The following is a 253,918-nucleotide window of genomic DNA, read 5'->3' on the forward strand; positions in this document are numbered from 1 at the left end:
GTAAAACTAAATGATATACCTCGAACAAATAAACTGGAAAATTCAAAACGAAAAAACGAAATGATGGTTATAGAGAACGCTATAAATATTTATAATAATGGATTTATATTAGACTTAATAGTTAGAATATCTACAATATTTGTATCACATAATTTTAGTTCACTGTTCAAAATATTATAACATAACATAACATATCTACATAATATTTTATGATTATTACAATAATTTATCTATCATAGCTGACATATCAATGCTGGCCATTAAAATTTGTGTGACTTGTTCGGAAATCATTATTTTTATTTTTAAGTCATATATTTTTTGGTATTTACGCATACCTAAGTATTATTTAATAAGGATGATTATTATTATAAAAATTATGATTTTTTGTTTTTAATGATGATTGGTGTATTGTATTAGTTATTTACTGTTACTTGATTTTCTTCACTGGCGGAGTTCACATGAACTAAATTTTACCTGTTTTTCCGGCGGAGTTTACACTAAAAAAAAGGTAGGCACTTGCGGCGGAGTTTACAGTTTACGAGAGGGCACACAAATGTTTGACTCGTTGGGGACATTATGTAGGGTAGGTGTACATAGGTGGCACCTTTATAGGTAACGGTAACCGAGCGGGTACCTACTTTTATTTTGTTTTTATCGCATCCCGCGACCGTCGGACATGAACAGTACATTTTTTTTGCCGTACCTACTACAACACACCGGTGTCGTGCAACGATTGCGTGTCGGAACTCGCAGGTACATAATATTTCACGGATAACTGTTTAAAACACGACACTGCAGAGAAGAACTATAATAAATTACAAATTGCAAAAAACACAACGCGGGATTGATGACGTAACGCCACTCACCACTCCTGCAGTACCTACCATAGTACCTACCCTGCAAGGACCCCCAGGGATGGTGTGTGTGCGTGCGCGTCCTGCACCGGTGCAGGTGGTACCACACATCTGCCGCAGATTGATTGATACGACGACGTCGCGACAATGAGAGCAAAATCGTCGACGAATTTCACGAGACTTGCATCGTAAAAATACGGTCATTTACACCAATGGCGGAGGCGTGAAATATTTTGAAAATTTGAGTTATAAAAAAAAAAAAAGACTGAAATTTTACTTTTCGAGTGGTCACTAAAAGCAGGTTATCGCGGTAAGCTACACGAATTTACGCGGTACCAAAGTTTGGAATATTTTAATGTCGAAATACGTACATCAAATTCACGTCGACGGGTACCTATATATTACACAAAATAGAAAAAAAACATTGTTTCACAAAATGGTTTCTTATATTATGATCCTGATACTAGTTTGATCGTTATACATTAATTATTATTTCACATTTATACCGTTTTTTACTGATATTTGTCTATATTTACTATCATTACTATGTATTCTTTTTAGTATACTATTAATATCTGTAACCGTTATTGTTCTTTATTCATAATTATGTATTTGTATGGTATAGGTACCTACTATGATACCATAGAAAATTCAACATTTATAAGATGGTGTTCTAAATGTTGAGTTTCTAATTTTGTTGAAATTCGAACTATCAAGAAGCCTGCAGTGTGAGAAGAAGACTTTCCTGATTACTCAACACTTAAAATGCACTTAGCGTGTTTTTTTTCCCTTGTAAAGTCTCGTACAGCGTTAATGCGGATAAGAAGTTAAACTATAATCCATACGAAATCGGCGACTATGTCGAAATAATAAATGAAAAGAAAAAATACTGCCCATCGAAATTCCATTAATAAAGTTTACTCCGTACCGATTAAAATTTAATAATTCAAGGAAAGAGGACGGAAAACATTTTCGCTTTAACGATCAAATGTTTCGGGTTTACTCGGTCCATTATACGCACCGAAACACACGTACGATATGACGTGCTAAACACGCGAGTCGTAGACATTTCACGAGCAACTGTAGTGGGCCGGTAGTTTATTAATTTTTGTGACTTGTAACAATATATTATTATATTAATATATGAAGGCCACTCGACAATAACTTATATACCACCAGACCCCGATCAAAGCACGTGTCTGAGGTCACACGATCTCGGGATTCCCTTCCCACCCTATACGTGGGTGCCAAAAATAAAACTTTTTGTCAAGAATATGAACTCGCTGCAAACGAGTATTTAACGGCGAGCAATTATAATACATTTTCGTGGAAAAGGATGTAAAAGCATTATATCATATTATTTTAATCGGTGGCGCCGAAGTGTTACGAAAATATTCCACAACATCGTACATCGAGGGAGGACTCCCCACCATCCTAACCGTTTTTTAGAAAAAAAAAATTTAACGATTGGACGCAATGTCTAATAATTTATATTGTTTATAATAAAATTGATATCATTATAATATTATGCACAGCACAATTTTGTATAACAAGCGTCGTGTGATAAATTATTATGATAATCACTAAATAGCGGAGTATCCCATCTTTTATAGTCCGCCATGACCTATAATTCTATAGTTGTCGCACTGTGGTTATTACAATGTTATATTGTGTGCCTACCAACTGTTGATGACAATTAGTACAAACACATTTATTACGTTTAAGTGCTTTAATCTCGTCGTTGCTCCGACTGTTGTACACCGGCATTTACCTATACTTAAAAAAAAAAGAATCACTAATGCGATTTGCGATGAAACGCCTGGATTTGGTGGTACCTAAGTACCTACTATATAATATGTATACCTAAAATAGTAAAATATAGACAATTTCAATTGTTTTAATTTTTATCGAAGTTTTTTTTTTTTAGTTAAAACGACCCCTCTGCAAAGTAACAAGGTTAGGCTAGCAAACAGGACCTCTTCTATTTCTATAAATCAGGCCGTGTCGTATACCATAACGAATCCTGGCAGTATACCTACGCCGTTTTCCATAGTCACGTGTTGCCTTTCGTGATCGCGGCGACGGTGGCGGTCTTGTTCGCCTGTAACGTCGTATAATAACTACCTATTAGCCAAACATACACTTTTGATCGTATTTTTTTTTTTTTTTTGCCTACCGCGGGTGGAAATACAATAATTTTCGATGAATCTCTAAATTGCTTCGAATCGGAAATCAAAAAGAATATATATTATTGTTATTGTTATTTTTTCATTGTATCTCAAACACCACAATCGACGACGACGTTCATCAGGTAGACGTGAGATTACGCGAATCGCGCGTGAGCCGTTATGATTCGTTACCGCGGTATCATGTTTAAAATGCCTCACGTCTCTCAGTATTTTTCGATTCGCCGCTACCTCGTCGGTATTATATGATATGCGTCGTAAGTCTCACCAGACGTATCGGAATTCATCACGACCCTCCAGACCCTCCACGTGTCGTCGTCGTCGTCGTATAGTGTTTTCCAAGGGAGGAAAACGCGTGTTTGATTACCAGCTCTATTCGCATAGGAACGTCTGTGGAGATTTTGGGAAGACACCGCACTATACAGTAGTTGTTTATGTATAATATTTTATATTTCTATATAGACGGGCGTTTGTTTGACAGCGTCCGACCCCCCGAGCACCGCGTCTCGTCCTTGATTTGGGTCTTTGCACATTTCTTGTTTTTGTACGTGTAAACAAACACACGTTTTATGACGAACGTTCTCACACGCGTTCCGGCCAAAAGGTAAATAAATAATAAAATAATAACGATAATAAAAAAACAATCCGCCGTGGCGGTCGGAAACAAATCTTTCTTGCCTTTTTTTTTTTTTTTTTAATCGACTCTTCAAAGTGCTTGACTTATACAGGTGTATAAAATACATAATATTACTTTTCGAAACAATTAAGTTATCGGTACGCGTCCGGTTTCATAAAACGGGGGAAAAAAAAAATAAAACTTAAACATATTACACAAATAATACAATATTAAACTCGTCACTAAACTAAGTGGTACAATACGTTACGTAGTCGATTAACTTTTGTTGTATACAACATAATAATATATTTAAATGCAAAACGTCAACAGCGTCATTGAATACAAAAAATATATATAAATATTGAATAATGTAAAACTGTTAACCCTTTAACCGACCGTTGACTATGGTAGTGAAGAAAACGCAGTAGTAATAATATTATGGAGTAGTAGCGTATAGTATATACTAATATAATAATTAGACATTATATTACGAACAGGATATAATATTATAATCTTTTAGTTTTAAGTCAGTTGAGCCGATCAACTAGGAAGTTAAACATTATAGGGAAGAAAACGAAAAACAAACAGAACTACAAATGACTTACTATATCGTTTCTGACTGACAACGTTTCGTAAATGTTAGTTTTAAAATGACTCGTAACAATCATTTATATTATTGATATTGTAAGTATCAATTTTTTTTTTTTTTACAATTTTTATCCACATAATAATAATAATAATAATAGCGCGTTAACAAAAAAAAAAAAAATTAAATTATAATTACGAAATTTGATTTAATTATAATTGCCTAATAGTATACAACACTGCAACGAAAATTCATAATAACAAAATGATAACCGATAATAGTTTTTAAAATGAAAACAAATAATATATTTATTGTTCGTTGTATATGTGTATAAATCCTATACGGACAAGGATACGAAGCTGTTGTATTGTGTTATGTTCCTCTTTAATATGTCAGCACATGGGCCCAACACTCTTTCAAACCTGAAATGAAAAAAAAAAAAAACATGAATTTCAAGGAAGTAAAATAATACGGACGAATACGTGTAAACGGTTGAAAAAAAAACACAGAAACATGTTAAAACATTTAACATAATATTACTGTACGTATTTTGTGACAATTCCGCGTCCACCATAATATAGATTATAATAATAACGAAGGTGATAAAATACAATAAATAATAACACGTCTTTTTATGATAATATAATATTACATTTTTCACCTTGAATACGCACTTCTTTGGGGGCCGAGTTTCTCTTCCTTTTTATCGTCTGATTTTCGTCGTTTCTCACGACAATAAACCATAAATTTAACATAATATAACATAACATTTGTCATTTTAACGGAATTGTTCGTCTGCATGAGATTATATTCTTGCATAGGTACAGCATATTATGACGTCAAGCCCTATTCTGTTTCTCTTGCATTTTCCACTCTTACTGTTTATATCACTCAATTAGTGTTTCGTTTTTCGTTGCTCACAATACCGAGAAATAAAGGGGAACAATGTTTTTTTATTTTATCATTTAAATAATAGCGAAATTGAATGTAATAGGTGTTAAAGGTAGGTATTGTTTTTCATTATACAACTGTCGAAATTTGAATAAAATAGCGAGTATTTTTTAATAAAAAAAACAAGTCAGTAAAATCGATGCGTTCTAATGGAAATACGAAAAAAACGTAGTGTGGTTATTTTTTTCAGGAAAAGCCCTTTATCGTGATTGATCGATTAGAGGGCAAATTTTTTTTTGTTGACCATTATTATCACGAGCGAAATTCGATACACCGATGTTTGTCATATAATATCTCAAAGATTCGTCTGGCTTGTCTTTTCCAGCTCGATGTCTATTTGTTTAGGGTCACCGTTATATTTTCATGACACAGTATCGAGCACTTAGGTGGTTATAATGGGTAGGATTTATATCAAATAACAATAATATGGTGTGAAGATTGAAAATTGTATATACATTCGAGTTGCGATAACTCGAACTGTCTCGACAACTCGAAAACCTTCGCAACTCGAAACATTTTCGAGTAGTATTTATTTGTATTCCCCTCGAAATTCGAATATTGTTAAAACTCGACTGTATAACACTCAACGCGAGTTCACCAACGGGTTGGAAAAAAAAAACAAAGTGCAATACAAATAATTATTGGAAAAACTGAAAAGTACCTACAACGAATAATTCCCACTACGCAAGAGTAAAATATAGATTAAATAAATACTTTATATTTATACAGACGTGATATTATCGTAATATTTTTATGCTTATTTGGTTATTTTTTTTTAACTATTTCTCACATAATAATAATATGATAAAGTTTCCGCATGCCTGTCATAAAATAAAAAAAAATCAGTTCATACACAGAATTTTTAAACTCTCGTTTAGTGTGTGGATACATGTTTGAACATGGTATTCTCTTTACACGCAAAACTTGAATATTATAAATCGTTTTGCATAGTTTCAGTAAAATAGATTCCGAAACATTTTTTGAAGAACGTCAACATTTTGCCGCGTTGCTTTCCGCGTTCTCGGTACACATCGTATAATTTTATACTCGGAAGAATACTTTTGATTAATGAACTCACTTCCGTGTTTTTGCGGATGTCAGGTCGTTTGAAGATTTTACTTGCCAGTACTCGGTAGGTAAAGTAACGAGAAAATAAAATAAACATTCCGTGTGCATCATAGATAAGGTAAATTCCTTAATATTTAATAAATTACTATTTAATACACAAAAATCACTGGTAGTGAAGTGCACTAGAGAATGTAGGTCATGTTGTGCAGTACCTATGAAACACATAGGTACGCACAATTAAGGGCGCAGATGTTTAAATACTTTATTTAGATGGAAAACCAGTAGCGGATTAAATCGTCTAAGTAAAGTATACTCCTATGCAAAATGTATTATCAACCTTTATACGAGGATTTGCCATTTGTAATTTTCGAAATATGGGTAGGTACTTTATTATTATTTGAAAGAGTTAGCATATACATAACGTAAATGAGTTCAAAGCAAAAATAGTTAACTAAAATCAAAGACATTAAAGTAAAAAATATTATAATGGTACTTAAAGAAAATAAATATTTTTAGTAGGTAGGTGCTACAAAGTTCATTCTATATAATCCAGATTTAAACCGAAAGGAAAAATATTTTCAAAAACTAACAACAAATTGTTCATAACACTTTTTAATCTTTAAAGATGTTTGGATTTGCCAAAATGAATATATAAAATAATATTATTATAATATTCACGTATATTTACAACACCGTTCGTCATACTTTCAATCAGAAATTGGTTTTAAATTTAAAATTGAAAAAGGCAAAAATCATAAGAGAAAATGGTAGATGTTTGAAGCGTACAAATTATTGAAATGTCCCCATTTAAATTTTAATAAAAGCAATTTAAACAACTGTGAAGACAAAATGTTTGAAGTATAACAGAAATCAATTTTATGACCTTAAGAGCGCATTGCAAATATTTTTTACACTGCATATAAATACAAATCATTTCCATATAATTTATAGTAGTGAGTGGTTGACTGTATGAAGGTACTATCCGATGACAAAATTTGTATGAATGAACATTTTTCAATGAACATTTTATGAATATCTACATATTCCGATTGGTTACACTAGTATACGCGCTGTGTATAATATACAATATAACTACCTACAAGTTATGTAGACATTGTTTCGCATATAAATGTCATTATTATCACGAATTTGCATTAAAACATTAAAGATAAATTTCATTATTATCACGAATTTATATTAAAACATTAAAGACAAATGCAAAAATAATAAATCTGTAGATGGTATATTAATTGACAGCATATGCGGCCGCTAAAAGTAATTTACTAAAAAAGTTTTCCATACTTTAAGTGCAATACACCTACACACTACAAGGCAGCACATAGCGAAACTTTTACTTTGAAGTTAAAAAGTCGTCCGAGTATGACGAATAAATATGAAATTAAACTCAAGGTTTCAAACTCGTTTAAAAGTAAAATTTAATATTAGAAATGTGGTAATGCAATCAGCATAAAATATATAGTTTTAAATCCATGGTATATCACATAAAATACCAGGTATACCAGCCCGCTGTTGGCGTTAAATATTAATATTATATTATGCTATGCGATGTCCCGGGAAAAGGGTATCGCGAGATCCTACCACAGATCACATTTAAATTTTTATCCCCACGAGGTTTTTTTCTACAATTTTTCAACGAGTATTATCGAACCGCGCGCCGGGTCGTCCCGGGAAAACATCCCTGTACATTAATTCGACCCCTGGCACACACTTTTTGTGCGACAAGGACTAAGGTACGCACGATTTTGATTACGGTATTACCATTTAATTGCACGACGTACGATTTAATATTAACGGGGATATTATAATATAGTTTTCTACGAGTAATTTGGTTAATGGTACCAGTGATTCGAATAAAACTATATGGGAGATAACAGTACCTAACTAAAAAGTAATCCAAAAGTCATCATTTCATCGTTTCGGACAGTATACGCAAGACACCGGCTTAAAAACAATTTCAACTGCATACATTCGAAGAAACTAAAAGGCACACAGTTTTATTTTGTCAAATTTTCTCCAAGCGTGTACATAGAATATTATACGTATATTGGGAAGTACCTATACTGTTTAATATAAAGTTTATAATTACAATAGAAAAACCAAATCTATACTACGCTTTTACTTAATATATAAATACGCAATGGGTTATAGTAACTTTCGAACAAAATAATATATATTTCAAGGGGATGGAATACAAATCGTTTTGTATACGGTTAATATCCTTGAACTGAACTTTAAAGAAATGTTCACAATTGAAGAAAACGTAAATAATTCTCGGAGACAAGATTATGTTCTACTTTGGAGTAAAAAGCTTTTAGCAAAATATAATTCGAAGAAAAGTGTACATATTATGGTTTTTGTAAATTGTATTAATTTATCTTCGCAGTAGAAGTTTATAGGTAAGCGAACTCAACGAATACTATAACTGTGCACGATGCACGAAAAATGTAATTATTTATGTGAAAACATGTTGGAAATCTACAAAAGCATATAATAATACAAGGAAATTAAAACGACACAAATATGTATACGCAAAACAAAAATAATAATATTAACATGTTTGTAAAAGGCCAACTGACCCAAAAATTTGATTCTTTAGCGTTGGGTGAAGAAACAATAGAAAAAGTGATAAGACCGAAATCTATTTGTCTTACTATATTATGACGTACCCATAGTTAATTCTAAAACGATACAGAGTTGAGTACTTTTTTTTTGAAATTGTCTTATTTGAATTTACATTAGGCTTAAAAAAGTTTTCATCTTCAAATATTTAAGACTCAAAATCTTTGTCTTAAAATCGGTCATTAAAACGTTAAATGTATATTATAACAGTTGTGTGCAAAATAATTTCCTTCGGAATATAATATAGAGTTAAAGTCCCACGTATATTGAGTATAATATTTAGGTACCTATATTGTGTACGATATAATATAATATACTATATAAGAAACCGAAACATTTCGAGTCCTATTGTAATTATATGGTCCATAAAATATTATACCTCAGACGCACAATGGAACCCGAATGCTACTTAATATCGTATCTCCCGGGGGTCGATGTTCAGGCAGACTTTTAAGCTTTTAGAGAGGTCTGCGGCGCATTACGTACAATACACGCACGGGGGCGTTTATAACGGCCGGCGCCAGATGTCCGGTGCACGGAAATAATGGATTTCACCGGAGCCGCCGATAAAATGATAAATAATATAATATAGTATTATAGTAATTGTTTCTATACATTACCTGGCCCGATCGAGTTTCACGCACTTCAGCGGTCCATTGGCGACGACGGTCGCTGCTCGCGGACGGTCCAGTAACAGCGCGATTTCACCTGTAACACAATGTTCGGAATAATATTGCGATTACTATACCTGTAACACAATGTTCGGAATAATATTGCGATTACTATATAGTGAGACGCGATCAATTAGCCCGGCCGCGTTGACGGCGGCGACAGTACACGAGGTCACTGCGATCGCAACGACACGAATAATGTTTTGTGTTTTGCCGTCACTCTATATTATACCGTCTATATGATGCAGTGCGTGCGCCGCGCCAGATCGATGGCACTATACTCTTACGGTGCGCGACATGTACGTTTGAACTGCAAAATCGATGCGAGTCTCCGCGGTGGACAATAATACATATTATAATATACACATTACACACACGACGGTCGGTCGGGAAGTAAACAAATTGATCGCATTAGACGCGTCGTGCATACCGGCGGCGGCGGATGTTGCAGGAGTCCCGCCGGCATCTATATACGTATAGGTGTGTAATAACGCATAATATATAGGAGACGCGGCGAGCGATAATATTCGTAACGAGCGTAATTTTTCATCGCAGCCGCTGTTCAATTGCAGGCACGGCACTCGGTTTTCCGGACGATTTCGTCGCGTTTCCCCCCCCAGAAACCGTGGACAATTTCGGGCGGGCGGCGATCATCAGCTGCACGCGGACGAAATACTATTCCGTTGTGACGAGAATTCCGAAATGGACCCGCCGCGACAGATCGACGACGTTACTCTTACAGGACATGTACACTCGGAAAAAATCGATGTGCGAGTCTCCGGAGCAGGAGAAAATATTGTTATATACGACGATCGGTCGGCAAGTAAATACAAATTGATAGCATTAGACGCGTCGCGCATACCGAAGCGGATGTTGCTGGAGCCCCCCCACCGGCATCTCCGTGTAGGTGTAACCTATGTGTATAGGATAAGCGGCGAGCGATAATATATTCGTAACGAGCGTAATTTTTCATCGCAGCCTCGGTTCGGAGTTCAACTCCAGGCACGGCAAACGGTTTTCCGGACGATTTCGTCGCGTTTCCCCGAAAAACCGCTGAAAATTTCGGGCCGGCGGCGATCATCACGGACTCCATCGTTACGCGCGACACACGGCCGTACACGCTGCACCGAATAATGGGCCCGCGCAGACGGACGGAAAGCCCCGATATACTTCCGGTGCGACGAGAATTTCAAATTTGATCCGCCGACGCTATTTTTACGGGGCGCGACGTGTACATTCGGACAAAATCGATGTGCGAGTCTCCGAAGCGGGACAAAATATTGTTATATACGACGATCGGTCGGCAAGTAAATACAAATTGATAGCATTAGACGCGTCGTATTATTGGAGCCCCGTCGACAAACAGTTATAATAGGAACCGCGGCGAGCGATCATATTATATACGTAACGAGCGTAATTTTTCACCGCAGCCGAGTTTCAATTGCAGGCGCGAACGACGATCGGCAATCGGCACACGGTTTTCCGGACGATTTCATCGCTTCTCCCCCAAACCGTGGACAATTTCGGGAAGGCGGATACCAGCAGTGTATGGACTCCATCGTCGCTATACAGGCAATACCTATGATATGCGGTGCACACTGCAGCACGGGCTAGGAGAAGCCGAGACGATAAGACTCGGTGGTATATTCCTCCGGTGTGGCAGCTACGATATAGTTTAAAATCGGATCCGCCGACGACGAACATAGTTACGTGTTACTATCATATCGAACTTATCGCCGTACGTACGTTTATATAATTTAAGTTATAAATAAATAATATTATAACTCATCTACCACTGTGACGAGATAATCAACACGCGTATCGATGCGCACGCCAGTGATAGATCGTGCGACCCAAAGGTGACATCGCTCGGCATTATACCGGGTCCTGTGTACCGAAGCGTGTCCGGTATACCGGTCTGTAGCTGACAGTGACAACGAGCGCGGCCGACGACATTTCGTCGTATAGTTACAGGCGGGCGCGCACTGATATACTAATACAAACAGTTACTCGCCCTCTCATATTATAGTCTCATGCACACTTTTATCCGTTAATATTACTGCTTTTCCTTCTATAATGTATTGCTGACTGTAGGCAAATACAGGGGTGCCATTTGGGGTATCGCAGGGTATACATTGGCGGCACTATTTTTCGACACATCATATTGGCCTGCCTTAATTTCATGAGGCGCCGTTGCCCGATGTATCAGTTAAATTTAATTAATTGAAATAATTAATATAAGATAAATAAAGGGATGTACATAGAGACACTTGGATATTAAAGATATAGAAAGAAAATGTATATTAATATGAATAATGATATTATGTAGTTATCGGTGTTACCACTTAAAATATTAATTATTTTTTATGCCTAATAGTACCTAAGGTTATAGAAATAACTCATACATCGCTACATTTCAATTTTCATCGTTATAACTGTGGCCTGGTGGTAGAAAAATGTGGCCTGGTAAAAAATTTGGCAGCTCTATTTTAAAACTGAAATGGCACCCCTGGGAAAATATATATTATCTTTTATACTATTCAAGGAGCGGCATGTATATAGCGATAAAAACTTAATTTTTCAAACGTGGACCACCATTTTGTTTTTCTGTAAATTGTTTAGCAAATGATTTTTTTGAAAAATTTGATACATCTAAATCGAAATTTGGTCAAATATAAAATATATGTAATATTTTGTATAATACCTACTTACTAAACCTGAATAATAAAAAAATATAAAATGATAAATTATTAATTTGACTTTCTATAATTTTCGAATTATCGTTATCTAACCCACATCATAAGACAAACCATCGTGTGGACTGTTATATATCCTCGGTACGAAATTTACTAATTTAGAAACTACACATTTGATTTTCGATTTAATCATCTGCTTAACAACTTACAAAAAAAATAAGGTAGATCTCATTTGCAATAAATATGTCAATGTCATCGCAGGAAATACTTTAAATGGCATACATATTATAAATTATAATGTAAGTATGTGAAAATATATACTTATATAATATGATATTTAAATAATAAATACAATTAAAAATGTCAATATTTGGAATGATTAAATTCAGCATAAAACGGGAATGATCGAGTCTGTTGAATAACTATGTGACAGAGGGTGTATTGGCCGCGGATTAATATTTTTATTGTATCATTCAGCATTTGTGTAAAAAAAAAAAAAATAATGTCAAAGGTTCTTGATTTCTGTTGGACTAATAATACTACGACGAAACTATTTTAGGATTGGCGCATTATAATGCCACCGAGACGTGCAAAAGGAAGATATTACAATCGATGGAGTAATATAATGTCAAACAATAGAAGACTTGGGTCAGTGTCATCACCCATAAATTATATATATATATAAAGTGAACAGGCTTAACAGGTTTATTGCGGACTTAGGAAAAATGGTTTTTCGTCGATGACAGCCTGCAGGTGACACTTTTTTCTCGCCCCCGTCGGAAAAATTCTAAATATTCTACCAGTAATTAAGACAGATAGACATAAATTATACATATACAAAAACGTATGCATTATAATATAATATGACATGACGGACGGACGACAGTACATATTATTATAATATCGTAACTGTTATCGTACTCTACGGTCCGCCGTGGGAATATGCGTACCGGTACATCTCGTGCACGACTGTATCGACGACACCGGTGTGATGATATAAATTATAATAATAATTGATGGACGGCACGCGACATGGAGCCACGGGGGTAACGATTGACTTATTATTATCACACGACTTTTGCACGCCACTTTCGCATGTACGAACACGTACGTACACTGCACGGAGCGGCCCGCGTATATGCACATATCCGTCCCGGCACGTTATATCCGGGTGGGTGGTCGGGTGGACGGGCGGGCAAGAGGCGTGGGCGGGAGGGTAAGAGGCGTTGTGCGAAGACGAGGGTGGGTCTAGAGGAAGGACTAGAGCGGAGTCGATAATTTTATTCCTACACCCTCCATCGTAGTTCGAGCTTTACTTCCCGCGAAACGCAACCGTCGGCGGTCTCGTTAACTCGAGTGCGTTATCGTCGCATATACATCTTTATATTTAAATTGTGTACGTATATATAAATATATATATATTTATTTATATATAATATATATTATGTATGTGTGTGTGTATGTGTGTGTGTGCGCGTATACATAAAATATACATACCAAAATAGTCGGACGGCGCGAGTCTGCCGACTTCGATCAGAGTCTCTCCTTCGACCCGCTGCTGTAGGACGAGCGCCGTTCCTTCGACGATTATGTAAAAATCGTCTCCTTGTTCGCCTTGTCTGACAATCGTTTCGCCGTCGTCGAACGACACGGGTTCCAGCGCATCGGCCACGGTCAGTCTCTCCCATTTGTCTAGACTCTCTGCGAACACACACACACGCAAAATGCTGTTGTAAGATAGATGGCAAAGATAAAACCTAATAATACAAAGTAGACAACCCGCATACTGTGATAAATTGACAGATACATTACTTATTTGAAGACAAATAAACAAAAACCAAATAATTTTTTTAGTAACCCATAAGATCAATGAAAAATAACAGTGATTCCTATTATTACCTCAACCATTAAAATATGACATGCATTAGAACAAATTAGAAGATTAAACAACATTTTAAATACACAAAAATAATTTTATTACGATGCAATTAAAAAAAAAACTTGGTAAGTTGTTTAGCTATATAGTAAATGGTTTCGGGTGTAGGTATACGTCGCCACTGAATAGGTCACTGTAATGGATGTGTTAAATTTGAATCCAACGAGCAAAATGGGAAACACCAGAATTTTTTATTACCTAGTAATTCAGTAGGGTTGAACTTTTTTTTGGCAAACACATTGCCAATATCATATATCACTGTCATTTACTGATAGGTAGGCCTATCACGACGCGCGACGTACAGTAGAACGCGCGGGTGTAAATAGATCCGTAGTACAGTAATAGATTAAAATTAATTAAAATATTTTGAAAAATCCATTATGTATATATACAGAAAACGGTAAAATTAATATTTTATGAAAATTTAAAATTTCTACGAATAATATATTTTAAATTACAACAACAGAACAAAAATTGATTGAGGAGAAATCGTAATTTTACGTTTGAATACCTAGGTAGTTATCCAATTTCGTCAAAATTAGAACTTCTAATGTTTATTTACAAAACCGTGGCCAAGTGTATTTTCAATACTTTTTAATTTCTGTAAGAACAGCTTATGAAGAACTATTATGTATTGAATTGTTTAAGCTTTTTGACTTGAAAACAAAATGTCATTATTATTATTCTACACAAATGGAAATTGGAAATGTCTATAAAATATAAAAAATTGAAATGAAAGAAAATAATTTTAAAATTATATCGTGTCTAGAAAATACTAGTATAAATATCTGGTGAAAATATCAAGTCTTTACAGTTACGTATTTTTGGATAGGTAACAATAAAAAAACAAAACAAAATCGACAGTCAATATTAATTCTGTTTTTCCGTAATTTTTTTTTAGTTTTTCCCATATATCTTGAAAAGTATTTGGAATTTTTATTAGAAATTACAAACTAGAACAATTTTTTTTCTCAAAACCACTCACTATTGAAGTTTGAAGAGTTTTTTCTGGTCTAAATGTGTCAATCATCGATCGCACCCGTAACAGAAATATATATATATAATAAATAGGTCGGACGTATTATTAATCGAATGGTAATTAATGGTTTTAATAAAGTAGGTACAGAAACAGCCGAACGACATTTAATATGTTTTCAAAGCGCCCCGTCCCATCGGGTTGATATTTATCAACGATCTACACCCAGCCCATATCGTGCAGGCATTTCGCATTAAGTGAGCTTTCGGATGAACAGAGTTCAATCAAACGATAGTAGTAATAATCATACCGTTGGTAAATATCAGCGTTTGCTGACACTTGTATAATATGGTACAACGAAATATGACTACACAAAGGAGTGATTTTTGGGGGAGATGAGCAAGAAAGTACAAACCAATAACGTTTGTGTGCAGTAAATTATGATATACCGGGTATAATATAATATACCGGGTATAATATAATATACTGTGTATAATATAATATTTTATGTAGGTACTTGACGGTTTCCAACCGTATTTGATTCCACGGAAATTATTTACAAATTGCAGCATGCAGACTCATCGCCGGCAACGGCTTTGAAGTCATAATTTTCATTTACGGGTTTGGCGACAATTTAGTATCTAAGTATTGTATTAGAAAACATACAATTCGATTATTCGTCTACGCGTTAACGCAAATATGTTATTATTATTATTATTATTATTATATTAACGCTATTCAACAAATTTTCTCACGCGCGAAACTCAGACAACACTAAAAATATATCTTATTAACAATTCCCGAGAATTCGTTACCTATCCTACAGTAGCAGTTCTGTTCGTGGTTTAATTTCGTTCAGACAAATCCACCTACGTTACAACAAATGTATTTAGAAATAAAGATCACGTTCGGGACCCGTATAAGACTAGCTAGACTTAACATCCCTTATTTTGTTTTCCCCGCAGAAAACACCAGGCTAAAGTTAATATAACTCTCGGGTTTATAGTTTTTACATACAACCGAAAGTTTAATATATTTTTCTCGCTTTTCCGTTGTGTATGTATATTATCGTACATTTTTATAAATGCCAATGAACGAAACGGCGAATACAAATTGTTGTTCTCTTGACACATTTTTTTTCATGCTCGTTCGAAAAATTAATATTCAGGAAATTCATTTGGAATAAAATCAAAATCGAGAAGTAATTATCGCCGAACAATAGACAATTTTTCAATTAAAATTAGTTTCATAAAAATAAATGAGAAATATAATTATAATTATATATTATATATATGTAGCGGTAAAAGTTTAAGCTTGTAGGCATTTCGTTATTACTTGTATTTAAAAATATTTTGCATTTAAACACATTTTAAAAGCGTAAAGACCCGGAATACCCAATTCGTATGAATATTTAATTAAAATTAAAAATTAATGAAGAAATATCTGTTATTTGCAATAATAATAATAAAAAACAAAACGTAATAAGTAGACTCGTCCACTGCAGTAAACAGTTCATCAATTGGTCGCAATTCGATACGATAGATACCAACATCGAGATATGTATCAAATGATAAATAAGTGTTTGTTTGAGGGTGCGTTATATGCAGTGGATTTGTTGATTTTGATTTCGAAATTTGGAACATTTTCAACAAGTACGGTCACTTAGGTGGAGTTTACAAAATATAACAAAAACTAAATACGTATATGAACGCAAATTGACCTAAAATTGAACTATATTATTATTATTGGTGTATGTGATTGCAATATTATACCATGGTATAACATAGAAAACCGTAATAATTGACGTTATTATTGTGCTATATAAATCAATACCGTGGGTCTTGTCTCACACAACGGAGCATTAACAACCATTAATTATTATAAACTAGATTTATTTATGATAATTGTATATTATTTTGAATTTTCCCTCAAAGATCTTTCACGGATTTCCGAACCCGATTTGTGTATAATTTTTAATATCGAAGCGATTCGGTGCACATACTTAAAAAAAACTCGAAAAAAGTATGAAAGCGATATAATGTATTTTTTTATTTTAAAAAAACGCAAGTAATTACTACCCATATTAATAGCATAGAAGAAAAGAATACTAAATTATTATTTTTTGTTATTTATTATTTATTATTATTTCGTATAACTTTCACCGTCAAATAATACTGTATCACGGTACCGATTAGATATATAAGTAGTACGAATAAAAAACAAAATTTTAATTTTTAAAACCACTCATATAGTATTTCACACGTAATGCGTGTATTGTGTGAGAGCATATTATTATACAACACACTTATAACATAATACAATTATTCAAATAATATCAACGAATTAATTATGCAGTATATATAGTGTTGGTGATGAAATGACATTGATTACCAAAGTTTTAATGATGCTTGCTTTAAAATATAATATTATATAGTGTTATACATTATAAATATCTTAATATCTGATACATAAAAGAAAACTATCCATTATAGGTGTTGTGTTATTAATAAGGTAATTTAATATTAAATTTAAGCATCAAATAATATGCAAAAACGATTAATCAACCTTATCTTTGTGTAAGCAAGGCGTATTGCCTTTAATATACAAAGTCGTGCAAGTGTGAAAGACAAGTAAGTAGTATGGGTAGGTTAGCGTAAAAAACCTACGTTATTTTTTAAAAATAATTTATAAAACCTAATTGTTGATAACAAGTTCTAACCAACGTGTTCGTAATAATAATAATAATAATTTTACGTTATAGTGTGTTGTACGGTACACGACGCATGCGTGTTCAGGATTTTCTTTCATGTACATCTAAAGGTTTTTACAATTTTTCATCATCATATAACATTATAATAATTAATCATATAAGGTGTTTTCTAAAAAAACGATAATGTGCAAACGAAACCATGTTGTTCTACGGCGTTAAAATAATTATTTCCATTGTATACACCAGGTTTTGTTGTTTTTGCCTCCCACGAACAAAAACAATATCCAAAAGACCGCGCGATGGATCCGTTCTTAATTTTTATTTTCCAAGGGTAAACCCTTATAATTATGGTTTTTCTTTCTTTTTATTCGTCGCCGTGACCATTAGCCCTTAACAAAGATGAATGAATCTATTTCTTAAACGTAGAGCGGTCGGGGGGGGGGGGGATGATACGCTTTAATTATACACTATCCACCCTCACTTTGCTGCTGTGCAAACGAAAGCTAAATTTCCCCCGTCATTAATGAGGGTTAAATGTACAATTTACATTAATCAATACAACGCGAAAAAATCTGGATCAAGGTTTTAACTAGCCATGTAATAATAATCTTGACATTTAGAATGAAAAAAATACTACAACGGCCTTTGGCAGTATCATTTTCATTTTTATCGTTGGCCGTTGGCATTTCAAAAAATCATCAACTTTTATGGCATATTGTCGCCAGGCATTTATTTGTTCGGTCAAGCTGCATAAGTAAGTTATATTAAATTTAATCATTTTGGCAGATATTATTTAGTTTTTATTTTCTTACAGTTATTGAATTTTCAAAAAATTTAAAATGGTACAATAATAACATATTGGAAAGCATTTTGTTTTTTTTTTACAACCTGTATAAATTATATTAAATTGATAATATTTTTTAAATATAAATCGTTCAAAAAAAATAAATAAAACATACATTTTTACTTACTTTTTATACTTAAATCAAAATAAAATATGTGTTCAATTTTATTATGTATTTATACTTGGCAAGAATTTTTTCAAAGGTTTTTTTTTTTCATTTAAAATTGAATTTCTATTTTGTAATATTTATTTTTGGTCTTTATAAAAAATGTGTAATTCCTAATAAATTATAACTTAAGAAACTGAAAACTAGAAAAATTATTATATTTAATTTAATTCATCAATTTAATAATATCATTAACGGAAACCTTTTAAATGATCCTTAGGTGAGATTTTATATAAATAAATACGTCAAATATTTGTGTTTATATTATTAGTATTTTCATTTTGATTATTTTATTTTTACAGGGAGGTTCATTAATGTGTTTATTGAGTATGATTGTGAAACAAGTAAAATATGTATTTATTCTGTTTATGCAAATTCAATTTTTTTTAAAACCCTTTAAATTATATAAGACGTGTTAAAAATATCTACAATGTTTACAGTACGTGAACAAACAAAATTAGTATTTGCAATGTAGAAAGCAAAAATCTGAGTTGAAAAAAACTGTAAAGTACACAGTGTATACAATGGTTAACTTTTACATGCATATATATAGCTATATTCGTTCAAAAAAATCTTTCAACTTCTTGTTTTGATAAAAATAATACTATATTTCGTAAAGTATAGTACATATAAGACAATGCAGATATTTTGTTCAAATAAAAAAAATTTATCGCGTTATAATATTATTGAATTGGTGCCTAAAATAAGTACCTATTTTATATTTTTTTATTTTTAATTATATAGAATAACAAATTGATAAACATATGTGTCACAATACCATATAAAAATTCTATCATTATTATTATATAAATATTTTATTAGCTATTATTTTTTTTACCAAATTTCCTGTTCTATATACATATAACGATAAATCTAAACGATTAATAACAATGTTAGAAATTTCAACTCATTTTTAACACGTTAAGTCAATAGAGAAAAATGTAAGTTAATTCTAAAACTAAATGTTACATTTATTTATTTAACTTGTAAAATGGTTTATAAATGGATTATAATATTAGAAAAAAAATTAACTTAACGTGACTATAAAATGTATTTAGGAATAAGTACCTAACTGCTATCATGGACAAAAATTTAACTAGGTACCTAAGTTAGAAAAGTACTTGAAAAAGTAGCTCGTTATGTAACTTAACTTTTTAACTCAATTTTTCCAAGGCATAGTAAGGCACTAAAATATACGAAAATGTTGACTAAAATAAGTAACACATAAGTATTGTAAAGTAAATTACTCATTTCATTCCAAAATGTATCCTAAAATGAAAGTTTGTATAAATATATTTATTTATTTATTTATATATATTTTGAGAGTACATTTTAAGAGTATTAACTCTTGTAATTATCACTTCATTACGTAAAAAAATAAGTATGATAGGTACATATTTATAAAACTTATTTTACTATCCTATTGGCGACTACCTACGCGTTTTAAATAATTTCGTCAAAAAAAAAAAAAAAACTAAAATATATTTAATATTACATTTTAAACTGTTGTAAAACGTATTATGAAGTTTTATAAATTAAGAGTAGATACATGATAAGTTCTTATATATATAGTTAACTAATCGAAAACTTAATATAACATGAAACAGGATATATTTAAAAGGCATCAAATTAAACTAAAGAAAACTCATTCAAACTTTTAGTTTCACAACTAAATAAAACAATTAAAAAAAAAAAAACTGTGTAGCTTAAGAACATTATAATTAATACAGAATAATATTTACTCATTGACTCTAAGTATGTTGAAAAATAACAAGAGGTCATCCTTTAAACTACCCAAATGATTGTCAATGTTTCATACCTACTATCTAATAAACTATTCAATATACTATTATAAAATATAGTAAATATATCAAATATAATAAAAAAAATGTATTTGTGTTACCATGCCGTTACAAAAACTGTTGCTTATCTAATTATTAAAAATTAAAGCTACATATGGTATGCAAAATTTACTAAATGTTTCGGTCTATTTATATTAGTTATGTATAAATATCATCATATATATCTATATTATATAAGTGTTTGTAGAATCGAATTTAACACAAATATAAAATTAATATTTTTACACAAGTACTAATTTATTTACGTAAAATCAGAGTAACTAGGTCACACAATAATACATGATACGTACTATTCAAGAAAAATACTAAATAATAACTCATAATAAAAGTATACTTTTCAATATATATAACGTTTACTTTGTAAAGCTAAATTTTAATTATTTTCTACTTAATTTTATTCATACAATGTACATACAAAGTATTTGCCTTTATATTTTCATTAAAATATACATAAAGACAAACTCTTTTTTAATCGTATTAAATTCGTGAATATTAAAATTAAACTTTTTTTGTTGTTCGACCCTTGGCAACATGCTCCATTGGGTGCGTGAGGGTTATGGTTGGTACGGTTGAAACATGTATATTATGTGGGACAAGGATTCGACACCAAGAATCGGGTAGGTCACCCATCCGAGAGCCAGCGACTCCGGACGATGCTTGACCGCAGCACATACTAGTGATTGCGGCCAACTACCGTGCCACGCCATCGCCAGCCCTCTTTAATTAAATTATATAAAATGTAGATAGTAAAGAGTTATGGAGCTATTAATTTTAAAATTATTAATCACGAAAATACTTTATTTTGCAGAACAAAAAAATTATGTTTTTAAAGTGGTTTCTTATAACTCGAACAGTTCTATACAGAAACTCTAAATTGTAAATTTAACAAAGATTAAACCTTTGAAAAGTCATTATTTGAATAACTAACAATTTTCTGGAAACCCAAACCTCAAAGTAACAGCGAAGGAACGTCGTTAGAGCAACTCCGATTTGATACCTACCAATATTAAGTATATTATTACCTAATATAAGTTTGTAATTGAACGGTTTTTAAGAAAAAGGGCTAAAGTCAATTTTGGAGATTTTTAGTTTATACATTAATTCTGTGTGAAATTTCAGGCCTCGCTGAATAGTACTACTGTAGATGCCATGTGGGATTTGGTTTATGAGATAAAATAGAGTATTGTATGGTAATAAGTCGTTAAACAGAATTTTTTTTATGAGAAAAGGCCTAAGTCGCTTATTATAACTTATTTTAACGACAGTCTTATACAATTACATGCAATAGGTCTTAAGTCATGATGCGAAAGGGGTTAAACAGGTATAATATGCAATAGTTCATAAGTCGTTATAAATTGAAGAAAATAAATAAATACTAAAATATATTTAATAGTAAAATAACAAAACACTTACTAAACATGATTATGAATACAAAATTAAAAAACATTAAACATTTACAAAGATATAATGTTTTTTGTGTCTCCTGAAAAGTATCAATGTTTGACTTAAGCCCTTTCTCTTAAAAACCGTCCAATTTATTAAAAAAATATAGGTATTATATTTATTTCAACTATAAGTACTCAAATAATCCTCAAAGTTGAAAGTTGAAGAATAATTTTTAATGCTCTAAAAGGTTTGAACAGACAAATAAAAAAATTAAAAAAACACTTATCGCTGTAAAACCAATACAATCAGAATCTAAAAAATAAATATTTATTATGTACGAAAAATATATTTTTATTAATTAGAATTTTGTCAAATACTTGTTTGATATTTTGTTCGTATTTAAAAATAATAAATATATCATCTGCCAATTGATTTGCGCGTGTTCTTACGCATTCGTTTTACTTAATATAAATAGTTAAGAATAAACAATTATATAGTAAGGTAAGTATGATAAATGTACGGTTGTCTGAACGATTTATTGACTAATACGCGAAACAAACGGAATTTCAATATTATATATTGAAAACAGATAAGGTCTATACGCAGTTCAACGAAAAAGTTTGAATTGTTGCAGAACTGTTACGGAACTTGGACGATTCTGTAATGGCAGGGCGCGGGTGCGATCAACGAGTGGGATTGAAATCTTATTTGAACGAGTCTCCTGCAATGTAAACTGGTCAGATTATTTCCAGAGCTCAATTGGCGGTGTAGACAAGGGGCGAACGCAGGAAAAAAAATTATTTTTTATAGTAATACGTTTGCATGCAGGTCAGGCAAATTATTTTTTGTTCTTGACATTTTGATGGGGGGGGGGGGGATGTGAACCCCCAAAACCCCGCTGTATGACGCATTGTATGGTGTTCCGCGATCGATTGGATCGTATCGTTTTCTACGCGAAAATACAACATAACGTCACAAATGCGTACAGATTAGGTCTAACTGCAGTTCGCTTTTGACTGTTAATTTCGAAGAAACTTCCATGGTACCTATTGCAAAATAATATAGTCTCGTACGCCCGACAAAAAACAATTCGTATATTATGTACAGTTGCAGTTCGTTAAATAGAATCAAATCGATTTGGTTGTAAAAAATACTTCGTTAAACTGCAAAACACGTCTTTTCGTCAAACGTAAGTTCGTTAAATTACTGTGGAAATTTCGCCGCGCGTATTTCGGCCTATCCGCGATCGCTCAATTACACGTATATACTCAATACTATATACTATTATAAGACCGTAGTTCGCTGATTCGGGTTTGTTTGTCGTTCGGGTGGGTTTCAATTGGGTCACACCCTTTCTTTTGTGTGTGCGTACTGCGTATAGCGTCGCAGCAGTAACCAAAGGTTATTAAATTGATGGTCGGCGTATGAATTAATGTCAGCGTGACATCGGAGCAACCGCAAACAACAATGGGAATTCAGTGACAAAACGAGTCAATGCTCGGCTGGCTATATAGTGTGAGCTCAGGTATTAGTGACGTATCAAAGTTTCACAGTATAATCAGTTTTCGATTGATTTGTATTTTCTATACGAGACGTATATAGACTGTTCGGGTTATAGAGTAGATTAAAGCATAAAATATAATATAATATATATATATATATGTGTGTCCGACGGACACGCTTGGTTAGCCGACATGTAATATTAATATCACAGTTTAATCAACGCGATTTAATATTATTGTCACACGTCATATTTATGGGTTTTTTTTTAAACTTAGAACAAAATGGTTTACGATAGGCTCTACTGTATAGTAAACATGTATATAGTACATAATATTATGTTATATATTCGCAGCTTAAGCCGATCGAGTGCAGTATATAACATGGCGGTCGGAACATTTGGAAATTTATGTTAACGACTTCGGGGGACCGTGTTGAAAATTGTAGTGTCATTGATTGAACGATAAAGGTATACACAAACTATGTATAGAGAGAGTCGTCTCTCCTCGGCGGAATAACAATAAGGTGTCTAAGAATATTGGAATTTGTTTTTCCGCCGTATACACTTCAGTTGCCATTCGGTTACGCCATTTTATGGTAACAGTCCCGCGACGTTGAAGTGATCGTTTTATGTCCGTGCAGTTATCATTGGATATTATGGGACGTGTTTTGGGGATTCCTTGTCGAATAAAGAAGTCGTGGTACTGTGAAAGTCTGTCTTTACGATGCAATCAGTTTTGATTACCGCCCGTTTTCCCTTCGTGCGTTCTAAACGTCGTTATGGAGAAACTGGGACTTGTACAATGGTTTTCTTGTCTCCAAAAGTCGCGACTCATTAAGAAACTCGAATTAATCGTATTGCAAATCTCAAAGCCATTTGGCCGTGTAATAATAAATGCCAGGGTGAAATAATAATACGGTCTGGCGTTGAAATTGTTGAACTTCTTTTTTACGATTGCTGGACGAATAACAATTATTAGTCATTTTTACAAGGCTGGGCAAGTTAATGATTTTTTTTAACTCAGTTAAGTTAAGTTAATATGCACCAATAACAAAAAATTAAAAGTTAAAAGTTAATTTAACTCTAGATTAACTCGGTTAAGTTAAAAGTTAATACACACTTTTTGTTACCTTTTATTAAGTTAAAAAAAAGTTAATTTGTTGTTAATTTGTTTATACAACGCTAGCGTACTTAATTTTTTTCCAACCCAAAACTAAATTATAGGATATAGTGTTAATACTTCATACAGTATTTCTATATAAGTTAGATTCGAATGATATACATTTTTAACTTTAAACAATTTACGATACATATTTTTTGACATGGAAACGAAATAGACTGAAATAGTGAAATATTATAAAATTAAAAACAAAATAAATTAACTTAACTTACTTCTTAAAATGAAAAATTAACTCGTTAATTTCACGTTAAATAAGAAAGAAATTTAGTAAGTTAACAGTTGAGTTAATGAAAAACCAAAAGTAACTAGTTAAGTTATAAAGTTAAAATTAAATTAACTTTTTAACTTGACTTTAACTTTTTAACTCGTTAATGCCCAGCCTTGCATTTTTATCATTGTCGATGATTGTTTGCAAAACCAAACTTTGGACGGATTCGGATTATTAGTTTAATAGAGAATTATCGGCTACAATGATAATAGTATAAAGCTCATAAAAACATTTTATTTGTCACTAAACGACTTAATTAACTTGGAATAATCTATGTAGGTTGGCTGTTTAATATTAAATTATTATTTTCATGGTGTAAATATAAAAGTAAGCTTATATAAAATGAAAATAAATGAGTTTAATGTATTAATTGCCTTTTCGGTTATTATAAATAATGTAGGTTTTGTGATAGACGGCGAGCTGGTAAGCTTTTCTCCATTTTTATTAACTCAAATTTGAAATATAGTTTGGACACCCACACACAATACATTAATACTAATACCACTAGTCACTATATACGAACATCACTACAGGGAGTTCTCTATTTAAGATATTTTCCCAATTATTTTAGTATTAAAACTCCTTTTATGTTTTATTTTTCATATTGTTAATGCATATATATATATATATATATATATATGTATGTGTGTATGTATGTATGTATGTAATATGTATGTATGTATGTATGTATGTATGTATGTATGTATGTATGTATGTATGTATTTATGTATACGTGTTAGGTACTACTACAGTACTACAGCCTAAGTATGCGTTGAATACGCTAGTTCATATACCTATTTTATACAACCAAGTGATTTCATTTAATGCTGTAATTATATACATAGCGGCCAGAATATACTGAGTGCGCTTACCTAGAATAGAGACGCGTGACAAGAATTCTTCGTACATTTTCCTCTTACGGATCGTCGACCCCATAAGTATTCTCCTGTAACTGTCTCGATCCAAGCCCCAGAGCTTCATGTCAGTCTTAGCACGTACCGTGGCGGCCCTCGGTGTACCGTGGATCAAAGCCAGCTCTCCAAAACTCCCGCCTTCGCCGATCACCGTCACCAGTTCCGAATTTACGTATACCTAATAATAAGGTAAGGCGTAAAAATTGTGTGTAATAATATTTACATAGGCACAATGTACATGGACACGAAACACCGAATAATCGGCGACAAACGGTTAAGTAAGTGTATGGGATATCGTACCTCGACTTCGCCGACATCGATTACGTAAAAATTGTCTCCCTCGTCACCCTGTTGAATAATAGACTCGCCCTGTAGAAACGTGACCTGGAACATTGCGTCGAATATGTCCGACCGTTCGTTCTCGTCCAGGTGAGAGAACAATATGTTCTTGGCGATCGCTTTCGATAAGGCTGCCATTGTTTTGTAATCTTTTGGTACTACCTGAAATGAATCGAAGGAGAAATTATTATTTTAAAAAAAGAACTAAAAGTATTCTTACTTATATAGTATAAACATTAATTATTAATAGGTAACTAATAAGTAACAATCGTAATTATTGATAAATTACCTAAACGAACAAACAGAAAATAATATAATAATTATAGTATTTACAGGGACCGCTAAATATCATAATACATTTTAACAAGGAAATAATTATTTTAATATATATGGGTAAATATTCTTGAACCAGATAATTCAAATGGGTATTCAATATGTATTAGACATTTTTAAATTTACTAAACTAAATTGAACATAATATTATGGACATCCAGTATTAATAATTAATATAATAAATAAACGTAGAAGGTGTACTACAAATAATAAAATAGAATATACATTTAGAGTTAGATGTTCTAATAAAATAATGACTTTCACTTCATCTTTATCCAGCACGCGATATGTTTAATAAATGTATAAAAGGTTAATAAGAACGCTAGGTAGGTAGCTATATTACAAACATTACAACATGAAACATTACGTTACCTAACTTATATATTTTATAAGCTAATAAATTTTAAAAAATATTTTCAGATCTTGTGTATGGTTTTTTAGATAGAATTCACTAATCGAAGTACAACACTAACCAGATAAAAAAAATTAATACTTTATAACATACATAATTAAATTTATTTGTCAATGATCTATCGCGCTGTTTAAAGTGCTTAAAAAATAATTATTGAACTATGAGTAATTAGTATGAATAAATTATTGAATGTATACAAATATTAAAATTTCAGTTGATAAAATAGTAACAGATAATTAACTTTTGAAGGCAGCAGTCAACGTGAAACGCCACAATTTGTTTTCTCTTAACTAAATACGTTTAATATTTTAAAACTATTATCATTAAAAATGTCAACTGAAAACTTTTATTTTTATTTAAAAGCGTTTGTAATTGAAAAGCCAAGGTTATTTAGTCTATTGTATAGCTTTCGAGAGTCCTTAAAATATTATTACAGGTACCTATTGTAGTAACTGACCTCAAGTCTAACTGTAAATAAATCTATAAATAACTACTTAAAAAATATCGGTAAAAACAAAGTATAGAACATATAAAAATAAACATATTTTTGCTTAGATATGATGACGCGCTGTGTTATAAACAGTAAAGTTCGTACACATTTTTGCGATACAATGTTCATTAGGGTGAAGTATAGAAAGCTGTTTAGTTGATTGTTTTTTGTTCATACTTTTTTCTCAAATGGCCGTGTTATCAAAGTAAACTCGCCTATTGTACGTACAGTACCTACAGATAGTTTCTAAAATATTAGTACCATTAAAGAGGAAAACATGTTTTTGTGTTGTTGTCTACGTAACGTCATAATAAATTGTGAAAGCTTAGAGCCCACCACGGTAAAGGTTTACGAAAAAGGGAAAAAAAACGGTATGAAATAATCCAAAATATAAAAAGTTTTTTTTTTGTTTTTTTTATTCAGAACACCATAATTTAAGAGCTGGCATTTTTGGAGAACTGGTGTGACATACTGACACTTCATACATGTTTTTCATGAGTACATAACTATTTTTACGACACTTTTAAGCAGTGTGCGTAGATCAGTATATTTAATTTTATCTCTCTCAAAGGTAAAACATACCGAACGGTCATAAATATATTACCAGAATTCCCGTATCGACCTCATCGAAAAGCAACGTTCTTGACCGATTTACCAATGATGAAGAAAAAATATGTCATAAATAACAACTATGCATTCATCAAACTGATTTCAAACCAATCTAAAATGCGAATCCTCTTGTTAAGCTTATGTTTAAATTAAAAAATAAATTATCAACAACTAACATGACGCACCCGTGTAAAACATATTGTATACCTATTACTTATTCATTATTTAAGATTAAACATAATTGGGAAATTCTCGTCAAAAATATAAAGGAATTGTTTGGCTTATATTTTTAGATGATTTAATTGGTTAACTAAAAATTATACTATTTAATTATCGCATTATATTTTAAAGAGAATAATATGTACTTATTATAATTATACAGCAATAAAAATTATCGAGGAATTTATCTCATTTCATTGAGTCCAAGTGAAGGCTTAATTATTTAGTTACAGTTGATATTACTTGATACAATAGCGTACAAGAGCAATGGGAGATTTAGTGGGTACACTCAAGTTTTTAACTTCAAGAGTGTGTGAGGATGATTGTATGAATTTGAAAAAGTTTTAAATTTAGATATTTAAATTTATTTTTTGTTATTAAATCTAAAACAAAAACAAATTAATTTGTAACTCGATTAATTATAATTTAAATACAATTTAATTATTATATAACGGCTAACGGCATAACGCAGAAAATACTTACAACAAATTTCAGTAACGTGACAGATCGTCTTTAATTTTACAAATTTATAATTTCATTTTATTTTTATAAAAATATTCAGCATTTTAAAAATGTGTCCCTTCATTTTTAATTTGTTAAAACAAATTTACAGCGGGCGGGTATAAGTTAATAATAAGAAAAATTATTTTATGTAAATAAAAGGATGTGAACATATACTACACTAATTATGTCAGTTGTTTTAGAATGATGTGTAATCGCTTTGATAAAATAATTAACTTAAAAATGTCACAGGATTAAAATTAAGAAACAAACAATATTATAACATAGTGTTAATATTAATTTAGGAGATCAAGCAGACACCGATAAAAACAATTGTAGGTGAATTTGAATATTGATCGAATCTTCAAATTTCAAATAAATAGGTCTATAATAATTATTCTAATGTGAACTCTTGGTTTGACGAAGCGGAATGTAAAGTTGCTTATGTGTTGCACGCATGGGTAGACAAAGACAACACAATTTTAAATTATGAATGACCGTAATATTTAATATTATATTTTACTTTAATTTTAATTATTATCGGTTTCAAATTATTTTTAAATTAATTACAAGCAATTAATGTTTATTGACGTTAATCATAGATAATTCAATGCAGTTTATGATTTCAATTGAGGATAAAGGTCAACAATTTAAATAATACGTTGAATATATACATCTCATACGAATATCGTTTATTTTTGCAGCAATTGAACGAGTGCAATACTTTCACTCTCAAAGTAAAAAAAAATACATAATAGTCAAAAATACCAGTCATCTTATAATATAGTTGACCTTTGATATTACTTTAACAATAATTATTATTATTTTTATTATTATTACTTACCACGCGAATGGGTAATATTAGAATGTGAAATGAGGTTATAATAGCCAAGTACCAACGAGTTATTATTACTAAGTCACTATGTAATATAGGTATAATGAGTATGATATTATATTACTAATCAAATTTTATGATTTTAATAATTGATAAAAGATTTCAAATACACCGGTAAAATAGATCTTCCAATTAATCTATATATTCATGATATTTCTAGGCGATTAGCTTCCCTTCCCTTCGACGTAATAATATTTCAGATGCAACACTGACTCCCGTAATAACCTTGAGCGTAAAATCCTTCGTAGCCGGCAAATGGTCAGGCATTATACGAACCTCATAGGTTATTAATTGTAGTACATTAAAATTTTAAACTGGAAAAATTACATTCACAAATTATGTTTACTGTTATGAGACGTATACAAATAAGATGTTAAACGATGGGTTAACAAGATCGATAAAATTTTACGAGTGTTTATGTTGCAAAATTGTATATTATGTACCTACATTATCTGGCGTATAACGTTCAATTATATAAAAAATACAGTTTTGAATATTAAATGAGTGAGATATCGCAATACGCATATTATGGTCGACGTACCTGTATTATATGGGTATAATAAAACCGAAATAATTAATCTCACAGTGCACTATTTTTTTTATATATTTTTTTTTACAGCGACGTTTTATGCGCTGCACAGGCCGACGATTTCTAAACACTTATACAGCCGCGATTCGCCCCAACATGCACTACAATATATTATTATAAATGCGTTCACCGGGTACATTATATAATAAAATATAATAATATATCACGCGGTTATTCCCGAGGCGCGTACCTACCGGAGACATTCATTTGACTGTCATCGTTTCATCTGCAGCTCAAATCCCTCGTGCAGACAAAACCGATTCCGTTACATTATACGAACGACATTGTAATAAAATGACGTTGGTATACAGACAACGGTTTCCTTTTCATTATATTATACTGTTTTGTTAAACGCGTTTAAACAAATAATAATATTAATTTGGAGCCGCGCGCAACTCACTTTCTTCACATAGCTAGTAGCTTCTTCTTCGGAAACGTGCTCGGCCGATATGCCACCTCTTCGACGGATCGATTGTTGGACGTGACTCGCCGGACCCGACGTCGGAGCCGACTGGTAGAACTCGTCTGTTTCCCCGTGCTGGCTGTCGCTTCCCTGCTCTTGTTCCTGCGTGCAAAAAAAAAAAAAATATTTGAGAGAAGGTCCAACTTAAAAAATTCAAGACATAGAGTGCGTTTTGTTGTGTTAATTTAAGGGCAGGGCGACATGTGTATGGCCTAAGTAAATGTCCATTAAAAACCCTCCGAAAATTCCCGTCAGACAATTAAATAATGACTAAGAAACGTATGCACTAAAAATATCTTAAACATTTTTTTAACTAGACGTATAGGTAGGTAGGTACTTAAATTGTTTTTAAAATTAATATAACGTATATTCACCGATAACTTGATCGGTTTAATCGTAAATGATAAATACAATAATGAACATATATACTTAGATAACTCATGACTTTTCTATCAAACAGTGATACATAGTTAAAAACGGCTTAAAATTATGAACAATTATCAAAGAAATGCCTCGCAAAACAAATAGTGCTTTGTTTAGTTTCGGATGTCGTTGAAAAACATTTTAGGCAAGGAATGTATCGTCTAAATCTAAAACGATGCTTTTATAAAAAAGGTCATAATTTCATCAACACCCCGGAGGCTCTAATTATATTACCTAATTGTATAGCAAGTAGATTATAGGCACGAAGGGCACGGTAGTCGACGACGGTTTAGGTATGATATAATTAAACAGGTAGCGTTAAAATATGAATAGTGAGCGGTTCAAAGAAAACGCCACACGTATAGTATATCTGGTAATATTAATAAAAATTATATAAAATGAACCTCATGCGTATTACATGGACATAACAAATAAACTAAAACAATAATCATAAATAATAATATATATCTTCTATATAACCACGTGACTCCCACGCTCGGTATAGGTATACTATATAGTAAGTTATGATGCGTTTATTGTGCTTTTCGGTCGATTGACTGACATCAAACAAAAAGCGTTTACCCTATACTATTTGAGTCAATAAACAGTGTACTAAACATGTGTGAAAAGAGTCAAAGGGTTTAATGTATAATCGATGTTACGCATATAATCATACGTTCGTTAACAGGGGGAAAATATTTATGTCGGAACCAGTATTTAATTTTGTTTTGTTGTAATAATATTATGTTGAAATATAATGGCAACATGGTACAAAGTAAATTTTGTTTTTTTTTTTATATATATTTATATACCATTATACGAGTATCCTACCTACACTGTTATAACGTTTAATCCGACGTTTAGTTAAGCTCACAGTTGCAAAACATTAGCTTATGATGATGAAACATCATCATCCAATTTTAATATTTTTTCAAGTAAAATAATTACATAGGTACTTTGGGTACATTGAATTTTAAATGAGAAATACTATGGGTAATCGTGGATACGAAATTAATCACTATACTTATTTCGTTCAACAGCTATTGGAAGTCGTTATGTTTTTTTATTAAAATATGTAAATCAACTAAATGTTTTGATATAAAGGTCATTTTTTTTTTAGGCAGCGATGGCAATACTTAGAATAACTTGCAAAACCTCGTTCGCATATTATGTCAGACAAATAATGAATTACATTTTAAATTAACAAACACAACAAAATAGCAAAGTTACAAATAAGAGCAAATTAAACTATGATTTCGTTCAAGAAAATATAAATTCACAAGTTTGGATATAACATTTATATATAAAAATATTCATTATTTTTGAACTGTACACAAAACATGTCATAATAATATATCGGTTGTTTTACAATATTATATCGTTATAAGATCTTTGAAATGGTTTACTAGCATTAAAAAAAAAATCGGCAAAGTGAAAACTACTTATTTCATTAAAAACAAGTGTTTTTCATAAATCTACCGACTATATAGTTCTACGATGTAAGACGGTTTAAATTTTACTGATCGTATAACGATATAAAAACACTGCGGCCAACACCACCAACGACAACGCGAGATTAGGTGAGATTAACTGCACAAACGTAAAAAAAATAATCTCGAAATTCGAAGAACGTTTTCATGTTTTTTTAGTTCACGTATTCATCGGTATTAATAATACTGCGAAAAAAAAAAACAAACAAAGCGAGCAAAGAAAAAACATTCACAAATATCCGGCCGCGGAAAATATTCAGCATGCCGCGTGTTAAGAGCGCATTCGACGTGAAAATAAGAAAATTGGTCGCCGCTGGTCGATGGCGGCGGGGCGATAACTAACGCGAGATAAGGACCCATATAAAAACGGGCTAGCGGAATGTGGAGAGGCGAATCGAGTATACAATATAATAATATATAAAGGATTGGAAGGAGACGAGAACGAAAAGGAAACGGTCGGCCGGAGATGGATATAAAAAATAAAAAAAAAAAAGGAAAAGAGGAAAAAATAAAAGGGCACGGTTTTGGCCGCACCGAGATCCGTCGCGAGAAATGCAATAAGCAAATCGTCGCCGTTGCCGAGGTGATCCGCCGCCGCCGCTGAACGATATATTTTATATATTATTATTATTATATAAGTCCGTCCGTCCGTCGAGTGGAATGCCTGATCTCGAATTCGCACACGTTTTCGGGACGTGGGTTTATAATATAATATTTCGGCGTCGGGGTGGCACAGCGGTACCCATCTATATATACATAATATTATATATATATATAAATGCGTGTTTATTATATTATACAGAGCGGATAGTGGTGTGTTTTCCCGTTTTAACGTGGCCGAGGGCGCGCGCGCGATATATTCTGATGACCGAAATTGTCAAATCTAATTGACGCACGCTGTAGACACGAATAGTGACGGCAAGATTGATGTCCAGTAGCGGAAGTACCACCGACGTGGAGGGGGGGGGGGATAAAAGGGGTTAAGGCTGCGGCGATAAATAACATCACTCATTATTTTTCATAGCCAGCGATATTATATTGTATACCTACAATTGTATAGTAGGCGACGGACGACTTTATTTCACGCAGTTATCCCGCGAACACCATATTTTGGGAAACGATAATGTTTTTAGAAAATGTCGGAAAATATTATGTTTAAGAGGACGTTATATACTGATAATAATAATATTGTAGCTCTGAGACACCCGCAAAAGAGCTGCGCGATATAATTATTGAAGGGGAGTGAACCGCAGGGCGTTGGAGCACTTGAGTCGAGAACAGATAAATCTTGCAAGAGTCAAATAGTCAAAACGTCCGAGAGGCCGAAAAAAAAAACGTCGAGCAATCATCGGCTAGATTCAAAATATTGTGGACCTACGGTTTGAAACATTTTTTTCTTATATTATTATCCGTATACATTGTAACCGATGTATCGGGCTTGGCTCGGAGTGCAGACCGACGTAGATGCGAACCGACGATGGTATTGCTCGTTATAATTTATTTCCCATATTATTATAATGATGTGTTTACCGTCGTAGTACGACGAAGAACACCAAACGATCGTTATTCGAATTTGTATGCAATATTATTGGACTCGCGCCAACCTCCCAGCGGTCGCCGTAAGTATTTCGGCGATTAATGTCGTATGCATTTTGACCAGAAACACACGCTGGCGATCCCCCGCACGAAACGCCGTCGTTAAAAATGGTTTTCAGGAGCGTTCTGGGGGACATATTGTTATTATTATTATTATTATTATTATTATTATTACTACTATCATCATCATCGTTTCGAAACGCTATCTGTGCTGCGCCGGGGCAGGGTGCGTGCGCGTCCATTACTCGGTCGAATAACACATATTGTTGTAATTTCGGCCTCTGGGACACTTCCGGGCGTTTTGAGAGGAAGAACAGTAGTTATATACAATATTATGATAATAATAATATATCATGACCCAGTTTCCGCGGGTCACCATACATCCTCGCCTATCGGAGTTTGTACCTCCACGTGCTGTTTTTGCGGAAAATCTGCAATCGGTCGATTATACAACCATATATATATATATTGTTTATATACATACATAATATCATATATGCATGCATAAACTGTTTGACAAGGTGATGCACTCCACGCAAACCCCCCCCCATTCTCATTGCGTGCACATATTACACCCTTGTCGGGCACGTATTGCATATAGTTTATACCAAGGTACTTATAACATGTGTACGGGATTTTATGTTATATATTGTAACGCTGCAGTTACGATCGCGAGCGCAGTCGGCCGCCAAGTGTCCTCTCCCCGGCCTTGTTATTGTGCAAGTATTTTTCCACGACGCACATTATTTCACAAGTGAAAAAAAACCACGACGTCATATTGAAATCGAAACGATGACGGTATAAAAAATTGGACTTTGGTATCTGGACGGGAAAAAACACGCACCAACATTTTTTTGTTTAAAATTAAAACTCCGTCGCGAAGATAATATCGAATTATATATTATATTCTTAGAGTCTCAAAACATGTTGAGATATTCTATAAAACTGCAGGTACCAGAGTTGCCAGATAGTACATATTATATGTAACATACATTTTAATGTATAAAAAAAAATTACCATAGGCATAGCTTGTACAATGTACATGCATATAAAAAATTGTAAGGGTATAAAATTACGGCATTGTGAATGGGTTTAACGAACGGTCGCCTACATAAATTGTTAAAAAAAAAAAACGTCTGCATGAATAATTAATAACGTTTATTATCTCAATCGGTTCGTAAGGACCAAATTGAAAATATGTCGGACTGAAATTTATATCAAAACAATATGTCATAGTTGACACGTATTTCTTTTCAAAGACATAACTTCGATTTGAAATAATTGTTTAAAAATAAACCAAATTGTTTAATATAATATGTCTACAACTTGATGAATAATAGTTATTATCGTTGTAACAAAATGTGATATTTCAATGATTAGATTTAGTTTACAATTATTATAATAGTAAGTAACAACGAATTCCCTTCAAACTTACAATAATACAAAATGCAAGACAATCACCATTTGTCAGTTCTAAAGTTGGAACAACATAATAATATATTTTTTTAATTTTAAAAATGTAGGTCGTTACAATGGATATATCACGTTTATTTCTTTATTATATTATTCATACAAAATGAAAAATATTCGTTCATTGATCACGTCATTTTTGAACAGCGACCTTCAAATTCTGGTAAAATATGATTTTAAAGGGTAATTATTGTGAGATAATTTCCAAATATACATGGGTACTAACTTATTATTATACAATAGATAAATATTTATACTTCTTTTCAATTTACACTAAAGTACAAACACAATAAATAAATGTAATTTAATTTGAGTATATTTTGTAAAAACAGAATAGTTTATACATTTTTGATTTGGATTTGGTTTAGTTCATATTTATTTACAAATATATATATATATACAGGTAAAATTGCAATTTGTTGTCAACAACAGATGAAAAAAGAGGAGAGTAAAATTGGAAATTGAAAAATAAATGGAATTTAATTGTATCATATACAATTATATATACATAAACAAACTAATAAAAAATATATTTGTGTTTTATTGCATTAATGCTTAATTTTTTTCACATGTTCAACATTTTTAAATTGTTCGTGCTACAGAAAAAATATGCATATTGAAATTCAGTCAAAGATTAACTAAATAATAATTTCAAAAAAAAGAGTTGAAACGAGATTAAAGGGTTCCGCAAGTTTTGTTTTGTCCAAAAATGATCCTCGTACTGTTGATTTATGTGAATAATAATTTATAAGCAAGGTTATACGAGTTGCATGATATTACATAAATATAATATTATATTGTGTTCTGTTGTTTAAAATTCGAAAATAAATTGTAAATGCTTTGATAGCTTTTAAAATATCATGGATGTCCACGTCATAACAAATATAAGCTTAACCTCGCGCGTCATATGAGCTAAAAAAACAAATTTACCACAGTGGGAGGCATAATATTCAAATATTAATGCGTACATGCCAAACGTAGGTGCCGTTTGAAAAGAAACCAAATAAAATACCGAAAATAATGATTAGAAGCAAATACATATTATATACATTATACATAATATTATATTGTGTTGTAAGAAATAAACAAGAGTTACGACAAAGGTTTTTTTAAATAGTTTACAATAATATAATGAGAGGCACCGCGGTCGATACTGTGTTTATTTTTAAGTAGAATGCGTTAAAACGTAAGGGAATTAAATTATACAATTTTAAGAAGGCTTTAAAAATATTAACACGTGTAAAAATAAAAACCAACAACACAATAATATAACATTGACAACAGCTACGTTTTTATTTATTAAAATATCTAAGTTACTATACAATATACATATTACTAATAGTTGCGTGATTCGAAATAGAACATAAAAAAGTGTGTATCTTAGATCCACCTTCAAGGTATACGCAGTATACAATATAGATAGGTGAGAACTAAAAACCTGCAAATGCAATAAAACCATACGACATTAAAATACTAACGATACTAATTATGTAATGAATAAAAACTTTATATTTACAGTTTTAATGCACAGATAAGAAATTAGGCAAACTGTATATTTAAATAAATACTTTCACAATAACATTTTACAAGTTTTTTTTTTACCATCATAATTTAATTTAACGCCATGGAAATACAATATTTATTTACAGGTGATCAACGTGCAGAAGTATGATTTTTAAAAAAAAATAATTAAAAATAAAAATAATACGATGTGATCACATCATTTTCCGTACCTATATCCTATAATATTATTCGTGGAAATGGTTTAGAAACTATATTTCTAAAACGAATGTTGGCGACGTTGGTCTCAAATGGTATCTATGAAAATAGAATAGTTTCAAAATCTGTTTTTTTTTTACTTAAATATTTTTGCTTTAGACCCTTTAAAGTTTTCCGACCTTTTTTTCATTGCAGTTGTATCGAAACTTTGAAATGTTAAAATTTAAGATTATTACTAAAACAATAATGATATATTATAACGTTGCGGTTGTGTCTTGTGTTTCCAAACAAAGTGAAAATGGTTTAATCAGGGAATAGGAAATAGAACGAGAAACTTTTGTGCAATTTTTTTAATTAAAAAAGCGTAGATGTATTATACATATTATTATAACACCAAGAATAAAAAAAAAACAAAATCAACTGCAGATCGATCGTAATATAATATATAGAGAAACTTTGCGGGCAAATATGTTGATGACGCAATGGCTTTTGTGTTTTATTGTGAAAAAATGCTCATATATTTATATGCATAAGTATTTTCTCGTGTAGCGTATTGGTAGTAGAAAAGGACGGGAAAAAGTACAAGAAAATCGATTTGTGTAGTGTCCGGCTGACGTGGGTCAAAAAGAAGATTGATAAATAACGTGAACCACCACACTTATGCGCAGTATACAAATCTTAGGAGTACTCACTCACACGTACACATAAAGGTCATTAAACGTCTGATCGAATTGTCAGTGATATTGCTGTGAAATTAATCGAACGTCCATTTAGGTTAATCGGCTGCGAAAAAATGTCTTAAAACGTCGGAAATCACTTAGGGGAAAAATTTAAATAATTGCCGGTAAAACGTCAATATTATATTGATTCGGTTTAAGTCTTTGTTAAAAAGAGTTGGTTAGTTAATGTACTAAAATAAAATATATGTAAGTTAAAATTAAAATCATTTCGACAGAATATTGCAGATTATATTGCCAACATAAAAGTAATAATAATTTTAAAAAAACCAAGAAATAATTAAATCACAAATAGTGTCATCCCCATTTTTATGCATATATAGATACAGTAGTGTACTTGCATTTAAATTAGTCAACATTAAACATAGAGATAAAACATAACTTAAGATGTATAGAGGTACTATATAAATGTCTAGAGAAATATAAGCGGATCCCATCTGAAAAGTGCTATTATTGTGAAAATGCAGTTTTAAACTTTGGATTTTGATACGTACGTCCTCAAGTTTAATCACTACTCCTGAAATATTAATTTTATAAAATGACTGAAATTAAATTTTTAATGAGTAACGAGTTTATGACTAAAGACACAAAATAACAAAAGCTAACCACTAACATAATGTTAATGTATTAATACAATTATACTCAATGACGAAGGGCCGTGATTAAACTATATCATGGAAATATTTAATTAATTTAATTTAAAGTACCCACATCATAAACAAATACTACCTATACCTATTCTGTTTGAGTATGCCACTTTGGTGGGTGTTATATCAATATTTCAAATTAACCTCGACAGCCTTTACCAACGCCTTTAGAATATTTTGGAAAATTTCATTAATTTAGAAAGTCGCTTATTTTTTAATACGGTTAATAATAATTAATGAACATTTGGAGGATTTTAATTACAAAATAATTGTTTATAACTTAAAAGTTTTAAATCAAATTTCCGATCGAAAGACCTAACCTTACATAAAACTTTTAAGTGTCTTTAAGTACCTACCTGAAAAAGGGTAAAAAAAAATATTGCAAATCAATCTTATATACGTTTCTGTAATATTTTAACTACCTAACTCAAATCATGGAAAATTTAGTTATCATATTATTAGTGTAAAAATAATTAAAAAATTAAAAAATATATAACACTGTTAATAATATAAATTTTCATCGGTACAAAACTTATTACCTACCAATCTATATCACTTTACTTTGACACATTCCTTAAGGGTAAATCGTAATTATTGTCAACAGCTCGTTTTAATACAACGTAATATTATACCAACAGGTTTATAACTCGGTTTTCATTTAGTAATTTCTACGGAAAGAACATGATATTATAATTTCCCGGGGGTGTACACAATACATCAAATACATTATATTATTATTATATTATATTATTTTATTATTATAGGCCTGTATGTTTGAAGATATATCTATTAGTTTATAGTTTAGTTTACTCGATTGTATCTGGCATATGGTTTTTAGGGCGTCTAGGAGACGTTTTGCATATGCAATTTTACGGAACATATTATATAGAGTCACGGATAACATACGCACTTACACGTGTTGGTTCCGATTGTTCAAAGTTGGTTGGTAAATCGATAATTCATCAATTGAAACTTTTTAATTAGATTTAACTCCGGGAGAAAAATATTAAAGTATTGAAACTAAACGTATAACTTATATAAATTGGAACTTTCTTCGTTTTAATATACCATATATTAATTATTAATAACAATAATAATTGTAATGTAATTGGTCGCCTGCAGTGTGACAATACACAAGAGAAGGCGTATTTGGTATAATATATTATATACTATTAACCTTATACAGTATTTTACTTCATATACTAGTTTCATAAAAGTCTTTTAAGGATAATTGAATGTAATAAAATTGAAATTACAAAATATAAACTATATTATAAAGTAGGTATACAACAGTGGTATGATTGCGAATCAACAATTATTTTATTTTATTTATGAAATTAAATTATACAGTACTCGTGATAATATAGTAGGTCACACTATCACTTATAACTATTAATTTATAGTTTAACGACGCGGTAGTATTTGTGAACACATACCAATAAGCGTGTTATACTATATGATACACAATACTATTGTTTTAACTGTACTGTCTAGTAGAAGAACTTACAGAAGTTTGTATTACGGAGAGGCGTATAGGTATAGCAGGAAATGACAAAATTCCCAAGCGCACGCCACATTTTGCTTCCTAGAAACTTTGGCATAGGTATCTTAACTTTACCGTTTGCCACACAGTGATTAGACATTTCATTATTACACGTCGCGCGAGTTGGCTTCATATTATTATATTGTTTGAAACTTACTTAGGTACATCTGTATATCTTACATCTAACGTACACGGAAATACAAATGTTTCAATGTACGTATAATAATTTAAAGAGTATATCCTGCAGTACCTATACACCTACTTCACCGCATTTACGTGTCAACATAATAATACTATTTGAGCGTTACGAAATACACGTGTGCCTATTATATTTACACTCGAGACAGACGTCTCTTTTGCTGTAAAAGAGTGTAGTACGATAATGTGATAAAAAAACCAACATATTTGCACCTACATCTATGAATAATTTACGATTTTTTTTTTTTTGAATTTATAATCAGCCATGACTAAATATCAGCTGCAGGTACCTATATCTGCCTTGACAATTAAAAAAACAAACATATCAGGAGTACAGTAGGTGGATATAAGATATACATACACTCAATAAAAACGTAAACAAAAAAACGGTTTTATCATACTAAACCACGCATAAAACAAACGAACCGTTGTCAAGAAGTCTGCCTACATTATATATTATTATCATAGTAAACTTCTCATCTATCTCTGCGGTGTAGATTAATTGTAAAAGAAGACAATTTTGCGAAACAATTTTTTTTTGTATTTATACAAACGATCATGTAAAAATATTTGGATATGACGATAAATTAAAATCATTTTTTTATTTGCGTCATGAATGTTCTCGACGAAATGTTTTACAGAAACAGCTAAAATGGCGACATTTGACTCAACCTCGTATGTAGCAACGTATATTATATTATATCATTAATTAGGTCAAATTATAAACCACAAATAAATAACTGTATTGTCACTTAAGCATACCATAGGTTCTACATCGATATCACAACTATATCATTTTAATAAATACACAAGTATTTCACTGGCATCGTTTTGACCACATATACCTATAACTGAAATTTGATATATATTTTCCAACCATATGCTTATTATTTCAACTAACCAACCTGGGAGATTTAAACGAACAGTAAAACTTTGCTTTCACAATAATTGTATAGTGGTGCGGCTAGCTGGTCTCTATTATTGTATGTTTGGGATATTGCTCCGCGATAATTACGGTTTTTAATTAAATAAAAAGCTCTAATAACAATAATCCATCAAGTATTATCTCTGGATCATCAATCTTTGGCGAACGACCCTTAATAAAACGAATCCAACACTATACAGTCGGTGAATGTAAGTGGCCGACTTAGTGAGTGCACAACGCCGAGTTTCCGACAGGGGGGGGGGAGGGTGGTGAAAAATACGAGCTTTTTCACGCGTTGTTTTACGAATACTCGACGGATGGCCAACAATCCGTCATCCACATATACATCCCCGCAAGTACATCGTTAGGCTCGAATTTCGTTTATGTGTTTTTGCTTTCGTTTTTAATACATGATGATCTGGCCGCGGTATTCAATATTTATTTTTTTTCGAATCCAATCAAAGCAAATAATGCATCATAAAAGCCGAGTGCGTTCATTAATATCAATCTGTTATATTTTTCGATACAATACTATACATGACGGGTTTAATTAAAATACACGATTGTTCCAGGAAAGATATATATTATATTGATGATTGATGAATATTATTCTTTTTTTTTTTTTTTTTTTACTGAAAATCCCTATATTCGCGTATTGATGTTGCCGTGTTGAACGAAGACAAAATAATAATATATAAAGTTGATAACGATGACGTCATAATGAGTTCTTACCCCCGTGCTACGTTATTATTTAATTAAAGTTATATTCATATATGAAAATGTAGTGACTTAATAATTATTAATTGAAAAGTAGATTATACAAAAAGGACCAATGAAAATCACTCGACGTATTTAGATTACTGAAATAATAAGAGCAATAATATAATATCTTTTACGTTACATAAGTCAAATAGTAGGTATATATATATATAGGATTTCTGGATTTGTACATTTTATTCGTCTGACGAGGAATTACGTTTATACGATATACAGACACTAACCCTGGAAACGAGATTGAATGCGATCAAATTATACGCATTCGATATTTTATATTAAATAGCTACCTATACCTATTATACTAAGTTTTCGATTTGACAACTTAAATCTTTCGCCGTTGTATTCCGTTGTAAGCGGCGTTTAATCAAGATAATCGTCATTATTAATAATAGTTTTGATCTCTAAGTATTTGCAGTTAAATATTTATACCTTGTTTATCCACTTGTGTCGACGACATTGCGCGTAAAATATCAGTTGAATATGAATTTAACACTGTTAATGTTGGTAACAAATTTAATATTATGCTATATTTTAAAACATAGCGTAGAACGTGATGTTGCATTGTAAAATTATAATTAACGTATCTATATATTTCAAGGACTCGGTGTTTTTCTTGGATCCGATTGTGACTGTATATAAACTGTACTTAGATTTTCAACAAGGTGATATTAAACATTTTTTCAGCGGTATGTCGGACGGTATACTTATATATATTTTTAAGTTACTATACAATTTCAACGAAATCCATAAATAATGAATAATGATAAATAATTGAGTCCGAATTGAACAGCAGTCGTTTAGTTAACTATTATTTAGCTTACAAGTCTTCAGAATTTAATTAAAAATTCAAATTATAAAGCATAGGACTATACTATACTGTACTATACTTGGCACTTATAACGAATTTAATTATATACTTTGGAATTTACTTTGAATATGTATATACTGACTAGGCATTTAAATTTTTTTGTAGACTTCACAAAACTTATAATTAACTTAGGTTAATTAATTTAGGTATAGCTTCAAAGTTATTCACAATTATTTTTGATTCATAGTTGATAATTTTGTCATGAATATTTTTTAAAACATTGTCGGAGTAGAATACAAGAATTATTATTTTACCAGTAAAATGCCAAAATGCTTTTACAAAAAATAAATATTGTTGTTTGCGTAATATTAAGTTGAATCATTATACACGTTAAATTATTGAGTTTGAGTAGGCAGGTAAATATGATATAATATTTAATATTATGATGGAAAACTGGTCTACCTACACATTTCATTTTTGAAATGTCTCATCAAATTTATACAAGTAAACATCAAATCAAATTAAAAAGTACAAATATTTACAGTCGAAACATTATATTTTTTATATAAATATATTTGATTAATAAGCATAGCAAGAGCGAGACTAGTTGACAACATTTGGCAGACCGAAATGCACGAAGCGCAAACATTTGTGACTGCATATTAATTATTATGCTAACTTAAATTTAAATTTCTGTTTCGTCTTCAGATTGGTTTCATAAATAAACCAACTATTCAAAGATCATTTAATTCTTTTAATTTACAATTAAATCAAAAAGACCATGCGATAAATGCGTTTAGAATAAAATTAAAGTGAAAAATGTCATTAACATTTCAAAGGACTTGAATTGAATTCATTCATTTTCATAATAAAGAATACAAAGCCATCATGGACAATAGCAATGTGAAAATGAAAATTCGGTAGTTTAATTACCATATGCAATTTGGCATTCGACTATAAACATATGCAATTGTTAACGAAAAATTGATTTCAGTGCGGTGTAATAATACGAGCCAGAGATAATATCAGTCAGAGCGCCACAAAGGTACTGCGATGTAATAATATTATTTAATATTTTCGTATATTAGAATAATTTAGAATTCAGTTGCCAAGTTTTATTTCTGATTCGTGAATTTCCCAAACGTGTGCTTTGGAATTAGACAGCCAGTTACGTTAGAAGAGTTTGCGCTACCAATTTAATGGACAAAAATGAAACCTTGATGATCAATTATTATTCGGTCAACGCTGATTGATGACAAAACTCGTATCAGAACACAGAAAGTATCGTTTCTCGGTATACCGACGGCGCTCTTGAAAAATCATTTATCAATAGTACAAACGCTGCCACTGCCACTGCCATGCCAAGTTTGAGTTTTTGAAATGTAATATCACTTGGCCAGTATTCAATACATTCCCAAGTCGTAACATTTTTTTTATTTTTTCCAAACTTATTTCAAAACAATTCTTTAGTTTAAATAATCCAAAAATTATAAATTAGTCAAACACCGAATTTTTTTAAATAGTAATTATATCTATCTCATATGGATGGCATTCAATGTAATAAAATTATATAACTAAACATACTTAAATGTACCTATAGTGCGCGATTCAAGATAAATATTTATTTTCAAATATTATGAGAAAGCAATAAAAACAATATCATATTGATAAGCCCAATAACAAATTAATATTTAAATTGATTACCATTATCATATATAATTACATCAAACTATATTCCTATTAAGCTATACTTCTCAAAAAATTATATTAACTACCTACTCTGTTGAAGTATATATCACGTGTAAGATTTAATTCTTAAATAGTATAATATAGTTGTTTTATTTAAATATATGTAAAATACAAATTTAACTCATGGACATTTTTGTGTTTTGATCCTTATAAGATATAACAAATAATCAATTAACCTATGATAAACATATTTTGTATGCGTATAAAATATTATGTTCTTAGTGTGGAATCGTATAATGATAAAATATTATACAATATTATGTTAAGGTTTCGCGGAAATCTTGCAGCTTATAATGGTGTGAATAAAATTTAAAAACATGAAAAATGTGAACCCAATTTAGAGCACTTCAAAAGCAAGTATTGCTATCGAATATTTAAAATAAATATATTATTGTCAACGTTTCGAGATGAAACGATCAAAATGTAACACTTTTGCCTTGGATTGATAAAATGGAACTTTAAAATAGAACTCAATTCGGAATGAAACTCACAATAAAAATTACGCAGCGCCTTTAAAGTCTAAATATTATATTGATCGATATATTTGGTTTTTATTCACATCAACCATCGAAACGAACACACCAAGAAACGCGGCAAGGGTGGTACATTTGTATACGCATTATGCACTATACTTTATTATTATTATATTATGTCGACAGTCATAATATTATGTCTGAAATAACAAATAATATAAAGGTAACTTTATTATATCAGTTGACTTTATTCGAAAGAATAACGAGCGCTAGTGTGATTATTATATAAATGGTATAGGTACATAGTACATACCGAATATCTTACCATATTTGGATTTTGGGCACCATCGTTTATTTTTTCCCACATCATGTTTTCATAAATTATAACCAAATTAAAACGCTACGACGTTTGCTACAACTATTGTCAGTTGAATGTATAATTATTGTATTTTTTTATTTTGGTTTCCCTAGAGAAATTGGGTCACTTTTTAATCAGATATAGTCCCCACCAATGCATATAGTCAATTTATATAAATACATATTTTAAAAGTTAAATTATTAATTTCCATTAAGTATCCATGACGTTTTAATGTATTTATAAGGAGTATATAATATTATAATATAGGTACAGCAGGGTGATCCACTCCATTTTATCTTTAAATAATGCGCATTTATTCAAATTGTTGAGTATTCAGTGGTGAAAAAAACTTTATTTTTTTCAAATGAGAAGCATATTTTTGCAATAAATTCTTTATAAGAAGATATTTTAAAAATGTTGACGCACCTAAATCGAAATTCTAACGAGTATTTCTGAGTTTTTAAACTTTATATTACAAAGGATAAAAGTGCTCAATGAATAAAGTACATAATATAGGTATGTTATGTAGTTGTGTTAAAATGTAGCATATTACAAGATCACAAATTACAAGATTTTTAATAAATTAATATATGTTAGGTTAATATAATTTTATAAATCATCGTAGCCTTTTAAAGACTATTATAGTATTATAGGTAATTAGTCATTAGTCCTTAAACATTATTAACTCAGAAGCTACTGGTTCACATTTTGATTTATATAACAATTTACAACAAAATTGTGTGATGGTTGGGGATGGGGGTCACGTTTGAACAAAATAAGTGAGTATACCTAGTCACTTAGACCTCTTTAATAATAGCTTAAACATCTAAGTATATGAAAAAATTCCTATAGGTAGTGTATACTTATAAATTACAAAAATTGAAAATTGAAAAAATGCAATGCTATCAAAGGAAAAACAAGGGTGAGGCATAGTTGTTGAGTCACTCTGTATTTATACCTGTAGCAGGCGGGTGGCCATATCATGCTCAAGGACTAATGCGACGAAACCCTCTGCGTGTATGTATATCATATTATAGTGCACCAATATAAGTTTAAAGATTTTAACGCGTGTATTAGAATATATTTGATAGGTATCATAACAATATAATATGATGGTATAAGTAACGGCAATAATAATATTATATAGGTAATGGGAATAATATATAGCTACCTAGTTAATATCAAATTATATAATATACCTATATGTATAGTATTTTAAGAGCTGGTGTACAGTTCATTATCTGCGCACATACTGTGTGTCATGCCCAGGGGGAACATAATAAGTATGCGTAATTACAACAATTACACATTACATGCATTGGATTTCGATTTAAAAGTTCACTAGTCGTATAGGTATACAGGCGATATACAATAATATACGTAATACTGAACGTGTACACGGCAACACCCACGGCCGTTGCTTCCTCGCCGCCAAAAATCATCATCTTTAGCGTCGCAATATCATATACCAATTGGTATATTATTGTTATCTTATTTTTTACCATGTATATGTATACTCGCCGTCGGCGTGTGCGTACCTATAATAATTATATATTGTTTATCGTGTACGTATACTGTACACAACGCGATTTAGGTACCTACACGTATTATATACATTAATTGGCTGTCGGTTGTAATCTGATTCAGCCACCGTATACCTACGCACGAGCAAATAAAGACCGTGTACCGCATATCATATCGTTAAAATTATATATATATATACAACAAGCTGGTATACGCTTCGTATCAGGAACATAACGCACCTATATATGTATATAGTTGTTTGACGAAAATTCGTTTAATTAATTTATGTGCAATCCTATATACGCGAACACGCGTAATTAAATCAACACTTTAGCCGATTACATATCGCGAGTACAACACTAAAAAACGTTTTACGTATATATGTATAATTTTATTTTACAAAAATCAAACCCAGTGTATTGTGTACGTACTACGTAGGTACCTCCTACCTATACCTATATAGTTAATTGGATATGGAATCATTTTGTTTGCGTGCACGGTGATGTTTTTCGACAGAGCTTAACGAGATGGCAGTATACATAGATGCTACTACATTATATTAAATGTTTTAATTAATTGAACATTATCAAACAACGATAACTTGAAAAAAAATCAATAAACTAATATTATTATATATCGTATAATATTACTTCCACATATTTTTATTCACCAATACATAATAGGGTTACTGATCAGTGATCAACCAAAGTAGGTACCTACCTACACGTTATTCGCGGTTTATTTTGAAATGTTTTTTAAAAAAATAACTTTTTCCCGTTTACCCCAAATGAAATGTTGAAATATACCTACATTGGTAATATTATTGGTTTTACACGAAACGAACACACATTATCTGAGGAAAATTTGTCAGATTAAGTGCATAATATATAATATCTGCAATACTATCTATATATAATATATATATACAATATATACATAGCTATAATCAAACATTTTTTTTTTCGTAAAACATTACAACGATGTTTTATAGTATACTATTGTAATGCGCACGATATGCGTGTTGACTAGTTACGCGCGTGGACTTGTTGTCAATAGCTTTATTATTATTATTTCTTAATATGCACGCGAGACTAATCACCGTTAATGTCATATATTACAATACGCATAATGTATACCGTTTTGTATAAACGTTTCGTCCCTCGAACTGCAGTTTTTTACTTTTTTAACGTGCAGTATAAAATATAGTCTCTCATGCGATATTTCGAATACAGCGCGCATGAACATTATATTATAAATATTATACTAACAATAGGTAGGACTCCTAGGTGGTACGTTCTTCGTTTTTAATATTATATTCTCTATTTTCTTCCTCTTAGAAAATATGTAGGCAAGTTCAAAAAGTTTTTATATATTCTCGTGTTCGAGGACCTCAGGGCTTTTCTTTTGAAAACGCCAAACACAACAACAGTCGCAACACTGCACCGCATCCTTGCCCACGCACGAGTGCACGACTACACTGCGTTGTCATTTAATATGAGTGCAAACACGTAGGAAGCACTGCACCCTACGCCCATTTATATACTACGTAGGTACATATACCCGATACACGTCGGCGGCGCCACAACCACCGCCTGTGATATTGGAACAGCGAGAAAACGGAGAAAACAAACCCGCCACAACAACAACACTAATTATAATTGTGTGGCCGATGGGCACGGTACGTCACGACAATGATATAATAATGATAACAGTGATAGTAATAATTATTAATAACAAGTGTGTACGAGTCCGGATGAATGTAGAATCTCAGACACGCCGTCGACGGCGGGGAGCTTATTTTTTTCAGAAAAATACAATTATAATAATTTTTCAGAACATAAAGAATACATTGATCATAGATAATAATGTCATTATAGACAGGATTTGATGACGATATTAACAATTTTATGTACATTTTAAATTTATGGATTTCGAGCCGTATGAACTATTTATTATATAAATAGATACATAATATTACATGGCATTTCCAAAAGGGGCTTTAGCCCCTCCCCAACCCTCTATGGATCCGCGTCGGACGATGTCAAGAACTATATTGCAGCAACGGGCGGCGCCGTAGTAATATAATAATGATAATAATAGGTAATAATATGGTGATGATAAAAATGTAATCGCCGAAAGTTGTCCCAGACGAACATTGTCGTCGCACGCGTTGATAATTTCCGATTTAAACGGTCATAATATTATTATTGTGGCGTTGTCACACAACGCGAATTCGGTCGGAATTAATTCTTGGACGATAATAGCGACCCACACCGCCGCATCACCGTCAAACTACAGTTGTAATTGTTGCGTTATAACTTATAAGTTATAACAATATAACATAATAATATTATGTTGCACGGCATAGCCAATTATTATTATTGTTTTTTATCTATGTGTTGTCTGTGGCTCGTTAAACTTTATACAATATGTGAATACGTCTGTGGTCTGTATAATATTATGTCTATGCGTTTGCTGGTCGCTATAATATTATATGATGTGATAATATTCACTCGGCACCAGAGCGGCGGCGTAGTGTCTATATCGAAACCATTAATCGTAGATATTATTATAGGTATTAATATTATTATATGAACGAAAGGGAGAAAAACCAATTTCCACCTTACGGCTGACGAGTGACGAAAAACGAAAACAAAATAACTATATCCAATACGTATTATATGTCATATGAAGTGGAAAAATCCGTGTTGTGGCCGCCGATACATATTATGCGTTATTACGATAAAGGTCTCGTACAACAACAATATTATTATTATATTACATACGGTTTTACTCGATCAACGTTAATCGAAAATTAATGGTCTGAAAATGAAGAATTAAAGATTTTACTGTGCTCGTTGTGCGTGCCACGAACGGAGTGATTCTGATAACGTATTTTAAATTACAGTTATGGCTTTTTGAAATGTTTAATCCGAAGTGGATTAGTAATTTGTAATTTTCAGATTAAAATACAACTTTTTTTTCAACAAACAAGTAACATAACACGGTCATCATATTTTTAATTATGTTAATGCAATGTCATTTATAGAAAATGCAGTCGTCGCAGTTTGTTGTAAAACTAATGAAAACATCAACCAATTTGGAAAATAAAATATGTACATATATTACATTCACAAATAGTAAATAGATAATAGTGGTTTGTCTTAAGATAATATGAAATGTTTGTATTGAAACATGTGTATCGAGTTAAGAATAATATTATTTTTTACGGGAAAAACATTTTATAGACATAATAAATATCAAAACTAAGAAAATACATCATACATCCACCCGCGTGTTTCTATAATTGTATGGGACATTTTCACGCCTTGTAACACTAATTATGAAAATATTTATTCAACAAATAATTATACAAAATCACATAATATACGTACAGCGAAATGTATATTTGTGAAACCAACTGAGATTATACTCAAATGTCGAGGCGAAATTTTTTTAGAAAGCATCAACTATTGAACGTATGGGATCGTTTCAATGTACGTATATACCTATTATTATATTATTATATACACGTATAATATGATGTAAAGTGAGGCATGTGTAAGTATAACGCAACAAGTACGTAAAAGGTAAAACAGAACTAGAGAGAATTCCTATTTGCGGCAGTTTTAACGACATATACTGGTTCTTTCGATTTATTTATTTATTTTTAAGAAACGGTGGGGATAACATCAGGTGTCATGGTCCCCACTACATTTGCAGGGCATATTTTCGAAAATAATGTTTGACGTGAAACATTTTTATACTGGAACACTATATCACACGCTTTATCAATCGTTCCAAGTAGATACTGTTTTTCTAAATGATAACAGCTGTTAGTAATATCAATAAACAGACTTCGTTATAGAAGTATTATACTGGATAAATTATATTTTTAATACAAACTATTTGTCCATTATGTGAAAATATAAATGAATTGTTTTCATATTTGCATTAATTTGATACGTAATATTTAAATTGAGTTTTATACAATAATCCTACAGATTAATTTAAATATTTTATAATTTATTGTATTAATCAATATTGCCGACATATTTTTACAGTAGATATATTCATTTGAAATTCACATTTGCACAGATAATAATTATTTTTAGGTTTGCGATGAGAAATAAATTGTAAATACATTTTAACATCAATACTGGAAAAATGTTAATCCAAATGATAAATAAAAAAATTATTGTTTTATTCAGAATAATAACTGAAGTGTATTTAACGATCAAATAAAAGAATTCAAAATACATTTGGCAAACTTTGTATTTTGAACAACTGTATATATAATCTTAAAATTGTATTAAAAAAATCAAATAAGCTAAATCAATCCGCTTTTATTAACGAGCACTTATACATGGTTCGCACACTTTACACAAAGACACAGTTGATTTTTTTTTGTTCAAGTTTGAAAACTTTTTAACTATTTTACATCGCTTTTATGAATTTGCAGCAATATATAAGGACAGGATTTGAAAAAAAAATCGCTTACCCACCTTAATGACATACCTAATAATATCAAAAATAAGTATAAATTATATACATATAAATAATGCACGTACAAAGAAATACATACTATATGTATATAAATACTAATATGTTCTCTCGAAAATACAAAACGAGTGAAAGTACACAAAAGGGGGGTGTGCCAATGTATGTTGTATATTATACATATTCCGCTGCCGTATTCTTTTTGTATGTTTGAAACTAGGTCAACGTTGGCTCTCTGGAATTGCGCCCTTTCAGGACTTTATGGCTCATGGCCGCCTACAAGCCGCCATTACTGTTGTTGATATTGTTTTACCTCTTTCTCTCTTTATTTCTTTATCTCTCTGGGACCGATATGAAAAGCGGAATACATATTTGTGAGATAACGTACTTGGAAATGGAAATGTATTGGACACTGTTGCCCAAGGCAAAAAGACAACGAAATAATATATATAAAAAGTCACAAACACGATAAAAAAAAATTAAGATCAAACGAATCATTGTCACATACCTACTTTGTGCGCACACCTACTAAAGTTATAGTAACATATTTTAATTGAAATGTATCTGGTTCAACGATTGAAGCATATATATTATTGACATCACCAACATTATAACCACCTCAGGGTTTCCAATATTTAAATATTATATCATGTTGAATAATATCTAAATGAAAATATAAGTGATTAAATCTGGATAAAACGAATGAAACGATTTCAATTTAAAATTACCGAACTGTCCCGTATGATGATTGTACAAATAATACGCATAAAATAAAAAAAGTGGTGAAAATCATTTAACAGACATTCACAAAGAAAATAAATAATATTTTTCATTGCACGTTATACATTATAATATTTACCTTTGATAAAATTCGTTGACAAATGCTGTATATCAGAACTTCACTTAAAATCAAATTAACAGTCTTAACGAGGTTAAACTTATAATATTTAGATCACAGTAAAAAAATTAAAAGATGAATTAATTTTGTTGTGATACTATTTATACTTAATGACGTAACTAATTATTAAACAAACTTAGACACATCCTATAATTGATTATTATCTCAGCAAAATAAACTTAATACTGTACCTACCTATATAATTGTATTATTATTTTTTATTTTAAGAAATAATTATATGGAGTTTACTGATAATAGTAATTAAAAAAACATTCATACACACATTAAAGAATTAGGTGGCACTAAGTACTCAATAATAATAAAACTAATGTAGCAAAAAACAATATTATAGTATACATATTAATAATTATTATGTAATAAGGTTTAATAGTTTATAGTTTTTTGGTTGTACAAATTATTAAAACACTAAAATGTGTTTATAAACAACTACTTAAAATATATAAATCGCACTATAATATGTACGCTTAGAAAGGAGTTTTATCCATACAATTTCAACTTAACCTTCAGATAGTTTAAAATAAGTATTCAGAACGGAAGAAAAAGCATACAGACATTTTTCGAGTAAAGGTATAGGATTTTTGGTGAATAACTCGATCGTATGTTATCAAAGTATTGTATAATTATGATTTATTGTGGATATCTAAGCGATTCCGAATGATAAATATTTCTCGTTTTTTTTTATAAAATATTCAAGGAAATTTAATATTATATAGTTTTTGATATAATTGTTTATTAAATTAAAATTAATGTACGCAAATGAAAGAAGCAACAAAACTGTAGCATTATAAAGCGAAATATAGCAACTAAAAATTAATAATTTTTGTTATATAATAATAAAAATAATAAATAAGCATGATTAAAAAAAAGTTACCTAATGTACAAATAAATTTTATTTACACACGACTATAGTATATTTTTAAATGAAAAACGTTCCATTTTTCTTCAATAAATACTAGAAATATTTATAATATACCTAATTATAATTGTTTTGTGTCCATGCGTTTTAGTTAAATTAATAGTAACAATAATAAATATTAAAATATTATATTCTAACCTATCGTAGCTATTTTATGGATATATGGCGTTTTATGGTGGTTTATAATGCATTTTTAACTTTTGACTAATTTCCATGAATATGATAAAAAATATTAATTTTATATTATATTTTTTTTAGAGTATTAAAATCCAAGCCCTAAATTAATCAGTAATGGTTTATTCAAACAAAGTTTTCTCGAACTAAATAGCATTAAATATTGTACTTAAATTTGATTAACTGATCCTTGCTGATTAAGCCTTATTGAAAGTTCAATCCGGCTATACGGCTACTTAGTTTATATAAGGTCAAACTTCGGGCTTGCAGTAGATACACTTAGTTGCGCCTACGATCATAATAGCACAGTACTAATTGGAATTCAGCTTTGTGATTAATAGTTGGAATTAGCTTTTTATTTGACGTTTTTCTAGTCTCCGCGCAAAAAAACGTTAACAATCTTCATATATAATACTCTCCACATCGGTATATTATGCACTGATCCTCCTATCACTATAACAATACTGTATTTCCCGTTAAAATGACCTTGTTTTCATGATTTATCGTTCCAAACGACTTATGTTTAAAACATAACTTGACCGAGTAGGTATAATACGACCATAACCATATAACGTTTCTACTAATCGAATCGCAATTGCAGCATTGCAAAGATAATATTATGTGTTCCAATCTACCCGACCACCGTAACGACAGCACGCATTACTATATACGACGGGTCAAACTCATGACAATAATATATTATAAATTATAAATTAATAATAATCGGTATAAGCCTACATCGATATGTACAGACACACGGAGGATATACGTGTTTAATATAATAATATACTGCGTTGTAAAAGATGAAAATCGAAAACGTTTATTATTTCATAATTTTATGTGTTATATCATATTGTTTACTTTCATACCGACCAAACGCTCGTCGTATTCAAATACTTATGCGACACTACTGAGCATATAGTTCTGGTCAACTATTTTACCTACCAAGTGTTTATATTATACGCTCGCATACGTTATAAAATATGCAAAATAATTTTACACAATATATGTAGGTATACAACTTTATTCAATTGATTCAGTATACCTACATAAATGTGTAAATTATCGGATTCTCACGTCACGGCCTTCTATAATACTATAATATAATTTCGGTAGGTTTTCTAACCGTTTTTATTTTTTATAGTCATCAATACACGCTGCAATCAATGTTTTTTTCAGCGCCACGTTATACAAATTAATACATTTCAAAGATCGCTGTTTTCTGTGTATAATGTATAATATGTATGCAGTTTAATATATTTAATTTTGTTTATTAAAATTGAAGCACGCACGTATTTTGTTACCGAGTTATTGAGAGCCGAAAAGACGGTGTCAATTTAAATATGAATTATACATTGTTCACTCTTTCTTCGAAGGAATTCACTCTGGGAAGACACATTTCATAACTAGAATTAGTATTTCAGTCTTTTGTAGAACATAACTCAAGGGTTCATTTCAAATATTATTATTACAACGTTTCGTGTAAAACTTTTGCAGAAACGAAGAAAACAATTAATATTTGAGATAAAAAATATGACGTTTGCAACTACTAGAAATGAAAAAAATAAAACTATAAAAACCAAAGTTATAGTTTCTAACGTCTAAAAAGTCCGTTATTTAAATTTAGTAAGCTTGTTTATACCGTTTTGGCAGATCCATATAGAATATATCAGTTTGGAGATTACCTAGATAAACTTTTCATCCATTTTCCCGTTGATGGGTTAAAACGTCAAGGCAACTCCGTGCTAGTTTATTGTGTTTGTTTTTTTGACATTGAGGGGCTGTTGTTAACTTAGTGTACTGCAGGCTTATCGTCATCATTACTTCGAGGACGTCATACTCAACAAAATGTACAGTTCAACACACATCTTGGATATTCCAAGTAATGATATACAGTAGCCTCAACATTCATATGGCGCTAAAATAATATATACTTTCACTGACATGGGATTTTCTCGCCACTTGAAACACACCCACAAAATAATATGTCTAAAGCCCGAGTCAATGATAAGTAGGTAAGTAAAATTTACTTAGTAAATACATAAGTAAAATAACAAAGCAGTTCATTAAATTAAGCTAGACAGGTACACTTTTTTTTGGTAATTATAACTTGACATTTCAACATTTTACCAGCTAATTTTATGTTTAGCATAATTTCAAAGAATGAAAACGTAAAATGCAATAATAATTAGTAATCATTTGATGAAGATAAAAATATAACTTTTGGAGTTAAAATCATGCATCATTTATAGTTTAAGACTTTTTTATGATAAACAAGAAATATCGATTCCAAATCAGACATCAGTGTGTTGATATTTTTTTAACATTGAAAAACCCAACGAAAATATATAACAATTAGCTTTATTAACATAATAATAATTGCATTATTATTTATATGTATTAATTTATTGCAAAAACTAGATGAAACTAATGTACATTGCCGATAACTGATAAGACAGTGAGTGTAAATTAAAGAAAAATAATTAAATTTTCTAACATATACATAAGCAATAGAAATAACTTAATAGGTATTTGCAATAATCATTTATTAGAAATAATATATAAGCAGTTACCATTAATTCGAGTAACATTTTAAATTATTAATTATAAAATTTATTGACATTATATTATATATTTTAAAAAGGGTTAATATTTGAGTACCTAGTTTTATTAAGTTTTGAAAGAACCGAAAACGAGTAATATAAAGCTATTCTGATTATGGTTTGATAATATAAATTTCATCTGTTTATAAAAAGTAAATTTAATTTAAGAATATAATAGTTTTTTTTTTTATAATTTTATGCTAAAATAATATTATCAAAGAGACATTACTATCAGGTGCAATTAAAGGATAACATTTCCGAATTGCGTATAATAGAGGTCAGATTTCTAGATAGATTGAACACTCAAAATACAAGCAAAAACTACAGATATTTTCTAAGATTACAACGATATATAACTCAATCTCAAATTAAATTATTTTTTATGCCAATGTATTTGTCCTTCATCTCCTATCTTCATCTTTGTAAAAGTAACGAATACTCGTGTATTATACACTTATTAGAAATTTTAAAACATTATACCTGAGGAAAAATTTAGATAGATAGGTACTTACATAATAATAATAATAATAATAATAATAATAAAAATAATAAAAAAAACTTACAATTTACGTTTGATCTAGTACAATGCACCCTCGTCAAAAACTTTTTTCACACCGAATAACGTGAAACAATAAATGGTAACGTACTAATGGTACCTCCTCCCATCCAACAATTATTTATATTTAAAAAATAATACATTACAACAACAATAATGATAATAATACAGCTATATAATAGTACGTTTATTGTACTTTTGATTACAATAATAATGTACGTCAAAACGCTCAATAAAAAATGCCAAATGATAATGATTATCGTGTATTAAAGCTACGCGGGTTAACGATCCAATAACTTTACTGTTTAGATATACGTAGGTGCCTGGTGCACATAAGGAGACTATAATAATAATAGTATGATATTATTATATCGTGATGCCTCGTGTTCGTGACTAGCATTATTTGATGTTACGAATATAATATCCAATATAATTATCAAACGCCAACCAATTTTCGTTTAATCAATTAAACCGAACGATAAAAAACATTGTGAGGCGCACGCATGAGGGAAACGTAATAACAATACTTGGGAAACTGTTCTAGTGATCTGCAGTTATGCTGAATACACCTTGTTTAGACGCCAGTGTGAAGACGATCTGACGTCAGTTGACCTATCTATTTATAGTTTTAAATCCGGTAGCCAACATTCCTGGTGTATATATTATACAAACACGAAAAAACATAATTCGTTTCATATTTTTCAAACCCCTACCACAACCACAAATGAGACACACAAGGTTGAAGTAATATAAGTTACAAAATCACAACTTTATATATAGGTGGAAATCTGTATCAAATAAATCGACTATTGCTAGTCGAGAGAACTACGTTGGATATCATAAAGAGTCCGACAAAAGAATATAAAAATAAGGGCCTTGAAGTGCATACACTATACATAGCCGAGAGCGTGTTTGTACGGATTTACAAAGAAAATCACGATTAAGTCTGCGTGCAAATTATTTAGTTCAATGAAAAGGTTGCGTATTTGACAAGAGCAGTGTTGACCTTTCATAGAACGGTAAATAAAATATCTGCAGGGCATTTAAACTAATAAATTAGAAAAATTGTATTTTATTTTTCAAACGCGTTTACGGTTTTCCATCGATGCATTTAAATTAAAACACAGGGTGAGCCAATTGTATTTTCCAGTCTTCCCATTGAGCCAACACCAAAAAACGGGAAAACACGGTGCAGGAATCAGGCCGTATACCTATATTAGGTATCTATAAATTTAAAAAAAACCTAACCTAAACAGCCGGTGGTCAAATTATAACAGCATTCCACAATAGAAATATAGGAACCGAAACAATATACAAATAAGTACACACATTTTAATAACTATTATATTCAATACATATTAATCATCACATAAAATTAATGAAACAAATTTTAATTTATGAATTGATATTTAAAAGAGAACATGTATAATTAAATGTAAAGTTAACTTAATATCCTTTGTATTAATAATTTAGTATAATTTTTATCAAATCCAAGAAAATTGAATAAACTTAATAATATATTTAATATTTTAATGCAGTAAAACATATAGTCCCTGAGTTTTCCATTTCATGACAGACGTCATAGTATAAAACACAAATGCTGAAATTTATGCCGAACACTTTATACAATACTATAATTTATTAGTATTATTAGTTCGTCTCATAAATTGGCTTATTATACATCTCAAATTATTCGGTTGATTAAAAAATAATTGTGGTTATATTGAGACTCAGATGTTCTGTATTCTTTTATTTAATTTAAAATGTGCAAAATATTATACGTATACTAGTTAACACCTATACTCAAAATAATATATTGTGTTGTAGGGATATTTCTGTGGACCCACCTACCTATACAAATGATTACTAAACCTATTTAGTTGAAAATATAAAAACTTGATAAAAAGTCATTCCCATGTTATCCACTAGGTACCACAAAATACATCAATGCATCACCAATATTCAAACAAATGGTTACTTATATTTCCAATTTTTTTTTATTAATTTTAGGTGATGTCAAATTATTATTCGTCTACTATTTAAATAAAAATTTGTTTATTACTATATAGTAGACAAAATGTTTTGTTTTAGAACAATAATGTTTAAGAATATATATCTAATTTATATTCAAACATAAATACGATTTACGAGTACATATACATACATCTAATAAATATTATTATAAAATTTAAACTAATATTAAAATAAACAATTATTAGGTAATTATAAATTTTACCCTCACAGAAAACTTGTATCGTGCAATCAGTAAATTAAGTTTGTGTGCAAGTACTTCATGTTGTCGTACAAATTATCAGTGTCATCCGAAAATAGTATGTCTTGTGGCACCCAGGGTTGAAGCAGCGGTTTTTTTTGTTTTGAATTTTTGATTTCTAGTTTTTAGTATCACCGGAATTGTTTGGATATTTAATGTATGGTACATTAGTATGTAAATCGGGGTGGAAATCGAATATGGATGTAATGTGAATTAAATTTCTGCAAAGGATCATCAAATACTGTGTTTGAGTGAATTAAATTAATACATCAAGCCACTAATTAAGTATATTCTGGTATTATGACACAGAAGGTATTATATAAACACTTGATGCATAGGCTATATAAGGGCACACACAACATAAAAAAGCCATTGTAGTAACATGTCAACTATTAGTTTGGCGTAGCCCCGGAAAACTATATTATAAATGTCCATTGCTAATATTAATGATATCCGATTATGATAACAACACTTATATTTTATAAATATACACACATAAAAATTCTTTACATCAAACATTTGTTTTAAAAAAAAATTTTAATAACCTATAAAATATTTTTTAATTTATGGCCAAATTAAGTTAATGGTAAACAGTATTTAGTACATATTTAATATTCAGATAGGCTAGAGGTTCTCAAACTGTGGTATCTACGCAAAATGCCATATAGTGTTACACAGAAGGGCCACATGATATAAGACAAATTAATTAGTTTTTATTTATTATTTTTTGTGATGGAAATGATTTTATTATATATTTTGTGTAAATTATTTTTGTTGATACTATTTTCGTACGCAATTACAACACTGTTATCCCGAATCGCCGAAAATACGAAACTAAGCAATTTTTGAGTTTTTGATACACTCCTCGAAGTGACTCCTCTACGACTACAAATTACAACTACTACAACTTGCTACAAACATAAAGTACAACTGAACCTTAAATTTCTTCGATAATCTAAACTCGCAACTGCATCTTTCTTATTATAATTTTGTAATTATTTTGATAAATAAAAACACAGATACCTACTTCAAAAACTATTAGGTATCGTAATTTATTACAGTTTTATAGTTTTGATATCAATATATTGAAATATATATTTTTTTAATCACTTGTGGTACCTACGTGACTGAACCATAATAAACATAATAACGCAAAAAAGAAAGTTTGAGAACCCTTGGTATAGGTAATACCACGTACGTTCATAGTAAATCAAAATGTATGTAAATTATATATTTAATATACCATGAAACAAAATGAATTCGTATTGGTACTAGACGGAAGTAAATAATATTTTATTCAAACATTCTTAGATAATATTAAACACACGTTGGTGATTTTTTTTTATTAATTTGGGTTAAAAAAGTGACAGTAAACGCAGCATTAAATGCACATAATGGAATGTCTAAATGTTTTTCTCCAGTTTTCACTGGATTATTAAAACGATAATTTCGAGGGTTATTTTGAAATTTAAGAGGTCATGTCAAAAAAATAAGCGTATGGTCGCGTTTATGGTTTAAAATGTTAGATATGGCATACATCCATTGCCGTTAAAAAATGGATCCGTCCAAAGGGTCAATTTCATTTTTAACCCTAACCACGGCTATAGTATAGTAGGTAAGTACCCAGTTAGTAGAATTTCACGCTCACAAAAGGATTTTTTTATATCTCGTTTTGTTTACTTATAAGCAATTTCTCGGGTAAGTACATTTAGAACATTTTTTATTTTAACTATGTTTCAATGGAAGACAAATATAACGAATTACATTTTAGTAAATATTTTGTATGAACAAAATTATGTTAAATCCAACAATGTGTAATGATATGGGTAATAGGCTAACGTTTTAATTGTTGTTAATTAAATTATCAAAATAATAATAAGAAATACATTTAAGAGACACCACATGACAAACAAATAGTTATGTAGGTATAAGTCATTAAGTCCCCCCTATATTATGTAATCAAATCGTTACCAAAAACTAGTAAAATATAATGTATAAAGCTAATGCCCCCTCCCCCACCCCGTCAACGAAACTAAAGTTCAATTCAAAATAAAATAATAATAATAAGTATGTCATAATATATATTATGTCTGTTAGATGTGTATCATATTATATCTATAATAAGGAAAAATTTGTTTTTTTTTTATGTTATTTTTTAATATTATTAAAAGGAAGTATTGTACAAATCAATTACTAAAATGGCCATTGCTAAATATATCATTGGTGCGTAAAAACTATATTGAGTTCCAATAGTGTCGATGTTATCTTAAGTAATATTGCTGTTAGAAATAATTTACCCATATAAAATATCATCATGATTAATAAAACATTTTAATCTATCATAATGTCTATTTGATTGACACGGAAATTCGATACAGAAATAAAAACCATGAGCAGCAATAGTAGACGTTACATTTTGCCTATGACCTAAATGGAGGGCGCTAATGGAAAAGTGACGTATTTGGTTCATGCGCCTCTTGTCATCGTGTAATGATAATTTTTTTTTTTAATAATTATCATGTTATCGCATTGAAATATTGCGGCTTATTTAACCAATCGGAGGTACCTATCTATTTTAGTAGGTTAAATATGTGTAGGTAAACTATGAATGTTGTGTGCGTTGTAACTGGTGTGTACGTTCGACAAAATATATATATAATTACGCAACTCGCACAACCTGGCCGGTGCGCGGGTGCGAAGAGGGAATTTCACGTGCAAACACGAGCAGCTAAATCTTTGATTTACGATACCCCTCCACCCACGGCATTTACAACAGCACGTTGTTCGAACTGGCATTCAAATATAATATACGAATGTGTGCGTCATTTTTCTCACCTACGCAAGAATAGGATTTATGCGTTTTATTGTACTCGGGAAAAAAATTACCCTACTTATGTAGATTTTCCGAACCTCTGAACACGTGAAAAATCTCGACTGTGCGGCGGCGGTGACGATACTGGCGACGGAATACCACTCCACCCTATAGCTTGTTAACTGTGTACGCTACACTTAGACACTATTGGTGTAAAAATATATATTATATTATTGTATACACTATACAGAGTTTAACGGAAATACCTGAAAAATGTAACTAACAACCTAACTACATTACGTAATAACGTATATTCTTAAACGTTAGAAAACATTTTTTTAATAGATATAATATTATAAGCAATATGAGTATTCCTAAAAAAGTTCTAATATATTGATAAAAACAAAATTATTATATAATTAGTTAATTACAATAGTCAACTAATTCTATTACACTCTGTATAATATTTGTATTCATTATAGGCACGTTTGGGGCAATTGTACTGATCTGGCCAAGATTAATATTTTTAGAAAGTATTTCGTGTATAAAATCATTTTTTTCTCTTAAAAAATTCTGAAAATTAGTTTTGAATCAATTTAAATTTGTCGGTTGGTGCCCACAGACGCCCGACACGTAAATACGGCTATCACATATATATACATATACTATAATACAATATAATATTATAAAATATTCGATTAATTTACACGATAATTTCGCATTATTATAATTATGACGAGTGTTGTACTGAAAAAGAGCTCACTGCATAGGCATGGATGCTGCACAAACGAGGCCGAGGACTTGGCCGCTTTTATACCACGTTACAGAATTTATAAAATAGTAAGCTTGCGTGGGCGACATTCCGGCAACCGTTAGGATATTCGGTAAAACATGAAGAGTGTACAAAATAACGTCGCCAAAAAAATTATAACATAAAAAAAAAGTCGTTGCACAATACCATACCTATTGCGGCACAGTGTCATTCCGATGACAACGAGTGGAAAATATTCTATAGCTGCGGGATCACTGTGATATTGGTGCGAACTCTTCAGGATTGATGAAAGACTTACAACACAGATTTCGATTCAAAGGCGTAGAAATAATTCGTCAGCGGTGGCTTTCTTTCTTAACACAATATAATATGTAACTATATCCAACCGAGCGGAATGAAACAAATTCCACACAGATCACACCCCAATATATTTTTTATGAATTTAAAACACATTTCAGTAGCGCTTTTAAAATAAGGATTAACCAAAACATGGCTAAATTTATTTTGAAACGTTTTGAACGTCAAGGAAGTAATTATTATGATAATTACAATAATTACCTATAATAATAATTAAATCATAATTTTGATATATGATGTACATTGTACAATGTACATAGGCATACTACTGTTTGTAACCACTTGCCATATTTGATATTGATTGCTATTGTTGTATCAACTAGCTACGCACACTTTAGGTGTCAAGTATAATAGTACATTTGACCAAGAGACGACACGATTAGATTTTAAAAAGTCTTAACAATAAGACGCGCATTGTTTAAATTGAAAAATTCTATATCGACAATAATTAATTGCAGATAAATGTTTTTGATTGTGATCCGAGGAAACATTTGAACATGTACATACATACTATAAACCACCATTGAAAGACCTGACAGTTATTTGACATATTATACGTTTGATATATTATATTGTGTTAATACTTGTTGAGTTTTACGTGAAATATTTAATATTTCAATTAAAAAAAACCTTTAATTGTAATTGATAATAAATACATAATATTATATACCTTGGTAATAGGTATAGATATTTATTATGTCCAATATGTCTATATACATATTAGCACAATAAGAATATTGAAATGTATATATTAAGTATATGCTAGAAAACCTAAACACAATAATTAATAAAAAAAAACCAGGATTATATTTTAATTTCTCACCGTATAACAACATAACGCAGAGAATTATTTTGCTTTCAATATTGTTTATTCGTCGTAGTTATTTAATGACACTAGTGTTCTTCAAATCGACGATACTTGAATAAATATTACATTTAGGACACAATAATAAAAGACAGAAAATATACAAGAAAAATAATATACCTAATAGTAATATTACACAGTATACAACACATCTTATATTACAAACAATTGTACCTATTTTAATTAATTTTTAGTCCGAATAAATATAATGATAAATTGTATTAAAATGCTTGCAGAAGAAAAAATATAATTTAGATAAATAATAACATCTAACATTAAAAATTTTAATTTATTTCGAACAGAATTAAAAAAAAATCTTGATCAAAAAAATTTTGAACAAATAATATAGAATCTAATAGAATGTTATTGTTCTATTCCAGCTATACATAAAGCAACACAATACTTAATTTGATACCAATCAAATTGTCTAGTTTTATTTGTTTCAATCGATTAACGCGTTTAATGTAATAAGGCTAACACACGCCTTCCAGAAGTCGGGAATACAACCACAACATAAACGTGCGTTGTTCGGGCTAAAATGTCAAAAATCAATAATATTGAGAAAAAAAACACAACAAACATTGTTAATATATTAAATATATTACAACGTATATCCACAAATTGTGGTAATCATGGCATAACACGTTTTGAAGGTGTGATGTTGAAATTTAATAGTTGATTTTGAATAAGTATAAAATACGAAACCAATATAGAGAACGTGTAATACTGTTTTTGAGTGACAGCTTTTAAATTGCAATAGCTTCTTCGACTGGGGTCGTATTAGAAAATGACGTTGGATTTACGAACACCATTACCCGTATATTGTTTATGTTTCACTATTATGAAAGTTTAGATTAGGTAGGATGTTTCGTACTAATTGAACTAAATGTTTCTTATAATAACGGTCTATAACTATCTAATTATAATACAATGTTAAATGAGTTCATAATTTTTTTTTTAATGCACAGCGACGCCGTGACATTATTTTGTTTATCGATATCATATTGTAACAAACAAATTAACCATATATTTTTAGAATTCGGCTGTTTTTAGATGAAACAGTTTAATCAAAACAGTCAATACAAAACTCTTTGTTTTGTGAAATAATAAAAAAAATATTTTCAACGCACTCAAATATACATATGACATTAAAGAAATATACAATAAGTATTAATACTATTTAATAGTAGGTATTGGTAAGAGCCGAAAAGGTATTTAAAATTATTTTTACCATTTCCAATTTAAATTAAATGCATGATAAAAAAGAGTTACACGTGTTTTAGGGTTGTTAACATAAGTAATTACTAAACTGGGATTGTTAAAATGACACATAATTATTAATATTATCAGTATTGTTTATAACTTTTTATTTTCCTATTTAATTTGAACTATTATTTGTATATTACTCGTGTATTAGATATTTCGACATACTTACACTATTCAAATTAATAATTATTTATATGTTAGCTTCCCTATTACACATCTTTCTTCCCTATCCCACCCAATTTTCTAAAGGATCGTCGCCGACGGCGCATGTAATATATGTACGAATATAATGATAGGACGTGGTTTTTTACCGCTAAAAAGTTAAAACTTATTACCAATATGGGAAACCAATATGGGAACGTCTCAAAATATTTTGAAATATTATATTTTTTTTTAACTATTTCAATGAGATAAAAAATATAATATATAAACATTTTTCGATTTAATAAAAACGAAAAATAAAAAGTTGAATATTATGGTGTTTTAAACAAAGTCGGTTTCATTCATAAACTTGAATAGGCGCCTACTAGTTTTAAAATCATTATAGGTTTTTCTTTGTGGGATTAAAACCCATTTTTTTCACATAATGTTATAATATGTTCTTACAAATAAATGATTAATATTTATACAATTAAATTATAGGTATATGCTTTATAGGTAGGTACACCCAGGAACCTAACTTACTGTGTATTATAATTTATAACCTTTAAACGTATGCATTTTTATATCTTATAGAAACGTGAATAATACATACAATGGCAAGTTAAAACTTAATCGTCTATGTATAAAAACGCGAATTTACGCTATGTTGTACAGCAAGTGTTTTATTCTGGGGTGGAAAACGGGAAACACGGAAAACGATAGGGATCTACGTTCGGCAAACCATACGCCGGTGCGTGGACGGCACAAGCGACCACCAGTTCTTTTCCGAATCTCGGAATCCCGGACAGTCTTTGGGTAAATTGAATTTTGTAGAGAATCAACCTTTTCCAAACTACGAGCCGTGCTGTGGTCCCTTGAAAACGATTCCTCGTAAACTTACGGTTTCCATATCCATTTTGGGGTTTTACGATCGCAGGCTTCGTAAAAATACCTGACTATCCGATCGCACAAATGTACGAACACGCAGTTTTTCATCGCGTCTCATTTTGTACGGCTATAGATTGACTGAGATACGACCGATAAGAACCGTCGCGTTCATATGCCGTCTCGGACAATCCATATGTTTTTCGCGTTAATCGAAATATTCTTCGTCTCGTGTAACCCGTTCCTTTCGCAGCCGTTTTCCTTTAATTGGTAGTAAAAATCTAAAAAATGGTTGAACGTGAAATCTCTGGGAAACATTGTCTGTGCGCCGCGGTGTAACAATGTTGTGTAGTGAAAATGTACCTATATCGAAACCTTTACGGCCCGAGCGGAGACCACAGCGCGGAAACGTCTCGTTTAACACGCATTCGCGTAATTCCACGTCTGGACCAAACTTTAGGAAATAGAAATATTATGTTCCCTTTTTACGGTTGATAAAATTAATAACTTCACACGTGTGAATTATTTGTACTATTTTTTAAAATATTAAAATAGTTTTTATAAAAAGTGATCTATTTGCATAAGAAAACATATTAATGGGTACCTATTATCGTAACTATAAATCGAAGATTAGTAATGAAAGTATAAGATCAGACGTTAAAAGTATCACAATAATATTAAGAAATTCCAATAGCCAACTAAATTTATAAAAAATAAAATAAATAGTAATAATACAAAACTATATAGGTATTATGAGTACCAATAGTGAGTATAACAATTAAAAGTATCAGGTACTACTCTAGGTTAAAAATAATGTATTCATAACATTGACATCCGATGAGATATTGTTCAACCTATATGTATATAAATATATATTTACATATCAGTTTTTAAATCATAGAAAAGTTCATGTTCAAACCATTTTGGTATGAATTGAGAAAGAAAAATGTCGATTTATTAAAGCAAACGTACCAAAATTCGACCACATAACAGTATACGACGTAAAACATGTAGACAGACAAATTGGACATCAGAATTCCTTTCGTTCCCTTCAAATCCTCCGGATTGGAAATGAAAACCATTCGACCATACTTGTAGCGACGTAGCGTATACATATATGAAGAAGATAAATATAAACATATATTTTTAAATAATTTATGAAGTTCAGTGGTACAGACTTTTCAAAACATTAAACATTTATTTACGAAACAAACTTGCCGATTATAGGTTGAAAAAAAAAGTTCAAATAAGATTCATGAGTACAATTTATCTCAACGGAAATACTTTAAAGCTTAATAATACACCAAAGGCTTAATATTATTATTAAATAAAAAGTTACATGTCAAAATAAATACCTTTGACAAAAAAAAACACTTAAATATATACCTAATAATATCTTTCATGTACTTAATATCCTTTTTTTAAATTAAATTGGATTAATATATATAATATATTGTGTATAAATATAAACTTTAATTAAACTAACGACACAAAATTAAAATGTCACTAGATTGATTTTAATAAATATAGTAAACTTAGGAATACCTACCTAAGTACTATTATTAAAAAATCAAAATAAGTTTATAGAAAATAATACATTATAAACTATATTTATTTATTTTTATAGGTAACGTGAAAATTCGATTATTTTTTTTTATTTAATATACAATTTCAAATGATAACACACGTTTATTAGTATTACGTTGATATGATATAACACAATGTATTTGTATACAGTGGAAATGTTTACTGATGTGTCACTAATGTATTATTGCAACTAAATATACTGAAAATAAAAATAGATCAAACTTCATATCGCTATTTTATCTACTATACAATAAATAAATAAATAATAATATAATAAAATTAGAAAAAATGTAATTGGTAGTGTATAATATTTGGAAGTTAAGAAGATATTTTAATGTTTAAAATTTAAATATACCATTTTTGTTTACATTTTTAACTATTGTATTTATTATTAAGATAGTACCTATATGTTTTGAATATAACTGAAATTTGATGATTAAAATATAATTGACTTTACTAATAATAAAATGTGTGTATTAGATATCAAATAAAAAAAAGAAAACGCCTTGTTTCATTTATTACGAAAAATATAAGTGTCTCATCTTACAAAACGATATGAGATTTCATAAAGATACGTATTTATATATTATAATGTTGAAATATAAATTTCTTAATTTAATAAATAATGTAAAAAAATCATTTATTCCGTAGTACAATGTTCATCATAGTATTATATAAAGATATTTTTCAATATTATGTATGTGATGTAGAAGAACACGAATGTTTTAAAATCAAATTAATGCATTTCAGTATAATGTTGTACAATGTACAATGTACATATCCAAGTATCCAATAATTACACATCCAAATAACCTATTTCAAAAATATACTTTTTTTTTATTAAATTAAATAATCATTATTCATAACCGTCAACGAACAGTTAAATTCAAAGGACATTAACTTGACAAAACTAATCTGTTCAAACAAAACCACATTATATTTATTAGGTTTTACGAATTGATCGTTTGAAATAATTGTTATTTATTTTGTAATGTCATCGGATTGCTTTCTATACCTAGATCTAAATAGTACCTAGATAGTAGCATAAGTATACTTAGACCTACCATATATACCTATAAACTTAACGACCATAAATCGCATATAGGTTTAAACCAGTTTTTTTTCCCACCACGCGATTGTACAATATCTTTGGCACACACGCATCTACTGCTCGTATTTATACACACACATGCGCTCGTATCTATATACAAATCGAATTATTTATCACGCATACAAATGTAGTGTATTATAATATACAAAAACAAACCTTTCCCGAAGTTCATGTTTTATTCAAAACTAGGATAAACTTAATGAAAACCCGAATTTCACTTGTTTTGTGAATGTGCCAATAGGTTTTCATCTTTTCTCCCTTTCTAGTGTCGTAATATATTATGTTCTACCCTCGTTTCTCGTAAAGTCCACAAGATTAACAATTAAAACAATTGTTTTTTTTTCTCATCTTTTACCCGGTTCAATCATGAAATTACTATATATACCAACAATGCATAATATGTGTTTTACGAACTATAACCACGATGCTGTGCACAAATTGCGCACGCCCGATAACTCGATGCGATCATGTTTTAAACTATACAGATTTTAAACTGTATATTATTATTATACACATAATATTATGTACACGACTATTCGTGTACCTAACCTTAATAATAACTATAAAGTAGAAAAAAATCGTTCAAATAGTATACCTTGGTGGCCGACATGGTTTTACGTGGGAATTCGCAACGATGTCATAAAACGACGAATCAGACGGTATATTTTTGATTTTTTTTCCTCGCAGTATATACCTAATATGATATAGGTATGAATTATGGTTTGAAAAATCCAAAAATATATTACGACGTGACGATTTTCTTTTTTTTTTTTATCGTTTTGTTTTATCAATCAAACGACGCGATATCGCGTAACGTGTTGTCGCAGTTGTCCGTATTTAAATTTTTTTTAAACGTTTTTTTTTTTTTTGTTTCTATTTAACTAGAATGGCGAGAAAAACGTTTGAAATTGATTATTGAACAAGACGAATGAAAAAAAAAAAACCCGTAACGTACTACAACCGTCGTGCTTTTTACAATGTTATTACCATATACTATGTCGTTACTATATCGCGGCGTATACAACATACGACGATGGGACGGCGTGTAAACGCGGCACACGACACGAGACACCGGCGTCGGCGGCGGCGGCGGCAGCGTATCTATACTCTAGGCGACCGTGCGGGCGGCCAAACGGTACGAACGACGACGACGGTAACGCCGCCGCGAGGAGAGCGTAAAAGCGGTGGCGGTGGTGCGGGAAGTCCTCGGATGCCCGGCAGGGTATATATATATATGTATATATATATACACATTTAATATATAATATGTATATAATATATACGCACACATTTATCATATATGTATATAATAAATATATAAGTACGCGTATACGTATGTATATAGGTATAGTACGCAGTATTGGTAGGGGCAAGCGGCTGCGGCGGTGGGGGAACTTTATATATTACGACGACGCCCCCTTTGGCGCTGCGAACGCGAAAGTTGTGCCGCCGCCACGCCGCCAGGCGGACAACTGCCGTATCACGCGCGTCATAAACGCCCGCGGGGAAACCCGCGATCTCTGTATTATAGCCGTCCGTGTACCAAATAAATTTATAGTAAAATTCATCGCGAACCCGCGGTGGCGGCAGGTAAAGGTAGGTATATATACGCGTATTATTGTTATTATTATATTATCTCGTCCAAACGAGACGTTACCGGAATCATTATTACCGAAATTGGTGCTTATACAGGGTGATTCACCAAGCATGCTCACCCCCCTTTTTTTCTCATCAATAATGTAGTTATGTCCTGTGGAGATACAAACTTCTGTTTTTCAAATGAGAACATTCCTATTTAACTATAAAATATTACATACAGTAGATAGATTTTCTGAAATTTTTTACGTATCAAAATCAAAATTTGTACGAGTAGTTTTTGAATTATTTAACTTTATGTTCTAAGGACAAAAGGTCCGTGGTAATGGGTTTAAAAGATATGGAGGGCTAGGGTGATTTTAAATTATAGTCTATCTATCAATATTTATAGTTTGTAAAAATGTCCTAAGTATAATAAAAACTAGATCTAATTTCATATCTAATAAAAGGAAAAAATAGGAGTGAGCATGCTTGGTGAATCACACTATATTATATAGCAATAACAATTATATACATAATATTATTATAATTCGTATAAACATGTACAAAACGTTTACGCACGTATATATGCGTAAGTATAGCGCGGGGGCGGGCGAGCTTTGCATTTAGACACGCACGCTGCAGCATATTATGATACCACGGTCCAATTATATTATACCTAGGTATACATACCGCGGTCTCAAACCTAGTCTGAAAGGGAAACTTGAATAGTATAATATAAGAAACAGCATAATATAATTTGCAATACCTACTAAATAAGCGGTATGGATACCTACGTGCCGATGCGTTTCGCAGAGCATCGCGTGCAACTGTCCCGTCCCGTCCCTGTTTATAGTGCGCGCACTTGAACAATTTGACGGGGTGTCTGCGATGGAAGATTCAAAGTTCGTCGCTTAAAACTTTAGGTGTCACCAAGCGGTGCACGTTGTTATTGCGGCAATTAATGGAATAAAGTATTATAAATTGTTTGTCTGTAATTGTTCTGTGCGCACAAGCGTTATAAAATTGTTATATAAAATCCAGTATGCTGTATACACCGACTAAAATAATAAATATGCGATGCAACGGCGACCGGGCGATGACGGGCAGTGGCACAATTGGATGAGAGAATTACTAATGCATACTACCCTGAACTGCAACGACCCGAATCGTCTGTACATTTTGAAACACGAATATGAATGTTTTATAATTTTAGAACCACCAAGTTTCTAAATAGTCTTAGATCCGGAGCAATTTTACCATGACGGCATTTCAAGAAACTGCTTGGAAATTCTAAATTAGTAGTAAGGACTACAGATCGTTATTACGCCATAGCATACGTCAGAGATAGAAAAGTATAGATAATTGATAAGATTTGACGGCGTACAGTGTATACATATTATAATTAATTGTACAATGCTATAGCATGACGCATCACGATACCTAATAACATCATGTAATGTGATGCCGCGGTTAATTGAGGGTTGCTGATCTTTCTAGACACACCATATGAATGTATGTATATTTAATATTATATATTATATACACATCACAGCCGTAGGGTAGATGTATGGAGAGGAAACTATTTGAGGCATATAGTCGCTGCTTGAGAAAAGAATTGAAGTAAAAACCCGACGAGTACCTACCTTTATAATATTATGTATAATATATATATATATATATATGGAGACGAGCAGATCATAAGATAGAGTGGAAACAACAAACTTCAAACAAAATATTATTATTACAGTGTTCTATTTTTTTTCATATATATAACCGAAGAATTTTCAAAATTAAATCGTCTAGTAGGTAGATTATAATGAAGGAGCCCAATGAAGTTTTAAAAACGGAGAAAATGAGTGCTTAGTAGATTTTTTTATAACATCGACAAAGTATTGTTGGAACCGTAAAATAAAACAATAATTATCCACCTTGTTCTAGCTGTACATAGGTATATAGCCAATAAATGATGTCCTGATTTTACCCAGTAGCCAATAAACTAAATTAATCAATTTATAAATTGAACACACTTACACACCTATGGGTTGGTGAAAACCGTTTCTAGTAAAGCAATAATTGAGGATACTATACAATGCGTTGCTTAAAATAGCCAATGCTTATTAGGCGTTTGTATACAGTGTATATATGTCACAGTAAATGATGTTATATGGGAAAATAACGTTATTCGCCGGTTACTAACGTAATTTAGCAACAAATGTGGAAATTATTGTTATTTTTTGGTGAATAACGTTAATAACCGTATGATATGGGAAATGTTGATTATAAAATAATGTCCAACGAGTAATGATAAGATGATCGCGATCGCTAAACTAATTGTGCCATTGTGGTACTAATTGGGTAAACCAATAAAACTTTATCGGGCACAGATAAGGCGTACCTATACATATTATAACATTAGCAGATGGTAAACGGTTGACACTAAGGGAAGCAGCTAGTAATAGTTCTATTGCGGGCCAGCGTTGCCATTGCAAGACTGGTTGCAACAATAAACGTCGTTCCTGTCGTAGGGCTTAAAAGTTCTGTAACAGTAAATGTCATGGCAGTACAACTTGTAAAAATAAATAAATAATAATAATAATGCATTTTTCTATTTTTAAAAATACCTAGGTACATCATTTTTCAAATTCTAGTGTTTGAGACTCACATACATATCTGGTCTAGAACATTAATTACCTGTGTATTTGATAATTAACGTGGTTCTCCAGTTTATATCGATAATTACCTATATATTTGGTCAATAACGTTAATAACCGGCGAATAACGTTAATTTCCATTTAATATCATTTACCGTAACATATATATTATACTATACACGAATATACAGGTTGGGTCATAGTTTTTCCCCGTTTTCATGTATTTACTACATATAATACATACGAACTTAAATTTCTTAATTTTAGAATTAAATTAAGATACATTTTTCTGAACGTTTGTAGTCATTATATAATTTTACAAATTTATTTTTTAAATAAACATTGGTTTAAAATTGACACTTTTATAACAATTAACAATTTACTATTATTCAAACGAAATTGACAATATTTCTAGTATTTTCATTATAGCACTGATTGATCATTGACCACGTATAACATCAAGTCCAAAAACATTTAACTAATATTTAATAAAACGATAAAGATAATATACTATAAGAGGTACTTATAAGATGTACAACTCTTATAAATATAATATTATAATACTGATACAATAGTAAATTATGGGAAATGAAATGAAATTTTTTGTGACTAATACTTTATAGTATTTGTAAATAAATATTTAAAGATAAAGTTAGATACTAAATTCAGTAAGTAATTAGCTGAATTATCAATAAAATTATTTCATAATTTAATCTGCATTCAACAATAGTTATTAAGTTATGCACTGTATCCGTCTTACAAACGCGTAGCATGGTAAATTTTACGTTCTGAATGATCCTTTTAACTCTGTTATGATTAATATTAGAGCAAATTGACCTATTATCAAATTTAGAAGTTAGAATATTATCTAGTGAACCTCTAAGGTTTTTAATTTTAATTTTAAAGCAAGTTATGAGTATTTTAAAATAAGTACTATTAACTTGCTTTGAAAATAAAATATTAAAAAAAAAACCTACGAGGTTCAATAGATAATATTATTACTTCTCAATTCGCTGTTATATTAATCATACCTGAGTTAAATAGATTATTCAGAACTTAATTTACTATGTTACGCGTTTGTAAAACAGAGACAACGCATGCGTCCTCTTAAAGATACTTGATCCTCATTACTGGTATAACACTGTACACACATAATGTTAATTGTTTAAATTAAAAGAATAAGAAGAAAATTATTAATTGATTGATAACAGATAACTAACGAGTGATGAGTGATGACTATTATAGCTGTATTATCATTATTATTTCTAGCTAAAATATATATTTGTTGGTTGAAAAGTAAAATTTTTTTTTCGAAATAAGTGATCAATCAGTTACAAACTACTGTTCCGTGGATCCACCAAAACCTCCTATAGATGTCCAAGAATATAAGATACTGATAAATTATCAGTAATATACACTTCCCTCATTTTGAACTAACGACAAGACAGGTTCTGTTTAACACATTACTACGTCAGTTTAATACATAGGAATTTAAATTAAATGAATATAATTATATAAAAATTCAACATCGTATATAAGCGTCTCTAAGTTTTAAATTCATAAGAAAAAAAATTCTGAATATCTTTATATTAATCCAATCTATTTGAAAATAATACTATTTAAAATATACCTATATAATTAATCATTAAATCGTTATATATATGGTTCAATGGTTCAATTGGTTCAAAGAGTTCATACTTATACATAAAATTACAAATACATTGATTTACCTGGAACTGAATATAATCGAAATCACATGAAGTTACTCGTATATAGAACATATAAGTATTATAAACTATACATCGATTTTGAAAAATATGCTTAGACTATTTTTAATTTTAAATTAAATAAAGTGAATATAAGTGATAGGTACTATGAAATAAATTAATAATAAAATAATGCTATATAATAATATTTGTGATAGGTACTATAAATATGATTTATAATATTTATAGTACTTATCACAAAAATATAATATTATAGTATAATAATACTAAAAACTAAATAATATACTATAAGTATACGTCATATTTATAATTTATAAATTAATATTTATTAAATATTTAACCTGAGTATTAATATTGAAAATTACGCAATAAACAAAAAACTTTGTACATCTATTAATTTTAAAAATTGTTAATGAGTCAATATCAAAAAAATTAACTGCTCCCATGTTATTGATTTTTCCATCGTAAAAAATATATCAAAAACTCCATGCTATATTTTATGCAATAAGTCTATACGAACAGTACAGTTTAGTTTAGGTATAGATAATGGCACGAAAAATATAATAAATAGAGAAGAGACGCATTCAGTAATATACACTACCTCCACTGATTTAAGTTTTTTGTATATGACATATTTTATTATATTATTTTAAAGGTCAGCTCTGCAAAATTGATGTAATTAAGAAAGTGGACGCAAAATATTTTTTTGTTATTGGTCATTGGATATTTAAATTATAATAGAGCAGGAATTTACAGAATTTCGATAATTTTACCTATATTATAGAGATTGGTCGTTTCGTTTCAGTAAACGAACAGTTTATCAATTTAAGAAAAATGGAGGTTGCATAGCTGTTGTAGAGTGAAAATAAAGATTAAGAGCAAAAAAGTCGAATAACTTTCTTTATGGCCATTATAATAATATAGGGATGATAGGATTTAGTACGAGGTTTGTCATATATGATTAAATTTATCTATAGAAAAGTTTTCACCTTGAAAATTATAAACATAATTTACACCTTCGTCAAACACCACAAAACATTACTTCTTCGTATAATTAAAACAGAGAGAAAACTTTTAGATAGAAGTTTGAAATGATATAAGCTTTGGAAACGATATACTTTCAATAGGTGCAAAATTCTACAGGCCAATAAAGTTTTCCCGCAATAGACTGAACTAAAAAAGCAATTTTGTAAACTCCGGAGATTTAATCTTCCTGTTGGATGATCATTTAAACTTTTAATCAAATTAAATTGGACTACTGTATATTTAAATGTCAGAGTGATAATATATAATATATTTTTCACACATTTATAATTCATAATTATTTCGAAAAATTTTAGCAAAAATTGATTTTTTAAATTTAAATAATAAATACCATGTTTAAGATTGGTATATTTATTGGGCTATGAACTAATTAAATTGATATTAATTTATCGGTAATACAATACAATAATTATTCATTAATCACATTTTGGTAATTATTTCGTATTACCTACATTCGCTTTTAAATATTTATTTGATATGTGATAAAGATTATCATGATACGTTTCTAAGTGCTAACTTCATTAATATATTGTTACTAAACAAAATATTTAACGTAATATAATATTGATAAAATAATACTAATGTTGAACCTGGAATAATCAGAAATAATTATAGTATATATGTTATAGTGAATAGTCCAAACTAGATAATTAATAACGACAGCAATTTTATTAAATAAAACTAGGTTTATGAAAAACATTACTAGTATTAAGTATTAATATAAATCATTATACAGGCACTTGAAAAAATGCTGATTGGTACGACATAATAGTGAATAGTGTGTAAAATGAAGTATTCACGTCAATATTTTTAATTGAATGAACAATGTAAATGGAAAGAGGGCAAGAATATTTTATACTATCACTATTTTTTATATATTATATATTATAATTTCTTATAGTGGAGTTTATTATACAAAGCAAGATTTAGGTTTAAATTGATCGTGGATTAAAATTTAAAAAATATGCAATTTTTATGAATTTATGCACTTTTTTCAAATAATTCAATATTTAAAGCCATTACCTATACATATTCTATAGGATATATTGAGCGATTTTATAAAGTATATTATATTATATTGTCTGACTGTTAGGACATGAAAGTATTACAATAATAAAATAACTATCATTTTCCTAAATCTAATTCGTGTTAATTGTTAAATTAATTAAAGTAAGCAAAATATACGATTTGTATTTAGGTGCGTTATTCCTGAAGCGTCTTTAGACTCTAGATAAGGATGGCCTGCATACATTCATAACTCCTTGTCCCAAAAAAATTCAAACAGGACGCTTTTTGTCCCGTTATCTCCATATTATATATGCGTAAAATAAAAAACCTGTACATGAAACAAATTATAAGTACAAACAATATTATTTCAGATTTAAATGAATATAATATTATGTAATATAATATTATTTATGTTAATATTGAAACCGAAGTTTAGCAATAAGAATGAGAAATTGTCGTAATGGCTTATTCCACAATTATAAGCCCTACACCCTACCATCACTAATTCCAACAACACACATTATCTAACAGGCTAACATTATCTCCAAGACATATTTAAAAATACCTATCTATAAAAATTATCAAACAATTTTTTCAGAGCCAAGCCAAATTGTTAGTCGGTTTTTTATATAAATGTGGACGCAACTATTAGACGTTTATAGACGCAGCGGTCTGGCTATTCACTGTCCGCTGCGTCTTAACGCTGCAGGGAAAACACACCTTTAGCCATTTTTTAGTAAATATTAATTGTAATTTATTTTAACTTATATTCTGATTAGCATTATTATCGATGGTTAAAATAACATACAATTCATTCTCCTTTTCAGCCAGGTATATGGCATAGTGTGTTTTCCATCGAATTCGAAAGCATTTCAAGACAATACATTTTAATACGTAGGTATAGTTAAATAGAAAAATAATAAGGCTATATAGTAGCGTATTTACTATTTTTAAACTAGGTTCTGAAATCTGAATACACTATAGTATATACTGCAGCAATCAGTTATAATTGTCTAATGCTACAACCTGCACACTTAAGCGCCAAATAGCTTATTTTAATACGTACAGTTTTTGTTTAACATACATATTAATTATTATAAAGCTATACTTGTATAATAAATAACTAATTTGACTTTGATCTTTGTAGCTATAATATTATATTATAATACGATCCCTTATTAGTTATTACATTGTCGTAAGTGGGTACATACAATACAGTAAAAGGATGTATAATACATAGATTATAGATAATCATAATCTAATTACGTACATAGGCAAGTATTATTCACTAAAATATGTACGATGTACCTATTTTGTAAGAATTCAGAATCACGACAGTTCCAAACAGTATGTACACTGAATTTATTGTATAATGTACAACCTACAGTTATACATATTATCTATTTCTGGTTGCTCTAAACTGAAGTTTTCTGTACTGTATATTATTGTACATTTGTACCCAGATAAGTTAACAATTTTGGTACTTTTTTGATAGACACAATATTAGGAGTACCTAACATAAAATATTTAAATATTTGAATCGTATACAGTACAAATTATAAGATAATATTATAACTAGGGCCTAGGAGTATAGATTCGATTACAATATTTATCGATTTCTTATGCATAGAATCGAAAGAATCGGTATCCATAATCTGGATTGGTATTTTATATAGGTACCTACTGTAATTTATATCAATTGGTATTTTTAATTGAACAGTTTCCAATTATCGATAGGTATTTGATTTTTTGCAATTATTTCCTTATTATATGAATTAGATTCCTAATAATATTGTATCCGTCGATTCTCTTTTCTAAAACAATTATTGATTACCAATAACAAAATAGTTGTCGGTTCCAATTATTTTCACGGAGGCGATAATCGAAAGTAATTTTATCGATTCTGATTCTTTTCAGAATCGATATTTACTCCTTATTCCGATTAGTATTGAAAAAGATAATCGAAGATTTATCGATTTCTGTTTGATTTAACCAGATTCCGAATTCTTTGACGATGTCGATTCCTTTTACCCTCAAAAATCTAGATCAAGAATCGATCCGACCGATCCCTAATTATTAAGCATTATAATAGAACTAAATAATTATTAAGTAATCCTCCATTTTTGGTTTTCTAATAAATCGTCTAACTAAAATATAGGTAATTCAGAGACTATCGAATGGTTAAGGCATACTACAGAATCGAAATCGAATTAGAATTTTGAACTATTCATTGGACGTTACTGATCTAATGCCTTTAATAACTCAATTAAAACAATACCTAGTAAATAAATTACATATAACGTCTAGCCAAGTTTATATATATATATATATAGAGCGTTAAAACAATTGATTATTATAACGAACATTAAATAGTCATAATAATTTGACTATTTCATTACCTACATCAAAGTTCAAATATATAGTAAATATATATATATATACGTTTATATCATAAAAACAAATTAATACCCTCGCGCATGCGTGTTGGTAAACAAGTAAGCACACGGCGATTCAGCTTCGATATTGAATATACCCAAATGCGTATACGATATACATAATAGGTATGTTATGAACTATGAAATAACCTAAAAATATGATTATTCTAATTCCAATACCATATAATGCCGACAGGGGGAAAAAATCGAAACAACGAGACCCATATATAGTATAGTTAAAGTACTATAACATTAAGGGTAGGTAGTTTTTTTTGTGGTCGGATACACAGTCGTTTATTTATTTGGACGAACGCGTATCGTAGTAAATGCTAAAATGGTCGCAGTGCACGGTCGCATCGCACCCGTGAACGACGATTTATTTAGGTACATATTTTATTATTGGTGCAGGTCTTCGTTCGATGTATCTTATGACGACTACGACGAAAAAATACCGATTTAACATTGAAACGGTGTTACTGAACCGTGAAAAACTCGTCGGTCTGGGTCGTCATGTGCGTAATGGGGGAAGAAACAACAACAAAATGAATCGAGTGAATATCAGTATTGTTTTTGGTTTAGTTGATCTCTTGACAAAAAGCGCGGGGGGTTAGTCATCGCGTACGTTGTACAATGATAATAATATTATTTGTCGTCCTCACGTTGCAGCATTGTTGCTAGGGTGGCGGCGGCCGGGCGCGTCTCACTGGGTCACCGCGAAACGCTCAATGGCGGGGAGGTTGGGGCGAATTACGCGCGTGGTTGGCAGCAATGTATCTCGGTGAGGCATGTGTTTCTTCCCACCTTTCCACCGTCGAAAACAATAACACTGATTTGGCGAATGTTCACGTTTGGAGTCGATCCGTTTTTTTTCTCCTCGCACCGTCCGCAAAGATTTCGTATGGTTTATTAGTTTTTACAGCTATCATAGCCACTACCGCCGGTTTTCAGACTTATCGGATTACCGCCGACCGAACACTTAAGACACTGCGCGACTAACCCTCTAAGGACCGGGCGTCGATCTTATGAAATTAAAACGACATTCCTACTGACTACGTGCAAAAGGACATTTAAGTAGAAGTAGTAACAATTATATTAATATAATTAATAATTACTAAGTGTTTAATATACCTAAATACAACAAAATACAAAAGCACTATGGCGGATCCGATAGAGCCGAAAAACATTGCAGACGACGTGATCGTCCCAGGGGCACCTGGTGATAAGAGGAAGATGTCATCAGACATGAGTCCAGAACAGACCAACGTCATAAAAAAACTAAAAGAGAGCAAAGCGCAACCGGGTAAGTGATTGATGAATACATACTATTAATCCACGGAACGTTCATTTTCTAACGTAAATTAATTGTACATTTATATTTTTAGACACGTTGTGCCAGTGTCCCCAAAAGTGTTCAGAACGTGTACCGCAGCGATCCAAGGATGAGTTGTTTAAAATGTTTGTAGAAATGGACAGCGAAGATGTACAAAATAAATTTTTACAGAAGTTTATTGAAGCTCGACCTGTTGCCAATCGATTGTTTAGTAAAGAGACCACAGCTAATGGTAAACTATTAAGAAGAATTCATTGCAAGTACAGAATACCTTCTTTCGTATCTGAGGATTTTATGTCAAGTGAGTCTTACAACTGTTCTTCTAAAAAATATATTTTATGAATAATTTTGTGTCTTTAAATAAATAGGAAACTTATAGGTATTGAATAAATTGGTTGTTTAACTTGGATACTTAGATCTAACACATTAAATTTATATCAACTGAACCGATTTCTTTATGGAATAAATAAATACATTTAAAAATAGTACCTATTATTTATTTTTTAAGTATAAGCTTATTTGGTTATTCAATAGTCAATACATAATGAGACAATTCTATAAAATCTATAGATTGAACACCAAGTTTAAGACCACCTATTTAATACTTCATAGATTGATTATAAAACTATTTTTTTGTGTGCTTATTGATCCCCTTGCTCTTGTATTAATAAATTATTTATAACAAATAATTGACATTTTCTATTATTTTTTTTTTGTATTTATCAAATGTTAAAATAAAACCCAATAACTCATTGCTATTGTCTAGTAAAATGTGAAGAACCAATGTAATGTACCTATCTAAATATATTTTACAGATATAAATTGCGACTCTGACAAAGATGAAGAATCAGACTTTGATGAAACATCTTCGGTGGCGTCTTTGGATTCCAAAGAAGAGAATGACAAGTCTTTAGAAAGTGATTCAACAGAAACATCAAGAAAGTCATTAAGTCGTTACAATTGTGTAGATGTTTGTCAAAAAGCATTTCTCAATCTGTTTGGTTTATCAGATAAACGTTTAAAAACTGTTAGAGAATTATTGATAATTAAAGCTCGTCAAAAGCACATGAAACGTATGATGGAAAAAGAAGAAAATCAAATAGAAGTATCTTTAGCTAAGGATCTTGCACAGGGTTGTTTGCCATTGATGGCACTATTTAATAAAGAAGATAGTAAGAAAGTATCTGATCAGTTGATGACTGCTATCAGCAATGATATAAATTTAGTAAATAACTTCTTTTGCAATCAGCTATGGAAACCAGAGTACATTAACCAAAAGCCATCTGAATGAGTATAAATTATTTTTAAATGTAATTGATTGGATTATAGTATTGTTTAAATCAATTGCCACGTACTACTTTAATACAAGTCCAATTCAATGTTGTTCTGAATTCAGGGGATTATACTTAATGTAAATTTTTATATTATTATACTAGTTTATGTCAGTTGACTGGGGTTGTTAAAATATGTATATTGTCTAACTATTCTATGTTTTTAATTACTTATTTTGGTATAATACCTAATAAAATAAGTAATGTTTTAAGACCTGATAATATATTTTTTTAAAGTTAAATGATTATATATTATTATAATCTATTATCGATGTACAAGAACAAAATATAAACATAAATACAAAATTTTAAGTTTTAAGTTTATTTTAATGTTTTATTATAATTATTATTATGATATATATATATTTTTATCTTATAAGAAACATAGAATTATGATTGGCTCTTGGTTTATTTTATTTTTATTGTAGTCTTAAAATGTTAACAAAAAATAAACCTTATTAAATAGTACAAAGCAAAGTAAATAGGAGACAAAACACTAGCGTTACATTAAGTTTTTGTTTAACTTAATATTTTATTATGGTGTCTAAATTATGTTATACATTACTTGCAGATGTATTATAAATTTGAATTAATAAAGGATGATACATTTGTTCTGTACATTTAGAAATTAAGTAAGAATTTAATATTCCTTTTTTAGATTTTAAGATTAGTAGCCTCCATTAATTTTGTATGATTTAATTTCGTCCGATTATGCTTATATTATTGTCAGTATTTATTTTAGTTTTTTTTTTTTTTATAAACCCCTAATTATGCATTTGTATGACTCCATTTTTGTTTTATTTTTTATATTGGTACTATAATTATTCTAAGGGAGATGATACCAAATCCACATTAATTATGGTGGTCTTAATTATACCAAACACCCAACAACTATTAATTGTCAAATGGGTTACATCATTTTATATATTATATTATATACATTTTTACTTTTTAACTATATTTTTACTAAAACGACTATTATTTTTACATGTAAACTATAATTCAAGATCCAAATTAGATTATAAGATGTGTTAATAACTTGTGACGAATTTATAATAGTAATACATAGAAACTATATTTGATAAAATATTTGACAAAATAATTTTATATTTTCTAGACCAATGCTATTGTAAATTTAATGTTTTTGTGAATTTAAATTTGTTTAAAACATATTTTTCAAAGATATATTTTTTCACAAGTATTAATATAATTAAATGGAATATATTTTATAAGACCCCAAACCAAATAAATGAACCATATTAAACTGATATTTGTTTTTTTTTATATTAATATGACATATAGTCAACATTTCCTGGTAGTATAAATTTATAGATGAGGAGAATAGATTCTACTTCAGAGCACTTTATAAAAATGTAAAATCAAAACCATGTTATCAGTTTTCATAAAAAAAAAATAACTAAGCAATAGTAAAATATAAATCTTACATCTGTTTAATATGATTAATGCACATTTCTAATTAGATATTAAAGATGACAAAAAGTATATAAATAAATAATTTGAATTCATTAATTTAGTTTGTGTTACATTGAATAAATCCATAAGTTGATAAACTAGAGCAGTTGTTGATAGATTGTAGGTACATACATTTAATTTGATTTTATTGCAAATTGCAATTGTCTATAACCGTTTTCAAATGTTATTTTAGTTTTAAGGAAAACGTACTCAAAAAATGTATTTTATTGATCTTTAAAACTAATTAGGTATTTAGGTACATATTATTTATGCATAGGTAAATTAATATTACAAACACAATAAAGTTATTAACTAATAATAATTTATTAGGAAAGTTTCAAAATACTACTGTATTCATCGAAGGTTTATCAATATACAATTATAAATTAAGTTTTCTACATGAAATATTCCACAAAGTAGTACTATATAATCAAATATAAATAACTTCATAATTAACTACTGTAAGTGTGTAAATAAAATCTTAAAAATGTGTATTACAAAACCAAATGCCCCCTCAAGTAGCCAAAATTCGGGCATGTTAAAGATGTGATTTCAACAAAAATAGTCTGTTAGGTAACTATTGACTAAAGACTAAACACATTTTATCTGTAATATGTATTATGTATACATGTTGTTAAAACATTTTTGTTTACTTTTAAATATTCTTTTACCTAATTAATTCTATTTTATATAAATTATAATATCATACCTAACATCAATACTTTATATTTATTCATTATATATGCACAAGTAAGAAAAATAATATGTCAACAATTCATATTTATATCTTGACATGTTAGAGTTTAAAATGTTTTGCACGTAATCACATGCATATTCATATACACATAATTGATAAAGTAATAATGAAGTATCTAAATAAATGTACTCACCATTTCCAATTTTTGAAAGTATTGTCTAAAAAATGTTAAAGGCCTTTCTGGTTTTACAATACATAGCTGGACAATGCAGTCTTTTAAAATTTGTTGTATGTTATGTCGTTGAACGTACAATTCACAGTCATCAACATTTAAATCGTCATATACATTTGATGCCATCTTGAGATTGTTTATTTTGTATGAACACAGAATTCAAATGAACATTCATTAACGGTTTGATTGATGGGGTCCGTACACAGTTTTTAAGTCGATGGTAGCATTTGAATAATAAATTACTTGAGAAATTATGTCCAATAGAAACTTTTAAATGATAAAAATAAATGTATATAACATAAGTACCTCTACACTTAATAATATTAATTTTAGTATGAGCTATTTTTTTTATATTTTATAATTACTTAGAAAAATAAAATAAGGAAATCAATATGAAAATTAGTTAACAGAACAGAATATTATTAATTATTTGTAACCGATTGACATTTATTTATTTAGTTTAGGAAAGGGTTATCAAATAATTCATATAACCCCGTGATAACGAGTGCGTTGAGCTGATAATGATGAGTGACTACAGATAACATTATCTGCAACCACGGTTACGCGATTAATTATTAATCTACCCCATGATGGTTGCGCCATTTAATCTATTCTGTGGTTGGGCCATGGTTCCATTAACTCGCCATAGCGCATTTACGCGGTGAGGTTATGCGATAGGTTTTTTTGTACTCCTTGACGAATCAGTATCGTGTGATATAAGTATAAACATCAAACATGTGATGGTTTTTGTCAGTTGTTGAGCTTTGCTGTATTGGTGTCCGCCGTCCGGTACTCGGTAGGCATTTGTTATTTTGTTGTTTAATGTTTTTGTTGGAACGTGCTTAATGCTTAAATGCTAATTGCCAATAATTGTCGCTAACCAGTCGCCGGTCGTGTGCCCATTAAATAATAATAATAAATCGGTGTGCACCATTATTGATTCGGTAATAATTTTCGCACGTTACTGTTTTTATTTTTATTATTCGATGGTTGTCCATTGCCTGTGCACTCGGTGAACGTAGGTTACTTACATACGTTGCAGAAGTTTCGGTGCCAACCAGCTTACTTTGGTATGTTTTTATTGTTTCATTTTATCAGCATTATTAATGTAATACAATTCATTCACTCAATGTAGCCAATGTTGACTGAACAGGACCATAGTTTTATTAAAACATGTCGGTAACGTGATACGATGTGGTTTGTCAGCAGTGATAACTGTTGGACATTGGTAATATAATTGTGCTGTCGTTGTTCATGTCGGATGTAAAAAACGAGAAGATTATACCATGACCGGCTTCACTGAAGGAAGTCTGAACAGTAGACTGAAAGACCTGAACTCTTCCCAGCAGAGCATACAGACACTATCCCTTTGGTTGATTCACCATAGGAAATATGCTCACACTGTCGTCAAGATTTGGTCTAGAGAAATATTGGCAGGTAAAAAGCATCGGTAGAATTAACTATTGTTAGATGTTGCTGTCAACACATTGTTTGTACGGTGTCTTTAATTTGTTTAGTAACATAGGTAATACATACTTAATTTATTATTGTAGGTAAAGAGATTCTCCTGCTTAGTTTTTTTTATTTTGTGTTTAAGATGCTAAATGCTGTTTAATATTTCCTGTACAAAAATTATGTTATAATAATTTAAAATGTCTATTATATTTGTATTTGATATATATATATTGACGCATTACCTTAATTACAACATTTTCTTTGAAAGAACTGTATCTAAAACATTAAAAAAATTATAAATAAAAAAATACTTGGGACTACTTTTTATGTCAATCAATATTATCTAATTGTATGTAAAAACAATTGATAGGTACTACTTATTTTCTAAAAAAAACATGTATAAAATAGTTTTTAGGAAATATCTACTTGTAATGGGTACCTGTTAATTGAAAAATATTGTATTTTAAGTACTTTAATAGAAAAAACTTAAAAGATATAAAAACAAATATTTTTATTTACTTTATATACCTACTCTGTTGTAAAAAATATTATTACCTAACATCATTATTTCTTAATTAATAAAGAGCTTTTATTCATTACTTAGATTGGATCGTTCATTATAAAGAATGATAACTATTATAATCTTACCTAATACACACCCAGTTATTATTAATTTGTATTGATACATTTTATTAAATATAAGTACATGACTTATTGAAACCAACAAAACCAATATTAACAAATATGTTGATAATATTGTTTTTTCTTTAAATTTAAAAATTAAAGTATAAGATTAGGTACAAGAATCTACTTCTAAACTTCTTCTTGAATTTATTATTTCATAAAGATGTTCAGAAACTCAGTGTATCATAAATGGTTATTTAAATTTTTGATATACCTAATTGAAAAATACAAAAATAAATTTTTTTGTTTGATTTGTTTACTTACGTAAAACCTGGTAGGTTAGGTTAGGGTAGGTAGATGTTATTAATATAAAAAAATTGTGAGGTGTAAGAATAATCTTGAGTATATTAATATTTGATTAACATATACTATATTCATAATTTAATATTAATAGTAGATAATATTTATTTTATATATTATATTAAATAGTAAAATTATTATTTTCATTATTAGATTTCTCAATCTAGGTAGTACACTATTACTTCTGATAATATATATAATATATTATTTAAAAAATAGATACCGAAGTAGGTAGTTTTTTGTTCCATTAATATATTCCCAGAATATTATTCTATTTTATATTACCTACATAAATATGTTTGGTGAAATTCTGATGTTTACAATTATTATGATTGATGACTTGCAATGTCTATTCAAGGTTATAAGCTATAATATTTATTTTTCTGAAAATAAACGTAGTCTATACCTAACATATAGTATGTTTGATATTAAAATTTTTATGCATTATTATTTAAGTTAAAAATACAATAATTTAAAATTATAGGTACAACATATATACCTATATAGTTAATCAATTTAAATTTTGGGTAGAGCATTTATTTATTTATTCATTTTTTTTATTTCATTTTGTAAGTCTAAGTGTAGAAAATTCCTAAATATTTTAGTATTTATATATTCTAAATTCTATACTCAAATGTACAAAATATCATTCATAAATCATACAATAAAGGGAAATAAAACCTTGTATATGTTTGGTCATTAAAGAACAATGGTTGCTATACAAATTAAGTACCCACAACATACCATATATGATATATGTGTTTTTTTATATTTAATATTTTCATAGAAAATGTGCCTAAAATGAAAAATATGTAATTGTTTTTTGTTCATATTAGTTGAAATATTTGTAAATTTTAACTAAAACTTATTTGTTCCAGGCTCAGAATCTAAACAATTGACATTAATGTACCTGGCCAATGATATTATTCAGAATGGCAAAAAGAAAGGTCCTGAATATGGGAAAGAGTTTGGCAAAGAACTGGCCAAAGCATTTAAGCAAATATCTTTTAATAACTGTTCTTCAAAGACCAGACAGAGTTTGACACGATTGTTGAATATATGGGAAGAAAGAGGTGTTTACAGTAAAATCCAAATAGATGAATTCAAGGATGCTTTTGGTATAATATTTTAATAATATTTAGTATGCAACTAATAATAACTTAATTGTTTTAAAATGTGTAGGTAAAGAATCAGCGAAGAAGCCTACAGGTGAACCACCAAGGAAAAAAGTTAAACATTCACATAATCACAAATCAAAGAAGACAAAATCTCAAAACAACGGCATAAAAAAAGATAAAGAAGTTATTGTTGAAGTGGATGGTACCAAAGAATTGCATGTGACTTTATCTCCTAAGACTCCTGTTAATGATCCTCCTGAACCAGAAGAATTAATTAAAGCTCTAAATGTACATGGATAAGTTATTTACTAAAATAGTTTATAAAAAAAAGATTGAAATCAAATGTTTGACACATTGATTAATACATTAATTTATGACTTGTGACTGTATTTTTCTAAGCTATAAAACAATATCTCCAACTTTTTGAAAATTAAATGTATATTTTTAATTGAATTAACCAAATTCAATAAGACCTAAAAAGTCTATTTTCTTTGTTCAAAAACACTAAGATTAAAACAATAAAAATCAAAGTAAACTGATTTGGTTTATAGTAAGGACTAATTGGATTAGGTTATACCATTTTATTTTTTATAATCTAAACCAAAAATTTACATCTACTTATCTTCTTATTTGTAACATAAAATATATTTTTAATATTTTCAAAAACTCATAATATTAAATAGTCTATCAAAAAAATTATAACTTGTGAATTTATAATATTTGTTAACAAATCATATTTTTCTTCATATTTATTATGATGGAAAATTAAAATTAGAAAGTATCCTAACATACTACATAATGTATACATGTTAAGCTTTAAGCCATGCATATAAGGTATTTTTTAATGTAACAAATATTTTATTCATAATATTTTCTGGGTTTTCAAAATTTTCTGTATTTAAGTGGTAGTTGATACCTGACACTTATCTCAATTTTAAATTACTGTCATTAAACACTAAACTCTTAGTGTGTTACTCAAAATTTGAGTTATGAAAATAAATTATGTATTCATAACTGTATGCACCTTACGCATATTTTATCTATAACAAAATAAAAAAACTAATTCAAAACTTTTTAGTCAAACATGCAATTATAATCATATTAATTTGTTACATAGAAACTTGTTTTTATATGCTTAAAAAATTTTAAATTTTTTAAATAATAATATACTTTGTTTTCTAGGATTTAGAAAATGCACCTTCATGTGATGCGGTTGTAAGAGAACGTATCTCTAAACTTCCTCCAGAAATTGCTGATGTCAGTTTACTTTCTCAGTTAAAAGGTTACTATTATTTTGTATTAACCTGTTCAATTCTTAAAATGTGTATTAAAGTAAAAAAAAAAATATGTAAATTGTTCATTTTCTGTAATATATTATTGGAATTTATTATGTTTGTTAAAATTTGAATGGACAAGGAAAATTTTATTTTTATTTCTATATGCTACATACTGTGTTAGCATTTCCTTCAGTAATCCAACCATTTTAATAATAATTTTACCATAGTGTAAGTATTGAAATTAAAATTAAAATTAAATTATTAATTGCAATGTTATATACATTGTAGGTGTCCCATAAACATGTATCTATTGAAAAAAGTGGTATAGTGGAATGTGGATTACACCACTGCCTTAATTTATTTTTAATTCCTTGTGGAATATTGCTTATTCATTTAGTCATGCCCAATATGGATGGTAGTCAGTATTTGATCTCCATTATTACAATTGTAGATGTTTACTATAAAATACTGTTTTAATTCACAACATTTCTATTCATTCATTCATTGGCATATATTTTTTTACTGTTTGTTAATATTTTTAGTAGTTAGCATACATTGTTATTAATGTTTGAATTCTGTTTTATGGTATTTAGGTAAAGACGAGGGTGAAGAACTTTTGCGTAAAGTAAATGATGCTGTTGCATTGTTGACTGATTACAACACTAGACTAGTGTGTGAAATGGAAGACCGCAAGAAGGTCTTTTCTATGTTGCACGATTTCATTCAATCTCAAAGAGACCTCATTGATCAAGCTGAACAAAGATTACAGGTGAGTTATAGTCATATTATTTTTTTTTTTTTTTCAAAGAAGTTGGTAAAATAAAATTTTTTTTATATAGTTCATTATTGACATTTTTTTATACTCACATGATTGGTAACCCTATTAAATATTATATTATAGACAAAAATGTAATTGACTATTACTATAATTTCATCAGTAGGTATTGTTAAAATAATCACAAGTCTAACATACCCCAGCATCTACATGTATACAATATGTAAATTATATAGTATTTGTTATTACAATTTGGAACTCGTGAATTGAAGCTATTCTTAATAAATCGCCATCCGCAGAGCTAACAACATGACTGTGTGCATTTAAATACACAGCGTGAACACACATTTACATTTTACACACACAACGCAAAAATAACTGGGATTGTACCTAAGGAGTTACGGTTACCGGAGTCCTAAGGAGACTGTCTTGGGTGATATTTTTTATGGTCTTCCAGGGAGTGGCATATTCGGGAGGGTCTTGATCTTATATTATATTTATAACATTTATTTTATCAGTTAGTAAGTTTATATCAGTCTTTTATAAGTCTCTATCAGTAATAAAATACACAGACCGTATTTACCGTTAGAATTTCCTAAGATCTATAGATGGGATTCGATCTCTTTGAATCATTCTCGTCACGTTGGTTTTGGTGGTCCCATACGCGCTGCGCCCTATTGTGTGAACGTGATAACAGACATTATATTGAGGATACAAACGTTTCTGACCAGTGACCGCTATAATATACGGTCAAACATGTATTGTTCAGCTGTTTCGAATAAGTCCGAACTGTTGCCCATAATCTCACGCACCTACAATAGTTGTTCTTTGTGAATGTGTGTCGCTACCCCCTAAATTCGAAATCCTGCGCATAGTGGTTCAACGATTGGCTGTATATTTTTTTAGTAAAAAGGAAACATTCAATATTTGTTTAAGTTGTAAATATAATGATGTGTCAATATACTGAGCTTATCATTATTGTACACTTGTAGTGATGGAATGAAACAAAATAAGTTATTTTGTATAATGTTTGTATACTTTTAAGAAATGTTATAATGATATAAATATTAAATACATATAAGGAGGTACCTTATCTACAAATGAGAATAAATTACTAATTAGTAATTAGTATAAATATAAATGTTTATAGAGTAAACGAAAAATTATTATGTTTAGATACAAATGAATATGAAGAGTATTCGAATTATTAACGTCTTCTATATCACACTATGGGGAACGGAGTGGCCGAGCAGATTAAGTCGTCGGTTGCGATCTTAGATCATATACAATGGATGGAGCCATGTGTGTATTTCTCGTATACCGAGCTGTGTCCAACATAACCCCCACTGGCCACTACCCATTTAATTTCAAAGTACAACGAGTTATTGCGCATGCGTTGCGCCTATGCCGCTTTACATTCCATCCCCACCACCCATTTGATTTCAAGGTACAACGAGTTATTACGCATGCGTTTCGCCAACAATCACTATAAAATAACTAATAAGTGGGGGGTTACGTTGGACACAGCAAATGATTAAAGTAGCTCCATCCATTGTATAATGTATATGATCTAAGGTTGCGATGCACACCGATGCCGGCCGCGGGTGGCATTTTTCTTCGGTGTCCGGAGAGAAGTGCCGCCATCCACCCACCCGTGCATGGAAGATACTTACGGGTGCCCACTAAAAATCTGCTAAACCAAAAACGCACGTGTTTAAAACTTACAGTACTCTCCCCCACAATAAAAAACACCCAATAGCCTAAGTTGTCGTGGATTAATTAATAAAAAATATATAGGTATATATCACACTATACACAATTTTTCTAATTACATAATATTATATATTTTACTTTAGAATTATTATACATTTGTTACCTGTATTAATTACACAGTTTAAAAAACATTTATATTCTTTACAATCATGGAAATTATTTATTTTTAAATGTATTTTAAACTTATAAAACGTTAGTAAAACGATTAAAACCCAATCCATTTAAATTTTAAACCCCTACAGCCGTGACTTAATTGTATACCTAGTCAAATTAATATTGATTTCATTATATATTATAAAAGAATATGATTACAAACCAATAATCGTACAAATAATTCTTTTTTTTTTTGTGATAAATTAGCAAGATAACCTTGTGATTATAATTTGGATAATTTATAGTTTAATTTAAATAGGTTAAATACCTAGTAAGCTATAAGCTATAATATTTAAAATTATTATTATTATTATTATTATTATTATTGATTAACAATAATATATTTTACGGTACCTATAAGTTATAACTATCAATATTATACACATCGTATATTTACGCTTAAGATAAATGTAGGAAATTGCATAAAATGGTGATTATTTTCGTTAGAACTATTAAAGTTTTTTGAAAACTATCAAATCACCAATATCTACGATAAGATAAATCATCGATAAGACCAAACTTTTGTGGGGTAATATTATATCAAAAACGTGTATTTTAGGGTGGCCTATATAAGCTTTATATACGGCTATACTCGATAAAACCTTTCTTTATGATGTTGGCTCACTCTTCTTTCCAGAGTAATGGTATCGTTTGTTCGATTTGTTTTTCGACAGAAACATGCCGTTTACGAGCTTTCGTCCTGTGATAGCATATTTTTTTAAAGTACCGCAAAAACATAATAATATAATGGTGGCGGAATTCATTCGGACGCATAATCAATAATGATTGGTATTGTTTACGTTTCAGGAATATCAAGGTAAACTTCAGAAAGTTTGCCAAGTACGGCAAGAGGTCAACACGCACCTACAAAATCTACCGGATTTAGCACAATTGCCCAGCGTTAAAGGTGGCCTAGCACCTCTTCCGTCGGCGGGCGATTTGTTCACAGTGGGCTGATGACTATTGGCTCTAGCTATACCGGCTGGTCGAGCATGTCGAAGATTACGCTCGCTCGTCCTAAGTGTATTGACTATTGAGTAACAATAAAATGTGTTTGAATTTAAAAACGTAACCCCCTGGTTATAATGTGTATTAGTTAAATTGTATTATGTAAAATAATATGGCATTTGATAATAATTTTCTTATTATTATAATCATTACATGGTTTCAATATTTTTATTAAGTATATATATATTAGTTATAATAATATTTTTTAACGTAATGTATTTTACAGTTCTCAAAGTGTATAATAATATGTTACAATTAATATTACATTTGTCATTAAAAAAAAAGAAAATTTTTACGTTGTACCAACAACTCACGTGTATTTTTGTCGAATGAACGTATAAATAAATGTCCTTCAGACATTACGCTCGTGGGGGGGGGGGGGCCAGCTATATTATTATGACGTTTAAATAAAATGGGGCGAGAAATACACGTAGGCATGGCAAATTTATTCGGAGCAGGTGTGTGTACAAGTGTTATATTTGTTTACTATCAATGCCCTCGTCAGTCTTTCGAGGGGGGGGGAGGTTGAATCCTAATTTTCTCAACCCCCGTCAAATGCGTAGTTGTTCCGACTGAAAAAACCGTGATGTGGCGGCGGGTGCTCAATGGAACGAGTACTGTTGCACCGGCGGTCCGCACCATTTGGCGATGAACTCCAACGTCTGTTTTACGGCCGACGACTGAACGGTTTTCGATACGGTCATCACTTTTGTCCAGTCGTCCTTGATGGCCATCCTGCCGTTCTCAAACGTCACCGCGTGACTCTTTTTCGTGTCCACCACCGGCCAGCCGGACACGACGCACACGGGATACGTGCCCCCGTCCGGTGCTGACAGGTTCGACGGGTACAGCCTCCTCTGGTCGAACGGCAAACTCTGCGAACCGACAATTTATAATTGCGTTACGTCATATATATATATATATATATATAGGTATAGGTGTGTGTCATAATAGTTTTAGGGGTTGACGTTGACTAGGTCTCGGTCCAAGAACAGTTGTGCGTCATCGGCCCTGCAGTACGGTAGCGCGTGCAACACGCCCGAAGGATAAAATCTACCAGCCGGTCAAAATGGTAATGGCCAAATTAGTAACCTACCTTAAGAGTTTATCTATCCTACAACATAGCGAAATAAAACATTTTCATTCATGGAATATCTTATAAACTATAATATCATATAACCATAACCATACGTGGTAGTTGGAAAAAAATGCCCAGCAGTATGATGTAGATACTGGGGATTGACGGTCGCGTTAGATTTAATTAAAACATAAATTATTTTTAAGAATTATTTTATAAAGTGTATATTAGAAATACAATTAATATTGCATGTGTTAAAAAATGTTATTTTATAAATAATTATATTGTCTTATACCCTAAACATTTAATCGTGTACTTACCTCTATATAACGTATTTATCTATCTACGATGATTGTAGGATGTGGTATCTACTATCTTATACCGGAACTCGAACAGATAACATACCTATAATTGGTCAATTGGAATCACATCTCGACCACGTTTATTTCGGGTATACCGTTCAAATGCCGAAAGTTTAACAATCGAGGATTTTTTTTCAGAAATTCGCTATACGCATATATGGTATTAAATTATGTAGTTATAGTAATTGTCAGGGTTGTATTTGCCCCATTTCTCTCCCCTGCGAGTGGTGGCTTGTCCATATATGTGACAAGCATATCCACTTGCAGCGATTCCACTTGGCGTCAAACACCATCGTTGATTAAAAATATGACCTATACCAATAATTTATATAATAAAGATTACTGCAGTACCTAGTCGCGGCTACACCTATATTTGTTTTGGGTTTTGGATTTTTGTCTTTGAACGCAGAACAATACACTTTAAACAATAATTGGTTCAACCGTAAAAATAAGAATACACACTAACGGAATTATAACTGAGGTTTATTTTATATTTCGTAACATTATTAGTATTTTCTAATAATATTAGAAATATCAATTTTCTAATAATATTAGAAATATCATATCACTATCGCATATTATACAGTTTATACCTATATTATGATTAACTCAAAAGTACGATGTTTTTGCATATTAGATACGTACTTATAAAATGTTGTGAGATTTTAGAGCATATTTCACCAACTTGAACGTTGATGTATGTGGAGGATTTAATTCACAGTCCCGCAGGTTATTATATTATAAGTTGCTACGCCGCGCGCCGATGCACCGTCTGTTCTAGCAAACTAATCTTTATACAGTTTATATATTATTATTATATAGCGACGACTACGCCGAAAGTGGGACACTCGTTGCAGACTGGAGAGTTAAAACTGTCAACTGCAATGACCGACGATATAATATACCGTCTAATTCGTGTCCGTAGGCTTATAATGAATATTTTAAATCAAATTGATGTTATTACAGACGTGATTGCGATGAACAAAAAAACAGAACCCTACTGGAATGTATAATGTAAGAGGCATTTTTTTTTTATTATTTATTTATCGGTTTTCGGATAACGCGTTATGAACCCCGGCTTCAACCAGCCATGTACACCCACTGCCCAATCGAGACAACCGTCTACCCGATCGTTATTCTTGTTAATAATAACATGTTTTGAATTACTGATAAGTTGCAAAGTGTACCTATTTAAAAGTTAAGACATGCGATTATGAATAAATCGACAGTGGTCGATTATACTATTGGTTATGTACGTACAGCGAATTCAGCTTAGAAATATGATAGTATATAATATCTATGATAATACCATAAATCGTATTATTATATGCATGGGCATTATATACTAACGTAATTATTATAAACCCCGTTTTTTAATTATAAATTAATATCCAGCAATTAACCTCCCTTAATTATAATAACGCACATACCGTCCCTTTATCGACTAGGTACCCAACTATTTATGGTATAATACTTAAGTGGGTACATAATATAATATTCGCACAGCTACATTCCACACAACTGAATAGGACAATCTATTGCATTTTTTCAAAGTTAAACATTGCTATTTTATTGTCGAGTGTTGTTGGCGTTTCTCAAATATTTTTTTTTTTACACAGCTTGAATTTATAAGATTACAAAACGTTTGAAACAAAAACCATGCAGCGTTTTAAATTGTACCTATTATTGTTTTGCATCGCGGTATTATAGAACACGGGTTAGCTACATTTTTAATGGTCCAATATTTTTCTGATATTGTATGTATTACAATAATCGCGTTTCGAACGAGGCGTTAATATTATCTAGTGTATAGGTATTTAAGTTTGGTGAGTGGAGAAATGGATCAAAATATTTCGGGGCACCTAATGGTGTGCATTATTTAATATATTTATTACACCACACCTCTCATCGAAACTTTAAATATTTATACAACTATAGTTATCTAAGTGCCTGTGTACGAGGGCGCCCGCAGATATTTTTACCCGGGTGAGGGGGGGGGGCTAGGTTTATATTATACATATATGCATAATATAAAAAAAGCTGGTGGAGCCATGACCCCTCCCGCCCCGCCCCCTTTGGGCGACCTTGTCTTTATACTCGGTTGGAATTCGATGTTTTTATATTAGGTATATTGATGATGTTGATTATAATTAGAAAACTATTCTATTAAGGAATTAAAACATTAATAGCTATATGCCGTGTGCCTGTAAAGGTATAAAGCTCTCATTCAAAAAAATAAATAACTTACAAATTATAATTCAATTTACAAAAACACGACTTTGTACAAAATATTATAAAAAAATCACAGTAGGTGAATTGATTCCCGAGACTTTATGTTTTAGTTGATTCCCGGGTCATTATACAACACGGTATACGTGATGTCATTACCAGATACCAATTTTTAAAAACAACGTTTTATACATTTTTACCAAATTACTAAAATTTTTTAATAAGATTTTTTTAATAATATTTTTTTACCTACTGAATTTTTTTTCTCAATTTTTTTTTCTAACAAAAAATTGAATGATTTTCAAAATATGAAAAAACTAAAAATAACAACATTTTTGAGAAACTTGTCAGCCAACCTCCTCGTGACTAAATATTGAAAATAATATATATAATGACCCGGGAATCAACTCGTACGTATCTCTTAATGATCCGGGAATCAACTCAACGGTATCAGTGTAGGTAGGTAAACAGGTACCCGGAAATCAACTCGTACGCAGCCAAAAACATATCTCCTAAAATATTGCGTAATAGTTTTTGATAAGATAACTTAAATGAGTGTTGTTTACCATGAAATGAATTCTCTCGCATATAGTTGTACACCACTTGAACCTATTAAAGTGTACAACTATATACACCAGATACTTACCTATACGGTGATTCATTTAACTTAGAACACTCATATTATTCAAAAAGTATTAATGTTATTTTTAAAATATTTATACTTTTTGAAATAGTGAGTGCTCATCTGTAAAATAATCACCTGGTTTATTTAATAAGTAGGCACCATATACATATATGTATTATTATTATATTAAAATTAATGTGAAAATGTTTTTTCGGCAACTATTAATCATTGACCGACATCAATAACGTTATATCAATACATTTGTTGGGACTCGGGAAGTGGCAAGAGATACATTCTACCTTGAATTCAACCACTATCAACCATGGCTCACACGTGAATAATGTATTAAGACCCCTGCAAACCCTATTAATTTTTCATCAAAACGACCTTAGCGACCAACAAAAATTAAAGTACTTCTAGTGGTTCGATTTAAAAAATGTAAAGATGTTTTGATTGGTCGACAAGTGTACTTTGTATCGGTCGGAGCATATTTTTCATATTTTGGATATTTTTTAATATTATATCCAATATCAAAAAAGGTGGGTAAGTGGATGTCGCTCTGCTGTACAGTAGGTCACAAGTGGGTTACTGTAATGGATGCTGTTAAATTTGAATTCAATGATATAACATCATTGTATAAGAAAAACGATTCTGAGCGAAAACGGTCAGTCAGCCTATGATATTACCAAATATATTTGATGATATTATTGTGAATAAAGTTATTTATATATAACCTATTTACGTGGAGCCTTGTTTTAAATTTTCAATCCTTAGCCATAAAAGTTAAACATTTTATACATTTTTAACGACAAAATAATTAATAAATTATAAATTTAATAAACGTTGTCAAAATTTGAACTTTAAATGCTTAAAAAAAAAAATTGTGCCTATGTATTTTTAATATTTTTCAACTGCTTTTATAACAATATATCAGGAGCCTTCCTTGCATTACATTTTCACACTATTTTACCCATTAAATAACATTTTATTGATATTTATACAAAAAAAAAAACTAAAAAAATTGAAAACTGACAATGTCCGTAAACAGCTCAAAAAGAGTCAAATTATTTTCAAAATTTTATCGTGTATAGAAAATGGTAATATAAACATTCAGTGAAATTTTCAAGTATCTACAGTCATACGTTTTTTAAATACAACAAAATAAGAAAATCGTTACACAAGAAATTGAGTGAATATCAAATGTTGTAAAAATATGAATTTCAAACGCTCATAAAAATTTAATTTGACTTTCTTGTAGACATTTTTTTTTGATAAAGGTAGACAAACTTATGAACAATCTTGTATTATATTTTTATGAATACTAAGGATTTTTAATTTTTTTCATCTGCCTTTGAAACAATAACCTAGGAGCCTTCTCTTAAATTTTCAAGCTTTTTTACTCAACAGATAAAATTATATTGATATTTATAGAAAAAAAAACTAAAAAAATAGAAATTAACAATGTTTGTAAACAGCTCAAAATAAGTCAAAATATTTGGAAAATGTTATGGTGTATAGGAAAAATGCAATTATAAACATCCAGTCAAAATTTCATGTTTTTCAAATATTTTGACTTATTTTGAACTGTTTACGGACATAGTCAGTTTTCAATTTTTTATTTTTTATTTCTATAAATATCAATAAAATTTTATTTGCTGTGTAAAAAAGCGTGAAAATTTAATGCAAGCCTCCTGATATAATGTTATAATTGCAGTTGAAAAATATTAAAAATACATAGGCACAATTTTTTTTTATAAGCATTTAAAGTTCAAGTTTTGACAACATTTAACAAATTTATAATTTATTAATTATTTTGTAGTTAAAAATGTATAAAATGTTTAACTTTTATGGCTAAGGATTAAAAATTTAAAACAAGGCTCCACGTAAATAGGTTATATATAAATTACTTTATTCACAATAATATCATCAAATATATTTGGTAATATCATAGGCTGACTGACCGTTTTCGCTCAGAATCGTTTTTCTTATACAATGATGTTATATATATTGAATTCAAATTTAACACCATCCATTACAGTGACCCACTTGTAACCTACTGTACAGCAGAGGGACATCCACTTATCCAAATTTTTTAAATCGAACCACTAGAAGCACCTTAATTTTTGTCAGTGCGACGGCTATTTCACGTCCATAAATTGGTTTTCTAATGACTTTAAATGACTTGTGCTTGTGCGTGCGTGCGACCATAAACCAGATGAGAATTGACAATGAAGTGTAAATTGATGCGGGTCGCGGCTGATGTTAGGGGAGTATACACACACTAATGATCATTTACTACACACACAAAGACGATCAGTAATCGCAGGAACGAAATAATTGCCTAAACGCACAACTCCTTAAAAATGACACATTTGCAGGAGCCTTAAAGTCTTTAAAATACAAAAGTTTAGTTTTTGTTTCGTTTGTTTCTGGTGGCATTGGTTACATGCAGGAAGAAGAAACCAGTTGCTTACTATTATTTAATATATCGTTGTCGGGCAAGCCAGAGAATTCTCTAACCATTTATATTTTTATTATTTTATAGCTGAGCACAACTGTACGTAGCCGGTTTTAAACGCATAGTTTTACAGACCCAACTCTTGCCCCCCAAACATCAAGAGGTGATATTAAAATATAGATACAACGGAACATTGCAGTGCATCCTCTGTCATGTTTTTAGGGTGACTTTTCAAAAATAAATGTCTACGGAACCACCCCACTCACTCGATCACGTTTAAAATCTGCGTTTGTTGTTTATTTAGCCGGGTAGACACCGGGGGGCGGCGATACAAACACTTAAATGGATTTTATAATGAAGTTATCACACTGAAACCGAAATATACACCACAAGCGCTGTATCCAATCTGCCACGGGATTGCCCATCTCGGTCGGATTTGTCCACAAAACTAGGTACACCGACCCTAATGACTTGCCCGTGAACGGATTGATCCGAGCTAGGTCATACGGACACGGAGCACCGTACCTATTTTATATATCAGCTGGTTTCTTTGGTACGAACTCGAGTGGTACCTATAATGCATCCAGTTTAGAATATATTTGAAAATGGCATACAATTATTGTAAAGTCCATACGGTGAAAAAAACAAAACAAAACGTTGCATAAATATTGACACAACCCTTTAAGTAGGAAACAAAATAGGTATACCTATAAAGTATATTATGCCTATATATACCGTGTAATGATCACAATAACATTAAATACCATTAAAAACGTTTTAATTAATTTTTATGACTATATCGCGACTAACGATGACATTTTGTAAGAGTTTCGGGTAATTATTCCTGGCTTCTTACACATAGGTACCTACTCAGTTTTCGGAAAGTTCAATTGAAAATGGCATTTTTTTTCACGCTTGCGTAAGATACGAAATCGTTCACTTTCTCACCTTATTTTTCTTGAAAGGAACACTAGCATATTATTGTATGATTATTATGGGCTTAAGAATTAGGACCGACGTCCATCTAGTCGTTCGTTTTAATTATTATTTTATAAATATTTAAATAAAACTGCGAGTAATAAGGTACATCATATATTAATGATTTTAATAAAAGTTATTTGTTTTTATTACACTTTCATGAATGATAATATATATATGATAATGTAAACGTGGTTTGGCGTGGTGCGATGTTTGCATTCAGTCACGAAACGTGTACGCACCGGCCGGTGTAACTATAGTTCCCGGATGGGTGACCACCCGGGTTCACAGTGACAAATCCTTGCCACACATACGCGTGTTCAAACCAACCGCACCATCTCACACAGTAACCGACTATAAACTGCTATAAAGACCTCAGTTGTCGAAACCTTAGTTTAAAAATAAATAAAAAATAATGTAATTCGTTGTAGTACCTATAAAATTAGATCATATTTTATTGTGATAAAATTAACTTTAAAATAATATACCTTTACTTAAATAGGTATCATAAGGTAGGTTAGGTAAGTACCTAATATAATATTATTATATTATATTTTGGTTTTTTTTTTTTTTATTAGAAAATATTCAAGCTATTATAACTTACAGCTTACACCGACAGTGTATTGTGACTTGTATGAAAGAGTTCGAAAACCACACCGGTTAGGTTAGGTCATGGTGTGCGTACATTTCAATGGTCGTTTTTTAGATCGTATGTTTGTAATTTATGAATTACGTCTGTTTAATTATGTTTGTCTTTATATAAAATATGTTTATATTTATTATCATATTATATTATATCGGTATAGGTATTATCGTTGTATGAAATTATTGTACATAATATATTATAATAATTATTTAGGAATTTCAGCCGAGCATAAAATTATTATTCGAACCTCTGTATACCTGCAGGTATAGTGGTATTCCCTCGGCTGCGTGATAAAATATTATTATGGACATAAATATACATACAAAATCAAGTAGGGGTGGATAATTAAACATTTTACGTTAGCGCAAAGTACGTTTCATGTCATTATTTCAAAGCATGCCTAATTATTATCACCGTCAGAAGATCAATGGATATTATTATTATTATATATATATATATATATATATATATATATATATATATATATTATATAAGTGTAAAATCAATTATCTCTACAAAAAATTATTACAATTTGTAACGTTTTTAATCGTATTAAACGTATGATTGATTAATATTTCTTGACGTAAGAAAAAAATATAAATGGAGGACATTCTTATGAATATAAACTTTTGGCGATGGCATGGTTATAAGTTTATACTGAAAAATTAAAAATATTTTTTCTGATCATCAAACATTAACGATTAAAAGAGTAGATAGGTACCTACCATTATTACCATTTACCATACTATGTGTATAACGCACCTACAAGCATTAAAGTAGTTACGCACATAATATTACATAATAATTTAATTTTTATTTAGTATGGTAAAACGAGAGAGAGATTTTACACGGATTAACAAAGAAAAAATATGAAGGCAACCACCCTTCTCTCCCCAAAAAAAGATCATAGTTGCGTCTATGCTACCCACACCTCCTGCAACCACTGCACACTATAACATGAATCCAAATTGACGACAAAAATAATCATGAATGATGGACAAAAATTATAAAAGTGTCGAAAAACGTTTGCAACACTCATCGACAGACAAGGAATAATTATTAATTAATAATGATAATATTGCATTTAAGAGGACGCTCGCCATGTATTTGTCGTCTCCGTCTTACACACATACGACGTAGCAATTAATATTCGTTCACTTGTTTCAATAGTGTGCTCTTAGTTTTAATATTTGGGTGAATTGACCTTTTATCGAACTTTTATGTAAGAACATTATCTGTGCTTAAGCGCGTTGGCTCATATTGGATATTTTAATTTTCGTGCGAGACTTGAGCATATTTTGTAATTTGTTAGGTATATTTCACATTCCCGTATCTTGGTTGAAAAGAAAAATATCGAAAAAATCGCCGACAGGCTACAGCTAATATGTTCTTACTTTAAAGTTTGATAATAGGTCAATTCATTCTAATAATATCAAAACTATAACAGCACCTTATTGATACTAGTGAACGAAAATTTACTTTGTCGTACGTTGGTACGGTCGTACGTTGGTAAAACATGGTTAGAGTCTTCTTAACGGGACATCTACAATTTTTTCTGAATGACGATGTAATTTGAAATTTATAAAAAAAAACGGCGTATTAAAGTGAATAACAACGCATTATATCTTATAATATGGCGTTTTTTTCTGAATACCCACCCCTATCCGTACCCCTATATATACATTTCTTGCACGCTTCTTTCTATACATAATGCACAACGCGTTATATTATTATTTATTATTATTATTATTATATACATTTTATTATAATATACTATCTGATATGATTATATGAACTATACACGTCTATACGCGCGCCGCCGTCTACGTATTGTTACTAAAATGGAATTTATGAAAATTGTACAGTCATGCGTGTGTATAGTATACATATACATATTATTATATTATATAATATGCGCCTGTGTACGACAACGACAATTTAAAACTTACGAACTGAACGGGTTGGCGTTTGAATTGCAGTAGGCGAAACGTTGCATCTGTAATGCGAACGGAAAATTCCCAAGAGCGAAAATAGGAAATTTATGTACCTATCTATTTTTGTTTTTTGTTTTTCAGAAAAGTTCAAAAGTACCTACTACTGTTTTCCATTTCAGTTTTGATGAGGCTTTAATCGTACCTTCAATATTTTGTTCCGGTTATTGCATTCTTTCACCGGCGGTATATTATAGTTATTAGTATTATAATAAATAATAACAGGTACCTACCTAGGTATCAGTACTTAACGATGACTTTTCGATCAGTTTATTATCAGGTAAGTCAGTACCTATAATACCTTGCATACCAATGTGTAAAACCATGGTATATTCGATGTTAATACACCGAGTAATAGGTACAGTGAACGTTTCGTTTTTTGATTCTAATTTATATTTTACTATTATTTTGGTTATTAAATTACATTATAACAATAATTTTGTTGTTTTATAACGTTTTACGTCAGTTTATAAGTATGAAAAAAACTCTGTTTAAAGCCTACTTTCATTAAAAAAAAAAAATATGGAGGCTTTGTGGAAGTACTCATATATAGTATACATATAGATATATTTTGGATATTTTACGAGCGAAAATTTTATAGCTCTCAACTAAACACACAGGACGATAAAAACCTTTTACAACTATTTATACAAGGTGAATTATGGTGTTTTTCTTTTAGCTTCGAGCCTTAAAGCGAAACAGAATAGTCTACTGGCCCATCCTATATAGGTAGTATGTTTGCAGTAATTTTTTTAAACTCCATTTAAAATTTAATGTTGTTAAGGAAAAATTACCTTTAAAAGAAACATTTACAACCACCTAGGGGTGCTACAATAATTTTATTAAACTTTTTATGTTTAATATTTAATCCGTTTTGGTTTTATAATATGAAGGGAACTTTGGTGAGAAGTTTTTAATATTTTCCTACATTATAATAATATTATTGGTCGAATAAAAATGAAAGTTTGAACAAAAAAACATATATTCATTTGTAAACGCTATAGTTACGATATTTGCATCGTTTATAACAACGTTTGTATGTTTTTATGTTATAATAACGATTTGCATATACTATTGATAAAAAAAAAAAATGTTGTTCCGAGACCAAATTTATATAATTATATAACGATTTTTGTTCAACTGTGAATTTATAGGTATAATATTATAATATGTAGACACGTTCAAAACGATATAAATTAACTGTTTGTGCTACTAATTATACAATTAAAGCCAGTTTAAAGCATTTTTCTGACTCACTTTAATGATAATGATATTACACAATAATTACTTAAATTATTGATTGGACTAATCTATTTTCCATGTTTACTGAGAGAAGTATTTTCAGTTTAAAGGTGCTTCTGCACGTACAAAATAATGGAGACTATGAAACTAAATAGCAATAAAGAGACTGGGGAGGAATAAGTGAAAAAAATCAAGTAAATTACAATTTTTCATAACAAATATTAGAAAATGTTCGACACTAGCCGCTTGATATTAATTAGGTAATATTAGGTAATATTAGGTAATATTAGGTAAAAATAATAGCATACTTGTTATATTGACTTTTAGTGTAAGTGTATTCATTAAAAAAAATTGAAACTATTATAAACTAATTAGTCACAATCAATTAGTTATTGATCAACAACTAATCATTAATTAATAAAAACGACCCCACCATATTATGCAGAAGTAAATTTAACTTATAATTAAAGTATGCAAATAAATCTTTTAAGTGAAAATTGTAATATTTGTACAACAATTTTTAATAGCTTTTGAAAAAATACGTTTCGATTTATCACAATAAAGTAACAATATAATTAATTTTTTGAATTAATAAATTTCTTTATAAAAAAATCCCTTTAATTAATATTCAGAAAATTAATTGAATTGTTATAACCTCTCACCTTAATTATAAGTTTAAAATGTCAATATTTTGAAAGTTTTAATATTATACACCTCCTATAATACGTTTATTCAAGTGGCGAAACACTGTAATTCGCATCACCCCCGTGACTTTTAATTATTAATTTTTCGTGAGACATTCTTTTGCGCATATATTTATAATTTTTTTTTCTCGATTGCAATCGAACCTTAGGGCTTACGGCTCGCGAGATCGATACCCGTCCGAACGCGTGACATGAGACCTTATTAAAAAATAAAAAAGAAGAAGTAAAACGATTTTTGAATGGCGGAGACAATACGACGATTGTCGTACTTTGGACACTGACAGCCAGCCGACTTACATACCGAGTTTTTATATGGGCCACTTTAATATTATTGCCTTTATTTCGCTTTTCCTATTTATTTTTTCCCCAGCAGATTATTATTAAACAGAGCATGATGTTATTTCGTATGGGAAAAACTTCGCGTGACATGACAAATTGTTTTATAAATTAGTATAGTATTAGAAACGCATACCACTCAAAACGGATAGAATGTTCTTATAATAATATTATGTCCGATGACCTTAGATTGTATTACGGTTTGCTGGCTGTGGTAGCTATATATTATTATAGGGTTATCAAAGTCCACGTTTTGGGAAAATCAATCGGAATCCACAAGGCCGTATTTGAGGAGGGGTTGGGGATCAACCCTCCCCCCTACCCCGAAACTTTTCTTATAAAGTTAATGAATTTAAAGTATGAAGCAAAATTAATTTTAATAATTTACCATGTTTCCCTAGTAATATTATTATACCTAACTATGTATATTATTATGCTTGTATTGTTATACCTGGTACTATTTGATAATCGTAGGAATACGAATTTTATTGGCATTTATTTTGGTATGGCAATAATACATATGTCATAAGCGATATTTTATCGACGGATGACGAGAACTCATATTGAAGACTATTATACCCGTATTGCCGTTCTTACATTTTACCCGAATTCGACTATTGAAGCATAATATTATACTAAATGTAATTTATTCTGAATTTTTCCCAAATAAAACTTTTCTTTTGAAATTATTAGCTACGTTACCAGTTTTGACTTTAGCGCCAGAAGTGCAAAACGCGCATTTTCTATCATGAAAAGATTAAAAAAATATTTACGAAACCCATTTGACCAAGTGTATTATTGAAGTATGCCTTACAGATCTTACTAGCTCTTTTGAGTGTACATAGGCAAATTTAAATCAAACCAGATGAAATGATCGATCGTTTCGCAAAAGAAAAAAAAACTGCTGTACCTTATAGGTAGGTATTGTAAAAACATTTAATTAACAATTGTATACATTTATCACACATGTAATAAATAAAAAACTTTATTTAGATGTATTATTATAATATTATATAAGTACCTACATTTTTTAAAGTTAACTTTTATATATTATGAAAATATATGATTTGGTTTTATTTGGCCTTGGGAATCTACAAGTAAACTGACTCGTATTCGGTGGTGTTGAAATCGCATTATTTTAAAATTTCAAATAGCTGTATGTAACTTATACAGTTTTAGGTTTATGAGTTTATGACCAGGGACATCGAATTAAAATGACTTAAACAAATTTAACTATCTAGTTATAGCTTGTGAAATAACGCTTGCTATTTTGCCAAGGTGCATCATTGAGCAAGCGCACACCAAAATATGGAAATGTGAAATTTTCCAAAACGTTCATACTTCGGTGCCCCCTATACGTATCACAGCAAACCGTATTCCAATGTAAGGTAAATCAGAGGTTAAGGCTAATATTATGCCACAATGCTGTAGGTACAAAAAATTATTAAAACTGACTAATTATTAATATAAACTATTATTAAAGTGAGCGGGGAGATGAAACTGCTAAGATTTCAATAGTGAATAAGAAAATAGAAAATGTCTAAAAAACTTATTAGATATGATTCGTTTTGAAAAGGGCAATTTTAATTATAAGACTATATTATTGTGATAGCTTGTGCACAAACTCTAGAAAATTCAAATATGTCTATACGCGTCATAAATAAATAATTTATAATATAGTGATATATATATATATATTAGGATGGCCCTTATTTATGAACTTTCAAATTTTTAATTTCTCACCCGCTCAATTTTTTCATTACCATACGAAAGGTATGTGGGTTAAATTTGGTGATGATTAATAACCCCCTTCAGGTGCCGCAAGAGGGTTGAATATTGATAAATAGGATTTAATTGATTATATATTGCATTTAGCATAACATTGTATAGAACCTAAATTGTAGATTCAGGTATTCTCTATAAAAAAACGTTCAGACAACATTTCTCGTAAATCTATTATTTTCTGTGGAAATTAGAATAAAATAAAAATACTAGTACCTTTTTCTGAAAAAAAATCGAAAATTTCAATATATTTTCTATATGATTGCTTTTACGATAACATACTTACAAATCTTCAAAGATGAAATCTCTTATATATATACCTACGCGAAACGTATCGAACCGAATATATAATATCATAAACTTATATACAGACACCTCATGATAATACCCACACAATATGGTTTGCGGATTGTACACGAGCACTAAAATAATATGTTATATTATATGAGTTTTTTGTCTTTCACCTGACTGACGTCTCGGTCCATGGCGTTCGTCAGGATCCATTCCCTGACTTGTTCGTGTTGTTCGTTTTCCACGTGCATGGCCTGTGGTAGCGGTACGTTGGTCGGGAAGTCTGTGCCTTGCAAGTCTGTGTCGTCGATCATGTCGTTCTGTCCGTCCGCTATGGCGTCCGTCAAATCCAAATAATGGTTCAGAAAAACGAATGCCTCCGCATTGCGGTTGCCCTCCTGAAACGGAACAAATATTTAAAGCGGTTGTCGAGACGTGGGGCACTTTGCGTACGATAAAACATATTTTAACGAAAATAATATTATAAAGTCGTGAGCGAACAATAGCTGACTGGTGCAGCAGATGGCACGTTGACTATTGTTATATAGGTAATTAAATTTGATTTCGACCGTAACCGCGAAATCATAGGCCGTGTTTAACGATTTGAAAAGTGTTACTGTATAGTTGTGTTCGTAGTAATACCTATATGGATTGATTAGGTAAAAATAGTAAATGAATAAAAAAAAACAAAACAAAAAAAAATTAAAACTACATGTTATAGATTTATGGGTATTCGAGGAGTATCATAAATACTATTTAGATAATAGTTTCGAGGTGATGATGAAATTGATTAGGGTTGTAATCGAAGCGCGAGGTGAGAGTTGGGTTCCACCAATCGATTACGCCAGTACATACAGGTATAGTTTTTAAAAAATATCTTATTATTATCGTTGCTGCCAGCTACCAATTTTTACCTGCGGTTATCCTGGTTACTCCTTAACTTAATTAAAAAATTAATTTACATTTACCCCAAATTTATTTAACACCAAATAATATACATTTTTTTAATATAATTATGTACACTATTCATACATAATAGGTTCCTCGTTGGGTATGTCGTACAATTTTATTACTATGATATAATAATAATTACTCAATACTTCAATAGGTATATATTTTATAATATGAATACTAAATACTTTCAATTTATAATTTCTGTCAAATCTCCAAATTTTCTATTTTGTGCCGACTTGAAAAAAATGTCAGCGGTATGATTATAATAAATTCGCAAATTACGCCATCATTAGTGTCTATAATTGTTAATGATTTAAAAACGATTAGTGAAAATACGATTTGTAATATTGTTGTTTTCGAGAAGTTTATACATTTCATCATACTTTTCTAATCCGTTAAGTTAGCATTTTTTTTTTTTGGCATGAAAAACTATAGCCCAACCCTAAGTTACCGAAATTTACAACTTAAAGTCGACGGAATTGTTACTGGCGGAATCAATGCGCTTTTGCCCCTAATAAAAAAGGTCTGACGGAATCGATGAAATCCCTAGAGTTGAGAACTGAAGATATTTGGTCCGTGAACCTTTTGTGGAAGGTTGCATTTTATTTTAAGGTTTTCATAAGTACGGTACGGAATTCAGTTATAATGTGTTTTACTGTAAGGTGAACTCCTTTACATGAAAGGTACATTGTAGGTTTTTTTATCCATAATATAGGAACCTGAGTGCGAGACGCCGATATGGGTATGGCCGATACGCCGCCGTACGTAACCCGGTCAGTGGTTATCACTTATCATTACTTTGATATTATAATACACACTATTAAGATCAGTCGACAATCATTTGACATCCTCTAAATCGACAAAATCGAGAAAATGAGCAATACTTAAAAAATGTAAATTCAAAGATATTTACGTCCTATTGCAGCGGTTTTACAATCAGTATTGGAATTTGCTTTTTTTTCCATTTCAGGCAGGTACCTAACGCTATCGGCTGGACCACTGGCCAGTGCGGTGTACCTACGTCGTACTCGCTACGCCCCTTTATGTATGCTTAAAACTAAACGCAGGAATAGTAAAGGTCGAGAGGTAATTTGAGAAAAGAAATTAAATTAATCCGATATCCTTTTTTTTTGTGAAAATCTAGATCATTTCAGGCTTAACCGGATTGTGTTCAGAATAATTATTATTAAAACGCAACAATTGCTGCTCGCGGTTGAAACCCAAAATACTAATTTTCCACCATCGTTTTTCGAGTCCACTTTAATCGGCGCACGACTCGTGAATTCGAGATTAAGTAATGCATTAATATACGAGTTTGGGAGTTCTGCAGACCACATATCTCGTATACCTATAATACCTATAATCCAATAAAATACACCTACATATGACATTATTATCCACTCGATTATCAGTTACGTAGACGTTATGATTATATGAGGTATACATTCGCCGTACTATGTAATATTTATACGCGCGAGGGATATAACGCGGGTGGGCGCTCGAATTGTATTATAATATTATTATTATTATAAAACAACGGCGTGCCGGTTAATTAACGGACCTTTAAAGCGAAATTAGACGAACGTCATCATCGGTTAAAATCGGTCGTTGTTATTTTAGACACGAAACGGATAACGTTCGCCTACAGAATACTGCACCGTTCACTATATTATACACAAATACCTACCTACATATAATACATATTTATATATTACACAAGCATATTATATACATACATATGCGATATACATGATATACAGTATATACATATTATATTCTCGGCGTATTATTATTATTATTATTATTATTATTACTATTATTATTATACCGACGACCAGCTATACCCGTCTACATTGTTTTCAAACGTACACGTAAATATATATATATATATATATTATATTATATACAATACGGGTAGGTATGCCCAGCTACCTATTATTATTATTATTATTATTACTATTATACGCCACGTAGCCAATTTGTTGGTGCTAAATGCGCGGGGATTAATATTGTTATTTATTCAAGAAAATTACGTTTCCAGAGAGGGGACAACGTCTTTTGACTCGTAAATTCGGGAGTTTTACGCGCAAAGAGATGATATATCATAGAAAATAACATTTCGTTGTATTACACACAAAGTAGGTTGGTAAATAAGTTAGCGTTACCGACCGTATCCCCCGCGCCGCCTTCGTTTTTTATTTTTATTTTTTTACTTCTACCCCCCCCCCCCCCCACACAGCCACCGCGAACCATTCAACCTGTGTAAAGCGACACACCCTTCACCGTGTCGTCCACGAGATAATTTATTTCATCCACCTAAACGCGAGTTTGTTTTTTTAATTTTATCGCACCAAATTATTACAGCTGGTCGTGAAAAAGCGGTATTATTGTGTACTTACCTAATTTCGAACCATATACGCAGGCTGCGTTTGGGGGTAAAACGTTTGTATAACCGTTCAATACTTATAAACGTTGTCAAGTTTTTTTTTTCACATCCTTTTAGAATATTGAAATATAATACTCCGTTTTTGTTTTAGGATATTTTTTTAGGTTGCGTTCGGTATGCAAACATTATTATTTTATAATCGATGTTAATATTATCTATATAGCAAACCGCAGTTTTTTTCAATCGTAATATGTAAATACTTAATCATTAATGCATTTTTAGTCGTTGAAACTATATAGTTTTATGATACAAACATACCTACCTACTAGCGATTTGAAGATTTTTACAACCGAAAACTGAAAGATAATATTATCATGCCTATTTGTTGACGCGATATTTTTACAATTTCGAAACTCTGTATTAATTATTTTGTTTTTAAAATATTTGAAATACTTTTGATTATTTATTAGCGTTTTTTTTTTGTGGCAATTAACAACTGTTAGTCAGATACTATAATATTTCACTATTACTAATAGCATACATGTCTGTAAATAATATTATGTTAACAAGACGAAATATATAAAGCATTCTATTTTTACATGTCAACATGTTTGAATCGATTACGGGTTTCGTTAAAAATTATCACCAGATGGCTACTTATTTCTTATTACAGAAAGAATTCGAGAAATCTGGATTGTCTCCCTTATTTGTTATTAAAAATCATTATATTTTAGATTCTGAGCAGAGCGATGAATGTATATTGATATTATTTAATTTAATTTTTTTTTGTGTGTCTATCATCACCTTTTAGGACAGTAAAAATGCTTAGATTTTCTCCAACAGTATCTTTTCTGGTAAGAAAGTGAATCTAGTTGGTATTTTTCGAAGGTCAAAAGTAAAAAGTAGTTTTCAAAAGCGCTGTGAAAAACAAAAGAAAAATTAAGGAAAAACAGAATTTTTTACGCAAAATTGGTTTTTGACAAAATCGATTTTGGTTTTTGGTGTAACCAACCATTACAGTGACCCACTTTTAAGCTACTGTACAGCAGAACGACAACCACTTTCCCACCTTTTTATAGTTTGTTTCTGTTTTCACAGTTTTCATATTCATGTTTAACTGTCTAATTTAACGATATAATTTAAGGTTATGTTTCAATGGCATACCTGAAGCTTAACTAAAAGCTCCTCCCCCGGGCGAGGTTGATATAAAAATTGTAATCAACTCAAAATATCACTAGTCGTCCACACGCTTCCTCTACCTCCACAAACAAAAAATAAATAGCCATTTTTCCAATGAGCGGATTCAATTTTAATAATTTTATCTTATTTTCTTATAATATTCAAAAGCGTAAAAAAAATACAAGAAATGAAATGTAATATAAAGTAGTAACATAGATAATTTTCTTTATTTGCAAATCGATTTATAATTGGTTTGAAATCCGCTTCAATATAATATTATCTATCGTAAGTTAAAATATTCAATAAATCCAAATCTGCAGTTAGTTTGCATAAAAATGGCCTGATATCTTTTAAATAAGTCTAATTTTTGGAAACGCCGATAACATCAAATTATCAACAAACTCAAGGATTTATAAAAAGACCACCAGTAAATAAAATCCAATCAAGAGTCGGAGTGATCCAAAAATTTCCCACCCACCCATCGAATATAACTAACATTAATAATTAATTATATTACGTATATTTTTAAATCAAGACGCGAGCGTCCATTAAAAAAGCCGGTTTTTAAAAACGTCTGTCTATAACCTTGCGTAACATTTTAATATATACTTTTTGTTTTATCATTTAATCAATTTTCCACAAAAAGTTAGCAAATTAAAAAATCACAAAAAAATCGATCTCATATTATCGTTAAATCACGCAGTAAGGTATTGAAAATACAAATTCAGCATAATATTGTAGATTTTTATGGTTTTTAATATATTTGTATGAAAACTTTACAACTTTAAAGAAGTAAAATAATTCTACAAACTTATATACCTACATAGAGTATATACTAATACGAGCTTGTTATTCTTATGTGGAATAAATCTGAACGTTGCTACAAGTAAAAAGTTATATAATTTATTACATAATATGTTTATGTTGAAATCATTATTATGACTATGTAACTTAGCATATATTTTAAGAAAAATGTACTTATTATGTCTCTATGAAATTTAATGGCACAATAAAAAGTAAAACTTTCCATACAGATAAATATTACTATGATGCGAATTTTCATCTATCCGGCATAATAATAATTGGGCTATCTTGAGTTTTGACTTTTATGAAATTTATTTCACTGATAGTGAGAGACGTAGACATCCACCATTTTCTCAGCCACGCGTTATATTATTATTCTTATTTGATGCGTTACGCTTAAGAATTAGTGGTATTACCTATAGTGTTATAAAAAAACATTTTACACTATATTTGTAAATGTTCTTAAATTAATATCTATTTTTTTACTGTGTCCACTAGGCAATTTATTTTTTTACGTTTTCAAAAAACTACTTTATAAAACAAAATATTTGTCTTTTTGATCCGAACGGATTTATATATAATAAACATGATCACATAAAATATAAAGCGCGGGTCACGATGTAGAAAAAAATCCTAGATGTTTTGTTTTAAAATACTTGTGATACAATATCATCATACATAATATAAAGAGCAAAGAGACAAAGTCCCGTTGACTGTTGTAATCAATTTCAAGTTTAGTACTTTCTACTTTTTCCCCTTATATGAATTTTATGTATATATTTTTTTAAATTTGTTTTTACCACTAAAGTATTAACTGCTAATACTTTTAGGTTTTTGTTTATGAATAAGTTTATAACGGAGTGATTTTAAGTTAAATTAACTCTTAGTCATTAAGTAGATAAAAGTAATTTTTTTTTCATACTTGGTATAATATACGTGTTTGTGCTGAAGCCTTTTAATCACCTTAGTGTTTAGTTTAGAAAAGTTTTTTTAGTGCATTTATGAATCAATGATATTTTATTCTTCACTATGAGTACTTGGCTATTAATTTGACTTGAAAGTGCGATAATATTGTGGAAGTGACTTCTTTTCAATAATATTAAACTAGTATCAAAAATATTACATCTGATCAAGAAGTCTTTTATAATAATAATGATATTAGAGTTACAAAAATGTATATTTGAACAATTAGACGACATATTCTATCTTAAGCATTATTTTGTTCAAAACTTTTCTCTCTGTATTAAAATTTAAAAGTAATAAAAGAGAAACATTCACATTAAGTTTACCTAGAGATGATGTAATATTTATACTCATTTTTATTATTACTTTATTTATTTTTCTTTCAAAATAAGCTGTTGTTAGCTGGTATATGAAAATTGCATTGTTGTTATTATTATTTCATAATGAAATTAATATTTTGTTTAGCGTATTTTCTTAATTTTAAATTAGTTGAGAATACGGAGTAATATTATGATATAGCATTATTGTAACTTAAACATGTATTTATATATTTTATATTAATATAATAAAAAAAAATTAAAAGTAGTGTTTAAAAATTAAAACTTAATGATAATTGATTGAAAACGACTTAACGACTATAACGAGTAATATAGCTGTATTACCTATAATATGCGGTAAAAAGTATTTATGATTGATTAGTTTTTGAACAAACAAATATGATTAACTATAACATCTTAATTTATGAAAATTGTTTTTATTAATTTGGAAATGAAAAATTATTAAATTTGTATCATATTATGTCAAAATTGATGGTATGAAATTAATTATAATAGTTAATTATACTGCGCACAGGTACGGAAACGTAGAAGGGCTAACTGTTTATCACGAGGAAAAAAATATTACATCTCGTTCACTCAACATGACTTCTCGATTGATTTATAACATTTTCTGGTTAACACTAGATGTTTTGTTGTGCTGTATTGTTTAAACGATATAATTTTTTTGTTGACACTAGATAATTTCTCATCTGAACGATAAAGCATATTGTTATAACTACATAATTTTCTTGTTGTCACTAGTTAATTTCTCGTTTTCACAACATAACTCCTATCGTTTGATTGATGTCATTTTCTTGTTGACACTAAATAATTTCTCGTTTGAACGACAGAATATACTGTTATAACGACAAAATGGTCTTGCTGTCACAAGATAGTTTCTCGTTTTCACAACATTTTCACTGTTAGCACTAGATGATATCTCAGTCGTAAATTGAAATTATGTACGTCGGTCGTCAATTCCACGTGTTATTATTGATAAGCTTTGTGGACTTTTGGACATTATGTTTATCTTCACTCTAAATTTGACTCTGATAAAATGTGACCGCTAAAAAAACGCAATTTTAATTTTTTGTTACACCTTTAAAAGTACACGGGGTTTCATTTCGGGGGCCCTTCAAGTATTCATGTTTTGTCGTTAGAACGAGAAATTATCTTTTAGTGACAAGAAGAAAATTATATCGTTATAACAATATGCTTTGTCACAAACAAGAAATTGTTATCATTCAATCGTGGAGCTCTTTGTTGTGTGAACGAGAAGTAATTTTTTCTCGTGATAATCAGTTGTCCCTTCTAGTCCGTACATAAGTCGCACAGTTATTCGTGTCTACAAGAATAAATAAATAGAATTTAAGCATACAATTTTTTTGGTATTTTTCTGATTTTACATTTGATTGTATGAACATAATATTATGAACTAATCATTGTAAATAGGTAATTACAAAATGTAAGCTATAAACTCGTTAGTTTATTTTCCACGTAAAACACAACTCTTCCATAGCTAAATACGATTATTTATGATGTTTATGACATTCAAACATAATATTATACGATAAGCAAAATATTGTCCATTAAATATTAAAATGATTTAACATGGTAAATTTTTGTGTTGTTTACTCATGGTGTACGATGTATAGGACCTCTCAAAAAGGAATTTTTAATGTTCTCATTGAGATCTGTCTAAGTATACCGTATATTATAATATATTATATACACTTAGACAAATGATTTCCGTTCGTTATCTTATATTCTCTTTATGATTATACACTTGAACTTTGATTTTGAATACTATATTAATTGCCTTAAACATTATGAATGCACGTAACTCCTCCCCTTATTTTTGATAACATAGGTACCATCTAATATTATGCTATGAACATATAGTGAAAGCCTTAATTGGATAGTGAGCAGCGTGGTTTATAGAATGTACCAAAGTTATTTTGAATGATAATTATTTAAGCGCAAACATGTTTGTATTTCAAAGCACGGCGCCTGTTCAAAATATAAAATATATAATACGGAGATGCCTAAAATTTATTTGATTTAGGTTTTCAAAATTTCGATTTCACGTAAAACCACAATAATAATTACAAGACGACAACACTATATATATATGTGATTTTGAGTATACAATTGTCTCAGCAATATAATGTTCCTATTGTAGTTCAAACAAAGACTGCTAGCATAGATATCATATGATTATGCAATAATTGTTACCAGCTTAAATTACAATTTGGTCGGATTAACCGCGAGTGTTAAGATTTTCACAGCAGCCCTCGGGGGATATGAGCAAATACATACTCAATATTATATCGTATAATTATTATTACTATAAACGTAGTCTAGCTAATCGTCTAATTTTGTTGGTCTTTACGTACTCGAGTTGCGATTCCTGCTTCGTAGTATGCCTTATCCGCTGGAACGATGTCCGTGTACCTCAAAAGAGCCACCAACAATTTCACGACCAATGCGCTGAGGGACGATATGTCGCCAAAAGCACATCGCATCGCGTATAAATGGCATACGAACATATACTTTTCGAACTCTTTCCCGAGTTCCGATTCTGGTTGGTTGGTATTCTCAATCTGAAAAACGGTTATCATATTATTATATGTTACTGGCGTAATATTGTTTCAACGCCAATTTTTTTTTTTCCAAGCATTTATATAAACATTGTGTTACGAATTGGACCGTATCCAAGCCGCATGTCCGAAGATAAGAACTATTTCGTGTGACGTATACCTACTAGATCGATTGACATATTATAATAAGAAGGCGAATATAATATGGAAACTGAGCATCGTTCAAAACCCACGGCAAACGCGTACGGTATAGTCCATAACCACATATACCTACATTTTACACCCACGCCAAATACCGCACACAGCATTTTGTCCGTAAATTGCTTGAAATGGAAATGTTGGAGGGTCGATAATATTCAAAACCGCGCACAAATGACTAACGGTTAAAAACTAAAAAGGTACTTATCATATTATTATTGTTTAATAAATCGTCGTAATTAATAATAATTGTGTCGATATAAATTAAAGAAAAATATATAGCTGATATAAGATAAAATCAAGTAGTTACGTTTTAGATTATATTTGAAATACATTTACATCCGAAAGTTGTATAAAGTCTAATATTAAAACGATAGTTTTATAGAGTCTAATATTAAATTAAATAGTTATTTCACAGTTTGTAAATTGATTATTTTATACAAATTTCTTTATCTTTATACCATCTACTTTACGTATTACGTGTAGGTACTTACTCTACGGCGCCTTGTCGTATTTTAGATAAAATATGTATAATATGCTTTATTGGTACATAATATCAATGTGTGCGGTAGTGAACGGTGTGATTTTTGGGAAAACTGTGCGTTATTGATGCGTGGAAAAGTGTGCGGATTTGAACGACGACCTTTTTTATTTTTTTGAAAGTGTACCGTATAACGATGACCGCGGTAAAAACTAATAGAGTAAAGCATATACGGACTATACTGTGTAGAATATAGAATAATATCGATTGTTCGTTCCGGTACAGGTTAGTCTTGTATCGCGAATCGTTTTGAATTTGTTCGATGACTGCGTTTGAAAAGTTATGAACTCGGCTTTAGTTTATTAATGAAAAAATAAAATGTAAAAAGTTCATTAAAAAACGCGTAAAAACAGTTAGATTTTTTTAATGACTAGTATGAGCAGAATAATTTATTACTCAATACTACCATATACTACTGAAATTTCAGTTTTATCAATTTATAAAAATAATACAGCTGTCAAAGTATTATTATTATTATATTATTTTGTAGTTATCAGAAAATAATAATATCTTACTACTCTATATAGTATTATATGCAGCGTGTTATTAACAAATATATAAAATTGCCATTAGGTTATTATACTGTAGAGTAAATACTAAAATATTTTAAACATCCGTGTACATATTATGACTTTAATATTTGTTGAATAATTATGTAAACGGTATCACAAAAATAGTTTGAAATTTATTACTGAAACTGTAAATTATTGCGTGTTTCGTTGCATACGAATAACAACAAATAAATTGTATAATATGTTCGAATTCAAATTATAACCTTATGCTCGGATATTTTTTAGGAATATTACTGTCTGAAAAAAAATATACACAGAGATCTAATAAAAAGAAAATATTATGTATTACCGACATTACCATCAAATAATATAGATATGTAGTGTGAATTCGCGGAATACAAGACGTCCATATACACATTTGAAGTTGATATTATATTATTATGGTCTTCGCATTTTTTGGTTTTTTTTTTTTTTTTATATTTACTATTCAAATTTGGTTGGATCTATCCCGCGATTGGGATCAATTTGAAAGCACATATTGTGAAACAAAGGCCTTGAATTATTTATGAACTTTGGGAGATCGAAATTCCCACGAGAACGTGGTCCGTTTTGTAAAGATGGTACCTTTTTTTTTTTACAACGTGCGGTATAATATGCATAGGTAGGTAAGGTTGGGTGTATTGTGAATTTCAGCTATCGTCGCAAGGCTGTATATGCAAAACCATTTACATTAGAACATTGCAATAATATATATATAATATCATGTGTTGTAATGATATAAGAGAAGTATATTTGAACAAATATCGTGCGTGTGTGCACAATATTTCAATTCGACGATCTTGTTAAAATCGAGACAACAAAGAACTACTTAAAGTAAGGTTCTGGTATCAGCTGTATGGATTAAAAAAAAAAATAGGCTCGCAATCATACGATTTTGCGTTGAGCCGTTTATGATTTTCTATATAATATTATTATGACCCATGTAGCGTGTATTTTAATGGAATGCACTTATAGTTATAAAATGTACAATTATTCAAGTTTTTTTACGAATTGGCGTTTTAAGGTATTATATCTATTCTGTTGCGCTGATAAATAAGCAATGCATTTGCTAATGAAAATTCCTGTTTATTGAACATTGCATATTATCATTATTTTGTGTTGCCGAGTAGAATCATAATAGAAAAATCTCACTTTTAGCGCTAACACTATAGGTACAATATTGTAATGATATAATATTTCGTAATTTTTAACTTGCCGTGTGATAATGACTTGGTGCCTCCATGGTTACATAATATAAAATCTAGTAAATATCAGCAGATTATAATAATTTATTGTAGTTGTTACTATGAGATCACTTTTTGTTTTATTTTTTTGCTCAGGAGTATTTTTTAATTCTATATTAAAAAAAAAAAAAAAATAATAATATTCACGACCATCAAAGTGCTGAAAATTGTTGAATGTTTTGACAAGGTGCAATTGATATAAGGATACGTATGCCATAAAAAATAAAAGAGTTCTGAAACAGTGGCTTGATGTGTGTCGGATTAATATAAAAGCTTAAAAAACAGATCTTATGTGAATCAAACAATGACGTCTTGTACATACATTTAATTAAGATTTTACATTATAATTCCTACAACTGGAATTGTTTTGAGATGAAATTTATAACAATATGTCATACGCGTATATGATACCTAAGCACAAAAATGTAAAGAAATATAATATAGTTTTGTTGATTAATTTTTTGATCAGTCTTCTGTTGTTATAATAATAATAATAATAATAATAATAATAATAATAATAATAATATAATGTATGATTATAAAATATGTGTTTTAATAAAATGTCGCGTTTAATGATTTATTTGCGCTCGGCCGTTTGCACGGGTTAACTCACTAAAATGAAAAAAAAAAAATAATGCCCTGAAATAAATCAATAGTAATAATATATTGTGTATATGTTGATTTTGTACCAATTTGAAAAACATATCTCTCAGCTTGGCCCAGATATCGTAGCTTTCTACTTTGTCCATCCCTCGTTTACTGAACACGTCTAACGCTATGCGTCTGTATATATTGAAATTCTGAGGAAAGGCCGGCACGTCATACTGCGTATATAAGTTTAATGCTTCAAAAGCATTACCTTCCTGAAAATGAAATGCATAATATTCCGTTCATTAATATGCATATAATATTATTATCAAGTTGACATAATATTATTATGTGTTTTAATGAACACAATATAATCGCAAGTTCTTAAATTAATGCAGGGATTGTGTTATTCGTATTATTTTGAAAACTTATACTGCTGAACAGTGTTTTGAATTTGGACTTAATTTTGGTATTGTGTCATTTAAGTGAGCCTAATGTTAGTCGTCAACTATGCTGTGATTTAATTATATTATATTTTTCCTAAAAAAATGTTTTTCTTTATTTTTCTTTATATTCTTCAAAACGATATTATAGCATTTTTATTGTCTTACGGCGAACAGTAAGACACCAATCATCTGGATTGGGTATTAATTCGGCCGACATGTTACCCATAGAGTAAGTTTAATTTCAACCTATTTTACCCTTAGCAAGTCCGCGGCGTATAGCGCAATATATTTGTGCAGAACAACTTGTCCGTGTGGTCGGGCGACGTCCAAGCATTTGGACCACTGGCCCTGGGCTGATAACATGTCCAGTGCCTCTTCCACGTCCATGTCAGCCAACAATTGTTCTGGCTTTCCTTCCCTTTTAAGACTGTCTTTATAACATTCCGAGACATATCTTTCAAATCTGAAAATCAAATCATGCGTTTCACTTAATTTCGTTTGACGATCTAATTAATTTAGTACGATGCTGCATTATGGTTTTGATCGTAATTCAATTTATTTCAAACGAAAGAAACAAAACACAATCAGAAATTAATTATATTTGTTTTTGGGGATAGACAATATTGTGGTCTCGGATCATACTATTCACCGAAATGTTCGAAACGCACACATTATACTTTTTTTCCAAACAGTAATGCGATTTACGTTATCGCAACACAATTTTGTCGAATATTCAGATTTGGCGTGCTCGGATGTAGAAATAACTATAGCGTGTTTATTATTTTAGAAATGATTGAAACAATACGAAATATTAAAATGTAATTTCATATTTATAATTTATGGCAAAATATGTAATTGTTTTATTCACATTTTTTTTTTTAAGTATATATTAACATAAACGGGCTTAATAAAAATAATCAAGCTTATTAAAACTACTTAGGTGCACATCAGATCATATAAATGTATAATTGTATTAGATTTTTTTCTTTATTTAATTGCAACGCGTAGTTGATGATTTACATAGATAATTATTGTGGTTCATTGAATACAGATTTTCACTTTGACAGATTAAAGATAATTAATGCATCAATAAAAATAATTCTACTTACGAAGAATCTAATTCAGAAGACAGTTTTCTGGCTTTAGACCAATAATCACCCGCAATGAATGCATCTATTGCTTCTTTCATCATATCGGCACACACAAACACTTTAGCTGCTAATAAGTATTCTTCGTATTCTATTAAACGCGGTCCTGTAAAAAAATCGATATTTTAGTGATATTTCTCCACCACAAATTACCAACAAATTACCCGATTCTTTATCAATATAAATACAATATTATAGTTTTATTGAGTATATTTTAATAACACAATAAGACGAAAATATAAGCTGAAAGTTTAATATATAGAGTGACCCACTTTACGCGCTGCGCTAATTGTTTGTTTATTTATTTTTTTTTAATATTTATTGAAATAGTGGTTATTGTGTATCTTAAGAGTATTAGGTAAATTATGTACAATTTTGAGAACGATAAAAAAATAATGACACTTTTTGTGCATTTTTATTAGGTTAACCCAACACAATTTCGGTTTTTTTATGCCAACCAATAATCCAACCCAAATAATATTACTTCACTAAATCGTCGTTTTACTATTTCCCACTTCAACACACGATAATACCGCCGTGTACAGTATACATCGATAAACAACGATATAAATACCGGCTATGCCATCATCACATTAATTATTAACTAATATAGCCTATAGGAACAACTACTAATTATATGGTCGCAATTGTTTTGCGAACGAAAGGAAATAGGTATTTTGTTTAATTGAATATTTTCTTCAGAAAATGTTATCGTCGAACTGGTTATTAGGTAATTTTCCCAGACGACCGTTTTTGATCTCAGTCGTTTTAATATTATAATAATAATTATGACCATCGCGATAATTGTTTTATAAATTCGTTTCTTGTACTATTAGTCCATCGATTTTGAATTGTCAATACAATTTACCGAAAACATCCGAACGTAAAATATTATAATATTATTATTTGATTTAATTACGGTATGGTAAAGCATGACGAATAAACAAGCATTGTTCCAGAAAACTGTTTTACATCGTGTATACATTTTATGCGTTAACAACGCTGTATTGTTAATAAGAGTGGAATATTATCGTTATATAATATTATTATTGTTGTTGTTTGAAATATTAACCATGAAGCAATTTTACAGTTGTTTTGTACAGATTTCAGGCAAAAGTGCACGTATTATGTTTTGTATATCTATAATAATAATATTATTATTATTATTACTTTGAATGTTTAATGCTGGCTGACACTTCCAAACGAATTGCCATCCTTCCGCCACTTTGTACACGGTCGGTATCAGCTGGGCGGCCCGTCGAAAATTAAATTATTAGCTGACCCGTATATATAAAGCTTTCACACATTATAACTAGTACGTTTAACTGAATTATAAAAAGTGGTAATCTGTCATTTTGCTGATGTAATCCAATAAGATTAACGTTATTAAATCTTCGATTTATTTCCATTAATATGTATCGAAAAAGCTTTATTTCGAGCTGGAAAACCTGCAGAAGAGGTGTTGGCGGCGGTGGAGGTACCACGTAATAAATTGCATGTCAAAATCGATATAGAAAATATTCATCATTCTCCTTTGTAATTTCTAGCATTGGAAAAGGATAATGGGATTAATGATAACACTCAATTTATTTTACGAAGAGAAGACGGCGCTGCAACGAAGTTTGTATTAAATTATTAAATTACTCGTTAGCTGAATATAAATCGTATGATATTGTGTTCGTTTGAACTAATGAAAATAATAATAACAATACAATAAATTTATCTAATTGTTGTCGTATTTGTATACACGCCCGAATACGTTTAAACCAGAGGCGTTTAAATATTTAAGTACCTACCAAATATTTCATTATATTGTGTTAAATTGAACGATTTAAATCAGACGTTTCATCCACAGTCAATAACTTAACACGGCGTACGATATAGAGTAAATACAATTTAAAAAATAAGCTCACAACACAACCTTTCGGAACTTACCTAACTTTTTAGCAGCGTCCACACACTCCTCGCCGTCTAAGTATTTTAATGTCATTCGCGTCGCTTCGTTGAGCGTTTTTGATATAATACGGTCGTCCTTACAGTTGGTTGAAGTGACCTTTTCACACATATAAATATCTATTAATATCGTTTATAGGCAAAATTCAAAGAGACAACTCAATTGGAAAAATTCTCAAATTTTCGCTCTTGTTGAATATTGTCATGCGAGAATATATTTTTTACACTCAAATATTTTCAGAAGCTATAAAAACGTTCTTTACGTCTATGAAACTGTTTTTATATTATATACAAAAAAAATATATATATAATATATAATGAATATTATTATGTGAATAGGTATTAATGACCCTACGAGTGTAAAAAGTTGATAGTTGATAATATTTGATAAGTAATACATTTTTTTTTCGTTTACGTTATATTCCTGCAGTGGGTCTCTGAAATAATGATATATATTGCAAACTAAATGCATATCGTATCGAAATAGATTGAGTAGTCTACGGTCCACGAACTCGTCGTTTAACAAAACAGTGACTCTGAGGGTACCTATACGGAAGTATGAAGCGTTCGAGAAGATGTTTTTTTATCAAAATATTTGCGATTGGAAAACTAATGAAAATAAAAACGGCGCACTCTCGCATTTTGCCATGAACAACGAAGTTTGCAACACCAACTACCCATATACCGCAATATAGAGTAACACAATAATAACAATAATAATTAATGTACAACGATTTCGTTGAGTATGATAATATATTGTATACCTTGAGCAAACAGTCTACGGCCGTTTTGAATTCTCCGTTCTGCTCCCACTGACTGGCCTGCGCGAACAGACTGTTAATGTCTCTGGTCACTCTGGCGCCGCACTCTCTGTCGTACTCGGCTTGCACCTCTTCTAGTTTGGCCGGCAAGTATTCACGACACGACTTCAACGCTTCCACCCACATCCCCTTTTCCTGTAACACCATAACCATACACACTTCGTTTTAATTTTTAATTTTTAATTTCTTATTAGTAAATGTATTTTTTTATATATCTTCTGAAACGGCGACTTCACGCAAATACCTTGTGTTATATATAGTTATAGGTATTGCCTATACGATATGTAATTACAACTGTTTGAAATTATGTTAGGCATGTTGAAATAATCTAGCATGGCCTGAGACATTATGATTATGAAAAATAATATACTAAAAGAAAGAAATGAGCCAACTACGTTTAAGACACTATACCTAATACCGCGTATAAGAAGAAACAGGAACGTTAACGATCAACGAGCCCCAAGAGATATTAACTGAAATATTCTAATGAACGAGTTAATACGAAGACTAAAATAATTGTAATTTTTATTACGTTCATAAATTCATCTAATCAAGTTAAAAGATGACTTACTTCTCATGTCACGTAAAATATATTAACCTACAGTTGAGATTTCGTGTTTTATCATGTCACGATAATCATATTTAAAGTTATGTCTGCTTAACCAGAGTTAACTTTTAAAAGATACCCATTTTAAGCAACTAACAATTCAAGTAGTTTTAAAGTATAACAGATTATTTAATGCATTTTTACTCTCAATTGCTCTTTATATATTTTTCCAGAACTATTAATACTTATTATATATATATATTTGTACTTAAGTAAATTGCTGAGATCCATAATCATGATTATGATAACAATATTGTTAAATATTATATGCCATTATTATACACACGCATTTTAAAAATAATGATAATTTAATATTTTTATTGTAAGTGCTCAACTAAAATGTATTTTTTCTGCGCTGTTCACATTCGTTAATCAATAATATGTTGTGGATCTGCAAAGTGCATATTATAAGAACGACAAGTTTTGAACGGATTACTATAAGGACTTAAAGTAGTGTATATTATTAAGTTAAATCGAAATTAGTAATCTTTACAATTATTTTCAAACAACTGTGTATGGTAAATATACATTAAAATATAACTGAATGAAACTTCCAACGCCATGTCAGTTTAGTATAACTTGTATTTTATTGTATACACAATATAGGTAGGTATATATTATAATATAATCATACATAAACCGTTTTAAAAATGTACTTGTCTTGTATTCTCAGTAAAAACAATTTTTTTATTTATTAACGAGTTTGTCAGGTCATTAAGCATTAATCTTTGCTTATGTTTCGGCGAAAATTCATTAATAATAATTATTTTTAACCCTTCACCGATTGCATATGATGTTTTTTTAGTCGACGATTTAACAGATCAGTATTTAACGTACATATTTTGTTATATTCTGAATTGTTTTAAATATTCATATTATATTATAATACGTATTAAACTAACAAAGAAAGTATACAATTTTCGATGTTGCATATGCATTATGAGAGCTAAATCCAATTAGTCATATTGAAAGTTGAAGAAATAAACCAATGTCAACATGTAATTTAAATTTTAAATTTCCTAAACAAATCTTACTACCTAATGGTTTATTAATATTTATTATAATTCATTATAATTAATTATAGTGCATGTGTATAATACATGCACTATAGAAAAGCCAATTTTTCAAATAGATGCACTGCAACTGTCACCTATCCAAACCTAAAATTATTATTAACATGTGTTTGTTTAGCTATATACCTAATAAAAAACAAAATTACCTGTTATATATTATACTATATTATATTCATACATTTTGGTAACGTAATTTATTAGGTAAAATAATAATTTTATTACATTTGGCGTTCTCCATCGTTATATATAGTTTTCGATTTGCTTTGAATAAAAAAGTACTCATAACCATGTTGTTTAGCTTACTACTTTTGTGAAAATGAATTTAAAATGTATATGATATTATATTTTTGATTCTGAGCGGAGCGAGGAAGCTAGTGGTTTTACAATGGCGTATATTTATTTTTTTATATCCTGTATACAAAATTTCTACCAGATAGAGTGCTTCGATTTCAACATATAGTACCTTATCTTTTAGCAAATTGAATCAAGATAGTACTTTGAACAGGTCATTTTTTGATTTTCTCAATAGTTATGTAACGCCACGGGAAAAACTACTGACAAATTACGAAAAGCCGCTTAAAATGAGATTTTAATTTCTAACGATTTGTATATCACCGTAGCAACGAATAAAAAATTATAATATTATAATATTAATTCTACTTAAAGGCTATAATAAATAATAAAAATTTAAAAAATCTAGACTGATAAACCATCTCCGCTCAGAATCGTTTTTCTTATACAATGATATTATATCACTGAATTCAAGTTTAATGCAATCCATTATACATTGTCCCACTTTTAACCTACTGTACAGCAGAGCTACATCCACTTATTTAAAATTATTTAATATTTTAACCAAAATAAATTCAATAGTACAAATTTATGTATTCAGCAGATTTATATATTAATATTGTGAATGAGTTTATATTTCACGTACAGTGCGTAATGTACTAATGTTTGATTCATATTACGATCTAAATAATGCAAAAACTATCTAATGCACGCACTGTATTTTCGAACGAACTAGGTTTCTGAACAAATGTATTCATCTTTAACGATCATCTTTATTCAACGAGGGCTGTCGATACTAATTTATATCATCCGAGAAGACGACCTTTAAAACGTATAAGGTTATAAAAGTTTAAATAGATAAGAAATAACCTTAACCCAATGGTATTTCATGATTTGTTTTTTATTTGATTTATTGATCTTTATTAGCAGGGTGTTTCAATGCATTCGTCCATCGAAATGTTTTCTTCTTGTACGTCCGCTCAGAGCAACGATGACGATCATAACAATGTTAAAATCATCATTTTAATGCTTCATCTATTATCACGTGCAATGAATTTATTCCTCGACCAAGCAAATGCTTCAAGGCGCCATTCAGGTGAAAAATTCGGTAAAAACGTGTCGATGAAAAATACGTATCTCATTTACCAACTACATTCAGAATTTTTTTCTCTGTGTACCCGATCATGTGTACATAGCTTATTCGTTTCTGTCGATTTATTGATGCCTGTTTACACATTATACTCGTGTGTGGTATTGAGTGAATAAAAAAAAAAAAACAATGCATTATGTTTTTAGGACCAAGTATGCATTGTGAAATACTAGCAAGAGACTTATTGCCATAGACACAACATTAAAACTATTTTGTGCAAGTTTTTTTTTTATAAAATATATATGCTGGAATAGTTTGCTGCTATGTTCATAAACACCTAAATAATTTTAGTACGGTGATTTGAATTTATAACCGATATCACTTCAAATATATTATGTAAAATAACTGAAACAAATGTGTTTAGTTAGTTGTTTTTGAATAAAAAAACAAAGCGTTGAAATAACTTAAAAAAATTATTTAGTTAATAAAGAATTATTAAACTAACCAGAAATGATTTTTTATTTACAATGTAAATCTCTATAAATATATTAAGAGGAAATTTGTTTTAAAAGAAAAAAAATACTTATGTCTTCAACAGTGCTTAATGGCATTGTTTCATAAAAAATGCATAAGAAAATATATATAATTTACTAAAAATAACTACCATCGTGTCATTCATCACTACAAATAAAGTTCTGTTCATGACGGTTTAATTTTTAAAGTACTTAATTTTTTCATGCATTTATTTATGTAAGTTATTCTGTTTGGTAAACATTATTTTTTATATATTATATACCTATTATAATAATATTATGTTTGTGGGCAAAATAGTTTTGATAATAATAATATAGTACCTATTATAGTTTAATATTATTCTATTATATTATGCAATATATCAGTTTGGTTTGAATGTAGTTACGTAGTACGCATTCCTTATTTATTTTGATTTTATTTACTGTACGATTTTTAATTGATAATAATATGTATTATATTTACTATTTATATTTTAATACGGTTATCCTACTTACAAATTTAAAATGACAATTGTGGAATTTCGTCATGGACTTACCATATTGTACACATTTGAACAGAGTTTGTTCATAGTATTTTAATAGCGATCGCCTTAACTAGATTGATGTGCGTAAAATAACTCACCGAGAAGTAAGAGTTCATCATATCTGGACTATTATATTGGTTTTTATTTTCGGTTGCACGCGTTATTACTGACCTCCGGTGACCGCACGTAGAGTCCTTATTTATTGTTTACTTAATAGTGTAACTGTTGGACAAGGATATTATAATGTCGGACCCAATACCTATACCATTGAACACGTCGTCGTCCATATCAATTACGAATCGCAACCCAAAATCCGTACAATATTCCTTATAATATTATACTAAAATTGTCGTGCTACGGTATTATATACTGGTCACGCTTTATACCTGCAGCAGTGAACCGTTCTATAATAATAATAATAATAATATTATACCTGATATTGTTTGACGATGAGTTCGGGCTTGTGACAACGTAACATCAACGCCTCGAACCGCGGATAATTGGCCGCTTCGAACTCCACCTTGGCCCGGGACAGAAGCACGTCGGACATGGAACTCTTGTCGTGCTGTTCGGCCACTCGCTCGGCGTTGTCCCAATCCTGGTTGTGTATGTACCTGCGTGCATCCCGAAATGACGACGTGTGTGGTATTTTAATAAGGAGGGTAGGTGCGTTTTCAAGCGCACCGTCATAACTCATAACACGGGTCTTAAAATAATGCTACACGGGGTTGTGATTCAAAATCCCCTCCCCCCCCCCCCCACAAAGAATGCTTACGCCCGATGTTTCATATTTTCAGCCCGCGAGCTGAGCGATTTAGATACATCGAAAAAAGCCATCTCGCGGGTAATAATATAAAATATGTGCAGGAAATAAGGCCGATTCCCGTTTGAAAAAAAAAAGAAGTTGGTATCGTAGCAGAAAATATAAATATTTGAAAATACTACATGGTCTTCTTGTATAGAGTGAAATTCCGAGAATTTGAATAAATGTATTGTTAAAGGGCAAAAAATGGGAGGGGGTGGTCGTGCTCGGCGAATCGACCTGTACAATATAATATTACGATATTAAACGCACTCAGATCGGCATTTCCGAATGTCGTTACGACGAGTTATGACAGAGTACGTATACGTCTTCCCGCAACGTGTTACAAATATTATACAATATTATTATGTTATACGCACTAATCGGCGTTTCTACCGCCGCCACAACTTCGAGTCGTCTCGGTTAAGTTGTCCCCCAGTTGTGTATATGTGCCTGTGCACATCCCGAAATGACGACGTGTCGTTTTAAGGGTGGTTACGTTTTCAATCGCACCGTCGTAACACACAACGCGGGGTTCACAATATTGCTACACGGGATTGTGGTTCACCCCCCTGCCCCAGAATGCTCAATCTCCCATATTATTAATGATGATAAATTTATTATTTAAACTGTGATTTTTTTGATTACTTTAAAATCCACGAGCTGAGCGATTTAGATATAGATACATCGAAATAATTCATCTCGTTAACAATATATAAAATATGTACAGGAAATACGACCCATACCCGTTCGAAGTCTCTGGTTAAACTAAAAGTCCATAAGACAAAATGAGATTAGTGCCTACACAGTCAAATATCGTAGGTTATCTATAGGTCCCCTCCCTCAAATTACGCCTATGTATGAAATTATTTACCAATTTAATAGTTTTTGTGAATAAACCTATACCTAAACAACAGTTCTACTTACATTAATACCGCTTCTTTGGGTTTCATTCCAGCAACAAAATTTTTTTCCGCATCCTGGAATTTACCATCGTCTTCAAGCACGAGAGCGTATTTATAGTGCACTTCGGTCAAACGTTCTGCACCTCCGGAACGAGCCAATTCGAATGCAAATTCAAACTATTTGGGAGTGAATTCAGCATTATTTTTTGGAACTTACCTTCATGGTTATACATTTCTTAATACTTAAGTCCTTAATAAAAATATATTAATTATACCGTTATAACAAATAAATATTTTACGTTAATCGATATTTTTCGATAATTAAGAAAACTTTAATTTGAATTTAAGTTGGTATTACTGAAATATATATAAAAATAATTGTTTTAATTTAATTTTAATTATTTAAAACGATTCCGAGATTCATAAATAATTCAGATTGTAAATTGTTTGTTATTCAAATAAATAAGAGTATCGTGTCGTTTTATAATAGTATTCATTTAAAATTATTTTTATTAAAAAAATTTAATTTGTCAAATTATCAGTCAAGTTATAAGTATAATAATACAATAATTTTATAATATAATAACTATTACAGTATTTTATCAACTTTAAAAAATATATATATTAATCATTACATTTTAAAGTTTTAAACTGTCCAGAAATAATACATTCCTAGATACGTACAACTATTTAGTTTTAAATATTATATATATATCTTAGCCTTCTCACAAAGTTATATAACCATTAAACACATATTATTATAGGTACATGAATTCATTCTTTTCGATTACGATAAATTAGGTATAATTCAATTATAATATAGAATGTACATACGGTGGATTGGCAACTGTATTTGAATGATTTATTAATTATTATTATTTAATTACTTGATAACTGTCACTGGCATGATCGATACACTCGTTTAGTAGACCAAGGCGATTCAGTAACTTAATAGCCGAATCTCCACCTAACGATTTGGCCCACAAAAATGCCACTTGCTCGGCCGCGTGTTCTCCGCCGTTGTTTTTTGCAATCTAAAAATATATTCAATTTATATTTCATTAGTAATTCACGAGGAGTCAGTTGTACACTTGTACCTACACAACTTTAGAAATAACTTTATCGGAAACAAAAATACTATGACGATATTGAAGACACCCCACTATACCCCGTTTTTATATTACAGTGATGTTAAACGAAATCACCATATTTACTCTTAATATCGGAGACCATAATATTGATTTCAATATTTTACGAGATCATTTTTGAAAATAATAACAATTATCGGTGTAGTAGTTTTTCTCGCATGAAATGATTAATAAACCATTCAATTTCCAATATTATTATGTTGATGACATATTTCACTGTCACTATCACGTAAAATCGGATTGATATCAAGATTTTTTTACGATCTAAATCATTTTTACAACAAAAATATTGGGTATGTAATATCACGGGAATTCATATTTTATTTAAATATGTTCATATTATTAAACGGCATTGTGAGATCATTACAGCGATATGATATAATGTACGAACCTCTAATTCTCTGCACTCATAGTCTATATAGTTCCATTAATTGTGGTATTGATGCTTGATGTAAAGGTATCAAAAGGAATGATTGAAATGTGAGAATATACTGTCCCTGGATTTATTATTAAAAGAGAGGTGTTCTTGGAGATAGCAATTTCGTAGCTATGTAAAAGGATACGTCAGTGCTGTGATGTATGTCATTTACTCCGTTACCATGTATATACCACAGTTTTAGATGGAATAGTTGTCGATAGTGCGCAGTGATATTATTATTATACTTTCATAACCTATATCAATTTATTCATAATAGGTCAGGTTACCCAACCTAGATTATAATAAATTATTAAAGATTTTATATTATAATATTATTATTTATAATTACCTTTTAGTACATATTTTGATAAGATTAGATTAAATTTTTATTTATTTATTTTTCCATTTTTATCCATTTTTATCAAGTCCCGTGCTAATAATATTGAAAACGACCGAAATAAGTATCATCCACCCTCATCATTATTTAATTCATTAAAGATAATATTGTAAAAACGAAAATCGTCGATTAATTATTACTATTATTATCATCATCGAACGTGGTTGTTGAAACCTACACCGCACACACTCGCTACGGTCGAGATTAAATTAATCACAATACGATTATTATAATACTATGCGATTCAGACGCAGCTCCGAGTGTTAAAACACTCGGCCGTTCATAATAATAACTGCCCGACGATCGTAAACTCTGTTGACTTGCATTCCACCATTTAATGTTATTATGCAAACAAAATGTTAAGTACAACACGCGCGTGTACCTACATATTATGATATTGTATTAAATTTTACGCGAGATGCACGTTTATAAACGGCACTATAAAATGGCGTATAGGTGTGGAGACCAGATAGGTACGTACCTTGTACGCTTCCTCCCACATGTCCAACGATCGATACATTTTTACCGCGAGTTTCCATTCTCCGGCCTGGACGAAATGGTGTTCGGCCGCCCTGTAGTTGCCCCGAGTCTCGCACTCGTGAGCCAAATGGACGTGGGTGGTGCTCACTAAATCACTGTGGTACTTGCTCACGAGAGACATCATCTAATGAACGAAACGTAAGGTTTGCCTTAGGGTACGCCCACTCTGCAGTGGATGAATGTAAACGTTGAAACGCATACGCACCTCGTCGTACCGTTGACAGTTCTTGTACATGTTGATGGCCAGATCCACTTTGTCCAAAGCCAAATAAAGCTTTTCCGCTTCCTTGATTCGACCGGTGTTTTCCAACTTTTTGCCATAAGTTTCCAGTTCTTCGCTCAAGTCTGTCAGCGTCGGATTGTTCTTTAGGAGCTTGTGCGCCTTCTCCCAATTTCCTGCAGCGGGCACGTATAATGACGCCGTTTGAATATCAAGCGAAATACGCATAGGTAGTATCGTCATCGTTTACAAAATATTTAATAAATAAATTCAATTTACCCGTTTCGAGATACAGGTGGATGGCCTCCCTGTGCATTCCACATTCCATGTAGAGTTTCTCAGCGGTCTTGTAGTCGTTAACCGTCTTAAAATGTTCAGCCAAATGGGATCCGTATTTGGTTACTAATGTTTTGTCTTCAATTACCTGCGATATAAATATTGATATAAAATTTAATATTATAATATTTATATTACGTTTATATTATAAATTATATTGATATTATTATATCATAAAACATTTATAAAACATTCAAAACTGTCGATTTTTCGTCAAACAGCAAATCAGATTAAAACAATTATTACCTACCTATCTAACAACGTTAATGTTTAAACACCTCGTTAAAAATGTGGTGTGTCGTAAATAATAAATACGCTATAACAATTATAGTTAATTCGATTTCCTTGAAATAAATTATCAATCAACTTATGATAATATTGATGTTTAAACAATATAAAAAATGCATCATATTTACCTGCAATTTCCGCTGCCCTTGAATTAGAGGTAAGTTTTATATTTTTATACAAACAAGTTGTGCTAGAAAATTATTTTGATATATGAAACGGTAATAGTTTTGATAACAATAATGAACTATAATTAAATTACATATATTTTTAATGCATATTATATTCAGTCAAGCATGAGTTTGTTTTAAATTATACAAAATATTCTTATTTATTTTCATTAATAATAATTCAGTTTCCCTTTTACTTTTTATTAACTTTCCATTTAAATAAATTAAATATTTACATCATTGTATTTTCAACTCAAATATTTATATGGTTATTTTTTAATTATTATAAATCATTTTTGTTGTTTAGAAGGTTTTTGCAATTTTTGATCATAAATATACATTCTCAATCACTATATTATATCTAATACCTGTCTACCATACAAGTATTAAACGATATCGAATGTTCTAATTCATATTAAATAATAAATGTATTTCTTGTAGGTACAATTATTAGTAAATACATAACAATAATGTGGTAATATCTGAAATTCTGAAATACTTGTTTTCAATTACCTACTTTGTAATACACTGAATTCGATTGAGTTCATATTGTTATACATTATTAATTTTATATTTAATCAACTTACTTACAGTTACCTTATTTACCTTTGATCATAATAATATAACAAAACAGATGAATTCGTTTGATAATTTAACATCAGATGTTTTTGTCATTATAATTAAACAATAGGTGTGCTAAAGTCAAACATAGAAAGGTATGATATTCACCTGCATAATTTGCATTGATTTCTTCCATTGTCTGGCACCAATGGCAGCTTCTAAGGCTTTTACTGTATTTCCGGCTTCGATATAATGAGAGATAGCAGCGTCTTGTTGTTTCTGGCATACTAAGAAATCACCCCATTTTTCTTCTAAAGAAACTACCTCTGAAAATGTATTTAACAATAATAAAGCCTCTGAGGATTTAATATATTTCGATGTTTTAATATTTCATATATTTTAGTAAATTGATTGTGTAAAAGGGTCTCCCTTAACGTGATAGTATACACATATTGCATATTAAATATTGCGTCGTAAATCGTAATAACACATTATTTAATTCTAACATTATTAGGTGTAATAATATTATTACAACACATAAATGTATATAGTATTAATGAATATAGTACGTTTAAAATAATATTTAAATCAGGTGTATGACGGCGTAGAGTATAGGCAAAACAGGTACACGAAACTGATACTTAATTTTACGTTAGGTTGGTACCAAATTTGTGAAGCTCAAACGAAAAAATGTACAACAAAATAAAAGAAAGCTTTGAATAAAAATAATACATTCATACTTATATAGTTTTTATAACTATCATAGGTTATGGCATCAAATTATCAGTTGATAGTTAGTAATACAAATAAAAGTATCAGTAGAATATGATAGTGGGCACTCGAGTCGTAACTTCATACACTTTGAAGCAAGACTGTAGTATGTGAAATCGAAGAAAATGGCATTCGCAAAATAATTATCCAATAAAGAATCTATAACTAAATTGTATTGATAATATATATATTATATATAGAACATTTATCAAAAACGTCATTTGCAAATGTATTTTAAAAAAATTATCTGTAAAACTATTGAGAAATTTAAGAAATTTTTTGTAAGTAGTAAGATTAAAATAATATTATAAGTCCAAATCTTAAAACCCAAAAGTGCATATTTCATCAAATGACATATAAGTATTTTAATATGAAGTAAATTATTTATTATAACATAAAAAGGTTAAGATTTTTATCATGTAAAAAAAATGTTTGACAAGTGGTAACGATCTTTTCCATTCCACTTTTGGTCTGCATGTCTGCATCCGAGTTGGGTCCAGAATAATTACAGCTCTAGATTGTGTACGAATTTGGCCCGAGCGAATACAATATTTTGTTCAAATTGGGTCCGTATAAAATTAAATATCTTATCATAAAATTATGTACGCATATTCACAGGTTCCGTTGTTTTCTGAATTTAGGACGATCATAAAAAAAAATTCAAGTTTATCTAACCATTTTTTTTTTTTTTGTTATTCCATTCTCATCATCAGATGCAGTTGAAAATTGTCTGACAAACGTTAGCATTTATCAAAAAATTGTATTCATCTAGGAACAATAAGTTCCCTCTGAAATATTACGGTCTGAATTTAAACCTTCAACATTATGAGGTAAGACGCATGTGAGATTCCTTTCATTCAGACATCAATTTCGTATTTTCACAATGTCTGCTTAAAATGGGAAAGTAAATGTTTTTTTTTTTTTAGGGACCCGACTAATGTAGAATGGTTTTTAACCAGACCAAACTACTGGTACATTAGCTATGATTTTTAACACTGGATTAGACTAGTGCAGTATAATATAATGATTTTTAACATGGAACCAAATTAGTAAACATTCGAATCCAAACTATATGCACTGCATTTTTTAGTCAATGTTAGAAAACATATCTATCATGCGTGTACATTATTCGTGTCTACATAATATTTAAACGGTGAATGGTTCCTTAAAACAATTTTTTTTTTTTATTTAATTGTCATTAATTGATATATTTTATCAAATTGTATGTGTTTAATGCTGCTTGTAATTTTTTTTTACTGCAACAATATGAGGCAAAAGCTAATCCTACCCAATGGCACTTGAAATCGGTCTACTGGAAATATTGATATATTATTATGATCTAGGTATTATGTAATAGCTTTGTAAGCCGTGCTCTTCTGATTAGTACCTAATTACGCTATGGCAAGAGGTTTTCCAAAGTTATCCATCAAGACTTTCGCGGATGGAACGAAACAACAACAACAAAAAAAAAAATGCAATCGTGCACGACGTCGTTCGCCGAAAACGTATATTATAACGCACACACCCACCTGACGGAGAAACGAATCGGGCCAACTCCACGGCTTTTGCGTATATGTTTCCTCTGCAGTAAAACTCCATAGCCTTGCCCGGATTCCCCTGCGATTGACAGAGTTCTCCAGCAACGTGATAGTTTTCCAGCCTCAGCAGTCCCGACAGTACTTTTTCCACGACCGAATCGTCTGCCAAAAGTTCCGGGTCGTCTTGAACGAGCCTGTGCGCGATTTCGATTCGAATTATATTTTTATGACGTCACGGTCGCGTAGTGCAGAGCCCTGCCGGCGGTATTACACTGCGCACGCAAAAACCGATTTCGGCGCTCGTAACAGTCATAATAGTGTTATAATACGACCGCGGCCGTATCACATAAATAATATTGTTGCCTATATTTTAATAATGTTGTCGTGTTATACAGTGCTGCGAGAGAGAAATAAACGAGCGATGTCGGTCGGCGAACTGCCCGACTATAGCACAGGTACTTTTTCAAACGACGTGATTTAAATAATATCATTGAGCACACCATTTTTTTACCTACGTGAGATGAAATAATGCGAAGAATAATATTCGAAAACATGCGATATTCTTTACAGGCAATATCTAAACAAGGCGTATAATAATGCACGAGTGTACTTATTGGAATTCGATTATACCTGCAGAAGTTTACAAAAAGTTAATGGATTGTACGAAAAATCGATTAACTTATTTTTCCTACGGGTAGAAACTTTTTGCCGTATTGTTATTAAAAAATAATATATTTTTGGATTATATGGATATCGAATAAATTGAAGTGGTTCAAACGTTATATATACGCGTGGACTAATACAACGATAGGTACCAACGTATAGATCATAAGTTTTTTTTTTTATTCTTATTATATTACATTTTCTGAAGAATGTCAGTTTTTAAAAATACCATTCGAACTGTACATACACGGCAAGCCTTAAACCCCGCAGTTTATTATTTTGGATTCTTGGTAGGTACACAATAATTATTACACCGCAATACCGAGTGTACTAAACTTGACATGAAAAAAAAAAGTCACCGACAAACGTGAATTCTGCATTTCAATAGTGGTATAAAATTTAAATTACAAAACTTATACTACACATTGTTCCATATATTTTTTTTTTTTAAACTAAATTCAAACATCTATTATTTAAAAACATTAATATACAATGGAAATGCTATGCATTCGTATACACGTTAGATTTAGTTCAGGTTCCGCCGCGTACAATTAAAATGTGAGTCGATCCGAACCCGTGTATTAAATGGCCTTATTATTTTTTTTTCATAATAATTATACTGTACAATAAATATTATACTTGTAACGCCGTTGGAACTGATGACAACAAAATATTATATTATCATTGTTAACGGTATACAGTTATATCAATCGCATAGCACAATTTTTATTGACGACGGAGATAATATTATTATGTATAATTGAAAATGTACAGGAAGTAACAGTTAAGCAGGTATAACTCAAAGGAAACTAATTCAGTTACAAGTTGTATATTTCTCAATTAGCTTCTGATCATTGGAGTATGTATTATGTACCTAATTAATGTTTTATAGATTGAGTTCTTCTATATTATGTTCTTAGTAATTGTTTTGTTGTCGATCAAGAGTATAAAACAATTCGATGTTGTGTCATTTTTACAATTTGTTTTTTAGTATCTTCGTGGGCTCAATTTATATAAATATCCGATGTATTTTGTGTGTATCTATGAATCTATTATGTACTTATGTTAGTTTATTGTTGTTTCTATTTTTAATTATTTATTGATTTCATTATTTTTTCGTGGCATCATAATAATACGTGTCAATTATCCATCATGAGGAATATTTACTTAACATTGAATAATTGAGAGAATTCATATAATTTTTAGATAATAAAAAATAATTACAGTTATAAATTGTGTACGAATTGGGTCTGGACGGATAAAATATTTTGTCCAAATTGTGTCCGTTTATAATTATTTATGTTATCGTAAAACGATGTACGAATTTATACATGGGTTCCGTAGTTTTCTGAATTTAGGATGATCATGAAAAAAATCCAAGTTAACCTAACCTATCTTTTTTTTTGTACTTCCATTTTCATCATCGGATGGAGTGGAAAATTGTCTGACAAACGTAAGCATTTATCGAAAAATGATATTCATCAGGAAACAAAGTTCCCTTCAAAATATTACGGTCTGCACTAAAACCTTCAAAATTATGAGCTTAAACGCGTGTGAATCCTTTCATTCCTACTTCAATTTCACATTTTTTCACAGAAAAATATCTTCATAATATAACGATTTTTCTCTGTCGAAATTAAGAAGCATTTATGTTTGTAATTTGAAAAATAACCATTTTACAAAGAGAGATTTTTAATATTGAATAAAATAAAAATAATAAGAAATAATAAGCAATAAAAATAATAAGATATAAACATTGGCAAAGGGCTAAACCTGTTTAGATATTGAGTTACAGAACTTGGTAATATGGACTTAAGACGTAAGTAATCCATAAGCATGAATGCAATGTGATTAAAATTATGTTGTTGATGATAATATTGATGTACACACGATTGATACTTACATTTCTTGTTAGAACGAAAATCTTAATGACATTTCCACAATTAATTTTTATTTCTAGAAATATTTTTATTTACATCTGAATTCAACATTATTTGTTAATTCCGAGTAAACAAAAGAATGGTTGTTTTATAATTAAAATTCTTAAAGGATTTCGTTTAAACAATATAAATATATCTATTTCCAAAACATTTAAACAGACAACTTCCTTATCTGTCCGACAACGTTGTCGTTAGTCCTTGTTCATTATTTTATTGATTATAGCTACAAGTTACAACCCTTATCATTATTATAATCTTAATGTGACAATTTAATCTGTGGACTACATAATATTTTAAATAGGCTTATATTGTAAGAATTTAATCATTTATCAATTTTTTTTTAATTTACAAAATACTAATACTAGGATAAAAATATTTATAATTATTTTTACATTAATATTAGGATTACTATGATTAAACCGAAGAACAAAATCTTAAAGAATAATGAATAAATAATTATTAAATTTGATACAGGTAGTTGTGTCCGTATTCAAATTATTTTTATACATATTTTGTTCAAAGAATAAAATAAAACAAAATGATATGTGTGATCAGCATCATATTTGCATCTACGATAAGTGGAAAACAATATTCGTGTCGTGGTAATTTCAGGCCATTAGAATAAAAATTGGTAAATTTTGTTGTTTTTTTAGATTCTGAGCGAAGCGATTTTTTATTTGAAGACGTACGATACAATATTTAAAGCTATTAGTTATCCACGGAAAAGCAGCAATAATAATGCGAACGAATAATAATTTCATTCTTTGGAAAAATAGTTTATAAATTTTTATTTATTGCATTGTTTATCTTCGTTCGGTTTGGAATCATATGTAATATTATATTTCATAAATTTCGTATTACAGACCAGAGATCGCATGAAATATGCTTTAATAAAATTAGTATCTATATGAGTTTAGTGCTCATAGTATTGTGATATATATAAATACGACATACATAACGTGTATATGATTATAACAGATGAGCAATAATAATATTGTTTATGTGCTATTTTGAAATGAATATTTATATACTCTTACTTTGCAGCTTTACTAACAAGACCGGCTTTCATGTACAGCTGAAGCGCCGCCCTTTTATCTCCTTCAATTTCTTTAATTTCAGCTGCTTTTTCTTCCTGACACGTTTCCAACAGCCAAAAATGATATTGCGATTTCAATTCGTCGACGTCTGGACGGTTTTTGGATTCGGCCAAATTAATGGCTAACATATCATTTGATTTTACGACACAATAATTATTATAATATTATACCTTGGTACATAATATAAAAACGAAATATATCTCATGGCAGACTGTATATTAATTATTTGTCTAGCATTACCGTTTTCCCATTTGTGTAATGACAGATACATTTGAATTGCCTTTTCCACCTGATTCTGTTCCAGGTACAATGCTTCGGCTGCTTGTGATTGACCATTGAGTACCGCTATACGAGCCCACACTTCTGGACAGTCCATTCCATCGCCATCTAGAAAAAAGTAATAGTTCTGATAAATATTGCACAGATAACGATTGTACACTATTATTGTTAGGCAATACCTACTAAATAATATTTATCATTAACCTTCAGGATGGATTAACAGTTAATATCCCATCTGTAACCAGTTTTTACGTAATACTTAGTCTGCTTGATATGTCTTTGGATAAATTATTGATAAATCAGAGAACAAAAATGTTTCAAGATCATAATATTCTATTGAAATAATGGATTTCCTATTTGAATCAAATTTTACCATCTTGAGAATTAAAATCAATAATATTATGCCGATAAGAGGAAACGAAACACGCATATATTTTCTTTGTCTTGCAAATGTAAAAAATAACAAATTTGCATTCAGTGGGACCAATTTTGTGTTATAAGCTTTAATATTGGAGTGTTGATTATGACCTTTAATTATCAATGTCAAAGGTAAGAATATTATCGAAGCCGATTCGTAGTTTATTATCGATGTTTTAATTTTAAAGTGAGTGATATAAATACAGTTTTAAAATAATCACAACGTGCTTTACATTTTTTTTAAAAAACACAACCGAGTGTCTTATTAAAAAAAAATGGAATTTGTTCTAATCAGATAACTTGAATTGAAACTGGTTGCAAAGAGTCTGTGTGATTTACATACTACAGTAAGAGCCTAAACATAGTATATTCGATTCGGAGCCAAGCAAGCTGAATATTAATACTGCTATTAATTATTAACTATACATTTTACTGAACACTATATAAACTAGTTATTAAACGTCAAAAAAATCAATTATTATCGCCACTATTCAAGACAAGACACTAGTTACTAGTTTTATACTTTTATATAGGTAAAATGTAAAGAATATATTTTTTTTGAAATTTAATTGTTACTTTTGACAAATGTTATATGATATATAAATATTATGTATATTTGAATCACAAGGAGAATATATGATTAATCTTGACCTTTTTAGATGAATTAACTTCTGCCCAGAAAATTTATTTTAATTTCAAAAAAACCTGTGTAATTGCCTTCAAACGTAAAGGTGCCGGTTCTTAAGTGAACAAACCAATCTCGTATTCGAATTTTCGTTAGGTTAATGAGGTACCTACATTTAAATTTCAAATAGTTTATAAAATAATAATGTTCGTTTGAAAGAATAATTAAAAATAACTACCGTAAACTACCCACTAAATTATAAGTTACATATTTTTGGTGCCGTAGCTTTCGCAGAGTTAATGTCTAACGGTTTTCACTAGCCTATCACGAAACGAATTAGAGAATTAAAAATACATTTGATTTAGTTGTTAATAAAAATTGCATTGTAGTTTTTCACATCTCGTTTATTGCAATCTTAAACACGTAATTGATGATATTTTGGTAGTTGAAATAAAATAGTATTTTGTTAACATTAGCAACAAAATAATGACTGACTCTGATCATATGAAATTTCAGAATATGTTAGGCGTGTCCTTGTGTAGAAAAGCTTTACTCAATGCTAAAGATTATAATCAATTGTTAGGCCGAATATATTATAATTCTTTTTTGAACGATAAGCCTATAAGCTCTTATTGTTATAAAATATTATGTTTTAATTAAAAGTTTTGAAATTGGTTTTGTAAATATTAATGTTAAGTTTAAGTTATGAATATTATAGAAAATTTTAAGTAAACATTAACATATCTTCAGTAGTTGAGTAGATTATAATAATACATTGCATAAGCACCGAAGTGCTTTGGAAATTTCAGAAAACAATTTTTATAAAAAAATCAATGCATTCTCCTATACTGTATATTTCACACTTGAGTTGATTAATGCTATTTTGGGAGAATGTGAGTTATTGTATGTTATTTTCTTCCTGAAATATAGATTTAGGAATACATTGACGTTTTTAAATTCTTAAAAAAATCTCTGTTTGTTTTCAAATTCAATGTTATTATTTTTATATCTCTTGTCACTAATATTTTAATCTAATAATTTATTGAATATTTCACAATGAAACAAACCGTTAGACTTAGGTATTTTTGTTGAGAATCTTTAAAATTACCTACCTACGGAATTAATTTCTTTTCTTAGAAAATATTAGAAACATTGATACAAAAATGATTAAAAAAGAGAAAACGGATTGCGTAAGTTATAGCTTACTTACAATAATAGTTGTATACGAATTAATTGTGTTTAAAATGCAATAGAGTTTCTAGTGTTTCTATCTTATAAAATGTTTGAATGTTTCTATTTTCAGGAATTTTATTTTTCTTAAAAATATGAATTTCTAACGAATATTTGTATACAAATGAGAGAAGACATTCCTTAAAATGTTTAATTAAATCATTGTCGATCAAACATCGAACAATAGAACGTTATGTAAATAACCAATTTAAAATTTAAAGTTCCATTATTTTATTATTTTTTTAATATTCTAAAAATAATTCTTGTTTTCCTAAATCCTGTTATAATTGTTGGAACTTAAAAAAAAAATAAATGATTCCGTTGATTTATTTTTACTTACGAAAACAGAGAGGCGGAATGTCGGCACGAATTTAAATCAAAATCAACATAATATTTTGTTGTACCAAGCAATTATATTAATTATTAATTTAGTTTAAAATATCAAATTTGTAATTGAATTGTCTTTTATTAGGTAGGTAAGTATATTATGAAATTAAAAATTCTTTTATAACTCAGCTCTTTAATGTCAATCGTCATAAATAATTTGATTGGTAGTACGATAAAATTCCATGACATTGATTTTCATTAAATAGTTCTATTAGTGTCGTCACCTAGTAAAACCTATTTGGTAGTCTATATTGACATACTGATTTTTAAAAAACCTAGTAAATAGCTAATTACAATTTATTTACATACTATATTAATACTAATAAATGAAAATAATTTTACCATTATTTGTTTTATTTGTATTATATTAATTATTGTGTAATTCCATCGGGTACGATCATTTATTGTTATTTGTATGAATCATTAAAACGAATTTTCATATTTTAATGGTATACATACGTGTATAATATCTTAGCGATATTTAAATTTTAAATATAAAAATGAGCTGACGAATTATGATGGATACAGAAAAAAGAATTATGAATGTAAACGCAGTAGTCATAAATGATGAATGCTGTTTAATATTTTATACAAAAACACCTATAAACAGTTCTTAAATATACATTTCATATCGCTCAGGTCAAGAGACATTAAACCCTTCAAGTAATAATTTGAATTTCACAATGGCTAAAAAATGTTATGTGTATGCCGTGTAAACTCGTTATTTTATAAACTTTTATATATATAAAAAAAAACACATCGTAGGTCGTAGGTGGATACAGTAATCTGTTTACTGGCATAATAATTATCAACAGAATACAAATAAAGGACAGTATTATCACGTAGTGACAGTTAAATGTATAGAAGTTACGACACTGTGATAATTATTTCTCACACCACATTAGGTTTTGATAAACAAACACAATAATAATAAACATTTTGAATATTTAACACAATAAATAATGTGCATAACAATTGGTATTTCCATTAAGGTCATTCTGGATAACTTATATAATTTCCACATAGCGCAGAATTTTGCATAATTCAGCCGTTTGGACTATTAATAATCCTAGAATTCACTCTAATCATAATAAACTTTTGAAATTCTAAGTTTACTTATTTAGTTTCATTGGTTGACCATTAGTTTTAATTTGAATGCTCAATTAATGTAATTACAAATTAAGAATTTCCGTTATGTTAATATTAATATTGTTCAGATATAGATAAGACAAACAAATATTATTTTAAATTATGTTAATTTTGTGTCCAAAATCATAAATTTACACACAGACTTTAATTTAAATTTAATTTTATAATTATTATTGATATTTATAATGTTATGGTCTTTAGTATTTTAGAGATATAAAATAAGAACAAAACAATTAATTATTTTTTTTATTTTAAACGTCAGTATGAATAATATTGACAACAAATGTTGCACCTGAAAATTTGTAACACAAAAACGATTATAGACATTGTACATTACATGTACAATTGCAAAGTAGGAAAAAAAATGTTGATATATTATGTACTCATCTTTATTGCCTATAATATGATAACGAATTTATTTTAATTACATTTTTCGTTAAGGTTAAACTCTATTTTTATGAAATCGAATCAAATGAAATCAATTTCTAAACTTTGTTTTAACTCATTTTATGGAAAATCTAAAACTTTTTGAAATATTGAGGTTGCGTAGAAATCAATAAATGAACTACTTTCATTGTGACGTAGGACCACTTGTAAATATTTATAAAAATGTATTTAAAGTTAAAAGCTTTAATATATTTTATTTCTTTGATCGGTGTGATATAAAAAGTTAAACATATGAATGAAAAATAAAAAAAATATTTGAATTTTGATACTTAGTTATTATTAGTTTTAGTTATTGATCATAAATTATCATATTTGAGCATTTACAGATATAATAAATAATTCAGTTCTTTGACTATTAGTTTTCATTTTCTGTATAGGTACCAAAATTATTTAATCATGAATTTGAGAAATATATGTGGTACAACTACTTATATAATAATATTATAATAATGACTATTTATAATAAGATTGTGTTATAAATAAGCTGTTTTTTTATAGCGAAGATGGCACAGGTATAAATCCATTATTATGTGACGTTTTTAATTTTAAAAGAAGAAATATATATTTTTTTGATCCCATATCAAACAAATATTGTCCTTAGTCATAGAGTAAGTTTAGTTTACGTTTTATTATAAAACAATTTGAATTAATATAAATTATAAAAAATATGTATTTGTGTTTTTAGTACATTTTTAATTAAATGTTAGTCCAGGATAATGGGTCCAATGACCAATATATTTATTATAAAAGTAATAGTTGAGTAAAAAAAAATATATATATATATATATACTTCAACACGGAAACGTACCTATTTGCATAATATACGTTATACATTGTACAGCACATTTAACTTAAACGATATAATATTATGTAGTCGGAATTAAATTCAAACGGTGTTGTGCACAATAGGTTTTAGTGTTAAACTTAAACATGACATATTTTTAGATATAAATAACTAAAAATGTATGTTAATTTTCTTTTGCAGGTATAGGAAATTCGGACGTTCTTATATCTTTATTTTTCACTTAAAATTTTTGATAACATTTATAATTTATTCAAAGAAATTTAATTTATGGCCAAACATAAAAAAAAAATATGAGAAATAAAATAATTTAATTTAAAAATAATAAAAAAAAACTTGAATGCGATAATTCTGGTTGAAAATGTCAAGTCGTGTAGATTGTATTAATTGTGTGTTTGAATTAGAAAACAATCTAAGCTAAGTCTACTTTGTTGAAAATGGGCAATGTGTGTGCAGTAAATTTCACTATTTTTTTTTTTGCAATTTATTGGTTGTTTTTTCTCACTCTGGGAAACTACTGCGAAAATCGAAAAACGACTTTTCCAAAGCACCAACTAGATCATATTTCCAATATAAAAAGTTACAACATGGTACTTTTGAAGTTCTTCTCCACCATAAATACTGGACAGTGAACACATACATAACAACAACAGGAAAAAAAAACATAATTTAAAAAATAATAAATTCCTTACGCCACTCGGAATCCAAAATGATAACAAAAAAAAAAAAAAACTGAATAATGCCTGATCGAATAACTACTGAGTTTGCGTGTTGGGCACTATTGTCTTAGCTTCGCTTAACTTGGTGTAAAGATAGGTATAGCTCGTAGATATTAACATGACTAAAATTTTTACAAAAGGTGTGTTTATACAGTATCGTAATTTGTTTTAAAATACAGTTTTTAACTATTGAAATATTACGAGGACATAATACATATTACTATGGTATATGCGATGTTGTTGTTAGAAACAAATATAGCTAATTTGTAAAAAAAATAAAATAAAAGTCCAGATGAAGTAAAAATAGTAGAGGAAAAGTGAAATGGTGAAACTAAATAGACAGTATCAAGGGAGTTGACAATATTATTAATGATTCTAACTGTTAATAAAATATCGACTGTTAGGGTAGATTAGAATAGTATCTTCGGCGTCAATGAACATTTTAAAAGAAACTTTTGTTGTGTTATCAAATATAATAAATTATGTGCGCCCGCATATAGCTAGTGCAATGTCTGTGTATGTTACATTATTTTTGAAAAAGTTTTTTTTTTTATCTGGTTGTATTTATATTCATTGTGATTGTACTATTATAGAACGACAAAAACGTATAGACAGCTACGGACTCAGCGTTCTGAATATCCTTCTTCAATGTGTACGAGAGAACCGAATATTATTAAAATACATTTATAAGTCATAACACTTTGAAATACATCATAATTTAATAATATAATGTACATAGGTACAAGTGTCACATTGTGATGTAAAATATTTCCAATAATTATATTTAAATAAAACCACAGGTTTACCACTGATTACAGCGTGACAATATGGGGTGGGTATGACGCAATACACGTTATATACATACGAATTCCATATTTATGCAAATGTGTGCACAAACGCACCGTTTCTCATTAATAGTAAGATAGATGACACCAAAATTTTCCTATATAAGGATCAAACGAAATCTACACGGAAACCAGTCTCTTGGTAAACAATCTCAAGACAGTTAGATTATGCAGTTAGACATATTTTTGCCATTCGACCGCGAGTACTATAGAGTTATTCAAACATCCTCGCATGATTACAGGATTATCTATCCTGTATTACTGACCAAGTTCACTTGCTATTTCTCCTCCTATATCTAACAGTAGGTACTACCCATCCATATTGCTCTTAAGCCTTAAAGTACAATAGCCATTATATTATAGTAGGTTTATAATTTAAGTATCGTATTTATTAATTATTATAATTATATTGTTATTGCACCCTATTATTATTCAGATTATATGAGTAGTTGTTTGGAGTCATTAGCATTACAATTATATAATTTAGAACTCATATTAATTTACGACTTAATCGTAGTATTAGTATTTAATTACATAAACTACATTCAGAGAATGATTTGCGGTAGCCACAAAAGTATAGGGACATTTAGAATCTAAAATAATTTATAGTTAAATTATTCTTAAGCACTACAAGTAACCTAGCTCTTGCACTAAAACATACAGAACCTATACATCGCGTACTGTTAATAATAACGACCTACGATAAAAACTAAATCACATAAACGGTATTCAAATCACTTAAATTCTTTAAAAATAGTAGCAGGAGAAAAGTGTAACTCAATCGCATCGATTATCAGTCCAATAAGTGAATACATGAATTAATATAAATCGAACTACGTCATGCGTATCAGCTATAATACACTTCGCAGCGACTTCGAGCATCGAACACAACCCACGGATATCCACGAATATAATATCAGCACTAGAAATATTTGAAAACGTCCCTACGAGGCGACCGAATTAAAATGATAGTCACATGACGTTCATAATAATAATTATACTCATCAAACACAACACGTCGTATAACAAAATAGTGGAATAATATTTTTTACTTACGCACCCTTTAGACTTATAAAAATAAACCACTAAACAACCTCAGATGACACCGCAGGACGCTTAACATACCTAGTATGCACACCCACCTTAGTCCATCGTGTCGTATTATTCTTATACAAAATTAACTAATATTTACAACACCGTTTAATTCGTGTGGCAGAGTATCAATCGTGACATCTTCCATTCGGGAGGACCACATTCGGACGGGGATCCACATCGACCTTCCGGCGCACACCGTGATTCACGTATTCCTCTGCTATATTATAATATATTCGTTAAAATTCACTCTCACACGTCAGACTGCCTCGTGTGTGTGTTGTTTAGGCTATTAGGATATTTCCGGCGAAGTGCCTAAAATATATTATATTATAGCGAAGGCGCGAGAATAAAACATTAAACCGAAGTGACAAGAAAAAAACGTTAATCGTCAAGAACAGCTACAACAGCGGCGAACAAAAAGCTTATAACCCTAAATTCTTTTCACCAGTATTCCTCGAACGCTGCTCCCATCGATCGTGTTTTCCAGTGTCTATCGCCGTGTGAAAATTACAACTCGCTGCAGTGCATAGATCCCCGAGCCGCGGCACCGGATCCATTGATGGTAGACATATTCTCCCACCCCCCTCACTTACCATTCTATTCAGTCATTTATCCCTCGCGATACATTTGTCTCTTTATCAACCCGATAACTTATGATAATTGCAAATGTCGCGACCGGGCGATTCTCCGCAACGACTTGGGTGATTATAAATGGGGAAATATTCCCCCGGGAATTCTCTTTTGCCTCAAAAGATAAATGGCCTCGGTGCGCTGAAATGATACGACGCGCGAACTACACAACCGACGCTGCCGTTTCTTTGCAGAGTTTGCTTTCGTTCATTATTCCTCTAGAATAATAATGAACATTGACCGTCGACGGTCGACTACTGTGAATCTGTTGGTCAAAAGACTGAGAAAACACCATCGTTTTTAATTAGACTCATTTCTCGTGTCTGTGCGTTGCGCATTGTATATCGAAGTATATAGAATCACGGAGATGATGGCGAATATCGTGGCTTAATACAACATTCATCCAACCGTGTAAAATGTTGCTTTCGGTAATAATTTCGTATCGTGAATACGACGACGATGGCGAAATAAAACGAAATACCCACACACGTATAACAACTATTGATTAGCGTTAAATACTTTAAGTTTAATATTATTATTAACATTGTTGATTAGATTTACTTATCCACACAAATGGATATATTTTATTATGTTGCACTAAATCATTTGAGGAATGTTAACCTTTTCCAATGCCGATGATTGAATGGATATTTAATTGGAGGTCTCATAAATGAAACATTTCATTAACACGAATACGCAGTGAATAGTTTGCTCATCACACCGTACTAGACTATTATTACGAAGTTAATTTAGATTTATTAATACGATTATGATAAAATGGCATCCTGGATAGTCAATTTAGCCATATCGCAAATTCACAAGTACGTCCAATATTTTGTGTTACGGTTGCCTGATGGTATTCATTATTCATTTAATGATCATAACATTATAATAATGAATACAAAACATAATAATATGAAATAAAACCAGAATATGATGACCATTACAATTGGTTCAAAAACAAATAATGATAAGATTGCATTTTTTAAGTCATTTTTTTAATATGAACAATTATTAATCATTGACATTAGTTTAAAACTCTGCTCCTTGACCTAATAATAATACTGCATAATATACTATTTAAAGTTATGCCCAGTGACTTGCCTCAAATAAAAAAAACAAAATCGGTATAACATACAAACTATAATTGTTACGATTATATAATAGGATTTATCCAAACAAAATTATTAAGAGGATGTACCTTGGCGCACTGTTTGTTTTTTCTCCCTGGCCCTGCACGTGCGACATATTATAGACAAAACGCATATTTACGTACAATATTTTTTTTTATGTTTTTGAGTTATCTTAGAGAAAAATTACAGAAATTACAGAAACAATAGAGAATAATATTTTCTGGGGTATTACATTTTATTGATTTGTCTAAATATTATCTCAAAACAGTATAAACATCATTTAAATGTACAAAATGTTTTTATTTTATTTCGAAAGTCAAATACAAAGTCTAATATTAATAAAATATAAGATAATATGTCATATACTATCGATAAAAACGATTTTAGGTGATTTTATCTGTGTTACGCGTAGGTCTGAGGGAGAAAACAAATATTGAGCTGACATCTTCTTAAAATGTTCAATCTTCATATTAATTAATTGATCAACTATCATATTCAATGTTATAAATATTATAAAGTAACGTAAGTTATGTAAGTATTTTAAAACAGGGTTGAACAATATTATCTTTTCAAATATAAATAAAAGAAAATGTGAAATTTCATCCTCAATCGAAATAACTGTTAAACGAAATTTTGGACCAAATATTAAAGCTATTATACCTATGAAGCGATACAATAATATAAACTGTGATTTATAAATCGTTGTTTTTAAAATTGTGAATATATTGCTGAATCATACACTACCCCAAATATAGAATAGAAATTAAGTGATTAAATGCCACAACGGTCGTCGGTAGTTTCAAGTGTGAATGGGTTTTTATTAAAATCTAATTATTTAATATATGATTATCTATGATGTAAATACAACTACAAGTGGCTAGTATCTGAATAAATTTTGTTTAGAAATAATATTTTGTTTGGGTCACATGTAGTTTATTTTAAAAATATGAGTGAATCGATCGTCCAACGTAAGTACCTAATTAATTTAATAATGTACTTTAAATATTAATTAATTTTTTATTTTATAAAGTTTTTTATTTTTTTAAAGGGTATGCTCCGATCTACTTAAACAGTATGTTTACAACCTAAACCTACATTACACACTATTCTCGAAACACACCAGTGGACTGTCCAGTGTCCATGTTTCATTATTTAAATATTAAGTGTACAATGTACTCATATTGTTACTCCAATCATAAAATACGGTAAGTTTAAAACAAACAAAGGTTAAGTAGTAATAAAATGATGAGCGTTCAGAATGAGATTTATCATTAATTAAAAAATAGTTTTTTTGTCATGTATACAATTAGAACATTTAAACATTTAATCATACTAATTACTCGGTGAATGTCACATGCGTGAAAACTATGAAAAATTTTCGTCTTAAATACATTATTTATAATATGATTCAATTTGTAAGACTGGTAGTGAAATTGTATTAAAACTTATATTAATATCAATAAGTCTAGCGGTACGTATACAACGAATTACACCAACATTTATGGAAGTTAAACGACCGTTTGTTTTGTCATTAAATGGTTTTTTCATTCCTATTCTATCTTAAAAATTGTCTTTTCTTCTTTTGTTATTATTATTTAATTGTATCTGTCGGGTAACATCGAGATAGAAATGGCAAATTTATCGAGTGGGTAGACTCTTAATAAATTGACGTTAAATGAGTGCGATGCAGTTGGTACATTTAACTTGGAAAAACAGTTTCTTTTTCCTTCAGCTTAATACGTTGAAACTGCAATTTTAAAACCGTTTATTAATGCATTCAACTATCCCAAATAAGTAATTAATTTCACTTAAAAATAACAGAAGGAGTTTTTCAAAGAATTTCTCAATTGTTAATTGATCACACCAAACTTCTGAATTTTTCAAACAGGTTTAAATTATAAATTAATTAGATGAAACTAACAACCAATGCTATATAAACCACATCAACATGTACATAGTTATTGAGTTTTAAACTTTTAACCAGTTAGATTTTTGTTTTATTCTTAATATTGTTACCTAATACGTATTTTTATAATATTTATATATTTTATAATCAAATAATGCGTGAACGCCGTGAACATTAATTATTTTAAAAAGTATAAAGTGTGCTGATTCCAACCAAATTATGGTCATTTTGGAACAAACTAATATACTTTTCGAAATATTGAGTCGTTAAAAATTATAAATATTAATTATTGTTTATATTTATATACCTATATGTGTATAATATTTATTTATATTATATAAATGCAAAATTGGTGTCAAAATATATTCATGGAATTTAAATTTTTTTTAATGCTTTTCAAAAATTGAGTTTGTTAGCTGTCTCATTTAAATGTGTATAATATTATGATGATCCTTACATACAAATATGATAATTAATACTATTACTTTATGGAAACTGCATAATATGCACGTACTCTCTGGTCACCTAATATAAGTCGTGATCAGTAAGAGGCACATAAAAATTCAAATACCAAACGGAAGTTTCAATAAACTGAGGTAATATATTATTTGATTATACTTTACTATTTTCCTGTGCGAACTTTTCAGCCATCTTATAAGTTTCTTGCAGATACCATGCTTTGCAGTAGTCACCGACACCTGCCAAACATCTTGCAGCTACTGGCAAGTTCATAAGCTGTAGGCCAATATCTGACAGGTTTTGCCACATTCCATCAACCTCATACTGATGATCATCACTGTCCTCCAAACTTTCCAGGTACAATATAGCCCGTCCAAAATCGCTGTCGTGCACAGCCGTGCCAAATTCTACGAGACGTTCGTCCAAGTCGTATGTGTGATGCCGTTCGCCTTCTTGGCAACGGATCTGCGCTCAAATATGAAATAAAACAAAGTAGAGACGACATTTAACATATTATTATTCTATGTCAAACTTACTCATCACGGAATAAAAAAATATTTAAGACTAGATAATTAATATTAATTCAAAACGTACACCTACACTGTTGGTATGTAAACAAAAGTAGAAAACATTTATTATTTTTTTTAATCTTATAAACAAAATTATTTATGATATTTTGGACTTAGTTAGATAACTCATAGATGAGAGCATATAGATAACGAGTAAAACAAGTTGTTTACAACGTGTAGTACTATTTTTGTGCATAATTATGTTTTAATGAGCACAATAAAAAATAAAATATGCAAATTAGCTACCGAATCGTCTTATATTATTGTTTGTTACATTGTTTTTATCTTTAAATGTATCATTATTATTACTTTAGAGTTTTGATTTATCACCCTAAATAAATCTTTCTTAAAATAAAAAAAAATTTGAACGATGTAATTAACATGATAAAATTATTTTTGGAACGATTTGTTTTATACAATTCTTTATAATAATTGTATATCTATTAACTTTATGTAAATAATTAAATGTAAATTTGTGATAATAAATAATAATGACTATTTGAATATTATTCGCTTGATTTATGATAATATATTAATATTATATAAAAACTAAAAAAATTATTGCATATTTAAAAACAATATAATATTTAAAAAGTTATTTGGTATTTTTTTGAAAATGTTACACATAGAATTTTTCATTTGAATGTTTTAAAAAAAAAATAATTATGTTTATAAATTTATTGACGTATTAATAATATAATAGTGGATAAAAAAAAATGAACTATTAGTTTTAAGTAGGTAGTAGATACATATAAATATTTCCTCATAGACTCATAAACTCATAGATAACTAGTTGATAAATAAATAAGTATATAAATAGGTGCCTACTTTATGTAAAATTGTGTTATTATTTATTGATTTGCACAAAATAATCCATACAAACATTTAAACTAGTAGTAATTACGAGTCTTAATACATTTTTTTTAATCCCTAACTTTCAATTACCTACTTAAATAATAGAACAATTTTAAGACGTTAAAAACAAATATTAATCAGCGGCACTAAGTTGACAATATTTTGTGTTTTAAGGAAATAAAATTATCTTTTTTTAAAAAACAAAAATTGTACTTGCAACCTTAAATTTGATATTTTAGAGTTAATATTTCATACAATTTAAAAACACTCAATATTTGTTTCATTTAAAAGGGTAAATAAGAGGTTCAACCTTGGGAGGTTCTCAAACAGGGATTTTGCGATTATTATTATTTGTGTTGGTTTTAATAATTATTATTATTAGAGTATTTTAAGTACATAATGTATCGAGTTCGAACCACGGTGTCTGTGGACCAATTTTTTGCATACTTTAGAGTTAAATTATACACTTATGCACGCGTCACGCGGGTTCCGCGATCCACCGCAAGTAGATTGCCTATACCTGATAATATACTACTCGCATTATCACAAGCAAATCTTACGGACAACGCCGGTCGGGATGGGCTATAAATTAAAATATTATTAATATCATATACACTTAAAAATACATTGCTTCCACAGCGTGTTCAATCCAAATGGAGTTGAACAATCACAAAAACCTAGCAATAGCAAAGCATTGTCGTGTCAGCTAGTTGCCTCTAGAGCTGGCCAGCTACCAATGTTCAGTTTTAAATATTAATAAAAAAATTTAGGCCAATTTAGTTTCTAATATTTATAAAATATCGCAATGCTTAAATGCCTACCGAATAGTACGATATTTTACCATGGCTTCATTACAGAATACATTAATCTAGTAATTGGAAATAATTACGCGTAAAATAATATGTAATCACTAAACTAAATATTCATCATATGTTTTGTTACATGGTACTGTACACTATATATTACTATTAAATATATTGTAAATGGATTTATTCCGTAAATAAATAAATAGTTTTATTTTTCGAAGCTAATTTAATTATTTAACAAACATAAAACATAGCATAATTAGATACGTGGAAATTAATCAAATTCCAAGTATTAATTTGAATGACTTTAAACAAATTTGCTAAAAGGCTTGTTATGAGCATTATTGAAACCTATTACACAGTCAATAAAGTAAATTACATAGTTAAAATTAAAAATGACACGTAAATAGTTACAAAATATATGAGACTGGGGAATAATAATTTAATTGGCTTAAAACATCACTGTAGTGTAGTAATCCAATATTTTATAACTATAGGTAGTTTATTAAAATAATAATTGTATTGAAAATATATATTTACCTTTGTAATAGGACTATAATCGCAAATAATCGATATAAATACAGTAAATCAACTATACATAGTATAATATATTATAATACAAGAGAAAATATAAAATGAAAATTTTTCCATAGTTAGTTAGTCAAAAATGGGTGATCTGCGTGGTTAAATGTTTTGTGGTAATATACTGTTATGTTCTCAAAGCTACTTATCGAATTCAGAAGACACTTCTGAGCTGCACTCGGTTTACTAAAGGGTGTAACAGTGGGGTTTCGCTAATTTAACATGATGAGGTAATGGAATTTACATTACCTTCCCACTTTAAATTACTAAATCCCCATAGGACACCGTATAATATTCTTTATGTAATTTTTGAAACTTAAGTGATTAAAACATAATTAACGACCAAGATTTGAAAAATCTACGAAATCCATTTAGATAATATCGTACATTTATTTTGGATTAATGTTATATGTTTTTAGTTAAAACTTTTGCATTATATAAAACACAATTTAAAAAAAAAACCAATGAGAAAGGTGTCTACCTACAGGCCATTTAATTGTGAGTGTACCTATTGTGTGGAAATGTGTTATGATTCATTTTCTAGTAATATTAAATCATCGAAAAACAGACAAATTATATCTTAAATCATCACATCTAAAATTAAATTTTTACGTAACACTCTTCAGTCTTTTTCGTACAGTTTTTCATTGTGTTTAGCCTCTCAGAGAATCGAAAAATCGTCTATTTTCAGTATCTAACACAGATTATTACAATTTCAGTTTTTCGTGTGGTTATTGTTATTTTTGTTATCATTGTCAATGAATCTCGATCTTTGGTAGGAAGTATATTGTATTTTATAAACATATTTGTTTGAAGTATGAACTCAAGGACTGTTGTTTTCTAGACTTGTATCATTGTTTAGAATTGAGTTGATTCAATTTTATTGCTTTGTGGGAACGTCAAACAATCAATCTTTTTTTTGGAACAATGTGATAGGCACTAATCGAAGCACTTTTACGATTTATACAGTTATTTTCTTGTCTCAAATTTTCATTTACGTACTAACGATAAAACTTACATTTTTTTTTTTTTTATCGAGAATTAGCATTGTTTCGACTGTTTGATTTGCCGTGTAATGATATTAGTACACACTTGAAAAAAATTGTAATAACTAGTTCAACTGTCACTGGACGGCCAAACTCGATCTTATGCCGCGGCAGAGATTTAGTGGTTAAATATAATAACAGTTTTTGTGTATTAAGAACTCCTGAACGCTTATAATAGGTATACGACCTATAATAGGCACCATAAATAATGATCAAGGGGACGTTGTGAATCAAAAGATTTGACGTTCGTTCGTGTTTGCAGACATGTATGTACCTATCTATAATACTCGTAGAAAAAGAAAAATCGCGGATATTTATTGCAAGATTTTTGCCATGCGATAAAATAATTTCTCTCTGAAACTCACCGAATGTTGTTTTTTTTTTCTTACGTGAACGGAATCTCGATGAGAATAACAAACAATACTTATATAGATAGTTTCTCTAGTACGTAATATGTATCGAGTTAGCTAAGTGCTCGGTTGTGTGTGCGTGCGTGCGTGCACGTGTTCGAGTATGTGTATGGGTTCGTCTCGCCCACGTGTACCTCCCATTAGCTGTTAAATTGTGTCCTTATCATGAAATTACTAACGGTATATAGAACACTGTTGTCGGGTAACAATAATCAATATTATCTCTCTGTCTCTCTCTCTCTCTGGGTCGGTCGGTTGGTCGGTTGGTAGGTCGATGCCGGTGTAACAAAATAAACCATTGCAGAGCGTCGTATATACAGCGAAGAAAAAATTCAGCTGCTGCTGCAGTTCGTGCGAATAATGACGTGTTTTAAATGTATCGCGGACCCGTACACATTTGCAAAAATCTGGAGGATGAGTGCCAAGTAAAATGGGTAGGTAGTGGATGACCCAAACTCATTTTGGCCGGATGAGGGCGAGACAACGCGCTCCGGGTTCTCTAGTTGTTAATGTTAATTTAACTCTTAGTCCGTCAACGTTAAAAATAATAATAATGCCGACTCTTGTACAGTTACGTCATGGCGCAAACGGGACGACTCGTCCTCGAGCTGATTGGCAGCGGCCTACCTGCCTAACCGACGAGGAGGTGAATTTTGAAAAACCAGACGCTAATTATTATCCATCGGTTAACTATAGTGTGAACTGAAATGCTTTTAATATTCGTATCTGTAGGTATTCATGAGTTTAATCGTTAATTCACACATTGTCTGTAAATTTTTTTTTAGTATAACCAATAACAATATTATGTATGCACAGAATTATCAGAATAATTTAATAATATTTAATTGTTAAAAACTCATATACATTATTATTTCTCATCTTGAAAATTATTTTTATTTCCTATACCTACCTAAACATATTTTACGAATCAATTTAATAACGGAGTGGATTCGTGTATTAATTAAAAGGTAATATGATACACTATTTTTATTGTATATACTAGCTGATCCTGTGCACTTCGTTGCCCGTTAAACGTACCAACTCTATATGACTCAAACTTTCTTCAATTCGTTTTTTAATATTCGGTGTATGGTGTTCAAAATTTATCTTAACTTTTCTGTTGCCTGGAATAAAAATTCTGATTCACAGCAGTATATTATCAGGTAGGCAATCTACCTGCGGTAGATCGCGGACCCCGTGCTGTTTGTACGTAACTGTATGGATTTAACTCTAAAGTATCAAAGTTATACCAAGTTTATTTTGATATGATACGGTAGATTAATATAATCAATTAATACATAATCCTAACCTAACCTAACCGTACTAAAATCCGATGAATAAAATAAACCAAATTTAATCCTTTTTAAATTAGCCTATCTTCTTCCCAGAGATCTGCACACAAACATTAATTTATATATAATATAGCTGATCCTGCGCACTTCGTGGCCCATAAAAAATGACGAAAAATTGTGATTGTTCAACTCCTTTTTGGTGTAACTCACTGCAGTAAGTGCAAATCAGCCACTCTGGTAGGCAATGTGCGAAAATTCGATTTGATGCATGCTTGTACCTGATCTGCCCGATTAACCAATAGCAACCAATAATAAATAAATACTATTTCTATTAATTATTTCTCCTATAACCAATAGCAACCATTTATAAACAAATATTTCCATCGTAAATCTCAAAATCCCTGTTTGAGCACTTCTATTAATTGGTCGTAGCGTGATGTTATATAGCCTATAGCCTTCCTTGATGAATGGACTATCCAACAAAAAAATAATTTTTCAATTCGAACCAGTAGTTTCTGAGATTAACGCGTTCAAACACACAAACTCTACAGCTTTATATATTTTATATATATATATATATATATATTATGTATAGATAATATACATGTATATTGAAAATATGTAAAAGTAGTTATTATTATAAGAATTATTACGAATTATGATTAATGTGTAATATAATTTCATAAGTTTACAAAAAACAGTTTAAATGCATATTATGTTCATTATGAATTGACAAAAATATAATAATTAATCGTTTTAATTTTTATCGCTCAAAACTTGTTCATTTATATCAATTATTTATCTGGATACCATGAATGTTTATTGTCACAAAAGTTTACACAACGTACGCTTACTTATTTTACCATTTTAAGGCAGACATTACAGTGCAATGAATAATACAAATTTGTAATTATGAAGAATGTGTATTTATTATAATGATTGTATAGATTTTGTTTTAAGCATTTGTTCTATCTAAAAAAAAATTCAACTCTAATCAGATTTGTATTAACAACACCACAACAGTGATTTTAAAATTCTATGTTATATTAGAATATATTGATCATAATTTTTATAATATGTGTATAAACATTTGTATTTCAATACATTTTATTTTCAATGTCAAGGTTAAAAGTTCAAAAAATGTTTTAATTAAATGGTTATTAGTTTATTTAATTTCTAGAGCGGAGTTCAAACATTAGAAAGCCAAAGCATCATCATACTCGCAGTTTGGGGAACCTTATAATGATCTCAAATAGGATTCCGATTGAAACGACTCAATTTTTTTATCGAGTATGAATACAAAAATAACATATATTTAATATTATAATATTATATTTACTTATATATACGAGATGTGAGTTTGCGTATATCGTATAATAGTTTAACTTAACTATAAACTTGTAAAAATATTAATAATCGCGTTTGATGATAATTAAAATATCTAATATGATAATAATATTATGTAAGGACATCAAAAACGTTAACCATCGTCGAACAACAACCACAACACCATGACAAGGACATGAATTACATTTTTTTTATCCCCCATGGGATCACCCGACTCGAGTGTGTAAATTTTAAAATTTTTTTTTCGTAAATAATAATATCAATTACTGCCAAACTCGTTGTCGTCCGTCTCGCGTTGTTTGCGGATTTGCAATAATGACGTGATGGATTATGAATATTAGGGTAATATTAGGCACCTACCGCAACTATATAATACAGAAGCGCCAATAATACAATATTGATGTGTTTTTGTGTTACGACTTACCGTTGTCTTGCTCGAAATTCTGTCGACGGACATTACGTCGCCGGCAACCGTTAACACGGTTACCCGGTCGGGCGTGTCAATATTGTACCAAACACAAGCGCCTTGTCGTCCCTGAGCCACGACGACATCGCTGCCAATCACCCACTGTGCACCGAAAACACAATACAATATGGTTATATATATATACATAGGTTCAGCTGTGTCTACAATAATCTGATATTATTATTTAGTAAAACGATTATTGTGTTCGATGCGAATCCGTCGTTCATTATTATATATATTATTATTATGTATACGACTAAAACTGTTCGCCGTTTCGCGGGACCCGGAGCAACGTGTTCAACAATGTTTAACACTATATAAACACACTAAAAGCCATTTAATAATACCGCGCGGTTCGGGTAATATTGTTATCATTTTGTTGGATATCGCTCAATATCCTGCAGTAACGGTTATTATTATTATTATTATTATTATTATTATTATTATTATTATTACATGTGTTTCGCGTTAAAACATTATAATGTAGCGTCTAAAGAAATGACGGACACATCAAAATGTTCTTATGTGATATTATATTATAATAAAAGAGTATGCAGACGAAAAATAATAATATTGTTGCTATGCCGTCGATAAAAAATCTGCAACGATGATGGATTCCGCGAAAAGATGGCATTTGTCATAAATAATTTAAATCATTTAGAAATTATGTTATTGAATTTTAACGAAATTGGACTTTTTAAAAATGTAATTATAATCGGCCTAGCTGCAGTGGTGTATTGGTAAATATATTTATGGGTATACCGTATACGCACTAATAAAATGTATATATTAAACGTAAATAACGGTCCATTTCCATACAACTTATTGGATTGGAGTGTAGTACAACTTTACTGTACATAGGTACTACGTATAATTGATATTTGAAATATACCTATATAATTATATTCAGATATAAATAATTTAAATAAGATCACAACCCTTTTTGCATTAGTTATATGCTATTTGTAGTTACGCGAAAAATCAACATTGTTTTAGTATAATATAGAAAACAAATTGTGAAAATCGTACCAGTGGGTTAGGCGAACGCTGTACCCATCATGTTCAACAACATGTTGAGTTTTTAGATTTTTTTAAGTTCTAATTCTCAATCAAATATCTTAAAATGTGGCTTGATCGATCTCCAGTGGACGTGTTAACGAATTCGAATCGGTTTTCAGAAGTCTTGTCGCGTTATCAGGTCCATCGGTACAATTGACAAAAAGTACATACAAATGAGCGTAAATTGTTTACCGTTCACTCGTTCGACGCCACGGCGGTGAGTTGTACGTACGCGTGCGCGGAAGCTCTCCGAAATTTTATTTATACACACTAATGAGTAATGATCACTTTACTACGCACACATTTACAAGACCCACATGCATACAATTTGAGGATTACCTATTTTGAACTCCTTAAAAACTGTGCGTTTGCAACCCCTTTAAACACAGCTGCGTATATACTGTAGTTATCTTCAACAGACAAATAATTCATTAAAACATCATGGTAACTTTTTCCTATGAACTATTAAATAGGTTTGTTTGGTTTTCGAGTTGTTTTAGCCTTTAAGAGCGTATAACCCGTAAAATTATATTTTACATTAGGTAGATGTACGCCGAAAGGAGAAAATCTGCTGACGGAGTGTACGTACGGTAAATGGACATTTCCCCCCGACTGTTTTTTTTAAAAGTTTATTATTGACTAATAATATTGAATTTAATAATACAACATTATTTAATTATTTTTTTTTTAAATAAAATATAAAATATACAAACATTTTTTTTATTTTCATAAATATAATAGATTATAAATGTGTATTAGGAGGTATGTTTAATCCACACAACTACCTACTAGAAACAATAAATTTAAAAAAAAAAATAAGTATAAAATAAAATAAAATTCATAATTAATAAAAACGGCCAAAAATTCCGTCATAAAAATGATGCATTTTGTGAAAAAACATTTTATTACTGATTCTTTTGTTATTTTTGTACACATATTTTTTAGGCTTTGTTCATATTAATTTTTTTTTTTGTTAAAATGTACCAGTTTGGATATTTAACAATTTAATAATTGCTTTTGAGTTTGATTCAAGTAGTTAAGTTGATCAAAAATATACATCTATAATATTTTATTATATTTATGAAAATATTAGACAGTAGGCATAAAAATAATTTCATATTAAATAATTAAATAATATTATTAAAAAGTAAAATTTAAAAAATGGGGGGAGTGTCCTACTAGACCAAAAACCGTCGGAGGGGGGAATGCCCGTGATTCGTAGTTCGTACGTGTACCCAATACTCCGCCTAGGTATCACCATAAAAGAGTGTTGGTATTGGAAAGACATTCGGGTTACATAATACAATATTATATAATATAAGTATAGTAAATATACTTGACGATTTAAATGTGATTTGCTTTTAATTTGTATGTATAAGATAATATTATGTTCATGGGTGTAGGTATTTAACAAGACAAAATTGAAAGTATTTAATATTGTTGAATGGTAACAATAGTATGATATACCTATCTAGTATTTATGTGTGGTTCAACGTTTCAGATTACGAGAATCGAGTGGCCTTTTAATAAAAACCAATTGAAATAATCTTTTGGTATAGAATGAAATAATTATCAATCATATTGGTATCAAGTAAATAGTTAAAATATCTTCAATCAAAATTAATTGTATTGATACTGTTATTGCAGTAATAACCTTTCCGACATCATAAATGAAATATAATATAATTCTCATTTATAATTTATCCAAAAGAAAATTTTCTTTCGCAGAATTTATAGAATAACAGAATTGATTCTTATTAATTTCTTAGTAAAATATCATCAATTGTATATTTATTTTAAATTCTCAGTTTTAAATATATTTCTACTACTGTTATGTACAGTTTCAGAAAAAATGGTCATAAATCATAATTATAATCCTACTATTTTAATTTGTATAATTATCTTAATATGAATATAAGTATACATAGGTATTAATAATAATAATAACAATAGTATTCGCAGTAAATGCATTTAGCGAGAAAAAAAATGTTTGCTATATTTTCTTTTTGAAATATATACTAACATAAAAGTAAATGTTTTAAATTATAGTTATTAAGTTATTATTTTTATTATTATGACCGTTTATCATATAAACTATAAATCGTCATTAAATTACATTTATTTAAAAACCATTTAAATTAGGTATATACCTAATTGCTATTTTAGAAAAATAATGGATTATTTAACGTACTTGTACAAAAGAACAACCGTTCAATAATATTTCCTTATGACCAGTTCGTGCGTCTAAAAGTGTTAGTGTTGTGCTTTTATCTCGATATAATAACTTATGACCAGTTTCATTCAACTCGAGCCAATCAATTTTTGTTGCATGGCCAATCTGTAGATCAACAACTCCTACGACTAAATCCACTGAAAGATAAAGAATGATTAAAAAAGTTTAAGCGGCAGAAATCTACATCAGTTGGAAAATATCATATACTTTGTGCGATATTAATATTATAAACCAATAATAACCATCGTAGAAAGGCTGTTTTAAAATTGTGTTAGGTTTAGTTATTGAGAAGATATGTATCATATTAGACAGAAATAATGAGAAACCTAACTCAGACAACAATTTTTTGATTAATAATATTATTATAACATTTTAATAACGAATAATATTAGTATAACGTTATTATAATACTATTATAATATTATCATTACAAATTGCTGTCTGGGAACCTAACTTCACTATTACGATATATTGTACCTATATGGCTATATTGTTCATTTGTTTTTGTGATCGAGATAAATATTTTTTAATTATAATTTCAGTTATCTCTGGACAAATGAATAAAATGGATACATGAGTCAACTTAAAATTAAATAATTATAATTTGAATATTATATCAGATATTTTATGACGGGTAAATATCTAAAAAATGTGTAAAAAGAAGAATAAAGGGTAGGTACTTACATATTATTTTAAAGTAAAACCAATAATTAATTTTACTCTTTATTTTTAGAGAAAAAAAATCATAATTCCTCATATCGGTAAAGTAAACTAGATAATGTTAGATAGGTAATAATAATGTCAACATTTTGGTATATCTAGACCAAATCATAGGTAATTTCATTTAATATTATTATTATTTTACAAGATTTTTTTATGAATTAGACACCTAAGAAAACTTGGGCATACAATTTAGATATTCACTAGACATTTTTGGCCCTTTACTAACACAATAAACATATTTAATTTTATTGTTTTATAACACATAGTATATAATATTTGAGATATTATTTTATTCACATAATATTATACTTTAAGTCTTAGTCGCACTGTTTAGTGAAACAAGAAAATATAAAGAATCTACAATGATCCAAAAGAATACGTTTTACAAGAACATTGTTCTGTGAAGCATTAAGGTGAAGGATTTAAGCACAAGTTGGTTACACCTTAAAGAGGTATTTCACAATGTTGTGTACAAAGTGTGAAATCTATTTGAAACTGTTGAGATTGCAGAGAACGAGGAAAAAATGTCAATATATTATATACGTATATTGTATATATAATAATAAAACTACTCTTCAAGTGTAATCAACTTCCATGTACTTATTCAATAATGATAACAAATTGTATTCACTTTAAGCTAACAAGATAATTCAATTTTAGCCGAATGTCTAATAGATTTTACAAATATTTATTTATATAGTTTGTGTTTTGAAACTACCATTATTCGGTTTACTTTTCCTATCTATATTATTATATTGTATGGTATAACTGAGCTTATATTCTTTTTATCATAGTCAACAAATTTAATTTGTATGATAAACTGTAAGAAAAACAAAATTACCAGCGATTTCGTATTTATACCTGATGAATTGAAGAGTCTCCGTTTATGATTCATTACTCGAGTCATATATTTTTATTTGATTGTAAAAATTTTAAAATATTCGGTAAGCTCGTATAACTTTCGACCATAATATTATAGTGTCTAAGACTATAATTTTTTGGTTTTCCATTTTAGTAATAAAAACGGGTGTAAAATGTGGAATAAATAGTTCAGTGAGGTATAATAATTCGGCGATGAGCACGGGGCAGCGAGAAGTAAAAATATATATAAAAAAAAAAAATAGGACGAGGATAATAAAATGCTGTTTTCTATTACCGATACAAATTGTCTTTAAGTCCAGTAAATAGGCGAGTTTTTTGTTTTCTTCGTTGGAGTTGAATTGTTTTCGTTCATTCAGCCGTACACTGATCAAATGAGGATTTACAAACTCGGTTCTAAAATACAAAATAAAATAAAATAATATATATTTATATATATATTGATGCATTTTATAAGCACAGGTATAAAATCGAATACGGTACATATATGTGATTTTTACAGCTTAAATGACAAATCATGAAGAGCTTTTTGGAGAATATACCTCGGAAATACGAGGTCGATTCCGTGCCAATAATCTACCCCGCGATAAGATAGCTTTAATAAAACTTCAGGAACAGTAGGTATGAAATATTCGCTTACTGTATTTTGATAGACGTTTTGAGAAATTTTTAGCGCATTGCATTCTTCGTATTGTATTTTATTAATCAAAAGTGAAACACTTAATATTATATTATTATTGTGTTTTTTTAACCATCGCATTTCGTACGAACTTTTACATAATGTGATAATATGATATTTTATGTATACATTTTATGTAAAATTATATTAGGTATATATTTGTTTGTAAAAATTATTGACTACCAAGATAGATTTGAAGAATCGTCGAAAATTGTAAACGTTTCGGTTTTACTGTTTTTCAAAATATACCTACGCACAGTATAAATGTGGTTCGTAAAAATGTCAATTATAATATTATCGTTTAGAATAATATTACGAATAATTTTCTACTGAAATTCGCTATTCAATACCTATAGCAGTTATTTCGTTTTTTTTCTTTTGATTTAGGTTATTGCGAACACAGTTGGATGACTTATTCAACTAATCCTCCGTGTAGGAACCATTCACCGCGAAATATTGCCATGTCATTATTTAATAAATCTTAGACATTTATTTACCACATAAATTGCTCATGATAATATCGGTTAAGTGATAGCAAAAAAGATATAAAAGTATAAATAATGTTGTGAGTACACCAACCTATATTATGTGTGTGTATTTTTAAACCGAATTCGAATCGTCTTTAAATAGAACCGAACTTACGAAATTCCCCAGTCAAAACTTTACGCTGCAATAAATTATAGTATTAAAAATTTAACAAAGTATGGTTTCGACACGATTCCGTTTTGAAACCACAATATAATTATTTTCGTATACACCTACCCTACCTACTTGGCCATATATTATTTTTAACTATTATATTATATTATGTATTTATAGGTTACAGGTACGACTATATTAAACCATCGTTTAACAATCGACGTTCGCGGTGAGATAAAAATATGAATTGGAGTAAAACCACATTGCGCACACATATTATTTGCAAGTAATTTATGTACATTTAATTATGTAAAACGAGAGACCGCGCGTTCGAATTAAGGTTATCTTACGCAAAACCGATTCGCGTAACAATTGTTCATTGTTCTTTAACGGCATTTACGGGCCCGAATTTCTGTTAGCACATCGCGCATTTCGCGCACTATGACCATTCCGTATAATTAATGATCCACCGCCGTGTTGTTCGCCGTCCCGTCCACCGTGCCCCAAAAATACATTGTGATCGTCAAAAACGCCCGCAAACTATAATTAAACGATATTATAATTATATACACTACCTACATAACGACGAGTGCTACCCCGCGAGGTGCGAATAAGATCTGCTCAGACATTAAAGCATGTTCACCTGCAGCGGTATAAACCGGGCGATACGGGCCGCGAAAAGTTTTCTAACGGACTGAAAGAAAAACCGTGTACGTAATTTTTTCACCTCTGCAAAGTTTTATTTATGATATCGTAATAGATAAACGCACTAATTATAATGATTGTTTATCGTACCTCCCCTCCCGCCCCCCTCCGGTGAATCGCAAAAGGGCTACAATATAGCTGTAATCCGACGGAAAATTAGTTTTTCTATTAACTACGTCGTAGTGGGTAAAGTACTATAGGTACGCTGCTTATTAATATTATTATGATAAGTGTAACAACGCAACCAAGAAAGATTATATTTTTTACCGTGCTTTTTTTTTTTTTTTTTGATTTACGTTATGTTTATAGGTATTTTGTATAATATTTTAATTGTAATTAATGGTCCCCAATTTTCAGTTGCAGTCTTGTGTCGTTCTTTTGTGAGGTTTTTGCAGAATGATGTGACGGCTTTCTCGTTACACTTAATTATAATTAATGCTTCCCCGCGCTTCCAATCACGTCCATATCAGATAATGGTTTTGTAATTAAAAATCGGCAGGAAAAAGAGTATAAACTACATCGCCCCCCCTTCCAAAAACACCCCTATCCAAACAGTTGGTGTTTTTTTCTTTTTTTTTTTTTGATACCGTATTTTTTAAGCACATATTCGATTACCTGACGGTCGCTAGTATCTGGTCGTTGCCATACTCCACCAGAGTCAGTTCGCCACAATTGAAAATCAAACACACGCTTGGATTTTCGAAGTAGAATTTCTCATTTCTTTCGGAATAAGGCCACACGACTTCGCTCAGCAAATTCCTTTCCATATCACCTATTACGACGGCTTACATTAAGATTGTTATTAAATGCCTGCGCAGCTGCATAGTATACATTAATATTGTATTACACCGGCAATGTTTTAATTAATGTACCTACGTTATGTTTATTTAATTTTCGTTTGTGCTTTAGGAATGTGAGTCTCGCTCTTAGAGGAACATTCGAGACTGTACAAGTTATTTACTTTAGTATAGGCATAGGTAACCTAGGTATACATTTCATGATTAAATACATCATAACGATTTCAAATGTTTAAATACAAAAATCATTTATTTCTCTTATTCATAAGCAGTGAGCACACATTTTTATAACATATTATTATCTACTACCGTTTAAATAATGTTAGTCAACTGTTAGTTACCCAATAGCAAAGTGTCTCTTGTACGACCAATCAAATATCGATCTTCACCCATTACTCGAACATCCTCGATTTCATGGCCGTATTGAGATTTAAGTATGACACCGTGTGACGATTGGTTGCTGAATTCATTATTAAGCGGTTTCACCAAAACCTGACTTGGGCCTACATAGGTCATTTCAAATTTATTTTTCCACACTGTCCGTCTAAAAAAAAATTCGTACCCAAGTTATTATAACTAACTTGGCAATATAAAATATAATCAATTATTCATAAAAGTTTACATCGTACCCGAATTCACTACTGTTATAACTATAAAATACAAGTTTAATTTATCGTGATAAATTTTAAAAGTTTTTCGGGGCTAATAAAAGACTTGATATCACCTATACTCATATAAACTTTAATGAGATTATTTAATGCGATTAAAAATAATATTTTTAGATACTGCGAGTGGAGCAGAGCAATATTTCAATGATGTGTTTTTCCTGTTTTATATTTTTTAGGGTGGTAAAAACGATAAAAATAAAGTTTTATGTTGCCATAGGTATGATATGGATTGGAAGTTGAACACAGATAGTACTTTTGAAAAGTTTTTTTTTTTTATAATTGTTCAGTTGAAATACCGTATTTAATAAATCATGAGAAATGTCAATTTTTTTCATTAACCTATCATTATACGTGACTAAAATGTAGTTATTTTAATAGATTTAATTAATATAAAAATAAATAAATAAGAATAAATTCATTGTAAACAATATTAGCAAACAATTAATAATTACTCTTATTCATTACCTACATTACATAATCGCTGTGTTATGATAACCTATTGAAAATATTCATAATTTTCCAATTTCTTTTTACAAACAATTGAAGTTGAGTAATTAAAATAAAATATACAGTACGAACAAATTGATTTTCTTACTTTATAACGGATTCAAAGAGTTCCATGCCTCCACATAATGTACCACAGATAATTCGTGATCCATCTCTTTTCCAAGCCAATGCTGAAACTGTATACATGTTGGGTATGTACATGACATTTTCTTCTTCCCACGTTAGTTTAGATGGGCTCCACGAGTACAATCGTAATCTGAATTAAACATAATATTTAACCAATCATCACAGAACCATCGTTGGATATATAATGAAAATTGAATTTTATGTTTATTTATTATTAACTAAATTCCACTATGTATATAGTTTTATAGACGAGTAATAGTTCAATTTTTCTTAACATAAAAAATAATATACAATTCGTAGATTAATAATAATAATTAATAATTGATAAGAACATAAAATTATATATTAATATTTATACAAGTGCAAGTGTTTAACCTTATTACCATAATATTTGCTTATTTCCCACCAAAAAAAATTCAATATTGTTTTTATGATTAATTATAGGTACTGTTATGTACTTTATAGCTCTAAGATTAATATCTAAATTTGTATTGGACTCGTCCCGTTTCATAATCTATATCTATACTAATATTATAAAGAGGAAAGATTTGATTGTTTGTATTGAATAGGCTCCGAAACTACAGAACCGATTTAAATGAAATTTGGTACATAGATAGTTTAGACACTGAGAAAAAACATAGGCTACTTTTTATTACTAAAAAAGGGCTGTAAGGGGCTGAAATGAGCTTAAAGGGGCGGTAAGGGGCTATATAGGTTCGAATTGAAAAATTATTTTTTTGTTGGATAGTCCATTTATTGAGGAAAGTCATAGGCTATATAACATCACGCTACATTCAATTAATAGAAATGCTCAAACAGGGATTTTGAGATTTATGATGGAAATATTTGTTTATAAATGATTGCTATTGGTTATAGGAGAAATAATTAATAGAAATAGTATTTATTTATTATTGGTTGCAATTGGTTAATCGGGCAGATCAGGTACAAGCATGCATCAAATCGAATTTTCACACATTGCCTACCAGGGTGGCTGAGTTGCACTTACTGCAGTGAGTTACACCAAAAAGGAGTTGAACAATCACAATTTGTTTAAGAGTTGTCATTTTTTACGGGCCACAAAGTGTGCAGGATCAGCTATAGCCTATATTAAAATATATACGTTTGTGTGCAGATCTCTGTGAAGAAGATAGGCTAATTTAAAAAAAGTTAAATTTGGTTTTTATTTGTCGGAATTTAGTACGTTTAGGTTAGGTTAGGACTATGTATTAATTGATTACATTAATCCGCCGTATTATATCAAAATAAACTTGGTATAACTTTGATACTTTAGAGTTAAATCATACACTTACGTATAAACCGCACTGGGTCCGCGATCTACCACAGGTAGATTGCCTACCTGATAATATACTGCTGCGAATCAGAATTTTTATTCCAGGCATCAGAAAAGTTAAGATAAATTTTGAACACCGTACACCGAATATTAAATAACGAATTGAACAAAGTTTGAGTCATATAGAGTTGGTACATTTAATGGGGAACGAAGTGCACAGGATCAGCTAGTAATAAATAAACCAATAAGCAAACTTGCAATAATTTGAATACCTACATATTATGTATAATATTAGAAAATTAACTAGGTACCTGCCCACCGACTTACAAATGAAATAAAATCCGTGGCCTTAAGATTTGTATAGTGCTTGTAAGCAATTATAACTTATACACGGTATACATGGAAATTTCCTGTATTCATTTAATGGTAATTATACGATACTTGTCTAGTAGTTAGCTGTTGGATTTAATGAAAGACGACAAAACTATAGGAGATAGTGTATTACCGTTTTGAAATGTTTCCGCCATTATTTCCTGTCATTTACAGAGTATATGATTTACTATATTATGTACCTATGTCCCATACGTATGTATTATAAATTTGATATCAATATATAATGTGAGTGTGAATAGATCGTATAAACTATAAGGTAAAAATAAATTAAATAAATCATCAAAAGTGTTTTTTTTTTTGTATATAATATTAAAACACGCTGTATTTTTTTTACTTGATAATATATTTTTATTGTATTTGATAAAAAAAAAAATATAATTAAATTAAAATAATATTAATAAAACCGTAAACGCGTAATTCTGTACAACGTATTTATGCGGAAGAGTACAATGATTTATGTTAAAAATTATTTGCCAAAAACCATTAAATTAGCTGAAGTTGAACATTAGAGATAATTTGAAACACTATGGTTACAGCGAAGATATTTGAGTCGCACATTCCAAACTCATTTATCACACCCATGTTAAAAGCATGTGCACGTAGTACGTTCACGTGCTGTTCAATTATTGTACACTTTCACTAATAAGGAATGTATCCCTTTTAACTTTGATGCACATATGTTAAGCTGCGAATATCTTCAAAATATTCACAAAGAGTGTACAATTACGAGAAACATGGTTAATTCAGTCTCGAATGTAGGATTTAAATTATTATATGGGAAAGTGGAAACGGGAACGTCCGGCATGCATGTAGGTCATATGATATTTCAATACCTAATCATAATTAGTATATTATATTGTATCACAAAATCATTGTGCAACAGAGTGAAAAATAAATTTCCAAAAGAAATACGAATAAAAAAAAGTACAATTAATATCACGTTGTAGGTAGTACCTACTATAGGTACCTACGTTTAGTGAGGATGAGAGACTATTCTGTACGGCTGATTACAATTATTAAACTACTACATACGCTCAACAGATATAACGTGTAGGGCGTTTAGTCACGATTATTTACATATTATTATTGAGTTTAAGCGTTGGTGTACAGAGTTCAAAGGCGTTCAAAATGTTTTTACAGTTGTTGTGTATTTGACGTTGTTTTTGAAAGTTGAGCATTTATTTCTTCTATCAAACTGTTTTATGGAAATCATCGGTAATAATATAATATTTATAAATCGAACCTATTGAAACTGCCAATGACAACCGCTTGACCGCTGGGGCTACTGCAGGCCACGGTAAACTCTTTTTGGTCAGGACAGCTACTGGTTGGCGAATAGTCAAAATGTTTAGTGGATCGTCCGTTTTGGTCGTAAAACTGCACTGAAAAATCACATCCCGCCGCGATGATACATCCGGAGGCCCAAGACAACGCGTACGGAGGGACCGGATGAACAACGATGCGTCCCTGAAAGAATAAGACGTAACCATTAATTAATACACACGGCGAAAAATGTTGGTTAAAAATATCAACAAGTATTAGAGCAAAGGTAAGGAGGACACGTTTATCAGAAAATCCTCAAGTTGTTTGTTACTTTGGTTTTCATATATTTATAAAAATTAATACTTACCCAATGGTTATTTTAACTTTATTTATGTCACTACTCACTAGTATTTTTTATAAGTTATTAGCTATACAAATATTATGTTATTATAGACAATAATTAAAAATATTATATTTTATGCAATATTGTTGGCAACAATATGTTTAACATACCATTATAGTACAAATAGTGAAATAAATTACTTATAAGTAGTACCTAGGATGATAAATGATAAAATTTCCTTATAAATTACAGGCTGACACTCCAGAATCGTTTTTGTAAGGAATGATTCATTATTATATTCAAATTTAACACATTCATTGTAGTGGCCTACTAGTTGATGAGGTGAATTCAAAACCGACTATATACAGCAGAGCGATTACCTACTTGACGAATTTTTTAAACTTAGATACGAAAATGGACGGAGGTTTGGACTCGACCCAGGTGATCATTTAGTACGCCCCCGACTTCTGTTACGAAATTCTTATAGACAAACTTAAATATTTTCTTTATGAAAATATTGTAAAATAATTGAGCCTCCGTTGTAAGTTGGTTAATTCTAAAGTTTAAAAGTTATCTATTTTAACCTCTAAAAAAATAAATATTAAAAATACATTTTATTGGAACTAAATCATGTTTTTTTTATTGCGTTGTTTTTCCACATTTATACATTAATTGTACCCAAATGAAAATATTTAACCGAAATACTAGTAAAATACTGAAATACAGGCAATAAAATATAATAAATACAAATACGTAAAAAAATTCTTTAAAAAGTTATTAAAAATAAAATCAAACATTCACAAGCTAATTCTTAAAAAAAAGTTTTAATTTTGTTTTTTATTACACCCATTTACGATTGAGTTTTAATTCATTTCTTTGCCGATCTTTTTTTCCTTAACTGCGGATAAAACGCATTCATCAGAATCGATTATCATTAAACTTTTAAATGTGTAATGTAATTTTCTTTTTATTTAAAATCAAATAATCAAATACTGGAATTCTAGAATAAATTAAATCTGATTTAAATTAATCCTAAAAATTCGTTTGTAGTTAATTTCAGAAAGAAACATGCAAAAATAGTTCACCGACTAAAATATTGCATCACTATTGAATTTTAAATACTTCATGCATAGTTTTACAATGCAGACATTTGAAAAACAGGAAGTGAAAGAATATATTTTATGTATTCATACTGTATAGGTATATTATAATGTGTATGTAGCTTTGATTCATATCTTAGACAACAAAACAAACATATTTAACATACCTATACCTTATTGTATTTTTTTTTAGTTACAAATCATATTAGTATACCTAACTAACAACTGCTATAACTTATGAGGTAGGTATTATATTTTTAAAACAAGATACAATAATATTTTCTAAATTATTTTAACTTATTTTTTGATCATACGACTGTACAATATTGCAATTAAAATTAACAGAAGGGTTTTTAGAAAAAAATCCCTTGAAACCGTCGAAAATATATAAATTATTAGCGATTTCTGTAGTCTGTACCAAATATAGCAATATATATAACATTACTGAAAGTCATAACAATTTATGGGTGATAATATAATAACGTCTTATTACACTTCAATATCGTGCTAATTGTTTGTTAAAGTAATTAAATAGTTTCCTGACTTGTGTACGTTAAAAAAATGTGTTGGTGAGTTAATATTATAGTTGTGGAATTTCCTCTTAAATAATTTTAGTTACAATTAATAATTTGAAAAATGTACTTCTGCACTATAGAGATTATATAGTTTATAGACATTAATTTAATTCCTAAGCATTACTGTACAATGTACATTGTTCTATATCTGTATTATGAAATGATTCAAATAAATAATTTATTAAATAATTATTCTAAACTCAAGTTCAGTAGAGGAACCTACTAAATATTATTTTCTATATCATTATAAAATAATTTCAATATAATGCTTTCAGTTATTTATGAAAAAAAAAAATTTAAAAATAGTTGGATTTAAAATTTGTAATTTTTTCCTTACAACTTTTGAGTTTATTTGAGTCAAAATATATGGTAATATTATTAAAACGCAATTGCATATTATTTTTAACTACTTTACTCATTTATATTAAAACACAAAAATAAATAAAATATTAAATTAATTATATAATTGTATGGTTCACTTTTTGTTTGATTTTTTATAAAGTTTAGATTTCAATTTATAATTAAAAAATAAACACATTCAAGGCGTAAGACTCAGAGGTAAGTCGTTCCTTTACATATTATTATGATTTTAAAACTTAACTTCTTAAATGTATAGAGAATCGTCACGGTGACAAAAATAAGCATAATGTAGATAATAATATGGTAAGTCGTGTTGTGCAAAAAACGTTGATGTCGTTCTATTCCTATTATGAAGAAAAAACTAATATCGTCCAAAAATAAGAATAAATAATAAAACAAAACTAAAGCCGTACGACCACAACTAAAACTGCCACTATTCAATATCGTACCTACCTACCTACCCATGTAACACAACAATACGCTGTACATTGTACAATTTGTGCACTATAATATGTTCAATGCTGTATCGATACGTTTGATTGGACACGGTTTTTGCAAAGCCAATCAAGTTTGCCGAGTCGTATGACGAAGCAATTTTCAAAAAGTCCGTAATAATAATATCATATAGTATTTACTACAACTGTATAGTGGAGCAACCGACGTCGCATTCGGACGTTTGGAGTCACCGTGGCGTACGAATAATGTACGGCGCACACACAGACAAACACACTCGCTCACATTTATATTATTATATATGTAGGACATATAGGTCCGTATTATTTTCTTTATTTCCCGTCCACGTTGCATTATGTCATCCTTAAATATGTAGGTACCTGCGTATTATGTGTACTTTACGTCATGTCCTGCTCCCATTCGTTTGTCTCGTTCACGTTCTCCGTCTCCCATACAGCAGAGTATAATAATATCTAATATTTTTCACCGCGTGGGTCCACTCTCAATCACCACTACTCGCACGCGGTGTGGCTAAGTATTTTCCGTATAGCGAAATGCATAAAATGTACACCTATATATCGACACAAAACAATTTATGAAATCCTACGTAGGATTTATAATTTAGACGTGGAATCTCTATACGAAACTATACTCTATTGTAATACTATGACCACTTCCACTAGATTAATTGAAACGTTAGTTATTAGTGTAATATGGGAAAATACACGTTTTGTCAGCACTAAAATAATTGTTTATTACGAAAAATATATATGATTTGAAATTTGCAATATCGCAGTGTAGGTAAAGACGCAAAAATTAGGTACTTCAATTCATGTGTTAATATTGTGCGTGTCAAACACGAGTAAATATGTTTCACGCCGTAATTTAAACATTGTTTGGTTAGGTTCGCCAGTAGGAGGCATGCGTTGTTTCGTTTCGAAGTCCAACGGAATATTACGATGATGGAATTATCACTGAAACAGCTGCTGATCGACTGCATCATATTAACAGCGGTTGTAGTCGAAGTGACTTTTTTCAAGTCGTTTTTTGAGTGTTTTTACAGATCATTTTTATCAGTCGAGCGCACATTTTTTTTTAACGGGCGCGGGTTGTTACAGCCCGGTTTTGTATGTCCAAGACTTAAGCTAAGCCAAGGATTTTCGTCCCCCCCACCCCGCCCGGCGATCTGAGAGAGCGCCACAGCGATCGTCCCGAAACCGATGTCGCGTTATTCGCTTTGCGGCCTATCGCAAAACACTCTTCGCGGCAGCCTTCGGTGGCGGGACGGAAAGCTGACGGGCTGAAAGACTGAAAAGGGTTGTTGTAGTAGTAGTAGCAGTAATAGAGGAGAAAATAATAACGAAATGTATAAAACGAACGTCCTGCGAGCGCGTGCGCGCACACCGTCTGATATATAATATAATATATTATTGCTCGCGGACCGATGCACCGATGCCTATAATAAATGCGTACAATGTATTATTATTATTATAATTATTATTATGAACAATATTGTTATATCGCTTTGACGCTTTGTGCATTGACCGATATAATATTGTAATAATATTGTGGTGTTATCATTATTGTGCGTCGGTTTTGTTAAGGGTACTTTTGAGATATTATATTATTCAGAATACGTATTCGAATACTGTCTTTCAAAAGTATTCAAAATAATTTACAAGTACTCATTTTTGTATATCAAAATATTAATATTTGTATACGCGTTTATCACGAAGGTGTACTTAAAATTATTAATAAATATTTAAACGAAACAACTGATAAATGCATTCTATAATTGGTTCAATAATTTCAGATGTATCATAGGTACCTGTTATATTCTCAAGTTAAACTTCAGCTAGGTAGGCATAAATTATTGCTATTGTGTCATCTGCATATTTGATTAAATCTTATATAGTTGTAGAAGCATTATAAAATATTATTTTAAGATAGTAATGTACATATGAAATATAAATATTTGTCGTTGAAATACAACGGTAAAAAGAAAAAAGTCGGTAAGTGGATATCACTCTGCTGTACAGTACAGTAACAAATTTAAAATGTAATAATTATTTTTTAGTTAAAAAAGTATAAAATGTTCAACTTTTATAGCTAAAGATTGAAAATTTAAAACAAGGTTCCATGTTAATAGGTTATATTTAAATTACTTTATTCACAATAATATCATAAAATATACTTGGTAATATCATAGGCTGACTGACCGTTTTCGCTCAGAATCGTTTTTTTTATATAATGATATTATACCATTGAATTCAAATTTAACACCATCCATTACAGTCACCCACTTGTAACCTGCTGTACAGCAGAGCGACATACACTTACCCACCTTTTTAATTATACCTTTAGACCGTATTTTCAAATGACTGATATTTTTTATACTACTTAAGGAGTGTCCTGTGGGGATACAAATTTATATTTATAATTTATATTTAGCGAATAATTTTCTTGAAAATGTGGAGGTTTCTAAATCAAAATAGTAAATTATAAGTTATTTAAATGATTATATAGGTACTATACCTAATAATAATATAACTTCAATATTATAATATGTACAATTTATTATACTCATTTTTACAAATAATTTATATTGATAGATCATTAATAGTAAATATAAAAATGTTCAAATCATCTAAGCCCTTATAGCTACTTAGCCTATTACCATAGACATATTATTATCCTCAGTACACAAAGCTATACAACTTAAAAACTACTCGCTCGAAAATTCTCAAAAAAAATATCTGCTGAATCTTCAAAAGTGTAACATGGGGGAATCCCATTAATATTGGTATTTTCACATTCTATTAATAGTGGTACGAAAAAACTCGAGCATTCAAAAATATATTGTTCTTCAAGTGTATTTGAAAATTCCAAAAATCCCAATTTCATTAAGGGTATTGCATGATTTGAGCTGCACATACGAATAAGGCAAGCATGATTAAAAAATCACCCCGTTCGTCGTTTCTTAGGGGGGGGGGGGAAGGGCTGGTAGTTATTTAGGCCCCGTCAATATAACAAGATACCTAGGTATACGTCTACCAATATAATATCACTACCCGATGTAACATCGACGTGTGTACCTTGGCGCGTTTTCCACGGGCAATGCGGCCTCGCGCATAATATTATCAAACGCTCTAGGATTTCCTCGGAATCGTCGCCATCCGCGTCGGAAACGGACACGTTTGCGCGTAACTGGGTACGAAATAGGTACCTGCAACTATCGATTTCTGGCAACGCGTATGATAGCATCGCGATAACCACGCGTACATGATATACGTGCACATAAACCATAATATACAATATGGCTTTGTATCGGCTACAACATCATTAACAATATAGTACCTAGGTATATAATAGTGTATTATAATATAATATAATTATATTATTGTATTTATGCGGCTGTAGAATAATATAATAATATAGTCACCGTCGGAGAACGTCCTAAACCCCCCCTTCCCCAACCCACTCTGCCCAGTCGTTCAGTCCCGTGTTCCTGAAAGCGTTTCGACGATTTTATTTTTTACACGTTCAATAGTGTATTATATTATTACGTGGCACGACAACGGATTTTAATCCCTCAACGGTTTTTTTTTTAAATTTATTTATTTATTAGAGAGCGTTTTGTTTTGAGTTACATGTTTTTAAACACTCATTTGAAATTTCACATTTTACACACGTATACTTTTAAAAGGATATTTGTTTCAAGATTAAAAATACAATATTACCTACATCCCATAATCCTTAAAAAGTCAAAATAGCCGTTTCATAAATGCAATCACGTTATACAGTTTTTTTTTTCAACTCGGCCAACGGATAAAATTGTAGTCACAAAATACAAATACAATAATACTATATATTATGTACCATGAATAACACAAAAACGTGATTGGTTTACATCAGTAAAATACTTTTTAATATTATCATTTTCATTCGGGTATTTACTACAAAATATTCGTTTTGGATCACATCGTATTGGATATTATGACGTTTTCAAATACTTAATAGACCACAATATAAATTGTATGATTTTATTTGTTCGTGTTGTTCTATTCAAAACGAAAGAGTGTAGTGATCAAAGTAAAGGAACAGATACTTAATTATCACCAGTTAGCTTTGTATACGATTCGATGCATTACAAAATATAATAAGAAAATGCCTATTGTCTCATTAGCGTTACTATAAAATATAGGTATATTAAATGAACAGTAAATAAATGTATGATTTGACCAAATAACGCGAAAATTATCTAAGTATATGATATTTTTCACAGTCTAGTGCCTATTCACTTTACAATTAATTATTAAACAGATTAAATTGATGAGGTATCGGAGTATTTGATTTGGGTATAGGTACTGTTGATGAACAACATCGATCAAAAACGTATTACCGAATAATTGTTGTGAATATAATATTTTGTCAATGTTGGTACTTTTTATGAATGATTAGACCATTAGACGATTAATGATGTTTGATAGTATTGTTTAATGCACTGAAAGCTTTTTACTTCGTAAACTTGTGCATAATTTGTTTTATCTCATAACTTAAACCTACTGTACACATCAAAATAATATGAATGAATGAATAATTCTTAGACATATACTTTAATAACTATTATAGTTCAATACCATACGATTTATTTTAAATGTTAAATTTATATCTTTGCGAAACGAAAATAATATTTCAGTTTTAGTTAAATAAATTAGTAGATAAAAAGCAGGTAAGTGGATGTCGCTCTGCTGTACAGAAGGTTACAATTGGGTCATTGTATAATGAATTGTATATTAAACTTGAATTCAATGATATAATATCATTGTATAAGAAAAACAATTCTGAGCGGAGACAGTTTGTCAGTCTGGATATTTTATACTGTTATTATTCATTATATCGTATAAGTTGAATTACTATTACAATATTATTATTTTTTATTTGTTTCTATGGTGATAAACAATGCGTTAGAAATTAAAATCCTATTTTAAGCGGTTTTTCATAATTTGTCAGTAGTTATTCCCGTGGCAATAAATAACTATTGAGAAAATCGAAAAATGACCTCTCTAAAGTACTATCTTGATCCAATTCACTAAAAGATAAGGTATATATGTTGAAATCGAAGCCTTCCTTCTAGTAGAAATTTTGTATACAGGATATTAAAAAAAAATTAATAAATAAATAAACACCATTGTAAAAATCCGCTCAGAATCTAAAAAAAAATATTTAAAAATTGGTAGGGACTTTCGTAGATACTTCTACTAATTTAACAAAAATGTACATTTTTGATGACAGTATAAAATTTTAATATTATACTATACAATATATTATAATATTATAGGTAGCTACATCTTAGATAATATTATATTTTATAATTATTAAAATGCGAACAATGTGCTTGATAATATGTACCTAGATAAAGACAACAGATAAAAAGAAACCGAAAATCGTTAGCTAATGAAATTTCGTAGTGATTCAATATTATTCATTATTAAATAATCTAATAATGATAATATTATAATATTATGTGAGTTACCTAAATACCTCTGTTAATATACCTCTTATGTGGGTATATTTTTACTTAATATATTTCTAATATTTTCAAACTTGATATTGGTTTAGTGTTTGTAATTCTATCTTTGGAAAAATTGTTTTTATTGACAAGTTTATTTGACAAGGCAAGTCAATAGGTACTCCTAAACTTTCAAACGAGTTATCTCAATATTGAGCTCACAAGCGAAACAATGTTATTACAATCAAAACATAATTGATGAATCTGTTGGGAAAGTTAAACTTTGTTTTTATTGCAGTTCCCAGTAAGAAACATTGACGTATTTAGTGGTGCAAATGGAGGGAGTGGGAATCACACATTCACACCAATAATAAATTATAGTGACACATTTTTGGTGTCGACATGTTTTAATTTATAACAAATTATTACCAATAGATATCTAGTTTATACATAGTAATATATATGAAATATGATTATTATTTATCTCATATTATTATCCATGACCTTAATTTCTATTCGTTAGGAATTAATTTATACTTGAATATAAAGTTATATAATGTTTACAGTATTTATTTTTTTATAATAATTCACAATTATGTGGATTATGTAAATTAAACCCGATCGAGTCCCTTTTTTGGGCCTAACCTGAGCGCCACGAGCGGTCATTAGACTTAAAAGTACCGTATTATAGTTGTGATTCGCTCCGTCCACGGTGTGTATGTATCAAAATAAAACCTTGATACAAAATAGTGATGGTGTGATGAAAATTATTTTTAAAATTGATCCTTAGCCGGAGATAGTTACGTAGGTACTTACTCAAACTGTGTATTGCGGCTCCAAGGATAATAATATAATAATATTATAGGTATTATAAATAATTTAACATTTTCATTCTGTGTCCTTAATAATTCTAGAGCCACCAAAATGTTGCGAAGAGACGAATGAACCGTGGAATGAAAAAGTTTGAATACCTCTAGTCAATAGACATTATCGTTATAGGTACTTTATAATTTGTGTATTAGATTTGGCTAAAAAAAAAAATCACTCAGTATAATACAGTCAGTAGATATACTCAACGGATACGTATTTAGAAAAGGGTCTAATGATGGGTGACCGGTCTTGGTAGCACTTTTTTGCAATTGTATTTGTAATTCTTTTTACAGATATTCTAATTTTATTGGAAAACTTTGTTTTTATTAATCTCATTATTGTGCATACGAATTGTGTACTGACTTCTAAGCGCCGTTATCAAGTTCCTTAAAAATAAAATTTGTTTATTTTCCTTAGTTTGATTATATGACAAATTGAATAAAATTAATTCGTATTGTCAGCAATGAGATAGAAAAAAAATAGAACGGGCCCGTAAAAATCCTGAATTATTCAGATGTCTCTGGTAAAATATGTCAATTTTTTTCACCCTAGTCTTTTTATGCTTTACAATATTAATGATATAGGCTTAAAATACTATAATTTGTTTGTTTATAGTAAGTAATGTAGACATTGGTTTTAAAATGATTTAATTTTAGTGAACATAGTTTAATTTAATTTTAAAAAAACGTATGGTTTTATTTTATATAAAACTCAATGTTAATAATATAGTATGTTTCTTTTTAAGACACTGAAATAGGTAATCTACTTTTTTATATTATTATTTAAAAATCATAATTTATAAAATTTGCATATTTCGTATAACAATTAGTTATATTTATTATAATATATTTTATGTTTCAATTAAAAAATTAATGTTATTTTCAATATTATTTTTCGTGTTTTGTTTTCTTTTTTTTTAATAAATTTGTATGAATTTAAAAACAATTTTAAAACAAAACATTTATTTAAATTAGATCATAGTCATCATTAGTAAAATTTAAAAACTTGACACATACTTTTCTGATATTATTTTCACTGAGCATCTAAAAGATAATATACATAACAATCGACTTATACAAAGAATAATCTGTATAATGGCATTGCTATACATTCAAAACACATCATTAGTATTACGAAACGTTGCATATTTACCAGAGCATAATATCGAGGAATCTCATAATGGATGCGATGGAGAATAAAATATGACATCTGCACAGAAATTCGTGGGAAAAAAACCGTCAATATAAAATATGATGAACGCCTCGTCGGCTTTTATTGTCAATTAATTCCAAGGTACAATTGAATAATAACCATGGTTGGCAATAAACGGATTCTTTCTGTCGTTGTTTCGAAAAATAAATTTTTCCACAAACGACCATATATTGATTTTTCGTTTATCAGTTACGCAAAAAATTAATTTTATAATGTGTAACATATTAGCTTTTAAGTATTATATCGTGAAAAACATTTATACCGCAATAATACCATGGTGATATCAGTATTATGACATATCTGCATTCATTACTTCAGTTCCCTTGATAATCATATAGTTGTTGTGGTTTAACTTATTGTACAACTTTAATATAAGTTTAAAATTTGGTTTGGAAATTATTTTATAAAGGGCAACCGATTAATGGTTATGGAATAGGTACTTAATTAGAAACCGTCCCCCGAGGGTTGGAAACGGTCCTAATTTTAGGGACTAAACATTGGCAATCTGCATACCCATATTTATTACATTCATACCCTAGTTTACCTACCATTCTATAGAGCAAACTAACTGAAATTCACCAAAAACATCATTTAATCTTCTTATTTCATTTACAATCAGTATTTAAATATTGTTTTATTGTTATTAACTGAGTTATAATATAGTTTTATATTATTAAAACATTAAGATCTATAAACTATACATTATTTCAAGATATTATTAAAAACCCCTATTGTTCATAAAAATATAAAAAAATATACTTGAAATTACTAATCAAAAAGAACAAAAACTATTTTTCTCTATAATTTAATTTAAATTGTAACATGTACGTCATATATTATTCAACTATTTTTTTATAAATATATAATAACCTACCTAATGGGTAGTTTTTCAATAAATGGATTCTTTAAAATGAAAATGTCAGAAGGTAGTCTAGTTTTGTAAATTTCAATATTTGATTTTATAAAAATATTTATTCTATAAATTAATAAATTAAACTAACCTGTTGTTCAGTTGATGACCCTTCTGTGATTATGTATCTCACGATTGATCCGTCTGCATGTCCAGATATAAACGCTGTTCCACGTGTACTAAAAATAGAAGTAATTAAAATTGAATACATGACATTATTGTATGAAATTATCTATATTTTGTAATCATTGTTAAATTTAATTAAAATATTGAACGCAGACTATATTACAATGCATGTAACAATAGGTATTTGAATATTATTATTAACATTATTTATGTTCTTATAAATATACTAAATATCCAGTGGTAGAAAAACAAATTAGTGTATAAAAATTTAAATGTATCAAGCATATAATATAATTATAACATATAATTATATTTTATAATCGTAATAGTTATTAAATCAGCTAAAATACAAAATATACCTACAATAACGGATGTTTGATAAAATTATCACCAAGTAGACTCCGTCAAAAAAATTAAACTTTTAAAATAATAATAATATAATTTAAACAAAATATAACAATCACACATTTAAACAGCCTAGTGCTTAATATCAAATATCAAAATGTATATTGATAATGTATGTTTTATTACTAGGTACCTCCTACATTAATTATATTTTGGATGATTTGGTATTTTATAATTATAATAATTATCGATTAGAACAAACTGCAGTTATAACTTATATTATTAAATTATACATATATTTTATTGTTATTTAAAATTTTACAAATAAAACAAAAATACATAATTTATCTACCTTCTTTAAGCTAACGCTTGTGTTAAATGCGGAGAGTTGAAATATAGATTAGTTTGATTTAACATTTCATAATAAATATAATATAATAGGTATAAATTATAAAACATTATTATCATGAATGAATAATATCTTTAAAACGGAACCAATACCGTTTGTTTAAGTTCTGAAAAATGTTGAATTATTTTTTACATTAAAACATTCTTTATGAAATCAAACAACCCTACATGATTTAAATATGCGTTAATTTACCCGAATATGAAGCTTTTATAATATTTTTGTCTAAAATATTATTACATTTTAAAAAGATGAAATTATTATAAAATTAAATATATTGAATGGTCAGTGAACAATTTAAAATTTAAATGATGAATACAATCATATTCCATGTTATAGAGAAATAAAATACCTATATCTTATATTGTGCATATTATTGTGTAGGAAATTTAGTTTTTTTTAATTAAACCAAGGTACTCTCATATTTTCAGAACAAAGATAATTTATTTTAATACGTAGTTTTAAATTAACTTTAGCCTTATACATTTTGAGGAAATACAAAATTCTAAATATGAACCAAAACGATTCCACATTAATTGCTCTGTACAATCATTTCATTTTCTGTGCTGCAAATGTTGATCTTATTTTATTTTTAATCAACTATATTTTATATAAGATTATAGTATACAAATATTAACCAGGTAAAATAAATTGTTCATTTCACCTTTGTACCATTGCTTATAAAAATGTATTGTATAGTCCCGACATTTTATATATTAACTTAAGACGACTATAGGTACCTAGTTATTTAAATGTATCATTAAATTAAAAATACTATTTATAGTCCTGTAATGTTGATAAACAAATAAAATATGATCTGCAATATAATTATTACAATAATATAAATAATAATAATAATAATAATAATATCTTTAATATTAATATTGTACAAAATACTGGTTGCCGGTTGGTATTTCCCTGTGTTGACCAAAATATAGTTATAGTAGGATTGAAGCTAATTTGATTAATAAAATATTGTTCGACTTATCTAATACAGATACTATTAATTGATGTTATATTGCCTAATCCAATTCAATATGTCAAATTGATATAATTACTTGTACAGTAAACACATTACAAAAACACGATATATACTGTATACTGGCTGCTGTATGAAATACATAGTAATTATACAAAATAATATGAGATAATATTGTACGTCAATATTAGATGTTATAAAACAAAAATAAACTACGAATCGACTCATATGTTATTACGACCCATATAGTATTATGTGAATCATAAATATTGCTAAGTTATATTCTAGTAAAACCAACAATGATGCTTGTTAGTCTTATCCATATTAACGAAATGCTTATTGAACGTACGGACACAAAAAGGTTTATATTTGTGTACCTATACATACTAGTTACATGATATACGAAAAATCTCCAATAGTTTCATGTTCTACTTTGTATTTTGAGTTGGCTCTCATATTTTTATAGTGCCTTAAATAGGTAATTTTTTTTTTTTAGTAGTTTGCTTAAACATATAACTGCAATAAATATTTAAGAAATGTAAACAAGTGCGGATTGTATTTAATATGCATGATAATATTCTCCGGAGATTCGTTTTTATGATGTAGTTAAATCTATCCTTTCAAACCCAATATCACAATATTGTAAAAACATTAAGTAAGTTGACATAATTAAATAAATAAATAAAAATCAATATACACAATACAATTAATGAATAATACACTCAACATAAGTCTCCTCAACTGTCTATTTCACTAATTATAGTTCTGAAATTGGTATCGATACTTTTTGCCAAACTTTATTATCTGAAGTAATATTACATATAACAGTGAATATTATACTAAAGTGACATTCAACCAATAATCCGCCTGATCAGTTGAATACCAAACATTAAAAAAGAAAATATGTACCTAATCTACAACCATGAAATGACATATCGTAATCCTTTTTTTTATTTTCCTTGTTTCACAACTATTGTTTCTCGTGTCCAATCAACTACATACAGAATACCATAACGTATAACTTTTAGTAGACATAAGTTATAATATAATAATATGTATGTCGCTTATCACGATCAATCTATTGCATTTATAATTTTGTATTAAATAAATATTCACCTCATTGAAATACAATATATACTATAATATAGGTAATATAAAAATTCAAAATAATATGCGGTAGGTACAACAATAATTAATTAAGTTCTTCTACTTATACACTTTGGTCAAAATCATTGGTACAGTATGATAACGACACTATACCTATATTATGAAGAATTTTATAATATGTTAAATTAAAATGTATAACTTTAATATTACATTCATATTTAATTATGCATTATTGTTATCTTCCAGAACACATGTAGTAGAGATAAAATAATTTATTTAATGAAGTAGGCTTATTATAAAATTAATATTTTCTCTACATCTTCATAAATTTATGTGTGTGTGTATTAAATGCTTAAGAATAATGTAACAAAATTTGTTTAAATGGAGTAATATGTAAGTTATTGTTTAAACTCTGTAAACTGTTTTAAATTTTTTTTTTAACCTGGAAAGTTATTTTTATAAATTATTGTATTTTTTTAAAAAAAATATATCTGGTTTTATTCCTTGGTCTTTGGTCTCTTAGACCAAATGTTTTTGGTAAAAAAAAAACGACAATCACTTTTCTCCAAATATACTATTAGGAAGTGGGAAAATTTCCCCTGGGGTATAAATGAACAAAAATATTCTGTACAATTTAATTTTATGACACAAAATAAAGTGTGAAAAAAGTTGTGATACTCAAAGAAAATAGTTTCTACACGTGTGTACATTTCCAGTAATATATGTAACATACCTAATTGATTTTTTGTTTTGCAGAAAACTAGAAAAAAAAATGAAGCCATTGATGCATTAAACCACAAAAAATTACGTACATTTGACGTGACCAAAAACCCGTTATCGCTAGTGTTGAAAATCATTTAATTACAACTATTAAAATGTAAAAATAACCCATTTTAAAAAGTGAATCGAAAGATTTGATTATACGATTCAAATGATTGCATCGAGTGTGGTGCATTTAGCGGTGGAAAAAGCTTACTTGGAGGCCAGCGACACGACGTACGAACCAGTGGCGTAAAGGGTCTGAGATTTATTGGATTTGTAGTGGGCAGCCCGTATCTTGCCGTCTAATTGCCCGTAAATTATCGGCCCCTCAGACATCCACAGCATGCAGGTCACCGGAGACTGTGTGCCGAATTTATTGCATATCACCTTTTTGGCTCCCCTGTAATTCGAATTTTATATACAAACGCGTACATAAAAATATACATATATACATTATACACGTGGAGTTAACAAGGTTATTTCCAGAAGCAAGGCGCACTGCACAAGCTTAAACAACGATTTCACATTAATTATACACGACCAATTTTTTTTCCGTAGCTTACCAACTGTCGCCGATTTTGTACACGAACACCATATTGTCGGTCTGTCCCACGGCTATTCTTGTAGAATCAGGAGAAAACGCCAAACCTTTGACCGTGTAACTTTTTCGGCCAGCCTATATTGCGCGTCAAAAGAAAAAAAGAAAATTGAAATTAGTAATTGCGTATATATATTTGAATATTGCATTACAGAGCAATATAATATTATTATGACGATGACTCGGAACTCGGCGGGGTGATCATAGACAAAAAATAATTAAATAGTGAGTTTTTGAGTTTTAATTAATATTATATGTGCACCATGGATATATTCAGTATATTAAATTATTTCTAGAGGACATAGGTATACATAATTATACATATATTATATCAGTGGAACGTATTTTAAAAATACTTACCATTTAATACATTTTTACTACCTATGTGGAACACAATTATTATATTATGTAGTTTTAAATAAACAAAAATCTGTTTTTAGATATTGTATGACCTATTTTATATAAAAAAATAGTTTAACTAAGTTAGAGTAAGTTTTTTCACAAAATCCAACGTAATAATAATTGCTGTATGGCATAAGTAATGATGAAAACAAATTATACAATAACTTTTGTTCAGAATAAAAACAATACATTTCGCTCAAAAACCGAATGTTTCATTTTGGAAATTCATTTTTGAAGAGAATAGTCGAAGAAATATATAATCGTATTATGAAGAACGTTATTTATTGTTTATGTGGATTGCTAGAATTTCGTGTTATATTAGTTCAATAAAATTGTAATTAAATTACATCATTTCAAGGACCAATAATACCGCTACAATCATAATTTCATCATACAATTTTCTCTGGGGGCTTTAGAATTGAGGTCCCTCGTCTAGACAGTACACCAAAACAAAAACCACCAACCTATTTCGAGGGATTTCAGCAGAATTAATGGTCTGATAGTATTATTTTTTACTTTGTCAGTTTAATTACATAACATTATCAAATGTATTTATCGTAATGGTTTTAAAAATTATACATTTTTTGAAGTGCTACAAAATTTATGTATGTTTTTAAATTTACCTAGCTTATTTTATACGGTGCATACATTTTTCGTGAATTAATTTAAATGTATATTCTTATTTTAAAATAAAAAATATATATTTATATATATTTTTTAGCATTGCATTTGTGTGTTTGCTTTTGTCTAATATTTCAACAGCTCGATAACATTTGTCCACCTACCAATATATCGAGCGATTTCCATTAAAAGTTTAAAAGTTGTTTGACGAATTGCTCATGAATGGCTTAACAGAAGTTCAGTTTTCATGCGCCAAAATATTTAAAGTAATTTACTTAACTTGTTTTTATAATCCGGTTTTATGCTTCCTTGTGACTTAAGCTGTATACTGTTTTTATTTATTCATATAAATGTAGATTATCATAAAATAAATTAAATGTCGTCAACTATAAACGATGAGTTATATTTTGATTTTTTTTTTCAACAACTAAGTTTTTATTTTATTCAAATATAAAATACAATAAACCATTGTAATCTGTAAATACAATTATGTATTTGATGTTTTTCAAATAAAAATATATAAATGAATACTAAAACTGTAGGGCGATTTGGTGTAAATTATTATCGTAAAATGTCGTGAATGCATTAACTTTATTAAAAAGTGTTATGCATATTCATAGGTACGTAGTAATACGTCTACCGATCACTACCTATAACCAAATCATGGCATTTATCTGATACTATGGTTATATTGTTGTTATTTTTGATAATTTATAAAGCTTAAAATATAAATGTTAACTTCGATTAGGATAAAAACGATACTCAATTGTATACAACTATTTAGAATTAATAAAGCAAACTCAGGTCCAATATAATTAATTGAAATAATCCAATTGTTGTGGTTTTCATCGATTTTCAGGTTTATAATAATTTCGGATACATTAAAGTAATGTACCAGAAGTGAAGTTTCATTATTAATTGATGTACCTACCTATAAAAATACTTAGAAAAATGTTTGAAAGTGCGAATGCAAAATTAAATAACGCGCGTCAAATGATTAATTACTAAAAATGTTTGTTCTAGTGGTAAAACAATAATTAAAAAACACAGGTGTCGATCGATATTATTCGGTTTATCGGTTGTTAACTAAATAGCACGGGGTGAATTCGCTCGAAAAACGTTTCAAATAATGGCATAACAATAGGGCTACCGCCTATACGTGGGTGACCTGTGCGCGTAACTCGAAACTTTGATGACCCAGTGTTTCCCTCCATCTCTCAATCACTTCCGCTCACTCACTCACGATCTCTCCACAGGGATTTTGTACAGGTACCTATACAACACATGTATAGTTTCATTTCCCGCAAATACCTATATGCTTCTGGTCGGGTGTGGTGGCGGCAGCGGTATACCTCAATAAAAACAAAATAGACTAGTTAAAACGTAGGTGTGGTGAACGGTTGGCGGGCCAAAGGCCAGACCTGGGGTACGGTTTTATAGTCTCGTTCGGCCGAGGCTCTCTTCAACCCTCTCTATCTTTGCCCAATCGTGTTGTGTTGTACTCCTCGGACTTGGAGCCCACGCCCGCGCCCGTGTAAGTGTTTGTGCATGGGCGTGTGTGTGTGTTACTATGTTCGAGTCGTAACCAATATAAACGTATAAATACGGCGATTAGTAGTCCACTCGCGCGTAATCTATATATATATATATATATATACAAGGGCCGAAAGTGGCCCGCGTACACTTCGTATTTACCCCGTGCTCGGCTGGCTTAGTGGGAAACTTGTCCCTTTTCACGCCAGCCTCGTCGAACAGCAACACCACCCTGTCGTTGTTGCACACCGCCAGTTTTTGGTTGTTCGGCGACCACGTGGCTGCCAACACTTGAAATGGACCATCCTGTCGAAAACACAGAAAATAAACATAATTCCTGCACCGCCACTACGACTGTATACTGCCCCGTTGCTGTTGTATAGTAGTAATAATAATAATAATAATAATAATAATAATAATTATTATTATTATTATTATTATTATGATAGCGGTGCGAAGACGACGCCGCCGCTGCCGCCGCCGCTTACCGTGTTTAATCACATTAATAATAATATTATTTAGATATTATCATAAAAGCTGTGGATGGCCCGTGTCCCACGGTAATTCTGTTTGTGAAGTGGTCGAAAACCAATTACATCGGAGCGCATTAAAAATACTACATTATCGTATTACGTATATTATGGCCGTATACTATCGGCTCTACCACAACCGCCGCTCAATAGCAGCCACCGAGTGGTCGATGTCACTGCTGTTGCAGTAGTTGCCGAAACTTACCCAACCCAGGGACACAATAACCAACGAAAAACGCTTAATAATATGACATGTGTATGATATTTAAACGTATCTCGGTGTAAAATTATCTATATTATATTATGACAATATATAGTTACGATTTTCAGCAGTTTTCAATTTTGTTTCTTTTTGTTTTTTTGTCAGTTATTCGGTCTGAGTGCGTCACGTTTCTTTATAATATTGTTATAATAACATTAAAAACATTTATTTCAAACTATTTTTTTCCTTTTTTTTATGGGAATTTTTTGTTATAAATGTAAACTACGATCGTCTTAGCCAAATAAAAGGAATATAACCACCACAACAGTGTTTTTGGAAAATTTACTAATTTTCATATGACCAGAAAACAACAGTACTACATTATAATGTGTATTATTTTTTGAAAATAAATAGCTAGGAGTACGTGAGATATAGGTACAACTGCGTATAAGTATTAAATATTGATCGATATAATGCACTTTTATAAGTATATTAATTATTATTTCATATTAACGACAAAATCATCCAAAGTTATTTAGAAGAAAATTGAAATCATTAGTCCCGAATGGCTTATTTATAAGTTATTATTATTTTAAAACTTAAAAAGTAATGGAGAAAAGCGAGAAAACTTTTGAACTCAAAATTATAAATTATTTGTTTTTAAAACAGTTAAAATTTTAAATTAAATCTTATATTTTTCACTTCACGCTAATCAACCAATAGATACTTAATTAAATTTTATTATTTTAAGACTCAAGCATAAATTACCAATAAATTTTTATTAAAACGTTGGAAACACCGGATACATTGGTTGACATACTCGTAAATAGAAAATAAAAATCTTGTACCTACGGATTAAACCGTATACCTGCTAAATATTCTAGTAGATATTATGCTTATAATAAAATTTCACATTAATATTAGTAAGATTATATACATACCAATATACAATTCATTTTCAGCGAAATAATTATTTTATTCTTGTGTATAATTTATGTATAATAATTATTATTCGTACTTTTTTAAACCTTTTATTTATTTAAATTTTTATTGTCCTTAATGCGCGTCCAGACGTAGCAAAAAATGCTTATAACCAAGGTGGATAATATATAGAGATGCCAACACTTTCTATGGTATATAATTATTATTATGATAGTGGACCGAAAAAATCACACCAGTATTGTAACTACCACCATGAACGCTGCTTACCCGATGAGGACTCAAATATAAAATGGTTCGTATGGTATGTACTATATTATACATATTTTATGCATTAATAATTTTAAATGGTGTTTGACTTAAAAATAAAAAGTGCACTTTTAATTAATATTTTACATAAGTTTACATTTTTTTTTATTCATTTAAAGTTTACCCGACAGGGTCGTTTAAACTTAATGTTATTACTTTTTAAGATGGCATTTTTTTTGACGTTATATAACAATATACTATAGTAATATAATATTATAACAATATTTTTTACCTAAGACTATATTGGGTCATGTTTGGAAGGTTAAAAAAGTAAAATTATTAAACTGAATTTAATATAAGATGTATATACTTACAGTCTACATACAATAATACAGTGGGACCTCAGTATCCCAAAGGCTTTAAGGACCAAAAATAAATTCGACGTATCGAAACTTTGAGTTATCGAGGTAATTTAAAACTCGAATGATTGGGACTGAAAAAAATATTCAATATACAGAAACTTCGAGATACCGAGGTTTCCACTTTTTTTTGGTGATAGGCTCATAGGGTCATGTGGTTTTTATACCACAATAACGAAACTCAAGGTATACTTAGCAGAGAATATTATAAATTGACCTATATATGATTATTTTCTAGATTCAAGGAATTTGTCGCCACAAGAAAGTAACGATAGATTAAAATATAATAGAATGTGTACATTTGTGGGCCATATCAGCTTCTCACCCCCACAAAAAATTAACGTATATTACTCATAAGTTATGAGTCATAACCATGTGAAATATTTGTTTATTTTGTGAGGAAAATAAGCTCCTACTTCCTAGGATCTAGAATTTTACACATTATCATATATTTTATTCGATAATTTTTTTGTGGGGATTTAAGTATTTTCACAACCAAACGTCTTCAATATCGATCCAACGAGTTCAAATAACATAAATTTGGTTAAATGAATCTACATAAAAATCGATAAATTATTTGAAAAATACCATCATGTCAACGATATAAATTAAGCAACAATATTATCATGAATACTTATATACATTTATAATGGTATATTAAAAAAGGGTATTGTATTATTTGTCAAACAATATCATATTATTCTATGTAACTCCATATTGAAGTTTGTGTAGTTCCCAATAAAATAAATACAATTAGGAGAAATAATAAATTTTCTAAAATAAAATAATGTTTCATTTTATTAAAAATAATAGTGTGACTGGTGTGACTTCCAAAAAATAATAACATTTAAAATTATAAATATTATATTGTTCCAGGATTTTTTTTAAAAATTATTTACAGACGAGTTGATTTTATTTATATTATTAAATAGATGATAAAAAAAATACAATCATTATCAAATACGATTTATCTATGCACATACAGATATTTTAATGAATTAATATTTCTTAAAGTATAAAGCTATTTGTTTGTCACAAATTTAGTATGATAAATCATAAATTATTATTATCGCTTATTTAATAATGTAAAATTGTGGCATGTTGGATACTCAATGTATCGCTAATCAATATAACCAATAATACATTTTGACTTAATAAAAAAATGTTTCACATTTACAACACTATTTAATTAATGTTGTTAACGAAAAAATGTCCAATACAAAATTGTACTTATTATAATTATATATAATATTATATATAATATATTATATTATATTATATTATTATATATTATATACGAACGTATAATAGGATCCATTTTAAAGATCTTAATGAAATTAAGTTTGACGCATAAACCATATTATTTTATTAAATAAATAGGTATTGGATAATAAATATACGCGTTTTATACAAAAACTTGCAAAATATGATAAACGAACTTCAAACTCATTTTATAATATAAACGTAGAAAAGTTGTAGAATGATTTGACTTTGGTCTTTATTATTAAAATTATCACACTGTTCAAAGAAATATGTATAACTCTTTAATATGCAAAATAAAAAAGAAGTGCTCTCCGTTTTGCATAATCAAATATTCTCTTAAAAACATTTTATTCGTCAAGAGAAATTATTTGCAGCCGGCATTGCTAACCTTCAAATTTCTACTCAGACGTGCTCTTTTCTTATGTACCCTTTCCCCATGCCAACGCAAAACGTAACAAATACGTCACTTGTGTCTTGAAATAAGTATTCACATTGTGTTGTTGACAGCAATGAAATTTTCAAAAAGTTTCGCTCATCGTTTGCCTACCCGCGTATTATTCTATACTTACTGCCTAGAGACCACTTACCTCCGTCTGCTGTGTCAACGACTGCAAATGTTTCAACTTCATCGCGCTAATGAAATATTATAAGAGGATTTTTGTGATTTGATTTCTCGGCCGATTAAACTGCAAATACAAGCAAATTCCGTAAAGCTGCGCATATCGAAACACATCAAAATACTCGTAGAGTCCGCATAACACAGTCACACGCGCTCACCAATTGTTGTGATGACTTCGAAATCAGTCGCTATGACTACCGCGACTATAATATTATTATTATTATTGTGTTTCGCATGGCCGACGGCTGCGGCTGGTGGAGTGGGGTTGTGGACGAACAAAATAAGCGTTCGAAAAGAACGAACGGACCAAACGACGAGATGTAAGCAATAAATGGTCTTAATGTGCAATTTTTTTTTTCTTAAATAAAATATCTACATCCCCGGCGGTAGTAAATATAATATCATGGTGTGGAATGACGTTTTCATTTAAAACCTAGCCCTAGACGCATTCCAGAGCGTGCCCCTACCGTTCTTTTAATACCATTAGTTTATTTGTATGTCTCTATAAACACAACCCGATGGAGTATACTTAATAATATAATATATTATTTATAATATATACCGCCATATCGGTATATTCCACTCAAAACGTTATTCGTTTGCACACAAATACATACATCAAGGGTTTTTTGTTCGTCAGGGATAAGCACCTTTCGATAAAAAAAAAAAAACGTAAAAAATTATAAAATAAACACTCATTTTTTGAACATTGAAAGGCGGGGTGGGTTTATTATACGTATATATATAATGCGTCAATATTATTTTTTAGTTTGAAAGCTTAATACTCAAACGAAATGAAAAACCTATCGCTTAATATTGTATTTACATGGTTTAAAAAATTTAACAATGTTTGGGTAGTATACGTCGTATTTCCAGTATTTAAAAATGTAATAAATGTTTTCAGTTTCATAAACTATACAATACTTACATTCAGAAAATGTATAAATAAATCTCTTTCAAAACAAAAATAATAGTCTGTATCTTCAAGTCATTATTATTTTATAACATTTAAAAAAAAAACTTTAAATTAGTCATACGATTGTTGTATTCAAAATATACTTAAAGTTGGACATGTTACCATCTCATTACTATACTCGCAATTTCAAGTACAAAGTTACAGTGATACGCATAGTTGAAATACTTATGCATTATTTAAACAATAAACCTTTCAGGTGCCTCATACATCATCTGAAAAATAACGAATCTCTCTTTCTTATTGAATTAAACCTAACCTAATATTATTTAATCTAACCTTATTAGAGAAAATTACTAAGATTCTATTAAATAAATTATATTGTAGTTAATTTATTCTTTGTGTAAATTCCTTACATAAACGAGTAAGGATCAAAATGCCCGAAAATTTCCGGAAAATTCTGGAAAATTTCGGAAAAAACAGTTTTTTTCCCAGAGCTTCGGAAAACGTGGAAAAATTGGAGAATATTAAAATAATACATTCCCAAAAATAACCAAAGTTTTCGGAAAATTAAAAATCCAAATTTTTGGAAAATTAAAAACTAAAATAATCTATTTCAGAAATGTTGATCCCTATAAATGAGTAAGAAATATAATATGGCGTGGTATGCGAGGAAAATTAAAAAAATGAACACCTTAAAATATGTTTGGATACAATTTTAAGTTTAGTGGAAAATTTTCATCCTCATCAAAAACTTAACCATTAAACAAAAGCCAAGTTAAGAACACTTAACAAAACAAGTCAGCCTATCGAAGTAGTGATATCTACACTGTAAGTCTGTAACCAAGTCCAATTTTTCTTTAGCCCATAATACTTCACTTCACTCCTATTTTCACGAGCAACAATGATCTTTTATTTTTATTGCTTAACACTTGGCCGGTTTCTGAATTGGCCTCTTGTGCGTTGTTAACACCTGATACAAATACCCAAGTGCGATGTTTCATTTTTCGGTGTCGAAAATTTTTTAATGAGGCATAAAACAGAATTGGGCACAAAGTAGACACTATTACTTTGATAGGATGACTTTTTTGGGAGGTGGTGTTGAATTTTTTTCTTTTATTCTGAGTTCTCTTATTTCCATCATCCATTCGTTTGGTCGGTAGAAAACTGTACAAGTGTTCAGCAAAAAAAAAAACAAGATCATTGTTGCTCATAAATCTAGGAACGAAGCGAGGTTTGAACTTAAGGGTGTCGGTGCCAATTTTTCCAAATTTCCAAAATTCTATACAATTTGAAAATTTTATTTTATATTTTATTTACTATCTTTATTATAATACTTTTGATGTAGATATCGCTGCTTTCATATGTTGACCTTAAGGAAATTTCAGTTTTCACAATTCTTGCTTGAACTTGGACGTACTTGAAGGTACTGCAGTGTGCTCAGATCCAATGCCTATAATTAAACCATTTAAAATATATAATATATTTTATTGATATCTAAACACCATTAATAAATTACTTTAACAATTTGTAATATTTAATCCTTTTTTGAAATTATTTTTTACTATTTTATTATGTCCACCGTTTAATCTATAGAGAAAAAATGTATAAAATATTGAAAATGAGATGCAGAAATGCTTATAAAATATGCATTTCTATGAAGAATTAAATAACGGTAAAATAAATATCAAATATATTCTTTTCATAAAGTATAAAATGTAGTTTTCCCTACATTATTTATGGTTAATATAGCCAAAACTCCTTTGTTTAAAATAATGATTCTATTATTACTATATACTGTATAGTCTATATAATATAATATAATATATATTATATAGGTATCTTATTGTAATATTATGTTTTCACAATTGAATTGACCTGTATTTTGTTTTTAAAATGTGTTCCTACAATATTATAATATCACGATTAGTACAATATTATGTATTTATTTTTCACTTGCAAAACACGCATCGTAAATCATTAATGATGTTTTGTATTTATTATTTTGGGAATGAATTTCTGATTGGATTTTAACACTTTATACTATATTATATTATGATAATTTCATGACGTATATTATGACACATAGACACATAGTTGCTACCCAATTGGAAAATTTGCATATAAATACTTCTGCAACATCGTTGATTCAAATTCGATAGTAATCAATACATATGTTTTATATTTTATTTTTATTATTGTTTGACGTACATTTTTCTAAGGGGTTGTTGGGGGTAATGCGCGGGGTGTCTGCAATATAACTTAAAAATAACTTTGACGCCTCATTAAATAATACTCTATTTATCTCAATACAATAACGGGTTTGTTTATGTAGGTATCTGTTTAATATAGTGTTTATACGTTGAGTTTAAAATATATACTTAATACATTTTGCGTAACTGGTAGCTTAACATTTTAACAAACTCGCATTAAGATTTTCCTTTTGACAGTAAAATTATTGCTTAATGTGAAGATTATGTTAATCAATAGAAAATACATTCTACTATTTTGAAGTTAAAATAAATCGAAATGTTGTGATTTGGAAACTGTGTATTTAATTACGTATATCGTATCGTATCTGTACATCTATAAAAATAATGTATTTTTTGTCTCTATTGCAAAACATTACAATTGTATTGTTACACATTATTTTTATTTACATTTCTGTCGTTTTATATTATTAAACTAACATGTTTATCGATTTTTTTTTTACTTTTTTATCCACTTTAAAGGGTATATACAATATTATACTCCTTTGTACCTATTAACAAGAAAAAAAACCTAAATTGACACCGTATTTACCCATCACAAAATATAATATATTATCTTATGAAAATGCTTTTCAACAAAAAAGTTCCACGATGGCTGCACATTGTAATGTCTAAAGTCGTTTGTGGCCCGTGCATTATTATTATTATTATTATGTTTGGTCGCGCGCCGTCGACGAGTTCGGAACTATTGAAAATATGTAATAATACTTGAGGAAGGAAAACGTCCGAAAAAAAATAAAAAAATACTTTCACATATTTTACGTTAGGTTTGTCCGATGTTTCTGGTATAATAATATTATAATACACGACGACGCGGGCGTTATTCAAAACGTTTGGGAACGAGCCAAAGCGTCCGATTTCCGACGACTCCGATGATCGTTTTAAACGGTTTCTGGGCATTGATAGGCTTTCCGCGATACGGCCAATAATGCGCACAACGGACCTCGTCGCGGAGTTAAAATAGAATTGGACGGCGGTCAATGAAAATCGTTTCCACCGGAACGTTCGCGGCCATTTCAGCTGTCCAAAAATCATGTTTAATATTGTAACCGGCATCCCCCGCGCACCCCCCTCCCCCGACGCCGAAGTCAGTTTATCTTATTTACTCTCTGCGTTAATATACTGCTGCAGTCGCGGTGCCGTCACAGCGTATCAAGTACGACTTGATAATATATTAATTCACGTCAATTTTTCTGGCCGGCGTCCAAACAAGTGTTTTTTTTTTTTTTTCTAAATAAGACTATAATATTATAAACGATCGGAATCGTATAATAACCATGATATACATAGGCACAGTCAAAACTCATTAGTCCCGTATTATTACGTTATTATCAAACATCCTGACGTTTGTGTTCGTATTCAAACGATAGAAGGTATGAGCGTTCATAATATATCGATCATGTCTTTACATAATAATCATAAGACAGCAGGCCGCTGATAACGCTCGTTGTAACAATATTTTTTTTTTTATTTTTATTTATTCTTCAAGAAGATAATGGGCCCCACTGAACATTTTCGTGTGGGGGCCCATGAGTTCACAATTTGAAATATAAATACATTAAATAGTTCTTATAAATTAAATAATTACAATTTGTAATATACATTTCTCACATACCAAACTATAATATTAATAATATAAGTAAATATATATTTTATTTTATTTATTTATATAATATTATAATATAGCATTATGTAAAAAAATTGTTTAGTTAAATAATGCAATATAATATGGTAGTATAAAACTAAAATTAACAATAATTACTAAAGTCGTACAACTTAAATGATAAATAATGCAGTAATCCTATACGTTATAATTTGTTCTTGTAATAGCCAAAGTGTAATTTTTTTTTAAGAATCTTAAAAGAGTTGCTGTTTTTAATTTCTAATGGTAGTATATTGTAAATTTTTGGACCAATATATAAGTATGTGAATCGTGTTAATTTTTTGTGCATAGTTGATACTTTGATATTAGATATTTGTCTAGTATTATGTCCGTATTCAGTTTTAAAAGTAAGGTTATTTTTAATTATATAAAGTACCGACGCTTTATAAAATAATTTTTTTATTGGTAGTACATTGTATATGCAGTGTTCAACTGAAAATTGATCGCAATATTAGGAATTTAATAATTTAAAGCTCAGTGCAATATTCATAAGTGCATAACTCGCTCGTGGCCATTTGAGCTGTCCAAAAATCATGTTTAATATTGTGACCGGCATCCGACCCCCCGCCCTTTCCCGTCGCCGAAGCAAGTTTACTCTTCGGTTAATACTGCAGTTGGTATATAATATAATATTATACCGTCACAGCGTATCAAATACGACTTAATATTTTACGTCGATTATTCTAGGCTATGTCCAAACAAATGTTTTTTTTTAAATACGTATATTCTAAACGATCAGAATCGTAGGTATATAACTATTTAATTTAGGCCCAGTCAAAACTCATTAGTACCATATTACGTTATTATCAAACGTCCGTCGAACGTTTGTGTTCGTATTCAAATGAGCATGTGCGTCCATAATATTAATTATAATATGTCCTTACATCATAATTTTAAGACAGCTGATAACACTCGTGGTACAGGTGATATTTAATTAAACATTTACAAATATTAGGATTTTAATAATTTAAAGGTCAGTACAATATTCATTAAAATATATTAGAACCTACCGTGATTGTTCAACTTATTTATTGGGTAAATACTTCTTCCACAGATTAAACACAAAGCTTTTCTTTTTTTTTATCATCACGCAGGACGTTTTATTTATTTTTGTTTTTAAATATGTAATACCTATAGTAATGGGAAATATTTGGCTACAAAAATAACTGCTATTTAAATAATTTATTTAACGAGTAAAACAAAAGCTGAGTCTATATCTCCCTATATGATAAAACCTGGACGGAAAGTTTAATTTTTTAACAATTCCAATTTGATTTGAATAATTTAAAAATGAACAATAATAATTATTTTTGATTTTATTACAATTATATTGATCATACCTAATAATATTATGATGTGATTTATATTATATTATATGATCAGTATCATAATATTCATAATATCGGTATACATTTCAAACACGATTTAATTATTTTTAATAATAAGCATAATAAATTATTTAGTAGATAAAAATAATAAGACATTTATTTTAGGAATCGTTAAAATATATCGTTCAAGGATTAAGATATTTATTTTAATAAAACTGTAAATAGCTTAAAACTAACGTTAAGAATTAGTATAACAATGAAGTGTGAATTGAAACACAAACAATGTTATTTACAGTTAGAAGTGCCCATTTAGATCGTGGTTTCCTTAGGAAATCCATTAACGACCCTGCAGGAGGGTTGCTATGAACAAATAGTAACATTAGCTACTACACCGATACATTGGTCGAAAAAGCACTTAAGAGACCCATCAAGAGATTTTGTAGAAAACTGAGACCAATTGATCCTTGAACATTTTAGGATTTGCGACCAATATAAAATTTATCTATGATCTGAAATATTAAACCACAGTTGTGAGTTCATTGTACATATTGTTAATTAATGTGGTAAATAACTTAATATTGTATTTTACTGTAATGTCGAAATTGAATAGTCAATGTAATATAAATAGGATTTAAGTGAGCGCTGAGCTCCGTTCAGAAACATAATACGACCTTCAATATTTAAGAATTGTTTATAATAATAAATCATCGCGTTCGGACAGTTTGGATCAATGTTTTGACTTTCGATAATATATTTTATTTCTTGACGCATTACTGTCGTATGACGGCTGACGTTTGTTTTTTTCTTCTGCAATTTTCGCGCGACAGATCTTTTTTCGGTCCCTCGAGCTGTTTTTCTAACGCCAGCCGGTTTGACCAGCATGGAAGCGACACAAAAGCGAATAAATAAACTTTTAACAACTCTATTAGATGAAAATAAATAGAATATTGTTTTATTATAACTATTTATAGTGCGACGTCGTGGCCCTCGGCGGGTGCGATAAATCCGCAATCGTCTTCAATGTCTTCAATGGTCTTAAACAAAACTTGTACTGCGCTCAGTACGATAATTGTGTGATCACTTTTGTTGAAATAACGAGACTTACGTTTCCTATGAAACAAACCATATTATACCGCAGACATTGGGTATTGCTATATTGTTATATACTTATATATATTTACTCGTATAAACCTTACGTTACGCTTTATACATAATGAATTTCACCCTTGAAAAAAAAAAGATAATAATATACAACACTATACGTTTATAAAAGTTTAATCTCCTAGCCGGTCATTACTTTATTACTATTATTATTATCATCATCATTATTATTATTATTATTATTATTATTAACAGTGAGCTGCAGCGTGCTGAAACTTAATGATCGGCTGGAACGAGCTACCGCCACATGTGTGTAACGGTCATTTTTTGTCGGTCGTTTATATTCCGCCAATGAGTTGCAGAACGTGTTATAATAATATAACGTATTAACTTTTCTATACTCGGTAAACACAGTAACATGACACGTGAAAGTTTATTAGCGGCAAGAGGCAAGACAAATAAAAGTTAACCATTAAGTTCTTGCTACGTGACAGTCGTACCTATCTAACAAGTAAAATTAGTGGGATACGCAAATGTGAGGGGGGAATCTACACAAATCCATCCTAAATCCTGTTTTCCATCACTATGACATATTCAAACGTGTGCTTTCGACTTTTCTCAAAGTTGGTTTAGTATCACTGTTTCAAAGGTTATAACTTATAACAAATATAGCACAGTAAAATCAATCCGTATATTTTAGTCCTAAGTTTAACGCGAAATATATTTCACAATTCGTAATATTATATACTGAATTTTAATCGTTAACAATTATTGATTCATATGAAACGTACGATTCATTATATTATTCAGATGCATTGATCACGCAAAAACGTGATCCCATCAAGCGATTTAACATGCCACAGCAGATTAGATTTAGTACTAAAATTAGTTTATCATATTATTAAGTACCTACGTATTACAGTTAAATGTAATAACGAAACACAGAAGCGAAATACCTACACTAATAGTCATGAAATACTGCAACGGGAATTTATTTTTAAATGTTGAGGTCTGTCACCACTGGTGTTGTGTGGTAGTACATAGAAAAATAGCTATTCCGCATTTTTTTTAAAATTACGGCACCAATTTAATATTATAACAATTACCACACACATAACATAATAATTTCATATTGATTGACGCCGTAGAATAAAATAACCGTATTATAGATTCTGCACGAAAGAATTTGTAATTTTTCTCGGAAAACCTCGAATAAAACAATAGTGCACTTATGCATAGGTAATATGTATTACATACTATTATTATATTAATATGACCAGTCCAGTTAAAGTATTTGAATAATCTTTTGTTGATAATTAATGCTTTTTAATATTTTTAATTTTTATGTTTGAGTATATAAAATAAACTGTTTGTATTAAATAAAATAATTATTGAATAATGTATTATTTGTTAAACTTTTTTGAAATTATTTTTGACTACATAAAGTGTAGGTACATAATATGACGATAAATATTAATAACATCATAACTCTATATACAATAAAATTATGACTGAATAAAACCTGTCTATTGTGCAGGTCAAAAGAGACAAGCAATTATCTTATCTTGAACATTAAAAAAAAAAATCAATATTGTTTGGTTAACGTTATAGGTACGTTTTAAGTACCTACCTATCTGAAATAATTTTATCAACATGATATTTGAAATATTTTTCTTTTTATTAAATTATTGAAAATGTACTCAATTACTTTTTAAAAGTATCTTTTACAACACGATGCAGATAAGAATAGTTAAATAGTAAATATCTCAGAAATATGCGAGTGATACTTTTCTCAAAAAGTCTTTGAGATGTTATGTCAAAGTCAATAAAAGAGTGAATAAAGGGGGTTATTGTTTTTTTTTTTTGTGGAAATATGTCGTGCCATAGAACTAATAAGTATACTATTCTATAATATAGTTGTTTTTAAAAAACCAAAAATATTATGTGACCTTAAAAGTGTAATATAATTTAATATCACATACAAACTCTATGTACCTAGGTATATTAATAGCAAAATAAAAATACAAAATTCAAACTTAAACTGTGAGTTATTTAAGCAATTTTTTTTTTAATTTGCAACAAATGTAGAAACACACCAAAAATAACAAGAGTTTTGTATACTGGACAAAAGATAAATTTATTTTACGAAAAAAAAACAGACGAGCTTGGCGCCATAATTCTCTGCTTTATCATTGTTTCTGTATGAAATTCGACAACTTTCTATTATAGTAGATATAATATATAAAGAAAAATACGTGGAAATATAATGCACGTTTGTTAAAACATAATAATATAATAACTTAAAATATAATTTGTTGTACATTTAACACCTATATGTACTATTATCATAAACAAATTCTAAGACATCTTGTTTTTACAACGAAATGTTGAGTTTTCAGTTTTTAGCATTTAATGGTATGATAATAATTAGTGCTTGCTATTTGCAATACTGTAATAATAAGTATATTGTTTATAGAACTCACAATTTTATTTGAATGTAATACATATAATAACTAACGTAATTTAACTCTCTAATTATTTTTTCTCAAATTGAAAACTATAGACGTCTAACATTTAAGTAATCCAAACTTTTCAATTCATAAATCATATTATAAACATAATATGTTAATCCTTAACTTTAATCTCATTATTAATGAAATATTAAACAATTTGTATGCGGGTTTTTAATTTAACTTGTAACTTAGTTATTGATTAGCCAGAAACACATTTTCTTTAATTGACAATATTATAAGTTATCTAAAATCCATCGAAACACCTTTATTTCTTTATTTATTTAGTATTGACACATTTCTAATTATAATTATAATTCTCATGAACTTATAAATATTATATTCAAGTTATCATGCATTTTAGGAATGGTTTCGTTTAATATTTTAATGTAATTTCAAGTTTCATAGATAGTCTATGAACATTGTCACAATGGACATACTAAAACTAAATTTTAACTAAGTAAGTTTACCAATAATTTTCCTTTGTAAACTGACCAATAGTTATGGTTGCGGTCAACAAACACCGATAAAGAAATTATTCTTACTGGGACTTTTTTTTTACTAAGAAAATTACTTACCTATACTATACATATTTTTTTATCAATATTTGTATATATATTATTTATTTGAAGAGTCCCTAGATCTCGTAAAAATGATAACAGATCAGACGGATTCAGAATACCAAATAGCATTAAATAAAAAGGTATTTATATAAGGAGTCTCATTTTAAAACGATCCTAATTCATAATATTATTTAAAACCTATTGAAAATTTACTTTAGTACAGTTATTGCCATTTATAACTATTGTAGTATGTATGATGTACCTATGGGTGTATGTATGCTTAACTAGATTTTATATGAATTGTCGACCTACGAACTTGTGTTTGTATGAAATATTAATAAAAAGTGTAATATTATTTATATTACTAAAGCAGCAATGTATATATTTATTTATATTTTATATTTGTATTTGTATTGTTATATATTGGTATAATTTATTCATAACTTCCAGCATATAATTATTTGGTGTCTTTGTATTAATGTATTATAACACAACAATATGAATAATAATAGTGTGTATCTGAATAATAGTTTGGCGCTATATTGCATATAAAAAATATAATGATCAATTATTATTTTTAATGACCTCAATATATTATAGTTTTTAATAAATTCTATTTTTCCATTCTTTAACTACATTTTAAAAATATTATATTCTTGGCAAAAATAAGTATTTATTTAAAATATAATTATGAAACTAAAATACAAATAAAGATAATAATTTTATATATATATATTATTATAGAATTTGCATGTATTTTAATGACACATTTACGAACAAGACTTATTTTTGCATATTTGAATGTAATATCAAAATGTAGCATAGTTTTGGTTGAGTATATTTTAGAACCATAACTATAAATGTATAACTAGCATGGATACACATTTTAGTAGGTGAACAGTTGTTAAAACCATTGATAACAGCAACTAATATCTTTAATATTAGGACGCAAGTTTAATGTTGATTGAAACCTTTCATAAACTTAATGTAAAAACTTTAGTTCCAGCAAAATACTATGTACACAACTAAAATAATATAATATAAAATTTTTAACTGTAATAATTTATTATAATATGTGAATTGATACGTATCTGATATAAAAATTATAATAACAAACAAATTACAACTTAGGTAGGTATTTTGTTTTTAATGGATCATATTATACTTGAGCTTTAGCTTTAGATATTATATTTTTATCAGATTGATCTAACAAATTGTTTAATGTAATAAATAAATGTATAGTATTCGTTAGGTTTAAAGGCTTGAAAATTCTAAGTGAGAAAGAACAGTATAAAATAAGAACGGAACATTTTGGATACTAATAACAATAAAAAAAGTGCTTGTACGTGAGTCATATTTTTTGTTGTACTTTATTAATAGTTAATAATACTTTATAATATGTATTTAATGTTAATACACTAACAAATTCTAATAAATTGTGATTCTTGGGTCGAGAAAAAACATTTTTCCAACGGTCGTTTCAACCCAAATTACCTAATATTTCATCATTCAGAACTGGCATTTACTCCGAACACCATATTTCATCTTTTTTTCTCACGTTTACTTATATAGCCGGTGATTCCCCAGATATTGGATCACGCAGGACCCGTTCGTATTAACAATGCGTTCAGCTTGGCTTTCCGAACAATGTTACATCAATTTTTCCCAACGTCTCATACATCACATTGGGGGGACAATTCTCTTGTTAGACAACAAGGGTTTGGAAAAATATCTTCAAAAAGACGCCAAATGTCGAGTGTAAAAAATAAAAGACATGTCCAAGATGGACGATACATTTTTCTAACGAATCAGGATGTCACATTTACTCTAGTTTGTTGTACCCCTTTTTAGTATTGTCCATTGACTGCAATTGTTCGCAAAGTGATTGTTATTGTGTCTGTCTCCTACTTCATTCAACATTCTGAAAATCGATGTGGAATTTATAGAAATTGAAAGTTTTAAATGTTAATGTATTATTTTTTTAACGTAGTTCACTAATTGAAAATAAAATGTGAATTTTTTTGAAGGTATTGACTTATAATTATTAACTTTAGGTAAAATTAACTAAAATTAATATAATATTTAATGTTAAAATAAAAATGTATTTATCGTGTGAATTTAAATTTTAAAATTCTATGAAAATGATGTGACACATTGGTGTGAAATATGATTATATGAATGTAAATAAAAAATAAAATTGTATCATTATGTTTGTTATACGTTTATTCATAAGTTTTGTAAAATGATAATTGTATTTTTTTTATTTAGCTTATTTTTTTAATTTCTCATTTTTTTAGATATCAGATACTTTTTAGAGCAAGTAGTTTCTACACCCACAACCACTGGTTTATGTTCGTGAATCTCAGTTGAATACATTTAATTTTAAAAATGAATGTGTAGTTAACAACTTCTTCATCTTGTCCTTCTTCTGCCCTTCATAACTCTCCAAGAGTTTTCACCACCATCACAAAATCACTCCACGTGTCTGGATCCTGACTATCTCCCTCCGATCCTGTGCTCTAAAGTCTTCCAAATCTTTTTATATGACGCCCATCCATCTCTTTCGAGGACGTCCCCGTGGCCTTGTTGTAACTAACTTCTAATACTTATTATTTTTACGTGACATTATATACCAAATAACTAGGTGAAAAATTTAAATTGATCAATATAATATAGTTAGTTCAACAGTGACGAATTTACTATTGACACTTTCAAATGATTTCCATAACTGTATCTAGTAAATTAAAATGATTTACTTGATGTTTATACCTGATAACTATCATATATAAGTCAAACAAACATATTTCATGAGAATACCGATCATACTTTGAATATTTTTCTTTACATACAAATGGCGGACAACTTAAGCATTACTACAGACATTTTTTATTTCAATCAATTTAAAATAAAACATTATGATCTTATTGTAATAAAATAAACATGGTGTATGGTTTTTATTAACAAGTTAGATTAGTTAGTTTTAAATTAACTACTCTTTTGAATTAGAAGGTAACAAGAAAAACAGAATATTCCTTTTCAATAATACCGAACAGTCCGTTTTTGCGCACCATTTATTTTCCTAATCACTTTTCAATTGCTATGAATGAAATATATAAGCGATTTGTAACTGAATAATTTAATAGTGAGGGTGGTTCGAAAACGCTGATTCACTGTTTCCGAATAAGTTTATATTCATTTTTGTCTCGTCCCTCGCCCTCAGAGGTTGTCCTTTAAATTATTGGAAATAAATCACAAGAAACGGCGGAAAAAAAAACAAATTTTGACACAGACAGCAGACAGATGAGTTTGTGTAATTTGCGATGCGTTGGGCATAAGACGGTGTCGTGTACAAATGGTAATTGATTTAAAAATACAATATCAGCGTTCGACGGGGGTTCACAATATTGTATAAATACCTGCTGTGTATTTTTTTACCCACTAGTCACCTGCAGTAACACTCGATAAGCTTCGATTTATACTTAATTCCCTTTAAATACTCAACCTTGTCATTATACTATTATATTGACTCGCTGTTAGGCAATCGTTTTATTGTCCTTTCGGGAATATCGATACAAACACAATTTGTGTTCACTATTTTATAATGAAAAATAATTCCTACACCATGTAACATCATTTGTTCTATAAATCCATTTCGTTAAACGTATTCACACGTACAATGTGTGGTCGTGCATGAAACCTTGTTTTTTTTTGTATGGAACGAACTAGTTTTATTTAAATGATTGAAAAAATCAATTATTTTCTAGTTGTTTCAGGAAAAAAACCAATAACATAATATTTGGTGGAATCCATTATGGTTAAATATTAAATAATACGGATATATTATTTATACACTAAAATATCAAATATAATATAGGTACCTAGAATAAAATATATTGATCACATTTAAACTTGAATACATTTTCTATACATCTGATATTTTTAGAAAATATTTTTATCACACAATTTATACTGTGCTACTTTGTAAATTGTATTTTTAACTTCATGCTTTTTAGATTATGTGCGGGTGAAAAGAAGCTATTAGTCTAACAATAATGGGCTTATATTTTTTCTAAAAGTTTTATATATGTCTTTACATTGGAAATCGGACACAGATGGTACTTTATGTTATTTAGAATCAATTTTTTTATTAGTTTAAAAAAATATATTTCTAGAAAGACACGAAAAAAAATATATAATTATATGGCGATTTATTATAGCTCACTCCATGGGTGGACTGACTAAGGTGGCGGGTGGACAATCCTCGCCTGGGCCGACGTAAATTTGGGCTGCTTGAATACATTTGGGCCGATAACTTATTAACATTTTATTATTAGCCAAATTTTCTGTTACCTCAGGGCCAATTTGTATTCCTAGTCCGCCCCTGACTCATTCAGATCACAATAAAATAAACTGAATATAATTGTATATTATGTAAGATAAATATGTGAATTTTTGTAGGTAAGTACTTATGAAAAAAATATTTATTTATCTCTCACTTTAAAAATTTAGGTGACCATATTATATTTAGAATAAAATGTCATCTAGGTACCTAATAACCGTCGTTTTGGACGCTGTTTGGTGACAATTTGTGAACACGGAAGGCGACGCGTGACGGAAACGGATCTGGTTATAGCATATATGTGCAGGGACAGACGTTGAATAGACTATATTCTATCTAAATTTTTGGAAGTGACTTCAAAGAACACCGCATTATCGCCGTACGTATACACCGTTGCCACTTTTGTCACCGCACGCCGCTGGTATACCGTGGTATAATACTATAATATATGTAGGTCGTACACACGCCGGAACAATACTAATATTTCACCGGGTCGGGTCTGTGGGTGCGGGCTGGTGACTGACGACGGACCGAGGGGTGCTCGTCGTCACCGACGTCGACGGCGGTGGGTCGGTTAGGGCGGCCGTGTCGATGACAGTTTCAAACTACTGTCGCTTTTCATTGTGTTCCCGAATTGGCGACTGGCCAAACGCCCGCCAAGGTGTGTAAACATATCAAATTCACCGTAACCGCAGTTTAACGGCTCATAAAATAATTATTGTATTACCTAACCGTGACGTGAATGTTCGCATAAAAATATTATATATTGTCTTGGGGAATACGTCTTTACGAGCGTACCTATATAAAGCGCAAACGACTTCAATGACAGACAGTCTATTTGTGTGTGCGTGTGTGTGTTTGAATTAATCATTCCGTTCGGTTATTCGACGATTCCGTTTGATCGACCGTCCGACGCACGAAAATATAAATAAATCAGAATCTGATATGGTAGTGAGTTGCTGCGTAGTCGTAGGACAAATTGGGAGATACTATATATATATATATATATATATATATTGTTTGTAAGTATGGACGTGGTTAAGTCACCCCTAACGCGATACGGTGATGTAGAGACTGCGTCGCCAACGCCGCAATAAACGTATATTGCCGCGGACCACAGAATATTATGGTGTGTGCGTTTTCGATTTTCGTATACACGACGCTAGAATATACTAGCTCTTTGGAATCACATGTCAAAGAAAGTAGTGCCTGCCTGCATTTAGAAGACATCAAAGGCAACGCACAAATGAATAACATGGAAAAAGAAATAACGACTCTCGTGATGCGGGAAAGAAACACCTATATATAATATGTATAATATATATACTATGTATAGTAGCTAGTATATTGTAATACATATATAAATTATTGTATTTCACATTATTTCAGAGAAGAGAATTATAGCATACGACGATTGGTTTGTAGTGCGTAGTATGAGGAAACGGTAAAAAATAAAAATCAATGCCATTCGTTATCGTTTAGGAATTGCGAGAGGTGAAAACTCTATGGTTATACAAAAGCCGTCGGAAAACAAATGGAATAAATAACGAATATAATTTAATCTCCTCAATTACTATGAAATCTGCAGGTAGGGACCGTGAGGCGTGGTAGGTCGTAGCACTAAAAGAATAAAATATATAATTAAAAATTATAGGATGCAAAAAGTACCTTCTAGTAAAATTAAAACAACATAAAAACGTAAATCGTAAAACTTTAAGTGCATTGAGCAAAATCGCTTTAATTCGATAACAAGAATTCATAAATTAATATACATATCAACCATTAAATATTAATAACCGACGCATTAAACGTATAATTAAACATAACTACAATAATTTAAGCCAACGTTATTATACAACATAATATTATACGACATATCATCATCGTTGGAAAAATATATAATATTTTTTCCCATCAAATTGCATGGAACACAATTATTATTACTAATTGCATTCGGTTACCTACTTTATATTATATTATATTATTACTTCATTATTAAGATGGCCGTTTGTCAACGGTTTTAGTTGACCTACTTTATAATAAATTCAGTTATAGGTACACTAAAACAATATAGTACAATATTAAACGGCTATGACTATAGGTAGGGTGCAGAAGTCGGGTTGGAGAAACCTCTTCAATGAGTCAAGGCTACTGCTGTAATAGATGTATTAAATTTTAATTCAATGATCAACATTGCATATACACACGAAAAACGATTCTGAGCGGTACAATGTGTCCGCCTATATTTCTAAGGATATTTTATAATCTATTTGTATTGGGTACGAATAGGTAGTAATTCATTTCTCTATTATTACTGTGCTATAACGAACTATTTTTTCAGCAGACATAACATAATAATATATTGTATAATAATTATTACTATAATAATTTAATATTTTGTTGAAGTATCATTGTGTAGCTTTATAAAAAATAATGTACATAGTAGTTGCAGTCATGAATCATCTTTTATTATTTTTGTTTAAATATTCAATTTTGTACAAAATTAAAGTTTAAATGTCCATCAAAAAATGATTTACTTTCGATATTATTTATTTTTTAATTAATTAACTAATTATTTTAAATTTTTGTTACAAATTTAATTAAATAATATTGTATAACAATTCCAATCTTAGCTGATAATATTGAAAGTGTATGCATTGTTAACTACTAAGAAATTTGCAACATTTGTAATGTAGATAACTTTTTTAAAAAATTTGAAATTCAAACTCTTATAAAAAAATGTGGTTACGCGAATTAAATATTTTTAACTGAATATTAGATTCTGAGCGAAGCGATGAATGTATTGATTTTACAATGATGTGTGTTTTTTTTTTATTTTTTTTTATTTTTGTGTCTGTCATCACCTTTTAGGACAGTAAAAGTGCTTGGATTTTCTTCAATAGTAACTTTTCTGATAGGAAAGTGAATCTAGTTGGTACTTTGGGGGGTCAAAAGTAAACATTTCCCAGTAGTTTTCACAAGCGACGTGAAAAACAAAAGAAAAATTAAGGAAAAACGGGAATTTTTACGCAAAATCTGTTTTCGAGAAAATCGATTTTGGTTTTTGGTGTAAATCTAAAACAAATGACCGTAGGGACATGACATTTTGACTGAATGTTTATATTAGCATTTCCTATACACCATAAAATTTACAAAATATTTTGACTCTTTTTGAGCTGTTTACGGCCATTGTCAGTTTTCAATTTTTTTAGTTTTTTTTTCTATAAATATCAATACAATTTTATCTGTTGAGTAAAAAAGCTTGAAAATTTAATAGAAGGCTCCTAGGTTATTGTTTCAAAGGCAGATGAAAAAAATTAAAAATCCTTAGTCACAGTTTTTATTTATAAGCATTTAAAGTTCAAATTTTGACAAAATACGGAAAAATCACGAAAAATAGCAAATTATTTTGAGTTGAGAACTCATAAAAATTTTTCTTTTTAAATCTAAGATTTGAAAATGTAATATAAGATTACTCATAAGTTTGTCTACCTTTATCAAAAAAAAAATGTCTAGAAGAAACTTAAATTAAATTTTTATGAGCGTCTGAAATTTATATTTTTACAACATTTGATATTTACTCGATTTCTCATGTAACAATTTTCTTATTTTATTGTAATTAAAAAACGAATGACTGTAGATACTTGAAAATTTCACTGAATGTTTATATTAGCATTTTCTATACACCATAAAATGTTGAAAATATTTTGACTCTTTTTGAGCTGTTTACGGACATTGTCAGTTTTCAATTTTTTTAGTTTTTTTTTCTATAAATATCAATAAATTTTTATTTGTGTGGTAAAAAAGCGTGAAAATTTAATATAAGGCTCCTGATATATCTTTCTAATAGCAGTTGAAAAATATTAAAAATACATATGCACAATTTTTTTTTATAAGCATTTAAAGTTCAAATTTTGACAACATTTATCAAATTTATAATTTATTAATTATTTTGTGGTTAAAAATTTATAAATTTTATAAATTTTTTAACTTTTATGGCTAAGGATTGGAAATTTAAAACAAGGCTTCACGTAAATAGGTTATATATAAATTACTTTATTCACAATAATATCATCAAATATACTTGGAAAAATCATAGGCTGACTGACCGTTTTCGCTCAGAATCGTTTTTCTTATACAATGATATTATATCATTGAACTCAAATTTAACACCATCCATTACAGTGACCCACTTGTAACCTACTGTACAGCAGAGCGACATCCACTTATCCACCTTTTGTGTTATGATTCTGGTATTAAATTGTCATGCTTTTTAACACAGAAAATAATGTTGTAAGACATAAATTGAAAAAATACAAAAAAGTCAAATATTTATTTATAGCACAAAAATAGATATAATATTTTGAAAACCGTATCCTATCTGAAAAATGCTGATAACAATATAAATTTTGTCAAAAACTGGAATTGCCAAAATATTCCCGTTTTCCGTTATTTTTTAATTTATAATTTTTTCCCGATTATTTTGAAATTAACTGGGAATAATAAAAAAAAAACACAAAATACCAACTTGACCCAATTCGATATCTGAACTACCTTCATCATTGAAGTTTGAAGCATTTTCACTGCTTATTAGTTGACGACGAACACAAAAATAGTTTTTAAAAAAAATTTATTAGAACATCATTTTGACATCAATCCGCTTATCACAATCTAAAATTAAAATATGGCTGATGGAAACATTATTTTGGTGGCTTTCAGATTAATCTCTATAATATTATCATACGATTCCATCCATGAATAATTCAAAGATACTCGGAAGTCAATTTGTAGATATAATAAATCTCAACTTTGATCGTGACAATCAAATGGACACCAGGGGAGAAGACAACACAATTTATTACATTGGAAACTTTGGCTCAATTTCCAAACTAGTATAGTTTTTTTAAGTAACTAGATGAACTATCTAAATGTAATATAATTAACTATTAAATAAATGACAGAAAATGTAAAAAATTGTTGATATATTTAGAAGAATGAATACTCAAAAATCAATATATAATATACTGCGATTGAGGAGACATGAATTAGAATATAAAATAACCCTTGGACAATTACAATAATAGAGGAAAAATTTGAAGGCGAACCAGGAAGAGGAAGTCCAAATCAACTTTCATGAAAACAGTGACGGAAGATACTAGAATAGGAACATGCAGGGAACTAAAAAGAAATATAAGCGACAGAGAAAAATATAAATAATCATATAACCTATCTTTGCAATATAAAATAAAAAAAATTAATATAAATGAAAATACATATTTTTAACATAATACATAGTGTTATATTTTATTTGATTATCTTTCCATTACTTACCATTGTGTTTTGTAATACCTATAGGCTATAATAGGAGTGACCAACAGTAGCTTATTTATTTTAATAAGTCTATATTTCGCTTCATGAACTTGGCCACTAGTCATACATATAGGCACATAGTTGTAAATTGTTACAAGTAGCTCTCAAAAAATTTAATAATATTTGATTTATAAAAATATTATTTTTCTTTTAGTGTTACTGTTCTTCTATTTAACAACAATGACAACAGTACATTCAAAATCGGTTCCCTTTAGCTGTTTATTTAGATATTTTGCATACACAAGACAATCTAATGAGGATGAATAAATTTGCAATTATAAATTATAATATAATTTTGTACTACAGTCCATCATAATGACGTATAAAGGTTTTGTGTAAGTCTGTAACCTACATTTATGGTGTATAACTTCATAACAATATTTTTACAATTTAATCACAATCATATAAAGTATTCTTTGATTTGTATTAAATTTATAATATTGTGATGTTTTAATGTGAATTTAATGAAGAATCGTTAAGTCCCCCTAGCAAAGTTATAACGGCATAATATAATATATATTTTGTAGACATATCTATACTTATAGGTCTACCTATGTCCAAAAGTTTATTTTATTGAGAACGCTCTAATTTATAAAATAAAAATATACACTTAAAACCAACACTACCCATTCATTAGTTATAATAAATATACTAACTTAAAGTTTGAACTACCAATGTACATATCCTTTAAAAGCCTCGGATTGAAATTAAATTACAGTATTATCAATATATTTCCTTGATAAAATCAGTAACAATATGTCCACCATACATATTATTATCTAATCACATCCGATCAGTTATTTGCATCTAATAGAGGATCAGGAAGAAGCAAAACATGTCCATAAGACGTATGTCCATAGTCGCTTTGGCTCTCACTCTAGTTCATTGATTCAAAATTGGTGTTCACTTGAAGTGCAAGTGGTATATAAATAGGTTGGTGTTAATATAGTAATTGCATAATAATAACAAAATCCAAAATAAATAGGAAGTGTCGCCATTGGGCATAATCATGTTAAATATGATATTTTGGCAGTAAGCAAATGTATAACTGACAAAAATCGATTAAAAATTATATAGTGAAAATATCGTTAAATTCGTTTTAATATCTACTGCAGGTATTAATTACTTAATGGATGGATCAAAACAAAATGTTAATAACATTTTCACATAGGTACATTATTTTATCTGGTATGCATTTCGAAAGATATATAAATTACTAATCGTATTTATAATTTGTATAAATGTATTCTGTTATAGATCGTAACTGTGAATTAACAACCTAATCAAACGACACATTTATCCTGCCAATTGGGAATACACATAGAATTTGACCTGCATTAATGTGACAAAAATAATAACTGACTAAATTATCAGACTTTGTGAATAAACTATGCGTTTTACCTTTTCAGTTCAATAATAGACACTATATAATCGTTTTCCATTTGCGCTGTATTATTATTAGTTGCTCACCCGCAATTATTATTAAATGTTATATTTTAGTTATATATGTTATGATAATATAGACTGCATTTAATTATATAGTATAAATTATTTCATTCAAAATTGCTTACACTAAAAAAATTATAATTTTTATTATACCTACATAGATACTTCTATCTTGATATAATAAATCACTACCATTTTTCTGAAATTTATAATTGTTATCACACATCTTACAAGAAATTTAGATATTATATTCTTTTGACTTAATTCATAAAATAAAATATAAAAATAATATAGTAGGTAAGAAGGTCATGGAAGTCAAGACATTTTATGAGGATAAGCTTCGGCATCTGGGGTCATTGGCAGACAATAGTAAATACACTCTCGCGTAACTTCCTCATGACTTTTTTAAATTTGTTAAAAAGTTGTTCACAGTTGCTAAAAAATCTAGTTTTTTATGCTATCAACATTAAATGTGCATTTAACATACATATTTTTAACATATAAATTCGAAAAGTTTGTCAAAGTTTATAGGTTTTCAGGAAAAAAGTATTTTATTATAATGAGACACGACTATACATCGATACATCGATACATTGATTATTTATTTTTTCTAACTGTTAATAAATCGTTTAATATACGTATGCTTGTGTAAATTCTTTGAAAATGTCTCACGTTCATAACAATTATTATTGTTTTAACTGATTGCAAACATAAATTCGTTTTTAGATTGGCACTTTTTCAGATTAAACAATTGTATTTGAAAACAATACTTGAGTTCATATGATAATTTATTATAGTATATGATATAATATATATATATATATATATAATATGTTAAACGCATTGAAAAACTCTAAATAAAATAATGCCATCGAAGTTTTAAGTATTATTATTCAAAAAGTTGAAAACTGTCTCAATAATATCTTTATAAATAAATTCTGATATGTTTCCGACTATAAATTGCGTCATTAAACGATTATTTTTAGGAAGTTATTTTTTTCCACATATAATATCTCAATAAACATTAAAAAAAATGTATTTTGTAAACTTCAAGTGCTTTTTTTTTGTATGATGTTAGTCGACGGATAATCGATAATTCTGTGCAGAAATTGTACCGTAGCTCGTAGGAGCTAATCGACGAGCATAATATAATTTTTCAAAATAATGAATGATGAATGGTAAAAAAAATAACCCATAAAAAGTATAAGGTAGGTAAGTTCATTTATCATTTTTTTATGAAACTAAACACGAAAAAAAATAAACATCATTAATATTTTAAAAGTGAGGGTATATTTTGGCGTTTGCTACATAATCATAAAATAATAGGCTATCTGAACTTATCATTATGTTTTGCAATTAGGCGAGTACAACGAATAACTATACTTATGTCTATAATTGATTAGGTATATGTTTTATTTGTTGTTATTTTCTTAACTGAAGAAAAAAATGTATTATAATATTTTATTTATTCAACTACAAGATATATTCTTAGGTAGTGAAGTTTTGAAAGTAAAAATTAAAAACTCATATGGTTTTTAATTTTATTTGTTGTTCTAAAACCAAAAATGTGTTATTGTAATTTAATTTACGGACATAATATTGATTGGAAATTGAGTAACGATAAAATGTTAACAGTGTGGTTTACATATTTTATACATCTTAGCAATAGTTTTATAATATCATAAAAATGTGATGAAATGAATTTAAAAAGCGTAGTTGTATTATAAAATCATAATATCTATAGGTAAAATCTTACTCTATGTACGTTATATTATATTATGAATCGGCTTAAAAATAGTTTATAGACATAAATTCTGTAAGACGAATTATTATAATAATTTTTGGTACTGTTGGAAATTTAATAATGATTTGTTACTTTTGTTTATAAAATAAATGCGCTTACAGAATGTAAAATATTTGATAATTAAAATTAGACTAAATGAATTAAGTACACAATGAGAAAATAACTTGTGCTTTATTCTATTAATATTATCAACTGAAATAAATTGTGTGTTCTGTACTTCTGTGTTTTCAAAATACACAATAATTTATTAGTGTATTTATGAATATATTTATCCCAGTATTCCTATACATAGATCAACTCAACACTATTTACAGTAATGATATTATAATATTAATTATATTGTTCGTATAAAGAATGAAAACTTGTTCCAAACAATTTTTTTATTTAATTGGATTTGATCTTGGGTGGGCAAAAAAAAATGTCTATAATACTATGGTAGCTTATAAATTATAATATATTTATTGAAAAAATGTTTATGGAAATTAATACCTGAAAATATTTTAGTTTGTTCTGATAAATGAACCTCTACCATCCAATCTCATTTAAAAACAAAAAATTAAACGTACAACATTTTACTTTTAATCTTTTATTTATCTGTCTGTATCAATACATTGACCTACCGAAAGCTGCAGCCCTGGTACTACGACCAACACAATGACGCCAACCACTTAGTCGACGCTCAAGTTAAGTGTACTAGCACCCAGGCGCAGTAGATTATATTCAGAAAAAAAATACAAATAAACGATAAAAAACCAGTTACACGGATAGAAGCTTAAACTTTAAACAAAATATTAATTTTATTATATTTTACGCATGTCAATTTATAACTTAAAATTCTATAGTATACAATATACATATAGTACCTATAAATGATTACCAATAAGTATTTTTAATATGCATGTACTGGTAATTGATAATAAATTCAAATGATCGTCTTATTTTTATGTAGAATTTATAATATTTAAAAAATACTGAAAATAGAACGATAACAATATATGTGACGTATTGTTTGACTCCATTTGATCATTAATTTACCTAAATGTTTTGGCCCCTATAATAATATTTATAACTACTTATAACTTTGCTGAAACTTAGCTATGAACAACATTTTGAAAAATAATGGAAATCTGAATAAACTAAAAAATGTATGATTAATTATTCTCGAAAATGCCTGTTCTTTTAAAATGTTGAAGTACTTTTACAATTCAACGAAGTATTTTCTTAAAATAACAATAACAATGAAAACTATGAATATTTATTTCAGTCCGTTCGGAATTGTTAAAAAATAAACATGACTTGTTCTCTTCATAAACACTAAGTATGAGTTAACAATATAATAAGTACACACAGGGACAGATCCAGGGGGGCCTAGGGGCCCAGCCCCCCCAGACATATTTTTTATAAAAATAAATATTTTATATTAAATAACAAATAAACAAAAATTTTTCACATTGTCGCTTTATATATTAAATAATCAATAATTTATTTATGACATTGATTACCTATACTATTATGCCAACAATTTTAAATTATGAATAAAGTATGATATTTTACTATAATTGTATTTATGTTGTAAAAAAATTGTTTGCCCCCTACCCAAATCTTTGATCTGGATCCGTGCCTGAGTACACACAAATATTACGATAAGATGGTACATATTAATGTATACTTAACAATTAACAGTACCTACATAAGATGTGGGCTGAACTTTGATTGACTGTGAATTAAATAAATTAAATACAAGTATTGAGTAGCAGACGACATTTTTCAAATCGACAAAAGAAAATTCATCCTAGCTATCTATACCTATTCAATCATTTATTTAAGAAACATTCTTATTTTTATTTTTTTAAAACATTAATGTTACAGACATTTTTTTCACAAGCAATATACAATATTATATAGTAATTATGTTTGTTTAACACTACAAACATCAGGCTTTTGAAATACCTATATTATTCTGACACTTCTTCAAGTCAAAAATTATTACCATGATGATATTTTACTGTTTGCTGCTAAGTTTATTGAAGCAAATATTTGCCAAACAATATTAAACAACAAATATTATCACAGAAATTATAGATCACCGACGGTGAAAACGTATGCAATAATTTACGTCAACTTATATACAAAAAAAATTATTTATTTGGATCACGGACATTAATATAATTAATTTTAAAATTAATAAAAAAATACCTGTGTGTGTAATATCATATGCATTTATCCTGTATAGTTTCAATTTATTTAAAGTGATTGGATATTTGGTTCACACCTGATGACTGTTACTTGTGAATAGTATTTAATCGATGTAAAAACACAAAAGCAATTCATGATAGGAAGATCGAGTTTGATTATCGAATAGATTATATTATGTACTTACGTAGTTCCACAATGGATATTGTCATCTTCAGTGATCGTACCACAGACTGACCACATAATAATATATTATTCAATAAGATACCTACCGTAATTAATTACCTATAGCACAACTTGATTGATGTTAATGTATCGGTTGTTTCGATAAAAATTAAAATATTATACAAAGTTTCCCCTCAATCTCCAATCAGCAGTAATTTATTTATATTTAGCATTATAGCATCATCATGAACAATTATAATTATTATAAGGCGTATTTATTTTTTCATTAGTAAATAATAAGTACTTACCTATTTTCGTTTCAACTTTTAACGATATATTCTTTGAATGGTATATACTTTCAACGACGGACGAAACTTTATTATTCTATTTGAGTCGAAGGGAATACAACTATAGACTTACACACCTAGTTTAATTGGATTTTGAAAATTATTTGAACGATTAACTCAATGTTAGTAGGTAAGCGTAAGCAAAAAAAAATACATCAGAATAAATATGTTATAATTTTCATATTTAAGTTGCTTGTACCTGTATAATATTGAACTCTTCAAAATAACATTTATCAAATTTGGAAGTTAATAGCATTTAACTCTTAGGGCGCAATTAATAGTAACACAAATAAAAATATATAAAAAGCACGTCTGATCAGTTAAATACCGTCAAGAAACCACAAAATTGCATTGGGAATTGCTTATTGTCGTGACTCGTGATTGTTTAAAAGTTAATAGTCTTTATATGCAATAATAAATAAATATATACCCACGACTATACAGAACATGATAATATGGTTGAAACAACAATAACCACAATTCAACGCGTAACTATATTGGTATATGATATTTAATTCATCTTAAATCTTTGTGTTTGCAATCATTTTATTATCAATCAGTTTTTGCAAAACTTTCTAGAAATATAAACACGGTTTAAGCAACAATAATACAAACCTACACTATTTGAACGTTAGCTCGATTAATTTTGTGAACAGATAGATATATATGTTTTTATCTTTACCTTTTATATTTTATAAGTGTGCGAGTGTTGAAATTTTGGATCACACACACTTTATATTGATACACAGCCCCACAAACCCCAAGGTGTATTTAGTACTTTAATATAAAGTATCATTTACCATAAATTTGGATGAAGCCTACTTATTACGCACGCGCCAGTCATACCAGCTGGCTGATTATATTATGTAAATTAAATGTGCATCATCTTAGTCTTGATGCATGCATATTATACTGAAGTAAAGATAATATTCGAAAATTATTGGCAAGAAGTGTACCTACCTAATGTATTGGTGTATAAATAAAATTAAAATAAACACAAATTCACGAGTTTATATTATATAGTTCTACAGGTACAGCTAATTCATTTTAAACGATTATAATAATTTATAAATACCTTATTGGACGGTCTCCCCACCAACGTAGTAGTTATTTCTGTGTCATATTATATAAGCACTAATTCCGTCTCACCAAATAAACAAATTGAAAATAGGTACATTTTAATAAAAAAAAAAATTATAAGTTTTTATCAAAAAAACTGTATTATAAACCACGGACTTGTCCATATTATAAACTGTAATACAACACAAACGATTATCATTGATTAAATATACATAAGACAGCTAAAGTAACAGTAAAATCGTTAACGCCTGATAAAGTTCTATTTTTGATATTGTTTCATGGTGAAATGGGAGCCAGAAATCTAGTAGTGTGAGAGCCATTCCAGTAGGTTGCTGTTCATAATTTATTCTGCCATGATAATGTTGTTTTACCAAGATAATTGAAAAAATCATGATATTATACAGGCAGGGGATTCACATATAATATGTATATAATAACAGATGTACCTATATACTATTATATTATATATCCGTGCATAGACCATAGATTTATATCTTATTCTATGGGATAGACTTATAGACTTTATAAGTCTATGTAGGTATACATGTGTGAATTATAGCTATCAGTTATTAATGTTATCATTGATTAAATACAATATTTAAAAATGTAAATCATTGTTATTATTGTTTTCGCGAATTAGCAACATTGAAATTTGAATTTAATATAACATTTTTTTTAAATGTCACGTCCTCATGGACTAAAATGCACTTATGTCAACTGTGGTAAAAGTGCGCGTTGTGAGTTAGGTCTAAAACTCTTTCATTTCCCCGAGGATATAAATAAATCAAGACAGTAGATATCGAACTGCGGTAAGAATATTTTTACTATTAATAATACTAAAATAGCTATTTGATCTAAGGATATTTAATCAATGTTTTCATGATTTATATTGTAAGCATATTATATAAACTAATGTTTTTACTTATTTGATTAAATTGTAATTAGGAATATGTAGGTACCTATATTTACGAGTTCTTAAGAACTAGGTACAGAAAAGTTAAAATGGTATCGAACAATAATAATTATAGCTTTTCATTATACTTAGTAGATACCATTAAATGTTAAACAGATTGGCTCAAATAATTTAAAATTTCAGAAGAAAAGAATAAAATTAAGATTGTTAAATAATTCATTAGACATAACGTATTATGTTGATACAAACTATAATATAGTGTATTGGTATTTACTTAAAATGTAAAACATTATGCAATCGTTGTGGACTTGTGGTGTAATGTCATAGAAAAATATAATATTATTGATTCAGTACATTACAGTATTGCACTTTTTAGCGATTGATATATTAATAAAACAAATAGGATTTAATCCACTCGAAATAAATCAAAGGAAATGTAGTTTAAAAAATCATCTCATGAATTTGTTTTATTTTATTATGTAGTACTGTGTGTTTTACTTTAATTATTGCTAAGATATTATTGCACCAGAATAAACATTTAAATTTATGAACAATGCAATTAAATTTAATTGTGGTTGAATTTCAATTAAAATTTAAAAAATATACTTTTATAAAATATGGATTAAGTATTTGGTAAGCTTGATTATATAGTCAAAAAACGTATGTACCAACCTATAAGTACTATAGGTATGCAATGTGCATAATACATTGTATAATGTACATATTTATAATCCACATTTAAATCTTTTTATAAATCATCATCGTTACAAGAAAATCACAATATCATTAACAAGTTTAACTTATTATAATTGTTTGTTTAATTTCAATACCTACTCAGCAAATAACTTTGTTTGCTATCGGCGTGTAACTGAATCACTAAAATGTCGTGCATAATACTAGGAATATTTATTTTTTTTATTTTTTTTTTATTTGGGTTAAGGCTTCAACTACTCAGGTCATTAGCCTGAATTAGGAATATTTATTTCTTACGTTTTGTGCATAATTTAAAAGAGATAAATAACAAATAATTTTTACGATTAAAAAGAATATTAACTATTTATAATATTATGTCTTCTTTATGTCTATTGAGTATTGATACATTTCACTTATCATGTAAATTCATTGCTTATTTTAGTTTTAGTTGACTTGGAAAACTAACGATTATAACATCAGAATTGTGATTTATTAAATAAAATAAAACTAACATCGTGATTGATTTTATTAAGTTGATAGAGTTTTGTAAGTAAAGTAAATAGTACTTACTGACGGTATTCATGCAATGACTGGAAGTAGAATAATTATTATCACGTGCCGTTCATGTAAATGCTTAAATAGAATTTTTTTTATAATATTTAATTACCAAAATATCGAATTCATCTAGAAACTGGGCGAATAATCATATACAATTGATTTTTAATTTGTTCGTATTTTGGTAGCCAAATTCATAAATTGAGAATAAGACCAAGCACATGGTTATGGATATATTTTAATTTGCTAAGTATAATATTATTTGCCATAGCTTAGACTTTTAAGTGATATCAGTTGGTGGCTTCTTTTCAAAATTGTTCATATTTATTTTTTTCTCTTGTATATATTATTGTAATATAGGTATTTATTGTGCCTGGAGGTAAAGATTGTAAATCGTATGATAAAATATTTTCAAAAATTATATTTTAAACTTACCTTAGCATTATTAAAATGCTTTCTTTTCGATCATTTATTCTGTTTATGATTCAAATAAGACATTTATAAAAATATTTCACGTCGGTAATACACGTATAAAACCACCGCGGTGTAGTATCGTTATGAAAAATCGCAATAGTATCAAAATTTCAAAAATATATTATACTAAACGTGTTGGATGGCCGAGAAACGAATATAAACCTAAAAATGTGTTACTGTGTCTCCTAACGAGATGCTTTGTATGTAGGGTGGTTAGAAAATAAAGATGTTTTTAAAAACATTATACTGCATTTTACTCTCATCGGTAACTTGGAACAACTCATTACATTTCCCCAGTCACTATTATAGCGAACATCTACTAACACCCGTTACAAAAACTATTTTGACGTGTAGTCGTTTTACATAGGTAAATCGGACAACAATTTCCAATCACACCAAAATATAAAACCACACCGAATAATCACAGAATAACTATAACACGGGTGCTACAGTTCTTTACTATTATAGCATAGTATGACGACGAATCAGAGCAAATACAGCGCTGATGGTATCGTATATATTATATTTTTTGGTAATAACCGTTGGCATATAGGTTGGTGTTTATAATTAACCTAACCAGGACTAAACATACTCTCATTCACAATGTTGCTGTCAACTAACAGACACTGTGCAATTAGTGGGCAGACGTATTTGTAGAGTCAGAACCAGAAACTAACAATCCAGCCGCTGAAGATCTTAGAAAAGCGTAAAGTGACTAACAACATAACATCACCCGACGGGTGCCACATTAATTGGACGACATCCCCAGGTCCGAGTGTTGATAACTACCGGTCAATAGGTTTATTGAAGTCAACCAAATGGATGTACTCTACAACGAAGTGGAAATCGAAGTTTTTTACAAGAAAACGTACCAATAATAACAATACTCACTGTCTGGCATCCTAGAATGGCATTTTCTAGAGCCAATGTTCCATTCCGACACTTGTTAGTTATAATGTCACCACTATCGACATGAGATCTCAAATACAATATACTGATGGTGATTTAATAATCCTTAACCTGGGATGATGGGCCTGGGTCCACTACTACTTAAAGTTTTGGCTTGATAGGGGAAAAAATTGGGACCTAGGGCAGAACTGTGATCTTATTTACCCCCTCCAAACTCACCCCTCAGGATGTTAATTATACGCTACCATATTTTATAAATATTGTAATTATATCTAAAATAAACGTAGAATAAGAACAACAGTTCTGCACTAAGTTATCCTCTATACGACCAGGGTATAGTAAAACACTAATTAACTATCAACTTATATTTTATAAAAATGAATTATTAAATATTACGAATAATTATGTTATGGTCTTCAGCGGCACAATTTTAATAAACAACTAGTGGTGCCAAAACCCTCTATTTTTTCAGTTAGTGATGAACTGATGAATTATGTCATGGATTACCTATACAATGAACCACATTTCTATCCACCCTAAACAATAATAATATAAATGGGGTTCCATTGTACATATTAGTGTGTTCTCATAAAATACCTAAGAAGTAATATTAATCATAATAGTGGCATATGTTGATAGGACTCTAACGCAAACCCAACTCTATACCTCCCTTAAATTGCACCTACAAATTTATATTATGTACTAAAAGTACTACAGGCATAATAAACCAACCGGTGGTGGTAGAATTCAAAAACAGGCTCGTTAACTAACCGTCGCAATGTCATAACTTGAGTACAAAATATAACGTGGTGAAGTTATACCGGTGACAGAGATGACACCGATGCCGTAGATGAATAGGATGTTCTAAAGGCCACGGTCGCATCTGGTGAAGGCGCACGTACCGCACGACTGTATACAGCCAAGTGGCCGATATCTGCAGATACGACGCTTATTAGTTGTATTATATAGTATGATACACACGTGTACACTGTAAAGCGTATACAGGGTGCCTCTTCGATGAATGTCACCGTTAGATATGCTCTATAACATACGAACATTTCAGAATTTTCAACCTCAAAAACCAAGTGTTATCACTTAAATTAACGACCAAAGTTTAAAAAAAATTAACATTCCGTATTATAGTACGTATTCACTGAAATTTGTGCATGTGAAATGGTATGTCACACGATTTTTGACCCATTAAGCCCCATTTTTCATGCGGAGCGTTAATTAATGCGAGATTCTGTTACTTAACGGTTTATGGACACCAACAAGTTCCAACAGAATTCACCAGTTATTATGGACAGGTAGATGCAGATATCAACCGAAAGAAGCAGACATTGAAAATTCTTGGAATATATTGACAGATCATTATGATCATCAATAGACAATAGTACAACTAATAATGACAATACTATGACGGTAAGTATAGTAACTATAATGACGCGTAATTGCAAGATTTCAAAAATATAGTTCTTGCACAACTTCACAAAGTTTATCATCGCGGTAATTGTGACGTCGCAGGTCTTAGAAACACCCTGTATAATGTGTTTGTACTCGTATGACGATGGCGGAATTGTCTTTACTGTATGGTTGTCTTACACATTTTACCCGTCGACGAACGGCGTCAGTGGCAGTAGCCGACTATATGTATTATATATGATTATGAACCATTAGCTGTAGGTACCTTACGTTATAATATACGAACTCCGTCTCACCCCATTCAGTCCCACTCTACGCCCACTCCATGCCATCGCATCGCGGTTAACGGATTTCATACGATGATTTTGTCTTGTCCTTGTGTGCCATCATAATATAATATTATAATGTTATTATATTATCGTCGTCGTTGTGTTCGAGGCCAAGTCTTATTATATACCTAATAACTCGCATACGGTGATGACGATATAGACTATAAAACGATGGCGTTTCCGGTATATAAAAATAAAATATTAATGCTGAACCGCTCTACTATAATGCAAAATATTGAATCGCCTTATGACAGTGCACTCTGTACATTATAGGTATGAGTGTTATTGTTATTTCTCATTTACCGATAACGGGCAACGACAGTTATGAGAATGACGCTCTACTGGCTGCCACCATTTGTATCACCCCCGTAAATAGTGGGTAGACGACGTAGATCCACCCTCAAACCGGGTTCACACGATGTGCAACCCTGCGTGTCCAGTTGGCGTGCTCTTTGTAGTGTCAAAGTTCACAGTCATCGAATTAGCCTCCCTCACTCCAAATTGTAGGGTCTTGTACTAAATGGTTTTTCGGGGTCTATACAAAACTTCCAATGAAATACAACTCATTGCAATCGATAAGTGTCTCATACACGATTTCTAGGTAGTCAATAGTTGAAATAACAAAATTAATAAATATATTATTATAATATACGTTTAATATAAAATAAGTATTCTTATCAACATTTTTGAATGAATTATTCATTTCTTCATTTCCCTAATACAGCCGGACCCCTGTACTCCAGGTCAAACCGCCTCCTCCTATTGTGGGGGCTCTGCATCAAATGGCCGGCTGCACAGACACCGAAGACGTACATCGATGACATACAGAAAAGAATTGGTCGGTGAATGTTTTTAAATTTAATTCAAATTTCACTACACGATGATAATATCATGTACACAATTAACTTCTATGTTATATTCTAGTGACGGTCTATGCGTATTACGTATTATATTTTACACTTTGCTATCGAATAATGTTATTGCAAAATAATAATATTTATTATGAATTTCAACACTGGATATTATTATTATAATGGTTGCAGTATAAATATTTGTTTTTCATTTTGTCGACATTCACCGATTGGGTTGTCCACCGACGACAGCAGTCGGTATTCCCCATATAAGGACGCGTGTACTCAAATTCACAGACCCCTAAACCAGTGTAAGTTATACTCGAGTTATTGAGGTCGAACAGACGCGTATTTGATATACCTACTCGCACGTCAAAACCATCAAAACGATGTAACCCACCTGCACAGCATCAACGCGTATTTTTGTTGGATAATAATATTTTGATAATTGTTATTTTAGTGTTGCTAGACCTCGGTGCATGGTATATACACGATAGTCTTAATGTCTTTAGACATGCACCACACAGTGCCCTTCATCTTTGATGTCGAACTTTTCCGCCGACAGCATCCGGTGCGCGCCGTTTAATTATTATTGTTAACAGCGATTAACGGCCGCCGCCGGCGAGTGTAATAGTAATAATTATCGTACTTGAACATTAATTGATAACTGCTACCGTGTTGTTATTATCATTATTATTATTATTAGTAGTAGTAGTAGTAGTAGTAGTAGTAGAATATTATTATCTGTTTGTATTATCTTATTGTACAAAGTGTGCGAGACACCTCCCGCGAGAAAAGTTTCCGCCCGTTAGTAATGCTATAGCGGTTACGTTCAACGCGTAGGTATATTATTATTATTATTATAACGACGTATAATGGCAATACCGCAAATCAGAATTAAAAAACCATAACTTTGACGCGTGACTCTGGTGTTTGCAGAAACCGTTTCACTTTGTGCCAGGGATTTAATCTCGAGGCAACATCATTTATACCAACAAAATATTATATTGTTGGATTTAAATTTTGTTCATATGCTATCGATAAACCTAAACATTAATTATGCATATTAATATGATACCTACATATAAAAATTATTTTTTATCAGAATCTATTTTTTTTAGGGTTTGATTGTTTTAATTTGGTCGTTTTGATTGTTACACAAATTACATTTTCGAAATTATTATTTTGAATTTCAATAAAAAAAATGTAATTCAAACATAACTTCTCAAAATTAATAGTAATAAAAAATTTCTGCACAGAGTTTAAAAAAAAAATCAGAAGACAAAAAAATTTAATTTTTTTTAGAAATTTACTATTTTCTTCACTGCATTCACTCGACAGTCAACATTATAATTACCATTTTGCAGTATTAAATTGCTTAGTTTTACAAATTTATCTTTTTTTTTTCTATAAATCCATCGAGCGTAAACAAAACACAAATACTTAAATAATTTATGAGTATTGAAATAAGTCATAAATTTTAAAAGCATTTTCTTTTAAAATGTGTAACCAAATGTCAATATTATTAAATGTATTCGATGTAGATATTTGTGTATTACGTGCTACTGTTTGCTCAACATACAATATACATATTATTTATCATGCTGATAAACATATTTTAGAATTTAGTTTTGTCATTTTCTCGACAAAAGACAAAAGACCCCCTAGGGGAGTTGCATAATAGGTACATACACTTTAAAATAATAAAAATAAAGTTTTGTGATTGATTTTCCAAATACATACTTGCGTTAATTATAATTGTAAAAAATAAATTATTAGCTGTTAAATTTGTAATCAATGGTTTGTCCAAAAACTATTAGGTACTACAAAATTACTGTTGGTTATTTTAGACAACTAAAATAGTTTAATTTTGAACACGCAAGATACAATTGTTAAAACAATTACGTTGCTTTTTCTGAACCTTTTAAATTCTAGTTTATTTACTTGTGTGTTAATACAATAATACTTATAGTTTATAGTCAAAGTAATAATGGTTTTAAAGTTTATGTAGGTATTTTGTTAGAACACCCATACAATTAAGTTATTATAAAGTACCTAACTTGATACTTTTATTTTATTATATTTGTATTATAATAACTACCTAATATAGGAATAGTGCTCAATTAAAAAATTATAAAATACCTATCTGATGAATATGTATATTTAGATAACTGAAAGTATGTATAATATATATAAAAAAAAAGTTAATTCAGTAAACCCCCGATCCCGTGGTTGAAATATAAATTATTGGATTTAACTCGTATAGGTACACTTTTAATTTTTTTAATTTCATATCAATATACATAGTAAATATTTTAGCTACATTAAAATATATTATTATATTCAATATAACCAACAATCATGACGATTATAAAAAATATAAAAAAAAATTCAACTTAGACTGATGAGGCTATGCCATATTATACTACATCACACTATTCGCAATATATTAAAACCCTATGAAAGAAACAATTAGCGGTATTAGAGGTTAAAATAGCAGAAATTTCATAAGGAGAATAAAATAATGATTTGAAGAAGGGGGTGAATAGATGGGGGTTAAGAGATAATAGTATCCTAACACTATTAATACATCTAAAGAAGAATTAGTAGCAAACGGGATGAGTGAAGACAAATGTCTGTTTGATAAGCAACTAAACTATTAGGTATCTTGTTAATTTATAACAGTAAGATTAATTGTATGTACCTACCTAAATATAATGTTAATAGTTTATGCTCATAATATTCAAACACCTAACCCCAATTTAAAGCAAAATTATATAAAATAAAATATGACGTATTCTCAAACTGTTTTGACAGTAAATAGTTACATGTTTTGTTCCATTTAGTTACATTCATATTATATTATTATGCTGATTTCTAAATGTCCTGAAAATAAAGAACGAGTCCAAGATAATGCGCAAGTATATTATTATAATGATATTGTAAACAACAGTTGTTTTTTTTATTAATAATTTTAAACCACAAATGTAATATTATTATAATTTTATAAATATGATATTCGTATTTGGTGAACATATTGTAAATTGGCAAATATAACTCGTTTACATCAAAATAACATAATTTTAATTTCTAATACTTTCATTTTAAAATCGCCGTTTTTTACATTTGAATATTATTGTTTGGTAAACTGAAATCGCGTTGTTCAACTCTTTTTCATTGTTAATTGTTGATACTAAACATGTTTTAATCTATTATCATAGGTACTTTGGAAAATCATGCAAAATCGTCCTTGTAAATTCACCTCTGTTAGGAATTCAGTCAATTGTTAGAAATTAATCTCAACAGCTAGCAATTCTTGCAGGGCATGCAACTCAATGCCAGATAATCAGATGTTCATTAAATGACAAAATACAATTTCTTTCTCGTAGTCTACATTATTAAAGAAATATGAGCTTTGAACGCATTAAAAAACCATAAGACATAACGATTAGTTATTTCTATTGTGCATAATAATTATGCATTTAGTCTAATTTAATGCTTAATATAATATACCATTCTACACAGCATAATATTATTATGTCTTCTTAAATGTAGGGATTTGTTTTTATGAGACGTTCGTATGCCCGAGATTGTTTTCGATTAAAAACTGTTAGAAAAAAATGTGTAACTTTTTATTTATAAATTTAAAATCTTCCACATGACTGACTACTTTTCTGATTTATGTCATGGCCACCCGTTATCTTGTTTTATATACTCAACCATATGGAAGATTATTAATTCATGATTTTATCTTAGATAAATACATTTTCCAGAATATTTAAAAAAAATTGCATGTTTTTAAATACGTAATATGTATATTCTCCCAACATAACCGTTAATAGCCTAACCTAACTGTTAATTATAACATAATATACTATAAATATTAAAAAATGTCTGAACACATTTTAAGCTTATAACTATTGTAATAAGCCAACCTAAAATTATAATCATTCGCGTTAAATTTAAAATTTAAACATTTGGTTTTATATTATTTATTATTTATCTCTATAGCCATATATAAACAATAGTATTATAGAGTATAGACTATTATAGTCCTCACCGGCTGAACGCCTGAATACAAATAATAGAAATTAAATTAAATTAAATTGCTTTTTTTGTTTCTTATATTCGGCTTATAAATAAGCTATATTTGACGTATCTACTGTTATTTTTTAGTAAACCATAAAACCATATACTCTTTTAATAATCTTTCAAAATTTGAGCTTTTTTGGTTCACAGGCTTTATGTAGGTATGTACAATCTAGAAAAAAAGAATACTAATTGGATAAAATAAATAAACTAGATTTTTTTTATAACAATATGAACCATTAATTATAAATACATTATATTATTTTAATCAAGTAGCTAAATTAAATTTAAATCAAACGAAATAAAATAATTTTGAATAAAATGTATCATTTTAAATAATATGACTATAATAATATAATATTAGTCAATTTTGTATAAAGTACTTGCATACAGGTATTTTACTTTATTATTTTTTTTTTCAATTTAATTTGTTATACACCAACATTACATATCTATGAAATAACGAAATATATATTACTGTTACAATGTAATATGTTATATTACTTTTACTATTATAGCAAAATTATAGATGTGCTTTGTTGACATTTATTTGATAAGAATTTTCATCAAATATTCATAAGAAGAAATAGCACCTCTACCAAAGTTAATTTTTTTATAAAAACCTACGCAACTTTAAACCTATAATTTTATCAGAATTCCGTTAAGCGACCAATAGAAATTATAAACATAACTGTGAAAGTCTTACAGAATTCAACCGGGTTTTTGATGTAATTTATCTTGCTCTAAGGGTGTATGCAAATGCATAACCATTGCTTGGCATCATTATGAAACTTACTGAATTATAAACACAAAAATAGCGTTTTGTATAGAGTTAAAATGTAGATGAATGATAATAATATGGCATATTTCTCGTTTTGTCTTCCAAAACCATATTTCACTGCTAAAAAGCTCTTGTCCCGTTGTAGGCTCGCGAAAAGCAAACGACGGCTGGAGGGTGGTTGAACTTGGTGCATGATTTGCGGCCAGTGCATTTCACTGAAGGGCGTTAGCGTTATGGTATACATTAAAAACGCGTCAGTCCAATTAAGTGTATCCCGATGAATTCGGAAGAACCTTATCGTTTAAGGGACAAATTTGGGTGGGATAATAAACGTTTCGGTCTTGTGTTTTCTGTCTACCATAACAAATGACCATGTCAGTCACAAGCGTTAAACATTTGTGTAGTGGTGTTGTTGGGCGGCGGCGAGGGAGAGTCGTAGTGATGTTGAACGATCATGATTTCCATTTCAACAACGCCGATCTTAAAGTTTTACTTAGTAAGTATTAAGTAAGTGTTCTTAATGGTACTTTTTTTCTTATTTAAAATACAAACAGAATAGCAACGAAAATTCACGAAGTACACAATTTTCTCGTGGAAAAACTGAAATATGACGTATGTTATAACTTATAAATATAACAGTCGATTTGAATACGTTTCTTTAGCTCTGTTAAATATACAGCAGTTTAGTGACTAAACTTTAGTCTTCAGTGACAGTTAAAATAATGACATAATTTTATTATAATATAGGTATATATAATATGTTATAATATATATATAACACAAAAATTGATTGAATCTAAAACTGCATCGTTATCTTTTTAAAAGTATATTTTTGAAAGTAATAATTATTTGATGACAGTAAAAATTCAAAACAATAATAATATATTTTTTTAGATTTCAGAAGAATGTATTTTATGTATTGCTATATTATAATATTATGACAATATGAAGACTAAACACTGTATTGAAATTCAATGTCTTTGATATTTCAAACATAATATAATTTATAAAACAACGTAAGAATGAAAAACCATAAATATTAAATTATATAACTCTATCACAACTATCGAATATTATACTACACTACAACTGTTTAATAAAAATGTCAAACAATGCAAACATTTTACCTAGACTGAGAACTGAAATTGGTATCAACCATTCTATCCTATCAGACTATAGTATTAACAGTAATAACACGTTAAGTATATAAAACTGTAGTAAAAAGGAAACGTTTTAGAATCATCAGATATGCCTCACTTAACGCTTTGATTACAATTTAAAATTATTGGGTTGTATAGTTTAGTTTTATATTTGATGGTTTTTGAAAGTTATTATTTTTAATTCGAGTTATAAATAATAATAAATAAACATCAAACATGGTTTAAAAATGAAAAATTAAATGAATGACATTTTTAAAATTAGATTGGTTCTATTTATTCATAAGGAATAAATTATTTAATAAAGTATTTAATTTTTTCAAAAAATACGTGACAATAGAAAACATTATATTAAAGAATTACATTATTCAATTCTAATGAAAAATTTTCTAAATAACTTTCAGGTACATATTTTGTTTAAATTAAAAAATACGAGTCGAAAATTCATGATAATTAACAGGTAAAAATTATCATAAATGATTTCATACTAAAATGTATTTCAATAATATACAAATACAGGCTTATATCTTAAGTAAATATGAAATAACAAAACTTAAAAATGTTATCAATATTTATAAAAATACATTTACCTTTTTCAGTTACATATTTTTGACTAATTTTTTTTTTAATGTCGGAAATTTGGGTTATTGGGTTTGCGTAATGCGTGGGGGCCACGGCTGGTACGGTTTGAACGCGTGTTTTTATGTGGGCCAAGAATTTGTCGTAAAGAGCCCGGGTGGTCACCCATCCGGGAGCCTGCGACACTGGACAAGACGCATTAGTGACCATTACGCCACACCAGGCCCCTTTTTTCAATCTATTAATTTGTTTTCCTCATGAATATCATCATTAATTTATTTTTCATAATTTATTACATTTTATTTTTACGAGACACATTTCCAAATTGTAATTGCTCTACACGTTTGGAGAAAAACACATATTACATATTAATTGGAGGCACTTAATGGTTTTCAAGTATTGCTCTTACTGTAATGTTACCAGTTTTTTTGATTCTGAAAAATATCATTGAAAAGAAAATAATATACCGCCCTTATAACAATGAAGTAAAATTCTATTTATTATTAACCGAACAAAAATATGACTACGTGCTCGTAGTTGGTTTTGAATTGCAAAGATAAATAAGTGAAATTGATTACACAATATTATCAAACCGTGTTTATTGGTACCCACTATCCACACATTTTGAATTGAATAAATTATCAATAACTTGTATGAAATAATTTTACCTTTCTATAATTGCAAATTGTAAATAACTTTTATAACGAATGTGAAATAAACAATCAAAGATTCCCATATAACACTTTTAATAGTTCGAGTACAGACTTAAATAAAACTTTCCTGCCCACGTATAACACTATAATGTTATGCAATATAATTATTTTTCTCTTGATTATATCAATAAGGGAACAAAAATGTCTACAACAACCAGTTAAAGCGTCAAAACAATGTATGGATTCACACAAAACTAAGTTAATCTAAGTGTTTCCTTAAGTAAAGGGTAATTTGTATATTTATAGAAAATATTATGTTTAAATAATTTGAATAAAAACGTAAATATAATCAGATGACAAGTGCCGGAAAGCCTGTAATAATTGAGGTGAAAAAAATATATTTAGTGACCCTTAGCTACACACACAGTCCAAAATCTGATAAAATGTTAGGAAAAATGTATGAATGAAATATTGCCCAATCGTATTACAGCATATCAGAAAAATGTAGTCTGAACACAATACAATAATATAAAATAATTCGCTCAAACGCGTTATGCTGAATCTTCAAACAAATCGCAATTTGTATAAGGTCACCAAACACCAAACCGCACCGGAGGAGCTTTGGATATGGCACATCATCGAATCAAAACATGATGCATTTTTATTGTATTGGTACAGGACGGTTTTTTTAACTTAAGACATTCAATATTTCAAAAACTATGGACACTTAGTCCATTTTGTTACGTAATTCGAAGTAATTAAAATTTTTTTACAATTATTTGTTATTTAATCATTTTTAAATTTTTTGCTTTTTCGAATGAAAGCATACATTCGTAGTTTCATATTTTGAAAAATAATATTCATGAAGCATTTTGATGCATAAAAATGTCTAAGATGCATTTATTTAAAACTTATGAGCTGTGATGTAGGGATTATGAAGTGGTGTATCCAAGGATAGAGATAAATATAGATAAATATTTTACGGGGAAATCCTCCTTCAGCTCATCGATACTTTAAATACATATAACCAGTGATTGACTTAAAGGGAGGGGTTCGAATGGGGTTGGTGAAACGAGTGTTATTGTATACAACTTGTAATTGCGATCCTCATCACTCCCGGTTTAACGAAACGCGAACCCGTTTCTCGACGATTTTCCGAGGGCGTGACGTATAGCGAGACAGTCACATTTGTGCATTATTCGCGTGTTCCTCATATAGTACCTACAACTGTATAAGACGCCTATTTACAACCGTATTTTACATTTTATTGTAGCGCCTGAATAAAGGTTTCTGATCACTCAGTCCATAAATTCCGTAGGTATGTAAATAAATATTTTAAAGAATGGTCACTATAGTCTATAATATATAGACTTTTAATATTAGCTATATCCCAACCAGTTATCAGCCAAATAATTAATGAACTTAACGAACGCAATAATAATATATCCCTAGCATGGATCCCGGGACATAGCTAAAGAAACTACAGGTACCTCCATTTTCGAAATATGTCTCACATATCAGACCATGACTTTCGAAATTTTATTGAATTCGACCATATTGATGAATGGCAAAGCTTCTGGACTAATTGCAATAATAAAAAGCTCAGAGAAATAAAGCAAACAGTACTACCATGGCCCAAACCATACGAGATGTCCAGAGATGTCTTACCTGATCCGCAGTTGTTTGTAGATACTACTGTAGGAGTTTTAGGTTTTAGATGAAACAGAGTAATACTTCAAATACAAAAATTGAATTAAAGAACGCACTGATTATTGCTCGCATAAGGAGTCCAGTTGTCGCTCGTTGAAATTGGTTTCTTGAGACTTGAGAGGTTGTTACTCTGGTGGTTGGTGCTCATGCACTGGTTTGAGGGACGACACGGATATGCCGACCAGAGAGTGGTAGGTGGTTTTATCAAAGGTTTTTGTATTTCCCCGAACTAGATTTCTCTTCGGCGGCAAAGACCTTTTTGTCGGTGACAATAGTTTTATTGGGGATGACCGATTTCTACGAACAACAGTCTGGCCGTTATTTATTATTCTGTAAGATTTTAGTTTATTTATTATAATGATGTGTGAGCATATCATTACAATAATTACAGTCAAACACATCCTCCTCGAATGTCATCAGTTCAACGAAATGCGCATCCAACAGGAACTACCGGAAACACTATACGAGATACTTTCACCCACTCCCGAGACGTCCAAGAAAATAATCAAATTCATAAATGAAACTTAACTGCGTCATCTTATTTAAAATGTATAAATATAATAGTAATAAGTAATCTATGTAATTTAATACATGTAACGCAGGCTATAATAACCGTGTAGTTGATTCCTTTAACAATTAATAAAAAAAAAAAATAAATAAATATTAGCTATATCCGAGTGGTGCTGTTATAGTCGTGAACTTTGTTAGTAAAATTTACCAAAACATGACATTAATAATTATTAGGGGAAAGTGTATAAAGTAATCATGAATTAAATACCTAGAAAAAGTGTAAACTATACAAATTCCGGGTCAATATAATAAAAATTAGAGAATTTAATCGATTATTTTACTAATATTAATTATATTGCCGTTGATCATGCGACCGTACAAAATCAGAAGAAAGATGGTGTAATATAAAATGCGTACGAAATACCGAAACGATAGGTATCACGATTATGAGTACACAACTCCACAATAAAACAATTTATGTTTTATTACTGTCATTCGTCATTCGACCGATGTCGTAAACTCTGATGGCCGTTTTTTGGTGACTGTATCACAATATTATGAAGCATGCATTTAGTACCGAATCAGGTATTGTATGCTGTCCAGTATTTTTATTAAATATTAATATTATACCAACCATGACCACGTTTACGCATCGTCTGAAATGTGTTAGGTTTTTGTTGGAATTCCCTGAACGAGTAAACCGAAATATATTGTAAAATATATAATGTTAACCCGTCATAACACTTCTTCGTTTAGTCTTGGGTCTTAAATTTAAATGATATTAAGATGTAGTCACAACACTGTACCACTGCATAATAGTTATTCTGTGGTATAACCTCAGCGATAAGCATCATGTGAATGTAATAACATTTACCAGTTAACAATAATAGTTAACATAGATTTTTTATCACGTCTAAAATGTACATAGGATCATACAAATTACATCATTATATAATCTATATTATTGTCGTTTAATGCCATCGCAGTATATTTTGATATACAATGAGAAATTCCATATTATGACTCTCGTGGACAACAGAAAAAGAAAACAGTATTATAGTAAAATTCGTTAAATAGATTAATTAGTAAAATTTGATTCCAAATAATATTTCGTTAAACAAAACATTTTTTAAAATAAAAGTTCGTTATAAGGGAGTTCACAGTATTAAGTAAGATATCGTACAAAATTCAATTTGATTGTAAATGTCGTGGACAACATTGCATATACCCTCAAAATGATACTACTAAATACAAAATATTTAAGAAAATTACGTTTTTATAAAATACCACCATCATCGAGGGTTTTTATATGGTTAGCTGTTGTTAGCATTTTACCTACACAGTAAATTAAAGTAGATATTTTAAATAATTAAATAGCTACCAACTCATATGTGTGAGCATATGAAGTGCATTTTCACATCCAAAATATCATATATATTATATAGTTGATTTAACATTATTCAATTTTAATATACCAACTTAGGTGGTTATTTTATCATAAATTATTGTACATTATAACATTCCGATGAAGATATTGTGCACAATGGAAATATTTTAAATTATTAAATTTTATTGAAATTATTCAGATTATTATTTAACATTTATATCTATAAAATAATAAAGTATCATACTAATATGTTCATATTGTTTATAATATTATAACATCAACGAAATATAAAGAAATTGTTTCAAACATTTAACCTTGTTTTCCGAACATATTATTTCGAAATCAATAACGTTTGCAAATAATATATAGGTAATGTTAATAATATAAAGTATAAAAACATATATTGGAGAATTTATTTTTTCATTTTACGTATGCGATAATAATATAATTCACACTATACAATTTATTATACCCATAATATAACCGTGGCTAAATAATTAAAATTAAATAATATCATATAATTAATGTGATCCTTCATGATTAAAAATCCCATCTGTAGTTATAATATAATGGTAAATAAATAGTAATGTTTAATTAAAATATCTGTAGCCACGTGTTGTATTTTAATTTAATTTTCAAAGATATCCACGCCGGAGCGTATATTATGGACTGTTTGGTGATTGAGTGTGGCACCGTCAAATTAGATTTCGCTCGAGGTATGCGTATAAACAGCACAAACAGAAAATATGGAAGACAAAAGGCAACGCTGTGAACTTAACTTCCGGAATTCACGGCGGCCGGGATGATGTGCGACTCGTTGCGGAAATCGTCTCCAGCAATTTCTACACATTCTCGGAAACAGACCGCTGCTTGCTTCTCCTCGGCGTGGGATTGAAATGTTAACAACTCTTTTGATGGACGTTCGACACTGCGCACGATTCCTAATATTATTATTATTAAAATAATAAAAAATAATATAGGGCAATAATAATATACTATCCCGAACAGACCATTTAGGTGGCAAAGTGGTGGCGGGGGGTGGGGATACCGAAAACCCTTGGCCGGCAATCGTGACGATGCACCTAAACACTCGTCCGTAAATCAGTCTGTCGTGTGGACGCGTCGTGTGGGGACGGTGCGAGTTATTTTTAAATAATTCACGCAGGTACGGCCGGAAGTTTAATTGGAACTTTTCGGTGCGACCGTGTAGCGTAGGTATATAATAATAAAGCTGACGGGCTTCGGAGTCCGTTCGGAGCTGCAAATCCCGAAACACTTGGCAGGTGAAGATTTTGACACGATTTGCCGTTGCAAGATAATTAACAAATGGTATAACTTTGCTTGAGTTAGAGAAAATACAAGTGGCACACGGTTGTGGGTGGGTAGGTACTTAATTCAGTTTCCATTTGAAATAAATCAAGGGACATCGCGTATATAAACCCGGGCATCTAAATAGCACGCGACAGAGTAATGTTATCTCGCGAAAAATGTCACACGCGCATTAACATTTCTTTCGTCTGAGAATAAAAATGATTCACACGCACTGTTTTTAATAGTTTTATATGATAGTATATTATATTATATACGTCATTAAAAAATAAATTAAAACCCTTCCGGTTTTATTCGAAAAAATACGTGTCCTACCATAATATTTTAAGTGAAACCACTTTAGTGGAAATGTTTATACAACTATAAACATGGTTTCCTTTACAACCGATTTTTAATACGAAATTGATATTACGATAATGTAAAAATATTGTTAGGCAATATAAAATTATAATGTAAAAATGTTAGGTTTTTTTTTGTAACATATAAATCGCGTGCAACATAAAAATGAAATTAAAATACAATTTTCGAATCAAAGTCAGTTTTTATAATATTTATATTGTATACGGTTTTAAACATTTTCAAAGTCGTTTATCTTTTTATAGGACACAATATAAAATGTAATTTACGAATAACAAAAACTATCCATTGATATTTTAGATTCTAAACAGAGCGATAAATGTATTGATTTTATAACGATGTGTGTGTTTATCTTTCTCTCTATTATCACCTTTGGGGCAGTAAAAATTCTTTGATTTTCTACTTCAGAATATTTTCCGGTAGCAAAGTGAATTCAGTTGTTAAATTAGAGAAGGGGGTTATGCAAACCAGTTTTTCACCAAATCTATTTTGTTTTTATATAGTAACTCAAAAACGAATAGCCTTTTAGATACTTTACATTTTCACAAAATGTTTATAGGATAATTTTGAATTTTCTATTGATAATTCTAGGCTATTACCTATTTATGGCATAAAACTATCCACACTGTTTAATGGTAAAGTGGTAGTAACTCAAAAGTTAATAACAACAATATAATTATATGAGACCAATAATTTATAATATACACTATTAATTATTATAATATCAAATAATGATTAATATAATCAATACAATGTTATAAGTAAGAATGATCAACCTAACGTAATTGTAAGTAAAATAGGTTAAATTGCTTCAATAGCAATAATATTTTCAAATATAACATAAAATCATAAAAATATATACTCGATATAGGCTGTCAGACTATCTCAGCTTAGGATCATTTTTCCTGCAAAATGATTAATAATTTATGCATATTTATCCATCCATGAAAGTGAACGAATTATGCATGATAATATATTATTATATTTTATGGAATACTTTTTACTCTATTAATCTATTTATACTTTCTTTACAGTTTTATTTTAATTGAACTAAACAAACTTCTAAGAATTTATATTATTATTGAATATTATTTCACATAATCCAAACTTTAAATAATGTTTGAAAACTGTTTTTTCTTAGAAAAAGTAATTTAATTATAATACAATATTATAACTATTATTATAAATAATTAAAATAATACATTTATCTAATGTATTATAATATGAGCTATTTAGGAATACTTAACGTAATATTATGTACGATATCTGAATATTCTCAGAAAAGACGGAAACATACTTTATATAGAACTATTATTAATAATTGTTGTAATATTGTTAGTGGAAAAGTAGTAAAACATTTTAAACTTCTAGTAAAAGGCCTCGCAGTGGTGAAGGCAGGGCGGCTAAAATATATTGAAATGTCAAAAAAATTAAAATATACCTTTAGTGTTTTGCGGACGTATTTCGTTAGACATAAGTACATAACCATGACGTATTTCAATAAAATTGTAATTTGTATGAAGGTTGCTTGCAGCCTAAATTCTAAATCTAAAATGTTACATACCAACGGAATACACATAATAATCTTATGAGAGATCCTAGTTAAGCCTCCCCTATATAACGAATTATCAGCCCCCCGCCCTCGAGCCGAGAAGTGATTTATAATTGCATTACCTATGTTTGTTAACAGTTAAGGCGTCTCTTGGCTAATTTATTTTTAGCTTTCCAACGGGATTTCCGGGAATGGTTAGAAAAGATATTTGGGAGATAAACTTGATTCTTAGGAACTATTAGGTATTCGGCCAGCGACCATGTCAATGTTAGTCTTAAATAATAATTTATAGCGTGAGTATTATTATATATTATATATAGTCGTAAACGTACAGGAGATTATTATACGAATTCATATGCATATATTGTAACAATCTATACTGTGTCATTGAAAAAATGTTTTATTTTGAATGGACTGCGAATGGACAATTCTAATTTTTATTGTATCACAATGCTTGCAATCCAAATTTCTACACTTAAAAATATTTGAATTCTCCATAAAAAAAATATGCGGGAACTACTGTACCACATTTTTACAATTATTTATAATTTATGTAACATTATTTTAGCTTGACATGTTTAAAAATTGTTTAACACATATTTATAAAAAAAAAAGTGGACGAAAATAAAAATAATATGACTACCTTAATTATTATAGGTGATTCCTTTGTACAATAGTATGTTATGGGAAGTTACAATATTTTTTCAGAATAAAAATCGTGCAATTTGAGCAGCATACAACGTATTATTTGGATTATAATGAGTAGTTTCTTAATAATTTCTTACTAAAATATGATAGTCTTGATGCCCTTTAAATATAATTATAGGTAGTCTAACTCATATACTTACTACATTTTATATTCCGTGCAAAACGATGAATATATATTTAATTATGTCTTTGATTTGTGTTTTGCAATTTTGATTTTTATAAATATTCTTGAGACGGATTGGCACACGCTGGGGAATGTGGAGCTTACGGGCTGATGATACATAATAATAGTGACATACACCTTATACAAATTGACAATTACTCACTATCTGAAATATAAACATGATAATTAGTACTGTGGAAGTAAATTGGATATACCATATACCATTATATAAAAATACAATAAAGATTATTATCTTCATGCTATTTTTTCAATGTTACTTGATATAGATACTTATACCGTTGAAACAATATCGTGTTACAGGTTCTTTTGGTTTTATTTGTCGATCATAAAACCATAATATTAAGTAAAACGTCCGTTAACAACAAACAACATGATTTTATCATGTTTGAATATTAATACTATCATTATATATCATAAACAAATATATTTGTATCACATTGTATTCACTAATCTGCACCAATGACCGAGGTAATGTCATATCCGATTAATTTGATTTTTTATGCGTCGTAATTGTTTGTAACAGTGCAATATAATATTTTATCTTTTTAATTATTTTTCAATCAAACAATATTTTAATATTCGACTGTATAGTTATTCGTATAGTACATTGGTGGTGGTACAATGAAGCATCATTGTTGAAGGAATAATAAAAGGACATGCACATTTATTGAAGAAACTATCCATCGAAAACCGGTGATAATTTATATTTTATATAATATATATATACATTAACGTGTATACTATAATATTAACTGAGAAAATACCTTATCCACTTTCGTTGCTTAACCTAACCTAACTTGACACCAGTGTCTTCTTGCAGCAATGATGCAATGGTTTTTTATAACTGGATTTGAATGATTGTCCATAATAATTATATAGGTACCTATATATTATAATTTTTATGATATTATGATGTGACTAGAAGACCATAACTAAAGTAATCCATTTTTGTTTACTAAATTATAGACGTGTATTTAAAGAATTAAGTTCCAAACATTTTAAACGTTCCAAACCTAATATTATAAAATGCTGTTTAATGATTAATAACTGTTATACTTCTAATAACAACTTTAACATATTTATTTGCATCCCTAATAATATTATAGTGTGTGTAATAACTAATATGATAAAAGCTATAACCAATTAAAGAATATCGATTAAGAATGACATTTTTATTACGTATTATGTTGCAAAATCGTACCATTAGTACCTACAGTCAGACAAATGGTTTGTGTTTTCACATGCCATAAATCAACTATTTCCTATTATTTTTATTTTTATTTTTATTTTTTTGTAAATAAATAGGTAATTATTATTTTGTCGTTTACCAGTTAATTAGTTTAAGTAGTGTATATTATTCTATCTTCTTCGACTTAACTAGATGCCACGTTACATTTTCTTCTACCTGCATTTAATAATACCTTTTACAATATCTAATTATAGTGATTTATTTTAAAAACAATTAATAATTAATTAATGAGTAATCAATACCCAATTTAGTATTTAATTATTATGGTTAACATATCATTATGTATATATTCAAATTGTCATAGTACATGTACAACAAACAATTTTGATTGTCAATTTTCAAATTTTATAATTTTATGTTATGGTTATTTTAATTGTTTATTGCTCTAACAAGGAACTGATTATATTTCATAATAAACTTAATATTGTTTTATATTAATTAAAACAATTTATTTACGTGAATACGTGGTATTTTAATTGTATAAATTATAAAAACGATATGAGACAAATGTGTTGGGTGTGTCCCTTTGGAGGGTGTCAATGATCCATCACATCGTATTCAGAGAACTAGGGAAGGGTTGGGAGTAAAGATTGAATCTTCTTTGTTGGTTAATGCACCAGTCAAGAGAGTTTTTAATTTTTTTAATTATAACATAAATAAAATTGTCAAAGTTAATATATATTTCACTCCCAATGTAATACAAATATATGGTAAGGTGGTCAATTTTAATACCACAAATTTAACCAAAAATAATATAATAAGAACCATTATACCTAGTACTATATACCACCGGAAGATTAAGAACCATATATTTTAAACAAATAGTGTGATTAATATAATATAGTGACATGATAAACCAAAGTCTATATTTAACTCGGAATATTATTATAACATTAAACATACGACATATACCGTTTAATTATACAAGCGTTCATGAACATTTGTATAGATTTAATACGGCAAGACATATTTTTTAATTGACACATTTTTAAAAATAAATAAAAGCATATCATTTGAATTTAAAATTGTTGATTTGTAGTTTAAAAGTATAGATATATATCATATAGTTTGTTTTTTTTTTATCAGAAAGTTATTAATTTAGTAACGTATATCCACACATTCAACTGAATTCAATGTATTTCTAAATTAAATTGGAATTCTTATGGTTACGCACTCCAATGCGACACTCTGTTGTTGCCCAAATTTGATAGTAATCCGTTTTTCTATTAAAAGGTCAGCTTAAAGGCGCCGGCCGTGGTTAAGCTACAGCTTGAAAGATAAAACAGACCCTTTTTACAGCTCAAGGTTTAACTTGATTGCATGCATCCGTTTAAAATGAGATGTGTTTGTGTGTGGTGGTAGGTGTGTATGTGTGTGTGAGAGAGAGAGAGTAATAACACATAAAGGATTAAAACAAAATCAATTGTAGCTTTAAAATATTTTTAAGTGCATAATATTTGTATTAATTATTAACTTATTTAAAGTGGGTATAGATTCAAATAATTATAAAAAAAGTTCAGTTTAACTTTGCTTGGTTTTCGAAAAAAATTTTAAGAAATTTAAATTTATTGCAGTTTATTATAATATGTACATTATTTGTTGTCAACTTTTTATAGGTAAATGTATCAATGATATACTTATACGATTTACTCCATCACATTATCTCATTATATAATATATTATATCACAATATTAAATTTATCTTTCAGTATTAATTATTAATAAATAATATTATCAATTAATTGTTTGGTAATTATAGTGTTTATTTGTATTTAATTTAGGATATTAATTAGTGTAACATAAAATATACTCTACTAATGTTTTTATTAATATTGTCACATTCAAATATATGTCTTGACCATTACATAAAATCAATGAAGAAAATATATAAAATTAACCAATATTTATGATAAAACGTGTTTTTTTTATATAACTCTAAACAGAACTATTTATACATGCACTTAAAATTTCGTAGACTTATAAAAATAATTATTTTAATTAGTTAAAAAATATAGCCGAGATAGAAAATATATTTCTTCAAAATATTGAAAATCAACGAAATGTTTTTAGAATACAGTTGTCAAACAAGAAAATAACATTTTTTGTTTTATTATTATTATCATACATGATGTTATAGTAAATACGTAATAATATTATGTAAAAAAAAATGTACTATAAGTGAAAGTGATGAATTAGGTTAAGTAGTCAGAAGTCTTGAGCCAAGAAACCGTCTAGTAATGGAACTTTATAAATACAAAAATAAATTAAATATTTGGAATTTTCAACACTGTAATAAACATTATTATAGTATAGTGCACACGCCTCTATTTTATCAATTGACATTGCTCACTTCCTATAGGCTATAGTCCCTGTCTTTTCTAATAAAATATACTTAGCTTCAAAAACAATTATGTAAGTGTGAAATGTAGTAAGTTGATGTTGATCTCTAATCCAATCTCGGGGCTAATAATCGATCCTTCACTTTCTTCAAAATATCTGCGTAAACGTGAACACTAAGCATCACACACATGCAGTTTATTTCTAATATACATTATACTAGTTATAATTTAAGATAATAAAAATAATTTTAGGAACGTATAAAATATTTTACAACTTTTTTTTGATAATTTAAATTATTATAAGATTTTTAAAGATAAATAAAATAATTTTGAAAAAAAAACCGATTGTTAAAATTATTTAATTCCCTATCAAATTTAAATTAATATTATAAATTTCACTTACATACTGTAAAGATTTATTAGCTTTAATTAATTGAAAATAACAGAATCAGTTACTTTAAGCAATTGCTATAAGTAATTGATTTAATCGAGATGTTTTATAGAATAGCTCGAAATAAAAACACCCTATATATTATGGTATTTATACGACTAGAATTGTTTTTCAATCGACGTCAACACTAATATGTGCACATTATTTTTTCTCCCTCATTTGTGAACTTATTGGGGGTCTTCTAGAAGTTTCTGCTATCAAACCGTATCTCTCAAATAGCACTGATAATAATATGAATTCTTCTTTTCAAAAATGAAATGTTTATTTGAACTAAGGATAAAGACTTTTACAAACTTCCATTCTTTGTTTATCACTGATATTAGATCGTAAATTTAATCCTATTATTACATTGCATACAAGATAATATAACAGTCACCGTTGAACTCGTTCGAACAAATTTCTACTCATCGTACACCTACATATTATTATAATATTATAAACATCCTTTCAGTCACCACATCGTTATGTTATGCGAAGTGGTATAGTCTAAAAGTTTAAACATAACTGCTCCAGGCTTAATCTCTGTTCAAACCCAAACAATCTGTACAGGAGTGCGGTGAACTAATTTTTCATTGTACAACATTTATATACAACAATTTTTAGATTCTGAGCGCGGAGATGAATGTATTGATTTTACAGTGATGTGCGTTTTTTATTTTCTTTTAAGTCTGCCGTCACTGTTTTTTTGGAGGCAAAATTAAAAAAATCCTAAGTATTAATCACAATACTTGGGAAAACAATACAAACAACTTTATGGAGTAAGACAGTAAGTAATGGAGTAATGGAAATATACGCTTAATTTTTACCTAACCTGATTAACAAAATCGATTTTCTTATTAATATTTTGTAATTCGAAAATGAATAATCGTAAATACTTGACATTTTCATAAAACATTTATATTTTTCATTTTCTATGCATGGTATAATTTTTAAAATAATATTTTGATTATTTTAATCTATTTATAGATATGGGACATTTTAGTTTTTAGTTTTTTTTTTTCATTGATTTTCGATAAAACATATTTTTTCTCGGTCTAAAGGTTAAAAATTTTATTTTTAGATTCCTCATAATTTGTTATAAAAGATTTTTAATAATATTAAAGATACATATTATTATAGTCACGATTTTTTTTGTAAGTACTCAATGTTAAAATTTTGACAAAATTCGTAAATGTATAAAATGTTTAATTTTTATAGGTAAGGCTGAAACATTTAATACAAGGTTCCTCAGAGTAGTTTATTATGAACTCAAAATAATCTAAACAATTTTAACATACTTATTTGTAGACATTATAATTCAAATTAGCATGACATCAGATATTTATACGAAGAGAAAGAGTTTTAATTATTTTGTCGTAATTCAAAAATATTATTCATGGAGACTTGAAACTTTTACGTATTCTGATATTTTTTATATTATACAAAATTATATTTACAAAATATATAAATTAATTTAAAGCTATTGCTTATTTATATCACGAACCTATTCGCACCGTTATATGATCTTGCATAAAAAATTAATTACAATAATTATAGGTTTAGTGATGTAAAACATAAAATATAAATATTATATATTATTTTACTAATTAAATAATTATTATATTATAGCAAATGCAATGATTTCTGTAATATTAAAATTAAATTAACCAATCGTAATATTAATTCTAAAATAAAATAATTTAATAGCAATATAAAAATAATACCACTAACTATACGTAGTAGTATAAAGGCTGACTGGTCATCTTCATCTCTTAGAATTGTTTTTCATATTATGAACTAATCTATCATTGAATTGAAATTTCGCTCATACATTACCGACAGTGTCTTACTCAATGACGAGGTACACTCAACACTTACGGTGTACAGCGAAGCAGTTACCTACCCCCTTTTGAATATTACAATCTAAACATTTAATTTTCTTTTAAAAAAAATGAATTAAAATCAAAATGGTATAATTAAAAACTAAAACAGGATAGAAACATATTTCATCACACATTTCATTTTCGAAATACTTTGGACTCAGTATTAAACTAGGTAAGGCTGCCGGGCTTGGCAAAATCTACCCAGAATTTATTACAAATTCGGGTCCAAAGACCCGGCAATGGTTAGCAAAATTTTATACAGACATCCTAGAAACCGGGAAACTACCTAAGCAGTTCAAGAATACAAAAATCCTAGCAATCCTAAACCCTGGCAAACCAAACAAGGACATTAAGAGTTGCTGTCCTATTTCTCTCCTAAGTGTCAGTTATAAACTATTAGAAAGGCTCATATATTATAATATAGTATCAGACACCATTAACACACACATTCCCATAGAACAAGCTGGTTTTAGGCCTAACGGAAGCTGCTGTGACCAAGTACTTTCCATAACCACACGTATTGAAAAGGGCTATGAAGATCAAATGAAAACGGCAATAGCATTTATTGGTCTAACAGTGGCCTACGACACTGTATGGCGTGAGGGCCTAATCACCAAATTCCTAAAAATCATCCCTTGTCCGACTCTTTGTAAAATAATCAATGAAATGTTAAGCAACCGGCTGTTTAAAGTAGTCATAGGGGATAACAACACCAAGTTAAGAGTGCTTAATAATGGACTACCGCAAGGTTCAGTTTTAGCCCCTCTACTATTATTTTAACCTTTATATTACTGATATACCAAAAACCAAATACTAAATCAAGCAAATATATATACGCTGATGACATTGCCCTGGCAACACAGGAGGCATGCGAGTTGAACCTTACCAATGATATGGAAATACTTAATCAGTACTTTAAGAAATGGAGACTTCGACCAAACCCTTCCAAGACCGAAGTAGCACTCTTTCACTTGAATAACAGACAATATAAGCATGAAATAAATATTATTTTCGATAGAAAAAAAATAGACAACAATCTTACACCGTCATACCTTGAAGTGACCTTAGATAGGACGCTGATATACAAGGTTAAAGGATAACAAAGGTTGCAGCAAAAATCAAAACACGAAATAATATTATTAGAAAACTTGCTAACACTAATTGGGGATCTGATCCTAACACATTAAGGATATCGGCAATGGCTCTTACTTACTCTGTTTCCGAGTACTGTGCCCCAGTCTGGATTAACTCCGCTCACGTGAATAAAATCGATCGAATAGTGATCTGCCGATTCATAAACATATTAACCACAGCCAAATACAAAGACTGAAATTTCGTAAACCTCCTTGGAAATTAGCCCAGAACCTACGATCGGACGGCTTTAACCCAAATTTCAAGTGGATAAATTAATGGAAGGACGATAACCCTGACATTGAAAATCCAACAACCAGACAACCAGGGTTCCACTTACAGCGCAAAGAATGGGTCACACTAAATATAATAAGAACAAGGCATGGGGAAACGGGACAAATGTTATGTAAATGGGGTCTCAGACCTACATCATAATGCGACTGTGGAAGTACGATACAAACAATTGAACATATTGTTGAAGAATGTCCAAGGAGATTATTTATAAAAGGCATGAACAACCTCCATTTGGCCACACCAGAAGCAATTGAGTGGACCTCAAAATTGGACATCAAAATCTAAGACTAAACAATCTCTATCTGCACCAAATTCTATAAATATAAGTCTAAATATGTATATTAAGACTATTATTATCCTTTGTTATTGTTATTTCATTATTCTATACTTTCACTTGCGACTGATTTATGTCTTATGTTTCTATATATAGTTATACTTATGTTATACATATGAGTTGTGTTTTGTATTTATATATTATTTGTTAATGATGTAATGTTTTTCCATACGATAAATAAATAACAAAATAAATTTATAATCAATTGTATTACATAGCTGAATTATTTTTCGGAATATTTCAAATTTGTTTATACTCTTGTTTCAGTTGATATTTCATATATTATACTGTACAAAAAATTATATACTGAATAATACGCTATTTTGTTTACATTTTATCGACTTTTCTTTTTGAAACAAATTTACCTTGAATTATTATTATAGTTTATGTTTCATTGTTATTATTATAAGACTATAAATTATTATTACTTTTATTATTATTATACTATACAAATATTAATATATGTTTATATGGACATTCACATAAAATGATTTAAATGTGTATTTCCTTATCTTATTCTTCTTATATTCATAGTACCTATTTAAATTTAATGTGAACTCAACTAACTCTATTCCACCGTAACTTTCATGATACTCAATTTATTACTTTAATGTTTGTTTGTAAATATGAAATGAAATTATATCATAACCTCACACATTATTATCATAATCCAAGACAGGATTATTATTAATTTATGTTACCATGTACAATTTATTTTATAGTATACTTTGAATTACAACCCCAGTGAATTTGAAAAAAAATTTCTTTAATACATAAAACATATAAATTAGTTATAATGTACTTATACCTATATAATAGTAATATTACAATCGGTATATTATACTCACATAATTACATTAATATCGTTATCTTTCTACAACAATATAAAAATATTATCGGTTATCATTATTTTAAACAATAGTATAATTATTTTCAATGAGCAATAATGCGATAAATAAAATTTATCTGAGAAAACTAACCTTTATTGTATTAAATTGTTAATATTAATTTTAATACCATACCTAGTACAATAAATTATAGTTAGATAAAAAATATAATTAAATATGGTAATGAGAAACAAAATAATTTTAAAATTGATAAAAATAAAATAAATTAGGTAAGTAGGTTAGTAATACTGTCTCTAAATAAAATATGTATTTATAAATCAACAAATAATAAATATGTATAGTAATATTATGATGATCGACATAAATAATAACAATATAATAGAATGATATTACCTACATTAAATCAATTTCACAAATATAAATGGTCTTAACGAGTTTTCATTGATACATTTTATACACTTTTCATGTCAATAGCGTATTGTACAATTTTGGGGGAGAATATTGCGATATCAGAAAAAAAATGCGTATGCACGTAATATGAGCAGTCTTGCGATAAAAAAAATGTATACCGTTCCGCTAGTGAAAGCTGTTTGATTCATTGCTTAAATGTTTTCAAAACCTTCTTAGTTGGTAGAGTTCGTGAAATGTTAATGCTATATATTTTTATTTAAAGTAATAAGTTATACAGCTGAATTCACATAAAATATAATAACTATAATAAGTGATTATTTTATAAACTAGATATTTTTTTTTTATGACATCAGATGTCATAGAAAGTATTTTAGCATAGTCTATATCAATTTATTTTGTTATTTTTGTTATTTCAGTTACATTTTAATTTATAAAAGTGGTTTATGGTGCAAAAAAATTAGTGGCTTAAGTATTATTTAAATTTATTACATATTATTTCGGTGTATACATTTACGTACTTTTTTTTCCAAAGTAAAATAAAACACAGAACATTACAAATAATTTCTCGACTACGTTAAGTAAACTTGTTGACCTAATTCGAAATTATTCCACTTAAAACAATGTTTGCTGTAAAAGCCGCATCTCAAGCATATTATATTTTCCACTTGCGTCGGATCGTTGATCCTGGAGAAAGAGTGGTTATTGTTTTTTCATTTGGATTTGTCGTCCATGACATGACTGTTCACTTTGGAAGCTGTTATCGTGTGTACTTATTCTGTTTTGTTGTGTTTTTGGCAACACTATTTGATAACAACCCCCAAACTCCATATTTAGCCGTTTTATATGGCTGGGCGAACACTTTTGTTTGAAACTTTGATATCATAAAACCATATTTCTTAAGTCAACATTTAATAAGTCTTCCTAAATTTGCACTTCCAACATTTGAAAGTTAGTTTAAATATTTTTCTCCGGCGCTGACCATACATTTTGTAAAATTAATTAATAACATCGCACGTGTTACAATAACTATAAATATGTCGTTTTATTAATTTATCAGAAATATATAAATAATTATGATTCGTTTGTAATCATTGTGTCGACGTAACATCAAGGTATTTATTTTATAGAATAGTACATATTAAAACTAAAATATTATTTGAACATGATAATAATTTTGTTGTGTGCATGTTGATTTTTATGAAATCGTGTGCATGTTGTGCATGTATATGATTTTTATGAAATCTGTAAGTTAAGGGATTACATATAGATACAATAGTAAAAGTTGCGTTTTCAAAAACTGCATACACTCACATTGTTTGATGTTTCCTAGCTATCATCGGGTCACATTTGTGGTTTTGGCTGGGTATGTATACAGTGCGCGTTAAAAGGAAGTGAATATCCCTTCCAACACATAATACACGAACGTCATTCAGTTAATGATCGCCGGTGTTCCTGCCCCTTGTATTCTTCTCTTTTTTTTTCTTCCTTATAGTCGGCAGCGGGCGGTGAACGAAGGGTCGTCTAGAGGAGAAACTCGCTTTAGCCAGACAAAACGAACTTGCGCTATACATGCACATCCCATAACTTATACCGTTCTTTTGATTCCTGCGTCCCAGCGTAATGATAAGTTTTCGCTATTATTATCGTTATTTTTATTATGGTTATAGCAACAAGTGCGTTATGCTATTAAAATAATTTACCCGTATATTATATTATTATCATATTAGTATGACGCGGTAATGCGAGTGAATAAATTACTTTCTTTTACATCGGTTAAACACGAAAACGCAAAGAGAGGTGCAGGTCCGACAACGCGCATAGTTACCACAATGATATATAAATAGTATAAAGCGTTTACTGCAGTTGAAACAATATGAACACGTGGTTATCATTATTGCACGATGCGTGGTACCGCGAAATCATTATTGTCGCACACGACACGGTACGTTTTCGCCATTGTCGCGAACAAACATTAGGTAAGAGAGACATTATTGTACACTCGTAGGAGTCCGATGTCTACCGCGTTTGGGTGAGACGCGTTTGGCTTCCGACTGCGATTCCTCCGCCGCTTTTTTGTCATGACGACCGAGTGATAATATTATTATTGTTAGCGCAATCAAAGAGCCCGTCACGATGGGGAAGACACGGCGAGACGTCGCCGAGACGGACTGCAGCAGCATCTATGGGTAGGTGCACCGCCGGGAAACTGTAAATTTTTTATTTGTTTATTATTATTATCATCTGTTTGTTTTGTTTTTCACAGTGCAAGTCATATAGGTCGGGTTTAGGGCGGCAGCGTCGGCGGACGGTGTTTAAAAATATTTGTACGGGGCGCGGGTATGGGGCGCGTTGGGGGGATGACGGTGGCGGTCGCTTCTGAGCACGAGGAGAGCCCCCCAACCCCACCACCACCAACCCGTTACCACCACACACCCATCCCTATACCGCTACCGCGGGTGGTGAGG

The 253,918-nt window shown here is 29.4% G+C and overlaps 4 protein-coding genes across 9 annotated transcripts; 2 read left to right on the top strand and 2 right to left on the bottom strand.

Moving 5' to 3' along the window:
• Window positions 1-3,710: 3,710 nt before the first annotated feature.
• Window positions 3,711-84,992, bottom strand: LOC132945868 (cAMP-dependent protein kinase type I regulatory subunit). Of its 3 annotated transcripts, XM_061015663.1 has the most exons (8): window positions 70,022-70,195; window positions 69,630-69,728; window positions 30,799-30,963; window positions 26,312-26,512; window positions 25,970-26,189; window positions 13,766-13,969; window positions 9,522-9,609; window positions 3,711-4,664 (listed from the first exon to the last, which is right to left on the bottom strand). In XM_061015663.1, exons 2-8 carry the CDS (start codon window positions 69,642-69,644, stop codon window positions 4,580-4,582), a joined length of 978 nt encoding a protein of 325 aa, XP_060871646.1. In that variant the 5' UTR covers window positions 69,645-69,728; window positions 70,022-70,195; the 3' UTR covers window positions 3,711-4,579. The 3 variants fall into 3 exon arrangements, with proteins under 3 accessions (XP_060871646.1, XP_060871644.1, XP_060871645.1); XM_061015661.1 differs by lacking the exons at window positions 69,630-69,728; window positions 70,022-70,195 and adding an exon at window positions 84,502-84,992; XM_061015662.1 differs by having other exon boundaries at window positions 69,630-70,194.
• Window positions 80,288-83,225, top strand: LOC132945869 (uncharacterized). Of its 2 annotated transcripts, XM_061015666.1 has the most exons (4): window positions 80,288-80,554; window positions 80,629-80,777; window positions 80,860-81,108; window positions 81,623-83,225. In XM_061015666.1, the coding sequence occupies exons 2-4, from the start codon at window positions 80,633-80,635 to the stop codon at window positions 82,096-82,098; spliced, it is 870 nt and encodes a 289-aa protein (XP_060871649.1). In that variant the 5' UTR covers window positions 80,288-80,554; window positions 80,629-80,632; the 3' UTR covers window positions 82,099-83,225. The 2 variants fall into 2 exon arrangements, with proteins under 2 accessions (XP_060871649.1, XP_060871647.1); XM_061015664.1 differs by having other exon boundaries at window positions 80,289-80,777.
• A 229-nt stretch (window positions 84,993-85,221) lies between the features above and the next one.
• Window positions 85,222-93,392, top strand: LOC132944530 (regulation of nuclear pre-mRNA domain-containing protein 1B). 2 transcript variants are annotated; one of them, XM_061013924.1, is made up of 7 exons: window positions 85,222-85,610; window positions 85,676-85,977; window positions 87,858-88,097; window positions 88,162-88,385; window positions 89,280-89,379; window positions 89,968-90,143; window positions 92,883-93,392. In XM_061013924.1, the coding sequence occupies exons 2-7, from the start codon at window positions 85,827-85,829 to the stop codon at window positions 93,030-93,032; spliced, it is 1,041 nt and encodes a 346-aa protein (XP_060869907.1). In that variant the 5' UTR covers window positions 85,222-85,610; window positions 85,676-85,826; the 3' UTR covers window positions 93,033-93,392. The 2 variants fall into 2 exon arrangements, with proteins under 2 accessions (XP_060869907.1, XP_060869908.1); XM_061013925.1 differs by having other exon boundaries at window positions 85,694-85,977.
• A 151-nt stretch (window positions 93,393-93,543) lies between these two features.
• On the bottom strand, window positions 93,544-196,597 carry LOC132944528 (intraflagellar transport protein 172 homolog). Of its 2 annotated transcripts, none has more exons than XM_061013923.1 (31): window positions 196,551-196,597; window positions 190,242-190,385; window positions 187,489-187,601; window positions 187,140-187,325; window positions 183,292-183,379; window positions 171,846-172,069; window positions 168,881-169,048; window positions 167,959-168,161; window positions 167,436-167,592; window positions 165,075-165,193; window positions 163,154-163,332; window positions 159,862-160,005; window positions 152,695-152,995; window positions 140,648-140,794; window positions 140,348-140,528; window positions 136,699-136,901; window positions 134,567-134,724; window positions 133,326-133,470; window positions 133,032-133,222; window positions 132,768-132,950; window positions 131,211-131,357; window positions 130,346-130,500; window positions 129,050-129,230; window positions 124,442-124,633; window positions 123,660-123,777; window positions 121,686-121,830; window positions 120,832-121,039; window positions 120,232-120,405; window positions 116,805-117,011; window positions 107,979-108,203; window positions 93,544-93,958 (listed from the first exon to the last, which is right to left on the bottom strand). In XM_061013923.1, exons 1-31 carry the CDS (start codon window positions 196,575-196,577, stop codon window positions 93,686-93,688), a joined length of 5,286 nt encoding a protein of 1,761 aa, XP_060869906.1. In that variant the 5' UTR covers window positions 196,578-196,597; the 3' UTR covers window positions 93,544-93,685. The 2 variants fall into 2 exon arrangements, with proteins under 2 accessions (XP_060869906.1, XP_060869905.1); XM_061013922.1 differs by lacking the exon at window positions 196,551-196,597 and adding an exon at window positions 194,269-194,413.
• Window positions 196,598-253,918: the final 57,321 nt, after the last annotated feature.

This window comes from Metopolophium dirhodum, chromosome 5 (assembly GCF_019925205.1).
Source record: "Metopolophium dirhodum isolate CAU chromosome 5, ASM1992520v1, whole genome shotgun sequence".
NCBI lineage: Eukaryota > Metazoa > Arthropoda > Insecta > Hemiptera > Aphididae > Metopolophium > Metopolophium dirhodum.

Coding starts and splice junctions, on each gene's coding strand:
- LOC132945868 (XM_061015661.1), bottom strand. CDS start 84,666: ATGGCATCAAATGTATATGACGATTTAAATGTTGATGACTGTGAATTG. Junction 26,190..26,311: donor TCGATGTCGGCGAAGTCGAG/GTACGATATCCC, acceptor CCTTATTATTAG/GTATACGTAAATTCGGAACT. Junction 4,665..9,521: donor GTGAAACTCGATCGGGCCAG/GTAATGTATAGA, acceptor TTTTCATTTCAG/GTTTGAAAGAGTGTTGGGCC.
- LOC132944530 (XM_061013924.1), top strand. CDS start 85,827: ATGACCGGCTTCACTGAAGGAAGTCTGAACAGTAGACTGAAAGACCTG. Junction 88,098..88,161: donor TGAATTCAAGGATGCTTTTG/GTATAATATTTT, acceptor TAAAATGTGTAG/GTAAAGAATCAGCGAAGAAG. Junction 89,380..89,967: donor TTTACTTTCTCAGTTAAAAG/GTTACTATTATT, acceptor TATGGTATTTAG/GTAAAGACGAGGGTGAAGAA.
- LOC132945869 (XM_061015666.1), top strand. CDS start 80,633: ATGGCGGATCCGATAGAGCCGAAAAACATTGCAGACGACGTGATCGTC. Junction 80,778..80,859: donor AGAGAGCAAAGCGCAACCGG/GTAAGTGATTGA, acceptor TTATATTTTTAG/ACACGTTGTGCCAGTGTCCC. Junction 81,109..81,622: donor ATCTGAGGATTTTATGTCAA/GTGAGTCTTACA, acceptor TATATTTTACAG/ATATAAATTGCGACTCTGAC.
- LOC132944528 (XM_061013922.1), bottom strand. CDS start 194,310: ATGAAGTTGAAACATTTGCAGTCGTTGACACAGCAGACGGAG. Junction 172,070..183,291: donor GGTCATCAACTGAACAACAG/GTTAGTTTAATT, acceptor TTATTCTTTCAG/GGACGCATCGTTGTTCATCC. Junction 124,634..129,049: donor TCATCGTCAAACAATATCAG/GTATAATATTAT, acceptor ATGGTGTTACAG/GAAAAGGGGATGTGGGTGGA.